Source organism: Dromiciops gliroides, chromosome X, assembly GCF_019393635.1.
Source record: "Dromiciops gliroides isolate mDroGli1 chromosome X, mDroGli1.pri, whole genome shotgun sequence".
NCBI lineage: Eukaryota > Metazoa > Chordata > Mammalia > Microbiotheria > Microbiotheriidae > Dromiciops > Dromiciops gliroides.
This window is the reverse complement of record NC_057867.1, coordinates 28,158,376-28,402,168: the sequence shown is the minus strand read 5'-3', so window position 1 is coordinate 28,402,168 and position 243,793 is coordinate 28,158,376. Positions and strand designations below refer to the sequence as shown.

General features: G+C 43.9%; 2 protein-coding genes across 3 annotated transcripts; both read left to right on the top strand.

The window, feature by feature from the left end:
• Positions 1–307: 307 nt before the first annotated feature.
• Positions 308–138,152, top strand: LOC122733897 (maestro heat-like repeat family member 5). The gene is made up of 26 exons (XM_043974611.1): positions 308–321; positions 1,084–1,416; positions 2,763–2,910; positions 40,441–40,548; positions 75,772–75,888; positions 80,806–80,925; positions 81,729–81,875; positions 87,665–87,744; positions 88,832–88,967; positions 93,612–93,707; positions 96,346–96,437; positions 97,435–97,601; positions 97,757–97,872; positions 101,008–101,157; positions 107,282–107,436; positions 107,747–107,891; positions 110,659–110,852; positions 113,270–113,407; positions 114,008–114,122; positions 114,410–114,553; positions 114,757–114,933; positions 131,644–131,799; positions 134,656–134,778; positions 135,033–135,135; positions 136,975–137,049; positions 138,058–138,152. The coding sequence occupies exons 1-26, from the start codon at positions 308–310 to the stop codon at positions 138,150–138,152; spliced, it is 3,444 nt and encodes a 1,147-aa protein (XP_043830546.1).
• A 13,793-nt stretch (positions 138,153–151,945) lies between these two features.
• Positions 151,946–163,172, top strand: LOC122733657 (potassium voltage-gated channel subfamily C member 1-like). Of its 2 annotated transcripts, none has more exons than XM_043974234.1 (4): positions 151,946–152,208; positions 156,028–156,116; positions 158,249–158,761; positions 159,803–163,172. In XM_043974234.1, the coding sequence occupies exons 3-4, from the start codon at positions 158,282–158,284 to the stop codon at positions 160,631–160,633; spliced, it is 1,311 nt and encodes a 436-aa protein (XP_043830169.1). In that variant the 5' UTR covers positions 151,946–152,208; positions 156,028–156,116; positions 158,249–158,281; the 3' UTR covers positions 160,634–163,172. The 2 variants fall into 2 exon arrangements, with proteins under 2 accessions (XP_043830169.1, XP_043830170.1); XM_043974235.1 differs by having other exon boundaries at positions 158,246–158,761.
• The last annotated feature ends 80,621 nt before the right edge of the window (positions 163,173–243,793 follow it).

The following is a 243,793-nucleotide window of genomic DNA, read 5'->3' as shown; positions in this document are numbered from 1 at the left end:
CTCTCTGTCCCTGTCTCTTTCTCTCTCTCTCTCTCTCTCTCTCTCTCTCTCTCTCTCTCTCTCTCTCTCTCTTTCTCTGTCTCTGTCTTTCTCTCTCTCTCTCTCTGTGTCTCTCTCCCCCTCTCCTCCCCCCTTCTTTGGCTTCCTCTTCCTCTCTCCCTCCCCCTTTCTCTCTCCCTTGCTTCTCTCTCCCTTCTTCCTCTCCCTCCCCTTTGTTTCTTTCCTACTCCCACATCTTCCTCTCCCCTTCCCATCCACCCCCTTCCCCCACATCCCTGCTGATCTATGTGACTCCTAGTACACAGTGATGGACCTTTTCAAGCAAGGCCATAAAGTCTCTGTCCAGTTTTCCATTCTCTTGATGCCACAAAGGCCAAGAATATTTATCTTCTCTTCTGGTTAGCCCTCAGCCTACTTCCCACCACCCATGCCTCTGCTCTTCCCACCATCTTCAGTTTCTCTCCTGGCTAGCAGCCCCAGTCATCACCATGACTTCCCATGCATAGGGCCACACATAGCCCTTGGGGTTGACATGTGACCCCATTTACTGACATGGGAAAGGACAGATGTCCTTATCCCTGTCTGCTTTATTGACTCTCTAACTCTGTGATGCCAAACTATCCCACATTTTATCCTTAGATCCTAGCCAAGTCACTGCCCTTCTCTGTGGGTTTTGGCTTCCTCACTTGTAAAATGAGGAATTGGGATTTGATGGCTCTTAGAGTCCCTCCCAGCTCTAGATTTAGGAGCCTCCAATGAGTATCCCACGTTGGATCTAACCAATGGATGTCTTCTGAAACTCTAACTTGCCAGGACCAATATGGCCCTTGACTATCCCTCTCCTTTGCTTATGAGACATGACTGACACCCCTCTATTTCGCATCAGACATTAAATAGATTGTGGTGGTAGTAGTAGTAATGATAACAACAACAACCTCTTTCCAAACCTCAGCTTCCCTATCTGTAAAATGGAATTTGTACTTCCTACTTCCCAGGGTTTTGGGGAGGAAAGTGCTTTGTGAACCTTAAAGCCCTATAGAAATGTGATTATCATTATTGTTATTATTATTATTATTATTGCAGGTCCTCAGTCTCTTACCCTAGACACCCCTCCCTGCAGAACTTTGATACAGCCAATGATGTGGAAGTTGAAAGCCCCCTCTTCAGCCAGCCAGACCTGTCCAGAGAGAGCAAGATCACGTCCAGGCTTTCCCAGCACCAGCCACACAAGGTCCTTCCCCATTATCATGGAGAACCGGAGGCGGTGCTCATAGGCAAGACCAGAGGCTCCGGCCCCATCAGCTCTGTGTTTGGACGCTACTGGGCCCTCTTTTTCCGAAAGGCCAAGCACTCCCGGGTAGAACCAGGGCTGATGAAGATAGGGATCTTTACTGAAGAAGCCAGAAACGCAGGTGAGAACGAGACCCTGATGGAGAGTGAGTGGGTGCTTGGAAAGGTCTGGGGCTCGCTGCTGATAATCAAAGAATCATAGGCAGGTAGAGACTCTGAGGAGTGACCCAGCGGCTACTCCTTGGCTAGGAAGGTCCCCCTACCCCTCCCTACCCCCATCATGCGGAATCCTGAGCTTTTGAACCCTATAACCATAGGTCAGTTGAGAATTGCTGGCGGGTCCTAGTATGCAGCAAATTTGTCCTCAAAGTTTTATGGGTAGGCAGTCAGCAGCTACCTCTGTAACGTGATTTGGGGATGAAGAGGTGCCAGGGTTGGTCTTTTGCCCACAAATACCTCCCCACTTACCTTGGTGGTGCCTGAAACATCTATCATTTGAGCTTCATTCCACTGGGTTGTGAAGACTTTTCATTCCCCTGGAGTCTCCTAGGGAAATGCCCCTGGGAACAGGGAGACCATAAACCTGTATCAGCAAGGATATTTGGCTGAGACCAGAGTCCTTCAGGAATTAGCACAGAATACGTAAGGGGAGGTGGGGAGAGGTCTACTAGAATCTGAGAAGGGGTTACAGAGATAGGGCCATCTAGTGGGAGGAGCACTAGACTGATACAGTAGATCTGACTTCTAGGCCTAGCTCTATTACTCACTTTTTATGTGACCGGGCAAGTCATCTCTCTTATTTGGGCCTGTTTTCCCATCTGTCCAATGAGGACATTGGACTAGATAATCTCTATGGTCCTTTCCACCTCTGACATTTTATGATTTTATAGCTTTGGCCACTTCTCAATCATAGGATTTTTGTTTTTTGTTTTCGTGAGGAAATTGGGGTTAAATGACTTGCCCAGGGTCACACAGCTAGTAAGTGTTAAGTGTCTGAGGCCGGATTTGAACTCAGGTCCACCTGACTTCAGGGCTGGTGCTCTATCCACTGTGCCACCTAGCTGCCCCACAATCATAGGATTTTAGAATTAAGAGGTACAATCTAGTCCAATCCCCACATTTTGCACAGGAGGAGACTAAGGAACAAAACAGGGCTTCTGACTCCTCTATACCACCCTATATTGTGAGCCAGGACTCAGACTTGGGTGCTGGTCTCATCTCAGCCTTTACACGATGTGTGACCTTGAGCCACCAGGAGCTCCTAGGCAGTTGGAACTGGCTTCTACCTTTCTTTGTATTCCTGGTGCTTTGCACAGTACCTAGCACATAGTAGGTGTTTCCTAATGCTTGCTGACTAACTGACCGCCCTCTGGGCCTCACCTTCCTTATCTGTACAAGAAGAGGGTTCTGGGAGACACACTGTCATTTTGTGGTTCTATATACTGTCTCCTTTCCTTTCCTTCTCTGCCCTCAGCCATCTGTTTCAAGATCCTCAAATCTCTGGGAAAGAAGAGATGTTACCAGGTGAAAGCCTCAATCTTAAAGCTTTGCGATATGGCACGGAATCATCAGGGCATCGTGCTAACGACGATCCAACAATATCTCCAAGAAAATGAAGAGGTACTGTCCCCCTGCCCCCAGGCAGCCAGCTCCCACAGAGCCCTGGGCTCCGGTGGGCAACCAGTCTGATCTTCTCCCTCAGGAAATGTCCTGGAGGGAGAAAAGAGGGGAGATACAGGATCCCTGTTATTTAGCAAGTAAACCCAACAAGGCATCAGCCCCTACCTCTCAGAGCTTGGCTGGACAAGGGACTGGGGAGGGGTCAAAATAAGGAAAAGTCTTCCCCAAAGAGAGCTGATAGGGGCAGCTAGGTGGCGCTGCAGTGGATAAAGCACCAGCCCTGGATTCAGGAAGACCTAAATTCAAATCTGGCCTCAGACACTTGACACTTACTAACTGTGTGACCCTGTGCAAGTCACTTAACCCTCATTGCCCCGCCAAAAAAAAGATAGAGAGAGAGAGCTGATAGGTCTAGACCTGGGACTGTGGAGGAGGACCCAGGCTCCCAGAGGAGCCTAGAGGAGGCTGGGCAGCATTGTACAAGAGTACTGGGCTTGGAGCACAAATCCTGGCTATTTATCAGCTATATAGCCTGCAGCAAATCAATTCCTCTCTCTGGGCCTCCTCTTTCTGTAAAAATGGGGATAATGGGGGGAGGTATTGGGTTAAAAGTGCTTAGGAGGGGGCAGCTAGGTGGCGCAGTAGATAAAGCAGTGGCCCTGGATTCAGGAGGACCTGAGTTCAAATCTGGCCTCAGACACTTACTAGCTGTGTGACCCTGGGCAAGTCACTTGACCCTCATTGCCCTGTGGAAAAAAAAGTGCTTAGGAAACCCCCAAAGGGTTGTAGAAATCTAAGTCAGCATCATCACAGCCAAGCTGATACTTCATGGCCATGTGGAAGCTAGGCTGTGTGTGTGTGTGTGTGTGTGTGCGCGCGCGCGCGTGTGTGCACACACACTCACACTTACCCATGTGGATAAAATCCTTTCTTCTTGACTTTTACTGATGGGATAGTCAATATGAATGTCTACATTTCTATTCTAGCTCCTTTCCAAATGATCTGAGTGATTTTAGGCCAATCATTTCTCCTCTTGGAGTCTCTATTTTACCTTCTGTAACATTGGGGAAAGTAGGACAGCTAGGTGGTCCTGCAGTGGCTCGAGTACTGGGCCTGGAGTCACAAAGACTCATCTTCCTGAGTTCAAATCCAGCCTCACTTACTAGCTGTGTGATCCTTAGCAAGTCACTTTACCCTGTCTGCCTCAGTGTCCTCATCTATCAAATGAGCTGGAGAAGGAGATGGAGAACCACTTCAGTATCTTTACCAAGAAAACCCCAAATGGGGTCATGAAGAGCCAGATATAACTGAACAACAACAACACTGTGGAAAGAAAATTCACTGTATTCCAAGTGGGACTTATTCTGAAATCCACCTCTCCCAATTTCTCTATCCTTTCAGTCACTCAGGTCTATGCACCTTGGAGTCATCCTTGACCCTTCCCTCTCCCTCACTCCTGAATATCTAAGCGGTTGTCAAGGCTTGTTGATCCTATGTACACACCTTTTACATTCATCTTCTCTCATCATCTCTGACCTAGATGACCATAAGAACTTCCTAACTGGTCCCCCCTATGACCAGTCTCTTCTCCAATTCCTCTTCTATTCAGTTGCCTGATATCTTTCTAGTAGAGCACTCTGATCACTTCAGTGTGTTGGGTACTGGAGTTTGAACCCCACCTCTCTATCGACCACATAAACACAGATGAATGACTCAACCTCTGAGAGCCTCATTTTTCTCCTTTAGAAAAGAGGGATACTGGGGCAGCTAGGTGGCACAGTGGATAGAGCACTGGCCCTGGAGTCAGGACTACCTGAGTTCTAATCTGACCTCAGACACATAACACTTACTAGCTGTGTGACCCTGGGCAAGTCACTTAACCCTGATTGCCCCACTAAAAACAAAAAACAAAACAAAAAAACAAACCAAAAAAAAAAAGAAAAGAAAAGAGGGATACTAGTACTGTACTTGTGCCCATCCAACAGGGTTTCGGGGAGGAAAATGTTTTGCAAATAGGAGCTAGATTTATTATATTGCTCTTCTTTTTTTTTTTTTTTTTAGTGAGGCAATTGGGGATAAGTGACTTGCCCAGGGTCACACAGCTAGTAAGTGTTAAGTGTCTGAGGCCAGATTTGAACTCAGGTCCTCCTGACTCCAGGGCTGGTGCTCTATCCACTGCGCCACCTAGCTACCCCCTACATTGCTCTTCTAAAAATGGCTTCCCATCATTCACTGAACCAATTATAACCTCCTGGCTCTGGCATCCAAGTCCTCTGCATTCTGACTCCCCACCCTATTAGGATGGTTAACTAGACTACCCTCTACCTCTCCCTCCCCCCCCCCCCGCCCCGTCTCTTTCTCTCTCTCTCTCTCTCTCTCTCTTTCTTTTGGTGAGGAAATTGGGGTTAAGCGACTTGCCCAGGGTCGCACAGCTAGGAAGTGTCAAGTGTCTGAGGCTGGATTTGAACTCAGGTCCTCCTGACTCCAGAGCCGGTGCTCTATCCACTGTGCCACCTAGCTGCCCCTCCACCTCTCTTTTCACCTAGGCTATGCCATCTTTGTGCCATTGCTCACGCCAGGCTCACCCCTGTCTTCAGCTGTTAGAGTGGCACTCTTTCATTCAAAGCCTGCAAAGCTTTCTGTACCTGACCCCTCTAGATGAAAGTTGTCTCACCCTCCTCGTACTTCCCATCACAGTCTGCCTTAATCCAGCCTTACAATGTTCTTGCTCACTTGTGTATGTAACTCGAGTCCTGTGACTCGGGTTCTGTGGACATGGCTTTCCTCCATTAGATTCTGTTCTTGGAGACCAAGCCCTATGGTGTATGCCTCTGTCTGTCCAGGACCCAGCCCTAGGCCTCCCATATGGGAGAAATTTAATGAAAGCCTATTGAATTGAATTGGGCTTGAATTGAGTAGGGATAAAACCCATTCCCAGGGCTGGGAGAAGAACAAATGTGGTCAAAACAACATATACTGTGAATGGAAACAATCGAAAATGAATGCTACAGAATTACAAAGAACAAGCTTGGGGTCAAAAAAGAAGGATGAAAAGGTACCTTCCCACTTCTCTGCAGAGGCCAGGGTGGGACATTCACAGCGGGGGGGGGGGGGGGGATTACATCGATTTCAGATGTTTTTGATATATAGATCGTTTTGGGGGGTTTTTTGTGAGGCAATCGGGGTTAAGTGGCTTGCCCAGGGTCACACAGCTAGTAAGTGTCAAGTGTCTGAGGCTGGATTTGAACTCAGGTCCTCCTGAATCCAGGGCCAGTGCTTTATCCATTGCAGCGCCACCTAGCTGCCCCCATATAGATCGGTTTTGCTGATTTTTTTTCCTCTTCCTCTTTTTCCTTTCTTTTTCTATCTTCGTTATAAGGGACAGCTCTCTAGGAGGGGAATCATTTTACAGAGGACCAAACTGAGGCTCAGAGAGATCAAAGTCACTTGACCAAGGACTTCCTAGATCTAGAGCTGGAAGATTGCTCAGATGCCACCTTAGTCCAACCTCTCCTTTCATGGAGGAGCAAACTGAGGCCCAGGGATGGGGAAGGACTTGACCAAGGTCACACATAGGATCAGAGACTTACTAGGGACCCCGAGGCCATGTGTCTAACAAGAGAGGGCATTTGTGGTCAGGCAGGAGTTAGACTACATGAAGACCTCCAGTGAAGGAGCCACCAGAATTGGTGGTGTGGTTGGTGTCAATCGGATCCAGATGAGCAGATTCTTTGGGTGCTTCCTCCTTCCTTTGAAGATCCAAATGATTGTTAAAGCAAATCCCAAATGTGTTCACTGCCCTGCTCTGGACAGAGAAAGGTTCCAAGAGACTTAGAGCTAACCCAAGCCCCACCTCCCATTACTGCTCTAGCACACCAGACAACATGACGACTGCTTCTTCCTCCACTCATCCTCATGCCTTCCCCACCCTCATCCTCTCCCTGTTTCCTGGATTTTCTCAAGATCCTGTCTTCTTCCTGAGTGTACAAGGCCACTGTAACCTCCTCTTCCCAATTCAATTCAATTTCCCACTCCCCTCCACCCAACCCCATGGTACATTCCTACCGAGGGTCTCATCTCCCCAAGTTCCTAGCAGTGATACCTAGGAGGCATTGCCTTCCTTGCATTAGGGTCTCCAGGGCACCCGGTTCATTATCCAGCCTATTCCCATTTGTGTGTGAACTTCTGAAGCCATATGTGTTTCATTTGGGATGCTCTTTTTGGATGCTATCTCTTGTGGATTACTGTTCCTCCCTCTTGCCCTTATTGTACTAGCTAACTCCCTTGAAAGATTCATGTGAGCTTCCTTTCCCTCCCTTTTTTTAATTTGAAGCTCTCTTGCTTTGATTTGAAATACTCCAGGAAAATATATTATTACCAGCCCTTAATTGCCTCCCAACCTCAGCACCCCAGGGACAAATGACTTTACAACTTTGGTTTCAGCTCATTTCTAGTGTTTTCCTGCTAGCGGCAGCTAGGTGGTGCAGTGGAGCAAGTGCTGGACTTGTAGTTAGGAAGGTTTGAGTTGAGAACAGGCCTCAGATACTTACTAGCTGTGTGACTCTGGGAGAATCTTTAAAAACAACGACAACTTCTGTCAGCCTCGGTGTCCTCAGTCTATAAGATTAGGATAATAACAGCACCTACCTCCAAGGATTGTTGTGAGTATCGAATGAGGCAATGATTGGAAAGTGCTCAGCACAGTGCTGGGCACATAGTAGGTGCTATAGTGCTATAGAAATGTTAGTTGGTGGGGCAGCTAGATGAAGTGGATAAAGCACCAGCCCTGGAATCAGGAGGACCTGAGTTCAAATCCAGCCTCAGACACTTGACACTTACTAGCTGTGTGACCCTGGGCAAGTCACTTAACCCCAATTACCTCACCCAAAAACAAACAAAAGAATGTAAGCTCCCTGGGGGCAGGGCATATTTGTATCCCCCCAAATTAGTACAGTGCCTGAAACATAGTAAGAAATGTTAGTTGGCGATGGTGGTGGTGCAGTGGATAGAGCCCTGTCCTGGGTGTGGAGTTGGGAAAGCCTGACTACCCCAGGACTGAACCAAGTTGGATTTGTGAGCCTTGATTCAGAGAAAATGGGTCCCTTAATAAAAAAGGGAGGTGGGGGGGGTAGTTCCCCAGTCCTTGGGGACTCGGCAACAGATTTTTAGCATCAAACAAGACATGCCTTCTCTGACTCTCTCTTACTCTGCACAGGCTGTGACCCATGCCTACAAGGCCCTCCCTCCTCACCTCTGCCTCTTAGAGCTTCAAGAGGCTTTTCTTGTTTCCCCCCAACTGTCAATAGCTCCATCCCCCCAGTCACCTTCTATTTCTTTGGTATATAGCCCAGGTACACTTATCTGTGACTTTCTTGTGTCTCCCCAATAGATTGTAAGCTCCTTAAGAGCAGGGACTGTCTCAGGCTCATATTTGTATCTCCAAGGCCTAGCAGCACCTGACACATAGGAGGTGCTTATGACATATTTGTTAGCTGATTGATCCTCTCCATTTGAAGGGTTGGATTTTACATGGAAATACACAAGTATCTGTTTCTGAAAGTGCTCTGCCTCAGTTTCTCTAACTGTTAAGAGACAATAATAATAGAAACTACCTTGCAGGGATATTGAATGAGTGAGTGAATGAATGAACGAATGAACAATAAATCCACAAACGAACGAATGAATAAAAAAGCATGTATCAATGTGCAAAGCACATTATTTTTTTTGGTGAGGCAGTTGGGGTTAAGCGACCAGCCTAGGGTCACACAGCTAGTAATTGTCTTCCTGATTCTAAGCCCAGTGCTCTTTCCACTGGGCAAACCTCAAAACTCAGTACCAAACCCAAATGAGCAGAGGAGCAACCCAAGTCAGGCCCACCCATTACTAGGAGGAAGAACTTTCATTTCTGTGTCTTCATTTACTGTGTCTCTAGCTCCCGCAGAAGCAGTTGGCAGGCTACACTGGGGGATGGGGTATTTCCTGGGATGATAGTTGTGAGATGGTTGTTGTTGTTATTGTTATTTGTTCGTTGTTCTCAAAGAGGACCATGACATCAACATGGTGTCGTAACTTGCAGTAAATTGGCTTTAAGTGAGCCAGGGCTGTGCAAAGTCACCACCCTCACTCTCTCCTCTAGAGTCATCTGGGTCCAGTGTCAAGATATATATATAGAGAGAGACAGAGATATATAGATATAGATATAGATATAGATATAGATATAGATATAGATATAGATATAGATATAGATACAGATACAGATACAGATACAGATACAGATACAGATACAGATACAGATACAGATACAGATACAGATATAGATATAGATATAGATATAGATATAGATATAGATATAGATATAGATATAGATATAGATATAGATATATGTGTGTATGTGTGTGTGTGTGTGTGTGTGTGTATCAGGATATATCAGGAATCAGGATGACTGGAGATGGTCCTGGATGTTTAAGGCAATTGGGGTTAAGTGACTTGCCCAGAGCTAGTAAGTGTCTGAGATGAGATTTGAACTCAGGCCGTCCCAACTTCAGGGCCAGCTCTCCATCCACTGCAGCGCCACCTAGCTGCCCCTGGTTGTAAAATAGGAGTGGGCTGAAAGTAGGACCAGTGGTCAGGGCATGCCACCAGTTCTGGGGCTCTTGGCCTTACCTGTCCATCCATGACAGCAGCTGGTGTTGATAATAGAGAGGAAGGTGGATCCCTTATCCACAGTGATTAGCCACGAATGATGGCTATAGGGTCTGGGTTAGAAGCAAGGCTTTTGGTCTAGGGAGCATGCCAATCTTTTTTTTAAATTTAAATTTAAATTTTAAATTTGTTTTTGAGCATGCCAATCTTAAGTTTTTTGAGTTCAGGGGCCCAGGCTATCCCCATCCAGGTCCTGATGGATGATGCGTTTGTGTATTAAGCACTTCCTATGTTCCTGGCTCTTGGCTATGTGGCAGGAGAACAAAAACAAATAATGAATCAATGGCTGATCAGAAGGAATTTACATGCTAATGAAGAAGACAACAAGCAGCATAGAATTGTTTATAAGGATGGAAAGTGAAGAAATACAAATATAGGGGCAGCTAGGTGGCGCAGTGGATAAAGCACTGGCCCTGGATTCAGGAGGACCTGAGTTCAAATCTGGGCTCAGACACTTGACACTTACTAGCTGTGTGACCCTGGGCAAGTCACTTAACCCTCATTGCCCCACCAAAAAACCCCAAACCAAAACAAAAAAAGAAATACAAATATATACAAAATAGTAGGTACAATGTAGTTTGGCAAGGAAGAGCACTAACACTTGGGAGGATTAGGAAAGGTTTCATGTGGAAAGTGGGACTTCAGTTGAGCCTTGAAGGAAAAGAGAGATTCTATGAGATGGAGGTGAAGAGCTAGTGCTTTCCAGGCATGAGGGATGATCAATGAAAACACAGAAAGATGGGGGATGATGTACCCTGTGTGAGGATTAAAGAGAAGGCTACTTTCACTGGGTGGTAGAATGCACGAGGCGGGGAGGGGGGATAATGCCCAGTGAGGCTGGAGAGAGAGGTTGGAACCAGGTTATGAAAGACTTCAAAAGCTAAGCAGAAGAGCTTAGGCTCTTAGGAAGTAGATGAAAGCTAACATTCCAGTACTAGTTGGTAAGAGAGCCCCAGTGTCCCCCTTCCCGTGGACCCCAACAACTTCCTAAGGAAACTTTAATCTTACTTTTTGTCCTGTTTAGTCACTCTGTTCACCAAATCCTAATTTTTTCATAGGTTGTAAAGATATTCTCAAATGTGTCTCAGGATGATTTAGAATACAATGTTCAGTTGAGATCTACTATTATAACACTTTGTATGCATAATTGCAAATTGATTTCCAAAATTATTGTACTGAATCACAATTCCACCAACAATGTACCCCATCTTCCCACCCCACCCCCACCTCTAACACTGACTATTCTCATTTTTTGTTGTCTTTGCCAATTTGCAGGGTGTAAGATGAGCCCTCAGGGCTGTTTTGATCTGCACTTTTCTTATTATTGGTTATTTGGAGCATTCTTCATGTGGCTGTTAACAGTTTTCAAATTTTTAAAGATCTGTTCATATCCTTTGACTATTTATCTATTGGGAGCGGCTTTTTATATACATACATACAATCTTATGTATATGAGCATATATATTGTGAACCTGAAAATTAATGAAACAATCAATGTAGGAGAAATAAGGTCTTTAATTGGGGCAGAGGAGCTATAACTTCGAGTATCACAAAGCAAGATTGCTAGGAATACCCAAAGATGGGGACTGAAGACAGGGTTTTTATGGGGTAACAGAATAGAGGGAGCTATGAAACTGCCCTTGGGAAAAGTAAGTTTCTCACAGATGGAAACTTCTTAATGTAAATGAACCTTTTTACATAATAACCTAAAGTCCAGGAAGTAAGCTTGGGAATCTTTGGAAGGGGATAGTTGGTTTGGAGGAGATCCATAAAACAAATCAAGAGTCTGGAATTGACAAACATTGGCCAGCCCCAGGTAATGGGAATAGGGAATAGGTGAGGATCAGTCAGTTCTCAGTAAATTGTGGTATATATGGTCATAGATAGAGTTGTAGCTATAGATAATTCTATATAGACATCTGTTAGTTGTCTATATATCTTGGATACCAAACCCTTATCTGAGAAATTTGATACAAGAAATATTTCTCCCTTATTGAAAATTAAATATTTTTATTTGACTGTCTCCTACAAAAATATAATAATAGACATATCAGAGAAATTAATTATAATATCTCCTACAAAAAAAAAACAACAACAGATCAGAGAACAAGTCTCCTACAGGACAAAACCAGATCAGAGAACATAGTGTCTCCCACAGGATAAACCAGATCAGAGACAGATAGGAAAACATAATATCAATTTATTTTGTCCCAAGAAGAAGTAAACATGATCATGTTGGAGACTCCTTTCCAAAGGAGCTCAAAGATTCCCTCTTTCTAAGGGTCTTTAAGGTTTCTTTGGTTACTGGTTATAAAATAACTCCATTAGCATGATACAAATCAACCCATAGCAAATACTACAAATGTAAATCAGTTAAACAATACAAATCAGTTTAACAGCTTAACTTAAAGCAAATGCTATGGTTAGATTATGTGGAAACAGGAAGGGTATTATCTTGTTTTGTTTTGTTTTGTTTTGTTTTGATTTTCATAGGATTTTTAGTTCCAAATTTTTTCTCCCACCCTCCCTTCCCTCCCTCCTCCCCAAGGCAAAAAGCAATCTGATATAGTTTATATGTGTACAATCACATGAAACATATTTCTGCATTAGTCATATTGTGAAAGAAGAATCAGAGCACAAGAGAAAAATCTCAAAAAAGAAGGAAAAAAACAATGGCTCAAAAGCAGAAACAGTATGGTTCAATCTGCATTCATAGTCCACAGTTCTTTTTTTCTGGATGTGGAGAACATTTTCTATCTTTGAAATTGTTTTGGATTGTTCTTTGAAATTGTTTTGGATCATTCCACTGCTGAGAAGAGCCAAATCTATCCCCATTGTTCATCACACAATGTTGCTGTTACTGTGTACAATATTCTCCTGGTTCTGCTCCTCTCAGTCAGCATCAGTTCATGTAAGTCTTTCCAGGTTCCTCTGAAATCCTCCTGCTCATCGTTTCTTACAGCACAATAGTATTTCATTACATTCATATACCACAACTTGTTTAGCTATTGCCCAATTGATGGACATTCCCTTGATTTCTAATTCTTTGCCACCACAAAGAGAGCAGCTATAAATATTTTTGTACATGTGAGTCCTTTTCCCTCCTTTATGATCTCTTTGGGATACAGACCTAGTAATACCACTGGGTCAAAGGGTATGAATAATCCCATAGCTCTTTGGGCATAGTTCCACATTGCTCTCCAGAATGGTTGGATCACTTCACAGCTCCACCAAAAATGCATTAGTGTTCTAATTTTTCCACAGATTCTCCAGCGTTTATTATTTTCCTTTTTTGTCATATTAGCCAATCTTATAGGTGTGTGGTGGTACCTCAGAGTTGTTTTACTTTGCATTTCTCTAATCAATAGTGATTTAGAGCATTTTTTCATATGGCATTAGGTAGCTTTGATTTCTTCATCAGAAAACTGCCTGTTCATATCCTTTGACCATACTGGAAGGGTATTATCAAAGACAAGGATATCTAGATAGATATCAGGAGAACAATAAGATTTACTTTCTTGGGAAAGAAGATAGTGAATAAGAATTTCAAAGGGGCATTTAAGTTTGTTTATTCTCTTGGGAAAAGTGAATCAGGGCTGTCTGGCTTCACTTCAAAGTCCTTGAGCAAAAGGCATTTTGCTCCTATTAATCCAGGGTCTCATAAAATCCATTTAGATAATAAGGCAGCTCCATCAAATCTAGGTGATTCATACATTCATATTAACACCCTTCAACCACTTCCTTTCTTATCCTAGGAACATTAATTTTATTTGCACAGAAACTTTTCCATTTCATGTAATCAAAGCTCTCTATTTTATCTTTTGTAATTACTTCTATTCCTTGTTTGGTTAAGAATACATCTCCTACCCATAGCTGTGAGAGGCATCCAACCTATTTCTCTTCTAACTTTTTTTTAGAGCATGATCTTTAATATTAAGGTCACATATGCAATTTGAACCCTACTGTGAAAGACTATGTCTTAATTATCTTTCATCTCAGTATCTTAACACCTGGCCAAGTACACAGCAGGGACTAGACATTTGGAGGATTGAATTACCTTTCTCCTTTCCCCATAGCAACTGGAAGCCAAGCACAAATTTCGTATATTACAAGTGCTGAAGACCATTATCACCTCGGGCCCTTTCCTCAGTGAACATTGGATCCAAATCTTCACCAGCTTGGCCCTGCAGCACATGCTTCAGGTCACGGTAAGCCCTAAGTTGAGCAGCCCTCTGATGCCAGGGACAGATCCTTTGATGGGACTCATAGTTATTATAGGATAGCCCCTGAGCCTATATATATCCTTGGAGCCTCAGGTTACCTAAGGATGTGGGACAGTTGGTTGAAGATGTCAGTTGAAGAAATAAGGAAGTGGGAACAGCTAGGTGGCGCTGCAGTGGATAAAGCACCGGCCCTGGATTCAGGAGGACCTGAGTTCAAATCTGGCCTCAGACACTTGACACTTACTAGCTGTGTGATCCTGGGCAAGTCACTTAACCCCCATTGCCCCGCAAAAAAAAAAGAAAGAAAAAAAAAAAGAAATAAGGAAGTGGGATGATTTGTTTCAAATTGCAGCTAGGGAAAGAATGCAATGAAATACAGACATACCTTGGAGATCTTGAGGATTTGGTTCCAGACCACTGCAATAAAGCAAATTTTTTTGTGTGTTACATGAATTTTTTGACTTCCCAGTATACATAAAACTTATGTTTATGGGGGCGGCTGGGTGGCACAGTGGATAGAGCACAGGCCCTGGATTCAGGAGGACCTGAGTTCAAATCTGGCCTCAGACATTTGACACTTACTAGCTGTATGACCCTGGGCAAGTCACTTAACCCTCATTGCCCCGCAAAAACCAAAAAGTTATGTTTATGCTGTACTGTAGTCTATTAAGTGTGCAATAGTATTATGAGTAAAAAAAGTATACATATGTTAATAAAAATACTTTATTGCTGGGGCAGCTAGGTGGTGCAGTGGATAGAGCATGGGCCCTGTATTCAGGAGGACCTGAGTTCAAATCTGACCTCAGACACTTGACACTTACTAGCTGTGTGACCCTGGGCAAGTCACTTAACTCCAATTGCCTCCAAAAAAATACTTCATTGTTAAAAAATGCTAACCATCATCTGAGCCTTCAGTGAGTCCTAAACCTTTTGCTTGTGAAGAGTCTTGCCTTGAAGTTGATGGCAGCTGACTGATTGGGGTGGGGGGTGGTTACTGAAGGTTGGGGTGGCCGTGGCAACTTCTTAACATAAGACAACAGTGAAGTTTGCCACATCAATCAACTCTTCCTTTTGCTTGAACATTTAGAGGCCATCTTAGGGTAACATTCATTGGGCTAATTTCAATATTGTTGTGTCTCACAGAATAGGGAGGCCTGAGGGCAGGGGTGGGGAATGACAGGTCAGAGGAGCAGTCAGAACACATGAAACATTTATCAATTAAGTTTGTCATCTTATTTGGGCATGGCTCATGGTACCTCAAAATAATTATAATCAAGGGTGGCTAGGTGGTACAATGGATAAAACACCTGCCCTGGATTCAGGAGGACCTGAGTTCAAATCCGGCCTCAGACACTTGACACTAGCTGTGTGACCCTGGGCAAGTCACTTAACCCCAATTGCCTCACCAAAAAAACAACCAAAAAACAACAAAAAAAACAAAATAATTATAATCATAACCTCAAAGATCACTGATCACAGATCACCACAACAGATATAAGAATTATAAAAAAAGTTTCAAATATTGTGAGAATTGCCAACATGTGACACAGAGATACAATGTAAGCACATGGTATCTGAACAAATGGTACAGATAGACTTGCTCGATGTAGGATTGTCACAGACCTTCGATTGGTAAAAAAAAACAAAAAGCAAAAAAAAAAACGTAGTATCTGTGAAGTGCAATTAATAAATTAAATTAAATAAATTGAAGCACAATAAAATGAGGCATGCCTGTAGTCAGTTTTGTTCAGGGTTCTGCAACCTCCAGCTAGTGACAGACTCAGGAAGTATTGTAAAGAATATGAATGTCAGGCAGATTGGTGGCACAGTGGATAAAGCACCGGCCCTGGATTCAGAATGACCTGAGTTCAAATCCAGCCTGATACTCAGACACTTACTAGCTGTGTGACCCTGGGCAAGTCACTTAACCCTCATTGCCCGGCAAAACAAAATAAGAATATGAATGTCATTGACCTTCTGAAAAAGAATCATCCCTGCCCAGCCCTTTGTTATATTCTGTACCTAAGACTTCAGGCAGCTCAAAGTACAGCCTAGTGCAGAAGGTTTTCCCCAGAGACACATAACAGAGGAACATAAATATAGATGCCCAGGGATAGCTCTACTGCTCTGCTACTCACTTCTTCTTCCTTATAACGCCTTCAAGAGCAGCTAGGTGGCATAGTAAATAAAACACCAGCCCTGCATTCAGGAGGACCTGAATTCAAATCCGGCCTCAGACAGACACTAGCTGTGTGACCCTGGGCAAGTCACTTAACCTTCATTGCCCTGCCCAAAAAACCAAAACCAAACCAAACAAACAACACCTTCAACATGACTTCTCTGGAATAAGGGCCAATTTAGAGAACATGAGCCTAAATGCACAGGTTACTTCTCTACTTTTAAAAGCTCAATTAAAAAAAAAGCTGACTTAAAGGGAGTCTCAGAATGTGAGAGAGAAGCTGGTGCCCTTGGCAGGATTAATTTCAGCAGCTGCTGCTAATCTTCTCAACTCCCTTGCTTCTGTGAGCCCTTTCAAAGATCCTTTCTTCCTCCCGTCTCCCTGCCTCCTCTCTAGGAAGAAGGATTTGATTGATCTACCTACATGTCCCTAGAAGAAAATGGCTTATACCATCAAGGGCCAGAAAGGCTGGTTGCTTTTTCCCTGTTGGCTTGGGGCACATTTTCCAACGTATTTCTGCCTGACCATGGTGCATTGGCATCCTTCTTCTAGCCATTTTTTGTTGTTTTGTTTTGGTTTTGGTTTTTTTGCGGGGCAATGAGGGTTATGTGACTTGCCCAGGGTCAAACAGCTAGTAAGTGTCAAGTGTCTGAGGCTGGATCTGAACTCAGGTCCTCCTGAATCCAGGGCATGTGCTTTATCCGCTGTGCCACCTAGCTGCCCCCTCTTTTTTAGGAGCCCCTTATGCAGCCCTCTCTTCCCAGAGATCTTTCTTGAAGAGCTGGTTAGTGCTGACTGCTATTCCATTGATTCTTTTTGCTATCTCCATGGTTTCAGGGTTCCTCCAGAAGGAACCTGCCAGCCCCTTGACCTTTCTTTGTCCTATGGCATCCCAGCCAGGGTCAAAAATTTAAATGTCAAAGGCCAATCCTCACTGTTGTAAACAAAGTATACTGACCTGCCAGGCTTATGCTTAGGAGATGATACATTTCACCTCCTGTTCCAAGGTTTTCTGGATTCAAGGCCTAGCTCCCAACATCAGTCAGGTAGGGTCTTGGGAGAGGTTGAAACCTTGCCAAGGTCATCTAATTGTTGCTTGAAGGATCCCACAATCTCAGAGTTGGAAGAGACCTCTGAGCCCCTCTAGCCCAACTCATACCTGAACAAGAATGTGGTTTATAATCTACCTTGCAAGTAGTCATCAAGCTTGGTCTAGAAGATGCCCAGGGGGGCAGCTAGGTGGCGCAGTGGATAGAGCACCGGCCCTGGATTCAGGAGGACCTGAGTTCAAATCTGGCCTCAGACCCTTGACACTTACCAGCTGTGTGACCCTGGGCAAGTCACTTAACCCCAATTGCCTCACCAAAAAAAACCCCAACCTTCCCCCCCCAAAAAAGAAGATGCCCAGGGAGGGAGAAACCATGACCTCTCAAAGCAACCCATTCCACTTCAGATAGCTCTCATTCTATGGCCCGGCACAATGACTGGCACATAGTAAGTGCTTCTTCTCTTCCCTTAATGAGTGTTTGTTGATTGTCAGGAAGTCTGTCTTGACGTTGAGCCTAAATTTGTCTCCTTGAAGGTGGAAGAGCTAAGTTGCTCCCAATTCTGCCCTTTGGGGCCAAGCAGAACAAAGCTAGCCCTTCCTTTGTGTGGCAGCTTTTCACCTGAAGACAGAGATCCTGGCCTCTCTAAGTCTTCAGTTCTCTAGTTTCACTGGTCTCACTTAAGTCTTCTCTTCTTGAAAGAAAACAATCCAGGCAGCTAGGTGGTGCAGTGGATAGAGCACCTGCCCTGAAATCAGGAGGACCTAAGTTCAAATCTGACCTCAGACATTTGACACTTACTAGCTATGTGACCCTGGGCAAGTCACTTAACCCCAATTGCCTCACCAAAAAAAAAAGTTTGCCCAAATTAGAGAGACAGCATTCTTCTGCCCTTACCTGGTGGTGGGATTTGTCATTGATGAAGTCATCTGGGCCTTTTTTTTTCTGCCGGGCAATGAGCGTTAAGTGACTTGCCCAGGGTCACACCATCTGAGCATTTTGTGAGCTCCACATTTAGCATTTTGTTAGGAATAAAAGTCAAATTCACTCTGCTTTCTTCCCTTTTTGGGAAACCAAGAAGGCATTTGCCCTCCTCCATTCCTTTGGCACCTCTTCCATTCTTCATGATCTTTTTTTTTTTTTTTTTGCAGGGCAATGAGGGTTAAGTGACTTGCCCAGGGTCACACAGCTAGTAAGTGTCAAGTGTCTGAGCCCATATTTGAACTCAGGTATTCCTGACTCCAGGGCTGGTGCTCTATCCACTGCTCCACCTAGCTGCCCCTCCGCTTCATGATCTTTTGAAGGGCATCGGAGCTGAGGGACTTGACTTAGTTAAGAACTCTTGCTATCTCCCTACTTGGGAATGATTTCTTACCCCAGGCTCCAATTTTCAGTCATGATGACTCAGTTGGGGGAAGTGTCTTAGCTGGGGGTCCTATTGAACACAAGTATTTCTTTTTTCTTTTTTTTAATTATAAAAGTATTTTATTATTTTCCAGTTACATGTAGAGATAGTTTTCAACATTTGGGTTTTTTGTTTTGTTTTTTTTGGGTTTTTTTGCAGGGCAATGAGGGTTAAGTGACTTGCCCAGGGTCACAGAGCTAGTGAGTGTCAAGTGTCTGAGGCCGGATTTGAACTCAGGTCCTCCTGAATCCAGGGCCGGTGCTTTACCACTGTGCCATCTAGCTGCCCCAACATTTGTTTTTATAAGATTTCTAGTTTAAAATTTTTCCCTCCCTCCCCTCCCTCCCCTCCTCCCCAAGACAACAAGTAATCTGATATAGGTTATATATGTACAATAACATGAAACATATTCCTGCATTAGTCATGTTATAAGAGAAGAATCAGAACAAAAAGGAAAAACCTCAAAAAAGAAAAACAACAGCACCAAAAACAAAAGAAATAGTATGGTTCATTCTGCATCCATATTCCACAGTTCTTTTTTTTCTGGATTTGGAGAGCCTTTTCCATCATGAGTCCTTCGGAACTATCTTGTACCATTGTATTGCTGAGAAGAATCAAGTCTATCACAGTTGATTAACACATAATGTTGATGATACTGTGTACAATGTTCTCCTGGTTCTGCTCATTTCACTCATCATCAGTTCATGCAAGTCCCTCCAGGTTTCTCTGAACTCCTCCTGCTCATTGTTTCTTACAGCACAATAGAATTCCATTACATTTATATACCACAACTGAACACAAGTATTTCTTAAGAGCCCCCGGTGTGCTAGACACTATTCTGGGTTTCGGAGATATAAAGGCAAAGGATGAAACGATACCTCAATACCTCCTCTCAAGGAGCTTATATTCTAATGGAGAAGACAAGGACATATTTATAAACATACAAAAGAAATAGAAAGTATACAAATGCACATCTCTACCAAGAAGTTCAATTCAAGGTAGTCTGGGAAAGAGGCTGCAAGCAGTTGCAAAGGGGGGTTGATCATGGGAGGCTACATGTAGATACCTCAGCACCTCAGCTGCATGTTGAAGGAAGAAAGGTACTCTATGAGAAGGAAGTGAAGAGGATACACAAACTATTCCAAAGCAGAGATTGGAGATGGAGGAAGGAGAGAAGGAAGAGGGGGAGGAGGAAGAGGGGGAGGGAGAGGGAAAAGGAAGGGGAGGAAGAAGAGGGGTAAGAGGAAAAGGGGGAAGGAGGAAGAGGGGAGGAGGAGGAAGAGGAAGAGGAATACCCTGGGTATTCCCTCAGGATTCTAGTACCACACCCTTTTAGTGGCTTTATCTTCACCTTCATCTGGATGCCTTGTTAAACATCCAGTCTAATTCTTTTGGGGGGCTCTGTGTCTGTGGACATATGAAAGAGGGAGAGAGAGAGAGAGAGAGAGAGAGAGAGAGAGAGAGAGAGAGAGAGAGAGAGAGAGAGAAGACAGAGGAGAGAGAGGAAGAGAGGAGAGAGAGAGAGAACAGAAGAGAGAGGGAGAAAGAGACAGAGGAAGAGAGAAGAGAGACAGAGACAGAGACAGAGAGACAGAGACAGACAGAGACAGACAGAGAGCGCCCTACCCATGCGGCAATGGCCAGGCCAGCTTGCCAAGAGGGCTCAGCCAATGTAAAGCCAGGGGTCTCTAAGCAGCAGCACTAAAGGGTGTTCCTTTGCATAAAGTCTGCCGAAGTGCATGAGGGGCAGAGCTGGATCTGGACCAAGTTGCAAGTGGCTCCTGGAGGCCAGTCTCTACTCTCTGTGCTACTTGTCTGTCCACAGGGAATGGAATGTCCCACCTCAGGAATGGAAGACTTTTTGAGCCTTTGGCTAGGGCTAAACTGTAGGAGAAGGGAAATTCCTGGAAGGCTTTCTACAAATGTTTTGACTTTTTCTTAGCCTCAGGACATGTTTAGTTCAAAGCAAGGCTATTTTCTGAAATAGGATAGTAAAAAAATTTGCAATAAAACATTCTACCCATCAATGTAAAGCATGTTTCCCCACAAATATACATACTCTCAGTGGGAAGAAATTACATATTCTTGGAGGAGCCCCCATGTATGTATGCACCAGGGCCACCCTAATCCACGCCCCCGCCCCAGGCTGTCCTAATATGGCTGGTGCAAATGTGGGGTGGTGAGAGCTTCAGTGCTTTTATCTCCACAGGAAATACAGCTAGGGAAGAGGAGGAAGAGGAGGAGGAGGAGAAAGAGAAAGAAGAGGAGGAGGAGGAGGAGGAGGGAGAGAAGAAAGAGGAAATAAGTTTTCAGGGGCCACTCCCACCTCCCTATCTTCTAGTGATGACATCCCAGGGCTCTCTCTAGGGCCTGCCCATGCCTGAAATATGACTCTGGTTGTACATACCTTATCCAAAAGGAATAGGATTGGGGCAGCTAGGTGGCACAGTGGATAAAGCACCGGCCTTGGATTCAGGAGGACCTGAGTTCAAATCCAGCCTCACTTACTAGCTGTGTGACCTTGGGCACAAACAAACATACAAACTGTGGAAATTTATTTTGATTTGGGCCGAGATTAAAGAGCCTTAGGCTCTCAGGGTTTTTTTCTGTGAGGGGCTGGTGCCCCTCCCCCTCCACTTCAGCTGAGCCAAAAAAGCCCCGTGGGCTTTTCAGGGTGCCAGGTCAGACGGCTGGGGGAAAAAAAAAAGCCCCAGCTCCCTATGCCCTGAGGGGAGTTGCCCCGGAGATCCCAGGCTTGTCCTTGCAGGCCCTAGCATAGCCTGTGCGGAGGTCCCAGGCCCGCAGCAGGGGGCATGGGCCCCTCGAGCCCCCCTGGACTGGGCACAGCCCTAGTTCGGCCAATGGATTAGCTTGGCATGTGGGGTGGGGGGGCGCAGAGAGCCCGAGGTTTGAGGGGAGAGAAGGAACATATATATAGGGGGGCTAGTGAGACTAGGAAGGGGGGATGCCAGAGGACTAGGAGGGTGCAAGGAGGCCAGAAGATTAAGAGAACAGAAGGACGCTAGAGGATAGAGAAAGTGAGAGGAGACTAGAGATGCTGAGAGGTCGGTGAAAAAGGGATGCTAGAGATGCTGAGGGGGAGATGGAGAAAAAGCTAAGAGCAAGGAAGGAGAACAAAACAGTGAGAGGCTTTTCAGGGGAGTTGACAAAGTGAAAGGGGCTTGGAGTTAGAAGAAAGGAGCTGAGCAGTGAAAGTGAAGCAGGGGAGCAAGAGTGAAAGTTGGAGAAAGCTGGAGCATACCCTAAGGCAAGAGACAGCAATGGCCCTTATTGTATTAAAAGCAGACAGGTTGTATAATTTGCATTTCTTAACCTTTATCTCTTACATTTATTTTTATAAATAAATTCTGCTTTGATTATTTAATTAAGAGACTTCTTAATCTTTTGCTTATCAATTTGGGAGCAGAGCAGTGGGGGAAATTTTATAAATGGCCCATAGGAAATTAATAGCAGTCAGATAGCCAGGGAGTCAAAAATCCTCAGATTAGTCCTCCAGTAAGATTAGTCCCCCCAAATTAGGCAAGTAAATTAAAATATTTTTACATTTGAATGGCGACCTCGGCAGGAGGCAGGACTTATGGCCCAATTATAATTTTTCTAAACTTGGGGCAGCTAGGTGGCCCAGTGGATAGAGCACCGGCCCTGGAGTCAGGAGGACCTGAGTTCAAATCCAGCCTCAGACACTTAACACTTACTAGCTGTGTGACCCTGGGCAAGTCACTTAACCCCAATTGCCTCACCAAAAAATTTTTTTTTCTAAACTTATAATTTTTGATATAGATATAATTTTTCATACAAGTACAATTATATAATTTTTCAGATTAAGATTGGCTAGTTAATAATTTTTTTTGCAAAACAAACAAAAAACCCAATAGGAATAGGATCATTAAAGGGGGGGAGTAATATTGTATGTTAAGACAGTCAACAAACATTAATTAAGTACCTACTAAGTGCTAGGTATTGTGCTAAATAGCTGGGGACCCCATTTGGGGTTTTCTTGGCAAAGATACTGGAGTGGTTTGCCATTTCCTTCTCGAGTTCTTTTTACAGATGAGGAAACTGAGGCAAGCAGAGTTTAAATAACTTACTTGCCCAGGGTCACACAGCTAGTAAGTGTCCGAGGCCAGATTTGAACTCAGGAAGATGAGTCTTCCTAATTCGCCATCCACTGAGCAACCTTGCTGCCCATAGACATAGCCTATCGCATTTTGTTCCATGCATCCTACCTCGCCTTCCCCTGAACTCTTTTGCAAACTGCTTCCCTCAAATATAGGCTCCGTGGCAGATGGGCCTGACTTTTTTCTCTTCTCTCTCACAAACTCCAAGAGGAGTTCACTGCCCCCTCCCCAAGGTTCCCATCATTTCCACCCCAGCAACCAGTTCTTCATGTTTTAATGAGAATCATATTCACACTAGAATTTCCCCCTGTTGGTTTCTCCACCTTTTGAAGCATGAATTGATCATTAAGACAAGTCACAAAGTTATTAGCAACTCTGCTTTGGGCAGGAGGAAGGAGCTCTTGCTGAGGTCGCCTAATTGAAGTCCTGGGCCCTGTGTCATGCCTTTCTGCTGAGTGTGTGATCTGTTTCAAGAATTTCTCATCTAGTTCTTTTTCCTGGCCATGCTTTTCTCACAAGAGTATACCATTTTCTTTTTTCTTTTTTGCTTTGAAACTTGTTTATTCTTTTTAAAAACCACATTTTTATTGATGCCTTTTGTCTTGTATTCATTTCCCACCCTTCCCCCTTCTAATTGAGCCCTCCCCAGTGACAAAGACAAACAATTAAGCAAAACCATCTGATAGAGAACCCCTTTCTGACATGCATTCACTATTCTGTCACTTTTGTCCTATACCTCCTGGTCTGGAGGGAGAAGGGAGACTTCATTATCCTTTCTATGGAGTCTTAATTCTTCAGTGGTTTTGTTCCTTGGGTTGTTTTCATTTTAAAACCTTTAAAAAAATTTTTTTTGAACTTAAATACCCCAAATGAGCATTTCCACACGCACAGCATAATACAAAAAATAGATTTAATATGAAACTGTAAATCTCCAGTTTACAATGCTTGGTGTGTTTTAAAAAATATATATATAATAATTCCACATGTTACTTTCAAAATAGTCTCTCTCATTTGCACTGCTTGTGAATTCCCTCCATTTCCTTTCTATGCATTAAAACAAATCAAACAATGTTTCAATGGCCCTTTTTTGGGGGCATCATTATCGCTTCATGTCTCCCTTTTTCTCCAACGATCTCCCCCAGTTAAAAACAAAGAAAGAGAACAATAAAACACAGTTAAACAAAACAAATCCACCCAATGCTTTGTCCAAAAATGAATGTCTCTTTTTCTGTCCCTTGAGTCTCTCACCTTTCTGTCAGGAAGTAGGTAACATACCATATCACGGATCCTTTAGGGATATATTTATTGATCAGAGTTCGAAAGTCCCTTGAGGTTGGCCTTCTTGACAGTGTTGTCTTTGCCTCAATTGTTCTGTTACTTCTCACTTCACTTCACTAATGTAGAGTAACTATTCATGCAGCCCAAGATTGTCTGAAATCATCTCTTTCATAATTTTTTACGGTATATCATAATTTGCTCGGTCATTTCCCAGTCGATAGGCGATCCCTTCTAGTTCTTTTCTTTTTGTTATTCCCTTTTAGTCTGCCCTTCAGAATCAGGAAGTTTGTCCCTCCTCTGTATTAGTCTCCATCTTAACACTCTATCCCTTCTCTATCATTGTTTGTTTCCTTATTGATTTTGACATACTTCTGTACCAGACTGTATGTAAATGTATGTGTGCATGTGTTCAACCCACTTTTGTCCATTTTGGATAAGGGTGAGGGTCGCCCGACGCCCACTCCTTCACCCCTTCCTCCATGTTTGTGTACTCTTCTTCTCATATCCCTTTTGTAATCAAATTTTGTTTTTTCGTACCTGGTCTCCTACAAAAAACCAAAAATCAAAACAGAGAGGAAAAACAAAGTTCTAGTTTATTTGTCCCAAGAACAAGCAGACATGAATCATGTGGAGACCCCTTCCAAAGAAGGTGTTCGAAGACACCTTTTTTTTGTGATGGTATTATAAAACAGGGTGTTATCAGTTTCATTAACATTATACAAATCAACTTAAAAGCAAACACTATGACTAGAATGTGTGGAATACGGGTCAGTTTAACAATTTCAACTATAACAAGAACATATGAAATAGCAATCCATTTCATAGTTTGACCTAAAGGAAATGCTATGATTAGATGACATGATTCCAAAAGGGGCATTGGCAAGGATGAGCGTGCACAGGTGTTTTTACAAGCTAGAGACTTACTATTCTGGGGAAAGAAGTCAGTAGATAGGGACTTATCTGCTAGCTATCTGCATCCAGTTTGGAGTTCAGTTGGAGGGCATCTTGCTCTTATTAATCCAGGGTTTCATAAAATCCTTTTGGATAATAAGGCAGCTCCATCAAATCCAGGTGCTCCATATATTCATCATAACGCTTGTCAAAAGCAGAAACCTATCATCCACAGAAAACAGAGAGTGAAGCACAGTTATCTAGACAAGCACCCATTTTATTTCTGCTCAGTAAGATGGACACTCATGCGGGAGGAATCTCAAGAGAGACCCCAGCATTAACTCAGTGAAGAGGCTATTTAAACAGCAGAGTCACAGTTTTAGGGGATACAACGAAGACTTATGGCCTTGTTTTTTCCTGGTAAAGAGATCTTTGTATAATCAGGAATCTGCTATTAGGATTCTTCATTCCATTCAGCAATCTGATGAGCCTTGAGTGTAAAGAGTAAGACAAAGGCAAGGTAGAGTATCTGAAGATAAGCTGAACTGCTTCAGAGGGTTTGCTCCTGGCCACTGCAATGAACTGTTGGTGAGTCAATGAAGTCCTCATACAGTCCTCTAGTTACCCAGATAACTGGAAGGCTCAAGCAAATTAGGGCATCCCTATTTTTTGCTACATCCTCAATTATGAGAAATAGCAAGGTCTATCCCTTGATTCTTTCTTTCAATACTAGTGTGTTTATCCTTTTATCTTCCTTTCTCTTTCCCCTCTTCTGATTCTCAGAACAGAGCCACCCCCCCACCAGATCCTTTAAAAAAATTGGGGGGTAGGTAGGTGGTACAGTGGATAGAGCACCGGCCCTGGATTCAGGAGGACCTGAGTTCAAATCTGGCCTCAGACACTTAACACTAGCTGTGTGACCCTGGGTAAGTCACTTAACCCCAATTGCCTCAAAAAAAAATGTTAACTTCTCCAATACCCTTTGAAGACATTAAGGTTCTGAAGGGATTCTTGTTTCTTCTCCCCCATTGGGATATTGACACTGCATCATGATCCTGTCCCTTCCAATTGTTCAAATAAACGTAAAAGGTTTCTCTTGACTCTTGTGTTTGAATTTCAAAATTCCTATTCAGTCCAGTGGTGTTTTATCAGGAATGCTTAGAAGGCCTCTTCCATTAAAGATCCATTTTTCCTTGAAAGATTATACTCCACTTGGCAGGGTAAATTAATCTTTATTGTAAGCCTTTTATATTTTGAAATATTGCATTCCATGCTCTCCTCTCATTTTTAGTCAAAGCTGCCAGGTTTTTTTATGGTCCTGACTAAGGTTCCTTTTGTAATAAGGTTTGCACTGTTCTTATTCTTTGAGGGCTAAGTGAGCTACATTTTCTCCTCAAGGCTCCCAGGTACCCTAAGAGGTGGGGTGGGGGAGTGATTTTTTTCTCTACTGCCATCATTGGCTCAAACCCTCTGCCAGCTGTGTTGTCCCCATTTTTAGGGGTCTGCAGTTCTATTTGACCACTTACCATCAGATTAGCTTTTACAAAGGAAGATTTACTTCATTTGAGCATTTTCCCCAGTACCCTGGGGACATCATCCTCCCTATACAACCCTCTCAGGGTTGGGGGTAGGAATGGGGTGGAGAATTTGGCTTGAAGTCTAGCTTTGTTCTTTGTAGAATTGAGTCAACTAAGTTTACATGTAAAAGTGACATTGTTGCTGGCTTTTGCTGGACTAGAGTCCCAAAGGTCACTCTAGATGATCACTCTGTGCTCCTGAGGCCTCAGGGCTAGGCTGCCTACAATAACTGGTCTGTATTCCTGGACTCCTAGATTCCTGTGGCTCCTGTTCCAAGCCTTTGCAACTCCCATGGTCAGAGACTTAACTCTCTTCACTTAGAACAGAAAAAGATGAACAAAATGGCAAAGGAGGTCCTATTTCTTAGGTGGCCAGATGGCCTTAAGAGGGGAGAGGAGACCCTAAAGCTCTCCCTTTTACTGCATGGTCTCCCCAGATTTTGTGAGTGAAAGCATCACCTCTGTCATTTAAAATTTTTGAGAATAAATTATGAAGCATGAGCCCTTTAAAGTTTGATAGAATTCTCCTGTGAATCCATCAGAAGTTGTGTTTTTTTTTAATTTGGTAGTTCTTTTTCTGAGATTGGGTTATTTAAGATCTCTGTCTGGTCTTCAGATAGTTTGGGTATTTTATATTTTCGAAGGTATTCCTCTATTTCTTTTGTGTTCTTAGCTATGTTAGCATATAACTGCATATGTGTTCTTTTTTTTTCTTTCTTTCTTTTTTTTTTGGTGAGGCAATTGGGGTTAAGTGACTTTCCCAGGGTCACACAGCTTGTAAGTGTCAAGTGTCTGAGGCTGAATTTGAACTCAGGAACTCCTGAATCCAGGGCCGGTGCTCTATCCACTGTGCCACTGAGCTGCCCCATATGTGTTCTGATTAGTCTCTTTATTCTGGTTTTTGTTACCACTAAATTGGTTCTGAAAATATTCCTCTTTTTTGTGGGGCAATGGGGGTTAAGTGATTTGCCCAGGGTCACACAGCTAGTAAGTGCCAAGTGTCCGAGGCCAGATTTGAACTTAGGTCCTCCTGAATCCAGGGCCGGTGCTTTATCCACTGCAGCGCCACCTAGCTGCCCAAAATATTCCTCTTTAAAAGAATTACTCACCCACACAATCCAATCAAAATTTAAGTAAAAGTTTTTTATTCTTTGGCACACAGAGGTATGGCCAGGAGAAGAAGTCTAAACTTCAACTCCTGGGGAGGAACAGATTTATGGCATGTTCCTCAATCAGTCAGCACATAAAGGTATGGCTGGGAGAAGTTCTAAACTTCAACTCCCTGAACAAAAGGAGAAGATGACAATTTTATAGAGATGAGAAGGGGCTGGGGGAAAGACTTAGGACTGAAAAGTAACAACAGCCTGGAAAATGATGACGTTAGCTATTTGGATATATGAATAATAAAAATTCCACATTTCTAACTTGAGATTGTTCTCATTACCTGGTCCTAATCACCTAGCAGACACGACTGGCTCCCAGCTTAAGCTCATGCTGTAAATTCAAGGCTCCCAGCTTTCTGGGTGTCCCTGACATGTCTGCTTTATTATCTATTTGACTAACCACTACCTGGTAAATTAACCACTTTGCTTCTCTGAGGAAAGAGTCATCTCTAACTGACCCCAGCAAGCTGACTAACCGTATTTCTCCATGGTCAGACTGTCCCCCTCAGGGCCAGAGCATCCCTAACTGGGCCCAGGCCTACCAGGCTGCTACTACAGTTTTGTTGTGATTTCACCCTTACTCTTTTGCTATTTTATTGATTTGATTTTCTGGTTTCTTCTTTTTAATCAGATTAGTTAAGGATTCATCGATTTTATTTTTTGTTGTTTTTCAGTTGTTTCTGATTCTTCATGACCTTGTATGGAGTTTTCTTCTTTTCTTTTTTTTTTATGTATGAGATTTTTCTTAGCAAAGATACTATAGTGGTTTTCCATTTCCTTCTCCAGATTATTTTACAGATGAGGAAACTGAGACAAAAAGGATTAAGTAACTTTCCCAAGGGTCATGCAGCTAGTGAGTGTCTATAGCTGGATTTGAATTCAGGTCTCCCTGACTCTAGGTCTAGTGTTCTATCCACTGAACCACGCAGCTTCCACTCAATTTTATTAGTCTTTTCTAAGCACAATAGCTGTTAAGCACAATACAAATGTCCAGGGATGTTCTTAATCATAGTCCCAAATCTGAAAGCCAACAAAATAGAAACAGGGTCCTATTCCGATTTTTCCTAGCTGGGGTATCCAGGCAACTTAGGCCTACTTTGAACACTATTTTTTCAAAGTAAGTGCCTTTGGGACACTCAGCTAAGAGCATAGAGGGGATGCCAAAAGGTAGAGGCTAAGACAGAAGGTGGCTGGCCTCTCAGTGGACCGCCACCTTGATCCCAAGATCCAATTATGAGCTTTTGAACTGCACTAACTTTAATATATGCTATTGGAACTGGACTTTATAATTTCTATGTATTGTTTGTCTTTAATTTATCTATTTCCCCTCTAATTTTTAGTATCTCCTTTTGTGCTTATTTGCTTTAGCCACGTCCTAGAAACTTTGGTATGTTGTTTTCTTTTACATAGTGATTTGTGATTTGTTCTTTGAACCCACTCATTATTTTGGATTTCATTGTTAAGTTTCCATTTGGGTCTATGTCTTTTATTTGAGGTCCCTGAACCATTATTTTTATTGTGTTATAGTCTATTAAGGTTGCTTTTTTACATTAGTTTGCAATCTCTCTGTACCCTAGTACATGATCAGTTTTTGTAAAAGTTCTATATCGTGCTGAGAAATATGCATTTTTTTTGCTATCCCATTTAGGAGATGCCATAATTCTCTTAATTCTAGTTTCTTCAGCAATTCATTCAGTTCCATATTTTCCCTTTTGATTATCTTTCTTTTAGACTTATACAAAACTAATACAGGGATATTGGAATCTCCTGTAACTATTGTGTTTCTATCTTCTTGATAAGACATTCAGAATGTGTAAGTTCATTCCTGACATTGGTTTGTTGTCTATGGTTCCTCTCAGCATGATATTGTTACTATTTTTTTGAATTTTGGTTTTTGTGTTGTCAGATAACATATTTGCAACTATGGTTTTTTTGGATTTTCTTGATGCATAGTAAATTTTTCCATCCCCTCAGTTTTATTTTGTGTATAACTGTTTTTTAAATGTGTTTTTGTAAGCAACAGATTGTAGGGTTTTATTTTCTTATTCAATCTGTCACTTTTTTATTTTATTGAATTTTTTAATCCATTCACATTTAAAGTTATCAGAGTTAGGTTCCTATTTTCCTCCATCTGTCTCTAATATTGTTTTTTTCCCCAAGTTATGATTTTTTAACCTGTTCTGCTGTAAATATAGTACTATGTTCCTTCAGTTACTTAAATCTTATTTTTAAAAGGTGGCCCTGTTCCTACTGGCTCTCTGCTCCTTGTCCCTGATCCCCTCTTTTTAATTGTTACCTTTTTCCCTTTGGGATTTTGTTTATCAGTTACTTTTTTTTCTCCCGCTTTCATCTGGTCATATAATTTTTTTCCCTCTCAGTCAAGTAGGTTCCCCTTCCCTCTCCTCTCCTTCAACTAATCTTATTCATTAGGGATTTTTATTCTATTTTTGCTCCCCTTTCCAAAAAGGTTTTCTCTTACTCTCTTCATTATCCATCTTTTCTCTGTGTCTGCTTCAGATCCTCATTCTCTGATTCATGGCCCTTATAATTTTCTGGCCTTTTTCTTTTCTCTGTATTCCTCATTTAATCAAAGCTTCTTTCCTTTAGGTCACCACCACTGCCTTGTAGGGCTTGCTTGGAGCATTCCCCTTTTCCACTGTGCTTCACTCTCAGAACAGTGTCAATTAGAGCAAGTGTCAGAGAGGACACTTCCCAATGGTAGGGCCCCTTCGCCACCAAGTCTCTGATTATGCAGCCCCCTACCCCACCCCCTACTTTTCTTTCCCCATTTTCCTCAAAATCTCTCTTCCCTGAGTCTGGCCTCTCCCATTTTCCCCCAGGGAGAATGAATAGTCTTTTCAAGGATAAAAATCTCCCAGGCCACACCCAGCATAAAATCTCCATCTTGCTTCACAGACCTTCTCTCTTTACTCACTCATCAGTGGAACCCTCTCCCCCCATCAAAGTAAGGTCTTCTTCCTGCCCATCCCCCGTCAGGCCTGCCTCCTTCTCCCCATCACCCCACACCCTTCTCTTTCTGAGACCACAGGGGTCACTTTCCCCTCACTGCTAACCCTTGTTTTGACCCTGGCACATCACACATTCCTCTCTGTCCCCTTGCCTTTCACGTACCCTCCCATGTTTGAATGGGGAAGCTAGGTGGCAAAAGCACTGGTCCTGGAGTCAGGAGGATCTGAGTTCAAATCTTACCTCAGACATTTACTAGCTGTGTGACCCTGGGCAAGTCACTTAGCCCCAATTGCCTTAAACATCCAGGGCCATCTCCAAGTCATCCTGAACCCAGATGTCTCTGGAGGAGAGAGTGAGGTTGGTGACTATGCACAGCCCTCCCTCCCTTAAATCCAATTCAGTGCAAGTCATGACATCACCTCCCGATGTTATGGTCCTCTTTGGGAATTATCACAGGGAAATGGGTGGTGGGGTTCCTTAAAAAAAATTTTAAAAAATAAAAGTTAACATAGGTGGGTTTTAGGGAATGCAGCTTTCTTTCAGAATTCTTTTTTTTTTAGTGAGGCAATTGGGGTTAAGTGACTTGCCCAGGGTCACACAGCTAGTAAGTGTTAAGTGTCTGAGGCCAGATTTGAACTCAGGTCCTCCTGACTCCAGGGCCAGTGCTCTATCCACTGCACCATCTAGCTGCCCCTCTTTCAGAATTCTTAAAGTTTAATTTGCCAAATGTGAATTTACATAAAGTGAGAATTGTCTGTAATGTCCTCAGTTCTGGTTTTCTTTCTTTTCTTTTTTCTTTTTTGGTTTGGGTGATGCAATTGGGGTTAAGTGACTTGCCCAGGGTCACACAGCTAATAAGTATTAAGTGTCTGAGGCTGGATTTGAACTCAGGTCCTCCTGAATCCAGGGCTGGTGCTCTATCCAATACGTCACCTAGCTGCCCCTGATTTTCTTTCTAAAAAAATATTTCAAATGACTTCATTTTTGAATGTTCATATTTTTCATGTATGATTAAGCTCAGATTTGCATTGTAAGTCACCCTGAGCACCATTGCTCTTTAGAACACATTATTTATTCCATTCCCTCCTATCTTTTCTAGTAGGGACAGAATGGTCTTCAGTTATTTTTATTTCTTTTCATTTGTATTTGAAGTTCATTCTCCTTCAGGGTTGCAGAACTTATGTTTCCGAATTGAATTCTTAAATTTAATCATTCTATGTCTTGGAGTTTGCAATGTTGGTTTTTTGTTTTATTTTGTTTTGTTTTGTTTTCTGGGAGATTATATGTGAATTCTTGCCATTGGTATTTAGTTTTCTATTTTGAGAAGTTCTGGGCAGTTCTCTTCAATTGTTTCCTTCATTGTGATGTTAAGGGTTCCCCCCTAGTATTCTTCTGGGATATCTTTTTTTTTTTTTTTTTTGCCCAGGCCAATGAGGGTTAAGTGACTTGCCCAGGGTCACACAGCTAGTAAGTGTCAAGTGTCTGAGGCCGGATTTGAGCTCAGGTCCTCCTGAATCCAGGGCTGGTGCTCTACCCACTGCCCCACCTAGCTGCCCCTTATTGTTTACTTTCTGAATGGCCCCCATCCACACCTGATTGTGGCTTACTTGAGGGATGAATCTCTAAGCATGTCAACCGCCTCCCACACCAAGCAATTCATAGCTCACTAGTGTACATCTATGTCCCAAGTGACTTTTGGTTGGTCAAAACTGGGCCTAGCTGGATGCTGTGCTCTTGCCCTCAGGCTTCCTGGAGTGCTACGCAGCCCCCTCACTCCCACCCCCATCTACACCATATTTTGTCCTGGACTCTTGGTCAGATCCCTCAGCTCCTTAGTTCCTTGGCCCAGCACTGGCCACTTTGCAGTACTAGTGCTATGGGGTTGCAGCTGTGGCTTGGCTGGCTTTCATAGCTAGGGCAGATTTCACAACCTGGAGCCTGGATCTCCATGGCACTGGAAAAAGGAAGGCCCAGGGCTGTGGGACTGGTTTTTGTTTGTTTTCTTGGGACTGGGTTTTGATGTGTGCTGTGTCCTAGGATCAGCTAGTGCAGTCTCGCTGCTGGTAGCAAGGAAGGTGATGAGGGGATGTTTGGTTTTGAGAGGTTCTAGAGGTCGTGGGGATCAGATAAAAGGTCTAATTCTCTATCTTATTGCCCACATCACCCAGAAGTCTTTGTGGCTTCATGCCAGGGTCAGCCTCTGCTCCCTTCTGTGCTTTCAGGTGAATCAGTTGGCCCTGTTTGGTTTTGCCCTGGGTACTTTGGGTTCCTGTTCAATTTCTAATGATTAGGCCCCAGTTGGATCTTTGAGATTCTGACTGCTAGATCTTTGTTTTGTTTTTGTTTTGTTTTTTTTTTGCAGGCAATGGGGGTTAAGTGACTTGCCCAGGGTCACACAGCTAGTAAGTGTCAAGTGTCTGAGGCCCCATTTGAACTCAGGTACTCCTGAATTCAGGGCCAGTGCTCTATCCACTGCGCCATCTAGCTGCCCCTGTTTTGTTTTGTTTTGTTTGTTTGGTTTTGGGGTTTTTTTTGTGGGACAATGAGGGTTAAGTGACTTGCCCAGGGTCACACAGCTAGTGTCAAGTGTCTGAGGCTGGATTTGAGCTCAGGTCCTCCTGAATCCAGGGCCAGTGCTTTATCCACTGTGCCACCTAGCTGCCCCCTGACTGATAGATCTTTAAAGCCTTCTCTGGCATCTCATGACAAAGTTAGGGGCCTCACAACCTCTGGGCCTATTATTACCGTTTCTTGGAGCTCCCCAAGTCCCTATCCTGGTGCTTTGTTACCACCCTGGGGCTTTCACAGGGGGGAATCTTAGGTTCTTCTGGTCTCCATACACAGATCTTTAGGGGCTACCTGTGTCTTTGGATCATCTCTGGTTGCCTTCAGAAGTTACCCTGTACTGGCACTGGCTTTGCTGCTGACCCCCTTTTTGCCCTCTGGCTTCTGGCTGACCTCATCTGTAGTTCTGGTGTGGGAGAAATCTCTCATTATAGTTTCTTATTTGATTTCTTGATCATTATTTGGTCTAGTGCATAATTCGGAGTAGTTATCAAGGAGCTGGGTGGTCTACCTCCCATTCAGACAGCCACCAGGGCCAAGTCTGTCAGTGATATTTGAAATACTATGGAGAATAGGAGAAATATCACAGGATTGCAGAAGGACAATTGCTCCAATTTTCAAAAATGGAAGAAAATAGAATCTACAACCTAGAGTCTTGATTTTGACTCCTGGCAAAATTCCCAAACATTTTTTTTTTTAGTGAGGCAATAGGGGTTAAGTGACTTGCCCAGGGTCACACAGCTAGTAAGTGTTAAGTGTCTGAGGCCGGATTTGAACTCAGGTACTCCTGACTCCAGGGCCGGTGCTCTATCCACTGCGCCATCTAGCTGCCCCCCAAATATTTTGTTAATGAGATGATTAGTGTCATGAGAAAGAGGTGGTAGAGGTCTTTAGGTATTCCTCTGTAAAGAATTACATTCTTGCGCACAGTCTGATTAGAAATAAAATGGTCCTTTATTGGGCACTAGAGAAAGTGACCAAGAGGGGAAATCGAAGACTTAGCCTCAAGGGGAGGAGAGGGCTTAGAAACATCTTTCTCAGGGCAGCTAGGTGGTGCAGTGGATAAAGCACCGACCCTGGATTCAGGAGGACCTGAGTTCAAATCCAGCCTCAAACACTTAACACTTACTAGCTGTGTGACCCTGGGCAAGTCACTTAACCCTCATTGCCCCACAAAAAAAAATAAGAATAGATCTTTATCGGTGTCCACTGCATGCCAGACACTGTGCTAAGTGCTCTAGAAATGTTATCTCCTTTAATCCCCACAACAACCCTGTGACATGGATGCTATTATTATCCTCATTTTACAGTTGAGGAAACTGAGGCATGGAGAAGTTAAATGACTTGCCCCAGGTCACATAGGTGTTTAGTATCTGAGACTGGATTTGGACTTGGATCTTGCTGACTCCAGGCCCAGAACTATAGTCACTATGCCACCCAGCTGCCTAGTTATAGTTAGTGGAATGCTTTTACCCACATTATTTCATTGGGTCCTAGGGCATAGGTAGTAACTGTATTATTATCCTTACAAATGAGGAAATTGAGGCATGGAGTGATGTAATGACTTGTTCAAGATCATATAGCTAGTCAGTCATAGAGCCATACCCAAAACTCAGGTGTCCTTACTCTGAATCCAGGGTTCTTTCTACTTCATCATGCAGAGATCTGTCCTAGAAGCTGGATAAAGATAAGTATAGGCAGAGGACAATTAACTTCTCTCCTTTGCTTAGCTTTTACTCTGGATTCGACTTATTTATGAATCAAAATGGAGATGGTCTTGGGAAATTCTTCCCCTATGTAAGATAGTCCTCTAGGACTAAGGACCCAATACACAAAAAGTTCAAAAGACAGGTGGGGGCTTTTTGTTGTTGAGGGTTTTTTTTGGTGAGGCATTTGGGGTTAAGTGACTTGCCCAGGGTCACACAGCTAGTAAGTGTCAAGTGTCTGAGGCTGGATTTGAACTCAGGTCCTATCTGGATAAATAGATTAGCCAGGACAGGCAAAGTGCTTGATGAAATTAGAAGGGGAGAGAAAATCATTACTGACAAAGAAGGAGTCAGGGAAGGTTTCCTAGGGAAGGTGCTTCTTGAATTGGGCTATAAACAATGGGTCACGGGGCAGCTAGGTGGTGCAGTGGATAGAGCACTGGCCCTGGAGTCAGGAGGACCTGAGTTCAAATCTGGCCTCACCAAAAAAAAAACCAAACCAACAACTATGAACGATGGGTCACAATGTAATAGCAAAAGAGGAAGAGGGAACAATGTGAATAACGATCAAAGTGAGAAAAGCCTAGAACTTAATTGGATGCAGAAAAATTAGTGGAACAATTGGCTGGAGCAGAGACTACCCTAGGGAAGTAGCAGGAGAGAAGGCCAGAAAGGATGGTACTGGCTCAGGTACTTTGTAGCAGGACATTATGGGGTAGGTTGTGACTCAGATGGAAATAGATGATCCCATGGTATGCCGGGATGAGTATCAATGCCCAAAAGGTTATATATAAGGTGAAGTCACTGAAAGGAGGCTGGAAGGCTACAGGCCTTCTAGAAAAGAAGTGGGATGGGCCTATTCCCATCACCACTATTCTAAGATCAAGACTTGATTTCTCTCCTTCTGCCCAGGATTTGGAAGAGGCTTACCAGAATGCAGCCAGTGACCTCCTGGTGGCGGTGTGGATGCATTCATCTGGGCATGTCATGCCCAAGCTGCTCAGCATGTTCTGGACTGGAGAATTCCCTCACCGAAGTGTCTTCTATGCCATGGGGAAGATCATTTCCAAGGGTATGTGATACCAGCAAGAAAAAAATGTGGGGAGGAAGGGGAAAATCATGAGAAATGTAGTGGTGTGAACAAGGCATGTAAGTAGGAATGCCAGCTCTGCTTCCTTATGGGTATGTGATATGGGGCAAGTCATTACCCATCTCTGGACCTCAGGTTCTCCATCTGTAAAATAAGGGATTTGGACTTGATCTCAAAGGTCATTTCTAGCTTGATATTTGCCCTTCCAGCCAGCCAAATGAATGGGGGTGGGGTATATAGAAAGGTCAGCAGCCAGCCTGTACTCCCAAACCAGCCTGTTACCCTGCAAGTCTCAGCCCTTCAATAGATCCATCCAGAAATGTGGTATCATGGGGATTTGCATGGCAATTTGGGAAGAGGTTCATAGAATTCTAGAGTGTTAGAGCTAGAAGGAATCTCAGAGGTCACCTAGTCCAATTTTACAAAGGGGGAAACTGAGGCCCATAAAAGGGAAGTCCTTTATAAGATCATAGCACGCAGAGTTAGAATAGAACCTGAGGTAGCTAAGTGGCGCTGCAACAGATAGAACACTGGCCCAACTTCAGTTGGGTGGACTTGAGATCAAATCTTACCTTAGACACTTACTATCCATCTGACCCTGGGCAAGTCACTTAACCCCAATTGCCTCTAACATCTGGGGCCATCTCCAGTCGTCCTGATCTATATCTTGCCACTGGACCCAGATGGCTCTGGAGGAGAGAGTGAGGTTGGTGACCTTGCACAGCCTTCCCTCACTTAGATCCAATTCAGTGCAAGTCATGACCACCCTGATATCATGGTCCTCTTTGAGAATGAAGGACAAACGACAACAACAACAGAATAAACTTAGAACACAGAATGTCAGAGCTGGAAGTAAACTTAGGGGCTAAGGAGCTCAACCCCATCATTTCAGAGATAAAAACCTAAGGCCAGGCAGGGGAAATGATTTATTCAAGGTCACCCAAGTGAGAGGCAAGAAGGGTTTTCTTTGAGGACCCTTTTACCTTGGTCTGCTAACTGTTAGAACACCCTTTGTGTTGCTTTCTTCCTGACCCTTTGTCCAACCCCATTTATACATGCTGTATAATGTGATAGCCCTGGCAATCTGTAATGCTTCATTTACTCCCCTCCCAGGCCCTTCTCTCTCTCTACCCTCACCTCCATCCCCAGCCTTCACCAATTATGAGGTCCAAAGCCCTTATCTTCACATATGAAAATCATATGACAAAAACGCATAGAATTCTGTATCAGTGGTGCTGTTGGTGTGTTGAGAAATGATTAACAATCGGCTCTCCACAAAGCATGATAACACTTTCAATTTAATCTGCATTATTATCATTTTTCCATCACTTTCTTAAGTCTAGGGAATCAACAAGACAATTAATCAAACCCTGAATTGTAGTGTTTGTATATTTCTGCAATGTAAATACTCACACTAAAAATTTAGCACTTGACTCTGCATGGTCCCCACTGTAGTTTCTCTCCAGGCTACTGCCTCTTTTCCCATGAGTTTCCTCTCTTGGGAAACCAGTTGTTAGCTTTATTGTGTGCACCCAGATATTGCCTGCTCTCACTGGAACTTTCTCTGTTTTCTCCTGAAGAAGAAAGCAACCAGACGATGATTCTCATTGGCTTTCCCTCTTTGGGTTCCAGTAAAGAAAACATTAGTCAAAGAGCCATCTTAGGAAGGGTAATGAAGACAAGAAAAAGCAGTAAGCCACTCTCCTATATTTGAAGCTTTAGAATTTCAGTGTTGTAAGAGACCCCAGGGGCCCTCTAGTACACCTGAACAAGAATTCCTGAGCAGGAATTCCCACAGCAACATACCTGGCAAGTGGTCATCCAGCCTCTCCTGAAGACCTTTTTTTTGTTTGTTTGTTTTTTGGTGAGGCAATTGGGGTTAAGTGACTTGCCCAGGGTCACACAGCTAGTAAGTGTTAAGTGTCTGAGGCCAGATTTGAACTCAGGTCCTTCTGACTCCAGGGCTGGTGCTCTATCCACTGTGCCATCTAGCTGCCCCTCTTCTGAAGACCTTTAATGATGAGAAATCCATAACCTCCCAAGGAAGGTCCTTTTCTTTGGGGGACAGCCCTGAAAAGAAGTTCTTCCATAGAACCGAAATCTACCTATCTTCAACTCTCTCATTCTCCTATACCCCTCCTCCTTCTGGTTCTGTCATCTAGGGCCAAGCACAAGTCACATCTTTCTTCCACATGACATCCCATCAGATACTTCAAGATAGCTCTTCAAGTCACTATTCCAATTGATATCCCCAATTCTTACTCATTTTGTAGCATAGTATCCAATGCCCTCATCACCCTGGTAGGCCTCCTCCAAGTAGTGTGTCAAAGTCCTTCCAATATATAGTGTCCAGATAGGAGTAAGGACCAGAACTGTGATTTCATTATGATAGGAAATTCATGCATGAGAAAACTCCTTCTACCAATGCAGATTGGTACCTTCTCTGCAACATATAGTTTTAGGGAGCCTCCTGGGGGCACTGAGAAATGAAGTGACTTGTACAGGGTCACATAGCCAGTATGTGTCAGAAGCAGGACATGAACTCAAGTTTTTGTTGTTGGTTTTTTTTTTTAATTCTGAGGCCAGTTCTTTATCCACTATTGCAAGTCCCAATTTCTTTCAGAACCTAATAATTAGATAGAGTACAGGGAGACTATCACTTCATTCATTCTGGATATTATGCTTCTCCTAACAAATTCAAGGAATAAATGAATTAGCTTTTTTTGAGGGGGGGGAGGCTTCTATATCACATTGTAATTCATCCTGATGGGGGAGGCTAAAAGGGTTAACAGATAACCTATCAATAGTACCTAAAAGGGGTTAACAGAAAAACCTAAGACCTAAGCTCTAATTTAGATCGGAGCTCCAAGAAGGACTACAACTTACAGGCCCCAGTTCTGAAAGGGATTAATAGATAACTTGGGCCCTCATCAAATTCAGGGCCTAGGTTCCCGGTAACTGGTACCTGGAGGTCTGGCTCTTATTAATTACCCCCATTAATCACCACCTATAACAAAAACATAGACAGGTTATAGAAATACTATTTGATAAATGTTAATACCCAGAAACTAGGCTTGGGAATGAAAAACACAGGGATGCTCTGACCTTGGCAAGTTGGGGTGAAACTAGGCTTGGGAATGAAAAACACAGGGATGCTCTGACCTTGGCAAGTTGGGGTAACATGCACAGAAAAGGCCAAATTTGTCTCCAGTTCACCTTATGATATGTAAACCCCCAAAACACCCTCCCCCATGGACAAAGATACCCACCTCAGGGGTTGGCTTAGGCCCCCAGGAACTCCAAATTAGGATAGGTCCTCCTCTGTACCTCCCTAGGGTGGAGATTATTATAATGAGACTGATAATCAACTTATCCATCATACTATAAATATAACTGTCTTCTCTTTCCCTATTCAAGAAACACCTCCATGGTTCTCTCCCTGTGGTCACTCACAGTATTGCAATAAAACTTGGGAAACTGAGTCACTGCATCTTTTCTTTTTTTTTCTGGGCAATGAGGGTTAAATGACTTGCCCAAGGTCACACAGCTAGTAAGTGTCAAGGGTCTGAGGTTGGATTTGAACTCAGGTCCCCCTGAATCCAGGGCTGTTGCTTTATCCACTGCGCCACCTAGTTGCCCTCTGAGTCACTGAGTTGTAATTCTTTGGGAAGACTCACGATCAATCTGATCACCCAAATTCCATCCCACATCAATCCTATAAGTCCCCCAGATATTTTGCACACAAACTTGTGCTAGTTAAATTGATTTTTGACCCATATGTAGGACTTTACATTTATCCCTATTAATTATCGTCTTCACTAGATTCAGCTCTTCATTCTAGCCTAAGCCCAAAGACCTTCTGATTCTATCACCATATATATCCCTTCTAAAATGTCTTCAAATAACTGAAGGATTATCGTGTGAAAAAGAGCTCCTGTTTCTTCTAGTACACTTACTTCTAGAAGCAAAGGAATCTAAAAGCTCAGAGGGAAATAGGGATTAGAATTGTAGACTTGTCCCCCTGCAATTTTGTGAATACCAATCCCCTGCCCCTCTATCTACTGGATTGGAGGTGACTCCAGTTCTGGTTCCTCCCAGTTTGACTGCTGTCGGTACAACTTATCGCCATTTAATCTGTGCGAGTTCTCTGTTCTCATCTCACTTGTACACTTTAATAAAGGGAGATTACATTATTTTTAGGATGGAAATGGATCCTTCCTTGTGACTTCTAAAGAACATTGTTATTATTATATGATCTCAGATCATCTAAAGAGGTGGAAAGAGATGAATTAAATTGATGCAACTGAAATGCCTCTCCTCCCATCCCCATCCCCGGCCCTTAGGGAACTCCCACTTCCTTATTAGTGTCCTTAGGGAACAACATGAACATCCCAAAGTATAGACTGGTATCTCTCCTCCTCAGAACCAGCTCCAATTATTCCAGAGGGTGATGCCTGGGAATCACAGCTATTCCAGGTAAGGTTGATTGAAGAGCAGAAAGAAGGTAAGGGGAGGGGTGGAGCAGAGATGGATTCCTGAGCCCCATGCCCCTCACACTCTCCATCCCCCATTTGAGTAAGTGGGTTCTTTCCCCAGGTTGGAGAAATGTCTGCCCACTCACTCACAGAGAAGACCTGGAGAGAAGAACTTAATCGTGAGATCAGCAAATGTAAATGCAGCTACCCTGGGCAGTCCTCAGAGAAGGTCAGTCTTCAGCATCAGTAGCTAATCCTTTCATCTGACTTTAGTCAGGGAGCCAAAGATCTGGTAATGGTATATGGTCTGGAAGTCAAATAAATAGAACAAAGCTCCCAAAGAAATTAAGAAATGGGCAAATAAGGATTTTAAGAATCCACTGGGGGCAGCTAGCTAGGTGGCGCAGTGGATAGAGCACCGGCCCTGGAGTCAGGAGTACCTGAGTTCAAATCTGGCCTCAGACACTTAACACTTACTAGCTGTGTGACCCTGCGCAAGTCACTTAACTCCAATTGCCTCACTTAAAAAAAAAGAATCCACTGGATGGCCTTAGATACAATGTTTAAGAGAGAATTATTTACCTCTTTTAAAAAACGGACCTCAGTTGGAAGAGACGTCAGTTGCCATCCAGTCTAACCTATACCCAAAGTAATGGGCTTCTAGTCTTGGCTTGAATATTTTGTTTTGTTTTGTTTTGTTTTGTGGGGCAATGAGGGTTAAGTGACTTGCCCAGGGTCACACAGCTAGTAAGTGTCAAGTGTCTGAGGCTGGATTTGAACACGGGTCCTCCTGAATTCAAGGCCAGTGCTTTATCCACTGTGCCACCTAGCTGCTCCCTTGATTATATTTTTAACCTGAGCCTAAAACTTCACATTTGTTCCTTTTAAAATCCATCATATTCAATTCATTCTAATATTCTATCCTGCTGATATCTTTTTAGATCCTGATTCTGTCATCCAGTGTGTTCCTGCTCTCTCATAGCTTTGTGTGGTCTGGCCTGCAAATTTAATGAGCTTAGGGGCAGCTAGATGGCGCAGTGGATAGAGCACTGGCCCTGGAGTCAGGAGTACCTGAGTTCAAATCCAGCCTCAGACACTTAACACTTACTAGCTGTGTGACCCTGGGCAAGTCACTTAACCCCTATTGCCTCACTAAAAAAAAAAAAATTAATGAGCTTTGATCGAAGTCATTGATAAAAATGTTAAACAGCTCAAGGCCAAGCCCAGATCCCTGGGACACTCTCCTTCTTCCAAGCTGACATCAAACTCTAATCATTCACCCTCTTCTGAATCTTCCTGGATATACCATTACCTAGCCCACTGCTTTCCATCTTGTCCACAAAAGTTGTTTGAGAGACTTTGTCTAAAATCTAGGTAATCTATAACTATAGTATTCCCTGTCAAAAACAGAAGTGAAGTTAGTCTGTCATGACCTCTTACCACTTTTTATGTTAATACTTTTGGGGTTTTTAAATAGATAATGCTATAACTTCCAAACAACAAACCCCTTGCCCCTACCCGCCCCCCTGCCACATATAATAGTATAAAGAAGTATACTGGGGGCAGCTAGGTGGCGCAGTGGATAAAGCACTGGCCCTGGATTCAAGAGGACCCTGAGTTCAAATCCAGCCTTAGACACTTGACACTTACTAGCTGTGTGACCCTGGGCAAGCCACTTAACCCTCATTGTCCTGCAAAACAAAAATTCTTAAGAAGTATACTTAAGAAAAACAAATCCACATATTTTCCATGTTTGGAACACATGCCTCATTCTGTACCTGTAGTCCCACATCTCTCCACCCAGAGGAGGTAGGTATGTTTCACTGTCAGTCATCTGAAGTCACAATTGGTCACTGATTGATTAGGGTGATAAGATTTTTCCAATGTTGCTTAACTTTATGTTATTGTGGTCATTGTTTAAATTGTTCCCCCGAGTCTACTGCCTTCGTTTTGTATCAGTTCATAGGCGTCTTCCCAAATTTTTCTAAACTCTTCATATTTGTCCTTCCTCATAACATAGTGTAACATGCTTACACTGTAATCTGTTGCCTCACTCAATCAGAACCCATTTTTTTTTATAGTTTGGGTTTTTTTTTTGGTACTATGACTATTTTTGTAGATATGGGACAGGCTGCTTCTTTGTAATTGCTGCTTCTTTCTCTACATGTACACTGTTTATCCTTTTAATGTCTTATTCTCGAATTTTGTAGGAATGTTACCAAGCCCATTGACCTATAGTTCACAGCTTCTGTTCTCTTCCCTTTTTTGAAAATTGAAATATTTGCTCTTTTCCAGTCCTGTGACACCTCTCCTGTTCTTCAGGATCCTTTTTCTTCTTAAATGCTTCATTGGGGGGCAGCTAGGTGGTGCAGTGGCTAAAGCACCAGCCCTGAATTCAGGAAGACCTAAATTCAAATCCGGCCTCAGACATTTGACACTTACTAGCTGTGTGACCCTGGGCAAGTCACTTAATCCCAATTGCCTCACAAAAAAAAAAAATGCTTCATTGGGCTTCCACAGTTCTACTCAAATGGTTTAGAGTAGTATGGATACCAAAAGTGATGGCATAAAGATAACCTTGGGTTCTTGAAAGCTCTGTTAGCAGGATGCAAGTTCTGGGAAATTCTTTAATACTATAAGAACTTTGAATCAAACATTGACATTTGCTTTCAGAGCTGAGTGTAGAGGGGTTTATTACCAGTAAAAAGTTGACTACTTACTCAGAAATTCTTTGCCCATGACAATCCACAAAACAAAGACAAATACAAAATTACCCTGATCTGGGAGACTAGTGACATGTTTTACTTGTGACCCACCTCATGGTGAGGAGTACTTCCAGTGTGTAAAGCTTCAGTTATACAAGTGAGGCTAAGTGATGGATATAAAGTTGCTCTCTGTAAGGTGGCTAAAATTCTATCTAGGCTGTCTAAAAATCCAATGAGTGGTCGCCAATAAATTATAAGCTTTAGGAAGAGTTTAGACTTTTAAGCATTTATTAAGAAGCATAAGAATTTGGTGAGGAGAGAGAAAGAGGCCAAGGTTCCTTCATCTATCTATCTAAGGGAGCCAGTGTCTCCGTTCCACTCCACACGAGGTCCCTGAGAAAGAGAGAGAGAGAGAGAGCCTAGCCCCTTCTTCATCCCACAAGCATCCTGTGAAAACGAAAACAGCCCTTACACACACACACACAGCTCCAAGCTAATTGGCTGGTAGCTTTAATAGACAGTACCCACAAGCAAACATCACTTCCTGATACCAAGGAACTGACCTTCCAAGCCACATGGCTTGTCCTCAGACACCTTCTCCTCATGGCGGAGCTTTCCTACAGTATCTCTCCAGCAGGGGGTATCACTTCAATTCTCACACAGGCCAAGCTCTTGTCACTTACTGCACAGGGCAGCTAGGTGGTGCAGTGGATAGAGCACTGGACCTTAAATTGGAAGGACCTGAGTTCAAATCTCACCTCAGACAATTACTAGCTATGTGACCCTTGGCAAGTCACTTGACCCCAATTGCCTTAAACATCTGGGGCCATCTCCAGTCATCCTGATATATACGTTGCCACTGGACCCACATGACTCTGGAGGAAAGAGTGAGTTTGGTGACTTTGCACAGCCCTGCCTCACTTAAATCCAATTCACTACAAGCCATGACATCATTGCAAGTCATGACATAACCCTGATATCATGGTCCTCTTTGAGAACAAAGGACAAAGAACACTTACTGTACACAGAAACCACAAAGAAAACTCCATTTAGGGAAGTGCATTTCCTATGTAGAAGAAATATTTTGATTAAGTATAGTTTACTCTAATCCTTTTTGTTTGCATGTTGTTAGTAGTTTTCTTTGAAGTATAGTTGCTTCAAGTGAATTCTACAAAACATTTAAAGAAAAATTAATCCCAATATTATATAAATTATTTTAAAAATAAGTGAAGAAAGGGGCAGCTAGATGGCTCAGTGGATAGAGCACCATCCCTGAATTCAGGAAGACCTGAGTTCAAATCTGGCTTCAGACCCTTGACACTTACTAGCTGTGTGACCCTGGGCAAGTCACTTAACCCCATTTGCCTCACCCCCCAAAAAAATAAGTGAAGAAAGAGTTCTAACAAATTCCTTTTATGAGACAAATATGATGCTGATATGCAAACCGGGAAGAGCCAAAACAGAGAAAGAAAATTATAGACCAATCTTGCTAATGAATATGGATGAAAAAAATTTAAATAAAATATTAGCAAAAAGATTACAGCAATACATCACAATGATCATACACTATGACCAGGTGGGATTTATACCAGGAATGTAGGGCTGGTTCAATATTAGGAAAACTATCAGCATAATTAACCATATCAATAACAAAACTAACAGAAATTATATGATTATCTCAATAGACATAGAAAAGGCCTTTGGGAGCAGCTAGGTGGCTCAGTGGATAAAGTTATTTTTGCAGGGCAATGAGGGTTAAGTGACTTGCCCAGGGTCACACAGCTAGTAGGTATCTAGTATCTGAGGCCACATTTGAACTCAGGTCTTCCTGAATCCAGGGCTGGTGCTTTATCCACTGTGCCACCTAGCTGCCCCCCATTCATTTATTTTTTTTTGTTTTTTTGTTTTTTGGGTTTTTTTGTGAGGCAATTGGGGTTAAGTGACTTGCCCAGGGTCACACAGCTAGTAAGTGTCAAGTGTCTAAGGCCATATTTGAACTCAGGTCCTCCTGACTCCAGGGCCGGTGCTCTATCCACTGTGCCACCTAGCTGCCCCCATTTATTTTTACAAGCATTTATTATCTCCCCCTCCAATGTTTCTCCTAATTGAACAATAAAAAGAAAAAAAAGCTCTCACAAAACTCCATATAGTCCAGCAAAAGAAACCCCTGCATGGGCCATGCTCAAAAATGAATGTCTCATTCTTCACTTTAAGTCCATCACATTCCTGGCAAGAGGTGGGTCCTCTGGACTCCATAGTTCATCAAAGACTTGATCAAATTGGTTTTCTCTACAATGTTATTGTCATTGTTATCCTGGTTCTTTTCACTTCACTCTGTACCAGTTTATACAAGTCTTTCCAGTTTCTTCTAAAATTGTTCATTTTATAATTTTTATAGCACAATGTTATTCCTTTCCATTTTGATGTTTAAAATCTAAATTGTGGTTGCCTTAAATTAGAAGCTTCAGCACCAGTCTTTGGGCATTAAACATTTATTAAAGCATATTCACAAGGAGTTCAGAAGAAAAAAAAAGTCCTACCTAGCCTAGAGTTCCAGCCTGGTTGGGTTCTTCCTGAAGTCCTCCTCCACAAGCCTGCTTTAATCAGGAACTCTCCAGCAAGCTGATTGTGGAAGCTTTTTATAGGTCTGGAACAGAGGTGGTCCTTACACACTGCTTCAAGCTGATTGGTTGGCATCATCCAAATCCATTGGTTTTGAAGGTGTTCTCAAATTGAGTTCACAGTCTAGCTTCTGAGAACAATACCTTCTTAAGGGATAGCCAGGTGTGATTACAATCCAATTAACTTGAAGTAGGCTTAATCAGCAGTCAATCACTCTCACTTGATTCAATCAGTATAGATTAATCTCCAGGTGGGTATTTGAGTATTTGCTAAATCCCATTATTTCATCACACCATCTTTGTTGTTTTTTAGTCTTTTTCAGTCCTGTCTGAGTCATTGTAATCCCATGTGAGGTTTTCTTGGCAAAGGTACCGGAGTGATTTTCCATTTCCTTTTCATTTTACAGATGGGGAAAACTGAGGCAAATAGGGTGAAGTGACTTGCCCAGGGTCATACAGCTAGTAAGTGTCTAAGACCATATTTGAACTCAGGAAGATGGATTCTTCCTGAGTTCAGGCCCAGTGCTCTACACACTATACTACCTAGCTGCCCTCCATTATGTTAATATACCACAATTTATTTACCTATTCCCCAATAGATGAGCATCTCCTTAATTTTTAGTTTGTGGCTACCATGAAAAGAACTATTATAAATATTTTTATTTAAAGTTTTTGAGCTCCAAATTCTATCCCTCTCTCATTCCCTCCCTCCCTCTCCTCCTCCCTCCCTGAGGTGGTAAGCAATCAGATATAGATTATACATATGCAATTATGTAAAACATGACCATATTAGTCATTTTATATAAAGACTCAAGTAAAAAAAAAAGAAAATGCAAAATAGCATGTTTCAGTCTCTGTTCAATCAATATCAGTTTTTTCTCTGGAGGTGGATAGCATGCTTTATCATTAGTCCTTTGGGATTGTCTTGGATCGTTATATTGTTGAGAGTAAAGTCATTCATAATTGCTCATAGAACAATAATTCTGTCACTGTGCACAGTATTCACCTGGTTCTGCTCACTTCAGTATACATCAGTTCATATAAGTCTTCCCAGGTTTTTCTGAAATCATCCTGCTTCTCATTTCTTATAGTACAATAATATTCCATTACAATCATATACCACAGCTTGTTTAGTCATTCCCCATTTGATGGGCATTCTTTTGATTTCCAATTCTTAGCCACCACAAAGAGTTGCTATAAATATTTTTGTACATTTTTTTCCTTTTCTCTTTTTCACAATTACTATTGTTAACTGTTTCCCTCCTATAAATATTTTAAACATATATATATATGAGTCCTTTTTTATTTCTTTGATCTCTTTTGGGGTATAAGCCTATTAGTGGTATAGCTGGGTCAAAGTTTAGTCACTTTTTGATCATAGTTGTCCAAATTGCTTTCCAGAATGGCTAGAGTTGGGGGCAGCTAGGTGGTGCAGTGAATAAAGCACTGGCCCTGGATTCAGGAGGACCTGAATTCAAATCCGACCTCAGATACTTGACACTTACTAGCCGTGTGACCTTGGGCAAGTCACTTAACCCTCATTGCCCCAACAAAAAATCAAACAAACAGAATGGCTAGAGCAATTTACATCTCCACCAACAACAGTGTATTAGTGTACCTTTTTTCCCACAGCCCCTCCAACATTTGTCATCTTTCTCTTTTGTCACATTTCTGCTATTATTATTAAATCCTGGAATCCTTGTGATGCTTGTTGAGTGAGTAGCAGTTCCCCTGCACCTGGAGAGAGTATTCTTCTCAGAGTCCCCTTGTTTTATTGTTCTTTGCTCCTTTCCTCCTGCTCACCTGGGAACCCCACTAACTAAGCAAGCAACAGGTGACCATGACATACTGGTTTTGTGTGGCCCCAACAATTCTCTGGGGTTGCTTTGTAGACAGGCAAATTGCCCAGTCTTTCAATGACTAGGTCATAGTTGGCTTCCCATCAATCCTCTCTTGTGCATCACATGGATCCTGAGATTCCTTAGCAGAACTCTATAAGTTTCCTAAAGATCTTGACAATGAACTTGGACTCTATCCCATTGCTTCCTTCTGACTGAGCTGAGGCCATAGCTAGGTGACATAGGTTGGTATCTTAGCTAAGAGATTGTGTGCCTCTACATGCTTCTCATCTTCTGAAATGCCAGAGTACAAAGCAACATGTATCCCTGCTTACCTGGCCAGGTATGGTGAAAAATAGGATGGCATTGAATGTTGAAAAACCTGGTAGCTTTGAATGCATGCACTATGTTAAGGCTAAAATTCTAGCTAGTCTGTCTAAAATATCTAATGAGTGGTTGCCAATAAATTATAAGCTTTAGCAAGAGTTAGGCTTTTAAGCATTTATTAAGGAGAATAAGAATTTGGTAGAGAGAGAAAGGCCTACATTCGTCTATCTATTAAAGGGAGAGTGCATTTCTATCTCCACTCTCCGTCAGAGTCCACAGGAAAGAATGTAAGCCAGAGCGCCAGGCTCCCCCTTCTTCCTCCCACAAGCAAACATCACTTCCTGACGCCAAAGAAAAGATACATGTTCTTGCCCTCAAAGACCTTCACCTCATGGGTGGAGTTCTTCTACAGTAAGTCTCCAGCAGGTGGCATCATTCCAATCGTTACAACTAGAAATACCACAGGCTGGCCCCATGTGCCTCGGAGTCCCCTACAGGTTCAGCAGGGTGAGGCTGAATCACTCTAATTGTGGATGGAATGGTGTCATTCTAAACTGCTTGGGTCACATCAAGGCTTGTACTTCCATAAATACTTTGTTTCCATAGCCTCTGTCTTGGTTAGAGAGGATTCAGGCCATAATCAGAGAAATACTTCTCCCACAACACCTTGGTAAGTCTGCCCATAGCTCACCACTCTGGCACTAACAGCCCTTGGGGGCTCAGAGGTCCTCTGTCCTAGAATGGATTATAATTCTAGCATGTACAAGCCTTCCTCAGAGAAGGGGGTGGGGTGTCTCTTGACACGCAGATCACACCCCCCCCACCCCCTGTCTAAACAAAACCTCCCTGCCATGGAGATATTCTCATTTTCCCTGCAGTGGTGAGCCTCACCTTCTAAATCCCCCATCTTGGTCTCTCTACTGTTTTCATCCTATTTTCTGTCAACCCTTCTTCTCCATACATGCTTCTACAGGGTAGACCAAAAGTCATAAAGGAGTTTCAATATTTAATAATGCCTTTATTTTTTGTTTTTAATTTACAATATCTTAACATCATATAAAGTATATATATATCCACTGTGCCACCTAGCTGCCCCTAGAAAAACCCATTTTCAAAAAGTAATCAAATTACTGATTCTATTATTATCCCTGCATGCCAGGCCACCACCAGTCATCTTGACTTTTGTCTTGCCAATGGACTTAGATTACTTTGGAAGAGAGAATGAGGCTGATGACTTTTCACAACTCTGCCTCACTTAAATCCAGTTCATGCACAAGAGCCTGTGATGTCGGGGGTGGCTAGGTGGCGCAGTGGATAAAGCACCGGCCCTGGATTCAGGAGGACCTGAGTTCAAATCCGGCCTCAGACACTTGACACTTACTAGCTGTGTGACCCTGGGCAAGTCACTTAATCCTCATTGTCCTACCCTCACCCGCCAAAAAAAGGAAAAGATAGTGAAGCTGATGATTTTGTGTGAGGCTGCCTCACTTAAATCCAATTCATATACAAGTCAAGACATCACTCTGTGATGTCATTGTGTTAAGGGCTAAAATTCTAGCTAAACTGTCTAAAATATCTAATGAGTGGTCGCCAATCAATTATAAGCTTTAGCAAGAGTTAGACTTTTAAGCATTTATTAAGGAGAATAAGAATTTGGTAAAGAGAGAGAGAAAGGCCTAGATTCCTATCTATTAAAGGGAGAGCACATTTCTAGCTCCCTTCTCCGCCAGCGTCCTCAGGAAAAAGCGTGAGACTGAGCGCCAGTCTCTTCCTTCCTCCTCCCACTAGCCCGCGTCACTTCCTGACTCCTGGTCTTGCCCTCAAAGACCTTCCCTTCATGGGCAGAACTCTTCTACAGTAAGTATCCAGCAGGTGGCGTCATTCCAATCGTTACAGTCGGTCCTTTTTTGAGAATGAAGGACAAATGACAAGAACAGCAACAATCAAATGACTATCCTTTCTTTGCTTGCATGTGGTCAGGAAGTATATAGAACTCCTGTTCCCCTATGTCTCTTATTTCATCTCCTTTCATCCAATTTACCACCGTGTTCTCCTTCCCACAGAAGATATTGATTCACTTAGAGGAGTGCTGGGGATTCGATTCACAGAATTAATTTAGCTCCTTTTCCCCTTTTACTTCTCTTTAAAGGTATCCTTATATTGTAAAAACTTATTGCTATCTTTTATTTTTACATCACCTCCATTTCCCAATGCATCCTTCCTCCTTCCCTCAGAGAGTCTTCCCTTATGACAAAGCATAAAAAGGAAGAAGAAAAGAGGTTAGCAAAACTAACCAACATATTGAAAGATTCTGGCAGTATATATGGTATTCCATACCCATAGTTCTACCCCACCCCCTTCTCATGTCTCATCTTTGGGACCAAGCCTGGATATTATAATTTCGGCATTCAGTTTCAATTATTATGTTGTTTTTTCCATTTCCATTGTCGTTTTTGTTGTTCAGTTGTTTCAGCTGTGTCTGACTCTCCATGACCCCATGTGGGATTTTCTTGGCAGAGACACTGGAGCGGTTTACCATTTCCTTCTCCAGCTCATTTTACAGATGAGGAAACTGAGGCAAACAGGGTGAAGTGACTTGCCCAGAGGCCCGTAGCTAGCAAGTGTCTGAGGCCAGATTTGAACTCAGGAACGTGAGTCTTCCTGACTCTATGCCCAACACTCTGTGCACTATGGTGCCACCTAGCCTCTTACATTTTTGTAGTCATTGTGTATATTGTTTTTGTTGCTTCTGTTTACTTCACTCTGCATCAGTTTATATGTCTTCCCATGGTTTGCTATAGTTATCATTTCTCATTGCACAGTAATATTCCCTTACATTCATATGTAGTGGGGTAGACTCATCATTTGGGGGATAGAGGGCAGTCCTTAGAGCATGTATAGATATTAGCTACCTACTTCTAATCCAACCACATGGAAACTCTGGGGGCCCAATTTCTGACCTTGAGCTACTTAGGGGTCAGTACTATGTGATGACAAAAAAGTCTTCTACTTTACTGTGGAGTCAGAAATGATAACTCGGGAGTTGTTGAACTGGAATTGAGTGAATACAAAAGGTGCCATATAGCCACCTCTCATTCTCTTTTCTTTGTGGCTTCAAGGAAGCTAGACTGCTTTAAACTGACCTGGGCGCCAGGTGAGGAGAAGGGTAGCTGCTTAGTGTATATCCCTCCTTGTCCAGTGGCAGTGGTGAGTACATGGCCACCTCTGTCTCGTTGTTTATTCTTTCCTGATATTAGGTGAATGAGTACTCCAAGGTAGATGTGTCCAGGCAGCAACCTTGTGTCAGGGACCCAAAGTTCCTGTAGAAGTCCCACTGGTGACTGGATTCAGTGGCAGAGCCCAGTGGCCACCAGATCAGTAATGGCTGATGGAAGTGAAAGTACCTACAGATGGATTTGGAAAGACAGTTGCCTGAGGGCAAAAAAAAAAAGCTGTAGGGAGTGGCACCACTCAGCAAAGAGAAGTGCTAGCTGTGGTGGACTCAACAGAGATACTGATGCTCAAGATCCATCTGGACTACACAAATAGCAAGGAGCTATACCAAAAGAATATTTAATCAGACTCTATGAAAGGAGAAAAGGACTGTTAGGACTAGGAGTTATGACATTTTAAAAAATACTCTCTCTCCTCCATTTGTCCCATTTCACTGAGACCTAACAAGGGAAAATGGACTTTTTTATTTGGTGAGGCAATTGGGGTTAAGTGATTTGCCCAGGGTCACATAGCTAGTAAGTGTCAATCGTCTGAGGCTGGATTTGAACTCAGGTACTCCTGACTCCAGGGCCAGTGCTTTATCCACTGCGCCACCTAGCTGCCCCGAGTTATGACATTTTTGCCACATTGTTCTCTACATGTGTGACTCCCTCTCATTATATTTTAAGTTTGAGCTCATTTTTCCCCAGGGCAAGAGGAGAATATACCCACTGTTTGGAGGAGAAAGTCTTATACCAACTATTCTTATTATACCTTCTCAGTAAATCCCTTTTCTAAAAGCTAATCGGTATCTACTACCTAGTTGTTAATGGAGACCATGCCATTGGGGGCTTATGACAGACAGTACTAGAATCTTCAGCTCCTCAGGGCTACCCTTAGAACTCAGAATAAAAGTAGTAGCTATATACTCTGGGGACTACCAACTGTGAATGTGAATACCAAGTTGGGGAATGACTCCAGATTTAGACACTAGGTTGCCATGCTCAGCAAGTATACATTGATAACACATACACTAGATATAGCATAATACAAAACATGACTTGGCAGATTGATTCAGTGACCACAGCTCTAAACTATATGCAGGATACAATACATATACATATCCCATCACTACATGCATATCAATAAAAACAAAACAACCAACTTAAAGCAACAACATCAGTAGCTCTCCTAAATAACAAAATAAACAAAGAAGCTAAACTAGGTACACATAACTAATAGAAAAGTAAGCAAAATTAACCAATGTAGTTACATGATAGGACTAATACAAGGTAAATAAGTATAACAAGACAATAAAATAAACCCTTAACCCAAGCAAAAGCTATCTCACAGAAACAGATTTGATTTGGAAAAAAAATATATGCCCTGGAAAGCAGGCTGTTCAATTAGAATCTGAGATAAAATAGAAAAAAATCTGGGGCAGCTAGGTGGGGTAGTGGATAAAGCACTAGCCCTGGATTCAGGAGGACCTGAGTTCAAATCTGGTCTCAGACACTTGACACTTACTAACTGTGTGACCCTGGGCAAGTCACTTAACTCTCATTGCCCCACAAAAAAAGAGTGATGTATTTAAAGATGACATTTGAAGATTGTTATTCTAGTCCTTTATAAACTAAAATGAGGAAGGAAAATGTGTAAAGCAGGAAGGAGGGTTATGGAAGGCAATTAAAATAGAAAAAAAATCTGATTTTCTTCTAGTTGATCCCTGAAAAACAGATCCAATATCAAGAGTGCAAGATGGAGACTACCTCCCATGAGAATGTGAAGAGCCCCACCCCCCCAACAATCCCAGAGTAGGTCTCTACATCTAGTGCAGTGACTAACAATGTACTACTCTATTGAGGCTACAACAGTTAATCACCTGCACTAATCTATATTTTTACAAAATTTGATTTAATGGTTTTCCCAGGATTTGGCTCTGGGAGAAGCCTAACTTTTCCAGAAAGGGAAATAGGCTCCCCAAATCTCACATTTATTGGCTCATCACCACCACCTCAACTTCCTGAGTCAAGTTGCTAATTACAGTAGTTACCATTGGCTCTAGTCTTAGTTTCCCCCAAAAGAAGATTGTGTGTGTGTGTAAAAAGGCACTCATATAAAAATAAAGGTATGTTAATAGCTTCATTCACATTAAAAATTTTTTTTAAATTTTTTTGTGGGGCAATGAGGGTTAATTGACTTGCCCAAGGTCACACAGCTAGTAAGTGTCAAATGTCTGAGGTCAGATTTGAACTCAGGTCCTCCTGAATCCAGGGCTGGTGCTTTATCCACTGCAGCACCACCTAGCTGCCCTATTCACGTTTTAAAAAAGGGAATGATAGATATAAAGGAAACACAGTGTATATTACAGAATGATTAGAACAGAATGTGATAACTTATTACTAGTACAATCAGTTAGGGGCTAATTATTCAAGCTTTGTTGGGACATCAACAGTTTGGGCCATGTTGTCCATTAGCCATTTTTCATATCACCTCCCCCGTGCACTATCTGGTTAAATGCCAAGCATGATCTTATTTTCAGTGGCCCCTCTCTCTCTGATACTGACTCTTCTCTTGGCACCAGCCCATTACTTCTGCTGTTGTTGCTGCGGCTGCAAGCACAATTGCCCTAGATAAAATGTGTTGCTTCTCATCAGAGCTTGCTGGCCTTCCAGAACCTTTTTTTTTTTTTTTGCGTGGGGCAATGGGGGTTAAGTGACTTGTCCAGGGTCACATAGCTACTAAGTATCAAGTGTCTGAGGCTGGATTTGAACTCAGGTCCTCCTGAATCCAGGGCAGATGCTTTATCCACTGTACCACCTAGCTGCCCCCCTTTCAGGACCTTTTAATGCTCATGAGCTCAATGCAAAAGGAGGGGAACCTACAAGAGAGACAAAAGGCAGTGAGAAATCCCACGTATAAGCCCAGCTCCTTGAGTCCATGCTCTACATTGCGAGCCCCCACCTGTCAGGGTAAATAAAGGATCATCCTTCTCCATCTCTCACTGAAATGAAATCTTGTCACCTAGAAAGCTACAGCCAAGGGGAGCAGCCAGTTGGAAGTCTCTTCTTTAATCAGATGCAGCCCCCGTCCTCTTTCTTTTCTTTCTTTCTTTTTTTTTTGTGAGGCAATTGGGGTTAAGTGACTTGCCCAGGGTCACACAGCTAGTAAGTGTCAAGTATCTGAGGTCGGATTTGAACTGAGGTCCTCCTGAATCCAGGGCTGGTGCTCTATCCACTGCGCCACCTAGCTGCCCCCCGCCCCCGTCCTCTTTCTGCTGTTTATCATGTCATTCTAAATTGCCAAAAAGTCCTGGGTCACATGGCAAGAGAAGCCAGTAAGTTGGGATATTTTTGCCACATCACTCCCAAAGGCCCAAACAGCAAGTCATTTTGTTCTTGGAGTCCTTGTAAGTTTCCAGGGGAACCCTGGATACAAACTATCTGAGATGGTCTCCATAAACTCATTTAGCCTTGATCACCATGTATCCACAATTTGTTTAGCCTTTTCCCAATCGATGAGCTGAACAACAAGAAGCAACTGGTGGCTCAGAGGATAGAGCACTGGGACTGGAGTTAGGAAGATCTGAGTTCAAATTCAGCCTCAGACATTTATTTCCTAGCTGCGTGACCCTGGGCAAGTCACTCTGATTGTGCGACAAAATGGATCCACTGGACGAGGAAATGGTAAACCATTGCAGTATCTTTGACACAAAAAAACCCAAATGGGTTCACAAAAGGTTGGACACAACTGGAATGACTGAACAACAACAATCATTGGGCATCTACTTTGTTTCCAGTTCTTGGTCCTTGAAATATTCATTCTTTGTGTCCTTTGCTGTTTCTTCTTTGTTTTTTCTTTTATTCCTCAGTCCAATCTCTCTGTCTCTGTCTCTCCTCTTTTTTCTTTCCTCCCTCTCTTCCTCATTCCTTTCCTTCTTACTTGCTTCCTTCCTTCTTTCCTCCCTTTCTTCCTTTCCTCCTTCCTTTTTTCCCTTCCTTCCTTTCTATTTTTAGCAACAAAAATCTCTCCTATAAACAGGAGAAAATGTTATTTCATTGTTCTTTTCATAATTATACTTTTTTTTTCCTTGCTCTTGCTTAGAATATTGCAAGACCCATCTTTCTTATTCATGATTATGCTCAACTCACAGGTCATGTTGTTTTAGTTTTCAGCTCAAGCGCCTTTGCCTTGAGAACATTCTATTCCATTTGTTTCGCTGATTTGGAAACTTCTGGGAAGTTTCCTCGGCTGATTTCCCACAGTATGGTATTCAGGCTTTTAAAGTTATTCTGTTCGTGGGTTCTGTCGGGGCACAGCTGGGCTACTGCCCTGTATAAACTCCACTGGGAGAGAACGGACCAAGGCGAAGTTTCTGAGCTGCTTCTGCTCCAGCTGGTGCCACACCACTGCATCTTTTCCCTTCTCCCAGTCCAGTTGTTGCCACCATTTTATCATTTTGTTGGGTAGGATCAAAGTTTTCTGCCTCCTAAGGATGTGGTGGGTTCACACTTTTAAAACAAACATTTATTGTTTTTTGGGTTTTTTTTAGTGAGGCAATTGGGGTTAAGTGACTTGCCCAAGGTCACACAGCTAGTAAGTGTTAAGTGTCTGAGGCCGGATTTGAACTCAGGTACTCCTGACTCCAGGGCTGGTGCTCTATCCACTGTGCCACCTAGCTGCCCCTAAAACAAACATTTATTAAGCACACCCTATGCATCAGAAATCATGCTAAGTGGTTTACGAGTATTATCTCATTCAATCCTCACAACAACTCTGGGAGGGAGGCACTGTTATTATTCCAGGTTTACAGTTGAGGAAACTGAGGCAGAGAAGTTAATTGACCTACTTACCTAAGATCACACAGCTAGTAAAGTGTCTGAGGCTGGATATGAACTCAAGTCTTCCTGACTCCAGGCCCAGTGCACTATCCACTGTGTCAAGTCAAAACCATGAGGAGACCTGCTAGAAGCCAGTATAAATCTCCAGTAGAGGGCCACGGGAATCTGTGCTTGATGCTGTCCTGCATATAACATTATTCTAAATGACTTGGCTAAACACATATAGATGGTAGGTGAAGCATATTTACAGAAGACACAGAGCTATGAGGGAGAGCTAATATACCAGGTAAGAGAATTGGGGTACACAAAGATCTTGATGGGCCAAATGTGATAGGAAGAAATTTAATAGGATAAATGTAAAATTCACACTTGCATTCTGTCTTTTTTGGGGGGGGGCAATGAGGGTTAAGTGACTTGCTTAGAGTCACACAGCTGGTAAGTGTCAAGTGTCTGAGGTCGGATTTGAACTCAGGTTCTCCTGAATCCAGGACTGGTGCTTTATCCACTGCACCACCTAGCTGCCCCCACACTTGCATTCTGAAAAGAAAACTCACCAGTGCAATATGGAATTAGCATAGTGAGATAGTTATTTGTTGGGAAAAGATATGAGGATTTTAGTGCCTTATAAATTCAATTCAAGTCAACAGTTTCAAAAACTAATGAGTTCTGGGACTGCATGAGATGGGGCTTAGCTTCCGGGAATTAGTAGGTGATAATCCCACTGTCCTCTGCCCTGGTCAGACCACATCTGTTATGTTACATTCCGTACTCCATAGTTTAGTGAGGTCATTTATAAGTTGGCAAGTATCCAGATGGGAGATATAATGAAGGACCTCAAATTCAGGCCACATGAGAACTAGCTGAAAGAACTGGAGATGTTTAGCCTGGAGAAAAGATAGCAGTATCATGTGAAGGAAGGATTACACTTGGCCCACTTGACCCAAGAGGGGAGAACCAGGAACAGTGGGTAGAAGCTGAAGAGGGGCAAATTAAGGGTTGGTGCCAGGAAAAACTTCAAGTTATTGGTTGGAAGAACTCCGCATATTTAGCCTGCAGGAAAAGAAGACTCAGGGAATACACAATCGCTGGGGTGAAATATTTGGAGGGCAATTTTGTGGAAGGCAGGGTTAGGCTTATTTTACTTGAACCAAGAGGACAAAACCAGGAAAAATGGATGGAAGGAACAAAAAAGGAAAATTGAAGCTCAATATCAGGAAAAGCTTCCTAACAATGCTATCTAAAAGTAGAATGGGCTTCCTAGAGAGATGGTGACTTTTCTCTTTTGAAGCTTTCACGCTGAGGTTTAACTACCACTTGTTGGATTGGTTATACTGAGAATTCCTTTTGTGTATGGGTTGGACTAGACAGCTGCTTAGGTCCCTCCTAAATCTCCAATAATGTGAATCTGTGATTGAAATAATTTTTTGTTGTTCAGTTATTTCATTTGTGTCCAACTCTTCATGACCCCATTTGGGGTTTTCTTGGCAGAGGTACTGGAGTGGTTTGACATTTCCTTCTCCAGCTCATTTTACAGATGGGGAGACTGAGACAAACAGAGTTAAATAACTTGCCCAGGGTCGCACAACTATTAAGTATCTGAGGTTGGATTTAAACTTAGGCCTTCCTAACTCCAGGCTTGACACTATTAACTGCAGTACCACCTAGCTGCCCCATGATAATATTTAGAATTATCTAATTATTATCTGCCTTGAGGGCTAATGAGTTTCCTCTCATTAGAGGCTTTTGGGGTATATTACAGTGGGGATTCTTTTGGGGGTGATGGATTTGGACTAAATGACCTTCTTAGAAATTCTGTAATTCTGTCTGAAAAGTAGATTGTTCTATTCTCTTATGGTATTTTAAAGTATTTAAGTCTATTCTCTGGCTGAATGTCACTGAGGTGTATGGCATAAGATATGGATCTTAAATTAATTTCCTGCCAGATTGCTACCCAATTTTTCCCCAAGTATACTTATTTAATGATAGATTCTCCATATTTTTTTTCTAAATTTATCAACAGGCAGCTAGATGCCATCAGGCCTGCAGTCAGGAAGGCCTAAATTCAAATCCAACCTCAGACACTTTCTAGCTGTGTTATCCTGGGCAAGTTATTTAACTTTGTTTGCTTCAGTCTCCCCATCTGTAAAATGAGCTGGAGAAGGAAATGGCAAACCATTCTAGTATCTTTGCCAAGAAAACCTCAAATGCATCGATCACTAAGAGTCATGCACAACTGAAACACCAAATTTATCAAACATTAATCTTTTATATTTATCTGGTTGATTAGCCGGTATATCTGTTATATGCCATTGATCTATTTCTCTCTATTTTTGCTCAGGACCCAACAGTATTCACAACAATCCCTTTATAATATACACTGAAGTCTGAGAGTGTCAGATGGCTTTGATCAATTTTGTTTTGGTCAATACATCCTTTGATATTTTTGTCTGGTGTTCTATATACATTTCATTTACAATTTTATCCAGTTCTTTAAAGAAACCCTTTTGTATTTTGACTGATGTTTACTAAGTATGAAGACTAATTTGTTAGGTATTGTCATTTTCTACTATATTAATCTAATCCAATCCAATCCATCAGAGGAACAATGAACATTCCTTCAATTATCCGTCTTCCTTTATTCCAGCCATTATAATTGTATAGTTGTCTGTGTCTCTGTGAAGACTAGTTCCAAGCTATGTAATGGGTTTTGTTGTTATTGTAAAGGAGACTTCTTTTTATGATTTCTTCTTGATCTTTATTGCTGATAAGAATGCAAATCATTTTGTGGGTTAACTTTATATCCCATGACCTAGTTTCTCCATTAATTTTTGCATTGAAATAGTTAGCTTTTTCTTTTTCTTCTTCTTTTTCTTTTTTTTTTTTTTGCAGGGCAATGGGGGTTAAGTGACTTGCCCAGGGTCACACAGCTAGTAAGTGTCAAGTGTCTGAGGCCAGATTTGAATGCAGGTACTCCTGAATCCAGGGCCAGTGCTTTATCCACTGTGCCACCTAGCTACTCCCTAGCTTTTTCTAGAGACATTATCATGTCATCTACAAATGATGGTGTTTGGACTGTTTCTGTGGTCGTCCTTTTTCTGTCTTATTCCAATTGCTAGAATTTTGTCCGATAAAAACAATGAACTCAGGTATCCTTGTTTGGGTTCTATTCTTTTCGGGAATGCCTCAAACGTTTCTCCATTGTGTATTATCTTGGCTCTTGGCTTAAGCTTCATGACCTTTATTGTTGCCTCATTCTTTTTTTTTTTTTTTTTTAAGTAAGGCAACTTGGGTTAAGTGACTTGCCCAGGGTCACACAGCTAGTAAGTATTAAGTGTCCGAGGCTGGATTTGAACTCAGGTACTCCTGACTCCAGGGCCGGTGCTCTATCCACTGCACCACCTAGCTGCCCCGCCTCATTCTTTTTTAATAACTCAAGTCTCAAAAACTGGAGTTGGCTCCCCAAAATGACATACCTTACAAATATGATGATATGTCTTTGAAAACAGAAGCTTTCACTAAAAAGACAAACAAGACTAGGGAGAATTTATTGGGGCAAGGGAAACCCTTCACATTTATTAGTTACCTACAAGTGGCGGGGGGTGGGGGGAGAAATCCACACTGACTTAATAATAAGTGATTAATAAAATAAGAATATATGTTGGGGCAGCTAGGTGGCACAGTGGATAAAGCACCGGCCCTGGAGTCAGGAGAACCTGAGTTCAAATCCAGCCTCAGACACTTGAAACTTACTAGCTGTGTGACCCTGGGCAAGTCACTTAACCCCCATTGCCCTGCAAAAAAAAAATCAGAACAAAGGAAATGGATTTGGAGATGTCTCTTATGGCACTATAACTGGGGAGGGAGTGTGTATGTGGAAAGGGTGGTTGTGGGGATGCCCTAGTTTGGAGGTGACAGCTGCTGCCTTGGTTTGGAAGATTGACATTGCCCTTGGGACTTCTGCCTTCAGAGCCTTCCCATAGTTCTCCCGGTATATCCAGCTCAACCTAGCAGTCTTCCTTTAAACACAACAAATAAAAAGGCCTAATCCTTTCAGCACTAATTAGCTCATCTGGTTCTTCTGAGAAGCTTCATTAAGTCCTATAAACGGACCCCTAGTTGCTTACGGGAACATATGAATATGGAAAAAAAACCCATAGCAAGACTAAAATTAAGTGGTTAGCCTTTAATATATTGTGCAACTCCCATTAATTTAGATGACTAATCTCTTTCCTGTTGAACAGATGATGAAAAACACCCCCTCCTCAGGAGATTGATTATAGGACCAGAATTCTGTCTCTGTTGTAGCAAGTTATTTTTTTAGGTTAGTTTTGCTTAAATGGTTTTCTTTGTTACAAGCAAGAACTCATGGTGGGGAACAGGGGGAGGGAGAAAGGCATAAGTAAAATGGTTTTTAAAGAGAACAAATCATGCAACATTAGATCTTTTTTTTTTTAAAAAAAAGAAGAAAAAATAAAACCTGGCAATAATAAATGGTATCTGATAAAGTAGGACTCAAATTAGAAAAAAGAGAGACAAACACAGATGCTGCATGATGGTAAAATAAAAAAAAAGAATAATAAAAATGTTAGATTTCTTAATTATATGCACCAAGCAATCCAACAGTTAAATTCACAAAGGTAAGATTGACAGCAATATAAAAAAGTAGAAAAAAGCTGAATTCACACAATTATCAGAATGTGACAAGTCAAATAAAAGGATTAACACTAAAGAAATCTGGCATCCGAATGTTTACTTATTAAATTGGAATGAACAGATAGGGAGAAGAGGAGAAATGGGAAATACACATAATTTTCCAATGCATATGAAAATGGATCATAGAGAAGTGTTCACAGAAATGTAAAAAGGTGAAAATGTGGATTTTCAGATCTTATTGTTGTTGAGTCTGTTTTCTGCCGTGTCGGACTCTTCATGACCTCATTTGGGGTTTTCTTGGCAGAGATATTGGAGTGGTTTGCCATTTCCTTCTCCATCCCATCTGACAAATGAGGAAACTGAGGCAAACAGGGTGAAGTGACTTGCCCAGGGTTGCACCGCTAGGAAGTGTCTGAGGCCAGATTTGAACTCAAGGTCTTCCTGACTCCAGGCCCACTGTAATGCCACCCAGCTGCCCTCATTTCAGATCTATTTGCAACAAAACTAGAATCAAATAGCAACAGCTTTGGCTGAGGTTATAAAATTCCATGAGAATGCCAACACTCCAGTAACAGAAAAATAAATGAAAGCCAGCATGGGACAGTGAGAAAAGCATTGAACCTGGAGTCAGAAGACCTGATTTCAAATCCCTCCTCTCTTACTTACGATTTGTATGACCTTGGACAAGTCCTTTAACTTCTCTGGGCCTCAGGTCCCTCATCTATAAAATGAGAGGTGTGGAGATGATTTCTAATGTCCCTTCCAGCTCTAAATATTTGATAATCTTATGATGGAAAAAAAATCAGGGAAAGAGTAACAGAATATTAAAAGATTATATTCCCTGCAGATGCTGGGAATATAAAGTTAGTTTTGCTTCACTGGTTTTGTGTATTACAAGCAAGCAGTCATGGTTGGGGAGGGAAAATATTTCTATTAATATTTATATGTAATTAAATAATGGGATATTTATTATTTATGGAAGCAATATTATCATTTTTACTTAGGGCATAAGCAATGGAATATTATTTATTTTTCATATAATTTCTATCACCATAGAATATTAAAACATGATGATGACAATAATACTGTGTATCTCACAGTCTGGGAAATGCTGCTAAATCTGCCTTTAGATTTAGCAGCATGATGTTAAATGTTTAAAGAGAAAAAAGGCCTGATTTAATGAATTAAGCTTGTACCGAAAGGTACCAGAAAAGGAACAGATCGATATTTCCAAAGCAAAGGAGAAAAAATAGAAAGACTGGAAAATTAAGAGAACAAAATACATGGATCAGGAAATGAAAGGAAATTGAATAATAAATACAAGAGATGGGTTTCTGAAGGACCTATTAAATGAACAAACATAGCAAATTAAATTTATTATAAAGTGGAAGAGTGAAAATTGAAAATCGAAATTTTAGGAAGTGCACATTAAAAAAGAGAGGTCACAATAGATCACCCAGGACACTGACACAAAAGGAAATTAGCAATTTAGATGGATTGATTTTAGAAAAAGCAATAGGACAAGTCATCAAAAAATAAGGTTACCAAAAAGCCAAACCTGGTCTAGATGGAGTCACAGATAATAACCCAAATAATAATTTCAACATTTTTTCCAAATTGTATTTATGTTACATGGATTATATATTTGTAAATGCAATGAAAAATTCTATAACCTTTGAGGCAAATGTAGTGTTGAACTGGCAAAGATAACATGAAAAAAGAAAATTAAAAACCAATTTCCCTAATGAAGATAGATATGAAAATACTAAATAAAATGTAGGATGTCTCAAAAGTTTTAGTGTAGCACCCTGTATTTGCCAAATAGAATACGTTGAAAAATGTAACAATTTTATACGACCAAGTAGGTACTTACATCAAGTATTCAAAAATGGCTCAGTATCAGAAATAGCAGCATATAAACCAATTAAACCCTCAAAACCCAGTATTATTGCATCCTTAAATGTAGAAAAAGTCTTTTCCATGTTGACTTCATTTGGAGAGTCCTATCCAGAGTTCTTCATCGAATTTCTCGACCTTCTCATCCCTGGACCCTGACTCTCTGATTGATGAGCATCCTTCATCTCTAGTCTAAAAGTATCTACCACATTGCTACTCCCAGACCATCTTCATGCCTTGGCTCTGCTAGCACCTACTCTGTCCTTCCTTTCACCTCTAGCTCCAAGAACAGTTATCAAATCTACCTCTCCTAGAAAGGACATGTAAATTAATCACACTTTGGCTCCCAGTGACTTCCTAGATAAAAAAAAAAAAAAGAAAAAAAAAGAAATCCTACCTTGTCACTATTCCTCTATAGCTATTGTTTCCCCCTATTAGAATGTAAACTCCTTAAGGGCAGGGCCTGTATCTTCTTATATTTATATAGCCAAGGCTTAGTACATATGTGCCTGATACATAGTAAATGCTTCCAAAATGCTCTTACTTTCTCTTTTTTTTTTCACTCAGTCAACAAGCATTTATTATGCCTCTAAGATCTAGGGGGATACAGATATAAGCAAAAAGGAAGGCAGTCCATGCCCTCAATGAGCTTACATTCAACTGAGGAAAGACAACACATAAAAGGGAGCCAAAAAGGGAGGGGGGCCAAGTACAGAGAATGATTAGTGTAGAAACAAAAGGCAAAAATACATCTAAAAAAGAGAACGTATTCATGATCTAGAAGAGAATCATGAAATCATGAAATAGATCTAGAGTCAGAAGCAGAGCCAGGAGGAATTCACCAATGGGAGAACAGGGTGGAGGAATGTTCCAAGGTGAGAAAACAGATGCGGCATCTCTGCACGAGCTGTTTCTTGTTACCTCTGGAACATGAAAAAACCCCAGAAGCCTGGGGGCAGCTAGGTGGTGCAGTGGATAAAGCAACGGCCCTGGATTCAGGAGGACCTGAGTTCAAATTCAGCCTCAGACACTTGACACTTAGTAGCTGTGTGACCCTGGGCAAGTCACTTAACCCTCATTGACCCCCCCCCAAAAAAAAAGCCCGATTATACCAAATCTTGTAGTTGCCTCTTGAAGTAATACCTGCCAATATCCTTCTATGTAGCTACAACTTTGATTTATAGCAAGAATGTCTGAATTGATGTGATTCCATTTTTCTAGTGTCATCACCAAATCTCAGCATTGGATAGGGCCTCAGCTGCCCCATCTAATCTACCCCATCCTTGAACATGAATCTCCTCAATATGGTATTTGGCATGAACTCAGGGCAGGGACTTGAGATCCTTCCCCATGTTGGTGGCCCCTTCCTGGATACTCTCCAGCTTATCCATGTCTTTCCTACAATGTGGAACTGCACACAAGACTCTACCTGCAAGCCAACCAGGACAGAGTACCCTCCCCCTTACATGACTCCCTCTCCCCCATTATATATATATATTTTTGTTTGTTTGTTTGTTTGTTTGTTTTGCAGGACAATGAGGGTTAAGTGACTTGCCCAGGGTCACACAGCTAGTAAGTGTCAAGTGTCTGAGGCTGGATTTGAACTCAGGTCCTCCTGAATCCAGGGTTGGTGCTTTATCCACTGTGCCACCTAGCTGCCCCACCCCCATTATATATATATTATATCCCTCTTGCCTTACTTTTTTTTTTTTTGGTGAAGCAATTGGGGTTAAGTGACTTGCCTAGTGTCACATAGCTAGTAAGTGGCCTTACTTTTTTACATTATTCCCATTATCTTCTAGAACCAAATTGGCAAAACCTTTTTAATTTACTGTCATCAAAATTATCCGTTTTGCATTTTATAATGTTCTCTGTCTCTTGTTTGGTCATAAATTCTTCCTTTATCCATAGATCTGACAGGTAAACAATTCCATGCCCCCCTAATGTGCTTATGCTATCACCTTTTATGTTTAAATCATGTACCCACTTTGACCTGGTTTTCAGTTTTTGAAGCCATTTTTGTCACATACTGAGTTCTTGCCCCAAAAGCTTGAGTCTTTGGGTTTGTCAAACTCTGGATTACTATAATGATTTACTATTGTGTATTGTGTACCTAATCTAGTTCACTGATCCACCACTCTACTTTTAAGCCAGTATTAGTTTTTTGGATAATTACTACTTTATAATACAATATGAGATCTGGTAAGGCTAACATACCTTCCTCCATATTTTTTCCATTAATTGCTTTAATATTCTTGACCTTTAATTCTTCCAAATGAATTTTGTTATTTTTTTCTAGCTCTATAAAATAATTTGGGGGTAGTTTGATATGGACTGAATAAATAAGTTAATTTAGGTAGAATTGTGATTTTTATTATACTGGCTCAGTCCGGACATGGAGCAATTAATATTTTTCCAACTGTTTAAATCTGACTTTATTAGTGTGAAAAGTGTTTTGTAATTGTGTTCATTTAGTTCCTGGGTTTGTATTGGCAGATAGAATCCCAAGTATTTTATATTTTCTGTAGTTATTTTAAATGGAATTTCTTGTTTTCTCTCTTACTGCTGGACTTTGTCGGTAATATATAGAAATGCTGATCATTTATGTGAGTTTATTTTTATCTTGCTACTTTGCTAAAGTTGTTAATTATTTCCACTAGTTTTTGGTTGATTCTCTAGGATTCTCTAAGTATACCATCTTATGACCCACAAAGAGTGATAATTTTGTTTCCTCATTGCCTATTCTAATTCCTTTGATTTCTTTTTCTTCTTCTTTTTTTTTAGTGAGGCAATTGGGGTTAAGTGACTTGCCCAGGGTCACACAGCTAGTAAGTGTTAAGTGTCTGAGGTCAGATTTGAACTCAGGTACTCCTGACTCCAGGGCCAGGGCTCTATCCACTGCGCCACCTAGCTGCCCCTCTTTTTCTTCTTTTATTTCCATTGCTAACATTTCTAGGACAATATTGAATAATAGAGGTGATAACATGCATCTTTGCTTCACCCCTGATCTTAGTGGAAAGGCTTTTCATTTAATTCCATTACATATAATGTTTGCTGCTGGTTTTAAATACATAGGACTTATCATTTTAGGGAAAGCCCCATTTACTCCTATGCTCTCTAGTATGTTTTAGGTTTTCTTGTTTTTAATTTTTGTGGGGCAATGAGGGTTAAGTGACTTGCCCAAGGTCACACAGCTGGTACATATCAAGTGTCTGAGGCCAGATTTGAACTCAAGTCCTCCTGAATCCAAGGCCAGTGCTTTATCTACTGCACCACCTAGCTGCCCCTCCAGTATGTTTTAATAGGAATAGGTGGTGTATTTTGTCAAAAGCTTTTTCTGCAACTATTGAGATAATCATGTGATTATTTTGTTGGTTTTGTTATTGATATGGTCAATTATGTTGATAGTTTTTCTAATATTGAACTAGCCCCACAATCTTGTTAGTATTTAAAAATTTTGCATCAATATTGATTAAGGAAATTGGTTTATAGCTTTCTTTCTCTGTTTTTGCTCTTCGTGATTTAGATATCAGTACCATTTATGTTGTGAAAGGAATTTGGTAGGACTCCTTTACCTATTTTTCCAAATAGTTTATGTAGTATTGGAGTTAACTGCTCTTTAAATGTTTGGTAGAGGGGCAGCTAGGTGGCACAGTGGATAGAACACCAGCCCTGGATTCAGGAGGACCTGAGTTCAAATCCGGCCTCAGACACTTAATACTTACTGGCTATGTGACCCTGGGCAAGTCACTTAACCCCAATTGCCTCTCTCTCTCTCTCTCTCTCTCTCTCTCACACACACACACACACACACACACACGAATGTTTGGTAGAATTCACTTGTGAATCCATCTGGTCCTGATGGTTTTTCTTAGGCAGTTCATTGATTGCATGTTCCATTTCTTTTGCTAAGATAGGGTTATTTAAATATTCTATTTCCTTTTCTGTTAACCTGGAAAATTTATATTTTTTGTAAATATTCATTTATTTCACTTACATGGTTAGATTTACTGGCATATAATTGGGGAAAATAGGTCCTAATAATTTCTATGATTTCATGTTCATTGGTGATGAATCCACCCTTTTCATTTTGATATTTTAAATTTGGTTTTCTTCCTTTTTAATCAAATTGACCAATAGATAAATGTATTTTATTGGTTTGTTCATAAAACCGCCTCCTAGTTTTATTTATTAGTTCAATGGTTTTCTTACTTTCAATTTTCTTAATCTCTCCTTTGATTTTCAGAGTTTCTGATTTGGTGTTTAATTGGGGATTTTTAATTTGTTCTTTTTCTGTTGTTTTTTTTAGTTGTATGCCCAATTCATTGTTCTGCTCTTTCTCTATTTTGTTAATGAAAGGTTTTAGAAATACAAATTTTCCCACAAGTACTGACTGCATTTCATAAATTTTGGTATGTTGTCTCATTGTTATCATTGTTTTTATGATTTGTTTTTTGACCCATTCTTTAGGATTGGATTATTTAGTTTACAATTAATTTTTTGGAGGGTGTAAGGGGCTAAAATTCTAGCTAGTCTGTCTAAAATATCTAATGAGTGGTCGCCAATAAATTATAAGCTTTAGCAAGAGTTAGACTTTTAAGCATTTATTAAGGAGAATAAGAATTTGGTGAAGAGAAAGAGAAAGGCCTAGATTCATCTATCTATTAAAGGGAAAGCACATTTCTATCTCCACTCTCCACCACGGTCCTCATGAAAAGAGAGAGCCAGAGTGTTCGCTTCGCCCCCTCTTCCTCCCACAAGCAAATGTCACTTCCTGACACCAAAGAAAAGCCGCATGGCCTTGCTCTCAGAGGCCTTCTCCTCATGGTGGAGCTTTCCTACAGTAAGTCTCCAGCAGGTGGCCTCATTCCAATCGTTACAGGGGGGCAGGGCAATGAGGGTTAAGTGACTTGCCCAGGGTCACACAGCTAGTAAGTGTCTAGTGTCTGAGGCTGGATTTGAACTCAAGTCCTCCTGAATCCAAGGCTGGTGCTTTATCCTTTTCAATTAATTTTTGTTTGGTTTGGGGGGGGGGTTGTTTGTTTGTTTGTTTTTTGTTTTGTGTGGGGCAATGGGGGTTAAGTGACTTGCCCAAGGTCACCCAGCTAGTAAGTGTCAAGTGTCTGAGGCCAGATTTGAACTCAGGTACTCCTGAATCCCAGGGCCGATGCTTCATCTACTGAGCCACCTAGCTGCCCCCTCCAATTAATTTTTAAAAAATTTTTAAAAAATAAAAGTATCTTATTATTTTCCAGTTACATGTAGAAATAGTTTATAAGATTTGTTTAAATAAAATTTCCAATTTCAAATTTTTCTCCTTCCCTCCCCTCCCTCCCCCCCTTCCCTAGACAGCAGGCAATCTGATATAGGTTATGTATACATAATAATATTAAACATATTTCTGCATTAGTCATGTTATATGAGAAGGATCAGAGCATAGAGGAAAAACTTGAAATCAAAAAACCAACAGCATCAAAAACAAAAGAAATAGTGTGGTCCACTCAGCATCCATATTCCACAGTCCCTTTTTTTCCCCCTGGATTTGGAGAGCCTTTTCCATCATGAGTCCCCTGGAACATTCTTGTTCCCGTTGGATTGGTGAGAAGAATCTAATCTATCACAGTTGATCAACACATAATGTTGATGATACTGTGTATAATGTTCTTCTGGTTCTGCTCATCTCACTCATCATCAGTTCATGCAAGTCCCTCCAGGCTTCTCCAAACTCCACCTGCGCATCACTTCCTACAGCACAATAGAATTCCATTATTCATATACCACAACTTGTTCAGCCATTCCCCAATTGATGGACATCCCCTCAATTTCCAATTCCTTGCTACCACATAAAGAGCAGCTATATATATATTTTGGTATATGTGGGTCCCTTTCCCTTTTCCATGATCTCCCTGGGAAAAAGACCCAAGAGTGGTATTGCTGGGTCAAAGGGCATGCACAACTTTATAGCTCTTTGGGCATAATTCCAAATTGCTCTCCAGAATGGTTGGATCAGTTCACAGCTCCACCAACAATGCATTAGTGTTCCAATTTTCCCACAGCTTCTCCAACATTTATTATTTTCCTTTTTTGTCATATTAGCCAATCTGATAGGTGTCAGGTGGTACCTTAGAGTTGTTTTAATTTGCATCTCTCTAATCAATAGTGATTTAGAGGGGGCAGCTAGATGGCGCAGTGGTTAAAGCGCTGGCCCTGGATTCAGGAGTACCTGAGTTCAAATCTGGCCTCAGACACTTGACACTTACTAGCTGTGTGACCCTGGGCAAGTCACTTAACCCCCATTGCCCCGCAAAAAAAACCCCCAAAAAACAAAAAAAAAATAGTGATTTAGAACATTTTTTCATATGGGAATAGATAGCTTTGATTTCTTCATCAGAAAACTGCCTGTTCATATCCTTTGACCATTTCTCAATTGGGGAATGACTTGGATTCATATAAATTTGATTTAGTTCCCTATATATTTTAGAAATGAGGCCTTTATCAGAGGTACTGGCCATAAAGATTGTTTCCCAGCTATCTGCATCCCTTCTAATCCAATTAATTTTTAATCTATGTTTCCACAGTTTTATATTAGATGTAATTTTTATTGCATTATAACCTGAAAATTAATATTAATATTTCTGCTTTTCTGCATTTGGTTGTGAGGTTTTTATTCCCTAATACATGGTCAATTTTGTGTAGGTGCCATATACTGTCAAGAAAGAGGTATTTTTATTCCCATTCAATTTTCTCCAGAGGTCTATCACATCTTACTTTTCTAAAATTCTATTCATCTCCTTAACCTTTTTCTTGTTTATTTTTTATTAAATTTATCTAGTTTAGAGAAGGGAAAGTTAATGTCCCCACACTAATATAATTTTACTGTCTATTTCCTTCTATAACTCATTTAACTTTTTCTTTCAGAATTTGGATGCTATGCCATTTGATGCATATATATTTAGTATTGATATTACTTCATTGTCTATGGTGCCTTTTAGCAAAATGTTTTCCTGATTATCTCTTTTAATTAGATCTATTTTTGCTTTTGTTTGGCCTGAAGTTATGATTGCTATTCCTGCTTTTTTCTATTTCACTAAAAGCGTAATAGATTCTGTATCAACTCCCAACTCTGTGTGCCTCTTTGCTTCAAGTGTGTTTCTTGTAAATAACATATTATAGGATTCTGGTTCGTAATCCATTCTGCTTCCATTTTATGGGTGAGTTTATCCCATCTACATTCACAGTTATGATTACTGTGTGTTTCCCTCTATTCTGCTTTTCCCCTTAATTATCCTTCTCTCTCCCCTTTCAGCCAGTTCCTCCTCAAAAGTGTTTTTGTTTCTTATCACCACCTCCCCCAATCTACAGTCCCTTCTTTCAGTTCTCCTTTCTCCTATCTCCCTGCCCACTACTTCCATCTAGGTTAAGACAAATTTCTATACCCAACTGAGTGAGTATGTTATGTCCTCTTTGAGCCGATTCCAATGAGAATAAAGGTGAAGCACTGCCAACCCCCATTCTCCCCTCCTCCTTTGTGTCTCTTTTATGTGAGATAATTTACCCTATTCTACCTTTCCCTTCCTGCTTCTTTCTCCCTGCATCCTTTTTTCTCCTTAATTTTTTTTGGATATTATCCCAACATAGTAAACTCATACCCATGCCATCTGTCTTTGTATACTCCCTCTTGATGCCCTAATAATGATAGTTATTAGGAGTTATAAGTATCCTCTTCCCATGTAGGAATGTAAACAGTTTAACCTTATTGAATCCCTTATGGTTTCTCTTTCCTATTTACCTTTTTATACTTCTCTTGAGTCCTGTATTTGAAAGTCAAATTTTTTATTCAGCTCTGATCTTTTCATTAAGAATGCTTGGGATAGAGCACCCTGGGCAAGTCACTTAACCCCAATTGCCTCACAAAAAAAAAGAATGCTTAAAAGTCCTCAGTTTCATCAAGTATCCATTTTCCCCCAAAAGGATTGTATTCAGTTTTGCTGGGTAGGTGATTCTTGGTTATAATCCTAACTCCTTTGTCTTTTGGAATATCATATTCCAAGCCCTCTGATCCTTTAATGTGGAAGCTGCTGAATCTTGTATTATCCTGACTGTGGGTCCATGGTATTTGAATTGTTCGTTTCTGACTGCTTGAAATATTTTCTCCTTGACCTAGGATCTCTGGAATTTGATTATAACATTCCTGGGAGTTTTCATTTGGTGATCTCTCTCAGAAGGTGATTGGTGGATTCTTTCAATTTTCTTTTAACTTCATGTTCTAGTATATCAGGGCAGTTTTCCTTGATAATTTCTTGAAATATGATATCTAGGCTTTTCTTCTAGCATGGCTTTCAAGTAGTCTAATAATTCTTACATTATCTTTCTTTGATCTATTTTCTAGATCAATCATTTTTCCAATGAGATATTTCAAATTTTCTCCTTTTTTTTTCATTCTTTTGATTTTGTTTTATTGGGGATGGGGTTTGTCTCCTGGAATCATTAGCTTTCATTTTCCCAGTTCTAATTTTTTTTTCTTTTTTCTTTCTTTTGAGGGGCAATGAGGGTTAAGTGACTTGCCCAGGGTCACACAGCTAGTGTCAAGTGTCTGAGGCTGGATTTGAACTCAGGTCCTTCTGAATCCAGGGCCAGTGCTTTATCCACTGTGCCACCTAGCTGTGCCCCCCCCCCAGTTCTAATTTTTAAGGAATCATTTTCTTCATTGAGCATTTGTATCTTTTTTCCCATTTGGTCAATTATACTTTTAAAGGATTTCTTTTCTCAAGTGAATTTTTGTGCCTCTTTTATTGTTTGGCTTATTTTGTTTTTAATATGCTATTTTCTTCAGTAATTTTTTATACCTACTTTACCAAGCTTTTGTTGTTGTTGCTTTTATTATTGTTGTTGTTCAGTTTTTTCAGTCATGTCTGACTCTTCATGACCCCATTTGGGGTTTTCTTGGCAAAAATACTGGAGTGGTCTGCCATTTCCTTCTCCAGCTCATTTTACAGATGAGAAAACTGAGGCAAACAGGGTTAAGTGACTTGCCCAGAGTCACACAGCTAGTAAGTGTCCAAGGCTGGATTTGAACTCACAAAGAGAATCTTCCTGACTCCAGGCCCAGTGCTCCATCCACTGTGCCACCTTGGTTCCCCTACTTTACCAAGCTATTGACTCTTTTTTCAAGATTTTCTTTCATCACTCTCACTTCTTTTCCCATGTTTTCCTCTACCTCATTTATTTGATTTTTAAAAACCCTTTGGGGGCTCTTCCAGGAATTCTTTTTGGTCTTGAGACCTATTCACATTTTTCTTTGAAGCTTTGCATATAGCTGCTTTGATTTCATTGTCTTCTGAGTTTATGTTTTGGTCTTCTTTGTCAGCATAGTAACTTTCTTTGGACAGGGTTTTGTTATTGTTGTTTGCTCATTTTTTTTTAAATGTTTTTTTTTTGTGTGTGTGAGGCAATTGGGGTTAAGTGACTTGCCCAGAGTCACACAGCTAGTAAGTGTTAAGTGTCTGAGGCCGCATTTGAACTCAAGTCCTCCTGAATCCAGGGCCGGTGCTCTACCCACTGCGCCACCTAGCTGCCCCATGTTTGCTCATTTTTTAAACCTATTTCTCAACTTTTTTTTTTTTTTTTGCAGGCAATGGGGGTTAAGTGACTTGCCCAGGGTCACACAGCTAGTAAGTGTCAAGTGTCTGAGGCCGGATTTGAACTCAGGTACTCCTGAATCCAGGGCCGGTGCTTTAACCACTGCGCCATCTAGCTGCCCCCTATTTCTCAACTTTTAATTTTATGTTAGAGTTGAGCTCTGCTTTAAGTCTTTCTTGTTGCAGTTTTCAGAGCTACTTCTGAAGTAGCTCTGTAAGTTTTTAGTTCTTCCAAGGTGGTAAGATCTAAGATTGACTTGTAAAACTTAGACCATAATAGAAATTTGAGTTATTATTATGCCTGATTTGCTAACACTCAATAAGTTAATGTAATGCTGCCAGTTTTCTGAGCCTCTCTCCTATCAGTGTAGCCTACTAGCTCAAGCAGAGTTTCTAGTGTATGCAATTTACAAATATCAGAACTTCAGTGATATCTTGGATAAGTCCCCCACATCATGGTGGATGTGGCTTAGAGTCTTTGGACTCTCCTTGGACTCAGGGTCAAGATTTGAGGAATCCTAATAATAATTCACCATTTCCACTTATTTTGCTATCATTCAACTATGAATCTCTAAAGCCAATTCAGGTCTTACTATTTAGTTCTTTGTGTTGCTAATAGACCCAGGCAAAGAATTGCAGGGAAACAGTAAAGCATTTAATTAGGACTGAAATGAATAGCAAAGTAAGAGGAAAGGAACCTCAGGGAATAAAGACAAGCTTCTCCCCATTTTTTCCTACCCCCACATCCCCAGAGTACTTTGGGCAATGAACTTCCTCAAGATCCCTTTGTAGATTATCAGATTTAAATAAGAGAAATCAGATGGAACAGTGAACCATGCCCCAAGTTCAAGCTGCTCTGGCCTGTCAGCTGGAAAGCCAATGGTGTTCAGTGGTAGAGCTGTCCAATGGGTGATGACCAGATTTTCCATGGCAGAGGATCCAAAGAAAAAGCTAGCCTTAGTCTCTCCATTTGGGATTCAAGAAGGGTATATTACAAACAGCCAGTTTGGGGCAGCTAGGTGTTGTAGTGGATAAAGCACCCACCCTGGAGTCAGGAGGACCTGAGTTCGAATTCAGCCTCAGACACTTGACATTGTGTGACCTTGGGCAAGTCACTTAACCCTCATTTCCCAGTAAAAAAACTTTTTTTTAAACCCAGCCAATTCTTTCCATTATATAATTTTCAGTGTGAGCATTCACACCTCAGAAATCATCAGTACTACCAATTAGTGCTTGATATATTGTTTGTTGATTGTCCTGGCTTAACTAAGTGTCAATAATACAGATTAAATCTAAAACTGTGTGTACATACATTTCCACTCTAACCACTTGTTTAACATTTCCTGCCATATCCCTGTTTTGCTCTCTGGTTTTTGGTTTTTGGTTTTTAGTTTTGTGGGGCAATGAGGGTTAAGTGACTTGCCCAGGGTCACACAGCTAGTGTTAAGTGTCTGAGGCTGGATTTGAACTCAGGTCCTCCTGAATCCAAGGCCAGTGCTTTATCCACTGTGCCACCTAGCTGCCCCCTTGCTCTCTGTTTTGAGCTGAGTAGGAGTACAGGTTCAAGGGACGAAGTCATCACCAGATTGGAGGGGCCTGGTTACCACCACAATGACAATAATTGGCATTTTGATATAATTTTAAGGTTTGCAAAGTGCTTTGTCTCCATGATCTCATTGGAGCCTCATTAACACATTGAATTGAAGGGTATTCAATCTGAACATGGTCCCCCAGGGTATTTGTGGAGCCCCTTCATTTTTTCAATGGCTTATGGGAAAATTGAGCTGCTTGGAGAGGTGTTGGTATGTGAGAAGTCAGCTATTTCTTCTGAGTCAATCTGGATGACTTCATCTTAAAACCTTGTTTTTAACTTCGAATACATAGCAGTTAGCCTGAATATGATGGTAGTGGTGCATGCTCACTAACTCCATCTCCCCATGACACCATAATGAAGAAGAAGCTGAGGTGACCCTAACTCAATTTCCTCATGGTTGTTGTTAAGTCATTCAGTTGTGTCCAACTCTTCATGATCCCATGGAGCAAAGCACGCCAACACTTTCTGTGAGGTTTTGTTGGCATGATATTTTGTATGGTGGAAGCTAGAGTATAAGAATATGACCTATCAACTATGCCCAAAGGGCTATGGGACTGTACATACCCTTTGACCTAGTAATACCACTACTAGGTCTATATCCCAAAAAGATCATAGAAAAGGGAAAAGGACCCACATGTACAAACATATTTATAGTAGTTCTTTTTATGGTGGCAACAAATTGGAAAGAACTGTGCATTCTGAATGCAGATTGAACCATACTGTTTCCACTTTTGTTTTTGTTTTTTTTCTTTTTTGAGGTTTTCCCCCTTTTGTTCTGATTCTTCTTTCACAACATGACTCATGCAGAAACATGTTTAATGTGATTGTATATATGTAACCTATATCAGATTGCTTTCCATCTGGGGGTAGGGGGAGGGAAGGGAGGGAGGGAGAAACATTTGGAACTAAAAATCTTATAAAAACAAATGTTGAAAACTATCTTTACATGTAACTGGAAAATCATAAAATATTTTTATGGTTTAAACACATACATGGGGCACCTGGGTGGTGCAGTAGATAAAGCACTGGTCCTGGATTCAGGAGGACCTGAGTTCAAATCCAGCCTCAGACACTTGACACTTACTAGCTGTGTGACCCTGGGCAAGTCACTTAACCCTCATTGCCCTGCAAAAAGACAAAAAAACCAAAACACACACACACACACACACACACACGCACACACACACAAAGAACGTGATCTATCATTCCACAGTTAACATAAGCTATCTTCAATGTAAACAGAAAAAGAAGCTCTAATCATTCTATGGGAGAACTTGCACATGACCCTGGGTCATTCCTGGTGCTATGCCTTCTTTGTCCTGCTTCTATATAATACCTGGACTGACCAAAGGGCAGACTAAGCTCATGAATAAACTCCTCCAATTAACCCAATAAACCCTAAAAAATCTACACCCTGGCATAGTCTGCATCTTCCTTTGGTATCTCAGTACCTTCCCATTATGGGAAATGACTCAAGTTGACAAACACCAGCAGTACAAAGAATCTGTCACGTGCATGAGTCATTGATCGAGTATCTCATTGGAATGACCCTGAGAGGAATAAGCGCTCATCCATTGAGTGACTCTACCCTGAAAATTATCAAGAGTTAGGTGACGGGGCAGCTAGGTGGGGCAGTGGATAGAGCACCAGCCCTGGAGTCAGGAGTACCTGAGTTCAAATCCGGCCTCAGACACTTAACACTTACTAGCTGTGTGACCCTGGGCAAGTCACTTAACCCCAATTGCCTCACTAAAACAAAACAAAACAAACAAACAAAAAAAGAGTTAGGTGACCTTGGGCTGTCTTTTCTCCTCTCTGGACCTCAGTTTTCTCATTTGTAAAATGAAGGAATTGGACTCAATAGTCATTAAGGGTCTCTTCCAACTTGAAATGATATAACCCTATAATTATTATGCTCACATGACAGATGGGGAACTGAGGCCTGGAGATGTGAGGTGTGATTTGAACCTAGACAGACTATTGCCATGGGCTAAAGTGGTTCTCTCTGAAACTGGGCTGTTGGCCCATCACCTAGGGTCAGTGGGATGGACCTGGATGGAGGAGCATTTTACAGGTCAGTGAGTCCGAAAGTCTCTTTGGGCTAAGTTCTGTTTCTCTGATTTTAGGCTTGCCTATACATATATTATGGGGTCGTCCTGCGGGCATCTGACAATGGCCTGGTGGTCAAGGAGCACCTGAGCACTCTCTTAGGCACCTCCCACCAGCGTGCCTTCCAGAGAGAGGTAAGAAAATGCTTTGAGATCTCATGCCATCTGTGCTAGCTCCTCAACATGACCCCTCCCATATGTTAGAATGAATTTTGGGGAGCTCCCTCACTTCCCATTTCTTTAACGAATCAGGCCAAGGAAAAGAGATGGTCTTATAATGATATCATAATAGAATTTTAGTTTAGTTTGTGGGTAGTTGAACCCCCTGTGAGCTAATGAGAAGACAGATGCAAAACTCTTTTACCACAGTGTGTGGGAGGGAGTACACAGCTGCTCGTCAGAGTGTGTGTGTTCTGCCCGTGTGAGACTTTAGATCCATATGAGATGTCTAGATGTATAGACGGGGGATTGAGGGTAGTCATGAAGAGAAATCTCAGAAATCTTGGCCCACCCCTGTCCAATTGAGACTCTTTCCTCCTTGGAGGGAAGCAGGAGAAGGGACCGCAAAGTCGGCCACTCTGTTCATCCTCTGAAAAGGTATACCTCAATAGAACTATATCTATTTACTCCCCCAAATATTGATGGCCTAGGGACACTTTTTTTTTGGTGAGGCAATTGGGGTTAAGTGACTTGCCCAGGGTCACATAGCTAGTAAGTGTCAAGTGTCTGAGGCCGGATTTGAACTCAGGTCCTCCTGAATCCAGGGCCAGTGCTCTATCCACTGCGCCACCTAGCTGCCCTGGGGCCCATTTTTATTTGTTTTGTTTTGTTTTCTTTTCTTTTCTTTTGTGTGGCAGTGAGGGTTAAGTGACTTGCCCAGGGTCACACAGCTAGTAAATGTCAAGTGTCTGAAGCCGGCTTTGAACTCAGGTCCTCCTGACTCAAGGGCCAGTGCTCTATCCACTGCACCACCTAGCTGCCCCCCGGGACACATTTTTAAAGTTAAGGTCAAGTCACTTCTCTGACCACTATTTATTAAAGCTTTTTAATACCTGAGCTTATACCTATAGATTTAACTCCTTCCCATCAACTGCTAATTACACAAAAGACTATGACAGATAGTGAATAACAAATAAACCCATTTATCCATCCAATTAGATATTAAACAGAAATCAGAGAAGTTCAATAGATTAGAACATACAAGAAAATACACGAATATGAATGAGTGCTTTAGGTGGGAGCTAGATGAGATCTCACTCAACCAAGAGAGAGGCCCTAATCTCACCCAAAGGGACATTTTCTGAAGTCTTGAGGGAGGCAAGCTGAGGCATATGGAGGCGCTAGCTTTTCCTATGTCTGTCTGTTTCTCTCTCCAAGCGTCTGGAATCAGTCCCAAAGAGGGTTTGGAGCTACACATTTCCTGGCTCACAGAGGAAATAAAGCATCTCTCCTCTTCAAAGCTTTTGCATGAACTCATACAGACACGCAGTTGAGTCATCATTGTCTCTACCAGTTACAAAAGTCCTATGCAAAATTCTTCAGACTTGGCTGGAAATCTAGCTTATAGACAGATGAAATAATTGAATCTGAGAGGCCAAGTGACTCGTTTATGGTCACACGGTTAGTAAGTGACAGAAGTAAGATTCAAACCCAGGTCTTCCAGTATTATTTTCTCTTCGCCAGTATATCTTTCAACATTAACTATTTTTGTACCTGGATGTACCCTAGAAAAGAAAAGAAACCGGGGCGGCTAGGTGGCGCAGTGGATAAAGCACCGGCCCTGGATTCAGGAGTGCCTGAGTTCAAATCTGGCCTCAGACACTTGATACTTACTAGCTGTGTGACCCTGGGCAAGTCACTTAACCCCCATTGCCCAGCAAAAAAAAAAAGAAAAAGAAAAAGAAACCACATACAAGGTGTGGAATGTTAGATCTAGAAGGGAGAAGACCTCTTGGATTTGGTGATTAAGCACTGGTGACATTTAGGAAAGCCATGTGGGGCAGCTAGGTGGCGCAGTGGATAAAGCACTGGCCTTGGATTCAGGAGGACCTGAGTTCAAATCCAGCCTCAGACACTTGACACTTAACTAGCTGTGTGAACTTAACCCTCGTTGCCCTGCCCCCCCCCAAAAAAAAAGACAATCAATGCTACATTATCACATGCTACAGGGAGGTCAAGGAAAATGAAAGGGAAACATTAAATTCAGTGCATAGGAGGTCACTGATGAGTTTCAGTGGTAGGTATGGAAATGGGGGGGATGGGGAGATGCAGCTAGAGCCAGCTAGAACCTGTTCCCAAGAGCTACTTGTTAAATGTTCAGTGTAAGCATTTACACCTCTGAAATCAGCAAATTCTACAAATCAGGCCTTGATTTCTTTTTTTGTTGATTGTCAGTCTACACTTAAGAAAGTGTTCATGTTAAATTAATATTAAATGTTAATAATACAGATTAAACTTAAAAGTATGTCTTGAGTACTTTTTTGGAGGGCTGGTTGTTAAATATGTACCAGTATAAGCTCTGGATGAAATGTAGATGAAAATGAAATGTAGGCAACTGCCTCCTGGTTACTGCTTAATGCCGCTTGAATTCTGTAACTGGGTCCCCTACTCAGAACATGCTGTGACTAGAACTAGTAGAGGGCAGCTAGGTGGTACAATGGATAGAGCACTAGCCCTGGAGTCAGGAGGACCTGAGTTCAAATCTGGCATCAGACACTTATTAACTGTGTGATCCTGGGCAAGTCACTTAACCCCAATTGCCTCAAACATCCGGGGCCATCTCCAGTCATCCTAACCTATGTCTTGCCACTAGACCCAGATGTCTCTGGAAGAAAGAGTGAGGTTGGTGACCTTGCACAGCCCTCCCTTGCTTAAATCCAATTCACTGCAAGTCATGACATCTGTCATGGTCCCCTTCAAGAATGAAGGACAGGGGCAGCTAGGTGGCGCAGTGGATAAAGCACTGGCCTTGGATTCAGAAGGACCTGAGTTCAAATCCAGCCTCAGACACGACACTTACTAGCTGTGTGACCCTGGGCAAGTCACTTAACCCTCATTGCCCCACCAAAAAAAAAAAAAAGAAGAATGAAGGACAAACAGCAACGACGACTAGAACTAGGAAGAAAGATTTGGCCATCCTTCCAATCAAGCTCAGGCCAGCCTTGGGCACTGAGCTGGAGAATCAAGGGGAAAGCTTCCATTACCTTCCACTCATCTACTCCACAAGGTGATGGGGAGGAAGGTTCTTTATAAGTCTGAAAGTCCCCTCAAAATGTAAGCTGATGCTGCTTGTTCGAGGATCTGTGTTGTGCTTGATCTGGGTACTCCCTCCACCTACCTGGGTTATGCATCCTCTGTGGCTCAGTGAGAATTGCTGTGGCCAAATAATGGTGGCCTGAACTCAGCTAGGCGGGTCCTCAGACAACTGCCTCTCAGCTCCTACTCAAAGCTTACCCATCTAGGTAGAACTTTGAATCTATTCCATTTCATTCACAAGCTGGACCATGAACTAGCTATGGAAGAAATGAAAAGAAAATAGTTCCTGCCCTCAGGGAGCTTAATATTTTTTTTTTGCGAGGCAATGATGGTTAAGTGACTTGCCCAGAGTCACACAGCTAGTAAGTGTCAAGTGTCTGAGGCTGAATTTGAACTCAGGTCCTCCTGAATCCAGGGCCGGTGCTTTATCCACTGCGCCAACTAGCTGCCCTAGGGAGCTTAAATTTTACTGTAGAAAAACAGTATGTACATAGAGATGAAACTAGAAAGTTATGTGGAGGGGGCAGGACATTAACAAGCAGGGGAATCAGGAAATCTTTCAGTCAACAAGCACTTATTAAGCAATTACTATGTCCCAGACTCTATGGATTTTTTTTTTCTTGGCGGGGGGATGGACACGACCTGTGGTTTCATTGGTGTAGGGATCTCCCAATGTGAAAGCTCCTTCTACCAATGTTGATAGGCATCTACTCTGTAGCTCAGAGAGTTTTCTGGGGCACTGAAAAGTTAAGTGACTTACCCAGGGTCATACAGCCAGTATATGTAAGAAGCTAGACTTGAACCCATGTCTTCCTGATTCCAAGACTGACTCAATACTGCCTAGTTCTCTGGAGACACCAATACAAAAATGAAACAATCGCTTACCTCAAGGACCTCTCATGCAATTGAAGCAACTAGGTGATGCAGTGGGTAGAGTGCTGGACCTGGAGTCAGGAAGACTCAGACATTTACCAGCTATGTGACCCTGGGCAAGTCACTTAACCTCTGTTTGCCTCAGTTTCCTCATCTGTAAAATGGGGTCTGCCCAGAAGCACTGAGATCAATAAAATGTCCTCTATGGGCAACAGGGGACAAGCCAGTTTGGTTGAAACAGAGTGAGTGCATCAGCCTGGAGAGGAAGTCTGGGGCAGGTTGAGAAGGGCTTGAAATGCCAAACAGAGAAGCTTGCCTTTGGTCCTCTGGGCAGTGTAGAACCGGAACCTAGGCTGACCCAGCAGGGTCTCCAAGGATCAGAAGCCATATTGGTGTAGATGGAGCACTGGGCTTGGACTTGGGAAGACCTGGGTTCAAATCCTGACTGACACTAATTGTTTGACCTTGGACAAGTCACCTCACTGCCTGAGCTTCAGTTTCTCTCCTTATAAAATGAGGGGGTTGGACTAGATGCCTCCTGGGATCTCTTCCTGCTCTTGATTGAGGATCCCTATGATATTCATACCATGGTGAGCCATTGAAGTAGGACTTTGTGAGGATTTTAAAACACTTGCATTTTAATTATTAATAATTTCTCCAAGCCTGTCTCATAGGCTCCTAGTTCTAGTTCTGGAAGAGACCTGAGAGGCCACTTAGTATAACCTCTTCATTTTACATAAGAGGAAACTGAGGCCCAGATTGGGGTCACAGACACTCTAATTCTGAGGCTGGCTATCTACTGCACCATGCTGCCCTTCAGTTTCCTTGTCCATAAATGGGGTGATAATGTCAGGATGACTTGCTTTGGTGGGGAAGGAAGCTCTTTAGCAGATGGAAGTTACATTGCCATTGGCATTTCCACAGGGCATGGCCATCACCATTGGTCTCGCAGCCACTCGACACCTTACCATCACTTGTGGCGTGCTGGAGGAATTTGGCAAAACAATTATCCTGAGGAAGAGTCCCATCTCCAAGATTGGCCAGGTGGGTAAGCATGGGGCATAGTGATGCTCTCAGGCCCCTCAAACCAGTGGGAGATAGCAGTAAGGCCCAGGGTGGAACACCAGGCCCTCCCTATCCCCTCCATGTATCACCTTTAACCCCATGGCAAGTGGTCAGCACTTTCTGTGGAAGGATATACAAGGTTACCAAAGCTCCTTTGCTGTGATACTAGAAGGGCCTTCCAGATTCCCATTTGGCTCACGTCCAAGAGCATAGCAACGGTTATAAGGGAGCCCAGACATCGTGTAGCCCAATCATCTCATGTTACAAACAAGGAGGCCCAGAGAGGGGGAAGCTATTTGCCCAAAGTCACACAGTGATCTAATAAGTAGGGGTGGACTCTGATACAGTTAAGGTGGGTGGGTTGGTTGATTTCTGCCCCTTATTTTCAAGGCTGGCTCAAATAAGCATCTGGTCTGGGATGGGTCTGAGGTAGTTCTGCCTAGATTCAGGAGAAAAGCAGGGGCCCTTCCTTCTGTCTAGCATGCCTAGATGGCACAAGTATCCTGTCATCACCTCAGTGGGCTTGCTGAAGACTTAGCTGAGTAGTTCTCCTTCCTTTCTAAGCTGAGTTTCCTATGCGGATCAGGCACACGACCTGTCTCCTTTCACCTGTTGCCCTTGCGGGGCCAGGGTCAAGGAGGAAAAGCAGGGATAGAGGATAGCACTTCTTTTGTTGTCTCATATACATACCACCTTAGCTTGGCCCTGAACCATGGGAGCTGGGGAGGAAGACGAGAAGGAGGGGATGCCCTGAGGATGGGTCTTTCTGGATCCTGCTGCAGTACCTGGAAGACATTCACTGGAAGTGGGCCAGCAGCACTGTGTTGCTCTGCTACGGACACGTGGCATCCCGCACAAAGGACAACATCCTGACCCTGGCTGATGGCATCGCCTCCCAGATCGTGTGTTACTTCCAGTGCAGCCACTGGGTATGATGCTAGAAACCTCAGATTCCCCCTTTCCCCACCCAGGTGCCATGGCACATGAAGCCTGCCTTCCAATCCCTTTGCCCTGCTCAGTGCCTCGATCTTTACATCTGACTAATGGATGTTTTCACCCTGGCTCAGACAGCAGAGGAATCGTGAGAATGCCCTAGAGGGGCTCAGAGCTTATCTGTTTGGGTTCTACTAGCCTTGTTTCCTTTCCCTAACCATCTGCACATCCAGCCATCTGGAGTCAAGTCAATTCAGCAACACTTTTGATCAGAATTGGGAAGTGGGACAGGGCAGGGAGACCTCATTGTTGAATTCCATTAGCTGTCATCCCCAGCCCTGCCAGACCTAGAACTTGGGTTGGGGTTTAGGGCAAGGGGAGCAGTCTGGGGATGGGGAGGGGGGTAGGAGATATCCTAGACCAGGGTTTCTTCAACTTTTCATTCATGACCCTTTTTCATCTGAGGAATTTTTACACAACCCCGGGTATATAGGTATATAAAATAGGTATACATAACCTTTGACTGCTGTCAAATTTTTCATGACCCCCACATTCAGTTACATAACTTCATGTGGGGTCTTGACCCACAGTTTAAAAAGCTAGGCCTGAGGGAAGCTAGGTGGCACAGTGGATAAAGCATCAGCCCTGGATTCAGGAGGACCTGAGTTCAAATCTGGACTCAGACATTTGACACTTACTAGCTGTGTGACCCTGGGCAAGTCACTTAACCCTCATTGCCTCACAAAATAAAAGCTAGGCCTAGAGCACTTTGGACTACCAGAGCAAAATAGAAATGTCAAAGAGTAGTCACCATCCCATTGAATGGTTGAGAAATGGGAGAGAATACAAGGGGGAAGAGACAGGATGTTGGAGCAAAGGCAGAGAGAATACAAGACACTTAAGTGTCCTGGGGTCAAGACAGATGGAGAAAGGGCAGGCTAGGCCTCCTTCTTCCCAGCAGACCAGTAACATCTTCAGGGGATCAGGATCTCTTTCTCCTACTCCCTACTTTGGGAAAGGATCCAAATAGAGCCCACTGAATCTCCAAGGAGAAATCCTTTGATTCCAATGGGTGGGGTATTAGAAGGAAGAACTAAGAGCTAGATATTTGTAGGGGGAAGCGACGGAGGGGGCCAAGAAGGTTGGTATCCCAGGATCTCAGAGATCAGCAAATGTAACCCCCATTTGAAGCCAGGATCCCATCTATAGCATTATCTCTTTTTTTGTGGGGCAATGGGGGGGGGTTAAGTGACTTTCCCAGGGTCACACAGCCAGTAAGTGTCAAGTGTCTGAGGCCAGATTTGAACTCAGGTTCTCCTGAATCCAGGGCTGGTGCTCTATCCACTGCAGCGCCACCTAGCTGTTCTCCCATCTATAGCATTATCAAGATGATCTCAAAGGTCCCCCCAGCCAGGCACAAGACAGACCAAGACAATGAAACAGCCCCTGCCCGTAGGAGGCAAAAAGAGCCTCTCTCTAAACTTGAGCTCTAAATCCCATGAGCCTTAGGGGCTACCTTCCCTTGAAGCATAGAAGCCCAGCCTGACATCTCACTCCTCAATTCCCTCCCTCCTCCCCACCCCTACTCTCCTGCTCTTGGCTTCCTGGCTACTCTAGGATGGTCCTTTGAAGAAGAGCTTTTTGACATCCACACTCATGCTCATTGCTGCCATCAACAGCAACAAAGAAGTCGAGAGCTACGAATTCTTCCAGAAGCCTCAGCTTGTTCTTTGTCTAATGGTGAGAGCATAGTTCGGTGGAGGAACAGAAGGACAATTCAAGAGTGGGTTAAGCCTTTGAGCACACAGAGGGTAGGGACACACTACTTACTCTTCAGCTTCTCTGAGGCCAGATTTAAGGGAGGATAGAATTTATGGGACTTTGAGAGGCAGCAAACGTCAGACAACTTGGCTTGAAATCTCAGCCCTAGAATTAGCTGTGGGACCTTGGGCATGTAACTTCCCTTTGATGGGCTTCAACTTGTTTCAATGTGAAATGAGTATCTTGAACCAGATGGTTTCTCAGGTCCCTTCCAGCTCTAGAATTCATAGAGATCATGAAGCTAAAACTACAAAATGGGACCTTGAGTGGCCAACACATCTTTATGCCAGCCTTCGGCTAGCTCCACAACTCAGAAAGAATTACAGAAAGCCTGAAAAGGTAGGCTGGGGAGTTTTAAATGCCCAGGTGAAGGGTTCATATGTCAGCCTAAGGGAGAGACAATGTGAAGTTTCTCGAACAAGGGAGTGACACGGTCAACCTGGACTTGAGGAAGATTATTTTGGCAGATGTGTGGAGGATGGATCAGGGAGGGGAAGAGCAGAAGGAAGGAGACCAATCAGGAAGCTGTCGCAGTAATCCAGACAAAAGGTGATGAGGGCCCAGTGAGCTAGGTGGGTGGTGACTGTGAGAGAACCTAAGGGCACTGATATGAGAAATGTTATTGAGGTAGAATTGACAAGACTTGACACTTGATGAGATATGCAGAGTGAGGGAGAATGAAGCGTTGAGGATAATTTTGAGGTTATAAACTTGGGTGACTAGTCAGATGGTGGTGACCTAGATGGCAATAGGGAAGTTCTGAAGAGAAGTAAGTCTAGGATGAGAAAGATAATGAGTTCTGTTTGTGGCACATTGAGTTCAACATTACTATAGGACACCCAGTTGGAGATGTCCAATAGGTTGCTGGTGATACAGGGTTAGAACTCAGGAGAAAGACTGAAGGAGGTTATATAGATCTGAGAGCCATCTGTGTAGAGATGATCATTGAAGCTGATGCAATTGCTTAAAGATGCTTAGAGAACAGAAGAAGAACCAGGTCAGAACCTTGAGGGATGTAGATGAAGATCCAACAAAGGAGACAAAGAAGTCAGACAGATAGGAGGAGAACCAGGAGAGAGAAGTATCATGAGTGCCAAGGGAGGAGAGGGAATCCACAGAGAGGCAAAGGTCAATTAGTGTAAAAGCCTGTCAAGAAGTCTGATGAGAACTGAGAAAAAAGGTCATTAGATTTAGCAGTTAAGTTATCATTAGTAACCTTGGAGAGAAGTTTCAATTGAGTGGTGGGGATGGCCTCAGGGATGTGCTAGAGCCAGCTCAAACCAGCTTCTGAGAGCCAATTGTTAAATTTTTAGTTTGAGCATTTACACTGATTAAATAAGCAAATGCTACACATCAGAATTTGATTTATTGTTGTGTAGCTTGTCTAGACCTAAGAAAATGATCTAGAAAATAATAATAAACTCAGTTTAAACTTAAAAATTCATACATTTTCAGTCAGTTTTTGTAATTTAATTCTTCTCAATTATATGTAAAAATAATTTTTAACATTTGTTTTTTAAAATTTTGAGTTCCGGTTAAGGGAATGCCCATCAATTGGGGAATGGCTAAACAAGTTGTGGTATATGAATGTAATGGAATACTATTGTGCTGTAAGAAATGATGAGCAGGAGGATTTCAGAGAAACCTGGAAGGACTTACATGAACTGATGCTGAGCAAGATAAGCAGAACCAGGAGAATATTGTACATAGTAACAGCAACATTGTGTGATGATCAACTCTCATAGACTTGGCTCTTCTCAGCAGTGCAATGATCCAAAACAATTTCAAAGAACTCCTGATAGAAAATATTCTCCACATCCAGAAAAAAGAACTGTGGATTCTGAATGCAGATTGAACCATACTGTTTCTACTTTTTGGCTGTTTTTTTTCTGTCTTTTTTGAGGTTTTTTCCCTTGTGCTCTGATTCTTCTTTCACAATATGACTAATGCAGAAATATGTTTAATGTGATTGTAAATATATAACCTGTATCAGATTGCTTTCCATCTTGGGGAGGGGGGAAGGAAGGGAGGGTGGGAGAAAAATTTGGAACTAAAAAATCCTATGAAAACAAATGTCAAAAACTATCCTTAAATGTAACTGGAAAATAACAAAATACTTTTATAAAAGAAAAAAATGTTGAGTTCCAAATTCTTTCCCTCCCTCCTTCCACTCCCCCCTCCGTGAGAAAGCAAGCAATGTGCTATAGATTATATATGTACGATCATGTAAAACATTTCCATATTAGCCATGTTGCAAAAAGATAAAAACAGACCACAAAAAACAAAAATAATAAAGTAAAAAAGTATGCTTAAATCTGCATTCAGACTCCACCAGTTCTTTCTTTGGAGGTGGTTAGCATTTTTCATCATAAGTCCTTTGGAATAGTTTAGGATGATTGTATTTCTGAGAATAGCTAAGTCACTGGGAGTTGATCATCGTACAATATTGCTGTTACTGTGTACAATGTTCTGCTTCTGCTTACTTCATTTTATATCAGTTTATATAAGTTTTCCAGGTTTTTTCTAAAACCATCAGTTTATATAAGTTTTCCAGGTTTTTTTTAAAAACCATCCTGTTTATCATTTCTTACAACACAGTAATATTCCATCACAACCATATACCACAGCTTGTTCAGCCAGTCTCCAATTGATGGATATCCCCTTAATTTCCAATTCTTTGCCACCACAAAGAGAGCTGCTATAAATAGTTTTATACATATAGGTCCTTTTACTTTTAGTTTTTATCTCTTTGGGATGCAGACCTAGTAGTGGTATTGCTGGATCAGATGGGTATGCACAGTTTTGTAGCCCTTTGGACATAATTCCAAATTGTCCTCCAGAGTGGTTGGGTCAGTTCATATTTGCACCAACAGTTCATTAGTGTCCCAAGTTTTCCACAGCCCCTCCAATATTTGTCATTTTTCTTTTCCGTAATATTAACCAATCTAATAGGTATGAGGCAGTATCTCAGAGTTGTTTTAGTTTGCATTTGGAGAGTCAGTTCTTAAAAGGTTGCCAACACATCCCTGGATAGAAGCCAGATTGCAAGGGACTAAGAACTGTGTTGGATTTGAGAAAGGAGAAGCAAGGAGGGTAGACAGCTTTTACTAGAAGTTTGCTGTGAAAGTGAGAAGAGATAGAGGATGATAACTTGAGGGGATGGCAGGGTCAAGTTAGGGTTTGTCAAGGATAGAACAGATCTGGATATGTTTGTAGGCACCAGGGAAGGATCTAATTCATAGGGAGAGATGTAAGATTAGAGGTGAGGGAGATGGTCAGTGGGGCCAATGGAGATGGGAGGAATGAGATCAGGGGTACAAGTAGAGAAGAAGGCTACCTCTTTCAGCAGAGACTGTAGCAAAGGTGGAGAGAACAGAGTAGGAATGAGATCAGGAGTTTATGAGGTACAGAATAAAAGAGAAGAGAAAGCTCATGGTAGCTGGCATCCTTTGGGGCAACAGGATCCTCTTGATGCATTTGCAAGGGAGTCTGTTGCTTCATAACAAGCTTTCAATGCACCAAAACCTCTAGATCATCTCCCAGGGCATTTGTTGTATCACCTGTATTCCTGAGATTGCTATTTAGAGCCCAAGTATAGAGCCATACTAAATTCCATCTTGTTTGATTTGACCCATCATTCGAGGTGTTTCTGGACTAGGGTTAAGGATCTTGGTTCATTGTCCCAGTTCCAAGTCGCATGCCCATCTGACAAACACTCACTTTGTGCCTGTATTCAAGTCACTGATAAAAACAATGAACAATTTGTCAAGGACCTGTCCCTGGGCTACTCCAGAGAGATCTCCTTTTAAATGGAGCTTGATCTACCAATGAGTAACCCTTGAGTTCATTCATTCAACCTGTTACAATTCTACTTCACTGTACTATCATTTAGGCAATATAGCCACTATAACCCCTGGCCTTCCCTACTCCCTCACTGGGCCACCTCTTCCTCATCTCTTTACAGAGGCTGATTGAGAAGGAACCTCGGGACACTCTGTGCACCTCAGCCCGACAGGATGCTATGCTGGCTGTTGCGGGCCTTAGGTAACTCTTTTCCTGCTCCATTCCTTGCTTTCTGGCCTCTCTACCCCTGGGTCTGAGGCTGGGGATGGCTGCCACCCCAGTGGCTATTGTTTCATTGCTCGAGAGTTTATAACCAAAGGGGATTGGGAGGTGAGAAGTTCAGGGGACATATGGTGGAGTGCTGGACCTGGGGACAGGAAGACCTGAGTTCGAATCTAGCCTCAAACACTTGCTAGCTAGGTGACCCTGGGCAAGTCACTTCACCTCTTCCTGTCTTGGTTCCTCAACTATAAAATGGGGGTTGTTAAGGGGGATGTGATATGGGAGGGGCAATGAGGATTAAATGAGTTGGCCAGGGTCACACAGCTAGTAAGTGTCAAGTGTCTGAGGCCAGATTTGAACTCAGGTCCTCCTGAATCCAGGGCAAGTGCTTTATCCACTGTGCCATCTAGCTGCCCTCTCAAATGTGATAATTTTTGTAAAGCCCTTTGCAAACCTTAAAGCTATCATTATCGTCATAATCATTATTGTTATTGCTTGTTATTATTATTCCAATATTATCAACCTTCTCATGCCATATATGTGGTTTCTTTTCAATCCCCTCATGAAGTGAAATCAGAAGTGAAAGGGGTTGGGCAGTTCCTCCGATTTGATTTGATTTGATTTTGGGGGGTGGGGCAATGAGGGTTAAGTGACATGTGCAAGGTCACACAGCTAGTAAGCTGTCAAGTGTCTGAGGCTGTCTTTGAACTCAGGTTCTCCTGAATCCAGGGCTGGTGCTCTATCCTCTGAGCCACCTAGCTGCCCCCCCTTTCCCTTTCCCTCTAATTTTAAATCTAAGAGTTTGTGAGTGGTATGTCTAAGCGAAAGGACCCATGGGGGGGGTAGGGCGCCCTATGCCGGGGTGGCTAACTCAGTGCCCTCAAAGTACAGTAAAAGTTGAGGAGTTGAAACCCTGGTTTTTCCTTCCCCTTCACCAAGAAAGGAGTCTTGGGGTGGGGCTCTTATTCTCTAGGGTAACTATATCCTGACCTGTAGGGTCCACCCCCTGGATTTCTCTTCCTCCTATCAGCTATTCCTTTTCCCACCACTGTATCTCCTCTGTCAGCAAACTAAAGCCCCCGCTAGAGGTCAAAGAGAAGTCGGAACTTCTGTATATCTGCTTCCGGAGTGTCTTCACCCTGCCACTCGTTGAGAGCCTGGAGAAGCACACATGTCTGATGATGGATCCCCCCGATATTCAGGTAACAGAGACATTACCAGTGCCCCCCCCCAAAGGCCGCTTATCATAGAGGGATGTGACTTCTAGCCCTGGCTTTGTCACCAATCCTCAAATTCTCAAAAAATTGTTCTTAGCCTCAATTTGTTCTAGAAAGTTCCAAGCCGCGAGGTGACAAGACTAGGCCTCAGTTTGGTCGTCGAGCCACTCGATGGCCTCAAAATGAGGGCCCAGACTATCCTATGTGGCCTTGGGTGTGGTCTCTTGGCTTTTACTGGCCGTTGGCGGGGAGGGAAACCATTTCGGTTGGAGGGTGATGGGTGTGGCAGGTGTGTCATGGCAGCCCTAGAAAGGGTGCTCAGAGACCATTGGGTGAGGGAGGGGAAGGGAGGAGCCTGTTCTCTGAGGTAATTTTTTTCTTAACTAAAAAACTGGTTATGAATAAATGATGGCGTGAACAAACGTATGAATGATGGGAAAATATGCCTAAAAACTTATTATGTTCCTGGACTCACTCGGCTAAATATTTAGGATACAAAACCAGAAGGGACAGAGTGCCGGCCATCATAGCGCCTAAACTCCAATGGGGGAGGGGCTGTAGTGTGGAAAGTCACAAGACTGGGGGGGGGGGTGGGATTAACTGGGGATTAACTCGCCTTTCGGGAAAAATGGCTAATTTTAATTGAATGGCAAAAGGGGCAGCTAGGTAGCTCAGTGGATAGAACACCAGCCCGAGATTTAGGATGTTCTCAATTCAAATTTCACCTCAGACACTTTGGGCAACTCACGTAACCCCAATTACCTCACCCCCCCCAAAAAAAAGTAGGTGGGGAGGGGTGGGTGGGGGCAGCTAGGTAGTTCAGTGGATAGAACACCAGCCCGAGATTCAGGACGTTCTCAGTTCAAATCTCACCTCAGACACTTTGGGCAACTCACGTAACCCCAATTGCCCAAGCAAAAATAAAGCCAATAGAGTAGGTGGTGGTGGTAGTGGGGAGCAGCTAGGTAGCTCAGTGGATAGAGCACCAGCCCCAGATTCTGGACGTTCACAGTTCAACTCTAACCCCAATTGCCTCAGCAACAAAACAAAAAACAAACAAACAAAAAATAGATGGGGAGGAGTGGGGGAATGCAGCTAGGTAGTTAAGTGGATAGAACACCAGCCCGAGATTTAGGATGTTCTCAGTTCAAATCTCACCTCAGACACTTTGGGCAACTCACGTAACCCCAATTGACTCAGCAAAAAAAAAAAAGTAGGTGGGGAGGGGGGGAAGTTAGGTAGTTCAGTGGATAGAACACCAGCCCCAGATTCAGGACATTCTCAGTTCAAATCTCACCTCAGACACTTTGGGCAACTCACGCAACCCCAATTGCCCAAGCAAAAAAAATCCCAATAGAGTAGGTGGTGGTGGTAGTGGGGAGCAGCTAGGTAGCTCAGTGGATAGAGCACCAGCCCCAGATTCAGGACGTTCTCAGTTCAGATCTAACCCCAATTGCCTCACAAAAATAAAGTAGGTGGGGAGGAGTGGGGTGGCAGCTAGGTAGTTCAGTGGATAGAGCACCAGCCCAAGAATTAGGGCATTCTCAGCTCAAATCTCACCTCAGACACTTTGGGTAAGACACTTAACCCCAAATGCCTCACACAGAAAAAAAGAGTAGGTGGGGGGTGGGGGGTGGGGCAGCTGGGTAGTTCAGTGCATAGAGTACCAGCCCTAGATTCAGGAGGACCTGAGTTCAAATTTGGCCTCAGACACTTGACACTACCTGTGTGACCATGGCCAAGTAACTTAACCTTCATTGCCCTACAAAAAAAAACCATCCCCCCCCCCAAAACAATAACAAATGGGAGAAAGCGAGAGGGGAAGGAGTTAGTGCAAAGGTAACTGGCATATCAAGTTAAGCATGTCTGGAACCAGCTATATAGAGTGGCCCTTATAAGTCGCAGGATAAGAGTTTCAGAGGTGAAAGAGTTAAAGGTTCCCCTTGACATATACTATCTGTTCCATAAAGCATCGTTGCAGGGTAGATGGCAAGAGCTTTGTCTGTAAAACAGCAATGGTATCATTTGCTGAAGGGCACCCAGTTCTCAATTCCAATATTAACAGATCTAAAACCCGACCTGGCTTAGGAGGGAAAAAATAGCAGAGTATGTGTTTGTGCATTTGTATTCAATGCATGTGTATGCGTGCATTCATATGTACATGTGAGCATGTACACACGTGCGCATGTGTGTGCATGTACATTTGTGCATAGGGGGCAATTACCAAATGAATAAGCTATCTTCACCCCAACTCTGAGCAGGGCCTTTGAAATCTAGTCAAGTATAAAGGCACCAGAAGCAAAGGAGGTGGGGAGGCATGAATACACACGGATTAATAAGCATTGGTATCTCCCTCCCATATAAACCTATGGTATGCATCAACCCATTAAAGAGATGGGATTTTTGATCACAACTTCCCTAAGAGTTTGAAGCTCAGAGACAGATCTAAGTGGCTTCTCTGAGACTACACAACTAGTTTCAGAGGCAGAATTTGAACCCAGGCCTTCACAACTCCAGATCCATTCTGCCCAGTGCAGCACTTTGACAGCATCCCGTGAGGATGACCAGAGAGAGGATGTCATCTTCACTTCCCTGCAGGGAAGCCGGGACTGTTTTGAGGAGCAACGATCTAGGTGGCATTTCTCTACTGCTTTCCTCCAAGCTGAGGGAAGCAGTATACATATAATGCCCATTTTATAGATGAGTAAGCCGAGACTCAGGAGTTAAACTGCCTGCCCATGTCATATAATAATTCGGGAGTCTGGCATGGAGGCCAGGTTGAGTGAATCTAACTTGTCTTGAAAGCCTGGGAAAAATCCCTTCCCTTCTCCAGGCCTCAGTTTCCTCCTTTGCCAAATAAGAGGGTTAGACCCAGTGGCATCTGAGGCTCCTTCTAGCTCTATAGCAGTATAAGGCAGGATTTTAGCAGGGGCCCAAAGGAAACCAAGGAAGCCAAGAGGTCAGATGAGACATGGGGGACAGCCACAGAAAATGCCCAGAGATGAAAAAGTAAGTGTCTTGTTTGAGGAACGCCAAGGAAGCCGATGTTAACTGGATCTCAAAATATGTAGCCATGAGTGAGCCCTGGCCCTGTAGTCAGGAGGACCTGAGTTCAAATTCACCCTCAGACACTTACTAGCTATGTGACCTTGGGCAAGTCACTTAACTTCAATTGCCTAAACATTAAGAACACACACACACACACACACACACACAGAGCCAAACAGGACTTATTTATATTAGATCCTGGAGATAATGGGGAGCCTGGAGTTTATTGGATATGGGGGTGATATAGTGAGTCCTGTGCTCTAGAAAGTTCACTTAGGCAGTGGATGGGATAGAGTGGGGAGAAACTGAGGCAGGCAGTCACCCAAACAACTATCACAATAATCCAGGCAGTGACGAGGACCTACAGCAGAGCAGTGGTCATGGGGGCATATCAGAAGGAGATTATTTTGAACCTGGGTGACTGGCAGGTTCCCCACAGTGATAAGAAAGATAAGAAAGAGGGGAAGGTCTGACAGGAGAAAGAGAATGAGGTCTGTTTTGAACATATTGAGCTTAAGACGTATATGAGACAAGGCAGCTAGGTGGCGCAGTAGATAGAGCACTGGCCCTGGATTCAGGAGGACCTGAGTTCAAATCCAGCCTCAGACTACTTGACAGTTACTAGCTGTGTGACCCTGGGCAAGTCACTTAACCCTCATTGCCCCACCAAAAAAACCCAACAAACAAAACAAAACAAAAAAAAACCAACAATAAAAAAGAAATTGGATGCTTTGGGGGGCAGCTAGGTGGCGCAGTGGATAAAGCACCGGCCCTGGATTCAGGAGGACCTGAGTTCAAATCTAGACTCAGACACTTGCCACTTACTAGCTGTGTGACCCTGGGCAAGTCACTTAACCCTCAATGCCCCGCAAAAATAAAGTGTCTATGAGACATCCAATTTGAAGTGACTACCAGATAGTGGCCAAAGCTAGGCTCAGGACAGAGGTTGGGGATGGATAAATAGAGATGCTGTTCACCTGCATAGAGATAAGAACTGAATCCCAGGGAGCTGATGATATCACCAACAGATGTGGCAGAGAGGGAGAAGAGGGGACACAGGGACGGGTGGGGGGGCGTTATATATACATAAACTAATGAAGGAAAAACCCCATATTAAACGCCTGCTGTGTTGCCAAGCTCTGGGAATGTAAAACCTTTCAACAGTCAAACAATCCCTCCCTAAGAGGACATTACCACAGACAGGGAAGTGAGTGTTTGGGTCTGAGAAATCCCTACGAGAGTAAATGGAGCAGTAATGCAATTGACCAACCTGTCTTTGTCAGGAATGGGAAGATTGATCTGATTATTTTTAATCCAGATATGTATGTGTAAATGACTCTAACTGACTCTAAGCTCCCTGAGGGCTTAGTCCTCTCTGTATCTCCCTATGTCTATCCCACCCTTAGGTATCTAGCAGGATTCCAGTGCTTGTGAATGAATGAATGAATGTTTCTATACTTTGCATTGAATGGGAAAGGAGGATCAGATGAACTTTGGGCTTTGCTCCTGCCCCCCCCAGGGCCTCCCTGGGAGCCCCCAGACTCAGGCCCCTGTTGATTATTCCTTTTCCTCTCCTTCCAGATTCTCTACAGGCAAACTATACATGCTCTGGACCAAGTACTCCAGGGCTTCCTATCTGAAAACCCAGAACCAGGAGAAGTACATTACATTCTGGAGGTATGAACTCCCTGACCCCAAGATTGGAACAAAGGGGCAAGGGCTCTCCCTGAGAGAACTGGGCAGTTTGGCCTCATCTCAAAGCGACGGGAAGGGTCAGTCATTGCATGGAAGCTACAGGTTCCTTTAATCTCAGAGAACATTAGCTAAATCCTCACCTTGGGCAAGTCACTTAGACTCTCTGTGCCTCAGTTTCCTCCTACTTTAAATAAGGGAGTTGGACCAGGTAACCCCCAAGGCCCCTTCTGGCTCCAGATCTAGGGTCCTATGTCGCTTAGGAAAAGTCACTTAAACGCTCTGTGCCTCAGTTTCCTCCTACTATAAATAAAGGAGTTGGAGTAGGTGAACCTCCAAGGCCACCTTCCAGCTCCGGAATCTAGCTTCTCTGATCTCCTGCTTGGTAACTCTGATGTTCCATGACCTCTAACACCCAGTGAAAAGGAAAGTCGCCAACAGGGCCCCTTTAAGTGGAGCTAGAATAGGCTTCTTGCTGCCCAGAATTTCAGAGACCTTGGGAAGGCCCCTTCATCCCTCATACAACTCATCCCCTCCACTGCTGCTCTAGGATTCTGACTTAGAAGTATGGAGGGGGGCAGCTAGGTAGCGCAGTGGCCCTGAAGTCAGGAGGACCTGAGTTCAAATCCTGCCTCAGTCACTTAACACTAGCTGTGTGACCCTAGGCAAGTCACTTAACCCCAATTGCCTCACCAAAAAAAAAAAGAAGTAGTACGGATGGTGCCCTCTCTGTGCCCCCTCTTTGCCTTTTATCTATAAACTGAGAGGGTTAGACTAATTAAGCTTCAGGCCCCTTCTGGTTCAACTTCCTATAGCCTTGTGACTGCTCTGGGGAAGGGTCTGTAATTGCTTATGGAGGAAAAGTTCCCAATGAAGGAGTCCTTATTTTGACAGGAATCATTGAATTGACTGTTACCTCTGTCTCTAAAGAGTCTTTCCCCAAATGAGTCCGTGTTCCAATCTCACCATCATTTTGGGTGGATCTTCCACAGTCTCTCAACACTCTTCCACATGCTGTCATCCATCTCCCATCACTCATCCTTTACAGGAGCTTCAGTCGAGGCAGCACGACCTGACTGCAGGGTTCAAATCCTGCTATACATACTTACTAGCTGTGTGGTCCTGGGCAAGTCACTTACATCACTGGGGCTCAGTTTCCTCCTCCGTGAAATGAGGGGAGGGGTGGACTAGCTGACTTCTGGGGGCCCTCTCAGCCCTAGATCTAGAATGTTAGGATCCCATGGATTGGCTCCCAGGGGTTCATAGAGTCTGAAGCAGGTCCAATGATAGCTTCATAGTACCAATAAGGGAGGAGCATTTGTATTAATATTGCAACACAGTTCTCTGTGGTGTTGGTCTCTGGGCTTCCAGAAACAGTTCTGTTGACTTTAACATTAATCTATATTCAAGGCATTTTGAGCTGGGGGTGGAGGGAGGGGCAGCGAGAGAGAGAGAGAGAGAGAGAGAGAGAGAGAGAGAGAGAGAGAGAGAGAGAGAGAGAGGAAAGAGGAGAGAGAGGGAGGGAGGGGGGAGAGAGACGAGAGAGGGAAGGAGAGGGAGGAGAGAGGGGGAGAGACAAGAAAGGGAAGGAGAGAGAAGAAAGAGAGGGAGAGAGAGACGAGAGAGGGAAGGAGAGAGAAGAGAGGGAGAGAGAGAGAGAAGGAGGGAAAGGGAGAGATCTATCCATAGTGCCCCTTGATCTCCTTAAATGAATGTAGCAGGTTGGGGGAAATCCATTCCAGAGATGATAGGGGACATGGTGAGAACAAGAGAGGGGGCATGAAACGATAGAAAGAGTGATGGCTTTGGAGTCAGAAAAGCTACAGCCAAGACATGATCCCAACCTCCCCTAAAGGCCTTGGTCTATTTCTTGGAGATACTCATTCTTACTCCCCCAGAAGGGCAGCTCCTAGCTCTGATCCCTTCAGCCAGGTGGGGAAAACGTTAATCTCAACAAGAAAACTGAGTTATTCCCACAACCCCCTTCAGCCATTTCCCGAAGAAACACCTTTCCCCTATTTTTGGCTTTATATATCACCTACTTTTAAAGTAAGGAATGTCTTCCAAGAGTCTGGAAAGAGCTTTAGAGAGAAATATTATTTCTTAATATTTCTAGGGAACTGAAAAAAGTTTGAAATATGATTTCACAACATAATAATAAATCTAGAACTTGAAGGAATTCCAGATCATCAGGCCAACCCCTCATTTGAGAGATGAAGAAACTGAGGCCCAGAGACTTGCTTGAGGTCACAGGGATAGAATTCTAGCCAGCTGGCTGGAACTGATTGTTAAAATTTCCAGTGTAAGCATTAACACCTAAGAAATTGGCTGGATTTCTTTGTTTTGTTGCTCATCTAGAGTTAAGAAATTGATGGAGGAAATATTGAGGCAGATTGAATTTAAAAGTGTGGATGCATTTCCCCCCTCACCCCCCCCACCCCCCAGCACATTCCCAAGACATCAAATCTAAGACTTTTGCCTCCAGATCCAGTGGGCTTCCCATTCCCTCACTACGGACAGAGGATCTAGGAATCTTGTTTATCTGGGTCTGAGTGAAGGCCTCATGGTCTAGCTGGCTCTCTTGCTTGCCCCTCTCAATTCATGGTTCTCTCCTCACCTGCAGCAAATGGTCACCTGGATGGATTCAAGGCTCTCCCATGAGCGTCAGCGAGCAGTGAGAAGCAGCGCCATTCTTCTCAAGTTCATTGTAGAGCAGTTCAACTTTAAAGTGAGTTTGGCCCCTGCTCTGCCCCTCATAGCTCAGCCCCCATGTCCCCCTTGATCCTCAAGTCATCTCTCACCTTCAGAGCAGAGGCCTGGGGCCCATCTCCACACCCTTACATTTTTGTAGCCGCTATTAAGCCCGTGAACAAATGCTCTTTGCATGGGCTTGCTTCCCTGTCCCCGGCCTTTGCCCAGCCAGTAGGACATCAGTCATAGGCCCAGTTGGAAGGGGGCCCTTCAAGGGCATGGCGTCCAACATGCATGTGATTCAGAACCCCCAAACGTCATCCTCCCCTTAAAGAGCCTTAGTTTCAGAGAGATCAACTTACTATGTCCCCAAATAGCCGTTGGATCCTCTCCCCAGCCCTGAAAGGCCAGCAAGGTGGGCAGCCAATGACAGACAATTTCCCAAAGGAGCACAGTTCATCCCTCCACTCACCTAGTAACCAACCATCCCTCTTATCCACCCATGCAATGGTACGGTATGGGAGAAACACCAGAGTCTGTGGTCACGCCACCTGTGCAACCTCGGTTGAGACGCTTATCCCAGGATGTTAAATCTAGTGCTAGAAGGGACTAGGATGTTAAATCTAGGGCTAGAACGGCCCTCTTGTCTAGCCCCTTCACTGCACAGGGGAGGAAACCAGTAGAAAGTCTAGTAGAGAAAGGGAAATGAAATAGGTACATGAATACCCATAATCCCAAGTGACTGGGGAAAATGTGCTCAGGGTGTTTAAAGGGTGGGCATCCATCCTTTGGGCTGGGTGACATTAGGCTTCATGGCAGCACAAACCAGAAGGCGAGCACCTGCCTAGCAAATGTCCCTGTTATCAATTAACCATTAACAAAGGCTCACTCTTGGCCCTCTGCTCCATGGCTGTCTCTGGAAGGCTTCTGGGGGGCCTACTGTGGGGAATGAGATGTGCAGGTGGTTTCTGGAGCCAAACAGACAGGTGCCCACAAGAATGCATCGGGCCTACATGAGCAGGGGCCAACCAGCTCTTTCCCTTTCCTCACAATCTAAGATGAAGTTTACCAGAATTGGACGCCTGGTGGGCATGCTGGGGATGCTCTGTGGAGACCCCGATGAAGACACAAGGCATCAGGCCATGGAGGGCATGTTCTATCTGTACACCATCCTGCTTCAGCAGAAGGGTAAGAGCAGTAGCCACAGATGCCCAAGCCCCTCCTCAGAAGGGCCTGGTGTGGGGGGTAGGGGTGGGGAGGGTCATCCTGCTCTGATTGTGTCTCCTCCTGGGACTCCGTGTTGGGGGATGGAGGGATGACAGCCCTGCTCCTGGGCTTGGCAGGACTCCACCATGAGGCTGAAGTCAAACTGAAAGAGAAGGAGAAGATGCAGTTCTTCTGCAAGACCCTCGAATCCAACAACATCAATTTCTTAAGCGACAGCAACGAGATTGTGAAGGTAACAGCCTCCAGCCAGGCAGGTGGGAGAGGGACCCTGGAGCCCACAGGGAGGATCCCTTAGGCCCCACCCTATCCCCTGTGGTAGGGCCAGAGGCCACCCACTCCAAGCATCTCCCAAGAGAAGGAAATGACTTGTCCAAGGTCATACAAGCAACCAGCACCAGAATCATAATTTGAACCCAGGTCTTCTGGTGTTCAATTCCCCGAGTTCAGAAATCCCTTTTAGCTCTAAAATGTTGAGTTTTCTCATTGAATCTGAGCCCCGCATCCCTGGAAAACAGTAGAGCATTTGCCCAGTGGCCAAAGAGATAAACCTCTCTTTCTAGGGTGATTTGGGCAGAGGCAGAGATAGGATGGGGTCATGGAGATGGAGTGATGGTGGGGCTCAGGTTCCCAAGCCATTCGAACCTTTGTCATGCATCCTGGTCACTTGACCATCAGGGCCCTCCCCCTGCCTCTTGTGCTGTAGTTTTATGTCCTTTGTTCTCGAAGAAGACCATGACATCGAGGTGATGTCATGACTTGCAGTGAATTAGATTTCAGTGAGGGAAAGCTGTGCAAGATCACCAGCCTCACACTCTCCTCCAGAGCCATCTGGGTCCAGTGGCAATCAGGATGTCTGGAGATGGCCCCGGATGTTTAAGGCAGTAGGGGTTAAGTGACTTGCCCAGGGTCATACAGCTAAGTGAGTGACAGGTGAAATTTGCACTCTGGTCCTCCTGACTCCAGGGCTAGCATTCCACCCACTGCAGCGCCACCTAGCTGCCCGCAGCCCACACAGCTAAGTAAATAATGAAGCCCTTCAATGGGGCTACTTAACTGGACTCCAAATACTGGTTCCCTTTGCTAAGCATCCCTGCCTGAGCACTGGAGATCAAGAGCCAGGTGTGGAGCAGAGCTCGGGTTCGACTTCCTCATCATTTTATGACCCTGGCCAGGTCATTTCCCTGCTCTAGCCTGCTGTGGCTTCATCTGCACAATGAGATCCATCCCTTTGAATGCTGCCTGTCTGCTCTTTTCTAGTTTTGATCTTTTTCTGTTCTGTATTCTAAGGTCTCTGTGTTCTAAGGTCCCTTCCAACTTTGGACATTGTGTGCTCAGAGCTTCCTCCCAGCTCTGACTTTCTATGGCCCAATGGCCTCCTGCTTTGGCTATCGTGCTTGTCTAAAGTTACCTGGCCTATCAGTAACAGCACTGCATTCGAAGCCAAAGGCTATTAAGGGTAGCTCAGTGGATCGTGCCAGGCCTGGAGTCAGGAGAACCTGAGTTCAAATCTGGCCCATAGCTATGTGACCCTGGGTAAGTCAATCTCTATTGGCCTCAGTTCCTCATCTGTAAAATGGGAACACATCAGAGAAGGAAATGGCAAACCACTCCAGTATCTTCACCAAGAAACCCCCATGGACAAAGTTCACGGGGTCACCTAGAGTTGGACACAGCTGAACTACTCAGCAACAACAATAACTATTTACCTAAAAGGGCTGTTGTAGGGGGAGTTCATTTTTCAATCTTAGAAAAATGGTCTCAATTCCTTTTATTTATTGAGCACCTCTTATTTGCATCCCTAGAACCTAGTACATGACCTGGCACACAATAGCCATCTGCTGTGTGCCCAGCTCTATCTCTGATCATTCGGTGGAGCATAGGGATCCCAGAGCTAAAGCCAAAAGGAAACTCAGAGGTCATCTAGCCCCTCATTGTACAGAAAGGGGAAACTGAGGTCCAAAGAAAGTAAAGTGACTTGCCCAGGGTCACACATAGGCTCCTAACTCTAGAGCTAGAAGGGACTTCAGAGGTTGGCTAGTCCAGCCCCCTCATTTTACAGAGAGAGAAACTGAGGCCCAGGAAGGGTAAAAGACTTTTCTAAGGTTACATAGGCAGTCCAAGTGTTAGAGGTAGGATTTGAACCCACAAGACCACAGGAGCACCTGCCCTTTCCATTGTAGCCCACTGCCTCCCACATAGTAAAGGCACACAATAAAGTCCTTGCCCTTAGGAAGCCCTCAAGAGAGCTGGGGAGAGGGACACAGACATGGAAAGAGAGGATTCATTTTTTTATTTGTTTGTTTGTGGGGCAGTGAGGGTTAAATGACTTGCCCAAGGTCACACAGCTAGTAAGTGTCAAGTGTCTGTGGCTGGATTTGAATTCAGGTCCTCTTTGAATCCAGGGCCAGTTTGAAAGAGAGGATTCAAAGCATCAAGGAGGCCAACGAAGCCGGTCCTCTGGGTGGGTGGGGGTGGGGAATGGCAGGCCCCCCCCCCACCTGGCTCACTCCAGGACCATTTGGAGAGTGACTTCTTGGCCAAGCAGGGGCTCCTCGATCCCAGAAGGAAAGCATTGTTCTTTGTGTCAGAGAACCCAGATCTTAACTGACCACTTGCTGTGTGACCTCAGCCAAGTCACTTCCTCTGATCTGTACCTCAGTTGCCCCATCTGTAAAATGAAGGTCACGATCTTGGCACTCCCCATCCCCAGGGCTATGGGGAGGGTGGTATTTTGTAGACTTTAAAGAGCTTGAGAAATAGGAGTTATAATCAAGTCTGACTCACAGAGCAAAATGGAGGGCATGGGGGGCAGTGTTGGCAAGCAGGTTACTGGGAGCAGCATATCCCCCATAGGCCCTTTCTCAGGGAAAGAGGAAGCAGCCAGACCACAGAAGAATTTGTTCAACTTCTCTGGGCCTCAGTTTCCCCCTGTGTAAAATGAGACTGACCTGTTTCCTTCTATTCACATCCTCACTGGGGCAGGGTGGGCCATTGCTGTAGAAAGAACCCTAGCCTTGCATCCTTGGGTTCAGAGGTTCTGGGTTTTGGTCCCTGCTTTGACACTCACTCCATGATCATGGGCATCACTGTCTAGATCTCTCTTTTGTCCTCGCTAGAAGAATATAGAAGGGCTCTCCCGCCTCTCATAAACCATTGTTTATGAGCCCAACTTCCTCTGACCTTCAAATTCCCTCACAGCTCATTAGGTCCTCTGGTAGAAGGGGGCTCGGTGAACTCTCCTGAGCCAGCCACCAGGGAACCCTGCCTCCCCAGGCATTCCTTCTGCCCGTCCACCCATGCCCCCCGAGGATGAGGATGGCTTGGCTCCAGCCACACCCATCCTGGCTAATGTTTTCATCTACTGCAGGCCTTTGGGGACCACTTTGACGTTTCGCAGCTGAGGGATCTCATGGTGACCGTGGTGGACGGCTTGCACTGCACTATCCGCTTCCGAGCCCAGACTGCCGCCAAGATGCTGAATAAGATCTTTGAATGCTACGGGAACCAAGTCAGGGGGGTAAGGAGGCAGCAAGGTTCCTTAAGACATAGAGGAGGGACAAGGCCCCGTTAAATTCAGGCCATCACTGTTGGGGCCAAGAAAACCCATGCAACAAACATGCAAGCACTGGGCCAATGCCTGACCAGGGCTGCTCTGGGAGCTGGGAGGGGGGATACAAAGAGACCCCAGCAGACCTTCCCATCCAAAGAGTTCTGAACAAAGTAGGAACTCATTAGCCCAGACTTCTTCCTTACCATGTGGTGCTAGCCTCCATTACCTGGAATTCTAGGAGCAGATTTGGGCAAGGCCCCAAAATGGCACATGACAGGGCCGTGTTCTCCACAGCAGTAGAGAACAACAAACATTTATTCAGCCTCTCTGCTGGGTGAGCAGCCTTGCTTGCTCTACATGTTGAGGGTGCGGAGGCAGAGCAATATGATGGGTGTGGCCATTGGATAAGCATGTTGGAAGCATCTCTAGTTGTTGCTAAGTGTTCAGAGGCTCTCCACTTTGGATCATTTGGGAAGCCTGCACCCCTGGGCAGGTGGCTGGGGGTATGGAGAGGCCATGGATCCCTCCCTCTCAGAATGTTCTAGCACCTCCTTCCCCTCAAGCAGCAGCTTTTGCTGTATTCCAGACAAGCTCACACATGGTGACCTTGGGAGTTGAGGGTGGGAAGAGCAATCGTGACAATGCACTGTACCACACACACCGTGTGGGAGAGAGAGAGAGAGAGAGAGAGAGAGAGAGAGAGAGAGAGAGAGAGAGAGAGAGAGCGAGTGCCAGGCCGGGCAGCCGTATCAGGGAGAAACTATATTCATTGCAATTCTTCACTGCAGAAACCTGTCTATCCCCTTCCTTGCTTCCCCTTTGAGCATTGCAGGGTCTGTGGGAGCCCAGCCAGGCACAGCCAGCACCACAGGGTTCTGAGTGAGATTCTAGGGCAAGAGAAGATCACAAGGTCCCCTGACCCTTTATCTCCTGCTCCAAGACTGGAATCTCTGCTCAGCCCCTACCCCCATAGTTCTGCCTATTCTTCACCATCTGGGTTCTCACAGGCCAAAGCTTCTGATCCCCAGATGCCCAAGAGGGAGAGAGAGGCTGGGGGTGGGGTGGAGTGGGGGAGGAGTCCCCTCTCTGGTTTCAAGGTCCATGTGGCCTTGCTCCAGTTTGGCAGCCTGGCAGGGTGGTCAATCTCTCTAGTGGGGCACAGATGATGCCATCAAGCAGTCAGCTCCGGGCTTTGAACTTGGTGTGGCCATTACTGACATCCCCATCACTTTGCAGTTTTAGTTACTTTTTGACTCCTCCCTTCCCCCCCTCTCCCTTCTGTTCCCCAGAGCGCCCCCCCCCCTCAGCAGAAATGTGAGACCTACAAAACAAAGCTTCCCCTATATAAACAGAGGCAGCCACAAACTCATGTTGCTCACGTGGCTCCTTATTTTAAGATTTATTGAGTCTGATGTTCAGATTTTTTCAAGTATCAAGCATTTCTTTTCTCTCCCCCAATGGAAAAGAAAAGAAAAGAGAAAGCAAGCCCTTGTAACCAGCGTCGTCTAAGCCCCCAGGAGGGTGGGGCTCTTTCTCTGTCTTGAGTCCATCACCTCTCTGGCCTGAGGTGGGAAGCACCTTCATGCTCTGTTCTCTGGGGAAAAAAAGTACCCATTGCATTGATCAGAGGGTCAAAGGCTTACAAAGGTGGCTGTTAACGGTATACATTATTCTTCAGACTTAACTCTCCCTACTTTGACATTTTTATTTTATTTTTTCAGCGCTTTTAAGATTTTACAAAGTACTTTCTTCACAACGATTCTGGGGAAGTAGAGCATAGGGGAGCTTGCCCCCATTTACAGATGAAGATACTGAACACAGAGAAATGAAATGATTGGCCCAAGGTCACATGGCCTCCACTCCCAAGGGGTTGAAACTGACTATGGGACTCAGGACTCCATTGAGAAAAGAGGGAGTGGGTTTGACCAGTTAGTTGACCACTAAGGACCCTTCAGCTCCAGTGTTCTGTCTGTAATACAGTGGGTCATCTATATACACTGGCTCTCTTCTTAAGCCCTTTAGATCCCATTTCAGACTTCCATTGCACCAAGACTGCTGTCTCCCAAGTTACCAGTAATCCCTTTGCTGCCAAACCCAATGGTCCTTTCTCCATCTTCATTTTCCATGACTTCTCCACAGCTTTGGACACCGGAGCATCCTCTCTTCTCCCTATTCTCCTTGGGTTTGGGGGACACCTCCTCCCCCCCCTCTCTCCCTCCCCTCTCCCCTCTCCTTTCTCTCCCTCCCTCCTCTCCCTGTCTCTCTCCCCACACTCTTCTTTCTCTCTCCCCCCGTCTCCTCTCTCTCCCCTCTCATCTCTTTCACTCCCTTCTCTCTCTCTCCCTTTCTCTCTCTCTCCCCGCTCTGCCCCTCTCCTTTCTCTCTCCCTCCTTCCTCTCCCTCTCTCCTCATGCTCTTCTTTCTCTCCCCCCTCTCTCTCCCCTCTCGTCTCTCTCACTCCCTTCTCTCTCTCTCTCTCTCTCTCTCTCTCTCTCTCTCTCTCTCTCTCTCTCTCTCTCTCTCCCTCCCTCCTTCCCTCCCTTCCCCCTTGTCCTCCTACCTCTCTGACTGCTCCTTCTCTGCCTCCTTTGCTGGCTCCTCCTCCAGATCAGACCTTCTCACCACAGCTATCCCTCAGGGTTCCACCCTGGCCCTCTTCTCTTCTCCCTCTAGGCTACTTCACTTGGTGACCTCATCAGCTTTTATGGATTGAATGACTATCTCTATACTAATAATCCTCAAATCTCCTTCTCCTGCCCTAATCTCTCTGCTAACCTCTGGTCTCAATTCTCCAACCGGATGTCCAGTATATAGACATGGGTGTAGACATGTCCAACGCATGACCTTTCCCCTTCAATCACTGTCCCCTTCCCTATTAACATGGAGGGCAGCACCATCACCCCAGGGAGTTCCTGATGCTGGTTTAAATAGTAGTGGCCTTACTGCCTCCGGGCAAGGGTAGTAACTACCCTAGGTCTGTGGCCCCAGTTCTAAAAGCAGGAGGTTGTCTACAACCTTTCATAGCTGTATTCCTGGGCCTCTCTGCTGTGGAGCCACAGTGAATATTGGCAGCCTAATGGAGCTTAGGAAAATTCTTCTTACTTCCAATCAGTCAGTCAGTCAGTCAGTCACTCAGCAAGCACTCATTAAGCACCTACCATGTGCCAGACACTCTACTAAGCAATGGGGATACAAAGAAAGGCAAAAGACAGTCTCTGTTCTAAGGAGCCCCCAGACTAATGGGGGAGACAATTATGTACAGACAAGGTGTAGGAGAGAGAGAGAGAGAGAGAGAGAGAGAGAGAGAGAGAGAGAGAGAGAGAGAGAGAAGAGACAGAGGAGAGGAGAGAGGGAAAGGGAGAGAGAGGGGAAGGAGGGAGGGAGAGGGGGAGAGAGAGAAGGAACTGGCATTAAGGTGGATAGGGAAATGCTTCCTGTAGAATATGGGATTTTAGCCAGAAGCCAGAGGTGAGGATAGAGAGCATTCCAGGCACAGGGTGGGGGGAGGGGGGAACAGCCAGTAGCAATGCCTGGAGTTGAAAGATGGAGGGTCTACATGAAGAACAGTCAGGAGGCCAGTATTACTGGATCACAGTGTCTGTGATAGTGATTGGGGGCCAGGTATGGAACGGAGAGAGATGTAAGGGATAAGAAGACTGGAAAGGAAGGAAGGGACTTGGTTATAAAAGGCTTTCAGCACCAAACAGAAGATTGTACATTTGATTCTGGAGGCAATAGAGAGACACTGGAGTTTATTAAATAGGAGAAAGGTGACATGGTCAGACCTATGTTTTAGGAAGATCAGTTTGCTGGCTGAATGGAGGATGGACTGGAGTGGGGAAAGCCTTGTGGCAGGCAGCCCCACCATCAGCTACTGCAATAATCCAGACTTGAGGTGATAGCAGTGTCAGAGGGGAGTGGGAGGCATATAGGAAAGATCTCACGAACGTAGAATCTACAAGACTTGGTAGCAGATGGAATGAGGGAAGGGTGAGAAAGATGGAAGAATTGAGGGCAACTGTTAAGATTGTAAGACTGTGTGACTGGGAATATGGTGGTGCCTGTGACAGCAATAGGGAAGTTCAGAGGGAAGGGTTTGGGTTGGCAAGCTGAGTTCAGTTTTGGACATGTTGAGTTTAAGGTATCTGCAGAACATCTAATTCAAGATGTCCAATAGACAGTTGGAAATACTAGATTGGAGATTATGAGAGGTTAAGTCTGGATAAGTAGAGCTGGGAATCAGCAGCACAGAGATAATTGAATTAATGGGAACTGATGAAGGTACCAAGTGAACTAGTGTAGTGGAAGAAAAGAAAGCCCAAGTCAGAGCCTTGGAGCACAGCCACAGTTAATGTGTACAACCTGGACAGTAACCCGGAGAAGGAGCCTGAGAAGGAGACGTCAGATACGTAGGAGGACAGCCAGGATAGATTAGTTTCATACAAACTTAGAGAGAAGAGAGTATCAGATCAACAGTGTCAGAGGCCACAGAGAGGTCAAGAAGGATGAAGATTGAAAAAAAGCCATTGGATTTGGCAACTGAGAGATCATGGGTAATGTTAGAGTGGTTTTGGTCGGATGATGAGGCCCAAAGCCAGAATACAGAGACTTGAGAATAGAAGGAAGAGAAAGTGGAGGCATCTATTGTAGATGGCCTTTCTCAAGGACTTTGTTCTTCATCCTTTGTTCTCAAAGAGGAGCAATGACATCAGCAGGGTGATGTCTTGACTTATAAGTGAATTGGATTTAAACGAGGCAGGGCTGTGCAAAGTCATCAGCCTCATTCTCCTCTCCAGAGTCATTGGAGTCTGGTGGCAAGATATATCAAGATGACTAGTGATGGCCCCAGATGCAATGGGAGACCTTGGTCTTTTTAAGCTAAGGTCCTTCCCAGATCTCAGTTTGTCTGAGGCAACACCCATTCAGTGATTGAGTCTAGGTGAGAATTGAGGCAAAAGATGTCCTAGTTTGCCTTCATAAAAGAATCCTCAAGGAGTTTGGCCACAAAAGGAAGGAGAGATATGGAATGATACCTAGCATGGATGGATGAAGTGAGGGGGTTTTTTGAGAATGGGAGAGACATGGGCATGCTTGTGAGCAGCAGGGAAGCAATCAGTGAGTAGAGAGAGATTAAAAATGAATGAAAATAGGGATGATAGAGAGGGCAATCTGCAGAAGAGGACAGGATAGAATGGGATCACTTGTGCACATTAGCAGGGTTTGCCTTGGCAAGGAGATGGGCCACCTCTTCGTGTGAGACAGGAGCAGAGATGGAGAGGGTGGTCAAAGGCCTCAGGGTGATGGGAGATGAAGAAAAGGGAAAGAGAGGAGTGGGTTGGTCTCAAATTATCCAGTGACAAAGGAGGCAAGGTTCTCATCTGAGAGGGTGGAGGAAGGGCAGCCATGGGAGGTTTGAGGAGGGATGGAAAGACTTGGAAGAGCCTCTGTGGTGAGTGTGAGAGTGAGTTGATTAGGGAGGTGGAAAAGAATTGCCTTGTTCCTTAAATACTAGGTTGAACTTAGCAAAAACATGCCCAGTCTTTTACCATAGACCTGTTGCTTTCCCTCCAGGAGAAGGGACAAAAATTAATATGAAACAAGACTGTTTGGGGCAGCTAGGTGGTGCTGCAGTGGATAAAGCACTGGCCCTGGATTCAGGAGGACCTGAGTTCACAATCCAGCTTCAGACACTTGACACTTACGAGCTGTGTGACCCTGGGCAAGTCACTTAACCCCAATTGCCTCACCAAAAAAAAAAGGAAAAGCTTATTTCTAACTCCCCCCTACTCTTTCCTTGGGAGTCAGGTCCCTTCCTTGTTTTTTTACTTCAATAGCTGGGTGTAAATGTGAATTAAATTTGTAGTCAGTGATATTCTTCACCATCGGCAAGTTTGACAGTTCACTTCTGAAGGCAAGTTTGGAATTGTATTTTCTATCAGAAGCTCTTTTCTGAAAGAGCCAATGGATGTTCCAGAGGAAGAGCAGTTGTGGGGGGGTGGGGGTGGAAGAAGCTTAGCAGACTTGACAAGCAGGGTTTGCTGGCTACCTATGGGAATGGGGTCTCAATTCATCCCTCTCCCACCCCCCCCAGGCGGCTGAAATCGGGAAGAGGATTTATCTCCAAATGTGCCTTATTCAAACCACGGAAGTCAGGAAGGCCGCCCTGTGTGCGATCTCTCTACTGGTCATACACCACACTAAGGACCTTGTCTTCACATTCTTGGAATACTCAATATCCATGAACAGGTATAGAGTTGAGCTGCAGGGCTCCAAGAGAGCAGCATCCTGGGAATGGGCAGTAGCCCAGAAGAACAGGCAAAGTGGTTGGCAACATGAGAGACTGCCCATGCCTCCCTTGAAGAGTTTGGGCAATGCAGAGTGGGTGGCAAGGGTGGACTCGGGCCCTGGCAGGACAGGGGTGGGTGGGATGGGCCCCACATCCTGGGGTGGGAGGGTTGGCAATGCTCATAGAACCTGTTGGATTGGACCGGGGTTGGCCATGGCCCTCAGTGTTTGCTGGGAGCCCACTGGGCCCCACCACCCCTCTGCTCCACAGAGATACTGTGGAGCTATGGAGAGCAGTAGGGTCTGACCGTCAGACCAGCCCTAAGGTCTTGAGCCTTCTGCTGGAGAAAATGGAGCTTAGACCCACCCTGGAGGAACTGATCCAGTCCGGGCATGCTTACTCAGAGTCTTTGGCTGTAAGTTGCCATTCCATTGTCATCTGCCCCTTCCTTCTGTCTTCCAGGGCTTAAGGCTTGGGGGAAGAAGCAGGTGATAGGGAAGAAAAGCAATTGCTAGGGGGCAGCTAGGTGGTGCTGCAGTGGATAAAGCACCAACCCTGGATTCAGGAAGACCTGAGTTCAAATCCGGCCTCAGACATTTGACACTTACTAGCCGTGTGTGACCTTGGGCAAGTCACTTAATCCCAATTGCCGCCCCCCCCCCAAAATAGCAATTGCTCATCCTTCTTTATCCCATTAACATCTTACAATAACCTTATGGTGAGGGTTTATGTATTCTTATTTCTATTTTACACGAGGAGACTGAGCCTTAGTGCTTAAGTGACCTGTGTAACCATGGGCAAGTCATTTTCCCTCCTTTAGGTCTCACCTCTAAAACTATTTCAAATGACTTCCTTTCCCTATAACCTCTTTGTTTTAAACAAAAAATTATTTTTTATGAACTGACAAACATTAGCAAATATGAGCAAAGAACAGAGGAGGATCGTTATATGATCCTATGAATCTCTATTACATACATCTTGTTAAAGTATGTATTCAGGGGCAGCTAGGTGGCGCAGTGGATAAAGCACTGGCCCTGAATTCAGGAGTTCCTGAGTTCAAATCTGGCCTCAGACACTTGACACTTACTAGCTGTGTGACCCTGGGCAAGTCACTTAACCCTCATTGCCCCACCAAAAAAAGAAAGAAAGAAAGAAAAAAAAAGTATGTATTCAGTTTAACTCAGTAGTTTCAACATTGCTACTGTTGTGTCTCCTGAATGTCCTGATCTTTCATATGCATTTTACAACAGATGCTCTTTTCTTTTTTTTGTTATGCTCCATTCCCCCATAACTCTCTCCTTCCCCAAGGGAGTAGGGGAAAGCCCTTCCTTGTAATAGGTAAGTATAGCCAAAGAAAATAAATCTACACATGTGACTGTTTCTGAACAAGTGTCTCATCCTGTATCTTGAGTCTATCCTCTCTTCTTTCTCTCTCTCTCTCTCTCTCTCTCTCTCTCTCTCTCTCTCTCTCTCTCTCTCTCTCAGTGAGTGACATTTTTCATCATCCATCCTCTCAAATCACAGTCAGTCATGAGCCTTGTCTCTCAGAATTGTTTTCCTTTATAATGTGGTAGTCAGTGTATAAATTGTTCTCTGGGTTCTACTCACTTTTCAGTGTATCAGTTCATGCAAATCTTCCAAAGTTTCTCTGAATCTGTCCCTTTATTCATTTCTGACAGTACAATAATATTCCATTATATTCACAGACCATGATTTGTTCAGCTACTTCCCAATTAATAGGCAACCACTTTGTATTCAGTTATTAGCTAACAACAAAATATACTGCTATAAATATTTTTGTGTGTATGAGTCATTTCCCTCTTTCTTTGAGCTTGTTGGGGATTTGCCTAACAGTGATATTGCTGGGTCAAAAAGTACCCATAGTTCAGTGACTTTGGGGGCACAGTCCCAAATTGCTTTCCAGAATGGCTGGACCAATCTACAGCTCTATAAACAGTACATTTGTGTGCATGTCTTCCCATACCTCCTCTAACGATTGTCATTATCCCTTTGTTTTTTTGGTTTTTTTGGTCATTTTTGCCAATCTGATAGGCATGGAGTAGAACCTTAAAATTGTTTTAGTGTAGATTTCTCCTGTTAAGAGTGACTTGGAGGGGCAGCTAGGTGGCGCAGTGGATAGAGCACCGGCCCTGGAGTCAGGAGTACCTGAGTTCAAATCTGGCCTCAGACACTTAACACTTACTGGCTGTGTGACCCTGGGCAAGTCCCTTAACCCCCATTGCCTCACTTTAAAAAAAAAAAAAAGAGTGACTTGGAGGGGCAGCTAGGTGGCACACTAGATAAAACACTGGCTCTGGATTAGGGAGGACCTGAGTTCAAATCCAGCCTCAGACACTTGACACTTATTAGCTGTGTGACCCCAGGCAAGTCACTTAACCCTCATTGCCCTGCAAAAAAAAAAAGAAAAAAAAGAATGACTTGGAGTATTATTTTCATATATTTATTGATAGCTTGCCTTTCTTCTTTTGAGAGAATTTCCTGTTTCTATTCTCTGAGCACTTATCTATTGAGGAATGGCTTTTGTTCTTCTACATGTGTATAATTCCTCATATATCTTCAATATCCAGCAGTTATCAGAGAAAACCTGCTGCAAATGTCTATCCCCAGCAAATTGATTCCTTTCTTTTCTTTTCTTTTTTTTTAGTGAGGCAATTGGGGTTCAGTGACTGGCCCAGGGTCACACAGCTAGTAAGTGTCAAGTGTCTGACGTCAGATTTGAACTCAGGTCCTCCTGAATCCAGGGCTGGTGCTTTATCTACTGTACCACCTAGCTGCCCCCAATTGATTCCTTTCTAACTGCATTGGCTGTGTTTGTGCAAAAACTTTTTGATTTTATGAAATCAAAATTGTCTGTTTTGTTTCCTGAGATTCTCTCTATTGCTTATTTAGTCAAGAACTCTTCCTTTCTCCATAGCTGTGAAAGGTTTTTTCCTTCTGTGACCCTCTAATCTGTTTATTATATGACCTTTTATATCCAGGCCATGTATCCATCTTGTGGTGTGAAATGTTGCTCTAAATCTAATTTCTGCCAGATTGCCTTCTAGTTTTCCCACCAGTATTGTGGAATGGTGAGCCTTTAACCCAGTAGTCAGAGTCTTTGGGCTTTTTGAACACTGCCTATATGACCTCATTAAACCTCCCCTGTCTCTGTCTTTCTCCAGGCCATGAACACACTATATGAGATCATCTTTACCCCAGAGTACCAAAATGCAATGAAATTATCCTTCCCCCGGTTCTTGCTCTCCATGATCACCCAGATCCATTATATCTTTGAGATAAACCTGCAGGATGACGAATACAACTATCTCAACATGGATTTTACCAGCCTTCCCATTGTACAAGCCACCCCCAGCTGGTAGGTGGGAGCAGCAAAGCCAGTGAGGTGATGTCTGCTGTCTGGCAGATTGGAAGGAGAGGCCTCAGCCACTTTCTCTTTAGGCTGGGACCAATCCCTCCGGCCAGCCAGGCCAACCCCTTGGAGACTAAGCTATAGCAGAAAGTTCCAGGGAGGCAGGCCCTCACTGTTCCCGCTCTGCTTGGGGAAGGCCCCACGAGCCATAGGAGTCAAAACTAGAAGGGACCTTAGAGATAGATCACCTAGCCCAACTTTGTCACCCTGTCTACAGTTGGGGAAACTGAGGTTTTGAAAGGGAAAGTGGCTTTCCCATAGTCATGCAACTAGTAGCTGTTAAGGCTGGGTCTTGAAACTTCTTACAGAATCTGAGGATTTTAGCTAGAAGTGATCGCGTAGTCCTGTACTTCATTTCACAAATGGGAAAACTGAAGCTCACTCATCTCCTTGAGCCCTCTGGTGCTTAGCCAATGGCCTGGCCTATGAGAATGCCAGCACGGTGCATTGGAAAGACCCCTGGGCAAGGAGTGGGAAAACCACGATCCTAGTTTTGCTTCTGACACTAACTTGCTAAGTGATCTTGGACAGATCACCTGCCTTGTCTGGGTGTCGGATTCTGCTTCTGGAGTGATAGAAAAGTGTAAAGAGCACTGAATTTAGAGCCAGAACATACCTTACCCCACTTTGCTACATAATAATAATGATAATAATAATAATAACTAGCATTTTAATACCATTAATAACAATGTTTTTAATAAGTAGTATTTTAGGGGGCAGCTAGGTGACACCGAGGATAAAGCACTGGCCCTGGATTCAGAAGGACCTGTGTTCAAATCTGACCTCAGACACTTGACACTAGCTGTATGACCCTAGGCAAGTCACTTAACCCTCATTGCCCCACCACCCCCACCAAAAAAAATTTTTTTTAAGTTTTTTTCCAAATTTATATAAAGATAGTTTTCAACTCATTTTTATTAGATTTTGAGTTCCACATTTTTCTCCCACCCTCCCCTCCCCCTCCCCAGGTGGCAAGCAACTGATGTAAGTTATCTATGTGTAACCATTAATGACAATGTTTTGTTTTGTTTTTTTAGTGGGGCAATTGGAGTTAAGTGACTTGCCCAAGGTCACACAGCTAGTGTTAAGTGTCTGAGGCCGGATTTGAATTCAGGTACTCCTGACTCCAGGGCTGGTGCTCTATCCACTGTGCCACCTAGCTGCCCCTAACAATGTTCTTTTAATACTATGAATAATAATAATAGCGAGTGCCCCAAGGTTTACAAAGTACTTTACAAGTGTTATCTCATCTCATCCTCATAACAACCTTGGAGGGTGGATGTTATTATTATTATCCCTATTTTGCAGATGAGGAAACTGAGTCACAGAGCAGTTAAGTGACTTGCCCAGAGTCACACAGCAAGGAAGTATCTGAGTTTGGATTTGAACTTGGGTCTTCCTGACTCCAGGCCCAGTTCTTGAACTACTAAGATACCTAACTAACTACCTCAGAGAAGGCCCATGACCACACAGGTCACTTACAGTGTGACTGTGACAGTCATTTTCCCTTTCTGGTGCCTTTGTGCCGGTTTCCCCATTTATGAAGCAAAGTGGGTGGCACTTCATCTTCTCTCTCTTTCACTCTTCTGGTGGCCGTCTTCTGGGAGTCTCCAAATAGTAATAATAATAATGAAGGTATTTCTATTATGTCTATTATGTCTAAGAATTCCAAGGGGGTAGCTAGGTGGTACAGTGGATAAAGCACCAGACCTGGATTCAGGAGGACCTGAGTTCAAATCTGGCCTCAGACACTTGGCACTTACTAGCTGTGGGACCCTGCGCAAGTCACTTAACCCTCATTGCCCTGCCCCACCTAAAATAAGATAAAAAATTAAATTGGAGGGAACTGCCCAACCCCTTTCACTTCTGATTTCAATCCATGAGGGTATTGGGAAGAAACTACATATATGCCATGAGAAGGTGGATAATATTAGAATAATAATAACAAGCAGTAACAATAATGATTATGGTGATAATGATAGCTTTATGGTTTGCAAAGGGCTTTACAAAAATTATCACATTTGAGGGGGCAGCTAGGTGGCACAGTGGATAAAGCACAAGCCCTGGATTCAGGAGGACCTGAGTTCAAATCCAGTCTCAGACACTTGGCACTTACTAGCTGTGGGACCCTCATTGCTCCGCGGAATTCCAGAGTGCTTTCCTTTTGGGGGTAGGACCTCTTTTACAGAGGATGAGAAGCTGTGTTCTCCCCAGAGATTCCCAGAGTCCCTCCCAGCTCTAACAGTCTCTGAGTCTGGGGAGGGGCCCAGTGTAGGGCTAAACATCCAGGGGAATTGGGGAGGGATAAGGGGGGAGGGGGCTGGGCCCGAGGCTGACTGAGGTCCTGCCCCCTCTGGCCACAGCACATCTCTGGAGGCTGTGAAAAGTCTCTTCTCCAAGAATGGCTTCTGGCAGGAGTTTGCTTACCTGGAGCTCCAAGATGCCTGGACCCAGCTGGTGATACCCACATCATTCTGCCAGGGTGTCTGTATGCTCTCTAGGTACGATGGGGACCCTTGGGCTGGTGTCGGACTTTCCTTCCCAGTGTATTGCAGTGGGGGTAGGGGACTGCCTCAGAGCGGGGTCTGCCCAAAGCTCAGGCCCGAGGGCCAAACTGGGGGAGAGGGGAGAGCTCACCTTGGGTGCTCTAGATCCTGCCCATTCAGCTACAAATGCTCTCAGAGGGAGGTGATTGAGGCCCCTCTGGGGGTGGGGTCAGGATGGCTCACTCACCAGCAGCTGCCCCCAGTGTCTTGCCACACTGACCAGTCTGCTCTGTGGAACAAATGGGAGGGCTCTTCCCCCAAGGTGAGGCCAACGACTAAGGTCCAAGGGTGATCTCTCCCTCCCCCAGGGACCCCAGACAGGTTACAGGATTAACCCTGTCATTTTCTAGGTGAAGACACTAAGGCTCAGTGGTTCAAGGCCTTCCAGATCAGAAGTATCAGAGGCAGGATTTGAACCCTGGGCCTGGGCCCCCCAAGCTCTAGCTCTGGCTCAGATTCTTGCTACAGTCCCACATTGGCCTCTGGCTGGGGGTGGAGACAGATAGTCCTGCCCAGCAGGGTGGCCTTCCTTCTACTTACTCTCCCTTGCCCCAGGGCCATGGTGGAATACGACTGTTCCTACATTCCTGGGATCATGCTTCACTGCATATCGATGTTACAGAAGGAGGAGGAGAGACAGAGAATTGTGGCCATGATTTTCTTCACAGAGGTGAGAAATGTTCCCCCTGGCCCCCTCCCCCCACCCCCATCTCCTCTTCCCATCTGCCCTAGGGCACAACAAACTGCCTTATGAAGTAGGGCCTCCCCTTCACTGGAGGTCTTCTAACAGACTGGTAACCACTAGTCAGGGATGGTGGAGAGTGCAGTCCCAGCTGGGTGAGATGCTCCCCCCCCCACCGTGAGTGAACCACCCAGCCCCTGGGGAGTAGAAATCTCCCTGGCATTTGCCACTTGGGAAAGAAAGAAGCCCAAGGCCTCCTGGGCTGGCTTTTCCAGTTCTTGCGGAGCCCTCTGACATCAAGGCTGCTGCCACGAAGTGTGGTCTTGGCCCATCTACACAAGGGCATGAAAGACTCCAGCTTTGTAGTACGAGTGGTCAGCTTCCATTGCTTCAGCAACATTATCAACAGCCCTGAAAAGGTAAATGTCCCCACCCTGCACCCGTAGCTGGGAATCCATGCTACCATGCCGACCCCTGGCCGGGAAGCCATGCCACCATGCCAACCCCTGGTCAGGAAACCATGCCACCATGACGACCCTCAGGGGAGCAAAGGGCAAATGGGCCCCTTCCCCACTAGGCATTTGGCCACCTCCTCAGTCACTGCTTTGTCACTTTCCCCAAGGGTGGCCTGCTCCGCGCCCAGCTCCCAGCCTTCCTGGATGCTCTCTGTGACCCCCGCGAGAATGTGATCGTGGCCAGCCTGTGTGCCGTGTCCAACGTGATCTACCAGCTGGGCAAACAGAGTGTTGGCCCCTTCAGCCTGGATATTGCCCTCAGCCTGAGACCATTCTTTGATGATGTGAGCTATGGGTGTGGTTGTGGGTGTGTGTTAGTGTCTTGTGATTGTGTGGATGCAGGGGATTTCAAAGGAACATGGCAGAGGGTGGTTTGGGACACTGTTAAGAAAGTAGCTGCTGGGGGCAGCTGGGTGGTGGCAGTGGATAAAGCACCAGCCCTGGATTCAGGAGGACCTGAGTTCAAATTCGGCCTCAGACACTTGACACTAGCTGTGTGACCCTGGGCAAGTCACTTAACCCTCATTGCTCTGCAAAAAAAGGAGGGGCAGCCAGGTGGCACAGTGGATAGAGCATCAGCCCTGGATTCAGGAAGACCTGAGTTCAAATGTGGTCTCAGACACTTGACACTTACTAGCTGTGTGACCCTGGGCAAGTCACTTAACCCCAATTGCCTCACCAAAAAAGAAAGAAAGAAAGAAAGTAGCTGTCAGCCATGGGCCTTGGCCCTGGATAGCTTATGGTCTATCCGAGAAGATAGGACACATACAGCAGAAGACTTAGGAACACTTAAGAATTGGCCTGGAAAGAGTAACGAGCACCTTCAGCTCCTTGATTTAGAACTTGAAAGCAACTGAGTGCTACCCCTCATTTTGTAGATGAGGAAACTGAGGCACAGAATGGTTAAATGTCTTGTGCAGGGTCATACAACTAGTAAGTATCTGAGGCAGAATTTGAACCTGGGTCTTCTTGATTCCAAAGCCACTGCCCTATCCACTATACCATACTGCCTCTGAGTCCAACTCCCAGCTTTTCTGTATCCTGGGCATGTAACCTTGGGCAAATAGTTTGGGAACCCAATTTCCCCCTTTGTCAACTGAGGGGGTTGGAGCAGATGAGCTCAAAGAACCCAATTGTCATTAAATACAACATCCTAATGCAAGTACAAAGTGATACAGCAACTATGAGATCGTGTGTGTGTCTGTGTCTGTGTGTGTATGGGTGAGGTTGCATGCCTGAGGGTTTATCTGTTTGTGTTTATGGGAAACTGTGCATGGTGGATGAATTTAGTGGGGGATGATCCTGGAATTGTCATATCTGTGAAACTGTGTGCTCAAGTGTGTGTGGGGGGACACATACATAAGTAGATGGGTGTGGTGATGTGCTTGGGGATACAACAGGATATAGCTGGGTGGGCCTGTGGAGTAGTTCTGCACGCCTTTGAGCCCTGCCTCATGCATTTCTAGCTGATGATGTATATGCTTCTGGGTATGTGTTAGATGGGGGAGAAGAGCATGAACAGGGGCATCTGTAAACAATCTGAGGGAAGGGACCTTTCATTTTCTTTGAGCCGCTAATGCCTGGCCCAGTGGGACAGGACCTGTGATGTCGCTGATATGGGGAGTGAACTCAAACTCCAGCAACTTAGCAACTTAGAGAATTGATATGGGTCATATGACCTGCCTCTACTAGAGGTCAGGGTATGTTATTGTACACTAATTTAGGCATCCAATTTAATCCAGTGAGCATTTATTAAGCACCTACTATGTGCCAGATGGGGCAGCTAGATTGCACAGTGGATAGAGCACTGGCCCTGAAGTTGGGAGGACCTAAGTTCAAATCTCACTTCAGACACTTACTAGCTATGTGACCCTGGGCAAGTCACTTCACCCCAGTTGCCTCAAAAACTGGGACCATCTCCAGTCATCCTAATGTATCTCTGACAACTGGACCCAGACGGCTCTGGAGGAGAGAGTGAGGCTGGTGACCTTGCACAGCCCTCCCTCACTTAAAATCCAATTCACTGCAAGTCATGACATCACCCCAATGTTATGGTCCTCTTTGAGAGGACCAACAACAAAAATTATGTGCCAGGCAGCTAGGAGATGCTGCAGTAGATAGAGCATTGGGCCTAGAGTCAGGAAGATCTGAATTCAAATCTGACCTCAGACACTTACCAGCTATATGACCCTGGGCAAGTCACTTAACTCCTATTTTCCTCAGCAAACCACTCCAGTATCTTTGCCAAGAAAACCCTCCATCCATGGGGTCATGTAGAATCAGACTGAACGACAATATGTGCCAATCACTGGAGCTATGAAGACAAAATGAAAAATGTACTGAGTAGATTCAATACATGTTGAGGGTGTAGATGGGATCACCGGTATGTCCATGAGTCTTTGAGTCTGTGTGTGTTTATATATGATGTTGAAGGGATGGATATGAAGGGTGATGTACAAGTGTGCAGAATAATGAAAAGGTGGTGGTACGTGTCTGGGAGAGTGCACATGTGCGATGTAAACGTTCATGGGGGAAATCAAGTTGAGGACATGAGCTCTGTGTGGCTTTGTCTCTGGAAGTATATGTGCATGTGTGTATATCTTAAGTTAATGATGTTTACACATCTCTGTGTCTCTTCTGAGGCCATGAATGCGTGGGAGAGGAGGGGAGCTTTGTTTCTGTCTTTGGGTCTCTGGGCTCAAAGCAAAATATGGTAGTGAATATGTCTGCAAGCGTATACTCAGAGGCATTAAGTTGGAACAGGCAGATGCATGTGGTTGCGTGTTTAGGAATCAGTGTGTGTGTGTGGTGGGGGGAACTGGGGGTTTGTCAATGTGTGGTATGCACAAGATAGGGGTGTAAGTGTGTGACCTTTGCCCAGTCATTTCGCTCATGCCACTTCATGACCCTGTTGAAGGTTTTCTTGGCAAAGATACTGGAGTGGTTTGCCATTTCCTTCTCCAGCTTACTTGACAGATAAGGAAACTGAGGGACAGAGTGGTTAAGTAACTTGCCCAGGGTCACATAGTATCTGAACTTAGATCTTCCTTTCAGGTCTGAACTCCAGGACTGGCACTCTATCCACTTTGCCACCTAGTTGCCCCCCAAGTGTGTGGCCAGGTCAAACTGTATTTCTGGGTAAATGAGTCCTATGTGAAAATCTCAGAGAGAAGAGATGCACGTCTGTGTGGCAGGTGTTTTGTGTTGAAAGCATGGATACATATAGAAACTGGGGGCTTTGCAGGGTAAGTCCCTTCTGGAACTCCTAGCCCAGGTTCAAGGAATCCTCTGGTTGCATATGTGTAGACTCAGAGCCCAGGGCTCCGAGGCTCCCAGCTCCCCCACCCAAGGCACCCTCTCCCACAGTAAATACACAGAAGACACATGTATGGAGGGAGTGCCTCCTCCTCTCGATCATCTAGCAAGTTGAGGGAGACATGTGTATAGATGGGACCATATGAAACAGACAACGTCTGTAGCATCCGCTATAACACTGGGAGGCTACCATACCGACAGCTTGTTGCTCATCTGGAGGAATTTAGAAACACTATCTTCCAGAAGGGTAGCTAGGTGGCGCTAGGGTGCATATAGAGCATCAGGCCTGAAGTCAGGAAGATTCATCCTCAGACACTCACTAGCTGTGTGACCTTGGGCAAGTCACTTTACCCTGTTTGCCTCCTGTATGGTATATGAGCATGCTGCTCTGCTGACCACGTCTCCACTGGACACTGCTAGGAATGGCCCTGCTGACTGACTCTAAGACTTCTCTCTAAGATTCCAGCTTCTGGCTCAACTAAAATATTTCCCCATGAGAAGAGTGAGTACTACCATGCTCTTTTAATTTCAGTCCAGAGACTGGACCAACAAAGCTTTCTCTGTCTTGTTCCTATTCGAATTTTAACTTGACCTCTTATCTCGAATAGATCTTTTCTTTGGGCTAAACTTCTTGAGTTCATTGGGCTTGGAAATTCTGTGGTCAAACTCTATGTTATGGTGAGCATTCCCTACACTTTCTGGTTTTAATTGATGAAGGCTAGATTTATAAACCATGGAAAGGCTGTTTGCCCAACAACTAGCACCCAGTTCTGGGGTTGGGAATTCCTCAATTTTCTATATGTCTCCCTAATTTCTTTTTTTTTGGGGGGGGAGGTCAATGAGGGTTAAATGACTTGCTCAGGGTCATACAGCTAGTAAGTGTCAAGTGTCTGAGGCCGGATTAGAACTTAGGTCCTCCTGAATCCAGGGCCAGTGCTTTATCCACTGTGTACCTAGCTTCCCCACCCCCCCCCAATTTTTTTTTGGAGAGGCAATTGGGGTTAAGTGACTTGCCCAGGGTCACACAGCTAGTAAGTGTCAAGTGTCTAAGGCCATATTTGAACTCAGGTCCTCCTGACTCCAGGGCTGGTGCTCTATCCACTGTGCTACCTAGCTGCCCCCCCCCAATTTCTAATTCTAATAACTAACAGCTAAGTCTAATGACTCTTTGGGTTGTTATGAGGATCAAATGAGATAATATTCGTAAAGTGCTTAGCATGTAATAGGAGGCATATAAATGCCCTTTCCATTCCCCAGTAGTTGGGTAGGTGGGGAAAAAGCCCAGAGACCAGCTGAGCCCAGGGCACAAGCTCATTGTCTCTTCGCTGCATTCCTCTGCTTTCCTATGTAGATGTGGTCAGCAGAAGCACGAGAAGGGGTTGGAGATCACTCTTATGGTCACTGGGAGCAGAGAGCATGCTCTGGCTGGTCTTGATCCTGGGTTCATATATTTAGAGCTAGAAAGGGCCTTGGATTGGGATAAGCTTACAAGATGTCAGGGTGGGAAAGACCTCTGAGCCACCCCACCCCTTCTTTACAAATGAGGAAACTGAGGCCCAGTGATGTTAAGTGACTTGACCATCTAGTCTGATCCCAGCCATTTTAAAAGGCCGGATCCCGTCCTCCAAGGACCCCTGAATCCAAATCCAGGGCTCTTTCCACTGTTTGTAAAAACTCTTAGGCTGCTCCTTCCTCCCCCCCCCCAACCTGGGGCTGTGATTGTGCAGCTTCAAGGGGATGGGGAGGGGAGGAGGCTGGGCATGCAGACGGTGGCAGGCGCCAGTCACCAGGGGACGCTCTGAGCTCCGGCGTGTGCCAGCTTGCTTCTACTGCGCTCTTGCCCACTGGACCGCTCTGTTCCCACGATCCCTCCCATCGTCCCGGTGCGGCGCGTGCATTTCCTGGCCTGTGCCTAAATGTCCATCAGAGTGACCGTAGGGGCAGGGCAGAGCCTCCTCGGCTTCCCCCAGGCCTAGGCCTACCGAACCTAGAAAAGGGGCTGGGAGAAGCGCACTTTGCACCCCCCTACACGAAGAGTAAGGAGGTAAAGTGCCCCTTTTGCCTTTTTTTTCAGGCTTACAGCCCTTGATCTGAAGCTGGGAGTACAACTACACCATTTTACAGAACAGGAAACTGAGGCCAGGGAGGGAAAGGGACTTGTCCCCAACCTTAGGGACCCCTATGGTCCAATCCTCTCATTTTACATTTGAAGAAACTGAGGCCCAGGATGGTGAAGAGAGATAGCCAAAGTCACACTGGCAGTAAGCATCAGAGTAGGATCTGGACATTGGCCAACAGGGGTTCAAATCCTGCCTTTAACAGGTTTTCACTGTGGGACCTTGGGCAGATCCCCTGAGTCCCAACTTCTTTTCATCTTGAATCTTGCCCCTCCCGCTTCTGTCTTGTGGTTCCCTCCCTCCTGCTAACAAGGCCTCCCTTTCCAGCATTGCAAAGAGTTAAGTGCCTGGCTCGAAGCTTTGCCTTCCCACTTCCTGCCCTCATGCTGGGGCACTTTGGCATCCGTTCTTGATTCTCCTTCAAGCACCCCAACCTTCCACTTCCTCATCTTGTTCATTTCCCATGACCTCTTCCTCCACCCCACCTCAGCTCCACACATGGAGATGGTCATCCCCTTGATCTGGCCACCACCCACAAATTCTCAACTTCCATATTTAGGAACTCTGAAATATCCATCACAATCTGTACTCAGGTACTCCTGAATCCAGGGCCGGTGCTTTATCCACTGCACCACTTAGCCACCCCCACCCTATTACTATTGAGAATACCATTATCCTTCTGGTCACCTAGACTCACAAACTAATTGACATGCAAAGCCCTTCATAACTTGGCACCCCCCCCCACCCCTTTCCAATTGTCTTACACCTAACACCTCCCTACCTCCCACACTCGGTGATTCAGTAGTACTCCAACTTCCACAACTAGAATTCTCTCTCTCCTCGTCTCTTTCTCCTGATTTCCTTCACGTCTTAATTAAAAATTCTACTTTCTGCAGGAATTCTTTCTCAGTCCCCCTCATATTAGTGCCTTCTATTGTTGGTCATCTCCAATTCATTCTATGTATGGCTTGTTTGTATGCAGTTACTTGCATGTTGTCTTCTGCGTTAGACTAGGAGTTCCTTTTTGCACCCTCAGAGCGTAGCACAATGCCGGACACATAGTAAGCATTTCATCAATGTTTATTGATTCACTGACTCCCTCAACGTCAGTTTCCTCAAACTATAAAATGGCTACAATGTTGAGGATAGAGAGCTGGTCCCTGCCTCTGACAGAAGATGTATAGGAATAGATTGAGGTGGTAGAAGGTTAAATTAATAAAAGGATAGGTTATGAGCTTTTAGAAATGGAACCAGCGATTATTATCTAGAACAAGTCATACCAGACTAATAGCATTTCCTTTTTTGATCAGGAGAATGTTGTAGTAGACACCCTGTAGCTGGATTTCAGTAAAGCTTTTGACCAAGTGTTACATGTTGTTCTCATTGATGTGATGGCAATGTAGAAGACTGATCAGTGGGAGTCCGAAGGCCTAAATTTTATTCAGTTATTCTCTGAACAGAGATGATTCCTAAAGGGTTTTTTTTTGCTATTATATTAAAATCTATGAATATTATTGTACAGATGGATCCTTTTATCTTTTGAATATTTTAGCAATGGAATCTCTGAAGCAAAATATATGACAATGTTTTATGGTCCTTGGAGAGCCAGGTTGTTCTCCAAAATATTTGGACTAGTCTACAATCCTACCAGCTGTGGATTTGAGCAACCATTTTCCCATTTCAATATTGAACTTTAAATTTTTTCACTATTTTTGTCATTTTAGTGTAAACGAGGAGGGTAGATATCCAAAAGCTGTCAACATGATGATGGTGATAATATAGTGCCTTTTATATGCTAGGCACTGTGCTAAATGCTTTACAATGATTATCTCATTTGAGATTCAGAACAAGCCTGGGAGGTAGGTGCTATTTTTTTTAAAAAAACAAAACTTTTTATTTAAAGTTTTGAGTTCCAAGTTATATCCGGCTCCCTGAGGCAGTAAGCAGTCAGCTCTAGGTTATATATGTACAATTGTGTGAAACGATTCCATATTAGTCATTTTGTATAAGAGGACTTGAATAAAGGGGCAGCTAGGTGGTGCAGTAGATAGAGCACTGGCCCTGGAATCAGGAGGATCTAAGTTCAAATCTGGCCTCAGATGCTTGACACTTAACTAGCTGTGTGACCGTAGGCAAGTCACTTGACCCCAATTGCCTTACAAAAAAAAAAAAATAAAAAGATTGAATAAAAAATGTTCAATTAATATCAGTTCTTTCTCTGGAAGTCGATGGTATGCTTTCTCATTAGTCCTTCAGGACCGTCTTGGATCATTGTATTGCTGAGAATAGCTAAGTTATTCACAGTTCTTCATCCAACAATATTGCTGTCACTGTGTACAATGTTCTCCTGGTTCTGTTCACTTCACTATACATTAGTACATGTAAGTCTTTCCAGGTTTTTCTGAAATCATCCTGCATGTCATTTCTTATAGCACAATAATATTCCATTACAATCGTGTACCACAGCTTGCTTAGACATTCCCCAATTGATGGACATTCTCTTGATTTCCAATTCTTAGACACCACAAAAAGAGCTGCTATAAATATTTTTGTACAAGTAGGTCCTTTCCCCCTTTTTATGTTTTTGGGATATAAACAATCTAGCAGTGGTATTGCTGGATCAAAGGGTATGCAGTTTTATAGACCTTTGGGCATAGTTCCAAATTGCTCTCCAGAATGGTTGGATCAGTTCACAACTCCACTTACAGTAGATTAGTGTTCCAGTTTTCCCACGTCCCCTCCAGCATCCAATATTTTCCTTTTTTGTCAAATTAGCCATTCTAATATGGGTGAGGTGGTACCTCAGAGTTGTTTTAATTTGTATTTCTCTGATCAATAGTGATTTAGAGCATTTTTTATATGACTATAGATAGCTTTGATTTCTTTGTCTGAAAACTGCCTGTTTATCTCCTTTGACCACTCATCAATTGGGGGATGAATTATATTTTTAAAATTTGACTCAGTTCTCTATATATTTTAGAAATGAGGCCTTTATCAGAGATACGTGTTTTAAAAGTTCTTTCCCTGTTTTCTGCTTTCCTTATAATTTTGGTTGTGTTGGTTTTGTTTATGCAAAACCTTTTTAATTTTAGGTAATCAAAATTACCTATTAAAATAGCATTTTGTAATGCTCTCTATATCTTCTTTGGTCCTAAATTCTTCCCCTGTTCATAAATCTGACAGATAAAATAGTCCATCCTCTCTCTCTCTCTCTCTCTCTCTCTCTCTCTCTCTTTTTGGTAAGGCAATTGGGGTCAAGTGACTTGCCTAGGGTCACACAGCTAGTAAGTGTCAAATGTCTGAAGTCAGATTTGAACTCAGGTCCTCCTAAATCCAGGGCTGGTGCTTTATCCACTGCAGCACCACCTAGCTGCTCCACAATTATTTCTTTTTAAGACATTTTGAAATCTGCTAGTGCTACACCCCCCCACACACACACACACATACTCTCTTTCCTCACTTATTTTTCATAGTTCTTGGATATTCTTGATAATCTACTTCTCATGTGGATTTTGTTATGATTTGTGTCTTAATACTAGAGAATGGCTTATTGGAATGGTTTGTTGAAGCCTTTCTCTCTGCATCTAATGACATGATCATGTAGCCTTTGTTGTTTCTATCTGTTTAATATGATTTATTAAATTAGCTGCTTTTCCTGGTTTTCTTTTCTTTTCTTTTTTTTTTTTTTTGGTGAGGCAATTGGGGTTAAGTAACTTGCCCAGGGTCACACAGCCAGTACTTACTGTTAAGTGTCTGAGGCCGGATCTGAACTCAGGTCCTCCTGACTCCAGGGCCAGTGCTCTATCCACTGCGCCACCTAGCTGCCCCCAAGATCCTACTAGTTTTGATGTTATGCTTCAAGCCAGCTTTTGCACTCTCCTCTTTCACCCTCATCAAGAGGCTTCTTAATTTTTCTTCACTTTCTGCCATTAGAGTGGTAGCTTCTGCATACCTGATACTGTTGATTTCTTCGGGAAACCTTAATTCCAGCATTGATTCATCCAGCCTGGCATTTTGCGTGATGTACACTGCATATAAGTTAAATAAGGTGACAACATGCAGCCTTGTCGTACTCCTTTTCCAATCTTAAACCAAGCAGTTGTTCTATGTTTGGTTCTAGCTGTTGCTTCTTGACCCATATACAGCTTCCTCGGGAGATAAGTAACATGATCCAGTACTCTTATCTCTTTGAGGACTTGCCACCTTTTGTTGTGATTCACCCAAAGGCTTTAGTGTAGTCAATGAAGCAGAAGAGAACCTTATCTCTACTTGCTACTCTCTAGAATGCAGCATTCAGTTGGGTATATCCTTCCTTTTTGCCTTTACCTTTTCCCTTCCTTTTTCCTTAGCTATTTGTAAGTTCTCATCAGATAGCCATTTTGCTTTCTTGCTCTTCTTTTTCACTGGGAAGTTTTTTTGTTGCTACCTCCAGTACAACATTGTGAACCTCTATCCATAGTTCTTCAAGTCACCTACCTACCAGATCTAATCACTTAAATCTATTCATCACTTCCACTTCCTATAGGTCATCCCTGTACAGTTCAGTGGTTTTCCCTACTTTCTTCAATTTAAGTCTGCATTTCACAATAAAAAGCTCATGATCTGAATCAAAGTCAGCTCCAGGTCTTGTTTTAACTGGCTGTGTAGAGCTTCTCTATATTAAACAAGTTGTGTATTCTTCACAAGTTCAATGAACAATTATTAATAAGCATCTTCAAGACATTGTGCGAGGTATTCCAGATGTAGAGACAAAGTCAGAACAATCTCTGCTTTTTTTTTTTTTTGGCTGGGCAATTGGGGTTAAGTGACTTGCCCAGGGTCACACAGCTAGTAAGTGTCAAGGGTCTGAGGCCGGATTTGAACTCAGGTCCTCCTGATTCCAAGGCCGGTGTTTTATCCACTGCACCACCTAACTGCCCCACAATCTCTGCTTTTAAGAGGTTTGCATTCTACTCAAGGAGATGGCATGTACATATAAATTAAGCAAATACAAGATCCAAACAGAGTAATTTCAGGAGGGAGAGGGGGAGGAATTAGGCAGGGCCCTGTGTAGGAGGCGACGACATTCGAATTAAGCCTGGAAGTGTGTGAGAGGGGAATTTTGTAGTGGTGTATATATACATACAAGAGTGGGTTGTGGTGGTGGTACATATATATATATAATGCTTCTATATACGTTTCCATCCAGAGGATAAGTGTGCTCTGTGATACGTGTGGTGGTATGTATGGAAATCTGTATAAGTGTATGTATATACACAAATATATGTATATATAAATATATATAAATATGTATAATAAATCTATGCAGCTTACCAGTGAGTGTCTGTGGATGTGTGTACTGTGATCTTTTGTACACACAGGATAGAGAGCATGGTGATAGGAATATATATGGTCTAAGCTTGTGATTGTATCAGCTTGGTAAAGTGGTAAACTCCCTGGTAATGACTTCCTCAAACATCAAGGAACACTACTCTACAAGCTTCTAGTCTTCTGGAGTTGCCTGGAGCACTGTGAGAGTTAGTGCCTTGCCCAGGGTCATGCAGACAGTGTGGTTCAGAGGAGGGACTTGATCCAAGGGCTTCCTGCTTCTAAGACTGGCCCACTGACACACGCAATAGACCACAGTATCCCCCCTCCACCCCCACACACATATACGCAACTACAGTAACCCAGACTCAAGCAAACAAAGCAACACAACTGCTCTTCCATATCAGTATCCACTGTAATCCCGCTGAGCATTTATAGTACATATACACGTACATGTATACCATATTTCTAACTTGGCATATATGAGTATATGGATTATGCGCGTGTGTCTTTGCACAGGGGATGTGTGAATGTATAGCTCAGCAGCCATATTGGTGTGCATGTGGGCCCAAGATCTGGTACAAGGGAATGGGTTTGCATAGGCAGGCACTACAGATGAGTGTATAGCTGCATGTGATTGTGTGTGTGTTTGAGCATATATTTGTGTATTATTTTACAATTGGGTGCACAGAAGATGAGTGAGTGTGATTAGAAATGGGGATGCGGGGGCAACTAGGTGGCACTGCAGTGGATAAAGCACCGGCCCTGGATTCAGGAGGACCTGAGTTTAAATCCGGTCTCAGACACTTGATACTTACTAGCTGTGTGACCCTGGGCAATTCACTTAACCCTCACTGCCCTGCAAAAAAAATTATTCTTCCATAGCTATAATACTGTATAAGAGTGTACCTTTGAGTGCATGGGCGTGTTTATATATCTGAGTGTGTATGGTATGTGTGCGAATGGGACGTTGCAATTGTCACATTATATGCTTATAAATACAATTGACAAATGTGAGCACATGCACATATGTTTAAGTACAAGTGCATGTAGGACATGGAGATGGAATGTTATATCTGTGCGTGTATATGTGTCTGTGAGTTTATGGATGTACATACAGGTACATATGGGTATATGTGTATATGTACTATCAATGCTCAGAGGGATTAGAGTGGATACTGATATGGATGAGCAGTTGTGTTGCTTTGTTTGCTTGAGTCTGGGTTACTGTAGTTGCGTATATGTGTGTGAGGGTGGAGGGGGGAGGTTGAAGGTCATGTTTTGAGTAGAAAAGTGACCGGTATTATTATAGCAGAATTGGGCCTTGGGGAATAGAGGGACCTGGTTGTTTCAGCATGACAATAAGTAATCCTGTGTTGCTTCTAGGGCTGCCCTGGCTCCTGAGACCCTTGTCACATTCAGAGCGGTTGTGGGTGCGTGTGTGCATACCCCCATATTTGTGTGCATATCCTTGGGTAGTTGTGTGTGTATGTGTGCGTACCTCCATATTTGTGGCTAGGGAAATGAGTGTGCATGTTTGTGTGGTTGTAGATGCAGGCCCAGTAAGGAATGGAGGGGGTAGAGAAAGCATCAGTATATGGGTGCATGTGTTCCTGCCCAGGAGATGAGTGTAAGCAAGCATGCAGACTGGTGATCTTCTGGGTCTACAAGCATGTGGGGCCAAGGGTGTCTAAGCAGATGCATGTGTGTGCACAAAGGGAGTTGAGTGTGAATTGGGTGCCAGTGGCTTCTGTCTGCTTATAGGTTGAATATGCCTCTGTGGTTGTGTGGGTTTTTCTATACAAGGGAATGTTTGTGTGGTTGTCTGTGAATGACTATAAATCTCTGAGTGTGCATGTAGAATGAGGGGCTCTATTTATATGCTGTGTGTATACATAGGGAGTGGAGTGGGCGCATGTGAATAGGAGTGTCTGCTTCTAAATGGGCTGTATATGGGGGCTGACCATGCGTGTGTCTATATACTTTTTTTGTCCTTAAAATAACTGCAGTTGAAACAAATTCTTGATAGCTTCTGTTTTTACATCGCCTTCATTTCCAAGTAGATCCCTTCCCCCTCCCTGATCCAGAGATCCAGCTTTTCTGCAATTAGGAATAAGAAAGAACAAGGGGGAAAAGAAGCTTAGTAAAACTGACCCACCCATCAACCATGTCTGACAGCACATTCAGTGTTCAATATCCATAGTTCTCCACTTTTGCAAAGACTGGAAGGATCTACATATTCTCATCTCTTCTGTGGCTTAGTTTGTCTGGGAGGCTGAACATGCACATGTAAGGGATGTATCACCCATGTAGATTATATGTGTCAAGATGAATCTGTCTAGATTTCTAGATGTCATAGAGAGGCATGACTAGAACTCTCTAGAGTATCCTTCACCCATCCTTTTCCAAGGAATACTTTGATTACTACTAGGAGGAGAACCAGAAGGTTGGAGCCAGAGACTGACCCTCAGAGACTGTTCTCAGAGAAAGGGTACTAAGTGAGAATTTTTCTATTTGCCCCTCTAAGTATTTTTAGTCTAGGAGAGATAATTTTTAGATCAAAGCTGAGTGCCTGGGGCAGCTAGGTAGTGCAGTGGATAAAGCACCGGCCCTGGATTCAGGAGGACATGAATTCCAATCTGGCCTCAGACACTTGACACTTACTAGCTGTGTGACCCTGGGCAAGTCACTTAACCCTCTTTGCCCTGCAAAAACAAACAAAAAACATCAACAACAACAACAAAGATGCTTTGTGCCTAATCACTTTCCCTAAATGGGAAAGGAAAACTCCAAATTAAAAATCCAAGACCCAACTCCCTTCTCACCAAATTCTAGTTCCACAATGAACATATATATATAGTGGTTAGCAAATAAACTCACTTATACAAGCTGATAAAGAGAAACCAGAGAAGGTATACGACAGATAAGGATATTGCAAATAATACCCAGAGTGAATGAGCTCTCCCATTGGTAGTGATATGTCTCAGCACAAGCAAGACGATAAATTCTCTCAAGTCTCCAGTGTAAGCTGGAAATCGAGACATGATCGAGGTGCTAGGTCTTCTGGCTTCTGCCCAGAAACTTTCTCTCCATTCAGGAACCTGAGGAGAAACTGCAATGACATGTCTTCTTTCTCAAAGCCGTAAGACCACAGTCTCTCTTCTCTCTCAATCACTTGCCAACTTTGCCCCTCATGCAGGCACGGAGCGTGGAGTGATGTATCTCCACCTATTAAGGGAATCTAATGCAAATGGGCTTTCAGCCATAGGTTATAATTCCTCCCCTGGGTTGAAAAATCAATTCAGTCTCTTGCAAAAATCAGCTGGGGCAAGCTTGAAACCTGTAACTATACAGTATATACTCTACAAGCATATATGTACCTTTGAAACAGCCAGAGTGATTTTCCTGACATCCCAGATAACCAACTTAGAAACTAAAATAAAGCAAACATTCACTAACAGTACTTGCAATAGACAGGAAGTGTCAAGAACATCCTTTGAGAGTACTGCAGTGCCAACAAGCCTATAAGATGTGACACATGCACAATTCAAAAGTATATGGGGCAGGGGCAGCTAGGTGGCGCAGTGGATAAAGCACTGGCCCTGGATTCAGGAGGACCTGGGTTCAAATCCGACCTCAGACACGTGACACTTACTAGCTGTGTGACCCTGGGCAAGTCACTTAACCCTCATTGCCCTGCAATGGGGCAGCTAGGTGGCACTATGGATAGAGCACCGGCCCTGGAGTCAGGAGGACCTGAGTTCAAATCTGGCCTCAGACACTTAACACTTAATAGCTGTGTGACCCTGGGCAAGTCACTTAACCCCAATTGCCTCACCAAAACAACAAACAAAAAAAACAAAAACAAACAAAAAAAAGTATATGCATATTCATGGTATGTAGCAATCAATCAGAAGTAACAAAGCATGGCTTAACAATAAGCATTAATGTATATGGAAAACAATTAATGAACCTACACCAAACCAAAATCAAATGAACATAACAGTAAAGTAAAAATTAGCATACTTGATTTAAATATGCATGAATTCACACGTGCAGCAATAAACATATGCAGTTACACAGAGGACACATTTTTCAGGAGCAATCTCTAGTCTTGTCTCCTCAGCATGTGTAGCTCTATCTGCTGGTCTGCCTGCACCACCATAACTTAGTCTGGTGATTGGGCTGCTGGGCCGAAGTTCTCTTGGCACTGACTGATCTCCCTGTTCTATACCAGAGCTAGTAATTGGTGTGGCTTACTATTCAGATCAAGCACAAGTGAGAGAGACAGTCTCAGAGCTCACCTCAGGAGAAAATCTCTGACTTAGGTGTTGGCAGCTAGACTGGCAGCCATATCAGGTTGGCTAGCAGGATGTTGGATGTCTGTGGGTTGAATTTATACCCTAAGAGTCTCTGTATCAGGGGTTTTTTTTTGGTGAAGCAATTGGGGTTAAGTGACTTGCCCAAGGTCACACAGCTAGTAAGTGTTAAGTGTCTGAGGTCAGATTCGAACTCAGGTCTTCCTGACTCCAGGGCCGGTGTTCTATCCACTGTGCCACCTAGCTGCCCCCCTCTGTATCAGTTTTACAAAGGAAAGTAGTTGCTTCTGGGTTCAGTGAGGATGGGTTGTGTGTGGGAGTGTATGTGTATAGGGGCTGTGACAATTAAAAAGGTTCGAGAGACATCGTTTCTGGGTAACATGATCATTTTATTAATAAGGCCAGCATGTTGTTCATAAAAGGAAGGTCATTTGGCCATGTCTCTTAGACCAAAGACAATTATGGCCAGTTTATATACCCTTCAAAGAGTAGGTGTTCAATGAGGAGTTGAGAGTTGACATCATGTCATCCTTAGAGAAACTATCTCTATACTTAGACCTCCCACAGTCTTGGACTATCTAGACAAAAGGATCTGTGTCCACCCAAGCTTGAGGAGAAGACAGTGGGCTTCCCCACCTTAGATTGGTTGGGGTCTGACCAAGAGGAAGGAGAGTTCATTCAGTTTCATTATCAGTAATGTCCTTCAAGACACTGAACTTAAATTCGGGACTTTGGAAGAAGGGGAGAACTCTGAATCTCCCCAAGATGTTGGTTATTAATAATCATTTCTCTGAGTGCTAATTATGTACAAGTAGGTTGTTGTGTGTGTCTGTGGGCAAGAGATTAGATCACCGTGGTGTATGGGCCTGCATGTGGGGCTGAAGTTGTGTGTATGTGGGCCCCTGGGATATGGATGAATGAAGTTAGGTGTCTATTTGTATATTTAGACGTATGAGGCAGTATGTGTGTGTTTGTGCACAGAGAGACAAATAACGGCATGTGGATTGGTGTGGTGTTCAACTTTATGGGACTCGGGGCAAGTGTGCCACTAAATCATAAAATGGCAAACCTGGAAGAGACTGCAAGACCCAGAATGGAGAATGTCAGAGTCTGAAAGACCCTTAGAGCAGAGAATATAAAAGCTGGGAGCAACCTTAGAATCTAATGGCAGAACTTGCGGGGAACATCTACTTCAACTCCCTCTCATTTTATACTTGATGACGCTGAGGGTTACTTAGCATACACGTGTGCAAAGGCAGGCATTATTGTGTGTGTATGCTTATGTGGATCAGGAGGGTGTTTGTATATATAACTATGTGTGTACATGTATGTGCCCGAGGGCTGTGTGGGTGCAGACAGATGATGGTGGCTGGGTATGAGATATGCCTTCCTATAGGGCTGAGGGCAAAGGAGGTGAAAGGCTTTGCTGCTGGCACACACCCTTTGGCCTGTGCTCGGCTAGTCAAGCTCTTACAAGTTAGTATCAACAAGAACTGGGAGTTCTAAAGCACATCTGGGCTCACCCCTGGACCAAGTGCCCCTGGGAAAGCCAAAGAAGATCAACTTGAATGGGTAGGCTGGGGTCCAGGTCTGGTTCTGGATCCTCAGACCTCCTTTTATAGAGTGCCCTGGTGCCCTGCTTAAGTCCTGGCGGGCCTCAGTGACTTCTGCTGGTTGGTTGGGTTAGGGCTATGGAAAGATGTGCCAACACTGTCCAGGTGGTGCCTGTGGGGGTGACTATGTAGGTTTGAATGCCTTGGAGGGAGCCTGGGGGTACCCACAAATGGCGTGGCCACTGTAGTTGTGGACCCAGACAGAATACCAATGGCTCCTGATACCCCCCTGTTCCTCAGTGCCCCTAGCTGGCCCATAGGCATTTGTCTGATGAGCCCCACCCCCATCATGCAATCTTTCTCTCTACTCGTGCGGCTCCCAGGAAAGAGGAATTGTTCGAGGTAGCGCCATCTATGTCTTTGGAACCCTTGTGGGCAGCATGGAAGGCAAGGAATCACCCCTCCTGAAAGAGCAAGTCTACCGGAGCCTCATCCCCTTGCTTTTCCACTTTTTGGATGAAGATGAAGAAGTAGTGAGGGTGAGTTGGCTCCCCTGGACCTCACTGCCAGGTCCCAGACTCCCCCAAGGCCATGGGGTATAGTGGAAAAAATCAATGTTGAGTCTAGAGCTAGGAGACATGGATGCACATGGAGAGCTTTCTTGGTGGTGTGACCTTGGCCAAGTCATCTAAGCCAATTTTTTTCTTGTCCATAATAATACTTGTACTGTGTGCTACTACACAAACTTAAGGCTAGAGCAAGATTAGCTCTGTAAGCATAGTAGGAGCACAGTGGACATGGGCTCATGCCCAGACCCCTTCCAGTACATGGGCCTCTGGCATGACTAGTGGCTCCTACATGGTTCCTTGAGACGGACAGTGCAAGGATGAGCTGTGTCAATGAGGATGGATGCAAAGGACTAGTTAAACCTCCCACTATCCATCTTCCTCCTCTCCCTGCTTTCTCTTGGGAGTGCTCCCTTTTTCCTTGAAAGCCTCCTGCCTGCCCTGCCTTCACATATCTTATCATAGAATTGAGAAGCCAAGGGGGTCTCACCTCATTTTACATGGGGGGAAACTGAGGCTCAAAAGAGACAATGATTTGACCAAGCAAAATGCCCTGTGCAAACCCAAGGCCTCCAAGCTCTGTGTGCTTTCCAATGCATAGCACTCCTCTTAACACCTGAGCCACCAGAGCCTCCCCTGTGGTAAATAGATTCAAATCTTCCATGGTGGCCCATGGAAAGGGTCTTGGGAAGCTGAAGTGGAATTTCTCAGGCTTGTCTTTGGGCCTGCTTCCTGATCTTTCTAAGGTCCTTCTTTTCCCTCTCCTTCCCTTCCCTCCCTCCCTCCCTTCCTTTCTCTCCTTCCTTCCCTCCTCTTCTTCTCCTCCCTCCCTTCCTCCTTTTTCCCTCGCTTTCTTCCTTCCTTCTCCCCACCTCAAAGGTGAGCTAGCCCTCTGGATATAGCAGAGGCTGGCCAGGACAGTGAGGCCCAGCCCACTACCTCCCATGGGGTTCCAGAGTTCCCCTTCCTCCTCCCCCTCACCTCTCCAGTTCAGCCTCCTAGCTTTCTATTTCCTGTCTCCTTATCCCATGGGGGAGAACACAAGTGGGAGGAAAGGTTCTTCCGGCAAGCAGCAGCTGCAGACGGAGCTGGTCCCCTTCAATCACAGCAAGATGAGGCCTCTGGCCTCTGGAAACGAGGCTGTTGCTTTACCTCTTTATCTCTTAAAAAATGTCCAATCCTATCCAGACTGAACCAAGGCCCAAATGGAGGTCAGGTCAGGGAGGGACCCTGAGGGGCCCCAGAGGTCAGGCCAGGGAGGACCCCTTCATGGTAGGAGGCTCATAGACTCACAAAACTTCAGAGTTCAAAGGGGCTTTAAAGGCCATCCAATCCAACCCATACTTGATTAAGAGTCCCCAAGATGACATCCCTGCCAATCTGCCCTCCGACCTTTGTCTGATTGATACCTCTCCCTTCCCGGGGCCATCCTTTGGACTGTAGGCTAGCTCTGAGTATCACAAACATTCCCGTGCATTGAGCCACAATCTGTTCCTGTGCTCTCTCCCCTAGTTTTGTCCTCATCTTGCCTTCTGGGACCAAGTTGCATGAGCCTAATTCCTCTTCCACATGGCAGGCTCTCAAATACTTTAAGATCTCAAGGACACTTTCTCCTCATTCTTGGTGCATTTATGTGTTGACATCGGAGGCCCAGGGCCTTCCTTCTGTCCCTTTTCTTGGCTAGGATCTCCTCCGAATTGCACAGCCTCCCCACCATGCCAGAGCCAGCAATAAGGGCATTTGGGGGCAGTTTTCTCATTGCCCCTCCATTTTCGCCCTCTCCTTGATTGGTTTTTTTCCCTCTTTTCTTTTTTTCTTTCTTGTGTCATGGTTTCCGCTTCTCAACAGGAAGGTATTGAAGGCCAGAGCTGTGCAGGCATCTGTGGATGTGTCTTTCGTATGTGCATAAAGGTCCACCCGTGGATAAATGGACATTGGCCAAGCAAGGCTGTCTTGTGAGAGCCACTTGCCCTTTGCCCCTCAGGACCCAAATGCCTTCAGGACACGGGGCGTGGATATTGGGGGACAGAGCCTGGCACCAGCCTTGCTGCTGGCTTCTTCCACCTTCTTCCCTTCCCAAAGCATCTCCTCGGCACACTAGGCTTCTTAGCCTTAGTCAGCTTCCACTTGGCTCTCTACTCCCTCCATCATGCTCAGCCTTTCACCAACTTCTGCTACTTCTTTCCAAATCTTACACTTGCAGCATCGCCAATGCTGCTGCCAGCTCCTGCCCTTGGTGCTTCCCTTTTGGCCTGCTGCAAAAGCGTCCTGACTTGTCTCCCCTCCTCCAGCGAATCTGCCCTGAATACCAGTCTACCTAAAATCCGCCTTTCATCCTGCTGCCCTCCTGCTTAGAAACCTACAGTGGTACTCGATTCCCTGTGGGCAAAAGTCCAAGCCCCTAGCCTGCAATTAAAGGCTGCCCATAATCTGATCCCACCCTCCATGGCCAACCTGAGCTTTCTTTACTCTACAATCTAAGCTCTGTGCTCGGGCAAAGCTGGTTTCCTTCCTCAGGGAGGCTCCTCGGGCCAGGACAGGAAGGGGGTTCAGGGCAGCCCTGGGAGCCAGGATGGAGAGAGGGCTTGAAGTGGCCCTGGAGGTCATGATGGAGAGGGGGCTCAACATACCTCTGAGACCCCTGTACAGTGATGAATGCGGTTATCTCATATGTGTATATTGAACAGAGAGAGAGAGAGAGAGAGAGAGAGAGAGAGAGAGAGAGAGAGAGAGAGAGGAAGGAGAGGGGAGAGGGAGACAGAGAGAGTCCCTCTCCAACCCACGGCCCACCCAGTGCTTTCCCTGACCTTGGTTTCCTGTGTATTGCAGAAAGCCAAGTTCACCTTCTTCCGTTGTGCCAGCTTCCTAAACTGGGACGAGCTGGAGACGCTCTTCCGTCGAATTGCCTGGGAAGAGGACCTGCAGGCACTGCACAGCATCTGGAAATGTTTTGTAAGGGATTGGGTCTAGTTGGGGGTCAGAAGTGGGGGGTGGGCACCCATCTGGGAACCTCTGCTCTCTGCCTAGGCCAAGGCTCAGGGCTCTGTCCCCTGTTCCTCTGTGCCCCATCCTCAGGGTCCCTAAGGCTTCAGTACTTGGCAGGCTGAATTGATGGGACTGCAGAGCCCGGGCCAGCCCAAAGGCAGCTGGGCTGCTATTGGATGCCAGGCCCCATAACCTTCAGATTTCTGTTTTCTCTCCACTAGATGGAAAACATGTTCTGCAAAGTGGACGTTTTCCTATCCCAAGCCCTGGGTTATATCCACAGCAGACAATGGAACATGCGTACAGCTGCAGCACTCTACATAGGTACTCCCCCCCATGCCAGGCCCTTTGCCCTGCATAGGGATCACTCCAGTGCCAGGCCCTTCTTTCTTCATTGCTTCCTCCCTCTGGCCCTAGCCAAACATGCTGGAGAGTCCCTGGATGCCTCTACTGCCTGGTGTCCACCATGACCAGCCCCCCTTCCCTACTGGCTATCACAGGCTCTCCTTCTTAGGGACGGATGATCAGAGGATCAAGACCTGAGAAGTACCTTAGAGGCCCCCTAGTCCTTTCCTCAGTTTACAGAGGAGGAGAGAGAAGCCAAGAGTAGTTAAGGAACTTGTCCAAGCTCCCTCGTGAATAGAAGAGCTGAGATGGAGACCCCCCCCTCTTCACTCTAAATCCAGGCCTTTTGCCCCATCTGCCGACAGTAACCCCACATCGGGGGGCTCCAGGAAAGTCGGGGTAGGGGGCAGAAGGATGGGAGCTGTTGGGTGGGAGTGCTTTCAACTGGGGCCTGCCTGATGGTCCCTGGATGTTCCAAGGTGCTCATTGGGCCCAGTGATGGACATGGTTTGACTTGGCTTCTAGGACCACTTCTGCCATTGACATAATGTGGAATGTCCAAAAGTCACATCCCCCTCTCTGAACCTCAGTTGCCTTATTTATTCCCCCCCTCCTATGAGCCATGGCCAGTGTTCCTGACGTATGTCTTGCCACTGGACTCTGATGACTGCAGAGGAGAGAGTGAGGCTGATGACTTTGCACAGCCCTGGCTCACTTAAATCCAATTCAGTGCAAGTCAAGCAAGACATACCCTTCCTGATGTCACCGGTCCTCTTCCAGAATGAAGGACGACCAACAACGATCCCCCTCTCCCAAATTCCTTTGGGAGTTTAAGCTATCTATCACTTTTTTCTGGGTAATTCTGGTAAGGCCAGCAGGTTATTAATAAAAGGATGGTCATTGGTTGTCTCTCTCAGACCAGAGACCAAAATGGTGGTGGACTCACATAAGCTGTCACTTATTCAGCTGGTCAGTCTCCTGGAAGGAGTGGGGAAAAGCACTGGATTTGTCATCAGAAAACCTGAATGAGAACCCTAGATCTGCTGCTGATTAGTTGTGTGACCCTGAGCAAGTCCCTTCTCTTCCCTGATGCTCAGTTTTCTCCTCTGCAAAATGAGACCCTAAAGTTTCTTCCAGCTCTAAATCCTATGGTCCATTTTTTTTGTGGGGCAGTGAGGGTTAAGTGACTTGCCCAGGGTCACACAGCTAGTAAGTGTCAAGTGTCTGAGGCCAGATTTGAACTCAGGTCCTCCTGAATCCAGGGCTGGTGCTTTATCCACTGTGCCACCTAGCTGCCCCCCATGGTCCTTTTAAAAACTTGTAAGGTGCCAAGTGAATCTTAGCTCCTTAGACCCATCTCAAATTGGGTGCTATCCTGTCTTGGGCTCTGACATCTGGGAACCTCTGGCTAGGGAGTCCATTGTCCCCTTAATTGTTAATGTTCACCCCTCCCCAATTTAGTCACTAATAAACATTTTTTAAGCACCTACTACTAAAGGCCCAGAACTGGGCTAAAGGCTGGGGATAGGCCAAAAACAAAACAAAAGACCAGTCCCTGCCTCAAAGAGCTCATACTCTTATGGGAAAGAGGTCTGCCAACAACTATGTCAACAAGTCAACTGAGGGACTTTTTTGCATATGTGGAATGTAAGATCCTAGAGGGCAGAACCTTTTTTGTCTTTCCCCAGGGCTGTAGGCCCTAAATAAATATTTATTGAGTTGAATTGGTTCAAATCCCACCCCATCCCATCCTATCTATACCTGAGTGGAAGTGGCCTCCAGACCTGAGGCCTCCACTGCTTTTGCCTCTCCATCAAGGACACACAATCAACATGTTGCCTTATGAGGTATCCAGGGTGCTGGATGAACAAGGTGTGATTCTCCTGTATCAAAGTAAGTTGGGGTGCTGGGGTTTGATGGAATGGGGAGGCTAAGCCTGAGGTGATCCTCTTGGATGATTCTTGGGCCCTGAGGTGAGGGAGGGAGGTGTTAAGTGTATGCTAATGCTGGACATCAACAAGGCTTTGGGGGAGAACAGAGCAGCTAGGTGGTGCAGTGGATAAAGCACCAGCCCTGGATTCAGGAGGACCTGAGTTCAAAAATAGCCTCAGACACTTAACACTTACTAGCTGTGTGACCCTGGACAAGTCATTTAACCTTCATTGCCCATCACGAACAAACAAACAAATAAATAAATAAAAGGCTTCCCTACATATCCCCATCTAAGAGGGTCAGCTGGGCCTGGCTTTATGTATGGGAGGAATAGAGTAAGCCTCACTTTGTCCCTCTGTAAAATGGGAATAATCTGGCTTGCCCTCCCTCTCTGGATACTCTGGACCATGTAGAAATTGGCAGAAAGTATTACTGAGTTCAGTCAAATGTAAAGTCCTGAATGTGGAGGCTGCTGGACCTGGATTGAAGTGACCTTGTGGATTGGTGGAAAGAGTGCTGACTCTGAAGTCAGAGTCTCTGGGTTCAAATGCTGCCTCTGATGCTTACTCCTGATGTTCCCTTTGGCAAGTCATCACCCCTTCTTGGGCCTCAGTTTGCCTATCTGTAAAATAGGCCCTCTGAGGGCCCTTCTGGCTCCAAGCTTCTTTATCTTTCCTTGTCCTGCACCCCTCTGGCAGGCTGAAGTCTATGGACACCCTTTTCAAAATATTGTTTTTCAATAAGTGTGGGACAGTAGCTAGGTGCTCCTGGGTCCATCATTTCTCACTGAGCATCAGTTTCTTCATCTGTAAACTGGAACCCATAGCCCTTGTGCTACATATGTGAGAAAGCAGTTGGGAGGAAGGAGCCTTGGGCCCAAAGACATGGAGGGCAAGGCCTGTACTGGCCCAACCCCGCCCATCTGTGCCCCAGAACTCAGCCCCCACTCCTTTTCTGCTTTTCTTTCAGTTTTTTCCACACTAGAAGAAGATGATGAGAGATTCATCCGCCGCGTGGCAAATGCCCATTTCCCAAGCCTGCGCATGGTGGCTCGCCTGGTGTAGGCAGTGGCCTTTGACCTTGATATCATGCTTCAGCCTCAGCAGGAGCCCTCTGGGGCCTCAGTGAAGCAGAAAATCTGTTCATACCCTACCCCTCCCACCTGGGCTCTTCCCTCTTCCAGAAACTATTAAAAGATGTCTTCCCTCCTGGACCTCTCTCTTCCTCTTCCTCCACTGGGCTTGGCCTGGCTTGGAGGCGGCTGCTTCCCTTTGGCCTATGGGATCAAAGCTTTCTGCCAGCCAGGGAGGGAGGGGGCTCCTTAAAAATATCAATCAGCCCATCCACATGGAGAGTAGAGTGGTTTAGGAGTGTCAGCCGCGCCCAGAGAAGCAAAGCCTGGCTTTAGAAATCCCAGTCCCAGTTCAACAAGTCCATTCCCAACTCCTTGTTTTGTTTTCTGCTGTTTTAAGAGTTTGCATTCATAAGCTATATCTCCTTGCTTGTTGCCTCAGTGGAGGGGGAGGGGAGGAAGGCAGGGCAAGAATTTGAAATTCAAAAACCTTCCAAACAAATGTTGAAAAATGGTTTTAAATTTTAAAATTATTAAAACATCAAAATGTTCACAAAAAGGGTGTGAGATGTGTATGTGGTGTTGGGGGGGATGGAGAGAGGGGCTGGAATATTGGGGGTGGGGGATGGTATGTGGGAGGGGGGTGGGCTTTAACTGGCCTACCCCATTCAACCCTTGGGAGCTCCCCAAATGAGATCCATCCAGGTAGCCCAGTCTTTGCTGCTGATCTTCTGTGCATTTGAAAAGGCTAGATGATGACCTTTGCTCTTGGGGTGGGCTTCCACCCTCTCATGAACCTAAAACAACAAAACAAGATTTAGGATTCTAAATCTGGGGAACTCTCACCCCAGATTAGTAGTTCAGAGGTAAATCACCACTAGAAGGTTTGTTGTTTAGACTGTAGAGATGAAAATTGGGAGGTAGATAGAGTGCTTCCCCTAAGGTAGGGTGTCCTATGGACCTGGCCAGCGAGCCAGGCACAAGTAGGAGATGTGTTGTGGAGGTAGAAAGGATAAGCCCTGGCAACTGATTAGATATGGTCACATGGAAAGTGAGGAGACACCAAACTGCTGAACCTGGGCAACCCAATACTGGTATCCTTGACAGCAAAGTTTGGAAGAAGAGTAGGGTCTAAGAGAAAGATAGTGAATTCTGTTTGGGCCAAATGATTCTAGATTTAGACTTGGAAGGGAACCTCAGAACCTGTAGAGTCCAGCCCCCTCATTTTAGAGAGGAAGAACCTCAGATGCCTTTGGGGCATCCAGTTGGTGTGGTGGAACTTGGGCTCCAGAGACTGCTTGGGCCCGGATCCAGAGATCTGAGAACCATCTGGATGGAGATGAGCATTGAACTCCCTGGAGCTGATGAGATAACCAAATGAGAGGATACAGAGAGAAAAGTAAAGAGAGCCCCCGTAGGGTAGAGCAACGCTTGCTTCTTAAACTGTGGGGCTCGACTCCATATGGGGTCATGACTCTGTATGGGGTCATGGAACTGAATGTGGGGGTCATGAAAAATTTGGCAACAGCAAAAGGTTTCTGAATGCACAATAACCAAGACATATAGATAGACAGACAGAAAAAAAAAGAAAAAAGGAAAAAAGATAGAAAAAAAAAGATGGATAGAGAAAAGAAAGATTAGATAGAAAAAGCAAAGAGAAAAAGAAAGATAGAAAAAAGAAAAAGATTAGGTAGAAAAAAGAAAGAAAAAGATTAGATAGACAGAAAAAAAGAAAGGTAGGAAAAAAGAAAAGGAAAGGAAGATAGAAAAAAAAGATTAGATAGAAAAAAGAAAGGTAGAAAGATAAAAGAAAGAAAAATTTTAAAAAGAAAGATGAATAGAAAAAAGAAAGAAAAGGAAAGAGAAAAAAGAAAAAGGTAGAAAAAAAGAAAGAAAAGGAAAGGAAGATAGAAAAAAGAAATATGGATAATAAAAGGAAAAAAAGATTGGATAGACAGAAAAAAGAAAGAAAAAGAAAGATGGATAGAAAAAAGAAAGACAAAAAGAAAGATTAGATAGATATAGATAGATGATAGATGATAGAGAGGTAGATGATAGATAGATAGATAAGTAGATAGATAGATAGATAGATAGATAGATAGATAGATAGATAGATAGATAGATAGATAGAAAGAAAGAAAAAAAAAGACAGACAGATATACCCGAGGTCTCATAAAAATTTCTTGGGCAAAAAGAGGTTGCAAGTGGAAAAAGTTTAAGAAGCCCTGGGACAGAGGATAGAGCTGGAGGCCACCCACAGTTGCCCTCTCCCCCAAGCCTTTTCTTCACCACAATCCTGTGAATTAGGTAGTGAAAATATTGTTATTCCAGTCTTATACATAAGAAAGCAGGCTCTATGAGGCTGTGTCTGCAGAGGAGCTGACCTTTCCCTTTATTCCTGTAGGGTGGTTGGGGCTGAGACTTGGGCCCCCTGATCTTCATCAGGGGCCAGGGAAGGTAGTTACCAACTTCTTGGGGGAGGAGGGCAGGGAGAGCAGGATGGAGAGTGAAAGGGGATGAGAAAGCTTCCTCCCCTGCCCTCCTGGGGTACCAGACCACTCGGGCAAAGTCTTGTGAACATCCTTCAGTTTCCAAAAGCATTCGCCTGCAAAACTTCCATCCAGCCCACAAACTATGCGTTGGCTTGGGCCCCATGTCCCAACCTCCTCCCCCCTTTTCCTGCTCTTCATTTTCCCCACCTCTGAGACCCTAGTGTCTGCTAGAAGCCAGCATACACAGAGCGCCCTCCCTCCCCCCTCCAGCCTTCCCTGACAGATTCCAGGCAACCCCAAGCCCAAGCAGAGTTATGGATGCTGGTCTCCTCCTTGCCTGCTTTTGTCATTGTGCCGGGGCCTGATTTTCATTAACCTGGCTCCTGATTGCACCACAGCCCAGAGTGGGGGTAGGCTCAGGGGCTCAGGCTGATATTTCTGGCTGTCGGGACACAGGATAACCTGAAGCCAAGGCTGGGGGGGGGAGGAGCTGAGGGGAGAACAGCCTGAGCAGGTGGCCCTGGCTTAGGCGAGCCTGAGAGAGCTTCCTGGCTCTTCAGAGCTTCCAAGAATTCTCTCGGATGGGGAGCTTGGCTGGATCTTGGCAGCAGACATTAAACCATCCCCCTCCTCTCAGATGAAGTGAAGCCTTCTTTCCCTCTGACCCACATGGGGGAGATTTGGGGCCAGAAGATAGGTCAGGCATTTGCACCTGGGGGGTGGGGCTGTGTCCAAAGGGGAACACCAGCACACCTCCTCGAAGGCCCCCAAAGAAGAGTGAATGTGCCTCACTCCCAGCATGCCTTGGGCCTTGACAAAACCCCTGAGAATAGATGCTCAAGGCTTTAGGCAGGAGGCCCAGTGGGTCTTTGGGAGGTCAGTTGGGGGTGGGGAAGAGTGCTGATTGAGAGTAATGTATGCTTTAGGCCACCAGAATGTGGTGGGAAGGTGGGCCAAAGGTTGGCTTCTAAGGTCAGTCCCCTACCTATCTCCAGGATCCAACTGTTCCCTTCCTGAGCTATGACCTGTCCGTGGCCTCCCCCTTCCCAGTACTGATGTGGACTTCCCAGATCAGCCTGGGTCCCAGTTCCTCTCTGTCTAGGTCAGGGTCGAATGGTCATCAGCCCTGTATTATTCTTGGAAAGGGGGCCCTGGGGGCTGGACATTCCAGGAATTGTGAGCACATCTGGGACTCACATTCATGAAGAAGGCACTTCATTTGCTCTTCTTCTTGCCTGGCTGCACTCGAGGAATCGGGGTATCTGGGCCATGCCAAAAGTGTGGCCAACATGGGTCCATAGGCTAAGTGCCAAGGGCGGGACATGGGGGAGCCTGGGAGCTGAAGGTTTTTTGACACGCGTGGGCCAAGATTTGTCCTAAGCCATACACAGTCAATACAGAAAATGTGTATATAGTCCCATGCTGAGCACCAGGAGATGCACTGTCTGAGGCCTGGTGTCGGCAATTATGGCATTTACAGTCTAAAGGGGCCCAAGATGCCAAGATACCACTATAAACCACACTCTTACGTGAGGCCCCAGGTCTAGAGCCTGAAGGGACCTCTGAAGCGGTGCAGTCCAAGCTCCTCATTTCACAAAGGGGGAAACTGAGGCCTAGGGAGAAGTGACTTGCCCAAGGTCACAGATCCTAGATGTAGAGCTGGCAAAGACCTCAGAGACTTCATTTTACTGATGAAATGTAGAGAGTAGCGAAGTGAAGAGGTGGTATGTGTCTAATGACCCCTTTATGTGACCTCCAGTTGTTTGTACCCCGTTTGGGTTCAGATCTACTTAGATTCTCACACTTGACACTTACCAGCTGTGTGACCCTGAGCAAGTCACTTAACCTTCATTGCCCCACCAAAAAACAAAAATTCTTGCTGTGAGTCCCTGTTGTTCTCTGAATTAACAACTAGTCATTACGTGACATACCCCCAGACTTTAATTATATTATGTTAATATAATTACTTTAATTATAATATTTTATATTTAACTAATAATATTTATGAATCAGATGACATCACAGTGGGAAAAAGGACAATTTAGCAATTCAGGGTAAACATCAGTAAAGTACATTAAGCAGCAAACACTCTTTATCTCTGTGGCCCAAAGTAAACCAAACCTTGGGGGTGGGTGGAAGGCCAGGAGGCCCACTGAATTCTGGCACCATACCGAGACTATCAGCCCAGCACCCAATCTTGGGTAGAAGGCACCATGCCTTAGAAACATGTCCAGGGGAGAGCCACAAAAGTCTCCCTATCTTAATGTCAGGGTCCCCACCATCTAGTGGGCCAGGGAGCCTCCAGGCCTCTGCAGTTACTGCTCTCCAGAGGTTGCACTAAGGTGCAATCTTGTTAACAGTCATATCCTTTGAGAGACTGACCTTTTGAAATCAGAATCTTAGAAAAAGGGGGGAACTCTGGATGTCCCCAAATCATGGGTGATTAAGAATCATTTCTCTCATATCTCCAGATCTTAGTGGGAGGATATTCCACATGGGGCCTTCTTGCCTCCACAGCCATTTTCTTCCCCCTTATCCCATCTTCCTCCTCTTCCTCTCTCCTTCAACATTTGTCCTTCTCCTCCATCCACCCACATGAGTTTGCACTAAAAATATAGCTCCCAAACAAAAGTCTGTCTGGGTGAGGTAGGCATGCTGAGAAGCCTAAAACGCATTTCTGGAAAAGCAGTTGAGACACTCCCCTCCACCCCACCCCCACCTCATGAAAAAAGCTGAGTCGTTGGGAAGATTGATGTTTTTTTTTAAAAAAAAGCCTTGTGTCCGGAGAAAACCTGGGAGTCTCCATGTGCACAGCAGAGGTACAGAGCTAAGGACTGTGGGAGCTCCATGCAGTGGGTCGTTTCTGTTATGGGCCCATATAGTATCAGCAAAAGGTCTGTTTCATAGACACCAATAAATTAGTATAGTTCCACAGAGAAGGGGTTTGGAGCAGGGCACCTCTACAATCTGAAAAATCCACATAAAATGTTTTGGCTGTCCCTTCACACCAGAGAAGAAGTCTGAATGATTGTGGTATTAAAAGAGAAAATATGCTGATATTATTTAATACTCTACATATATTTTATGCATTTCTGAGTTTCTAAACTTTTTCTGTATCATCTGCTGGCCTTCACGTGTCATCTGCAGCTTCCCCAAAACTCCCCCAAAATTCCCATTTAATTTCTTCTGCTGACCCACACTGTATCTAAACGGAAATGGGGCAAGTCACCATGTGGAAGGGATAACTGTACTCAGCAACAAGGGTGGCAAGATGACACCGTAGTAGACAGAGCGCCAGGCCTGGAGTCAGGGAGGCTCATCTTTTTTTGTGTGTGTGAAACAATTGGGGTTAAGTGACTTGCCCAGGGTCACACAGCTAGTAAGTGTCAAGGGTCTAAGGACGGATTTGAACTCAGGTCCTCCTGAATCCAGGGCAGGTACTCTATCCACTGTGCCACCTAGCTGCCCCGAGGCTCATCTTCTTTAGTTCAGATCTAGCCCGAGACACTAGCTGTGTGACCCTGGGCAAGTCACTTCACCCTTTTTGCCTCAGTCTCCTCATCTGTCAAATGAGCTGGAGAAGGAAATGGCAAATCACTCCAGTGCCTCTGCCAAGAAAACCCCAAATGGGGTCACGGAGAGTCAGATACAATTGAAATGATTGAACAGCAGTCAGCAACATCAAACACTCCAGAGAGGTCAGGAAGAGTGGGGTCTGAGCAAAGCCTACATTGGATTAACACCTTGGAGGGGGACAATTTGGAGGTCAGAAGCATAGAGGTCTGTGTCTGCCAGCTCCACCCCACCCCTGTGGGGGGTACATTAACATCAGCCCTTCCTTTAAGGACAGATGTTTCAGCACCGCTGAGAGGAAGTGCTGAGGGGAAAGCACCCCTACCGAGCCGTGTTCAGGGAGCACAGATATGACTACTTCTGTGGGCAGCTGAGGTGAAGTGAAGAAATGTGGTGTGGGAGTTGAGATGGTTGATGAAGTAGGAGGCTAGGATGATCAAAGACAGATTGACTTGTGAGCCAAAGTCCCTCAATATGAGAGGGCAGGGGTTACTTTGGAGACACTTCAAGCCATGTACTGAACTCCTTGAGAAAGGGGGTGGTAATGTGGGGAAAAGGACTCGGAAGCCAGTAGCAACAAGGATCATGGGACAAATATCCACTCAAGCAAACAACAGCAACAGAGGGAAGGCCTGAAGGAAACCTTAGATGGAAAGGAACTGACCAATTGAGAGAAAAAAAGAGAGACCACTAATGGAGATGCCTGCTATGTTTCTACAGCATCACCTGGAGCCAGCCAGGTTTCCGTGAGTGTGAGAAGAGGAAAACCACATCGAAATGCTTTGGAACCCTGATCAGTGCACTGAATGACCAAATGTCAGAAGACCAATGGGGCATTTATGCTGACGGCCTATCGGCAAGCAGAGAGATCATGGCCTGGAGGTGCAGAATGCGGCAGGTATGCCAGGTCAACCAGCCACTGGTTTGGCTTGCCTGTGCTTTGTTACAAGGGAGGAATTTTTGAGGGCAATGGTAGCAGAGTCCTGGAGAAGTGATAGTGGGGTAAAAAAAGGGAGAATCCTTGAAACTTGTTTTTTTCAATAAGACAACAGAAAGCTGAGAGGAAAAGGCTTCAGATCAAGGTGGAGTTTCTTGGTCTTTTTTTTTGTGAGGCAATTGGGGTTAAGTGACTTGCCCAGGGTCACCCAGCTAGTAAGTTGTCAAGTGTCTGAGGCCGGATTTGAACTCAGGTCCTCCTGACTCCAGGGCCAGTGCTTTATCCACTGCACCACCTAGCTGCCCCTAAGGTGGAGTTTCTTAACAATAGAGTAAGGATCCACCAGGGATGAGGACAGTGGAATGGAAGGACCTTCAAGTTAGGGACTGTCTCTTTGTATCCCCAGTGTGAATACCAATACCAGACAGCACAGTGCCCAGCACAGGGGCCTTTTAAAATAAATTTGTGGCGAATTGAATTGAATTTGTTGGGATTTACAATTGAGGAAGGGCAGAACTCAGTTGCACAGGAGAGAAGATTTTAGGGAGAAATAATGGAGAAAGCGGTCATTTTCATGTGAGGAAGGGGATGGGGGAGGAGGTAACATTTGGCTGTCCCAAAGGACTGTAGAAATACCAGTTGAGGGGCTATTCATTAATGGTGGGCCCTTTAGTCTGGCACTCAAGGGCTATTCTCACTCTACCCACCCTCATCCTGCCTTTGTTGCAGCAATACTTCCCTTCTCCCCTCCCTACCTTTTGCCCTACTTCAAGCTAAAAGTGATATCTGCCTCCAAAAATATCAACAAGCATTCATTAACCACCTACTATGTTCTGGGCCCTGTGCTGAGACCAAGAAGGTCTTTGCCAGAAGGAAGCAATTCCTACTGTCCTCCCACTTTGCCTAGCTCCCTCTGTCTCCTTCATCCAGCTAGGTGGCCCAGTGGACTTGGAATCAGGAAGACCTGAGTTTCAATCCTGTTGAGTTTCAATTCAATCAAGTGACCCGGGTCAAGCCAATTAATTTCTCTGTGCCTCAGTTTCTTCATCTTTAAAATGGTGATAATAATAGTATTTCACAGCACTTTAAGTATCAGATGAGATAGACCATAGCATATTTAAAGCATTTGCAAACCTTATAATACTTTGTAAATGTTAGCTATTATCTTTTAAGATTAACTTTTGTGTTTTTCAATAAACAGAAACCTATTATACCTCCACCCCACTTTACCCTTCATTGGAAATGAAAAAAGAAAGCAAATCCCTTGAGACAAATATACATAGCTGTACAAAATCCTGCATCGGCCATGTCCAGAAATGTGTATCTCAATCTGCACCCTGAGTCCATCATCTCTTTAGGGAGGAGGCTAGCATGTACTGTCTGCTGTCCATTTATCCACTGCAGTTGTGGTTGGTAATTGCATTGATAGGTTCCTGAGTCTCTCAAAATTGTTGTTATTGCATAAATTATTCTCCTGGTTCTGCTCACTTCACTTTACATCAGTTCATCCAACTCTTCCCAGGTTTCTCTGAAACCATGCCCTTCATCATTCATTACAGCACAATAGTATTCCATTCATATACCATAACTTGTTCAGCCATTCCCCAATTGATAAATGACCCCTTAGTCTTAAGTTCTTTGCCACCACAAAAAGAGCTGCTTTGGGGGGCAGCTAGGTGGCACAGTGGATAAAGCAATGGCCCTGGATTCAGGAGGGCCTGAGTTCAAATCCAGCCTCAGACACTTGACACTTATTAGCTGTGTGACCCTGGGTGAGTCACTTAACCCTCATTGCCCGGTCAGAAAAAAGAACTGCTTTGAAATGTTTTTGTCTATATGGGTCCTTTTCCTCTTTCTTTAATCTCTTTGGAGTGTAGGCCTAATATTGGTATCACAGGGTATTATTATTACCTTGTATTATGTTTGGGTAGAGGTAGCTAGGGGGCACCACAGTGCACAGAACCCTTGACCTGGAGTCAGGAAGACCTGAGTTCAAATCCAGCTTCAGACATTTACTAGCTGTGTGACCTTGGGCAAGTCATTTAACTCTGTTTACCTCAATTTCCTCATCTGTAAGATGATCTGGAGAAGAAAATGGAAAACTACTCTTTGGCAAGAAAACCCCATGGACAATACTGGTGTGCTGTGGTTCACAGGGTCAAGAAGAGTTGGACATGACTGAATGATAGAATGACAACAAAGGAAGCATCTCACTTGGAAAGAGGTAATGTGGGGGCAGCTAGGTGGCGCAGTGGATTCAGGAGGACTAGCTGTGTGACCCTGGGCAAGTCACTTAACCCTCATTGCCCCACAAAAAAAAAGAGGTAATGGGATATGTTCCTATGACCCCTTTCCATTTTTTAATGATAAAGTCTAGTGAGGAGAGCCCCTAATTCTATAGTGAGCCAATGATTCAGAATGAAAACCTAGGAATTCCGACCCCCAAAATTCCAAATGGTGTGGACCAATCAGGGTGGGAATCATTTCTTCTCCAAGAAATTGTAATGGCATTCCCCAATAGAGAAGTGGTCAAAGATAGACTGAACTGTTTTCAAAAGAAGATTTTCAAACTACAAATGAGCACATGATAATCTTCTCCAGATCACTAATAATAAGGGAAATGTAAATTCAAGCAACTCTGGGTTTTCCCTCACTCCATGCCAATTGACAAAGGTGATGGAAGATAAGACCGGTCATTGTTGGAGGGGCTGTGGGAAGACACTTATGTACTTTTGGTGGACCTGTAAAGAGGTCTGATAGTTCTGGACTTCCATTTAGGACTATGTAAAAAGAATAACAAAACTGTCCATGCCTTTTGACTCAACCATTCCACTGCTGCAAATAAACTCCAAGGAACTCGAAGACAGAAACAAAGGTCCAATGAATCCCAAAATATTCATATCAACACTCTGTGGTAGCAAGGAATTAGAAACAAAGAATTAGAATCAATTGGGGAATGGTAAAAAAAAAAACACAACAACAACAAAAAATAACCTCCACCAACTATAGCATATGAATTCAATGCAAGATTATTGTGCAATAAAAATCATTAATATGGATAATTCAGAGAAACATGGCAAGATTTACATGAACTGATGCAAAGTGAAATAAACAGAACTGAGAGAAAAATATATATAAAGATTGCAATGTAAATTAAAGATCACTAAAAGCACAGTTAAATTCTGAGTAATGGCAAGGGAGGAAATAAGGTCCTGATCAAGAAATAATGAAATAGGGGGCAGCTAGGTGGCGCTGCAGTGGATAAAGCACTGGCCCTGGATTCAGGAGGACCTGAGTTCAAATCTGGCCTCAGACATTTGACACTTACTAGCTGGGTAACCCCCATTGCCCCGCAAAAAAAACCAACAACAAAATAATGAAATAAACCCCCTCCCTCATAGCATAGAAGTGGTGGGAGAAGGAGAAGAATATTATATACTTTGATGATTACCATTTCTGTATTGGATATTTTTGCTTAATTGTTTTTCTTTGTTCCAAGGGAAGATCCCACCATGTCCCAGTACTCTGAAGGCCATTATCCCTGGTTTTTCTTCACTCTCCTCCCTTCCCAGTGTTGACCCAATCAACCAGTTCAAAATAATACCATCCTCTATCCCCAAATCTCTTGCCTCTTTGTCTTATCACTGCCTTGCCTTGCCAAACCCCAACTTGGAATTACTATCACCATCCATTCCACCTTGTCTGCTGCTAAACAGTTCTCAAGAAAATTTGTTTTCTGATATGAACTGGACTCTCACTTCTCCAGTGGATTGAGACAAACAGAGGTTGTGACTTGCCCAGGGTCACACAGCTAGTAAGTGTCAAGTGTCTGAGGCCAGATTTGAACTCAGGTCCTCCTGAATCCAGGGCCGGTGCTCTATCCACTGCAGCGCCACCTAGCTGCCCCCTCTCCTTACTTTCACAATAAAATTCTGAGGGGAAAGCTGGCCTTGCCTCCACTTTCTTTCCTCTGACTGACTTCTTATTGCCTTGGAATCTGGTTTCCAACCTGATCACTCAACTGAGATTTCTTTATCCAAATTTCCCAGTGATCTTTTAATTGCCAAATCCAGTGACCTTTTTTCAGTCCTCATTCTCCTTGGCCCCTCTTCAGTCTTTGGCACTGTTGATCACTCTTTCCTCCTCAATACTATCTCCTCTCTTGGTTCTCCTCCTACCTCTCTGACTGCTTCTTCTCTGTCTCCTTTGCTGGGTCTTCATCCATATCCCACCCTCTCAGTGGTGCTACCCAAGACTTCACCCTTGGACCCTCTTAGAATCATCATCATCATCACCACCATCATCAACTATCTAGAGCTGGCAGAGACCTCAGAAACCATCTCGTCCAACCTTGAATTAATTTTACAGATGAGATGCAAAAAAATGCTCTAAATCACTATTGATTAGAGAAATGCAAATTAATCAGATTGGCTAATATGACAAAAAAGGAAAATAATAAATGTTGGAGAAGCTGTGGAAAAATTGGAACACTAATGTATTGTTGGTGGAGCTGTGAGCTGATCCAACCATTCTGGAGAGCAATTTGGAATTAGGCCCAAAGGGCTATAAAGCTGTGCATACCCTTTGGTATGCAATACCACTATTAGGTCTTTCCCCCAAAGAGATCATAAAAAAGGGAAAAGGACCCACACATACAAAAATATTTATAGCTGCTCTTTTTGTGGTGGCAAGGAATTAGAAATTGAGGGGTTGCCCATCAACTGGGGAATGGCTGAACAAGTTGTGGTATATGAATGTAATGGAATACTATTGTGCTGTAAGAAACGATGAGCAAGAGGAGTTCAGAGAAACCTGGAAGGACTTGTATGAACTGATGCTGAGTGAAGTGAGCAGAGCTAGGAGAACATTGTACACAGTAACAGCCACATTGTGTGATGAACAATGGGGATAGATTTGGCTCTTCTCAGCAGTGCAATGATCCAAAACAATTTCAAAGAACTCATGATAGAAAATGTTCTCCACATCCAGAAAAAAGAACTGTGGATTCTGAATGCAGATTGAACCATACAGTTCCTACTTTGGGGGCTGTTTTTTCCCCTTCTTTTTTGAGGTTTTTCTCTTATGCACTGATTCTTCTTTCACAATATGACTAATGCAGAAATATGTTTGATGTGACTGTACATATAGAACCTATTTCAGATTGCTTTCTGTCTTGGGGAGGAGAGAGGGAAGGGTGGGCGGGAGAAAAATTTAGAACTAAAAATCCTATGAAAATAAATGTAGAAAACTATCCTTACATGTAACTGGAAAATAATAAAATACTTTTTTTTTTTGCGGGGCAATGGGGGTTAAGTGACTTGCCCAGGGTCACACAGCTAGTAAGTGTCAAGTGTCTGGGGCCGGATTTGAACTCGGGTACTCCTGAATCCAGGGCTGGTGCTTTATCCACTGCGCCACCTAGCCGCCCCCATAAAATACTTTTATTAAAAAAAATTTTAAAAAGAATTTTACAGATGAGAAAACAGCCCCATAGAGGTATAGCAACTGGCCCAAAGTCACCCAGGTACAGTTCCTAATCCTATTCTCCACCCAGCTTCCAAAATGATATTCCTATGGCAGAGGTCCGACCATGTCTCTCTTCTGCTCAAAAAGCCCTGTTGGCTCCCTATTACCTCCAGAATAAAATACAAATGCCTCTGTTTGACACAGAAGCTCCTTCTCAACCTAGCTTTCCAGCCTGATTATATTATTCTTCTTCATGTAGGATGATAGATTTAGATCAGCTTCTAGTGCCTCCCCCCACCATTTCCTTCTGTTTAGTTTGTATCTGTTCAGTATCTAATTATATTCACACACACATGTCTTCTTGGTTAGAATTTGAGCTACTTAATCATTTGTCTTTGTATGCCAGGCATCCACCATACTACCCAACACATAGTAGGCACTTAGTGCTTATTGAATGGTTGGTTGATTGGATGGAAATGACTATGATCTATAAAGAGAAGATATTTTTGCAAACAAATTCTGGGGGAAGGAGTGAGCTCTCCATCCTTAGAGATCACATGGAGGCTTGATGACCATCCATTGGGATGATGGGAGAGAAGATCCCTGCTCAGGTTGGAATTTGGAGGTGCCTCTCAGCTCTGTGATTTGGGGCTTCTGTAAATTTCCAGTCTGGTGCTAGGAGAGGGGTGGGGGTGTGAGGTGGAATGTCTGGACAGTGGATTAACCCTGGAGGGAGCTCCAGGCCAATTTCCCCCTCCCCTCAAACCTTCCATGGTTGGGGTGGGGGGTGGGGGACCGGCTGATACTGAACTCTTCGAATGCCTGGCCAATCCCCCCCACCCCCTAAGTCGGAGCAAGAGAACTGGCTTGAGGCAGCCCCAAAGCACAGAAGAGGGGGAGGGAGGGGGAGCATGGTTTGTGTCGAGGAGACTGGGGCCTCAGCCAACGTCAGCACAGGCCCGAGTCAAACAGCCTATTCTCTGAGCATGGCTAATCCCCGAGGAAACAGCAAGAAAGATGAGTGGGCAGCAACAGCTGGCTGTGGCCAGCAGCACATCTGGCCTGGAACATGTGTTGTCTTCTGGTCCTTACCTCCCCTCTCCCCCTCCCTAGGGCTTGTATGATTCCAGGCGGCTGCTAAGAGCATTGTCCTGGGGCTGGGGGGGGGGAAGGAGCAGAAATGGGGGCTCTGTTGTTCCAAATTTCCAGTCTTGTGAATTGGCCCGGAGCCTGACCACCTAACTTCCTGTTTTCCCCCCAGCCGCCTCTCCCCCTCCCTGTGCTCAGGCCTGGAGCCGAGCCTGAGAAGGAAGGAGGAGCAGAGAAATTGGCCCCGGGCTAGCCATCCTCCACTTCCCCACCAGGGGCGGGGGTGAAGTCTGCAAACCTAATGAGGGGGAGAGCCCATGTAGCCCCTGCATCTGCAGCCACCAGAGGCCCCGGGCTCATTCCTGCCTGGACACACCAAGAGAGGGCAGCTCCAGAGGACCTCCGCTGGCCCCCTCCCCCCACCGGCACCCCCAGCCTCTGGCCACAGCCAGCGGACCTGATCGACTGAAGAGTCCCAGCCTAGGCACACGGTAGGGAGGCGCGGGAACTCAGGGACACTGGGGGAGGGAGCCAGAGTCCAGTTACCCTTGGAAACAGGGTTCTCCAGCAGGAACAGGCTGAGCATGGCTAGAGCCAGCACAGGCTGCTGGACTTTTGGGCTAGTAAGTGGAGGGCTTATCTGCAAGACCACATTAACCCCTCCTTTGTTGTCCGATTTGCCTCCTGCGCTCATTCCCTGCTCTCCTGAACAGCACCGTTCTTTGGTGGCAAGAGTGAGCACAGTGGATGGGGGGTCAAGGGGCTCAGTTGGATGACCTTGGGCGAGCCGATTAAACCTCTCTCTCAGCCTTCGTTCATTGCAGGGGTTCGAGTCTAAGGTCTCTCAGACTCTCGGTCTCTTGATCTGGGTTTCAGCCCTAACTCTGCCAGCCATGTGGCGCTCAACAAGTTTTCTCCCCTCTCTGGGCCTCAGTTTTCTCTTCTGTCAAGCAAAGGGTTGAGTGAAATGATCGCTGCACAAAACTTCTATGAGCCCTCTGCCTCATCCCCAGTCTGCTCTGCCTTGGATCCCCTCTTTGGCTAAAACCATGAGGCTTGCTTAAGCTGCCTGGTCAGGGGCTAGTGGCACCCATGCAGGTCCCCGTGGAAGATGGGTAGAGGTAACTTTGTGTTCTCCAGCAGGGTGACACCCCCCCCCATCTTAGCTCAGCCTCCTCCTCAAGGTTCCTCAGACACTCCCCACACCCACCCAAACACTTATAACCCTGGTCACCAGTGCTCAGCCCCCACCCCACCCCCAACCCAGTTCTGGGGCAGGGGCATTTTGACTTGCTTCCAATTAAGCAATGGGGGAGGAATGGGGGGGGGAGGAGAGGAGGGGGAGGGATCAATCGAACAGGAGGGAGGGCATCTTTGCACACGCTTCACAAGTCCCTGATGCTGCACTTAACATATAGCCCTAGTCACACTGACCGCACCCTTGGTACGGCCATTTCCAAAGGATCAGCAGCTCTTGCAGACTCAACAGGAGTCTCCTCGAAGCTTCCCCAGATTCCAGGCTCCCGGGGATGCTAGGGGCGACTTGCCAGCAGACAACCTTCTGTAAGTGTTGGGTGCCCACAACTGGCTCAGCCGCCAACTAGGTATGTGAGCAGATCTCAGATTTCTCATGTGTACAATGAGGGAGGTGGGCGAGGTGCTACCTAACGTGTCCTCCAGCTCTAAGTTCCCTGTTCTAGGGGATCTTCCTTCTCTGACCTTCTTTGTCCTAAAATCTCAGCAGTTCTTGACTCCAAAGTCCCTGCTAGCACTAAAATTCCAGCTCTGACATTTCGCCTTCAAATTCTAGCGTTCTAAGTTCTAAGGTGGCTTCCAGTGTTGGCATTCTTTGTTCGGAGGTCCCTTTGTGCCTTAAGGTCTCTACCAACTCAGACTTTTCACATTCCGAGGTCCCTCCTAGCTCTACCATTCTATGTTCTAAGGGCCCTCCTAGTTCTGACATTTCGGTTCTAAGGTGCCTACCAGCTCTAGTATTTTGTATTCTGAGATCCCTCCCACCTCCGATGTTCTACATTCTGAAGTCTCCCGTAGCTCTGTTATTCTTGGTTCTAAGATCCTTTCCAGATCTGATACTTGATGTTCTAAAACCCTTTCCAGCTCTGACAGGCTCTATATCCTCCTTCCTCAGCAACCTGGGAGGGAGGGGGAGGGGGAGAGAGGGGGGGAGGGAGAGAAATAGAGAGAGAGGAGGGGGAGAAACAGAGAGAGAGGAGGAAGGGAGGGAGAGAAGAGAGAAAAGAGAAGGAGGAGGTGGAGAGACAGAGAGGAGGGAGGGAGAGACAGAGACAGAGAGGGGGAGGGAGAGACAGAGGAGGAGAAAGAGAGGAGGAAGAGAGGGAGAGAAGAGAGAAAAGAGAGAAGAGGGAGGTAGAGAGACAGAGAAGAGAGAGGGAGAGATAGAGGCAGAGACAAAGAGAGACAGAGAGAGGGGGGAGGGAGAGAGAGGAAGGAGAGAGAGAGAGGAGGGAGAGAGAGAGAGAGAGAGAGAGAGAGAGAGAGAGAGAGAGAGAGAGAGAGAGAGAGAAGAGGGAGAAAGGAGAGACAGATAAGGGAGAGACAGAGAGGAGGGAGAGACGGGGGGGGGAGGAAGAGGGGGGAGAAGTAGAGAGGGGTGGGGGTGGGGGAAAGAACGGTAGTGAGCCCGAGATCCTATCTCTTCATTTGGAAAAGTCATTGAGGATTAGCAAACTTCCCCGCTTTCCCGGCTCCCGATCCTGACCACTGTGGCATCTGGCTAGTTTCTCCTCTGCAGTTTACTAGCTAAGAGACTGTGCTACCATTCAGTGACACTCTAGGGCTGACTTCCCTCCTTTCCATAATGGGGACCATAATACCTACATGCTACTGACCTCAAGGGATCGTGGTGAGGGGAGCTCTTTTTGAAGCTTAAAAAAGCTCTGGACAAAAGCAGGATCGTGAAGACAATCTTTGTTCACCCCCCCCCTTTGGAGGTTCAGACACACTCCTCAGAGATGCCTGGTGCCCCTGCCCCACCCTTTCCACCCCCTCCCACAAGTTGTAACCCCCTAGCCCAGGCATTTGAGGACCTCCCCACTAGGCTGCCATCTTCTCTCTTACTCCTGTTTTCCAGGAGTCCAGGTCATGGCTGGTTCATTCCATCTAAGAAACTCTCACGTCCAAGGTTGGGGCTATGCTGTCTTGGGAAGCCCCCTTTGGCTTTTATCCCAGATCTGACCCCCAGGGGATTTCATAGACTGTAGGATCTGGAAGGAAATTGAGAATAAAGAAAGAACTGGGAGGGAGCTGAAAACAGAATGTTAGAAGATAACTTAGAACACAGAACCTAAAAACATGAAGGATGCTTACAACGTGAATAAATGAATTTGAAAACAGGCACCGGGGATACAAATACAAAAGCAAGGACAGTCCTTACCCACAAAAAGCTTACATTCCAACAGGGAGGCAACACACACAGGGTAACCATGGAGATGACCATGGAGGGCCACTTTGGTTAGGAAAGTTACAGCAGTGGTAAGGAAGTCCACAGGTGAGTAAGGTAGATTGACACATCCCATCCAGGAACAGTAGAAGAGTTGGTTTATGGTTCAGAGTTTGTTTCTTGGTTACAGAATTGGAGGGGAGGGGGTGGGAAGGGAAGGTGAGCGGGGAGGTTGTGGGGCAGCCAAGTGGTGCTACAATGGATAGAGCCCTGGCCCTGGAGTCTGGAAGACCTGAGTTCAAATCTGACCTCAGACACTTACGAGCTGTGTGACCTTGGGCAAGTCACTCAACCCTGTTTGCCTCAGTTTCTTCATCTATAAAATGAGCTGGAGAAGGAAATGATTTGCTTTCTTCACAAAAACCTTGGAGAAAATAGCCATTTTACAGATGATGAAAGGGACTTGCCCAAGAAAATACTGGTAATAAATGCCCAAGGTTGGATTTGAAATCAGGTTTCCTGACCTTAGGTCCATCACTCAACCTGCCATTGACTCCTGGCCCTTCCAGACTGACCTCATTTCTGATGCTCAGGGCTGATCCCAGAAGGGTCAGGTTTTCTCTTTTGCATATGCTTGCAATCAAACATTAAATTCAGGGGAAAGCTGAAGAAAATTGGAGATAGCTCTTGCCTAGGATTCAAGTAGTGTCCGTAGCTCCTGTATGCACTGAATCCATGATCTGGGTATTGGGTATGAGGCTGCCTTTATTTCCCAGAAAACACATGAGGTGCAAAGGACTTAGCAGGTCCAGGCTTTGAGGACTTGGTAATATGGCTGGGGTGATCTTCCTTCTTTGAGTACTCTGTTGAATACCTTTTCTCCTTCTAGGAGGCTGGTCCCTGTTTCTCAGACTTAAGAGCACAATCACTTGGAAACTCTGCAGTTTGGGAACTCTTGAACCCAGGATCACTCACAAGGTAAAAACCCCAAGGTTGGGAATATCCACCCTCAGGATTGCTGGTCTCTGACACATGCTCAAAAAGGGAAAGAGAAAGGCAGAAGGTAGCTAGAGACTTGAGGTCCCTCCAAGGGCTCACCTCTCAGACCCACTTGGTCAAGTACAGATCACTTGTCACTTGCCATGTGCTTCTAGAAGTTATCATTTTCTGTTCCTGGGCAGAGGAAGGAGAAATCCCCTCCTCCCTCACTCCACTGTATGCTGGCTTCGAGGTCCAAGGGAGATAAATTAAGCAAAGAAGGGCTGACTCTAACAACATAGAATGTTGTTGCTATTGTTGTCATGACTCTTCATGACCCCATTTTGAGGGTTTTCTTGGAAAAGATACTGGAGTAGTTTGCCATTGCCTTCTCTAGCTCATTTTATACATGAAGAACTGAGGCAAACGGGGTTAAGTGACTTGCCCAGGGTCACCCAGCCAGTTAGTGTCTGAGTCTGGATTTGAACTCAAAGGTGTCTTCCTGATTCTAACCTCAGTACTCTATTCACCATACCACCTAGGAGCCAATAATATAAAATGCATATGGATAGAGGGGCAGCTAGGTGGTGCAGTGGATAAAGCACCGGCCCTGGATTCAGGAGGACCTGAGTTCAAATCCAGCCTCAGAAACTTGACACTTACTAGCTGTGTGACCCTGGGCAAGTCACTTAACCCCCATTGCCCTGCAAAAAAAAATGCATATGGATAAATGTAAAAGGCTTACACTGGGTTCAAAAAATAATTCACAAATTGATGAATCAGACAACACTAAATTCCAAGAAAATCTGAATGAAGCCCAATATGGCTCTTGTGTAGGATTTCCCAAATGTGGATAAGAGGGTTCCCAAATCCTGCAGAGTACTCTACGTATAAGTACTAGATATAAGGCAACCTTTTGTTCACCCACCACGGAAAATGCATAAGATCCAAAAATCTTACCAGAGCTCATGATCAATTCTAGTAGCATAAAACTCTCAAATAGTCCATTGGATGCCCTCAGGAAGACTTCTGAATATTCCCAATTTGCCTGCACTGTCTAGATAGAACTGCCCCAAAAGCTAATGTGAACTTGGGCTACATTAAGAGGGATCAGGAACAAGGATTGTGCCTTGGTCAGAAAATATCTGGATTGGGGGGCAGCCAGGTGGCGCAGTGGATAAAGCACCCGCCCTTGATTCAGGAGGACCCGAGTTCAAAGCCGGCCTCAGACACTTGACACTTACTAGCTGTGTGACCCTGGGCAAGTCACTTAACCCTCGTTGCCCCACAAAAAGGAAAAAAAAAAAGAAAATATCTGGATTATTGCATTCAGTTCTGGAAATCACATTTTAAAAAGGATATTGGTGAGGCCTAAATCATTCAGCAAAGGGCAACCAAAATGGTGAAAGGCCTTAAGTCTATGTCACATGGGAATAAATCAAAGGAATTGTTGATATTTTGCCTGGGGGTGTGAGAGCTATTTTATTTGGGGAAGCAAATGTTTTTGGTCCCAGAGGGCAGACCTACAAGCCATGGGTGGAAGTTACAAAGAGGCAAATTTATGTCCTGTAAAACTCTAATTATTAGAGCTGTCCAAAAGGGGAATGAGATGCCTGAAGAGATAGTGAATCCCCCCTCATTGGGAACCTTCAAGCAAAGGTAGCTGACCATTTGTGAGGTATTTTATAGAGATGATTCTTTCCTTGGTGGGACTGTGTGGCCACTGAGGTCTCTTCCAACTGTTGATAGGGAGAAAGGGGTCTAAAAGGTAAAATGAGAACAAAAGTATAACTAGAAAAACCCTTTGAATACAGAATACAAAGCTGAAAAGGGCATTGAGTTCAATCCTATCGTTTTCTAGCTACAAAATTGACCTTGAGGCCTAGAGGAAAGTGACTCATCCAAGGTCCTACAGATAGCACAGTGGCAAAGCTGGGATTGGAACCCAGTGTAGAGCAGGCCTTCTGAATCCCAATTCTCTTCACTGTTTTCACTCCCTTTTCAGGAACTCTGTTTCTCAGTCTGAGCCTAGAGCTACTGGGGTAACAAGACAGGGAGGGCAGGGACAGGGAGCCAATCTGAATCTCCAGTGGATCCAATCCTAATGTGCCACCTCTTCTTCTTACCAGCAGAGCCCAGTGGACCCAGAGTCAGGCGGGCAGGTCATGGAGGGCTCAGGCGAGAGGCTGGTCCTCAATGTGGGGGGGGTGCGCTATGAGACGTACCACAGCACTCTGCGCGCCTTCCCTGGCACACGACTCTACCAGCTGACGGAGCCCCCCATGGGTGGTACCCTGGCCCGGGAGGTCTTCTTTGACCGTAGCCCCCACCTCTTTGGCTACGTACTGGGCTACTACCGAACACGCCAGCTTCACTGCCCCCCAGACATATGCCGGGCAGTGCTGGAGGAAGAGCTGGCCTTCTGGGGGCTGGCCGATGCCCCTTTGGCCCCCTGCTGCTGGCTGAAGCTCAGCGGTGGTGATGGACGGGCGGAAGACTTCCACGCCTGGGAGGAGAGCGAGCTGGGTGAAGAGCAAGGCCTCCTGGGACCCATCGAGAGCCCCAGCTCCACCAGGGCCCAGGGGACCTGGAAGCCGTGGCTGTGGACTCTACTTAACCAGCCCTGCTCCTCCCTAGCGGGCAAGGTAATGTTCTTGGGCCCCCAGACACGCTCTATACCTCCCCTCCCCTCCTGTCCCCTGCTCCAAGGGCCTTCCCTGGGACTTTGGGGTCAGCCCTCATTCAGCAAACATAATCTCTTTCGGGGATACATATGGTGTCATATGCCCCAAGGCCCCTTCCTGCTCTGACATGTTGTTCCCAGCTCCGGCAGCCTCCCAATTCTGTCATCCTTTGCTCTAAGGGCCTCCCAGCTTGAATGTTCTCTTCTCTTCTCTTCTCTTCTCTTCTCTTCTCTTCTCTTCTCTTCTCTTCTCTTCTCTTCTCTTCTCTTCTCTTCTCTTCTCTTCTCTTCTCTTCTCTTCTCTTCTCTCTCTCTGTCTCTCTCTATACTTTCTCTCTGTTTCTGTCTCTGTCTCTCTCTACTTTCTTTGTCTCTGTCTCTATCTCCCTCTTTCCCTCTCCTCCTCCTCTCTCTTCCCCATCTCCCTCCTCTCTCTCTCTGTCTCTATCTCTCTATACTTTCTGTTTCTGTCTCTGTCTCTCTATACTTCCTCTCTGTTTCTGTCTGTCTCTCTCTGTCTCTGTCTTTATACTTTCTGTTTCTGTTTTTGTCTCTGTCTGTCTGTCTCTGTCTGTCTATCTCTCTGTCTCTGTGTCTCTGTCTCTGTCTCTCTGTGTCTCTGTCTCTCTGTATCTCTGTCTCTGTCTCTCTCTGTCTCTCTCTGTGTCTCTGTCTCTGTCTCTCTGTGTCTCTGTCTCTGTCTCTGCCTCTCTCTGTGTCTCTGTCTCTGTCTCTCTCTGTCTCTGTCTCTCTCTGTGTGTCACTCTCCTAATGCTCTGATGAGCTATGATTCTCTGCTGCATTCCTTCCAATACTTTCTAGTGCAAACTGCACTCCGGCCCTAGGTGCCGAAGCAGCCCTTAAGAAGCCAAGCGAGCCAGGTAGAATGTGCCTGGGAAGGCTTCCCGGAGACTGGAGCTTTCCCAGCATGGGCTTGGGGACCCTTGGAGGGTGGGGCGGTGCTGGCTGGGAGGCCCCTAACAGGTTTCTTCCCCTCCCACAGTGTGCTGCCCTCCTCTCCATGCTATTCCTCCTGGGTGCCTTGGTCATCTTCTTCCAAGAAACCTCGGTGCAGCTGGACTACTTTACGTCCAACTTCCGGCCTCTGGAGCCCTGGGATGGTGAGAAGGAGGGCCTGCCCCCACCTCAGGCCCCGAGCCCAGGCCTGGTGTACCAGCGAGCTCCTCACCTTCTCTACTTGGAACTGCTCTGTGTGCTGTGGTTCGGGGCCGAGCTGCTGGCTCGTAGCATCTCCTGTCCCAACAAGGTCCAGTTCCTCCGCAGCCCCATGACCCTGGTTGACCTGGCATCCCTCTTCCCTGTGCTGGTGGAGCTGGCGGTGGGCCGCCGGGCTGAGCGCCACCCCCGCCTCTGCTTGGTGCTGGGCGCCCTGCGGGTGCTCTACGTGCTTAAGCTGGGCCGCCTCTTGGGGCTGGTGGAGAAGCCCCTGGCACTCCGGGTGCTGGCTCACACGCTGCGCTCGTCCTGGCGTGAGGCTGGCCTTCTGCTCCTGCTCTGGGCCGGGGAGATCTTGCTGTTCGGCTCCCTCTTCCTGTACGGGGAGCTGCTGGGCACCGGCCATGGCCAGGGCCAAAGCGAGGTACATTTTGCCGACATCCTCACCTGTTTCTGGTGGACAGTGATCACCCTTACCACCGTGGGCTACGGGGACATCTACCCCATGTCTGCCTTGGGTCAGGTGACAGCTGCCATCACCGCCATGGCGGGCATGCTGACCAGTGTCCTCCTGGTGCCCATCCTCCTGGTCCGCTTTCAGAGATGCTACGCCGTGGCTCTGGCGCGTCAGAAGCTGAGGCCCAGCGGGACTCTGTGATGGGACAGGCCCCAGGCCCCTCGGGGAGAAGGCATGGGACCCCAGGTGCCTGCCCTGACTCTTTCAGTACCCCAGGGAAAGCGTAACAGGAAGCCCACCTGTCCTCCTGTCCTTGCCCACACAACTCCATGCCCAACCTCACCAGGTGATTCCTTACCCTTCTCCTGCTTCATCAAACAATCTTATAGCTACGTTCTGGCCCAAGATGATCGGGGTCAGGTTCAGGCCCACAGTAGCGTTGCTGGGGCCTTTTGGGGGGGTGGACAGGTGTCCATAGCTTGGAGTCATTCACCCTCCGTCCCCACCCGTCCTCATAGTCACAGATCGAGAGCAAGAAGAGATCTTGGAGGTCATCGGGTCCATCCCCCTCATTCTGGAGATAAGAAAACTAAGGCAGCCCTAGGTAAAATGACTCACCCAGGGTCACACAGCCCCTATGTGCCAAAAGTGGAATTTGAACCCAGGCCTTCCTGATTCCAAGTGCAGTACTCTATCCAATACCTTAAGCTGCCTTCATCTCCTAAAAGGGTAGGAATGGATGGGCCTCCATGGCTCTCTGCCCCCTAGCCCCCAATTCCCATCCCACCATCCAGGTTCTAATCTAGAACTTGTCAGCCACATGGACAGCTGGTGGAAGAAGGCGGGATTGGAGAAGGTACAGTTCCCAGGCACAGACACTAGATGTCAGTGGCAGCGCTCTATGGTGGTGGGGGTTGGGACTGGAGGCATATGCATATTGTAAGAGCATAGGAGTTAGAGCTAGAGGGACCCTGAGAAATGATCTAGTCTGACCCCTTCGTTCTAAAGAGGAAGAAATAGGCCTATTGCCCAAGGTCAGAGAAATAAGCGGGAATTTGAACCCAGGTCCTTCTGTTCCAAACCCAATGTTCTTACCATTGGACCCCACACCCACACCCACACCCAACTCCAGCTCTCCGCTGGACATTTTGGCAGACTCCCAGCAATTTCTCCTGCACCCAGTCCCCTTCCCAGAACCCTCCCAGGGGACCAAAAGTCTCCATGTATTATTGCTTATGTAGCTACCTTGTGCTTCCCAGGAAGGGGAATGAGCTGTTATAAAGCAGACTAAATTCTACCCTTAGCACTGTCAGTATTATTTGGTTCCCCTTCCAGGGTCCCTATTACTATTGGGATCCCCATTTGACAGATAAGGAAACTGAGGCTCAGAGAGGTCTCACTTCCCATCCATTCTCTCATGTGCTCATCACTGTGAAGAGATGATGAAATTGACACCTAGAGAGAGGGAGCAATTCACTCAAAGTCACATGACAGTGTGAGAGCCAGGATGAGGACTCAGGTCTCCTGCCCCACAAGCCCTGGGCTCCTTCCCCTATTAGACTGAAGTCAACTTGTTGGGTCAACAACAACACTGACCCTCTATGGTCTAAAGGTATATCAGTGGGGCAGCTGGGTGGCCCAGTGGATAAAGCACTGGCCCTGGATTCAGGAGGACCTGAGTTCAAATCTGGCCTTAACACTTACTAGCTGTGTGACCCTGGGCAAGTCACTTAACCCTCATTGCCCCACCAATAAATAAATAAATAAATGAAGGTCTGTTCGCAAGGGCCTGTATGATTAGAGGCCACAGGCTGGGTAGATCTTTAACTAGACAGAATCAAGAGCAGTCTACACAGGCCAAGAAAGAACACAAGCTGTCAAAGCTTTGAAATCAATAACTCTAATTCTCCCATTTTATAGATGGGAAAACCCAAGTCCAGAGAGGGAAACAATTCAACCAAGGGTATATATGTACAACAGTGTGATCTAGAGCTGAAAGGGACCTCAGAAGGAGTCCAACTTTCATTCTACAGAACCAGGAATTACCCTCATTTGGCTAATATCATATGTGACAATAACGGAGTTGCAACTCAAATCCAGATCAGCTGACTCTAAATGCAGTGCTCTTCCCACTATACCCAGCCCCCTTCATGCCCTTTTCACAGTCTCAACTTTGTTGTAGGGAGATTCTCCTCCACTCCCGAGACTCCATTGCCCAAGCCAACTCTTAAGCCTGGCCTGCTGGGGTCAACTTTCCTGGTCACTAAATTCTCATTCTTCTGACATTGACTGGGACACAATCTTACTACATCACTCAATTACTCAAGATATTCTGTAACTCTGACTCAAACCACCAACTTCTCAACTTGGTATTCAGAACCTCTTACGGTCTGGCTCGAGCCTACCTTTCTAGCCGAATTGCACATTACTGTCCTTCACACACTCTATGCGCCAATCAAACCACCCCACTTGCCATTCCGTTCGTTCTCCAAACTCAGCGTTCCCTCTCTGGCTTTTGCAGAGGCTGGAGTCCACTCCCAGTTCACCTCCGCCCCCTCTTGTGGGAAGCCCTTCCTATTCCCCATAGTTATCAGTGTTCCCTTCTACCTTTTCAAATTATTATATATATGCTTATCTCTTTGCATGTTGTACCCCACCTCCCCCAAGGAGAATGGAATATAAACTCCCTGAGGGCACTAACTATTTTCTTTCTGTCTTTGTATACTCAGCATCTAGGACAGTGCCTTAAATAAATGCTTATTGAATTGGATTGAATGGGATTGGATTGGATTGAATGGGATGGGATGGGATGGATGGGATGAGATGGGATGAGATGGGATGGATGGGATGAGATGGGATGAGATGGGATGGATGGGATTGGATTGAATGGGATGGGATGGGATGGATGGGATGAGATGGGATGGATGGGATTGGATTGACTGGAACGGGATGGGATGGGTGGGATTGGATTGAATGGGATGGGATGGGATGGGATGGGATGGATGGGATGGATGGGATGGATGGGATGGATGGGATGAGATGGGATGAGATGGGATGGATGGGATTGGATTGAATGGGATGGGATGGGATGGGATGAGATGGGATCGAGGTTGAGAAAGGGTCATAGTCTTCTTCAGCAGAAGGCAGCAGCCCTAGGAAACCTCAGATCTGCGTGCCTGAAGTCATGAAATGAAGTTCTGCTTCTGTCTCTTCTTGGCATTCTGCTGCCCACAATATCAGCCAATGGAAAATTCCTCCCAAGTGTCTACCCCAAGGAGGTCTAGCTTTCTGTGATAAGCACCTCACCTAGTATATTTTTATCCATCCTTTCCTGGGTGGGGTGGGGAAAGGCACTGAAGAACAGGAGGAAGTATCACAGATGGAAAGACTGAGGCCCAGGGAAGAGAAGTAATTGCTGAGGGTCACACAGCAAGTTGGTAGCAGAGTTGGGATTTGACTCACCACACCACCCATCAACTGAATTTCTAGCCTAAGGCTCTATTATCTGACATTAGGCTATTTTCAACATGGATTATCTGTAACACTGATTCAGAAAATCACCAGATTTCCTAGTTGTCAGGAACTTCAAAAGTTATTTAGTCCAATTCATATCCTCTGCATCATGGCTTCTTAATTTTGGGGGTCACAGACCCCCTTAGCAGTCTAGTTAAGCTGTAGAGTTCTCAAAGGAATGTCTTTAAATGCAGAAATAAAATAAATAAGATTACAAAGGAAATTAATTAACTAAAAATGAAGTTATCACAACATTAAAAGACCCCACACTAAATCTCTCTATAGACTCCCTGAGGGTCCGTGGATCCCAGATTAAGAGCTCCTGCTCTGTGACACATCCAAATGATCAAGCAGCTTTTGTTCAAAGTCCTCCAATGAAGGGGAGCTAACTATCTCTTGAGGTACCTCATTATACTTTTGGAAAGCTTTTTTTTGGGAAATTTTCCCTGAAATCAAAGTCTAAAATTGTCTTTTTCTAACTTCTCTCCACTATTCCTGGTTTTGTTCTCTGGGCCCAAACAGAACAAATGTAATCTTTTTCCATCTGACAACCCTTCAGGTACTTGAAGATAGCTATCATGTACCTACCCCCTGAGTCTTTCGTTTTCTCCAAACATTTCCACTATCCTTTTTTTTTCTGGCGAGGCAATTGGGGTTAAGTGACTTGCCTAGGGTCACACAGCTAGTAAGTATAAAGTGTCTGAGGCAGAATTTGAACTCAGGTCCTCCTGAATCCAGGGCTTGTGCTCTATCCACTGTGCCACCTAGCTGCCCCTTCATTCCCACTATCTTCAATTGATCCTCATATGATCTTCCTCTGGATAATCTCTAGTTTATCAATATCCTTCTTTCCTGAACTGTGGTTACCAGAACTGAACACAGTACTCAAGATGTGGTCTGATCAAGTCAGAATGATAGGAATATCACCTCCCTAGTACTGGATACCATGCCCAGCTTCCTATTAGGTTGGCTTGACTGACAAATTACACGTTGAGTTTGCAGTTCATAAAAACCCCATATATTTTCCAGATGAGGCACTATAGTCTTGCCTTTTCCATCTTGTTCCTAGGTAGCTCTTTTGAACCAAGATGTTCTTGAGGAACTACTTCTGGGCCTGCAAGGGGTGAGGGTACTTTACCTATTTTATGTCCTATATGCAGATATGTGGCATGAACAAAGTTCAGAATGGAGAAAGTCTGGCCTCCAATGAGAGAAGGCCAGGCTCCCTAATCATATACTCTTTAGTTCATTAAATCCCCACCTTGATGCTCCATGGATGATAGACTTATTGCTTAGGTCATGGCTCATATATAGGGTTTCTTCACAAAAAGGAGGGCAGTAAAAAAAAGTGCTCAATATACAATATGAATTAAGCATGAGAGATAAATTCTTCCTATACACAAAAGAAATGTTAACTATAGGACACTCACAAGTGTGCATTTGACAAAAACAAACTTAAAACAGGATTTAGTAACTTTTGGGGGGAGGGCAGGGCAATGAGGGTTGAGTGACTTGCCCAGGGTCACACAGCTAGTAAGTGTCTGAGGTGAGATTTGAACTCAGGTCCTCCCAACTTCAGGACCAGTGGTCTATTCACTTTACCACCTAGCACCCCCTTGATCTTCTTCTGCCAGATCACTAATGACTACACTTTGGATCTGACCATTTGTCTAGTTCTGAACCAATCAAACTGTACTCTTCTCAAGCCTACATCTCTTTTCTCTCTTCCTCAAGATTCACAAGAGAAACTTTCTCTACTGTTTTACCGAAGTGGCAAAATAAATTGTGGCCCATGAATGTAAAGGAATATTACTATGCTGTAAGGAATGCTGAATGCAGAGGATTCAGAGAAGCCAAGGAAGGTAAGAGAATGCTAAGAACTGATGGAGAGTGAGAGTGAAGGAAACAGAACCAGTAAGGCAGACAGAAAGAATAAGAAAATTAACATGGACTCAGTTGGCCCTAGGGGTGAATTAAGAAAATACACTTCTTTCCCTTTGCAGAGGTGGGAGACTATGGGTAAAGAATGGTGCATCCGCTGTCAGACATAGTTGATTTGTTGGCAAGTTTTGGTGAACTATTCTTTTTCTCTTTCTTTTTTCTTTGTTACAAGAGTTGTCTTTCTTTGGAGGAGAGTGGGGAGGGGTATGTTTGGAAATGAAGAAGTGAAAACAAATAATACTTCTAGGAAACGGGATTGAACCTTCAATTTCATTGGTACAGGGAACTCTTGGCTGAGGAAATTCCCTTTATCAATATAGGTTGGCACCTTCCCTGAAACATAGAGGACTAAAGAATTGCCTTGAGGGGGCAACTAGGTAGCACAGTGGATAAAGCACCGGCCCTGGATTCAGGAGTACCTGAGTTCAAATCCAGCCTCAGACACTTGACACTTACTAGCTGTGTGACCCTGGGCAAGCCACCTAACCCCCATTGCCCCGCAAAAAAAAAATTAAAGTTAAAAAAAAAAAGAATTGCCTTGAGAACAGAGACGTTAAGTAACTGTCACACAGACAGTATTTAACAGAGTTTCTGGTTTCGAGAGTAAGTTCTTTATGCCATGCTGCTGATTTACCATTTTAAAATACAAGTTAAGGGCAGCTAGGTGTCACAGTGGATAAAGCACTGGCTCTGGATTCAGGAGGACCTGAGTTCAAATCCAGCCTCAGACACTTGACACTTACTAGCTGTGTGACCCTGGACAAGTCACTTAACCCTCATTGCCCTGCAAAAAAAAAAAATACAAGTTAAATTTTTTCAAATACAAGTTTAGGGCAGCTAGGTGGCACAGTGGATAAAGCACCAGCCCTGGATTCAGGAGTACCTGAGTTAAAATCCAGCCTCAGACACTTGATACTTACTAGCTGTGTGACCCTGGGCAAGTCACTTAACCCCCATTGCCCTGCAAAAAAACCCCCAAACAAACAAAAAATAAAATAAAATTATTTTGTTATTTTCCAGTTACATGTAGAGATAGTTTTCAATATTTGTTTTTATAAGATTTCCAATTTCAAATTTTTCTCCCTCCCTCCCCCCTCCCCTAGATAGCAGGTAATCTGATATAGGTATATATATATATGTGTGTGTGTGTGTGTGTGTGTGTGTGTGTGTGTGTGTGTGTGTATAATAACATTAAACATATTTCTGCATTAGACATGTTATAAAAGGAAAAACCTCAACAAAGAAAAACAACAGCACCAAAAACAAAAGAAATAGTATGGTTCAATCTGCATCCATATTCCACAGTTCTTTTTTTCCTGGATTTGGAGAGCCTTTTCCATCATGAGTCATTTGGAATTTTCTTGTACCATTGTATTGGTGAGAAGAATCTAGTCTATCACAGTTGATCAACACATAATGCTGATGATACTGTGTACAATGTTCTTCTGCTTTTGCTCATCTCACTCATCATCAGTTATATATAAAACCTATATCAGATTACCTGCTGTCTAGGGGAGGGAGGAGGGAGGGGAGAGAGGAAGAAAAATCTGAAATTGGAAAGCTTGTATAAACAAAAGTTGAGAACTATCTTTACATATAACGGGGAAAAAAATAAAATACTTTATTAATAAAAAATGTGGTACAGAAATACAAAACCCATTCTCAGATGTAATATTTATTAGATATTCATTTCCCAAATCTTTCTCTTCTTTGCTGGGCTGTAGTGATGGAAATACCACCTATACCCTTAAGATCTTTAACTCCTTGCCCACGAGTTCATAATTAAAAATGTTGTTTACACTTACTAGCTGTGTGACCCTGGGCAAGTCACTTAACCCCCGTTACCCTGTAAAAAAAATGTTGTCTAATTTCCATCTAGAAATATTATTTGTTGGGGACAGCTAGATGGCACAGTGGTTAAAGCACCGGCCCTGGATTCAGGAGTACCTGAGTTCAAATCCGGCCTCAGACACTTGACACTTACTAGCTGTGTGACCCTGGGCAAGTCACTTAACTCCCATTGCCTAAAAAAAAAAAAAAGCCTGGCCTAGAAATATTATTTGTAGCCACCTCCAGAAGTAAGTAGTAGTCATCCAGTTTGATTACTTTTCAGAGGCTCTCTGTAAAAAGTATGAGATACATGGGCATGAAGCCAGGAGCCCTCTGTTGTTGTCAGCTGCCTCAATATCTCCCTCAATGCCCCTCATTGGGGAATCACCAACTGCTACCAAGGAGAAGGAGTACTACTCTTCTTCCTCTCACCGTGGCTGGAGTACCCAGCTCCCTCCTCTTCTAGAAGAGCTTCAGATTTGGTTTCTTAGCTCCAAGCATTCAATGATCGGTCTTCTTTCTCCCCTTTGTAACATTATTCCACCTCCCAACCTTCTGATATAGAATATTATGCTGTTCTATCTCTTCAGATAGGGGCAGCTAGGTGACATTGCAGTGTTGAGCCTGGAGTCAGGAAGACTCATCCTTCTGAGTTTAAATCTGACCTCAGACACTAACTAGTAGTGTGACTCTCAAAGAGTTATGTCACACTGTTTGCCTCAGTTTCCTCCTCTGTAAAATGAGCTGGAGAAGGAAATAGAAAAACCACTGCAGTATCTCTGCCAAGAAAACTCTAAATAGGGTCACAAAGAGTTAGACACAACTGAAAAACAACTTAACAATGCACATTCAATCAATCGATCAATAGTTATTTATTAAGTGCCTGCTATGTAACAAGCATTTTCTTAAATTCTGAAGACACAAAAACAAAACGCTTTGTGTTCTCAAGAACCTTACCCAAACTAGCCATCTTCTGCCTCCATTCCTGTTTCCCATGTCTGGGATGCCTTCCTTCCTTTAAAAAAAACAACTATACATTTTTCTTTTTTTTTCATTTTATCAGACTTTTTGCTGGGCAATGAGGGTTAATTGACTTGCCCAAGGTCACATAGCTAGTAAGTGTAAAATATCTGAGGCCAGATTTGAACTCGGGTCCTCCTGAATCCAGGGCCAGTGTTTTATGCACTGTGCCACCCAGCTTCCCCCAGATGTTTACTTTTTTTGAATTACATGTAAAGATAGTTTTCAACATTCACTTTTGTAAGATTTTGAGTTCCCGGGGCCGCTAGGTGGGGAAGTGGATAGAGCACCGGCCCTGGAGTCAGGAGTACCTGAGTTCAAATCCGGCCTCAGACACTTAACACTTACTAGCTGTGTGACCCTGGGCAAGTCACTTAACCCCAATTGCCTCACCAAAAAAAAAAAAAAAAGATTTTGAGTTCCCAATTTTTCTCCCACCCTCCTTTCCCTCCCCTCTCCTGAAGCCAAAAAGCAATCTGATATAGGTTATACATTATAATCATGTTCAACATATTACTACATTAGTCATGTTGTAAGAGAAGAGTCAGAACAAAAGGGGAAAAACCACAAGAAAGAAGAAATGACAAAAACAACAACAAAAAGCAACAACAAAAGTGAAAATAGTATATTTCCATCTGCATTCAGACTTCATAGTTCTTTTTTCTGTATGTGGAGAACATTTTCCTTCATGAGTCTTTTGGCATTGTCTTGGGTCATTGCACTTCTGAGAAGAGTCAAATCTATCACAGTTGATCATCACACAATGTTGTTAATACTGTGTACAATGTTCTCCTGGTTCTGCTCCTCTCAGTCAGCATCAGTTCATGTAAGTCCTTCCAGGTTTCTCTGAACTCCTCCTGCTCATCGTTTCTTCCAGCACAATAGTATTCCATTACATTCATATGCCACAACCTGTTCAGCCATTCCCCAATTGATGGGTATCCCCTCAATTTCCAATTCCTTGCCACCACAAAAAGAGCAGCTATAAAAATATTTTTGTAAATGTGGGTCCTTTCCCCTTTTTGTGATATCTTTGGGATTATATTTTTGAATTAACAAGATTTTCTACCACTCCCTTCAACTGAAAAATTAAAAGAAAAAAATTCTCATATTAAACATGCATAGTCAAGCAAAACCACATTAACCATGCCCAAAGCTGTGTGTCTCATTATGTACTCTGCATCTCTCACTTGTCTTTCAGGAGGCAGGTGGCATTCTTCATTATCTGTCCTTTGGAATCATAGCTGACCTATACACTGATCAGAGATCTTAGTCTTTCAAAGTTTTTGTCTTTATGAGTATTGTTGTCATTGTATAAATTGTTCTCCTAGTTTTGTTCTCCTCACTCTGCATCAGTTCATACAAGTCTTCCCAGGCTACTCTGAAATCAACCGTTTTGCCATAACCCTAACCCAAATTTCCTTATATTCATATATCACAATTTGTTCAACCATTCCCTAGTTGATGGGCACCCCTTGCTTTCCACTTCTTTGCCCCCACAAACAGATCTACTATAAATGTTTTTGCACATATAGGTGTTTTCGGTTTTTGATGTCTTTGGACTATAGACCTAGTAGTGGTATTTCTGGGTCAAAGGGTATACACAATTTAGTAACTTTGGGGGCATAGTTCCATATTGCCCTACCAACAGTGCATTAATGTGTCTGTTTTTCTCTAGCTCTTCCAACATTTGTCATACTCCTTTTTTTGTCAAATTTGCCAATTTGATGGGTGTGAGATAGAACCTAAGAAATACTTTGATTCACATTTTTCTGATTATTATTGATTTGGAATATTTAAAAAATGTGGCTATTGATAGTTTGGTTGAAAAATAGGGATGTTGATAGAACAGATTAGGTGGAACAGATTAGATACACAGCGGAACAGCTAGGTAGTGCAGTGGCTAAAGCACTGGCCTCAGATACTTGACACTTACTAGCTGTGTGTGTGACTCTGGGCAAGTCACTTAACCCTCATTGCCCTGCAAAAAAAAAAGAGATTAGCTGGCCCTGGATTCAGGAGTACCTGAGTTCAAATCCGGCCTCAGACACTTAACACTTACTAGCTGTGTGACCCTGGGCAAGTCACTTAACCCCCATTGCCCCGCAAAAAAAAAAAAAAACCAAAAAAATAAAAAATAAAATAAATAAAATAAAAGTCTTGCAGCATTTAAGGGGCAGCTAGATGGCACAGTGGTTAAAGCACCGGCCCTGGATTCAGGAGTACCTGAGTTCAAATCCGGCCTCAGACACTTAACACTAGCTGTGTGACCCTGGGCAAGTCACTTAACCCCCATTGCCCTGAAAAAAAAAAAGAGATTAGATACACAACATAGAAAAGGAAATAAACACAGTAGCCTAGTGTTTGATAAACACAAAGGATCCTGATGCTGGGGTAAGAACACATTATTCCACTAAAAGTTCTGGGAAAACTGGAAAGCAGACTAGGAGAAATTAGGTCTAGACCAACATCTTATACTATATTCCAAGATAGGCTCTAAAGGGACACATGGCTTAGACATTAAAACTCATGTCCAAGGGTGTGCTGGTAGATGTTTAACAACCAGTTCTCTTGAGTGGGGGTGGGGGAGTAAACATGACAAACTTTTAAGTTTAATCTGCATTATTAAAATTTTTCATGATTTTCTTAAGCCTAGACAATCATCAAAACAATAAATCAATCACTAATTTGTAGCATTTATTGATTTCTGAGGTATTAATACTCACACTGCAAATTTAACGATCAGCTCTTAGAGCCCATTTTAGCTAGGGCACCCTGGGATTATAAACAAATTAAATAAGCAAGAAAGAAATGACTTTTTAGCTTTATGGATAGAGGAAGAGTTCATGACCAAACAAGGAAAGGTTGATAGAAGATAAATCAAACAATTTTGATTACATAAAGTTAAAAAGGTTTTGCACACTTAAATCTAATGCAGCTCACATGAGAAGGGAAACAGGTTAGCTGTGGAAAATATTTGTAGCAAGCTTCTCTGATAAAGGTTTCATTTCCAAGATATGTAAAGACTCAATTCAAATGATTAAGAATTAGAGCCATTCCCCAATTGATAAATGATCAAAAGATATAACAGGCAGTTCTTAGGGAAATATCCTCCTTTCTAAATCTGCCTTTCAGAGCTCCTTTCTATGGGTTTGGCCAGCATTCCTTGCTACCTTGTGCTGCTCCTTACTATCTTGTCCTCTTTAAGGAAATGAAGCTGTAAGAGCCTGGTTGGTGATGGGAATGGAGGTGGAACAGAGAGGCCTTGTTCTGCCAGCTCCTGCCAGGTCTGTATCACTCCTCCAGTCTGGCTGCCATATTTCCTGGGCTGAACAGCAGAGGGAGCACTTGGCCAATTAACAAACAACTTATCTGGCAAGCAGCTGTCCCAGCCTGCAGGACCATAGACATGCCACCCAGCTGGGGACTGGGTCTCTTATCCCAACATAGTCAGAATGTTCTTGTCCTCAGGAGGCCAAATCCACAGGGGTAGAGTGTGTGTATGTATGTGTGTGTGTGTGTGTGTGTGTGTGTGTGTGTGTGCACACCTCTACTGAGGCAAGTTAGAATCTAGCAGAGTGCAGAATGTCAGAGCTGGGAGGACCCTTAGGACAGGGAATGTCAGAGCTGGGAGGGTCCTTAGAACAGGGAATGAAAGAGCTTGGAGGGGTCTTAGAGAATGTTAGACCTTGGAGGGCCCTTAGAACATAGGATGGCAGAGCTGAGAGGGACCTTACAGCATAGAATGTCAGAGCTGGGAGGGTTCTCAAAACATGAAATGCTGGGATTTGACCCAGGACTTCAGGTTCCATATCTAGGGTTATTGCCACTATTCCTTGCCTCTCTTGTTCCATTCCCCACCTATCTGGTTCTTTTTTTTTTATTTAAATTTTTTTTTTTTTTTTTTAGTGAGGCAATTGGGGTTAAGTGACTTGCCCAGGGTCACACAGCTAATAAGTGTTAAGTGTCTGAGGCCAGATTTGAACTCAGGTCCTCCTGACTCCAGGGCCAGTGCTCTATCCACTGCGCCACCTAACTGCCCCCTATCTGGTTCTTTTTAAGGGTATCAGGCTACAAGGGACTTCAGGAAGGCAGGAGGAGAACAAAGAAGCCCTAACTAATTTCTTCCAGCTCCTGGCCTCAATCTCTCTTCTCCAGCCTGACTCCTGTACTTCCTAATCCAGACAGCAGAGGGAGCGCTTGGCCAATTGACAAACTGGTGGCAGGGTCACAGCCGCCATCTAGAGCCTTGGTTTCTCATTCTAGGGCAGCCTGAAATGTCCTTGATTTCCTGAGTAGAATCAAAGGCTCCAGATTTAGAAGACAACCCGGAGACCATGGAGGCCCAGGTGAAAATGTTGAATGACAATGAGAAGTTGAATTTAAGCTTCCGTTTCATTGTTTTTTTTCCATAAAAGTATTTTATTATTTTCCAGTTATACCTAGTTTGCAACATTTATCCATAAGATTTCTAGTTTCAATTTTTTCTCCCTCCCTCTCCCATTTCATTCTTGCTTTTCCCTCTCCCCTCTCAGCAGTACTACCATAGGTCCTTAGTAAATGGGGGGTGACGAATTCCAGGAGTCCAATCTGACTGGGTGGAGTGCATGAAGTGAAAGAGTAAAGTAGGTCGGAGCAAGCCTTGTGTACTAGGCAAATGAATCGAGATTGTAGCCTATAAGTCACAGGGAACCACTGAATGTTTTGGGGTGGTAGAGTGACATGATCAGAGCTATACAGGAAGAAGGTCATTTTGGTAGCTGGGCAAAGGCTTGATTGTAGATGGGAGAGTTTGATGGTCAAGAGACCAACTGAGAGGCTACTGTGATAACCTTAGCAAGAGACATTGGGTCTGGAATAGTATATTAGCCACGCAGGAGTAGAGAAGAAGGGACAGACTGGAGAGGAGAGATATATCAAATATCTCTGGACAGTTTTGGCACCTTATTAGAAAGGCAGTGTGGTACAGTGGGAAAAGAGCTGGGTCTACCTCTGCCACCTTAGACAAGTCACTTAATGTCTCTGACCTCAGTTTTCTCATCTGTAAAATGAGAGTTACATAAAGATTGACTGAAGGAACTAGATATATTTGACCTGGGAAAAAGAAAACTCAGGGAGGGAGACATGATAACCATCTCCAAGTTTTTCAAGGGCTGCCACGTGGAAGAAGGATTACATTTTCATATATGTGTATGTATGTGTATTGTATGAGTATGTATGTATATGTGTATATGTATATATAAAACTTCAATAAATATTTCCCAAGTATAAAAATTTTAAACTTTTTTTTTATTTTGAGTTCCAAATTTTCTCCCTACCTTCTACTGCTTCCCTTCCACTTGAGAAGACAAACGATACAGTATAATTATACATATGAAGCCATGCAAAACATAAGCAATGTTGCAAAAGAAAACATTCATGCAAAACAAAGAAAAATAATGAAAGTTTACCAAATAAATGCTTCAATGTGCATTCAGAGTTTATCCGTTGTTCATTCTCTCTCTCTCTCTCTCTCTCTCTCTCTCTCTCTCTCTCTCTCTCTCTCTCTCTCTGGAGGTGGAGAACATTTTTCTTCATGGATCCTTTGGAATTGTCTTGGATCATTGTATTGATGAGAGAAACTAAGTCATTCACAGTTGATCACCATACAATATTGCTGTTACTGTGTAAGATGTTCTCCTGGTTCTTCTCACTTCATTTTGCATCAGTTCATGTAAGTCTTTCCAGGTTTTTCTGAAAGCATCCTGTTCATCATTTGTTACAGCACAATAGTATTCCATCAAAAATTATATAGCACATAGGCAGCTAGGTGGCGCAGTGGATAGAGCACCGGCCCTGGAGTCAGGAGTACCTGAGTTCAAATCTGGCCTCAGACACTTAACACTTAGTAGCTGTGTGACCCTGGGCAAGTCACTTAACCCCAATTGCCTCACTAAAAAAAAAAAAATTATATAGCACAACTTGTTCAGCCATTCCCTAATTGATGGGCATTTCCATCATTTCCAATTTTTTGCTACCTAAAAAGAGCTGCTGTAAACATTTTTGTACAAATAGATACTTTTCCCTTTTATGTCTCTTTGGGATATAGAACTAGTAGTGGTATTGCTGGATCAAAGGGTATACCCAGTTTTATAACCCTTTCAGCATAATTCCAAATTGCTCTCCAAAATGGTTGGGTCAGTTTGCATCTACACCAACAGTGCATTAGTGTCCCTATCTTTCCACATCCCCTCCAGCATTTGTCATTTTCCTTTTCTGTCATGTTAGCCAATCTGATAGGTATGAGGTGATATCTCTGAATTGTTTTAATTTATATTTCTCTGATCAATAGCAGTGTAGAATATTTTTTAATTTGACTATTGATAGCTTTGGTTTCTTTTGAAAATTGTTCATATGAGATTAAACTTCTTCTGTTTGGTTACAAGGAGCAGAACTGGGAACAAGTAGAATGGGGATGGGGGTTGAAAAGAGGTCAATTTAAGCTTAATGTTCCAAATGAAAAGAACTGGAGAGTTTCCTATTGTGAAGATCAGCAAGCAGAGGCTAGATGCCGGATTGTCAGGTCTATTTTAGTGGGGAGGCCTAAGTGCCCACCAAGGGCCCTTACAGCTCTCAAATTCTGCAACTCTCTTTGCATGACTGAATGACCTCAAAGAATCTTTACAGCCTGAAATCTGATTCTATGATTAGATGTGGGGATAAGGAGGAAGGAGGAGTCAACGGAGACTCAGATGACCAGCCTGGGTGACCAGAATGGCAGTGACCTCAGCAAGAGGGCTGGGTTTAGATGAGATCTTGAATTCTGTTTTGGCCATGTTAAGTTAGAGATGCCACAGGGAAGTCCAGCTGGTGATGAGTAAATGGAGCTTATGGGAGAGGCTGAGCTTAGACATTTGGGAATGATCTTAGAAATTATGGATGAAGTTGTGTGCCATAAAAAACCAACTATAAATATGAAAAGGAGACTCATTTGCTGTCTTCAAACATTTGAAGGGCTTTCCTGAAGGAGAGGGACCAGACTTGTTCTATTTGGCCCCAGAGGGCAGAACTAAGAACAATGTTGGGAGGGGGTACAAAGAGGCAGATCTCAGTTCAATTTAAGGAGGAAAAAACTTCCTGATGGAGACATGCGTTTAAAACTAGAATGGGGGGGGCAGGCAGCTAGGGGACGCAATGGATAAAGCACTGGCCTTGGATTCAGGAGGACCTGAGTTCAAATTGTAAAGAATTAATTGTTATTTGAGGTTTTTATGCCTTGGCACGCACTGGCCTGGGGCTCCACAAACCACACGGTGCTCCACCCACTGGTTGTATCCGTTGCCATGGCGCTGGCACCTTACGTCATCACCACTTGCTGCCGCCTACATGGGCCTGGCAAAATTATAATGATTGGAAGCTTAGTGAGGGCAGTCATGTGACTGTCAGAGCAGCCATCCCATTGGCTGGGGCTGTGTGGGGTTTTTCTGGGATTGGGGGAGGAGAATTGGGCATTCTAGCTGGACGCTAGATCCACAGGAGGTCTGCTGCGTATCCTCAGCTGATTCTTGGGCGGTGGTATCTTTTGAGGTTGTATAATTTCCCTTTCCCCATTTTATTTCCTTTCCCTTGATCCTACTGATCCTGTTTGTATTTTTTTTTTAAGTTCGTTCTTGTTAAAATAAATCCTGTTCTGTTTTGAGGGAGGCTACTGGTCTCCTTCCTTGCCCCAATGTTGTGGCAAGCCACTTAGCTAACACTCCCCAATTAAAAATTGGTCCCCACAAAATCCAGCCTCAGACACTTGACACTTAACTAGCTGTGTGACCCTGGGCAAGTCACTTAACTCTCATTGACCTGCAAAAACAAAAAACAAACAAACAAAAAAACTAGAATGGGATGCACTGAAAAGGTAATGAGTTCCCTGTCACTAGAGGTCTTTGAACAAAGCTGGATGACTATTGAAGATTCCTGGCACACAGTAAACACTCGATTGATGTTTGTTGATCGACTGGCTGTAGAGGGGACACATGCTTCATGTATGGGTTCAAATTGATTCAACAAATATCAGTTAAGTACAGAATCCTTTGTTTGCCCTCAAGGAACTTACAGTCTAGTAGGGGGATAAGACACATGGTAAATGCTCTAGTCATGGTGGATCTTGTTGAAGAAGCTTGGGGCAATTAGTACAATGTTACCTGCAAACAGTAGCAGTAGGAAGATCTTTCAATCTCCTGGGATTCCCTTTTGTATTCAGATTCCAGGCAACACAACTCCATGGAGGTGGCAGACACCTTGTATCCCCTTCTTTCATGTAGCAAAGTACATTGAAAGAAACGTTGGCTCTAGAGTCAGAAGACCTGGTTTTGAATCCTGACTCTAAAACTTACTGTGTGGCCTTGGGTAAGTCTGAGGGCCTCCTTGGTCTTTAGTTTCCCCCTCTGTAAAATGAGCATGTTAAACTAGATGGCCTTTGAGGGCCCTTGGAGCTCTAGATCTAGGAGCCTGAGCAAGTCATTTCTCCTCTCTAGACCTCAGTCTCCTCTTTTGTAAAATGAAAAGTTGGATAGGATGGTCTTTGAGGCCTCTTTCAGCTATAGAGCTTTGTGTGACCTCAAGCAGGTCAATTCCCTCCCCTGGGACCTAGTTTCCTCAGCTATAAAATGACAGGGTTGAACTATATGGACTCTGAGGTACTTTCTAGATCCAGTATCTAAGATCCAATGATCCTATGCTTTACTTGATATTGGTAATCAGAAAACCATTGAATAGATCTGTGTTGGTATTTATCAAAGAATCCTGTACATGAGAGACTTCATATGCATATGCTTAACCAAAAGAGATTGCCTAACAATTCATACAGGAAAAACCAAATGGATGAAAAATGCCTATTGTGCAGACTGATATGACATTGGATGGTCTATCTGCTGAGTTACTCCATTAGTACATATACTTACTTGGATAACCACTGCAAATGGATCATGAATTGTGCCCAGAATCAAATAGGAGGAAGCGGTATTCCCTAACACTTGAACCAGTTATTTTAGACCAGTATTCTCCAGGTGATTCTGTATGATTAAAAATATTGGCTGAAAAACCTAAGTTGAAATTGACCCAGAGGGTAATGAAGAAAAAACTTGTGGGGTCAAATTGTTTTCAACATAGATCCAGTGATTGGCTTATTTGCAAGAAGTTGGAAGAGTGATCAAAGGATCCTAGCTCCAGGACAGGAAGACGCCTCACAAGGCCAAATGGACTAAATAGTCCAACTCTCTTCTTTTACAGAAGGGGAAACTGAGGCCCAGGGAGGGGAAGAAACTTGTACAAGGTCACACATAGATTCAGAGTTCTAGCTCTGGAATGGGGGAACCTCAAAGGCTATTTTGTCCAACCCCCTAATTTCAAGATGAGGAAACCGAGGCACAAAGAGGTTAGGCAACTTGACCAGGGTCACAGAGCTAGTAAATGTCTTAGATGGTATTTGAACCCAGGGTTTCCTGACACCAACTCCAGCTCTGAGAGTGTGACTGCAACTCCTGCTCTTTTAGATTTATTTGATGTTTGATCAATTTTGTTCCTGCCTTAGTACTCACCCTCTATGTGTCTTTTATCTTTAAATGTGTTTCTTGCTCTCAGCAGATTGATGGGTTTGGTTCTCTTATTTCATTCTGCTTTCTTTCATTTTATAGAATTTTTTATCCATTTCCATTTAAAATTATGAGTATTAGACTTGTTTTCCTTAGTATTAATTTGTTGTTGTTGTTGGTTTTTGCAGTGCAATGAGGGTTAAGTGACTTGCCCAGAGTCATGCAGCTAGTAATTGTCAAGTGTCTGAGGTCGGATTTGAACTCAGGTCCTCCTGAATCCAGGGCCGGTGCTTTATCCACTGTGCCACCTAGCTGCCCCCATTTAGTATTGATTTTTTAAAACCCTCTTCCTCTTTTAAGTCAGTACTTAAGTTTTTAAGTTTTTTCTTAAACTACTTTGCCATTCATCTATTTCTAGAGATTCTGTCTCCCTCCTTCACTCCTATTTGACTACTCTTTCTCTAATTCATGGACCTTACTTAAATTATAAGTTTGTTTTCCTTTATTTTCTTTATTTTTATCTATTCCCCTCTATGCCTCTTTTGTCTTTTGTCTTTACCCACTCAGCCAAGTGGTTACTTCAAAATCTTTCTTACCCTTTCTGGGCCTCAGTTTCCTCATCAGTTGGACTTGGCCTAAATGGCCTTTGACTTCCCTTACAGCTTAAATTTATGATTCTATGATCCCAGGTACCAAGTTCAAGATCCCCCTTCTGGGGCAGCTAGGTGGCGCTGCAGTGGATAGAGCACCGGCCCTGGAGTCAGGAGGATCTGAGTTCAAATCCAGCCTCAGACACTTAACACTTACTAGTTGTGTGACCCTGGGCAAGTCATTTAACCCCAATTGCCTCACTAAAAAAAAAAAGATCCCCCTTCTAACCAATTTTTATTTCTAGAAATATTGCCCCATACTCCACTTTTCTGCTGTGCTTTGCTCTCAGGAATATCATTTTGTGGGGAATAGAATGTCAGTTAAAACCAGTGCTATGTAGTAGAAATGACCTTTCATCCCATTCCTACCCCCTGCCTACACCATGATCCATCTTCTTCTTATCTCTACAGTTACCGTTCCCCCAACCATTCTACCTATGGGAGTGCACATACCCCTTGTCTCGGGGCAGAATACTGCCCAGGAAGGGATTCTTTGAAACCTTTTGAAAACATCAAACTGGACAATTTGGCAAAGATCCTCTGCAAAAAGTCCTTCTTCCTCTGAGGGTTCATATACCCTAGGTTCTAGAAAGCTGGGTCAGCAGATCCCAGGACCTGGCAGGGCTGGAAGGACTTTGAGTACACAATACTGGCAATTGACTGAGCCTGCTTTCTAAGGACCAACCTCTCTTAGTACAGAGATCTCTCGAGGCCAATAGTCTGGCCACTCGCTGGTGAATCCTTTGGTCATGAGATTTCAAAAGCAAAGAAAACTAGAAAGAGAGAAAAATAGAAATGGCCTCTTTCTCTTTCTGCAGTGATTGGGGCAGAGTTCTTAGACCATCCAAGTCATTAGCTCAACTTGCTCGGAAACCAAGGCGTAGACAGAGTCCTGAGGGAACCAAGGCATGTCAGTCTTGACATTCTCACTGTAAATGAAACCAGAAGAAAGAAGGAAGTTGCAGTTAATTGGAACAATCACTCACAGGTTCTCACTGGGGAGACAAAAAAAGGAGTTGGCTTTATTGTGCGTCCAAAGGAAACAAGAAACATCATTTCATGGGACATTTGGTCATCTCATAACACATTGCTCACAATCAGCATTTTCAAAAGACCACCATGAAGTTAATTGCAGCTTATTCACCGACATCTGTTATAGAAGGATTAGGAGTAGAGAAATTCTTGGAAGAACTCATTAAGACCCTCCCAATTAAATCAACATATATGTTAACCCTTGGTGACTTCAATGCATTGGTGGACACATGAAAGGATGTCTAAAAAGTTGGAAAACATGGTTCAAGAGTAAGAAATTAAGGGTCAACACCTATATAGCATGAAGATTTTCTTCAGGAAGAAATCTGGGAATCATTGGACAAGTGAAGCACCAAATAAGAGAGAGAGAGAGATTATATTTTAACAGACAAGAAACAACCAGGTGCTTATGTGGCAGTCCAAAGGATATGAAATGAAAAGAACAGTTCTTAGAGATGTTCCATTGATCTATATATCTTGTTTTTGTTCTAATTAAAGTTTATTTTATTTTCAGAACTAGATTTTCTCCCTCCCCCATTGAGAAAGTAAGAAGAACAAAATCTGTTACAAACATGTATAGTAAAGCAAGACAAATTCCTCCCATGTTATTTTAAATGCTTCTACCTCCATTCCCTCTCTATCTGGAGGTCCACATATCTTGCAAAGATACTGTGTAAAGACAACAAGCTGACCTCAGAATTGAGTGGAAGGAGAATGGGATAGACTGCCTTTCAGCATCTGTACCATGATTTTAATGACTCCATTAAAGGTCCATCTCTTTGTCAATAGTATGCTTCCATATGACTACAAGTTATGCAACAGCACAATCTATGAGAGGTTAAAGGGTAGGTGTATTCACAACAGGCATGAACAGGCTGCAACAAATTGCTGACCAAAAATTTCATAAGATGAGCCACATAAAGGATGACACAAAGGAAAAGCAGGGCCACAAAAGGAAACAGAGTCACAGAGTGAGAGTAAGGGATGACCAATGATAAGCTGAGCGCTTCTTAGGCAGCCATACAAAGTCAAGAGAGCTAGAGGAAGGTCCTAGCTCCTTGACTGGGCTTCCAGTGGGAGATTTATGGGAGGACATGTTCGAAAGTGGAGTCAGAGGAGTAGGTGTTGATGCATTGAGATCTGCACACTTGGTTGGAATACTTCTACCAATAGACCAAGGTTCATTGCAATACCAAAATATATGCCAGGCATTGTCCTAGATGCTGAAGACAGAGAGAAAAAAGTGAAACTTCCTGCCCTCTAGGAGATTATATTCTACTGGAAGATGAAACATACTGAGATAAGCACAGGATAATGTGAAGGAGAGGTTGCCAATGAGCAAGAACAAAGTTTCACGTAGAAGGTGGTACCTGAGAGAATGACAGAGGAAATCCTACAATTCCAGAGGAATGGACCTTCCAGGCCATCTAGGCTGACCAATATCTGAGAAGGAATCCCCCATAGCACATCCAGTCTGGCCTTTGGCTGAAGATGTCTAGTGAAGGGGAAACCTACTTCACTATTAGCAGCCCCATCTACTTTTAGATTGTTCCAACTGTTGCCTTCAACTTGCATCTTTGCCTCTTCTACTGACTGTTCTTTATTCTTCCCTTTGAGACCAAACAGAACAAGTTGGATTCTAGCCATTCAAATACATAAAGACAGGTATCATGCACTCCCCGCCCCACCCCAGTCTTCCTTTCTCCAGGCTAAACACCTCAGAGAATTTCAACTAATCCTCAAATGCCATGGACTCAAGGTTGCTCACCATCTTGACTGCCCTTCCCTGCAACTCTTCAGGTTCCCAATGCCCTTCTCAAACCATGGTACCCAGAAACAAACACACTGCTCTAGACAAAGTTTGCCCAGGGCAGAGGAGAGAAGGCCTCTCACTCCTCATCCCTAGCAGCTCTGCCCAAGATGGCATGAGCCTTCTTGGTTGCCATATCATACTGCTGACTTCTATGGAGCTCACAGTCTACTTTCAAACAAATGGTTGGCTAGCCATGGATCCCCCATCTTCTACTTGTGAAACTGATTCATTGTACCCAAACATAAGACTTCCCATTCTCCTTCTTAGATTCATCACCATGTTCTAGGCTGTCAAGATTCTTTGGGATCCTCACCATCATCCAGTGTGTTAGCTCTCTCTCCCAGCCTTTTGTCATCTTCTAATTTGATGAGCATATCAACTATTCCTTGAAATAAGCCATTGACAAAAATGTTAAGCAGAACATTTCGTGGCAGCTAGGTGGTGCAGTGGATAGAGCACTGGTCCTGGAGTCAGGAAGACCTGAGTTCAAATATGACCTCAGACAATTGACACTTACAAACTGTGTGACCTTGGGCAAGTCACTTAATCCTCATTGCCCAACCAAAAAACAAGAAACAAACAAAAAAGCAAAAACCAGAACATATCCCCAGGACATGCCGTTGAAGACTTTCTTCCAAGTTGAAATCCACTAATGACTATACTTTGGTGATGGTCAGTCAACCAATTGTGCATCAATCTCATTGTATGCTTGCCACCATGTAGCATATAGAAAACAGCAACAAATTTGGAGTCAGAGGGCCTAAGTTCAAGTATCATGTCTGCTATGTATTCCCCTAGACAAATCACTTCACCTTCCTGAGCCTTAGTTTCCTGATCTGTAAAATGGGGGTGAGGGGTGGAATTGATCTCCAAGATGCCTTCTAGCTCTGAATCTATGCTCCTATATTGACTATTTTTTATCTCTTCATCTTTTCTATGGGCATTCAATACCTTGCCAAACACTTATAATTTAGGTAGGGAAAATATGGGTACTATTTTGGAGAGATTGAGTTTGGTATGCCAAAGGATATCCAATTAGAATTGTCCACTGGGCAATTGGTGATGCAAAACTAGATCCCAGGAGAGAGATTAGGGTTGGTTATCTAGATCTGGGAGTCATTTGTCGAGAAATGATCATCGTACCCAAGGAAGCTGATGAGGTTGAGCTTAATACATGCTTATTGATTGTTTGATGGATTTATGTATTTGTAGTGGACCCATTGACCCTGATTACGTGACTTCTTTAGCAGTACTTGAGTAGGAGCAGAAAATGTGGGTGGGAGAGCCAACCCAAAGTAGGAGGTTCAATAAGACATGTGAAGTAAGAGAACAAGGGGGTAAGACACTCAAAGGGAGAGGACAGTATGCCATTGAATTGGACAACCATAGGGTCAAGATCGTGAAGGGAGGAAAGCGAATCTAGACTGGGCTGATAGACTGGAAGAACAAGGAAGAGTGGAATGATTGGAGATTATAAAGACAAAGAATAGGTTTAAAATAAGGGTCCACAGAAATCTGTGTGTAGATTCCAAGGGGTCCATGAATTTGAATGGGAAAAATTCTAATAAATCTAGCATTTCATTCAATTATTGAAAAACATGATACTGAAATGGGGTCTGTAGGCTCCACTGGCCTGCTATAGGGGCCCATAACACAAAAAAGGTTAAGTTCCCCCCCCCAACCTGGTTCTTAATTTGCTTTAAAAGAAAAGAGAGAGAGAGAGAGAAGAATAGGAGGTTATGGGTAGAGAAAAGAAATTTCAGAGGTCGGCATGACAGAGGTGTCAGAGCAATGGTTAAGATCAAAGATGTGGGGCAGCTAGGTGGCGCAGTGGATAAAGCATGGGCCCTGGATTCAGGAGTACCTGAGTTCAAGTCTGGCCTCAGACACTTGACACTTACTAGCTGTGTGACCCTGGGCAAATCACTTAACCCTCATTGCCCTGCCCCCCCCAAAAAAAAAGGCTTAAAAAAAAAAGATCAAAGATGTGACCATATCCATGGGCAGCTGATGTAGGATGGAGGCATAGGTCATGGGAATTGAGAAAGGCTGGTAACAGGACTTTCCACTAGTTCCCCAATGCCTACAAGCTCAAGGCCAAAGGCCTCAACCTGTCACCCAAGGTATCCATAACCTGATGCCACCTTACTCTGCTGGTATCATGGATAGAGAGTTGGCCTTGGAGTTGGGAAGACCTGAATTCAAACCCTTCTTCTGGCAATGTAATGGCCATGTGACTTGGACAGATCACCTGACTTCTCTAAGTTGCATTGGGGGAGGGAATTGACTCATCAGGGAATTACACAGTAAGTAAGTAATTAATAAGTGCTTGCTTGTTGACTAAGAGAGCTCCTTCTACCAATGAAATCACAGGTCCAGGCCCTATCCATTTCTTCTGCCATTTGCCTTTATAACCCGTTGCTTCATCCAAAATTGCCTTATCTTCAAGACTTTGCTCATCGTGCTGGCCTCTTAAAGGAAACTGACTTCCTGGATCAGCTCTTCTTAGTCTAGCTAAATTCTGTTAGTTCCACAGGGCAGATTTGGAGTCAAAAAGACCTGAGTTCAAATTCCACCTCCCTGCCTGTGTGATCTTGGGCAAGTCACTTAGTCCCTCTCGGCCTCATTTTTCTCAGGGATAATAATAATATCGACTTCCCAGGGTTGTTGTAAGGATCAGGTGAGATAATATATGCAAAAAGTGCTATCTAAAAACTAAGGTATTATTATTACTACTCTTAATATTTAGCATAATCATAATCATGATCATTATTACCTTAGTAGATGAGACCTCATTGTATAATACAATGAGTACTTTAAGGCTCCAGAAACGTGAGTTATTTTTATGCTGCCTTGGCCTTCCCTTCAGGCCTGGGGACTGAGTCCTTGAGGCTTTCTTGATTAAAGCTCACAGCCAATAGAGAGGCAGGAGCCCTGGGAGGGCTCTTGCCCCCATTCTCCCATGTTCCCCCCACCCCGCCCCTTCCTTCCTCCCCAACCAGTGACCCCAAGACTTCCTGAATCCCTTGGAGGGATTCCATTTCTGCCCTTGCTTCCATTTCTCATCAGTCGCCAGAGGCCATCCCTTCTATTTTGGGTTAAAAAAAATAGCTCAGCTGGATTCTGGAGGCAAAAGAAGAGATGGGCTTGTCAGGAAACTCTCCATCAATAGTCCCCAGCATTTTTCTCAAGCCTTGTAGTGGTGAAACTCATGGACTCACAAAATGTTATAGCTGGAAAGGGCCTCAGAGAGCACATGGTTAAATACACCCATTTTACAGGAGAGAAACTGAAGCCTAAAATGGGGAAGTGATGGTAGAGCCTGGGTTATGACTCTAGGTCCAGGGCTCTTTCATATTGTCTTGAAGTTATCTGCTTGGAAATCTCTAAGGGTAGGGAGGAGAGAGCAAGGCAGGGCCAGAGTCAGCTTTCCTAGTTTAGACCTGAGGACCGGAATAGACCTTAAAAAGAGAATTAACCCAGAGGAGTAGTCTTCATTCCCTGAACACACACATGGGCACGCGCGCGCACACACACACACACACGCATGCACGCACATATACATACATGCACAGGCACACACATGTACACACACACATCCCTCTACTGCATGGCACAGTATCTGAAATGTCACCATTGAAGTTTCACTACATTGAATATTAAAAGCTTTTCCCAAAAGCCCCCTATTAAAATGCAAATGTAACTAGGAAAAGATGTTGGATCACAGGTCTAGAGCTCAAAGGGATGTTAGACAGTCATCGGATATAATTTCTTCAATTTATAGATGAGGGAAATTAAACCCAGAGAGATTAAATGACTTGCTTAAGCTCATACAAGCAGTTAATAGCAGGGCCGGTATGTGAACCCAGATCTTCTAACTTGGAATCTAGGATGAAACTACTTCTCAGCAAACACCTTACCAGATGAGATATCATAGCGTGATACAGAGAACGCAGGAATGAAAGTCAGGAGACCGAGATCCAAGGTCCATTTCTACCATAATTTTCTACCACAGTAGTAGCACTGTACGGTTGTTCAGTCCGCTCAGTTATGTCTGACACTTTATGACCCCATTTGGGGTTTTCATAGCAAAGTACTGGAGTGGTTTTGGCATTTCCTTCTCCAGCTCATTTTACACATGAGGAAACTGAGGCAAACAATGTGAAGTGACTTGGCTAAGGTCATGCAGCTCATTAGTTTCTGAGGATGATTTGAACTCAGGAAGAGGAGTGTTCCTGACTCCAGGCCTGGTGCTCTATCCACTTCAGTGCCACCTAGTAGCTCAACTATTACTGTGACTCTGAGTCAATAGCTTCCTGCAATGGTCCTCAGTTTCCCCCTCTATTCTATCCTTCTCAGCTCTGTTAGTTTGTTATTATATTCATTCTATCCCTAAAGCTTATGAAATCTCCCAATCTTGTTTTCAAACAGTTAAGCACGGGGTGTGGGGGGGAAGCTAGGTGGCACGGTGGATAAAGAACCGGCCCTGGATTCAAGAAGACCTGAGTTCAAATCCAGTCTCAGACACTTGACACTTACTAGCTGTGTGACCCTGGGCAAGTAACTTAACCCTCATTGCCCCGCAAAATAACAACAAACAGTTAAGCACATTTACATAGTGAGATGGAAGGGGCCCAATCCCTGGCAGAGAAAATAAAACCAAATGAATTATGGCAATTCCTGCAATCTCCTAATTAGATTCCAACGCAATAGTCAGAGCCTGGAGCATGTTCAGTGCCAAATATCCACTCAATGCAATCATCTTTTGGATTAAGAGAGACACATCCAGGAAGAAGACAACACACCCATATGCCCTCCAGATGAAATATGGGATGGGTCATTTACTCAATAAAAAGGATTAATTTCCTAAGTTCAGAGAGACCCACACAGAGATGTATATACACCCATACACCTAGAGATATACAAGTGCATGCACACACACACACATACACACATGGAGAGTGTCATAGCACACTCATTACACTTATACAAAGGCACACACAGAAATATGCAAGGACAGACACACACATACACAAACACACATAAAGTCATGCAATCACACATTCAGGGACAAAAATGCATTCAGCAATGTGTGCCACACATGGAAACAAAAAGAAAGACACAGGGAGCCATATACAAATACGTATCAAGACACAAGCGTGTATACCTGTGGAGACAAAAATACAGAGAAAATCACATGCACACAGAGGTGGCACACACAAGAAAACCCACCAAGGGTACATACACGCAGGCTCCCCATACAATCAATCAATTAACCAATCAGTCAACAATATTTATCAAGTTCCTTCTATGTATTGATGATACAAAACAACCCTTTGGCCTCAAGATTGTGTTCTGCTAGAAGGAGAAAATGTGTGTGTACACAATATACAAATAATATACATCATATATACATATATCAGTACATAAAAATATACAAGATTACAACAAGATAAATCAGGGGTGTCAGGGCTGGGGGCAGGAGCAACAATGGCCTCATGTATGCTCTCACTGCAGTTGAACTTTGAATGAACCTGGGGAATCTAAGAGGCAGAGGTAAGGAGGGAATACATCCCAAGGAAGAGGGGACAATCTGTCCAAGGACCAGAGATGGGAGATGGAAGGTTCTAAAGGGGAACAGCAAAGAAAGCCAGTTTGATTGGAATGTAGAGTATGTGATGTGAGCTGGCCAATCTGGACAAGTAGGCTGGAGCCAGAGTGTGAAGGGTTTGTTCTAGAGGTAATAGGGAGCCATTGAGCTTTTTGAGTAAGGGAGCAACATGGTGAGAACTCTGCTTTGGCAGTTGTATGGAGGATGGATTGGATTTCAGATAAGCTTGAGGCAGGAAGACCAATTAGGATGCTGTTGCCATAGTTCAGGTGACAGGTGATGACCATTAGATCTGACAATTAATATATTTTGTAGTAGCAAAACTATTGATTGGGGAATGGCTAAACAAAGTGCGGTAGATGGATGTCCTGTAAGAAATGATGAATGTAGGGGCAGCTAGGTGGCGCAGTGGATAAAGCACCGGCCCTGGATTCAGGAGAGCCTGAGTTCAAATTTGGCCTCAGACATTTAACACTTATAAGCTGTGTGACCCTGGGCACATCACTTAACCCTCATTACCCTACAAGAAAAAATGAGAAAATGTTTCTCTCCCTTATTTCCTGAGAAAGAAGGGGCTCTGAGTGTCAAACATTGCGTATGCCTTTGTACTTAATTGGTGGGTTGGTTAACTTTGCTGAACTTCTTTTTCTTTTCATAACAATAAAAAAAGCAATGATAACTAACATTTCTATAGCACATATTATGTGCCTGGCATTGTGCTAAGCTTTTCACAATTATTCCCTCATTTAATCCTAACAACAGCCCTGGAAGGTATGCACTAACATTATCCCCATCTTACAGATGAAGAAACTGAGGGCAAACAGAGGGGCAGTGATTTGACCAGGGTCACCCAACAAGTCAGTGTTTGAGTCTAGATTTGCATTAGGTCTTCCTGACTCCACACCCAATTCTCTGTACAGTGTGGTGCCACCTAGCGGCCATTTTGTGCTTTGTTATAAGGCATGCCTTACTGCATAAGGGAAAGTGGAAGATATAGCAGGAAATGAAGATAAAGTAAAAACAAAAGATATCAATCATAAAATAGTCCTGCCCCTCCCCTACAAGCTAAGAAAGGCACCTGCCGAGTGACATCAGGTAAGGCCTTCTGTCAGTCTGGAACTTAGGGGCATCCCTCTGCCCTCTGTCTTCTTTGAGTCTAAAGCTGGGGCCATGCCCTGGGTCATGAAGCTAGAAGAAGTCTCCAAGAGCTCACTCCTCCATGCAGATTATGAACCGATTCTGAGTGAGAGAAAAAGTAAAAAATAATCAAGTGCGGCCTGCAAAACCACTCCAGTAAATGTCCAATCTCAACTCCCTCTCCCTAGCTTCCATCAACTCCCAATTCTTCCTGATCTAAAGGTCACCCCATCTAATTGAGCAGTGATCACTGATGATACTCATGGCTGCCCACTAGAGAACTCCACAGGTTTGGCTCGATGGTCCCAGGGCACTTGTTGTCCCCCAACGCCTCATTATGAGAGAAGCCCAAGATGGGGTTAAGCACAAAATACTGTCTCACCATTGAAAATAATCCTGGGGGGGGGGGGTAGCTAGGTGGCACAGTGGATAAAGCACCAGCCCTGGATTTAGCAGGACCTGAGTTCAAATCTGGCCTCAGACATCTGACACTTACTAGCTGTGTGACCCTGGGCAAGTCACTTAACCTTCATTGCCCCACCAAAACAAAACAAAACAAAAACAAAAAACAAAAAAATGATAATCCTAGGGGCAGCTAGGTGGCTCAGTGGATAGAATACCGGCCCTGGAGTCAGGAGGACCTGAGTTCAAATCCAGCCTCAGACACTTGACACTTACTAGCTGTGTGACCCTGGGCAAGTCCTTTAACCCCAATTGCCTCACCAAAAGAAAAGAAAAGAAAAGAAAAAAGAATCCTACTAGAGAATGGAACTGACATGCCCTATGCCAGCTACCCTTTCTCTCTGTTAGCCTTCCTGCCCTCATTCCCTTCTCCCCTCAGTGCCTCAAGATCCAAAAAGTGCAGAGGGAAAACACATGGGGGCAAAGCAGAAAGTTGCTTTGGAAATGGGTTATGACCTTTAAAGTGACATAATAGTGCACGTGCAATATTATACATTGTTAGTGTGTGAGATCCTGGGGGGAAAGTCATTGTGGAAAGGCCAAATGGGGGAAGGCTTTGGACATTCTCTGTTCTACCCCTCTACCAACTCTGTTCAATGGTCCCTCCTTATCTCTGACATTCCCAGTTCCAAGGGCCCTTCCATCTCTGACACTCCCTGTCCTAAGGCCATTCCCAGCTCTGAGTTCTTTGTTGTAAGGGCCCTTCCAGCTCTGACATCCCAATTTCTAAAATCCCTCTAAAGTGACATTTAAATTAAGTTGTACTGGATGGAAACCCAGAGGCCAGCTAGTCTAATCTTCCCACTCTAGAGGGTAGGCACCAGGACCTCAGGGGATCAGGAAAGGCTTCCCATGAGGTGGCACCTGATTTCAACCTTAAAGGAAATGAAACACTCATTTTTCAGATAAGGGGTTTAGCCTGCATGAAACGATGGGAAGAGAAAAACAACTCTTGGGCACCTGACTTGTGCTTTAGCAGCTGTGTCGGATGAATCAGAGATGTGGGAGAGACACTGCTGCACCCCTGTGCTGGCCAAAGGTGTTATCTAGGCCAGAATGCTGAGGTAGATGATTGAAGATGATATAGTGGCAACTTACATCATCATTAAAGTAGAATCCCGATTTTCCTGGTCTACTTCCCGTGTATCACTGTTCCTACATAGCTTCCCTTATGAGTTCATGCAAAAATGCACCAAAATTGTGAATGGCTGGATCCATTCGTTGGCACACAGCTTGAGTAAGTTCCTGCTGCAGAAATAAAGCAGGATTTAAAATCTCGTCAAGGCAGAAAGCTCTGACTACCTAGAACGGTATCAGTTATCTCCTCCTAGCTCAGCCATGACTTTTTAGGTAACACTTCATTAATCGCAGCTTTTATAAAATTGTCATGTCTTCAGAAGCCTTTTCACCTTGACAGCTTAAATGATAATATTCAGGCAAGATCTCTTCATTTCCTTGCCCTGTGGCTGGAACCAGCTACCCATGCTGCATTGGAAAAGGTCTGACATTTTTATGATCCTTTCAAAATGACATTTCATGTTTTCTCCCACCTAGTTCTGACATTCCTAGTTTTGACATTCCATAGACTAAAGTCTGATATCCTTTGTTCTATGTCTCTGTTCTAAGATTCTTTCCAACTCTCACATTCCATGTTCTATGACTCTCACCGGTTCTCACATTTTATGTTCTAAGATTGCTCCCAGTATTCATATTCTATGTTCCAATGTCTCTCACAACTCCAATCTTCCATGTTCTAAAGACTTTCCCAGTTCTGACATTTCATGTTCTAAGGTGACTCCCAGTTCTAGCATTCTTCATTTTATGTTCCCTCCAATCTTACTTTCCCTGTTATTAGCTTCCTTCCAGCTATGGCATTCTCTGTTCCAAAGTTCCATCTAGCTCTGATATTCCATGTTCCATTTTTCTTTCCCATCTCCATCCTTCACATTCTAAGCTCTTTCCTAACTCTTACATTCCATATCCTAAGGGCTCTCTCACTTCTGTCAGTTGACATGCTATGGACCTGACCCTCTAACCTTACATTCTCTTTTCTAAGGTCCCCCCTAGGTATGATATTCCCTGTTCTTTGGGCATCTAGGTGACCCAGTGGATAGAGCAACTGGTCCTGAAGTTAGGAGGACCTGAGTTCAAATCTCACCTCAGACACTTACTAGCTGTGTGACCCTGGGCAAGTCACTTAATCCCAATTGCCTTAAACATACCAGGCCATCTCCAGTCGTTCTGACATCTATCTTGCCACAGGACCCAGATGGCTCTGGAGGAGAGAGTGAGGCTGATGACCTTGCACAGCTCCCCCCTCAATTAAATCCAATGCACTGCAAGTCATGACATCACCCCGATGTCATGGTCCTTTTTGAGAATGAAGGACAAACAACAATTCCCTGTTCTAAGGTTCTTCCTCACTTGGACGTCCAATGTTCTAAGATGCTTCCCATCTCTGGCAATCCATGTTCTAGGACCTCTCCACAGCTCTGACATTCTATATTCTATGGTCCCTAGCAGAGCTGGTATTCTCTGTTCCAAACTTCCTCCCAGTTATGATATTTTATATTCCCAGTTCTATACAATCTCTGACATCCTATAATCTATGTCCCATTGCAGCAAATAGACCACGTTCTAAGGCTCTTATATTCCATGTTTTGATTTCTCCTGGCGTCCTCAACATTTTATGTTTTAAATTCTCCCCGGCCCTGACATTTGATATTCTAAGATCCCGCCCAGCTCTGACATTTTATCTTCTAAAGTTTTCTGCCAGCTCCGGCATTCCCTGTTCTAAGGTCTCTTCCAACTCCAACATTCTATGTTCTAAAGTCTCCTCAGTTTGAATATTTCATTTTCTAATAACTCCTCCATTTCTGTCCTTCCCAGTTCTTCCCAGTTCCATCACTCTAGGTTCTACATCCTATCCCATCACTGGCAATCCATGTTCTAAGACATCTCCCAGCTCTGATGTTCCAGTTCTATAGTTTCTCCCAGTTCTGACAACCCATGCTCTAAGACCTCTCCTAACCCTGACATTCTATTTTCTGGGGGCTCACCAAATTTTAACATCCTATTTTCTTTTTTTTTTTTTTGCGGGGCAATGAGGGTTAAGTAACTTGCCCAGGGTCACACAGCTAGTAAGTGTCAAGTGTCTGAGGCTGGATTTGAACTCAGGTCCTCCTGAATCCAGGGCTGGTGCTTTATCCACTGTGCCACCTAGCTCCCCGACATCCTATTTTCTAAAGTAGGATTGAAATCCTATTTGTTGTGGCCTCTCCCAGCTGACATTTTGTTTTGTTTACATTTAGTATTCTATTTTTCCCCAATTACATGTAAAAACAATTTTTAACATTCATTTTTAAAACTTTGAGATCCAAATTCTCTCCCTTCCTCCCTCCCTTGACCCCATTGAGAAGATACATAATTCAATATAGGTTATACACGCATAGTCATGCAAAACATTTCCATATCATCATGTTGTAAAAGAAAACAGACTAAAATACTCAAGAAAAATAAAGTTTAAAAAATTATGTTTCACTTTGAATTCAGACACCATCAGTTCTTTCTCTGAGGGTCGATAGACTTTTTCATCATTAGTCCTTCAGAGTTCTCTTGGATCATTATATCGCTGAGAGGAGCTAAGTCATTCACAGCTGATCATCTTACAATATTGCTTTTACTTTGTACACAGTACATTACATCAGCTCATGTAAGTCTTTCCAAGTTTTCCTGAAAGCATCCTGCTCATCATTTCTTATACCACAATAGTATTCTATCATGAGCACATACTACAATTTGTTCAGCCATTCCTCAATTGATAGACATCCCCTCAATTTCCAATTCTTTGCTGCCAGAAAAGAGATGCTATAAATATTTTTGTACATATAGGTCCTTTTCCTTTTTGTTTTTTATCTCTTTTTCTAGATGTAGACCTAGTAGTGATATTGCTCGGTCAAAGAGTATGCATGGTTTTCTAGCCCTTTGGGCACAGTTCCAAAATGGTTGAATCAGTTCACAACTCCTCCAACAATGCATTAATGTCTCATTTCCCCTACATCCCCTCCAATATTTCTCATTTTCCTCTTCTGTCCTATTAGCCAATCTAATAGGTATGAGGGAATACCCCAGAATTGTTTTGATTTGCATCTCTCCAATCAAGTGAGTTAGAGAATTTTCTTCATATGGGGATAGATAGCTTTGCTTGCTTCATCTGAAAACTATATCTTTTCATTATTTATTAATTATGGAATATTTGTATTCAGAGAAATTTGCCTCAAACTTTTTTTCACAATTATTATTACTAATTATTTTTCCTTCCATCCTATTTCCCCCTCTTTTTATGCTATTCTCTCTCCTTTCACCCTGTCCCTCCGCAAAAGTGTATGGCTTCTGACTACCTCCTCCCCCAATTTACCCTCCCTTCTATCACCCCCACTTCTCTTATCCCCTTCCCCTCCTACTTTCCTTCAGGGTAAGATAGATTTCTATACACAATTGAGTGTGTATGTTATTCCCTCTTTGAGCCAGTTCTGATGAGAGTAAGGTTCACTCATTCCCCCTCACTTCCCCCCTCTTCTCCTCACTGTAAAAGCTTTTTCTTGCCTTTTTTATGTGAGATAATTTACCCCATTCTACTTCTCCCTTTCCCTTTCTCCCAGTGCATTCCTCTCTCACCCCTAAATTTCATTTTTAAGATATCATCCCTTCATATTCAACTCACACCTATACCTTCTATCTATATATACTCCTTCCAACAGCCCTGATGAGAAAGTTCTTATGAGTTACAAGTATCATCTTCCCATGTAAGAATGTAAACAGTTTAACCTTTTAAATCCCTTATGATTTCTTTTTCCTATTTACCTTTTTCATTCTTCTCCTGAGTTTTATATTTGAAAGTCAAATTTTCTATTTATCTCTGATCTTTTCATCAAGAATGCTTGATCTAGATGAGTGAGATGAGCAGAACCAGAAGAACATTGTACACAGTATCATCAACATTGAGTGTTGACCTACTGTGATGGACTATATTCTTCTCACCAATGCAATGGTACAGAAGGGTTCCAGGGAACTCATGATATAAGAGGATCTCCAAATCCAGGGGGAAAAAAAAAGAACTGTGGAGTATAGATGCTGATTGAACCATACTATTTCTTTTGTTTTTGATGCTGTTGTATTTCTATTGTGAGGTTTTTCCTCATTGCTCTGATTTTTCTCTTATAACATGACTAATGCAGAAATATGTTTAATGTTATTATATATATATATATATATATATAACCTATATCAGATTACCTGCTGTCTAGGGGAGGGGGAGGGGAGGGAGAGAGAAAAATCTGAAATTGGAAAGCTTGTATAAACAAAAGTTGAGAACTATCTTTACATGTAAAGGGAAAATAAATAAATAAAATACATTTAAAAAAAGAAATTGGGAAAGACTCAAAGCCAGGGCTTGATTTATTGCTTTCTTGATTGTTTATTTAGAAAATAATGGGGACAAAATGCCAATTATGCAGATTAAACTTAAAAGTGTGTTGTAGGGGTGGCTAGGTGGCACAGTGGATAAAGCATCGGCCCTGGATTCAGGAGTACCTGAGTTCAAATTCGGCCTCAGACACTTGCCACTTACTAGCTGTGTGACCCTGGGCAAGTCACTTAACCCCCATTGCCCCACAAACAAAACAAACAAAGTGTGTTGTATCTTTGGACATTGTTGTTAAACATTTACTATCACACAAAAAAAAGAATGCTTGATCTAGGGGCAACTAGGTGGCACAGTGGATAGAGCACTGGCCCTGGATTCAGGAGGACCTGAGTTCAAATCCGACCTCAGACACTTAATGATTACTAGCTGTGTGACCCTGGGCAAGTCACTTAACCCCAATTGCTTCACAAAAAAGAATGCTTGATCTACAATTATGATAGACTTGATTCTTCAAAGGCTTGAAATTCTATTTTATATGACCTCTCCCAGCTGACATGCTCTGTTCTAAGGTTCCTCCCAGCTTTGACATTCCAAGATCTACATCCCCTCCAAGCCCTGACATTCTGTATTCGAAAATCTCTGGTGAATTTTGAATTTTTTATGTGGTTTTCTCTCAGTTAACATTCTCTGTTCTAAGATCCCTCCGAGATATATGTTCTATGGTCTAAGATCTATCAGAACTCTGTAATTCTATGTTGTATGAACCTTCCAATCTTACATTCTCTGTTCTAAGGTTCCTCCTAGCTATGACATTCCATGTTCCAAGCTCTAGTGAAAAATCTCTGACAATCAAAGTTCTATGGTTCTTTGTAGTAAACATTCCCTGTTCTGAGGTCTCTCATCATCATGACATTTGGTATTCTTAAAGTTCTCCAAGCTCTTAAATTCAATATTCTAGGGGCAGCTAGGTGGCGCAGTGGATAGAGCACCATCCCTGGAGTCAGGAGGACCTGAGTTCAAATCCGGCCTCAGACACTTAACACTTACTAGCTGTGTGACCCTGGGCAAGTCACTTAATCCCAATTGCCTCACTTAAAAAAAAATTCAATATTCTAGGTTGCCTCACATTCTATGTTCCAAGTTCTTTCCCAGTCCTGATATTCTTTGTTCTAGGATTTCTCTTAGTTTTGGATTCTTGTTTTATATGGGTCTCCCACCTGACATTCTCTTTTCTAATGTTTCTCTCCTCATTGACATTCGATGCTCTATGAGTCTTCTCTACACTGACATTCAATGCTCTATGAGTCTTCTCTGCATTGACATTCTATCTTCTGATATTCGATGTCCTAAGACAACTCCAGCTCTGACTTCTCTCTTCCTGTTGTTTCTTCTAGCTTGAACCTGCCATCACATTATGTACAGTATATATGTAGGAAATGAATTTATATTATCATAAATAGCAAAAAATAAAGAAAAAATAATTTTCAAAAAGTTATTAAAACATCATGACTTTTGGCCCACCCTCTACTAGGTTCTAAGTTCACTCCCAGCTCTGACATTTCATGTTCTTAAGGGTCTCCAAACTCTTACATTTCCTGTTCTGAGTTCTACGCATACCCACACATTCTATGTTCCAAGTTCTCTCCCAGCTCTCACATTGTTTTTGTTCTATGTTCTCTCCTAGCATTGAGATATTACTCTTTATGGGTCTCCAAGTTCATAATTGCTAGCCTATGACTAAGGTTTCACTCAGCTCTGATGTTGTTGTTTGTCCTTCATTCTCAAAGAGGACCATGACATTGGGGGTGATATCATGACTTGCACTGAATTGGATTTAACTGAGACAGGACTGTACAAGGTCACCAACCTCACTCTTTCCTCCAGAGAGATCTGGGTCCAGTGGCAAGATATATATCAGGCTAACTGAAGATGGCACCAGATGTGGCCTTTTGGTTTTGCTTGTTTGTTTTTTGTAGGGCAATGAGGGTTAAGTGACTTGCCCAGGGTCACACAGCTAGTTAGTATCAAGTGTCTGGGGTCGGATTTGAACTCAGGTCCTCCTGAATCCAGGGCCGGTGCTTTATCCACTGAGCCACCTAGTTACCCCCAACACTGGATGTTTTTTAAGGCAATTGGGGTGAAGTGACTTGCCCAGGATCACACAGCTAATAAGTGTCTGAGGTGAGATTTGAACTCAGGTCTTCCTGAATCCAGGGCCAGTGCTCTATCCACTGTGCCACCTAGTTGCCCCTACTTAGCTCTGAAATTGTACATTCTAAGACAATTCCCAGCTCTGGCATTCTCTCTTCTAAGCCTCCTCCCAAATCTGGATTTCCAGATTCTCGGGTCTCATCCAGCTCTGACATTCTCTGTTCTAAATATTTCCCAGCTCTGATAAGTCATGTTCTATAGCCTCCCCAAGCCCTGATGTTCTAGTTCTAGGGTCTGATGTTCTAGATCAGGTTGCAATTCTATTCTGTGTGGCCTCTCCCAGACAGGAACTCTCTTTTCTAAAATTCTTCCAGCTCAGATATTCCCTGTTCTAAGGCCTCTCCCAATTCTGACATCAGCCACACCCTAACACCCCTCTCAGCTGCTATTGGTGGTTCTAAGCTCACTCCTTGTTCTAAGGTTCCTCCCAGTTCCAGGGTCTAAGGCAGAATCTCCCACACTGGGGTAAGGATCCCCACAGGGGGTATTGGATGCAATAACTAACTAACCTACAACATTAACCTTAGTGGGGAAAAAATGTGTGGCCTGGTTAAATGGAGGATCATTTGACAACATACCTGGAACATAGATTTCTTTCTGAACAATAAATTGATCTTAGCCCTGGAGTTCTGTGCATGAGCTCACTGACTGGGCTTTATCCCAGTGCATCTAGACTGAGGGATCTGGGGAGGACTGAAAAGGGTAGGGGGAGGGGGAGTTGAGTCGGAGGGGCGGGGTCAAGGCCGTGGGGGAGGGGCTCTGCTACCTGTGGGGGGAGGGGGGAGTCTCCGGGAGCGGGGGGAGGCCTGGGACTGAGGTCTGGAGCCGCCCTGGGCCCACAACAGGAAGCCTCCCAGTGTTTACGTTGGCAGGCTGGGGCCTAAGGGGCTTGTTTTGGGCCCCACTTCCTCAGTCTCTCTGTTTCCTCTGATTCAAATACTACCAAAGGGAAGCTGGGGGCTGGGGGGGCGGAAAGGAAGGGGCCCATGAAGGCGGAAAAGACCCCTTTCCTCCCAGGCTCCCAACAGGACCCTGGGGGGTGTGGCCTGACCTGGGCCAGGGGCCTGGGGGTGGGGTGGGGGGCGTCAGGGACCCTGCAGCTCTGGTTGAAATTGTCCCAATGCTGTCCTTGCCCCAGCTGCCAATGCCCCTGCTTCCCAAGACTAGAAAGTCGGAACTCCCCCAGACGCCTCTTTTCATTTTCCTCCTGTGAAATCTGTTACCAAGTCCTCTGGCTGCCCCCCCCCAAATATTTCTCAAATCCACCCCCTGCTCTCCTCCTCCCAGCTCTCTAAGGATTTAGGGCTGGAATGGATTGCAGAGATCACAGCCCAATCCTCTTGTTTTACAGAGGAGGAAGCTGAAGTCCGGGGAGGGGAAGGGACTTACCCAAGGTCACGTCACCGAATAGGAAACTAGACCTAGAGTTGGCGGAGCAGCTATGTCGGAAAGACCTCATTTTTGCAGATGTGGAAACTGAGGCACATAGCAGAGCAGGGGATTTGTGCCCGGTCCTTTTGAACACCAGACCCTCCCCTCCTTCTGCTGTCCCACAGATGCAGCTGCTCCAATCCCTACCTGCCACAGCCCACATTTAGTGATTGCTTTAAGGTTGCCCAATCTCACTGGGGGACTGACACAGAGGGAGTCTCTGGAAGCACCCCAGAGCCAGAGACAGTTGGACCTCTCCCTTTTGGGATGTTGGCCGACACTGAGCTTGGTCTCTTTGGCCCTTCCCCCTCCCCCAACGTTGCCGTTGGTTCAGCAGATCCCTCGAGGGGCAGCCCCAAGCTGCCTTGGCAGCTTTATCATCTGAAGTCACAGAATGTAACGGGGGGCCTGTTCCCAAATAGGGATCCCTCCTGGTGATGCTCAGCTTCCACCAGAAGCTATCTGGTGATGGGCAGCTCCCTCTTTCCCAAGGCAGGTGAGCCACCCCAGGCATAGTTCTCCTTGTTGGGAAGGATTTCCTTCTCGATTTTTCTGAGCTACAGAAGTTACCACACTAAGAGCTTTTGGTCCAGTTGGAACCAGGCAATGGCAAGCTCCCACCCTCTGTCTGCCTTGTTGAGATGAGACAGAGACATACCACTTCAGAGATGGAAAAAGGCAGAGGCATTGGGGGAGGGGAGAGGGCAGGGGGACACGGGAGAGAGAGAGAGAGAGAGAGCAAGAAAGCAGCCGGATACTATCAAAAAGATGGCTGCGGGGCAGCTAGGTGGCACAGTGGATAAAGCACCGGCCCTGGAGTCAGGAGGACCTGAGTTCAAATCCGGCCTCAGACACTTGACACTTACTAGCTGTGTGACCCTGGGGAAGTCACTTAACCCTCATTGCCCCACAAAAAAAAGATGGCTGGATTGGGAGAATAAGATATTCTACTCTCTAGCTGTGTGACTTTGGGGAAGTCATTTTCCCTCTTTAGGGCACCATTTCCTCACTGTCAAATGACAGGGTTGGTTTCTAAGCCTGTGTCCAGCTGGCTGGCCTTCTGCAGACAGACTCCTCGGAGCCAGAGCCCTCTCTCAAGGTGGAGCTGCTTTCCCAGGGAGTTGCCTTAAATGCCAGAGTGGGGGAGATCAGGGAATTCCTCAGCATTGGGGGAGGGGCAAGGAATGACAGGGAGGAGCCCATGGCAAGGCGGGGAACTGGAGCCTGGGCCAAGTCTGCGTACCTGAAGCTGTGTGTGGATGGACCTATGGGCAAATTTCTGCTTCCATATGTGTTTGCCTGGGAGTTCTCAGTTGACAAGGGAAGGGTCTTTCATGGAGTCTGAGACCCAGGACTGGAACGTACACTAGGAGTCATAGCGTCCAATTCTCTGCCCAAATTCTACAAAAGAAAAAGACTGAGGCCCAGCCCAGGAAAGTGAGACAGGGTTATGCCTAAGGCTACACAGTCAGGAAACACCTTAGGTGCTGGGACATAGAATAGCTTTAGAATCCTGTACCCAGGGGGCAGCTAGGTGGCTCAGTGGATAAAGCACCAGCCCTGGATTCAGGAGGACCTGAGTTCAAATCTGACCTCAGACACTTGACACTTACTAGCTGTGTGACCCTGGGCAAGTCACTTAACCCCCATTGCCCTGCAAAAAACAAAGCAAACCAAAATAAACCCATTTATTAAGTAGCTACTATATGTTAGGTATAGTGCTAAGAGCTTATAATCTAATGTGGGAGACAACCCAAACAATTATGTACAAATAATATTGTCAGAGAGAAGGCATTAGACTTAAGAGGGATCAGGAAAAAGTTCCTGTAGAAGGGGAGATTTTAGCTAGGACTTGAGGAAGCCAGGGGGTAGAGATGGGGAGGGATAACATGGATGAGAGAGGATGGATGGATTGATGGGTGGATGGAGAGATGGATGGATGAACAAAGGGATGGATGGACACATGGGTGGATGGACACATGGATAGGTAGACAGATGGGTGGGTGTATGGATAGATGAGTAGATAGGTGAGTAGATGGATGAATGGATGGATAGATGAGTATATGGATAGGTATATGGATGGATGGGTAGGTGGATAGATGGATGGATAGATGGATGGATGGATGGATGGATTGGAGAGATGGATATATGAACAAAGGGATGGATGGATGGATGGAAGGATGGATGGATTAGAGAAATAGATATATGAACAAAGGGATGGACGGATGGATGGATGGATGGATGGATGGATGGATGGATGGATGGATGGATGGAAGGATGGATGGATTAGAGAAATAGATATATGAACAAAGGGATTGATGGATGGATGGATGGGTGGGTGGGTGGGTGGATAGATGGACTTACTACTTGTGTCACCTTGGAAAAGTCATTTAATTTCATTGGACCTCAATTTCCTCATATGAAAAATGAGGGCACTGGACTAAGTGGCCTCCAAAGTCCCTTCCAGCTCTTGATCTAGGATCCTATGAAGAAAGAGAAAGGGTTGGATTTCGGAGCCACTCTAAAGCAAGTCACTTTGCTTCCCCGGGCCTCAGTTTCCCCATTTGTAAAAAAAACAAAGGTGGTACAATTCAATTCAACTATTTTGGGTGGGACTTTGTTCAAATGCTGTTTTAGCAGCCCAAATGAGATGCAGGTGTAAAGTGTTTTGCAATTAGAAATTTGTTCCTTTGGCAGTAGATGTCATGCCTCCAGAAATGCCCTATTACGGTGCAGATGCACTTGAAGGTCATAATAACAATCCCTTACATCTGGATGGCACGTTAGGGGTTACAAACTTGTTCACATTTGATCCAGAATCGTCATCTAATCTACCCCACCTCCACCACCATTTCTTCCTCGATCATTTTACAAAGGAGAAAAACGGGTCCAGAGAGGGAAAGGCATTTGCCCAAATTCACACAGCTAACAAGTGGCTCGAAGTTGGGAATCAACTCTCTCATTTGACAAATGAGAAAACTGAGACTCAGAGTGAGGATGGTCACACAGAGCTCATAAATAGCTGAGTTAGTACTAGCTGTGTGACCCTGGACAAGTCTCTTAACCCTCATTGTCCTGCAAAAAAACAAACAAACAAATAACAGGATTGCAGGCCAGGTCTCCTGACTTAAAATCTGCACATTAAATCATGTTGCTTTAACCCGGGCTTCCATAGCCAACTTCATTATTTGAACTTCAGGTAGTGCAGTAAATAGAGTGCTGGCCCTAAAGTTAGGAGGACCTGAGTTCAAATATGACCTTAGACACTTACCAGCTGTGTAACCTGGGGCAAGTCACTTCACCCCAACTGCCTTAAAACATCAGGGCTGGGACAACTTGGTGGCGCAGTGGATAAAGCACTGGCCCTGGATTCAAAAGGACCTGAGTTCAAATCTGACCTCGGGCACTTGACACTTACTAGCTGTGTGACCCTGGGCAAGTCACTTAATCCTTATTGCATGCAAAAAAAGGGGAGAATAAAGGACCAACAACACTGGAATCTCACAAATAACCTAGGTGAGGAAGTAGGAGGGAGAAAGTGAAAGGCAGAGCTGGCAGGGGCCTTAGAATGGAGAATTTCAGCACTATAAGAGACATTAGAATGCAGACTTTTAAAACGGAAAGAGCTAAACTGGGAGACTCGTTAGATCTTAGAACAAAGAAGTCCTCCCAGAAGAGATGATGGAATCATACATTTAGAGCTGGAAGGGATATCAAAGGTCATAATCCAAGCTCCCCATTTTCCAGATCAGAAAACTGAGATAATATGTAATATAATAGTAGCTGTAATTTACCAAGTGCTTAAAGTTTGAATAGCGCCACTTCCTAGAGGTGGTATTTTGGGCAAGTGACTTCCCCTCTACTGAACCTCAATTTCCTCCTCCTTCTTAAACTAAGTTGACTTAACTAGAAGATCACTAGACTGCATGAGAATTCTGAATCCAGGGCAAAGCAGTTTGTAACTAGTGGAATGCCTTCAGATAGCAAGGAATTGTTATGAGGGTATATTCCTGAGGGTACTTCAAGGAATGGATTTGTACTGTGGCCTTTATCCTTGTAGTAGGGGAAAGGGGACAGAGCTCCAAGCAGCTTGGTCCCCCTAGAATAACCACACCTAGGAATTCTGGCACCTACATTGGCAGAGGGCCCCTCCTGTGGGTGGATGAGGAAGATTGGAGATGAAGAGCTCCTTAAGAGTGGGGATTGTCACTTGACACTTACTAGCTGTGTGACCCTGGGCAAGTCACTTAACCCGCATTGCCTCCCCCCCAAAAAAGAGTGGGGACTGTCCTTTGCCTTTCTTTGTATCTCCAGAGCACATAGTGGGGGCTTATTAGACATTTATGGATTGACTGACAAGAGACAGAAATGATGTGAGTTGAATTGACTGAGGAACTGTGCACTTACAGACACATCCAAGATCTAATTCCATGGGGAAAGGGTATTTCCTAGGGTCAGTGATCCAGGATTGGAAAGGATCCCAAAGGTCATCTACAGTTAACCCTTCCACATTTTTAGGGTTAGGGGCACAGCATCACCACCATCAGGAAAATCTGTGTAAAATTTTCTAGCCCTCCCTCTGTACTAGAGAAGAAGTCTGAAATTGTTTTTCTTTTTCTTTTATGGGGTGTTTCCAGCACTTTATTGTAAGATTTGGGTTAAGTATTTGGTCATGGGCTCTGTGTCATCTGTGGCTTCCGCAAAACTCTCATCAAATTCCCATTTAATTTCTTTATTTTTCTTTTTTCTTTCTTTTTTTTTCGCAGGGCAATGAGGGTTAAGTGACTTGCCCAGGGTCATACAGCTAATAAGTGTCAAGTGGCTGAGACTGGATTTGAACTCAGGTTCTCCTGAATCCAGGGCTGGTGCTTTATCCACTGCAGCGCCACCTAGCTGTTGCCCCATTTAATTTCTTATGCCAACCCTGGGGATGTGTCAAAACTTCAACAGAAAAAGTTGAGATGTGGAAGGGATAACTATAGTTTATCCTCCTTTTCTTATAGATGAAGAAACCAAGCCCCAGGGAGTTGAAGTGATCTGTGATCTGCCCAAGATCGCATGGCTAGTAAGCACCGGAGCTTGGATCTGAACCCAGATCCCAAACTCTTTCTCCAGCACCATACTGTTTTCTGGAGGGTTGAAAGGGCGAGGAGCGGAGAGAAGCAAAGAGAGAAAAAGAGGAGATTGCCTTTCCTCTGCTTCGGAGTGGTATGTCAACTTTTCCACGTCATGACTTCCCCCATGGTGGTTTCAATATATCATGGGTCAGCATAAGAAATTAAGTGGGAATTTCGGGGGAATTTTGTGGACGCCACAGATGACAAAGAACAAGTTAGGAAACCCAGAAATGCATAAAATATATGTAGAGTGTTGTATAATAGAATAGATTTTATCTTTTAATACCATAATTCAGACTTCTTCTCTGGTACGAAGGGACAGCCCAAAAAATTTACGTGGATTTTCCAGATCACCAAGGGAAGGGGGGTGCCCCTAACACTAGTCTCCTTTCCTGTGATTGGTGCCAGAGATTTGTGTGGATTCTGTAGCAGCCTGGGCATTTAGGGGCTGGCATTGGAAGGGATGTGAGAACTAGCAACCTACTACTGAGTGGGGAGGAGGGAGAGTGGTCCAGAAGCCTGTAGGAGACAGCCCCAAGGTTCTGGACAGGATGGGGTAAACTTTAAAGGAAATAGAGGCAAAAGGACTTTGTATTGTTCAGGTGGTTTAGACTCTTTGTGCCCCTACTTGGGGTCTTCTTGGCAGAGATACTGGAGTGGTTTGCCATTTCCTTCTCTGGCTGGGCAGCTAGGTGGCACAGTGGATAAAGCACCGGCCTTGGATTCAGGAGGACCTGAGTTTAAATTCGGACACCGACACTTGACACTTCCTAGCTGTGTGGCCCTGGGCAAGTCACTTAACCCTCATTGCCCTGCAAAAAAATAACAACAAGGGGCAGCTAGATGGCGCAGTGGATAGAGCACCGGCCCTGGAGTCAGGAGTACCTGAGTTCAAATCTGGCCTCAGACACCTAACACTTACTAGCTGTGTGACCCTGGGCAAGTCACTTAACCTCAATTGCCTCACTAAAAAATAAAAATAAAAAATAACAACAAAACAAAAAAACAGCCAAAAAAGTCATTTCCTTCTCTGGCTCATTTGACAGATAAGGAAACTGAGGCAAATAGGGTAAAGTGACTTTCCCAGGGTCACACAGCTAGGAAGTATCTGAAGCCAGATTTGAATCCAGGAAGATGAGTCTTCCTAAGGGGGTCTGAAAGTGGTCATGATGAGGATTGTAAGTACATGGGTCCCTTCCCCTGACCCAAGGGTAAGTGTGGGAGAGAAGGGGCAGCCAGCTTTGGGGAGGGGGGGGTGGGGGAACCTTCAGCAGAAAGCAAGATTACAGTGAGGGCTTGAAGATGGAAGGAGTCTGAAAAAATGAGGTGTAAGACAAAGGATATTTGGTTAACAATAGGGGAAGGTCTCCACAGACAAAATGGCATGCAATAGACAGTTGTGGTTTCATATATAATCCTCTTTTTCTATTCTTCATAGATGGAAATGTTCATATTTATCAAGTTAATATTTCAAAAAGAAAATTTAATTAACAAATCGCCCACAATGGAGGGGGCCTCCAGAGGGCACAGTGGACTGGGAGGGTGAGGGAAGAGGAGAGGGATGAGAGGACAGAGGCCTGAAGTTAGTTAAGGAATGTCTCTTCCTTGCTGCCATTCCCAACTAATCTCAAGGATCCCACACGGTGGGTGGCAGTCCATTCTGATGGGAAGGAGGCCTGAAGAGAGGGTTGTGACCACCTCAGACAGCTTGGGACTCTCCGAGGTAGCAGCTAGTCAAGCCTAGCGATCCACAAAGAAAGTTCATCCCCTCCCATACTGGCACCTGGGACAAAGGCCTGACTGTCCCTTATTAGTTCTGGCTCCGTTGTCTGGACAGGGAGCTGAGGCAGAACATTTGTTTCCCACGCTGCTATTGGTGGCTTGGGTGTGCTTCTTCACAAAAGTTTTTAATTATAGAAATCCATTTGCATATAATGCATATTTATAATTCTTCCCCAATCCCCTGAATAGTCTACCAACACTCAATTAATCACAAAGCAGTTTATTACAAATACAATAAACTCAGTTTTGTTCCTTTTGGCGTCTCTCTTTCCCATAGAGTCCCATAGGGTCATAGAATTATATACAGTTATCCCTTCCATGTCGTGATTTTTCCCATCTCTGTCTCAATATATAGTAGTTCGGCATAAGAAATTAATGGGAGGGGCAGCTAGGTGGCACAGTGGATAAAGCACCGGCCCTGGATTCAGGAGGACCTGAGTTCAAATCTAGCTGGTTTCAGACACTTGACACTTACTAGCTGTGTGACCCTGGGCAAAAACAAAAAACAAAAACAAACAAAAAGAAATTAAATGGGAATTTGGAGGGAGTTTTCCGGAAGCTGCAAAGGACACACAAAGGCTAGCAGATAACACAGAACAAGTTAGGAAACTCAGAAACGCATCAAATATATGTTTTGTATATCAATCTATTTTATCTTTTACCATAATAATTCAGACTTCTTCTATGGTATGAAGCGAAGGCCAAAAACTTTTCTGTGTATTTTCCAGATCACAGGGGTGTGCCGCCCCTAACCTCCAAGATGTGCGATGTGGAAGGGATAATTGTACATATAATAGTACAGACCTTAGGAAGAGAGGACCCTAGTACAGTCAGGAACCGTAGTGGAGAAGGACCTTAAGACACAGAATGTCAGAGATAGGAAGGAACTTAGAACACAAAAGATCAGAGATGAGAGGGAGCTTAGAACATAGAAAACTTCGGGGATAGGAAAGAATCTTAGAACAGGGAAAGTCAGAGCTGAGAGGGACCTTAGAATGTCACATATGGATAGGATCTTAAAACAGGGAATGTCAGAGCTGGGAAGTTAGTTAATCACTAAACCTTTATTAAGCACTTACCAAGTGGCAGGCACTGTGCTAAGCCTTGGAGATACAAAAGAGGTAAAAGGCAATCCCTCACCTCAAGGAACTCACAGTCTAATGGAGGAGACAAGTAAACAAATATGTATAAATAAAGGGAAAAAAGGGATGTTAGAGCTGGGAGGAACCTTAGAACTGTCAGTCAATCAATGAGCATTTATTGAGTGTGTGCCAGGCACTGGAAATACAAAGAAAAGCACAAGACAGTCCCCTGTTCTTAAGGAGTTCATCCTCTAATAAATATCTAGAAAATGTTACAGCTGAAATAACAACAACAAAGGGGCAGCTAGGTGGCGCAGTGGATAAAGCACCAGCCCTGGATTCAGGAGTACCTGAGTTCAAATCTGACCTCAGACAGTTGATACTTACTAGCTGTGTGACCCTTGGCAAGTCACTTAACCCTCATTGCCCTGAGAGAGAGAGAGAGAGAGAGAGAGAGAGAGAGAGAGAGAGAGAGAGAGAGAGAAACAACAAAAATAAAAAGTAACTCCCATTTACATAGCACTTTAAAGTTTGTAACATTTTACATATGTCATTTCATCTGATTTTGACAACAACCCATGGGATGTTGTGAAAGATGGATGTTCTTATTATCCCCATTTTACAAATGAGGAAACTGAGGCTGACAGAGGTGAGGTGGCTTATTCTGGGTCACAGTATGAGAACCCAGGGCTTCTTGACTCCAAGTCCAGCACTCTGTCCACTGGAATGGAAATCACTGATTCCACCCCCTCCCTTACTTTGCAGTTGGGTAAACTGAGGCATGGGGAGGTTTGTTTGCTTTTTTTGGTGTTTTGTTGTTGTTGGTTTTTGGTTTTTGGTTGTTTTTTTTTTTAAGTGACTTGCCCAGGCTCAAACAACTATTTAGTGTCTGAGGCAAGATTTGAACTCAGGTTTGAATGACTGCAATTTCAGCACTCTCCCCACTGTGCCACCTAGCCTCAGAAAGCACCCTCTATCTAGCCTTCCACTGTCTTTGGTGTTCCCCTTCTGCTCTCTTCCTCTGCCCGGTCCCCAACCCCATCTTTCTTCAGAGCTCCATTCTCTGTCTGGGGATATCGTGGGGTGAGCAGGGCCCCAGAGAGCATTTCTAGCCCACTCCCTGTTTCTGTAACTCAGGTGGCTAGACAGACACCCCCCAGGAGGGTCCTTTTCCCCCATTCTTCCCTCCACTGAGCCCCATCCCCATCGCCAAGAGAGTGGCTGTTTGCTTTGAGGAGGAGAGGAGCAGGCTTCCCAGGGCTGGGCTCCATCCTTCTAACCGTCTTCAATGAGTCCCTGAAATCCCAGAACTGAATGAAGGGAGCAGGCACCTTGGAGGATATTTTGAAAGCTTCCAAAAATAGACAGCAGCCCGCCCGCCCGCCCGCCTGCCCGGCCCAGCCAGGGAGGTTGGTGCCAGGAGACTGATGGGAAAAAGCTGGCTGGCCAGAGTCATTGGAACTTGAAGTGGCTGCCAGACTCCCCCACCCAGACATCAGCCTCTGGCGAGAACAGCTGGGCCTCCCTCCTCCTAACGGTTGATGGCCTCCTTCTGGCCCCACCCAAATCCCCCTTACCTCTGAGCAAGCGGTAGCAGCCAGCTGACAGTCAGCAAGGGACCCTAACCCAGTAAAGTGACAGACAATGGCCAGTCAGAGGCCTTGGGAGATAAACCAGAATTGAGTCAAACCACAGGCTCTCTGGCTTGCTTAGGCCTCACGTGGGCCACTGAACTACCCTGGTTCTGGAAACTCAGCCCCCCCCCCATGGGAGACTCTGCTAGGTCTCCGGGAACACCCCTCTTCCCCAGCCCCCCGCCTAGCCCAGCTTTGTGGCTCTGCCCACCTTGCTGGAGTTGGGGTACACTCAGTAATGGGGTCCCACTGCAGCTTTGAGCTGAGTGTTCCTCTCTGACCCATCCAGGGCAGCCACAGAGACACCCAGTCAGTGGCCAGGAGAGGCCCGGCTTTGCCCGCCTGCTCTCAGACCCAATGAGAAGCGGCCCAGGCAGCCTGAGCCTGGCCAGCTTCTCTGCCCTCCTCCTTCCCTTTGCCCTCCCCCAGCTGCCATCCTTTCCTCCATTCCCTTCTCTTCCTCCTCCCCATTCTCTTTCTCACTTGCTTTCCTTCCCTTCCTTCCCTGGCCTTTCTTCTTGGTGGGGTTTTCCACTTTAACCTTCCCCCTACCTTCAGGCGGGTCCCTGCCCAGTTTAGCACTAAGATGATGCCCCCGCATCCTGAGATATCTACAAGGGAAACATCACAGCTGAGCCGGTTTGGTAGCTCCCCAGACAAAGTTGGCCTGCAGGGACCCCCGGGAAATTCGGGGGGTTAGGGGGAAAGATTGCGGGACTCATCAGGCTTCACCTTCCATTCCTAACCCCAAATAAACGTGCTTAGGCCCCCTCTTTAAAATCTGCCTCCCCCAGGTTCAAATGGTGGTGCTGATATTTCTAGGTTTCACGACCCTGGGCTGCCCAGTCTTCTTTCCTCTCCAGGCCACACTAGAGATTTTTTTCACCCTGCCCCAGAGCCCTTTTTTGTGGGACAATGAGGGTTAAGTGACTTGTCCAGGATCACACAGCTAGTAAGTGTAAAATTCTGGATTTGAACTCAGGTCCTCCTGAATCAGGTACTTTATCCACTGTGCCACCTAGCTGCCCCCCCCCCAGAACCCTTTTTATCCTGGAATTCCCTTATGGGAAATGTTAATGTGCAGCCTCCCCCTCTGATGGGGCAACTCCTTCCGGAACCCCCATCAAAGAAGGGCTCATCCCTCTCCAGGCTATATTCCAGACTTTCTAATATGCCCCCTCACAAGATACTCTAATTCCTCCCTCCCCTTTACAACTTCCTTTTAAGTATTGTGACCCCCCTCATTGGAATGTAAGCTTCTCAAAGACAGGAACTGTTTTATTTCATAGTTTGTGGCCCGTAATAAGCATTTAATGTTCATCCACTGACTGAGTGACTGGACTGGCTGTGTGGCCCTGGCCAAATCATTCAACCTCTCTGGGCTTTTTGCTGTTCAATCTTTTTTCAGTTATGTCTGATTCTTCATGATCCCATTTGGGGTTTTCTTGGCAGAGACACTGGAGAGGTTTGACAGATGAGGAAATTGAGGCAAACAGTGAAGTGACTTGCCCAGGGTCACACAGCTAGGAAGTGTCTGAGACCAGATTTGAACTCAGGAAGATGAGTCTTCCTGACTCCAGGCCCAGCACTCTATCCACTGCAGTGACCCCTAGCTGCCCTGGGCTTTGGTTTACTTCTCTGTCAAATAGGAGTGATCATCCTCCCCCTCCCTATCTCCCTGCCCTATAGAATCAGGAGTCATCATTATTACTGAAATCCTGACCAGAGATTCTCGGGAAGCTCTTTTGTCTCTGGTCTTCCGAGGCTCTTTCCATGGACTTCAGGCCATTCCACAGTGATCCTCGAATCCTAGACTCAGACCTAGAAGGTACCATGGAGGACATGGAGTCCAACCTCTCTCCTTTTACAGAGGGGGAAACTGAGGCCCAGGAAGAGAAAGAGACTTACTCAAGGTCATATATAGGAGGCTAACCCTAGTGGATAAAGCACCAACCCTGGATTCAGGAGGACCTGAGTTCAAATCCAGCTTCAGACACTTGACACTTACTAGCTGTGTGACCCTGGGCAAGTCACTTAACCCCCATTGCCCCAAACAAAAAAAAAGGAGGCTAACCCTAAAGCTGAAAGGTACCACAGAGGCCATGGAGTCCAACCTCTCTCATTTTACATGTGGAGAAACTGAGGCAAAGATGAAACTGGTAGCAAGTGTCACAGGTAGAATTTACACTCAGAATCTCTCGATGCCAGTGCTGTAAGTGAAGTGGCCCCATTGCCCCCAAGCACAAACAAGTGTACCATGTTGCCTGGCAGGTTCATTGTTCATAGATTTAGGGATGGAAGGGAACTGCCTTAAGTGACCGGTTCAAGGCCACACAACGGATAGGTGGCACAAGTCTGGGCACAAGCAGGATTCCAAACCAGGGACTCTGACTTCACTTCCCTGCCATTTGCTTCAAGAAAGCAGGCCTGGGATTCTTCTTTGGGGGGGGGGGTTCTCCAGGAGTGGGCTGGCCTCTGGGCCAAGGGGCCCCCACAAGGCCCGCCTTACTTGGCGGCCATTACTGTGGGCTTTGTTTTTCCTGTGGCACACTCATTATGTCCCATGACCCACAGCAGACTGCCTTCTCTTCCTGTTGTAGAAGCCCACACCCTGGCCCAGGCCTCCCCAGCATGTCTACTCTGGGCTCCACCCGCCCTGTCCTCTGCTCATTGGCCAGATGAGATGATAGACAGGTCTGCAGTCCAATGGCTGGTCCCTTGTCCTCCCCCACCCCCCCCCCTTCCCGCCTTGATGACTCATTGGCTCAAGTTTCCGCTCCCCCCCCCCATGGACTAGAATTCTGTCACTCCAGGTTTACAATAGAAAAACTGCTTTCCATATATGGCAATAAGAGCAGACATCCCCACCAGGAGTAAGGGAAGAAGCCTTTAACTGTGATTGCCAACGCCCTTCTGTGGCACCCCCTGGGCCTGCAAGGAAAGTGGGGGGAGGAGGGAATGAATGAGCCTGGGCTAGGATCTGCACATAGTAGGCAGCTATTGAATGAGTGCTGGGATTATAAAATCCTAAATCAAGGGCCAGCCAACCAACCCCCCCCCCCATTTTATAAATGAGCAAAGTGTACAGCAGAGGAAGAATTTGAACCCAGGGCCTCAGATTCCAGTCCATAGTGATCTTTCCACTGTGCCAAATGTTTGAATGGGGATGGGATCAGGGTCACAGAGGGAGCATTAGGAGTAATTGGATTGGAAAGACCATTGGTCTTGGCTTTAGAAAACCCCAGGCTCACATCCGGGTTTTGTTGCTTTTTTAGTGACCTCTGGTGAGTCATAGGCTCCTAGATCTAGAGCCGGAAGGGACTTCATTTTACAGAGAAGGAAACTGAGGCCCAGGGAGGAGAAGTGAGTTGCCCAAGGTCACACAGTTAGTAAACGACAAAAGGCAAAACTGTGATCTGAGACCAAGCCCTCTGATTCCAAAGCCAGTGTTCTTTCCACTTTATCCCATTGCCTCTTGTCCCTTCTGTGCCTTGGTTTTCTCATCTACTTAGAGCTAACCATACCTGCCTCAGTTGAGGTCAACAGATACTGGAGAGACTTTCCCAGTCTAGCAACTGGAAACCAGTGACATCTATTTACAGGGTTAATTGATGGAAGTATCTTGGGGTGGTGGATAGGGTATAGCCCTTGGAATCAGAAAGGCCTAGGTTCAAATCCTGTTAGTACTTCCTGCTGGTGCATTAATCAAGGCTGTGCTAAACTCTGGGGTTACAAAGAAAGGCAAAAGATTTGTCTTAGTCCTCAAGGTGTTCACATTCTAATGAGCAAGACCAGGTGTGAATGACTATGTATATGCAAATATTTACATGGAAAAAGGAGCTGATCTCTGAGGGAAGGTAAGAGGGGAGGGGCTGGGAAAGGCCTCTTATAGAAGGTGGAATTGAAATTGTCTTAGAAAGGGCCAGGGAAGAGCATTCCAGGCTTGTTTCAAGGGCCTCAGGGGGGCCAGTATCACTAGACCTCAGAGTACATGGAGGGAAGAATGATAATATTTAACATTTATATAGCACCTACTATGTGCCAAGCCCTTTACAAATATTATCTCATTTGATCCTCACAACAATCCTGAGAGGTAGGTGCTATTATTATCTCCATTTTGCAGATGAGAAAACTGAGGCAGGGGACAGCTAGGAGGCATAGTGGATAAAGCACTGGCCCTGGATTCAGGAGGACCTGAGTTCAAATCCGACCTCACACACTTGACACTTACTAGCTGTGTGACCTTGGGCAAATCACTTAACCCTCACTGCCCCACAAAAAAGAAAGAAAAGGAAAGAAAAGAGAAAACTGAGGCAGACAAAGTAACTGGCTGGTGTTACACAACTAGTAAGTGTCTGAGGCCAGATTTAAACTCAGGTCTATCCAGACTCCAAGTCCCTTGCTCTAGCCACTGTGCTATCTAGCTGTCAATAGTAGAAATAAAGTGTAAGAAGAATGGAAAGGAGGAAAGGGCCTTTGAATGCCAAATAGGATTTTATATTTGATTCTAGAGGCAGGAAATTCTCTAGCACTTCTCTACTCCTGATAGCCACCCAGATCCTTCCCATATTCAAGTATTAACTAATTCAGAGGGGATGGGTTTTGTGAAGTGTTGTATAAAGCCTGAAGAATGATAAAACCTTACAGGGTCAGAGCAATGACTAAAAGAGAGCCCCCACCCCCATGATTGTCACAGGATCTATTTCCTTTTCCTTTATAGAGATGGACCATTGGGAGCAGCTAGGTGGTGCAGTGTATAAAGCACCAGCACTGGATTCAGAAGGACCTGAATTCAAATTCGGCCTCAGACACTTGACACTTACTAGCTGTGTGACCCTGGGCAAAGTCACTTAACCCTCATTGCCCGCAAAAAGAGAGAGAGAGAGAGAGACTACTGGACTCAGCAATGGGGGATTCACAAAGCTTGTCTAGGATAAGGTTCTTGTCTACAAGTCACAGAATCAAATGACCCCAGATCTAAAACTGCAAGGGAAGAGCAGCTAGGTGGCGCAGTGGACAAAGCACTGGCCTTGGATTCAGGAGGACCTGAGTTCAAATCAGGCCTCAGACACTTGACACTAGCTGTGTGACCCTGGGCAAATCACTTAACCCTAATTGCCTTGCCCCCCCAAAAAAGATATCTACTATGTTACATATTGGGGAAAAATAAAAATCTAAATAAATGAAAAAGAAAAAGGAAAGGGGGCAGCTAGGTGGTGCTATAGTGGATAAAGCACCAGCCCTGGATTCAGGAGGACCTGAGTTCAAATCTGGCTTCAGACACTTGACACATACTAGCTGTGTGACCCTGGGCAAGTCATTTAACCCTCATTGCCCCACAAAAAAAATAATCATATAGAGATGGATTATGGAGGCATCCTTGATCTCCTTGGAGATAACCTCTTCTTGCCATATAACCTGGAAGATTGTTCTTAGCTTCTGTATGAGTGGTGGATCCACTGCCTTGCAGATCACTCCTGGGATGTGTAACAATTGGAATGACACCACCTGCTGGCAACTTACTGTAGAAGAGTTCCGCCCATGAAGCGAAGGTCTTTGAGGGCAAGACCAGGAGTCTTTTCTTTGGCGTCAGGAAGTGACGCGGGCTAGTGGGAGGAGGAAGGAAGAGACTGGCACTCGCTCTCACGCTCTTTCCTCTGGACTCTGGTGGAGAGCAGAGCTAGAAATGTGCTCTCCCTTTAATAGATAGGAATCTAGGCCTTTCTCTCTCTCTTTACCAAATTCTTATTCTCCTTAATAAACGCTTAAAAGTCTAACTCTTGCTAAAGCTTATAATTTATTGGCGACCACTCATTAGATATTTTAGACAGTTTAGCTAGAATTTTAGCCCTTAACAGATGGAATCAGCACCAGGTTCTTTGCCATACTAGAGGAACCTAATGGCATTCAATATCTCTTCTTCAGTTGGAAGTTCAGCTAGACAGTGATTGCCTTCACCCTGAGGTGTATAGTCAATGGCTTCAGCACTGATTCAGCCCATCTCTCCAGGATAATGTCCTTATCTCTCATCATTGTGGCTCCATCAGCACTGAGTAGTAGAGATGCACCATAGGTGTTTGTTTGGCCAATCCTTCAGAGTGTCATAAAAGTGCTTTAGATTGTTACTGCCTGGGGCAGCTAGGTGGCGCAATGGATAAGGCACCAGCCTTGGATTCTGGAGGACCTGAGTTCAAACCCAGCCTCAGACACTTACTAGCTGTGTGACCCTGGGCAAGTCACTTAACCCCCATTGCCCTGCAAAAAAAAAAATTAAAATTAGATTGTTACTGTCCATGTAAAACTGAATTTCATCTGCCTTCTTACTGAACCAAGAATCCTGCATCTCTCTAAGCTTTGCTTGCACTTTACTTTGAATGGAGTTAAACACTGCCTTCTTAGAGACAGACAGGCCATCCTGCTGGTAAACCCTGTGGAGTTCCCATTTTTCATTTAGCAGCTTCTGAATTTCCCCATCACTTTCAGCAAACTAATCTTGATGTTTGCGAGTATTCTGGCCCAGATGAGTAAATGCAGCGCTGTACACCAAATCTCTGAAAGCTGCCCACTCCTTTTCTGCTCCACTGTTGCCAGCCATGTATTGGCTCAGGTTTCCCTCCAAGTTAGCAACAAACTGTTCATGCTCAGAGAAGGGCTCTAATCTGTTGACATTAAGTCTTCTGGTAGGCATATTGCCTTGGGGCTGCTGCTTTTGTTGAATACAAATGTTTAGCTTGGAAAGGATAAGTCTATGATCAGTCCAGCACTGTGTGCCACACATTGCTTTCATCACTCTTACATCTTGTCTGTCTCTTCTCCTTACAATCATATATTCTATTAAATCCCAATGTTTGCTACAAGGGTGCATCCACAAAGTTTTATTGTATTTAGGTAAATGGAAGACACTGTTGGTGATGAGCACATAAGATGCACAAGTCTTCAGTAGTAAGTAACAATTGCTGTTGCTGTTTCTGATTCCATTCCTACCAAGGACTCCCTGCCATGTCTGGTAGTCTGTGCCCACTCAGCCATTAAAGGTACCCAGAATGACAAGCATGCCCTTCCTTTGCCAGCCTTGTTTCACTCAGGGCTGCTATTTGGATAAGATACCTGCTGAGTCCCCTGCAACAAGAGCTGTGCGAGTTCATTCCATGTACCAATGGTGGAATCATTTTTGCAAAAGGTTTTGTGGGGGCAGCTAGGTGGCGCAGTGGATGGAGCACTGGCCCTGGATTCAGGAGTACCTGAGTTCAGATCCGACCTCAGACACTTGATACTTGCTGGCTGTGTGACCCTGGGCAAGTCGCTTAACCCCCATTGCCCCGCAAACAAACAAACAAACAAACAAACAAACAAACAAAAAGGTTTTGTACTTTTTTGTGTGTTTTGATCACAGGGTGGGATCCCCACCTGTCACAGTAAGCAGGCCATGATTAGGTTTGTTGAAGCAGACAATTTTAGGACACCTTTTCTAGCCCCTTCCTCACCCCCAGGAGGTGAGCAGTGTCGTCCCTAAAAAAGGCTGCTCAGATATTCAGGCAGTGGCCGAATCCCGAAGCTGCTTCTTTCAGTTCAGTGAAACGATGCCCCTGTACCCTGGGCTACCTGTGTGTAGGGTTGTGACTATAGCTCCCAGGGTATCCATACCTGCTGCTTCATCACTAGCCCTTGGCCACGGGACTAATAAGTCAAATAGTAAAATAGTAACACAATAAAAAGTCAAATAACAAAATTGTAAAATAGTTGGATAATAAAATAAAAGGGTAAAAGTGATGTCTTTTCAATTGTGAATAAATTGGCTTTAAGTGAGGCAGAGCTGCACAGTCTGGCTTTTTTTTTTGCGGGGCAATGGGGGTTAAGTGACTTGCCCAGGGTCACACAGCTAGTAAGTGTCAAGTGTCTGAGGCCGGATTTGAACTCGGACCCTCCTGAATCCAGGAATGGTAATTTATCCACTGCACCTCCTAGCTGCCCCCATCTCTATGGTTTTTGCACAGGAATGCCCTCCCTCCTCAAGTCTTCCCCAAATCAGCCTCTTCCAAAGGTGGCCTGTGGCGGACAGACTCAGGAAAACCTTCATTTAAAGTCACCTCTAAAAATAAAAATAAAAATAATTTAAAAATAAAATTAATTTTTTTAAAATGCCACCTCTGTTATTTTTACTAGCTGTGTGATTCTGGGTCAGTCATTTAGTCAGCCTTGGTTTCCTCACCTACAAAATGAGGCTGATAATAACACCTATCACCTAGAACTCTTGTGAGAATGAAATGAAATAATGTCTATTAAGTGGCTTGTAAATAAACCTTAGAGTATTATAAAGATGTCAACTGTGTTAAGAGTGTTACCCTGGGGACAGCTAGGTGGCACAGTGGATAAAGCACTGGCCCTGGATTCAAGAGGACCTGAGTTCAAATTCAACCTCATACACTTGACACTTACTAGCTGTGTGACCCTGGGCAAGTCACTTAACCCTTATTGCCCCTTCAACACACACACACACACACACACACACACACACACACACACACACACACAAAGACAGTTACCCTACAAAGAAATGAAAATTGAGGGGATGCCCTTCAATTGGGGAACGGCTAAACAAGTTGTGGTATATGAATGTAATGGAATACTATTGTGCTGTAAGAAATGATGAGCAGGGGCGGCTAGGACCTGAGTTCAAATCCGGCCTCAGACACTTGACACTTACTAGCTGTGTGACCCTGGGCAAGTCACTTAACCCCCATTGCCCTGCAAAAAAAAAAAAAAAAGAAAGAAATGATGAGCAGCTGATTCTTCTCTCATAACATGACTAATGCAGAAATACGTTTAATGTGATTGTACATATATAACCTATATCAGATTACTTTCTGTCTTGGGGAGGGGGGAGGAAGGGGAGGGAGAAAAATTTGAAACTAGAAATCATATAAAAACAAATGTTGAAGGGGCAGCTAGATGGCGCAGTGGATAGAGCACCGGCCCTGGAGTCAGGAGGACCTGAGTTCAAATCCGACCTCAGACACTTAACACTTACTAGCTGTGTGACCCTGGGCAAGTCACTTAACCCCAATTGCCTCACTGAAAAAAAAAAGAAAGAAAACTTAAAAAAAAACCCCAAATGTTGAAAACTATCTCTACTTGTAACTGGAAAATAATAAAATATTTATATGAAAAAAAGAAATGATGAGCAGGCAGATTTCAGAAAAACCTGGACTTACATGAACTGATGCTGAGTGAGATGAGCAGAACCAGAACATTGTCCACAGTAACAACATTGTGTGATGATCAACTGTGATAGACTTAGCTCTTCTCAGCAATGCAATGTTCCAAGACAATTCCAAAGGACTTGTGATGGAAAATGATCTCCATATCCAAATAAAGCAATGTGGAGTCTGAATGAAGATTGAAGCATACTATTTTCACTATTTTTTTTTGGTTTTTTCTTTCTCATGGTTTCCCCCTTTTGTTCTCATTTTTCTTTCACAACATGAGTAATGTGGAAATATGCTTAACATGATTGTACACATATAACCTACATCAGATTGCTTGCTGTCTTGAGGAGAGAGGAGGAAAAGGAGGGAGGGCAAAAAATTTGGAACTCAAAAGTTTACAAAAATGAAAACTATCTTTACGGGGCAGCTAGGTGGCACAGTGGATAGAGCACCGGCCCTGGATTCAAGAGTCCCTGAGTTTAAATCCGGCCTCAGACACTTAACACTTACTAGCTGTGTGACCCTGGGCAAGTCACTTAACCCCCATTGCCTCACTTAAAAAAAAAAAAAAACAACAAACCTATCTTTACATGTAATTGGGAAAAAATAAAATACTATTAAGTGAAAAAAAGAGTGTTACCCTAAAAGCCTTTAAGGAAAGGAAGACATTGTATATGTCTTTAGCTGGTGGTGTTCTCTCTTTCCTCAAATGATCTTCTATTTTGTTGTTATTGTTCAGTCATTTTAGTTGTGTTTGACTCTTTGTGACCCCTTTTGGGGTTTTCTTGGCAGAGATACTGGAGTGCTTTGCCATTTCCTTCTCCAGCTCATTTTACAGATGAGGAAACTGAGGCAAACAGGGTGAAGTGACTTGCCCAGGGTCAAACAGCTAGTAAGTGTTTGAGGCTGAACTTGAACTCAGGTCTTCCTGACTCAAGACCCCAGGCTCTATCCACTTAGCCATCTAGTTTCCCCTGATCTTTTATTTATTTATTGTTCATTTATTGTATTCCTCCCATCCCAGTTCAATATAAGCCCTTTTAGTGTAGGGACCTTTTTATCTTTTTTGTTTTCATATGTACAGCACAGTGCCCTATGGGTAGGAGCACCCACAGAATTGACTTTAAATGAATTGGCAACTTTCATCCATTGTTCCTTGTCCTCTCTGGGGACAAAGCAGAATAGATCTAATCCTTCTTTTGGATAATACCCTTTCAAATATTTGAGGGTGACTCTCATCTCCCCTGTAAGCCTTCTCTTCTCCAAGCTAAAGATTCCCATTTCCTTCAACCATTCCTTCTAAGGCACAATCCCCAGGATGTTCCCCATTCCATTTGCCTTCCTCTGGACTTTCTCTAGTCCATCAATGTCCTTCTTAAAATATGGCACCCAGAACTGAACACAATCTGTCCTTTCTAGCATCTCCACTCTCTGGTCCCTGGACACCATGTTTCTCTATAATTGCATTCACTTTTGGACTACCTCATTGCTTTGTTGACTCATCTTAAGCTGAAAGGTCAGTAAAATCTCCAGATCCTTTGTCAATGGACTTCTCTGTGTTGTGTGTGTCTCCGTCTCTGTCTGACTCTCTCCTTGCACTTGTGAAGTTGACTTGTTGAGTCAAGTTTAATATGCAGTGGTGGATCCCTATTAGATTGCATCTAATTCTGTGTAGCCTCATGTCCTAGTTTGTAAAGCTCAGAGGATCCCACTTCATTTCATAGAGGAGAAAATTTCTCTCTAGAGGTGCTAAGTGACTTGCCCAAGGTCACATGGTTAGCAAGTGGCTGAGCTGTTATTTAATCAAATCAATGTTTGTTGGATTATAAATATTTATTAAACACCTACTATATGCCAAGTAATGTTCCAAGCCTTTACTGCTATTGCTTTTTCCTCTGGGCTTTGTGTCAGTTGCCAATTGTATAAGCATACCATCTGTTGTTGTTGTTTGTCCTTCCTTCTCGAAGGGGACTGTAACATTGGGGTGACATCACGACTTTCTGTGAATTGGATTTAAGTGAGGGAGGGCTGTGCAAGGTCACCAACCTCACTCTCTCCTCCAGAGCCATCTGGGTCCCGTGGCAAGATAAAGATCAGGACAATTGGAGATGGTCCCAGATGTTTTAACACAACTGGGGATAAGTGACTTAGGTCACACAGGGTCACACAGCTAGTAAATGACTGGGGTGAGATTTGAACTCAGGTCCTCCTAATTCCAGGGCCAGTGATCTATCCATTGCACCATCTAGCTGCCCAAGCATACCATCTATGCCTTTATCAAAGTAGGCAATTGGAATCCATTAGAGTTTATTGGGGCAGTTAGGTGGCGCTGCAGTGGATAGAGCACCAGGCCTGGAGTCAGGAAGACTTATCTTCTTGAGTTCAAATCTGTCCTCAGACACTTAACTACCTGTGTGACCCTAGTCAAGTCACTTCGCCCTGCTCGCCTCAGTTTCTTCATCTGTAAAATGAGCTGGAAAAGGAAATGACAAACCACCATAATAATAAATTATTATAATAAATTGTGAGTATATAATATTAATATTATGTCACATATAATAATTCTATAATATAATATTATAATTACAATAACACATGGACATGACTTAAGTGAAAATCCAGCAAAGGAGAGTGAGTAGTGGTCAAACAGGTAGGAGAGCCAGAAGAGATCAATGTCATGAAGACAGAGAGAGGAAAGAGTACTGAAGAGGAGCCGGTAGATCACCAGGGTCAAAGGTCAGCATGTTGACAAGTCAAGAGAGTTGAGGATTGAGAAGAGGCCATTAGATTTGGCAATTAAGAGATTTTAGAAGGGGCAGGTAGGTGGTGCAGTGGATAGAGCACCGACCCTGGATTCAGGAGGACCTGAGTTCAAATCCAGCCTCAGACACTTAGCAATTTACTAGCTGTGTGACCCTGGGCAAGTCACTTAACCCCAATTTCCTCATCAAAAAAAAAGAAGAGATGAAAGAAGACAGCAGTTTTGGTTGAATGATGAAATTGAAAGACAGATTGCACAGGGTTTAAAAACAAGTGAAATGAAACATTACCTATAATTTCCATTTTTTTCTGTTTTGCTGAATTTGTTTCTTTTCTTCCTCTTTTTTGAAAAATGATATGTTAATATGTAGTATTTATTACATAGTTTTTCTTGAAATGGAATTTATTGTTTTATTTTGCATCTTCTCCTATGTGTACGTGACAACTTTTTTTTCTTTTCTCATTTTGTATTTAAGTCTAAATAAAAATAAAACTTACCCCAAATAATTATTAAAAAAAATTTAACAATTAAAAAAAGAAAAAGGATGGTTCTACAGAAGGGGAGAGGGAAGGAATTCAGGGAGAAATTTAGGGGATGTCAAAACAAATTGTCCTTTTGACCTCTTGAAACTTGAGAGGTCATAGCCTCCAGATGAATTGCCTTTATCTAAAAAATAAGAAAACTTCAAGGCAAAAGACTGAGGCCTGTTTTCCCAAGGGAGACATGTGAAGCTCAGAGGGGAGAATGCCTAAGGCCTCTTCCCTTACAACATTATCTCTCAATGGATCCTGTCAAAGAAAGAGTTGAACCAGAAAGGTGTTCTGAAGAGAGTGGTCTTTTGTAGGCAGGCACACTTCCTGTTCTGTAACAATGGTTGCCATCTACCATGTAAGGGTTAACAGAGCAGAATTAGTTCGAGAATGTCTCCATGTGCTCCAATGACTCTTAGAGGTCATCATAATTCTCCCAAGAGCCTCTTCCATGTGGTGAAATACTGTTAAAGGCACTGCATGACATTACGCAAGGGGCAGCAGAAACCCTAGTATAAATTGCTTTCTCAAATTTTAGCCCAGTAGGGGAGGAGAGATATAGGAATGATGAGATCAACTGAGTTTTTCCCAAGAAGGGAGGATACATGGACATGTTTTTAGGTATCACAGGAGTAAGTAGATAGATGGATAAAGAATGAAGGTAAGAGAGAAAGAGATGATAGAGAAAATGGGGGACCAGATAAGCAAGAATAAAAAACAATCTAACTCAGTACTTGATAAACCCCAAAACATAAATTACTTGGGGGCAGGTGGGGGAAAACTCTCTATTTAATTAGAACTACTGGTGGGGGGGGATTGAAAAACATTTCAGAGGGGCAGCTAGGTGGCATAGTGGATAAAGCACAGACGCTGGATTCAGGAGGACCTAAGTTCAAATCTGACCTCAGACACTTGACACTTACTAGCTGTGTGATCCTGGGCAAGTCACTTAACCCTCATTGACCTGCAAAAAAAAAAAGGAAAAAAAAAAAACGTTTCAGAAAAAAAATAGGTTTGGACCAGAATCCAAGACTCTATAGCACCATAAATTCCAAATGGCTGATACAAGATTTAAATACAAAAGACCATATCAAAAAATAATAAGAGGGGGCAGCTAGGTGGTGCAGTGATAAAGCACCGGCCCTGGATTCAGGAGGACCTGAGTTCAAATCCAGCCTCAGACACTTGACACTTACTAGCTGTGTGACCCTGGGCAAGTCACTTAACCCTCATTGCCCTGCAAAAAAATAAAATAAAAAAATAATAAGAGGAGACTGGAAAGAAATAGATTTCACAGCTATGGTTATGGCCAGGTGGAGAATTTATAACCACACTAGAAATAGAAGTAATCATAAAAGAGAAAATAGAGAACTTTGATTATGTAAAATGTAAAACCTTTTACATGAACAAAATCAATGTAGCTAAGATAAAAAGGAGAACTGTCAACTGGAAAAAGATTTGTACAAAATAGTTATTATTAAAACAATATCCAGGATAGATATGGAATTCACATAAATGTATAAGACCAAGGCCTCGTTAGATAAATGGTCAAAGGATATGAATAGTTTTCAGAAAGAAGAATTTTAAATTATCAGTGATCATATGAAAACAAGCATTTTAATAACTTAAAGGAGAAATGCAAATTAAAATAACTCAGGTATTCTCTCTCACATAGCAAATTGACAAATGTGACAAAATTCAGAAATAGTCAATTGCAGAGGGGACATGGGAAGACAGGCACAGTATTGATGGAGCTGTGAATTGGTTCAGCCATTCTGAAAATCAATCTGTTTATATGCTTTGATCCAGAGATACCTCCCTTATGCATATTCAGACAAAATTGTAAATGCATATTCAAGACAGAACTAAAGAATCTATATATATACCAATATCAGTACTTACTGTGGTAGTGAAGAACTGTAAATAATGGTGTGTTTGTTGGGTGTGTGCCAATCAAACTGGGACTAGATGAAGAAAATGTGGTACATGAATAATAGAATGTTATAGACACTATAAGAAACAATGAATATGAGGAATTCAGAGAAACATGAAGATGCATATGAAATGACGTAGAGTGAAGTAAAAAGAAAAGAACCAGGAAAATAATTTATGCAATGAATACAATGGTGTCAATTAAAACAGTAAAATAAAGCTGAACACTATTCAATGACCAGTCTTGGTTGTGGAGAAGAGATGAGATTGAAAGCCTTCGGAAACTGAATTAACTCAATGACCAATCTTGACTTCAGAAGATTGATGGAGAAGCATAGTTCCCACCTTAATAGGAAGTGATAATAATGTGGGGTGGGAAGGGAAGGGAAGGGAAGGGAAGGGAAGGGAAGGGAAGGGAAGGGAAGGGAAGGGAAGGGAAGGGAAGGGAAGGGAAGGGAAGGGAAGGGAAGGGAAGGGAAGGGAAGGGAAGGGAAGGGAAGGGAAGGGAAGGGAAGGGAAGGGAAGGGAAGGGAAGGGAAGGGAAGGGAAGGGAAGGGAAGGGAAGGGAAGGGAAGGGAAGGGAAGGGAAGGGAAGGGAAGGGAAGGGAAGGGAAGGGAAGGGAAGGGAAGGGAAGGGAAGGGAAGGGAAGGGAAGGGAAGGGAAGGGAAGGGAAGGGAAGGGAAGGGAAGGGAAGGGAAGGGAAGGGAAGGGAAGGGAAGGGAAGGGAAGGGAAGGGAAGGGAAGGGAAGGGAAGGGAAGGGAAGGGAAGGGAAGGGAAGGGAAGGGAAGGGAAGGGAAGGGAAGGGAAGGAAGGGAAGGGAAGGGAAGGGAAGGGAAGGGAAGGGAAGGGAAGGGAAGGGAAGGGAAGGGAAGGGAAGGGAAGGGAAGGGAAGGGAAGGGAAGGGAAGGGAAGGGAAGGGAAGGGAAGGGAAGGGAAGGGAAGGGAAGGGAAGGGAAGGGAAGGGAAGGGAAGGGAAGGGAAGGGAAGGGAAGGGAAGGGAAGGGAAAGACCATTAATAAACCATTTTAATGAGAAGATATGAGGAAATTCACCCGCATATTTTTATTCAATATTTAGGAGACCAAGGGTTCAGAATGGTGTATTTGCTATCAGATATGATCACCATGTCAATAGGATTTGTTTAACTGTTATTCTTGGTTACAAGGGAGGTGAGAAGCAGGGGTAATAACTGGAAATGACTGATTTTAAAACAAAAGTCTCCAATAAAACTTATTATTAGAAATACAAAGTTAAACAGCTCAGAAGCAAGCATAGCTATCTGGGGCCCTGTACTTAATACCTCCTTTGCCAAACTGACATTGAACTATTCCCATAGTGACTACACAGTTATCCCTTCCACAATGTGACTTTTCCCAATGAGGTTTTGATATATTTCCATAGGAAATTAAATGGAAATTTGGTGGGGGGGAGAATTTTCTGGAAGCCATAGATGGCCCATGAAGGCCAGTAGATAACACAAAAAAGTTTAGAAACTCAGAAATACATAAAATATATGCATAGTATTGTATAATATCAACATATTTTATCTCTCCATACCATAGTAATTCAGGCTTCTTCTCTGGTACGAAGGGAGGTCCCCCAAATTTTATAGATTTTCCAGATCACATGAGTGCTGTGCTCTTAGCCTACACGATGTGGAAGGGATAATGTAATTTTTGACTCTTGCTATTTAGTTAGGGCTGAACCTGACTAACTGTACCAGTGTCTAACCCCCATCTCTCCATCTTTTCTTTCTTTTTTTTTTTTTTAGTGAGGGAATTGGGGTTAAGTGACTTGCCCAGGGTCACACAGCTAGTAAGTGTTAAGTGTCTGAGGTCAGATTTGAACTCAGGTCCTCCTGACTCCAGGGTCGGTGACTGCGCCACCTAGCTGCCCCTCTCCATCTTTTCTTTTTTTTTTAGTGAGGCAATGGGGGTTAAGTGACCTGCCCAGGGTCACACAGCTAGTAAGTGTCAAGTGTCTGAGGCCCGATTTGAACTCAGGAACTCCTGACTCCAGGGCCGGTGCTCTATCCACTGCACCACCTAGCTGCCCCTCTTTCCATCTTTTCTAAAGAATGGCTCAATAAACTGTAAAATGCTTTCCTCAAATTGAGACAACTTTTATCTCCCCATTCCCCTGTTCTACTACCAGTCTAGTAGACCTTTGCAAAAACGAAGTTAGCTTAGTCTGGCATGGCCTGTTTGTGATGAAGTCACACTGTCTCTTTAGAATCACCACTTCCTTTTGGAGAGGTTCGATTCCTTTCATTAAATGGTCTAGGGACCCTGGGCAAGTCACTTAACCCTCACTGCCCCACAAAAAAACAAAAACAAAAAAACCCAGTACATTAAATGTTCTACTTCCATGAGGTGTGCTGGAACCAGCTGGAACCAGTGACAACTGATCATTACATTTTCAGTGCCAACATTTAATATCTCAGAAATCCCCAACCCCTTTGTCGATTGTCTACAGCAGTGGTGTCGAACTCAAATAGAAACCATACATAAGGATCTCTACAGCCAGATACTGATTTTTTTTTGTTTGTTTTTTTGTTTGTTTTTTGTTTTTTTGTGAGGCAATTGGGGTTAAGTGACTTGCCCAGGGTCACATAGCTAGTAAGTGTTAAGTGTCTGAGGCCGGATTTGAACTCAGGTACTCCTGACTCCAGGGCCGGTGCTCTATCCACTGTGCCACCTAGCCGCCCCCAGATACTGATTTTTAAAAACACAGATTAACATCATCAATGTTCGATTGCATTTTATTTATTTTGTTAAATTACAAATTTATGGATATTACAAATATTTATTTTAATTACAAATTTTATTTGTTACATTTTATTTACTTTGTTAAATTTAAATGGTTAAATTTAATCTGGTTTGGGCTGTACTCAGGAGTGTTGCTAGCAGGCTGCATTTCAACATTACTGGTCTAGACTAGGGGTCAGCAAATGTTTTCTTTAGTGAACCACATAATAAATATTTCAGGCTTTGTGGGCCAAAAGGCAAAATTGAAGATACTTAAATAGTCAAAGAGAAAATAAAATTCCACAGAGTGTTATCAATGAAATTAAAAATATAATAATAATTTGTTATTTTTTATAATATGTCTACTAATAAGAAAAATGGAAATCTTTTTTGGGGGGATAACATTTCCATTAATTGGGGATTTAAGTTAGTGTTCCCTATTATGAAAATCAATTACTAATGTTCATCTGTTAATGTTGATCTATAATGAAATTTTTCATATTTCATCTTTGAAAATGTCTTGCCACCCAGATAGGTACTGCCAAACCCTGATATCAGTCCATGAGCATGTGATTTGAATTTAGTATATTCATTCCTTGGAAGGCATTTGTAGAAGTCTATTAGATGCTTTCCTTGGCATTTGCCTTCCGGCATTACATTACATTACATTACAGATTAATCACTTTCAATGAAAGGTTAGGTAAAAGCTCCTTGATTGCACAGATAAGTGGATTTTGAAATAGGGACATTTCCTTTGTTTTTGCCTCAAGGTCCTAAAAATGTTGCTAGAGCTCAGAGGATATATCTGCTACAAATTGGTGGCGGAATGGGAATCTTGTTTGAACTTTTGACAGCCGGGAAGTGTGTAAAGCAGAACATTAGTTGTTTCCAAATTGACTTCACTGCAGTATAAGTTTTTATATCTAAGTGCTGTTTTGCCCCGTAATTTAGGGTTGATTTCATTACAAGACATTATCAAGTTGGCAGCAAAAACTAATTTGCCATTCAACGTTCGATAATAGTGGTTGAAGGCAGTTCTTCTTGTTCAGAAAAATTTCAGATTTCATCCTCAAGCTAAAAAGAAAAAATGATTATGAAATGAATTTTTCATCTTTTCGCATTTTGACATGTTGAGTATGTGCTGGAAATTTAAAAAACGAATGTCACAGTATGCTAATATGCATGTCACTTGAAATGCTGTCAAGTTCTAACCATGTCACTGGAGTTGTAGTATGCCAAGCAGCAGTGAAAATGAGAGTCTCCATCACAACTATTGTACTCAGCTCTGCTGTCACAACTCTGCCTCACTTAAATCCAATTCACTCCCAAGTCAAGACATGGTCTTTTTTGGAACACAAAAATGAGAACAAGAACAAAAACAAAAACAAAAACAATAAGAAAGCAATAGATAGACAATATGTAAACGAATGAGAGTAGCTGTGTTCCTTTAAAACTTTATTTTAAAATGTAAAAAACGTTTTTAGCTTATGGGTCGTGTGAAAGCAATCTGCGAGGCTGGTTCACTAACACCTGGTCTAAAATTAAGAAAGTAATGAAAAAATGTTAATAACTCAGATTAAAATTTAAAATGTGTCATGTGGATGTTTTGTGGGGGAGAGTCAGTTGTTAATTACCAGCATACCACTGGAATTTGTTAGTAGTTTAAATTAAGCTTATCGACCTATAGTTTTCAGACTAATGATAACATTTATTAAATATTTATTATTTATTTATTGTCATGGGGTGCAGAGCACCCCATAAGTTCTCTGGGGCACACCAAGGAACCTTCTCCTTGAGAAACTAAACCAGAGGACAGATAACGCCTAGAGAGATAAGCTGAACCAAATCGGACTGAGCTAGCTTCGGATTCCTACCCTTCATTCTGGTCTCCCTTACCCTGGGGAGATAAATTTGGGTGTGGCTGCGGCCTTTGCGTTCTGAAGAGGGATCTGTAGCCACCCCTCACCCAATTCCTCTAGTCACTACCAGTGGGGGATGGTCCTCCACTCCTCACCCAATTCCCCCAGCTACCACCAGTGGGGGATGGTCCTCTCTCAATAAAGGAACTTTTCACGGGCAGATGGTCCACCCCCATCAGGCCTCTATAAAAGTACCTTCCAGTCTCCTGTTCGAGGAGTTTTGGTACCTCTGAGCCATGTGCTTTATGCCAAATCTCCCCATGAAAAGTCCAAGGATTTCTTTCATGGTTTCCCTCACCCCACCCTTCCCTTCCCTTGCTCCTAAATAAACTATCACCTTATTCTAACTACGTTTTGTGTGCAAGAGGGTGTAATTCTTTAAAGAGGAATTCCCAAGAACCCCAACCCGTACCCCATTTTCCCACCATAACATTTATTATTTATTAAATATTTTATTTATTACTTATTGTAATTATTTATTGGTTTTTATCAATTTCTAATCATTTAAATAAGCATTTATGTAGCATTTAAAAGTTTACAAAGAAAACTATTACCCCATTCGATCCTCACAACAATCCTATTAGGTAAATGTTATTATTCCCAATTTATAGACAAGAAAACTAAGCCTCGGAAAGGTTAAGTGATTTTTCCAGGGTCACACAGCTAATAAATGACCAAGGAAGGATTTGAACATCAGTCTTCCCGACTCTAAGCCCAGCACTCTATCAACCAGCCCACCTAGCTACCTACATTCATTGCCTTTTTTTTCTATTGAACTCATAATTTAACAAACACCAAAAAGAGAAGAACATTTCCACATACAAGGCAGAAGAGAAAAGAGATTATATGTGAAATTATAAACATCTGAGGTTTGGGGGTTTTTCCTTCATGCATTTTATTTATTTTGAATTAACAAGCACTCTTCTCTCCCCTCATTTGTTCTGTTTGTTCAAAACCTTTCAATTTTATGTAATCGAAACGATCCATTTTTTTTCTGCTATGGTCTTCTCCATCCTTGGCCTTGTCATGAACCTTCACATGCCCATAGTTACAAAATATATTTTCTTCTTTGCTCCTCTAACTTGTTTACAATGTGACCTTTCATATTTGTCAAGTATCCACTTGTAATTTATTATATGGATCTTTGTCTAAGCCCTATTTCAACCAGATTAGTTTCCAGTTTTCCCAGGAGATTTTGCCAAATAATTAGTCCTCATCCCAGCAGTTAGGGTTGATAGGTTTACCGGGCTTTTGTAACTTCGTTCATTTCTTTCTGGATACTGTGTACCTGATCTGTCCCATGGATTGAATTCTTTGCTCTTTCATCAGTTTCAGATCTGATACTACTAGGTCATGTACCTTCTCTCTCCCCTCCACCCCAATCATTTCCCCTGTGATTCTTGACTTTTTGTAATTTCAGATGGATTTTGTTGTTCTTGCTGTTTCAGCTATCTAAAGAAATTCTTTGGTAGTTGATTGGTATAACACTGAATAAGTAAATTAATTTAGCTAGTATTGTCTTTTTTATTATACTGATTTAGCCTATTCGTGAGCAATTCACATCTCTCCATTTTTAGGTCTGTCTTTGTTTCTATAAAGAATGTTTTGTAATTATATACATATAGTTCCTTTGTGTGTCTTGATAGGAGGATTCCAAAGTATTTCATATATTCTGTAGTTATTTTAAATGAAATTTCTCTTTTTATCTCTTCCTGGGTTTTGTTAACTTTGTCAAATTGTTGATAAAGCTGCGGATTTGTTAGTTTATTTTATTTTATGTTTTGTTTCTTTGCCAAATTTAATTGTTTCAATTAATTTTAGTAGATTCTCTGGGATTCTCTAAATAAACTATCAAATCATCTGCAAAAATGGTCATTTTGTTTCTCCCTTTACCTATGCTTATCTTCTCAATTTCTTTTTCTTGCTTATTGCTACCACTAGCATTTCTAACACTATATCAAATGATAGTGGTGATAATGTCTATTATCTTTGCCATTTACCATTTACCATGTTAAAGAAAGGTCCACTTATTTCTAGCCTTTGTGTTGATTTTTTAAAGCCAGAAATAGTGTTGTATTTTCTTCTCTTTTTTGAAAATTGTGACAAGATTTTTCCTTCTTCAATCTTTTGGTACATTTCCCATTTGCCTTAATCTTTCCAAAACCATTGACATTGACTCAGGAATAACACCTGACACTTCTTTTGGTTCTTGAGAATCTAGTTCATATGGGCTAGATGATGTATTCAAGGGCAAGTAGGTGTTGTCTCCCTTCTTATCCGGGGAATCACCTTTTGATTAGCCATTTTTGTTCTGTCCTTTCTAATCCGAAGAATATTCACGTTGGAAAAATAAAACAAACAAACAAACAACAACAACAACAAAACAAAACCAGAAGCTAAACCAGAGTTGAGCAACTCCGCTTTAGCAGTTATCACTGTCCTATCTATCCAGAGCAATGGGTTTATCACTTCTTTGAGACTCTTCCCCAATATAGCTAAAACAAAAGAACAAAATCTAACCATTTTGTTGTTCTTAGCTTTTCTCCTCAAACTCAACTCATTCTGTTACTCTTCTCTCAGGATGGAGCTATCCAAGAGTACTGTGGAGCCAGCTCAAACTGGCTTATGAGAGCCAAATGTTAAATTTTCAGTGTGAGACTTTAAACCTCAAAAATGAGCAAATGCTACAAATAGGGGCTTGATTTTTTTTTTGCTTTGTTGATTATCTAGATTTAAGAAAGCCACGGAGACAATATTAATAAAGCAGATTAAACTTTAAAGTGTACCATATGTACATCCCCAAGAGCTGGTTGTTAAACATTTACTAGTATACCCCTAGGACAGCTAGGTGGATAGTCAGGAAAACCTGAGTTCAAATCTGTCCTCAGGCACTTACTTGCTTACTACACCCTGGGCAAGTCACTTAACTCTGTATGCCTCAGTTTCCTCTTCTGTAAAGCAAGCTGGAGAAGGATATGGCAAACTATTTTGTTTGTTTCTTTGCTTTATGGGGCAATGAGGGTTAAGTGACTTGCCCAGGGTCACACAGCTAGTAAGTGTCAAGTGTCTGAGGCTGAATTTGAACTCAGGTCCTCCTGAATCCAAGGATGGTGCTTTTTCCACTGTGCCACCTAGCTGCCCCCTATGGCAAACTATTTTTGCCAAGAAAACCCCAAATGGGGTCATGAAGAGTAGGGTATGACAATGGTATATCCCTGAAGTAACCACTCCTGCTACTTTTTTTATAGGACTCTGTATTACTATTGTAGTAGGTTCAGGAGGATCTGAGTTCAAATCTGACCTCAGACAACTTCCCCCTTTCTTCTTCATCCCAATTATTTTTCTTTGTTTCCTTAGAATTTTATTCCTGAGAGTTTTCCATTCTTCCTGGATTGACTTGTCCTATCTGAATGAATGAATGGATGGATGGATGGATGAATGAATGAATGAATGAAAAGGCATTTATTAAGCACTTACTATGTGCCAAGTGGTAGAAAAGATAGTTCCTACTCTCAAGGAACTCACATTTTAATAGAGGATGGTCTAGCCATACAAGATCAATGGAAAGGCCTAGTGGTCCATAGAGTGTAGCAGTAGACAAATGGAAACACACCTGTGGTTTCATTTCCATGTAGGTGGATGACCGCTGAGGAAATGGGGATGATGCACAGGCAGAGAGATTTACTGTGTCAAGGGTCTCTAGGGGTTTCTCTCCTGACAGTGGTTTCAGGGCCTGGGCTGGAAGCAGGGTTGGTGTTCAGGCGTGCCACTGTTCCCCAGTGCTGGGTCCTGGGCTGCCTCTACTGGGGTCAGAGGGGAAGTGTTAGAATTATAGTCCATGAAATATGCTTAACATGATTGTACATCTATAATATATATATATATATCAGATTTCTTGCTGTCTTGGGGAGTGGGGGAGGGAGAAAAATTTGGAACTCAAAAGCTTACAAAAATGAATGCTGAAAACTGTCTTTGCATTTTTTTTTTGGTGAGGCAATTGGTGTTAAGTGACTTGCCTAGGGTCACACAGCTAGTAAGTGTTAAGTGTCTGAGGGCAGATTTGAACTCAGGTCCTCCTGACTCCAGGGCCCGTGCTCCATCCATTGCGCCACCTAGTTGCCCCTGTCTTTGTATTTAATTGGGGAAAATAAAATACTATTAAGTGAAAGTATTTTAAAATGCAAAAAAAAATTATAGTCCATGGAATTCTGCCTATATTTTCTCTGTACCCTGTACAATCTGCCTTCCCAGCGTGGAGGGTGGGCTTCAGGCTCTTTCCAGCTTTCCTCTCTTTTATTACAAACTCTAAAATGGCCCAGTCACTTCCCCCCATTATTCCTCTCACTTCAAAACCTAATAACCTGGTCTTCTAACCTAGAGAGACTCAGATTCAGAATACAGTTATCCCTTCCACATCTCGATTTTCCCTATCGTGATTTCAATATATGTAGTGGGTCAGCATGAGAAACGGGAATTTTGGAGGAGTTTTGCAGAAGCCGTAGACAACATGTGAAGGCCAACAGATGACATAAAGCCTATGACCAAATACTTAACCCAAATTTTACAAGATGGGAAAGTATAACTGTAGATTTCCCCCTTAATGAGTTGAAAGAATTCATTAGCTGCTCTGCTAATTAGCTGAGCTCCAGCTGATGCCAAGCCCCCAGCCCTGAAGTAGGACTAAGTGACCAGTTCTGGGCTAGGCTTAAGCATCAGAGCATTTGCTGATACCAAGGATCCAGCCCTGTTCTAGGACAAAATGCTTCATCTGATCCTAGAATTAAGTGCTTGGCTCTAAATAGGAACAAGTTCCGGACTCTGTCCTTGAACTAAGTGCCCAGCTTTGCTTTAATGCGAATGAATAGAAAAGCATTTATTAAGCATTTAGTTTGTGCTTTGACTTCCTGCTCTCAAGAAGCTGACATTCTAATAGAGGAGATGACACAAAGAGAAGAGTCCAGCTGCAGGGCAGATGGAAAGGCCTGGTGGTCTTTGGGAGTGCAGCAACAAAGCATATGGTAATTCATTTTCTTTAGCCTTTTGTCATTGATTTTTAAAAAAAAATCTATCAATTCCCAACAATGAAGCATTTGACAGCGCCAAGGACTTGGGTGGCAAGGCCTTTCTTTTCTTAGTCTTCCCTAGCAATGGTCTGGGGGAGTGCTGGGCCAGGGATCCATCAAATCCAGATGCTAATCCCCAGTGGGCCCTTATCTCACAGTCATTGAGCTGTCTCCACTGGGTCTGAGACTCAGCGTGGGCTATAGTGCCTACACAACCACTTCCCAGAAGCATTCCCCTAAGGGGTTGTTTCCCTAAACCATGGCTCCAGGGATTGGGCTACAAGCAGTCAGTGGTCTGGAGCGGGGAGGATGCTGTTGTTCCCAGGGTTCTTGGCCTTACCCACTGGTCCATGGCAGTTGCTTGGTGGTTGTAGGGCTGTCAGGCCCTTTCTCTACAAGGTTATTCCCCTCTGTGATGGTTGTGGGTCCCAGACTAGAAGCATGGCCTGTGGTCTGAAAGGTGCTGCTTTTCCTGGGACTCTTGGACTATCTCCATCAGGGAGATGGCAATGGTTTGACCTGCCTAACACATGTCATCTCCTGTCTTTCCCTTAAGGTGCCTTGCTACTTCAGCTAAATAAGTTGCTATATACCAGTATTGTCTAGCCACAATCCTAATACTAAGTAGCCAGTCTTGAACTAGAATTGAGTCACTGGCCACATAACACGATTAAATGCCACTGCTTCTTCCAGGGCCTAAGAGCCAAGGCCTGCATTAAAACTATGTGCCTATGGATAGAGCACCGGCCCTGGATTCAGGAGGAACTGAATTCAAATCCAGTCACAGGCACTTGACACGTACTAGCTGTGTGACCCTGGGTAAGTCACTTAACCCTCATTGCTCTGCAAAAAAAAAAAAAAAAAAGAACAAAGACTATGTGCCTACTCTTAGCCTTGGACTCAGGCCTGGGCCCCATGCCTAATGACCTCAGAGGTCCCTTCCAACTCTAAATCTATCATTCTATGATCCTATTATTATGTGCTCGGCCCTGTAATCCGATTAATTGCCTGGCCTTATGCTAGCCTCTCACTTATGCTAATCCGAGGTACCCAGCTTTCTGCCAGGCCAAAAGGCCTGACCCTGAGCTAATATAAACTGACTAGCCCCAGGTTAATAGACCTATGGAGGTACTAAATTCTGTATACTAGGACTAAGTGTACCAAGACTAAGTACCTAGGAATATACTGAAACAGTCTAAAGGCCCAGACCTTTAAAAAATGATATTAAATGTGTGCCCTGTATATAGCAAGTACCTAGTCCATGTATTAGGTTGAATCTTGGGAATAACCCAAGTTTATGTCTAGATTTCCAGCAATGTGGATAAGAGGGTCCCTAGTTCCCAAGGTAGCAATGCATATATTAGATGTAGGACAGCCTTTATTCTACTCCACAGAAAATGTAAAAACAACAGAAAAGATTCACAGTAGTCTGTAATCGGTCAAGATTCCTCTTTTTTTTTCTCCCATGTGTTTGAACATCACCCCAGGGACAACACAGTCTTTCAGAGCCATAGTGCTACTCTATGGTTTGAAATCCCTTTGAAAGGAAAACAAACTTGAGGTGTTGGAAGGGCACCTAGTGAATTTTGCTTTCACCTTCGAGTCTCAAATAGCATCTAGTCTTTGTGATCATTTTTTTGGTGAGGCAGTTGGGGTTAAGTGACTTGCCCAAGGTCACACAGCTAGTAAGTGTCAAGTGTCTGAGGTCGGATTTGAACTCAGGTCCTCCTGACTCCAGGGCCAGTGCTCTATCCACTGTGCCACCTAGCTGCCCCAAATAGCATCTAGTCTTAAAGATCACCTTAGTCTCCTGAGAGCTTGGACTCTCTATGGGAAGAGAAATGCAACTGGAGGTGTTAAATAGGCAACCCCCTTCCCATAAGAGCTACACTGGCTAAATAACTCATATTAATAGCAGAAGGCAAACTTCAGCTTTATTGCCTCCTCATAGCATGACTTAGACTTTCCTGCTACTCTTCCGGATTTAGCTATCCTATATGAGATCCTCTCCTCCACAAGAGACTGGCATTGCCCAGGAACTCCTCCCCATTTCCACTAGAAATCTGGGTCTCCAAGCTTTATGTCCAAAAACTTTTCTCTCTACCCATGGATGAAAGTACATACAATTCCCATGTGCGTTTGTCCCAAGGTAGCTCCTAGTGGCTCCCAGGACCTATGTCTTCTCTTTAGCTCTCTTGCTTCTAAACTCTACTACCTGGAGAGAGGAAGAATCAGAAAAAAGCCTCTTATAGGAGGTGATGGTTAGACTGAGCCTTGAAGGGAGCTAGGGATACTAAGAAGTAGGTGTGAGGAAAATCACTTTCTCCATCAAGGAGGTTCTTAGAGGACATAAAGTCCCCTAATTGATTTTCTAGATGTGAAAAATGAGGTACAGAGAGGTTAAATTCTTTGCTCAAGGTCACACAGTAAATATATAAGGGTTGTATTGGAAGTCAGGTCTTCTTGACTGTAAGCTCAGTGCCTTGCTCACTTTAATACATTGCCTGCCATGTATGGCCATTGCAATATATGTCAGACCACATGAAGAGAAAGAGGAAATAAATAAGGTAGAACAGATAAAACTTTCCAGCTGATTGGATATTGGGGTGGGGAGGGAAATGAAGAGTTGAGGGTGAATTCTAGAATGCAAGTCTGGGTGTCTGAAAGAATCATAGTGGGCTCATTAGAAGCAGGGAAGTTTGGAGGAGGGGTGGGTTTTAGAGGAAAGGTGAGTTCTGTTTTCAACATGCCCAGTGGAGAGACAGCTAGCATGGCAGAGTGGAAAGTATTAGACTCAGTCAAAGGTCCAGCTTCAAATCCCTGCTCTGTCACTTATTTAGCTATGACACCTTGGGCAAGTCACCAAACCTACAAGTCCCTCAGTTTTCTTATCTGAAAAATAAGGAGAGCCAGCCAAGGTGGCTCCCAAGGTCCCTTCCAACTATCATCCTATGAGGCCCTATGGGACATCTAAGGGAAGATGGCCAGTAAAACGAATAACTGAAGTAAAGATCTTGGGGTTTTGGGGGAAATTTTTAAATTTGTATTTTCAGTTCCCAATTCTCTCCTCTCCCTCACCTATTGAGAAGGCAAGAAATATGATATTGGGTAAAGATCAATGGAAGGTGAAACAGATGTTGTCATTGGTGCATGCTACCATCCTTCCTCCATAAGCTAGCTACCAGTGGGATGTTCCTAAAGTGTATATTTGGCCTGTCTCCTCCCCCCATCCCCATAAACTCCAGTGGCTCTCTTTTGCTGTTAGGATAAAACAGAAACTCTGTTTAGTTCTTAAACCCCCTTCCAATGAAGCTCCAACCTATCTTTCTAGCCTATTCATACACATACACATGTGCGTGCATATACACGCATAGACATGAACACACACGGGCACAGACATGCACAGACATGTCCATATCCACATATACATACATATATGTATACATACACCGTATCCCATTGGACAATTCTATGATCTATCCAAACTGACCAACTCTCTGTTCCTCAAACAGGACATTCCTCCTCTTGTCACTGGCCAGTGCTTTTGGAGAGACTATCCCCACCCCCACCCCCCTGCCTGGAATGCACTCCTTCCTTATCAGCACCTCATCGAAGCCTCTCTTCTTTCAAGAAACCTTTCGAGCACCACCTTCTACATGAAGATATTCTTTATCCCCTCAACTGTTCACGCCCTTGCCCTTAATTCTATTGTATTTACTTATCTTTTGTTTATTCCTGTTGATGAGAGGCAGCAAGGAATCATGGATAGAGAGAGAGCCTTGGAACTAGGAATACCTGGTTTTCAAGTCCCCTCTCTGATCATATTGGCGATCCACTTAACCTAGTGTCTGAGCTGACTCTCTAAGATGATGATTCTTAAATTTTTTGTTCTGTGAACTCCTTTCTACCCCCCAAAACTGGCATGAATCCTTAGGATAATTGAATATACTAGTGAAAATATTCTTTTAGATCTGTTCCTTTAGTTCTGACAACTACAATGATAACTTTTGTCCCCCAAAGCTCTGAATTTAAATTTACATGATATAATGCTATATAATATATAGCATATAATTATATATAATATATATAATGATATAAGTTTAATGTTCTTATATATATATATATATAATGTTCATATATATATCTATATATATATATAGATATATCTATATAAATCTATCTATATATATATATATAACACCTATATCAGATTACCTGCTGTTTAGGAGAGGGAGGAGGGAGGGAGAAAAATCTGAAATTGGAAAGTTTGTATAAACAAATGTTGACAACTATCTCTAGATGTAATTGGAAAAAAAAATAAAATACTTTTATCATAAAAAATTTACATGTAATTATAAACTATAAAATTTTATCCAATGTATACATATGAAAACCAAATATAAAATTATAAAACAAATTATGAAATAATTACAAATATTTTATGTGGAACATTCTATAAGAATTAAAAGACATCAAAAAATTAAAAAAATAAAGAATTAGGGGGCAGCTAGGTGGCACAGTGGATAGAGCACCGGCCCTGGAGTCAGGAGGACCTGAGTTCAAATCTGGCCTCAGACACTTAACACTTACTAGCTGTGTGACCCTGGGCAAGTCACTTAACCCCAATTGCCTCACTAAAATAAAGAAAAAAAGAAAGAATTAAAAGACATAATACAGCAAGCCCTTGAATGCTTATTATCTGTAAAACTTCATATTAAATTTTGTTCAACTAAAGTTATGTTCAACAAAATGTATAAGTTTTGTTGAACATAACTAACATTTTTAATGAAATAAGTTACAATTTGGAAAATATTTAATCTTCCATAATAATAACAGACAAACTAATTTGATGATGGGTTTTTTTATTTGCACAAAGGTTTGTGATATTTGCCTGGATATCAAATACAGTCTTAAATCTTGTTCTACTTTGAGGGTTTTTCTAGATTTAGATTTAAAATGAGGATTTAATGAAAATGCTCACTCACGCAAATATTTGATAGAAAATGGTAGGAGAGTTTTATAAGCTCTCTTGCTGAGGTGGAAATACATTAAAAAAAATTTTTTTAGCCAGGTAACCAGTCAACGAAAATGAGTAGCTCATTCTGAAATAAAATATTCACTTTCCTACTGGCTGATGACAAGCACTTGTATTAAATGATAAATGTACTTAAAGTTCAATTGCATATATTGTTTCATGTTTAACAGTGTGTGTGTGTGTATATATATATATATTCCCATCCATTGGGAATTGGTTTGTGCTTGAATGTTGAACTATTGTGTGGGTTTGGAAACAATTCGATGACAGGTTGAAAAACAAAAAGAATTGCACTTAGAAGCAGTCAGAGTATGCTGTAATTTCTGTGCAAACTCTAAAATCGTTGTGCACATGATTATGATGGTTGTCAATCGTTGCAGAAACAAACCTATAATGTTTCAAACATGCAAGTACTTGTCACGGAGGAAAATACATTCATAATATAATTGAGCAATTATTTACTACCTAAGGTGTCATGAAAAATTTTTCATTTATTCTCATTTAATTTTATTTTTGGTTATGCATTCCTTCCCTTTATCCTCCCCCTCTTCTACCCATTGAGAAGACAATAAAAACAAAATCCGTTACAAATAAGTATAGTCATGCTAAATGAATTCCCACATTAGCCATGTGAAAGAAAGGGAGGGAAGATGGAAGGGAAAAAGAGAAAGAAAGAAAGAAAGAAAGAAAGAAAGAAAGAAAGAAAGAAAGAAAGAAAGACAGAAAGAAAGAAAGAAAGAAAGAAAGAAAGAAAGAAAGAAGGAAAAAAGGAAAGAGGGAAGAAAAGGGAAGGGAATGTTGGAGACATAGAAATATGAATATGAGCCATTCCCTATTCTCAAAAAGTTTACATTCTTTTTTTTTGGGGGGGTGAGGCAATTGGGGTTAAGTGACTTGCCCAGGGTCACACAGCTAGTAAGTGTTAAGTGTCAGAAGCCGGATTGAACTCAGGTCCTCCTGACTCCAGGGCCGGTGCTCCATCTACTGCACCACCTAGCTGCCCCAAAAAGCTTACATTCTAATTGGAAGGGGAGGACACAATACATAATGGGAAGCTAGAAAGTTATCGGGAGAAGAATATGGTTGTTCCAGCCAGGGACTCACCAATCATTTAGCCAGCCTCAAAGTGGAGACATCCTTAACAAGGTATGACTTGTTTCCCTTTATAGAACAGCTCATTGTGATTAAGGATAATGTCATTCTTTGTGTCCTCAGAACCTAGTACAGTGTCTGGCAGCGAATGGGCATTTAAGAAATACTTGTTTGTTGATTCATTGATGGACTGATTGCTGAGTTCAACAAAGAGATCACCACTGAGGCGTGGAAGAATAATGTAGTAGCAATAGGGAACTTCCTTTATCTAATCCTCTACTGAAGAATTCCCTCTTTCAAGAACACAGCAGTTAGCCTTTTTAAAAATTTGATTTAATGATAATTTCATCCTTTAAAAGGTAGAAGAGGGGCGGCTAGGTGGCGAAGTGGATAGAGCACGGGCCCTGGAGTCAGGAGTACCTGAGTTCAAATCCGGCCTCAGACATATAACACTTACTAGCTGTGTGACCCTGGGCAAGTCACTTAACCCCAATTGCCTCACTAAAAAAAAAACAACAAAAAAAAAAAACAAAAAAAAAGGTAGAAGAAGTGGGGGCAGCTAGGTGGCACAGTGGATAAAGCACCGGCCCTGGATTCAGGAGGATCTGAGTTCAAATCCAGCCTCAGACACTTAACACTAGCTGTGTGACCCTGGGCAAGTCACTTAACCCCCATTGCCCCACAAAAAACAAAACCAAACCAAAACAAACAAAAAAAAAGGTAGAAGAACGAACAAAGGGAAATTCTATTCTGGGTTTATTTTGCCAAAATGGTGGGATTGATTGGTGAGATGGAAATGTCAGGAATCTTGGAGGAAAGTGTTCACTGCATCTTAGAATTTGTGATAGAAGAGAAAAAAGATGGAAATGGTCCAATTTCTGTTCTAGATCCTGAGAAAACAGATTTCAAAAGGTTCAGAGAAAGGATAGGAAGGAGCTCATGGACTACAATTCTACTGAGCTAATCATTTATTCTGGGAGGGATAAGAAACTTGAGAATGAATTTCTGAAGACACAATGAGAAATTTCAATGAGGGGAATAAGCAGTTGTTTACTAAAATCAATGTGGTTGGGGCAGCTAGATGGCGCAGAGGATAAAGCACAGGCCCTGGATTCAGGAGGACCTGAGTTCAAATATGGCCTTAGACACTTGACACTAGCTGTGTGACCCTGGGCAAGTCACTTAACCCTCATTGCCCTGCAAATAAACAAATAAATGACTAGATAAACATATAGATAGATAAATAAATGGATGGATAAATAGACAGATAAACAATCAAATAAATGAATAGATAAGTAAATAAATGGAAAATATAATAAAAATGATGCAGGGAACTTACTAGCCTACTTAGACTTCTAAAAGACACGTAGAACAGATAGAAACAAGAGTGAGTGGGACGGCTAGGTGGCGCAGTGGATAAAGCACCGGCCCTGGATTCAGGAGTATCTGAGTTCAAATCCGGCCTCAGACACTTGACACTAGCTGTGTGACCCTGGGCAAGTCACTTAACCCCCATTGCCTAAAAACAACAACAACAAAAAAAAAAACCAAAAAAGAGTGAGTAATAGAATAAATACAAAATCATGGTGTGCTTCTGTAAGAATAGTGTCAGGAGCATGAAAACTCAGAATCAGTCAAGGTGAATGAGGAGAACTAGTGAGAACAAAAGGGATTTTAGGTATACTGGGGGAAAGAGAAGAATCAAAGAGGCATTGGCCCCCGTAGTTGAGATGTATTGGACTATAAACTGTAGAAAGTAGTTCGAGCTACTCAATCGTTATTTTGTTTCTGCCAAGGAAAATGATCTTTGGATTGGAAAGGACTGAATAAAAGAGTTGATATGCAAGAAAAGTGAAGGGACGGCATGAGCACCTAGCTGCCCTCAATGCGTTCAAGTCACCTGGCTGAGATTAAGGACATGCCTAGGTTCTTTCGGCGGAGCCATTGCCAGTGATATTGAGAAGATTGTGGAGAACGAGAGATGTGCTGCAGGATTGGAGAAAGACAAAAGTCCTCAATTTTCCAAAAGAAAAAGACGTTAGGCTACTGTAAAACACAGACACCTGGGAAAATCTGGGTTATGTCCGTGGAAGGGGTGGTTCATGAAGCTTTCGAAAATCAATGGTGATCACAAAGAAACCACGTCATGGCTTCCTTAAAAACAAGTCCTGTCTGACTTCCCTTTTGCAAGGGTTTACCAGTTACTGAATTTTGGCACATGTCCACATCGCCCAAGATGGAGGTACCCCATGAGAAACACAACGGCCTTGCTTCTCTGAGAAAGGATTCTATGTTCCCGGTCACGTAAGTGGGAGTAGTCTCTTCCTATTGGTCGTATACCCGGAACTATTTGCGTCTTTAAAAACGACCAGACGAGGACCGTTTCTCGCTCTTTCTTTCCGGAGGCGCCCAGGAGTGGAGGTCTCATTAGCCCGCAGCATGGGCGGCATGCGCTCAGCGGGATGGGGGAAGGGTCCCCTTCCCCTTAGGCCCTGTGGCACTGAGAAAAGATGCAGGGCTTCTGTTTATTTGTTCTTTTCGGTTCTGGGTGCTGGGAGTGGTGAAGTTCCGGGAGTCATGGCGGCTTGGGAGCCAAGATTCCAGGATGTCGCTGGTTGTAGGCGCCAACTCAGCGAGAAGCCGTTAAAAACCCCCCGACACAAGGCCAGAGGGGGCTTCGGACTTGGAACTTTGTGAGACTGATGCTATGCAGGAACTGATCTAAGCTGTGAACCTAATGGATTACCTTCTCCTTCCCTTTCCCAGCGATGGAAATAGGATTCTATCTTCCAAGGTAGGTGTTGGGAGATGATGTTTGTATGTTTGTTCTTGCTTTGTCTTCGAAGTCAGTACCTTTGTAAAAGGTAGTCTCTCTAAAACTGAGGGAACACAGTTTGTGGGGGCTTCAGCCCATGGCAAAGACTATAATCCCAAACCACTTAACGGTACTGCATCACCCCCAAAGAAGGGGTGCAGCGTAACCTACCTTGCCTTTGGGCAGTAAGGGCAAGGGCGGGCACTGTCACTCTAGACTCACCCCATCAGGGGAATGGCTACAGTAGGCAATATATAGGCTACATAAATCTGTAGCGAAACATTTGATAAATGTTTGTGGGAAAGGAAAAGCGTAGGATCGATGCCAGCACAGTTAGATGGCTTTTAAACTAGTCGATACTGAAACCTAAAATTGTCGACTTCCAAAGGAGAGGCCTTGGGTAGTTGGTGCTTCCCCGACCCGGTGCTTTTTCACATTTTGGTCAACGACTTGGGTCAAGATTGTCCTCTGGGAGGGACAACTAACACACTGAACGACAAATCACAGTTGTCTAAGATCTTCCTAGATCAGAACCAGAGTTGAAGATCCAGAGCTCCAAGAAATTACTTTGCATCCATTTCATATTTGACTTTCCATGGATATTTTCTTCCATGTCCCCCTCCCAAGCTCTTCGAGGGCAGATACTGTTCTGTTTTTGTCCTTGTATTTCCAGAACTTTACACAGAAGTGGCTTAATTAATACTTGTCAAATTGAATTGAATTGGATTGAAACCCCACTTTGCCCCTAACTCCCAGCAGATCTTGGTTAAATAATGGGACTCCTCTTGTCTTTTAATTTGCTCATCTGTAAACTCTGAATCTGGGATCCAATTAAACTTTGGACTGAACTGAATAAATGAAAGCTAATATGGTTCAACATAAAACTTTTCACTAGGTTTTCTACACACACACACACACACACACACACACACACACACACAAAACTCAACCTCAAACCCAACTTTGCAAGTTCCAGATGGGGGTTGGGTGTGGGGGTGGAGCCAGACAACAGTTCGGTTGAAAAAGATCTGAGGGTTGGACCGCAAGCTCTTTATGAGTCAACAGTCAAGGAGGCTGCCAAGAAATCATCATTGAGAGGCAGAGCTTTGTAGGACTGAGGAGGTGATTGTTCCATTCTCTACTGCCCTGTTTGTATCACATTGGAAATATTGTGGTCAATTCTGGGACAGTGACAAGCCAGAGTATGTCCAAAGGAGGGCATTCAGGATTGTGAAGGTCCTTGAGTCCAACTGTAGAAAGAAGGATTGAAGGCACAATTCCAGCAGATTCATGATGAAAAATGCCTCCTGCCTCCTGTCAGGAAACAGACTCCAGTTTCGAACTGAGATATGTTCTTAGACATGACCAATGAGGAAAGATTAGGCTTGTTCTTTTTGCTCCCACAGAGCTGATCTAGGCGCAGTGTGTAGAGACTGAAAAGAGGCAAGTTGAGGCTTTGATGCCAGAAAAAAAAGACACACATACAAACTCATGAAAATTAGTGGAATGAGCTGCCTTTGGAGGTGGAGAGTTCCCCTTCCTCAAAAGTATTCAAGTAAAGTCTGGGGGACCATTTGTTGGACTAAATGGCTACAGGGGTCCCTTTTTTTGTTTTTTGTTTTGTTTTGTTTTTTTTGCAGGCAATGGGGGTTAAGTGACTTGCCCAGGGTCACACAGCTAGTAAGTGTCAAGTGTCTGAGGCCGGATTTGAACTCAGATACTCCTGAATCCAGGTCCGGTGCTTTATCCACTTCTCCATCTAGCTGCCCCCCCAGGGGTCCCTTTTAATTCTGAAATTTGGAGATTTTGCATCAGCCAGCCCTCTGTTTGGTCTGTGTGCCTAGTTCTTTGCAAAGACTTCCTATGCAGACCTAAGGGTCTAGCAATTTATCAGGACCGTGTTCTGACCCTGGGCTGACACTAAATATACAGGCTTGTGCTAGGATTAAGTGCCCTGCACTGCAATGCCTGCCTGGTAAATGGCACAGTGGATAAAGTGAGCCAGTGACTTGGAGTCAGGAAGGCCTGGATTCAAATCCAGGCTATGTGGCCCTGGGCAAGTCACTTCACCTTGTCTGCCTCTCTTTCCTCATCTCTAAAATGGCGGTCATGATAGCACCTTGTAGGGTTGTTGTGAGAATCAAATGAGAGAATATCTGTAAAGTGCTTAGCAAACCTTAAGCACTATGTAAAGTAGTGGTGGTGGGAGGAGGAGGAGGGTGGTGGTGGTGTGCTGATGGTGCTGGTGGTGGTGGTTGTAGTAGTAGTAGTAGTAGTAGTAGTAATAGTAGTAGTAGTTGTTCTATGGACATTGCAGTTCCTTTCAGGTTTTTCAAAACATTTATTAAGTACTTACTGTGTTCCAAGAATGGGGGCAAGCTAGGTGGTACAGTAGATAGAGCACTGGGCTTGAGACCAGGAAGACTCATCTTCCTGATCTCAAATCTGGCCTCAGATACTCACCAGATGTGTGAGTGAGCAAGTCACTTCCCCCTGTTTGCCTCAGTTTCTTCATCTGTAAAATGAACGGGAGAAGGAAATAGCAAACCACTTCAGTATCCTTGCCAAGAAAACTCCAAAATGGGGTCACGTAGAGTTGTACAGAACTGAACGACATGTGCCAAGAGCTGTGCTAAGCACTTTAGACATTGCTCAGGCCCTTGGCACATTCTTGCCCATTTGGCCACTTAGGCTGTATTGCGCTGTGAAAAATGAAGTTGGGTACTGAAAACATTTAATTAAACAGACACTTGTTGTTCAGTTTTTTCAGTTGTGTCCAACTCTCCGTGACCCCATTTGGGGTTTTCTTGGCAAAGATACTGGAGTGGTTTGCCAGTTCCTTCTCTAGCTAATTTGACAGATGAGGAAACTGAGGCAAACAGGGTAAAGTGTCACACCGCCAATAAGTATCTGAGACCGGAATTGAACTCATGAAGATGAGTCTTCCTGACCTTAGACCCTTCGCTCTATCCACTGAGCCACTAGCTGCTCTACAGATGCTTAAA

Coding starts and splice junctions, on each gene's coding strand:
- LOC122733657 (XM_043974234.1), top strand. CDS start 158,282: ATGGAGGGCTCAGGCGAGAGGCTGGTCCTCAATGTGGGGGGGGTGCGC. Junction 158,762..159,802: donor GCTCCTCCCTAGCGGGCAAG/GTAATGTTCTTG, acceptor CCCCTCCCACAG/TGTGCTGCCCTCCTCTCCAT.
- LOC122733897 (XM_043974611.1), top strand. Junction 107,437..107,746: donor TACTCAATATCCATGAACAG/GTATAGAGTTGA, acceptor TCTGCTCCACAG/AGATACTGTGGAGCTATGGA. Junction 113,408..114,007: donor GGTGTCTGTATGCTCTCTAG/GTACGATGGGGA, acceptor CCCTTGCCCCAG/GGCCATGGTGGAATACGACT.